The 288,358-nt window shown below is 41.0% G+C and overlaps 14 protein-coding genes across 26 annotated transcripts; 7 read left to right on the top strand and 7 right to left on the bottom strand.

The window, feature by feature from the left end:
- Positions 1-4,964: 4,964 nt before the first annotated feature.
- On the bottom strand, positions 4,965-18,428 carry LOC131140441 (long-chain fatty acid transport protein 1-like). Of its 3 annotated transcripts, none has more exons than XM_058090870.1 (14): positions 18,291-18,415; positions 18,038-18,219; positions 17,811-17,949; positions 16,632-16,887; positions 14,984-15,151; positions 11,159-11,228; positions 10,473-10,582; positions 10,242-10,351; positions 9,957-10,166; positions 9,754-9,880; positions 8,150-8,287; positions 7,398-7,562; positions 5,970-6,116; positions 4,965-5,864 (listed from the first exon to the last, which is right to left on the bottom strand). In XM_058090870.1, exons 2-14 carry the CDS (start codon positions 18,205-18,207, stop codon positions 5,707-5,709), a joined length of 1,968 nt encoding a protein of 655 aa, XP_057946853.1. In that variant the 5' UTR covers positions 18,208-18,219; positions 18,291-18,415; the 3' UTR covers positions 4,965-5,706. The 3 variants fall into 3 exon arrangements, with proteins under 3 accessions (XP_057946853.1, XP_057946861.1, XP_057946867.1); XM_058090878.1 differs by having other exon boundaries at positions 4,966-5,864; positions 18,038-18,216; positions 18,291-18,428; XM_058090884.1 differs by having other exon boundaries at positions 4,970-5,864; positions 10,473-10,564.
- Positions 18,429-20,065: 1,637 nt separating this feature from the next.
- Positions 20,066-41,911, bottom strand: LOC131142432 (adhesion G protein-coupled receptor E5). Its single transcript, XM_058091673.1, has 17 exons — positions 41,517-41,911; positions 35,761-35,835; positions 33,225-33,374; positions 33,011-33,139; positions 32,740-32,883; positions 32,605-32,645; positions 30,574-30,684; positions 30,339-30,492; positions 30,154-30,273; positions 29,863-30,062; positions 29,609-29,767; positions 27,814-28,008; positions 25,885-26,102; positions 25,642-25,800; positions 22,706-22,874; positions 22,519-22,617; positions 20,066-22,445 (listed from the first exon to the last, which is right to left on the bottom strand). The coding sequence occupies exons 1-17, from the start codon at positions 41,557-41,559 to the stop codon at positions 22,404-22,406; spliced, it is 2,208 nt and encodes a 735-aa protein (XP_057947656.1). The 5' UTR covers positions 41,560-41,911; the 3' UTR covers positions 20,066-22,403.
- A 13,463-nt stretch (positions 41,912-55,374) lies between these two features.
- LOC131130082 (basement membrane-specific heparan sulfate proteoglycan core protein-like) lies at positions 55,375-62,756 on the bottom strand. The gene is made up of 8 exons (XM_058074211.1): positions 62,588-62,756; positions 61,047-61,193; positions 60,822-60,956; positions 59,336-59,508; positions 59,088-59,274; positions 57,718-57,897; positions 57,374-57,640; positions 55,375-57,297 (listed from the first exon to the last, which is right to left on the bottom strand). The coding sequence occupies exons 1-8, from the start codon at positions 62,727-62,729 to the stop codon at positions 57,293-57,295; spliced, it is 1,236 nt and encodes a 411-aa protein (XP_057930194.1). The 5' UTR covers positions 62,730-62,756; the 3' UTR covers positions 55,375-57,292.
- Positions 62,757-64,520: 1,764 nt separating this feature from the next.
- On the top strand, positions 64,521-71,245 carry mvb12a (multivesicular body subunit 12A). Its single transcript, XM_058073214.1, has 10 exons — positions 64,521-64,652; positions 67,212-67,301; positions 67,728-67,811; positions 67,938-68,037; positions 68,952-69,081; positions 69,177-69,317; positions 70,300-70,406; positions 70,492-70,550; positions 70,652-70,717; positions 70,811-71,245. The coding sequence occupies exons 2-10, from the start codon at positions 67,212-67,214 to the stop codon at positions 70,889-70,891; spliced, it is 858 nt and encodes a 285-aa protein (XP_057929197.1). The 5' UTR covers positions 64,521-64,652; the 3' UTR covers positions 70,892-71,245.
- A 1,229-nt stretch (positions 71,246-72,474) lies between these two features.
- Positions 72,475-80,735, top strand: LOC131129531 (transcription factor AP-4-like). 2 transcript variants are annotated; one of them, XM_058073192.1, is made up of 7 exons: positions 72,475-72,855; positions 75,457-75,622; positions 75,717-75,815; positions 76,751-76,921; positions 77,179-77,325; positions 77,500-77,670; positions 78,619-80,735. In XM_058073192.1, the coding sequence occupies exons 1-7, from the start codon at positions 72,767-72,769 to the stop codon at positions 78,772-78,774; spliced, it is 999 nt and encodes a 332-aa protein (XP_057929175.1). In that variant the 5' UTR covers positions 72,475-72,766; the 3' UTR covers positions 78,775-80,735. The 2 variants fall into 2 exon arrangements, with proteins under 2 accessions (XP_057929175.1, XP_057929184.1); XM_058073201.1 differs by lacking the exon at positions 72,475-72,855 and adding an exon at positions 72,885-73,025.
- wdr19 (WD repeat domain 19) lies at positions 76,709-96,249 on the bottom strand. Of its 3 annotated transcripts, XM_058073179.1 has the most exons (37): positions 95,988-96,249; positions 95,500-95,591; positions 95,346-95,411; positions 95,129-95,254; positions 94,032-94,147; positions 93,838-93,953; positions 93,667-93,747; positions 93,348-93,460; positions 93,085-93,258; positions 92,944-93,014; positions 92,716-92,882; positions 91,236-91,356; positions 91,056-91,162; positions 90,849-90,965; positions 89,941-90,096; positions 89,692-89,839; positions 89,305-89,518; positions 88,202-88,361; positions 88,014-88,124; positions 87,833-87,942; positions 87,703-87,760; positions 86,638-86,784; positions 86,449-86,531; positions 86,287-86,370; positions 86,056-86,202; positions 85,316-85,440; positions 84,673-84,782; positions 84,296-84,442; positions 83,139-83,235; positions 82,936-83,060; positions 82,747-82,828; positions 82,513-82,663; positions 82,097-82,220; positions 81,510-81,586; positions 81,259-81,375; positions 77,163-78,722; positions 76,724-76,979 (listed from the first exon to the last, which is right to left on the bottom strand). In XM_058073179.1, exons 1-35 carry the CDS (start codon positions 95,991-95,993, stop codon positions 81,261-81,263), a joined length of 4,044 nt encoding a protein of 1,347 aa, XP_057929162.1. In that variant the 5' UTR covers positions 95,994-96,249; the 3' UTR covers positions 76,724-76,979; positions 77,163-78,722; positions 81,259-81,260. The 3 variants fall into 3 exon arrangements, with proteins under 3 accessions (XP_057929154.1, XP_057929144.1, XP_057929162.1); XM_058073171.1 differs by having other exon boundaries at positions 76,709-76,976; positions 77,163-81,375; XM_058073161.1 differs by having other exon boundaries at positions 76,709-76,979; positions 77,163-81,375.
- Positions 96,250-96,338: 89 nt separating this feature from the next.
- On the top strand, positions 96,339-108,172 carry wu:fb80c09 (sarcalumenin). Its single transcript, XM_058073239.1, has 8 exons — positions 96,339-96,387; positions 99,670-100,770; positions 103,197-103,289; positions 103,396-103,491; positions 103,972-104,088; positions 104,407-104,640; positions 105,453-105,802; positions 105,905-108,172. Exons 2-8 carry the CDS (start codon positions 99,813-99,815, stop codon positions 106,397-106,399), a joined length of 2,343 nt encoding a protein of 780 aa, XP_057929222.1. The 5' UTR covers positions 96,339-96,387; positions 99,670-99,812; the 3' UTR covers positions 106,400-108,172.
- Positions 108,173-110,611: 2,439 nt separating this feature from the next.
- Positions 110,612-149,477, top strand: adcy9 (adenylate cyclase 9). Of its 2 annotated transcripts, none has more exons than XM_058065296.1 (12): positions 110,612-111,747; positions 111,842-114,318; positions 131,680-131,870; positions 133,103-133,210; positions 133,311-133,585; positions 138,260-138,362; positions 139,697-139,914; positions 140,870-141,029; positions 141,196-141,338; positions 143,168-143,197; positions 144,893-145,166; positions 146,014-149,477. In XM_058065296.1, the coding sequence occupies exons 2-12, from the start codon at positions 112,452-112,454 to the stop codon at positions 146,893-146,895; spliced, it is 4,251 nt and encodes a 1,416-aa protein (XP_057921279.1). In that variant the 5' UTR covers positions 110,612-111,747; positions 111,842-112,451; the 3' UTR covers positions 146,896-149,477. The 2 variants fall into 2 exon arrangements, with proteins under 2 accessions (XP_057921279.1, XP_057921274.1); XM_058065291.1 differs by having other exon boundaries at positions 111,858-114,318.
- A 532-nt stretch (positions 149,478-150,009) lies between these two features.
- Positions 150,010-180,186, top strand: crebbpa (CREB binding protein a). 3 transcript variants are annotated; one of them, XM_058065266.1, is made up of 31 exons: positions 150,010-150,940; positions 158,080-158,783; positions 161,477-161,662; positions 162,482-162,740; positions 164,224-164,337; positions 164,566-164,832; positions 164,935-165,034; positions 165,185-165,322; positions 165,481-165,598; positions 165,708-165,879; positions 165,978-166,040; positions 166,614-166,735; positions 166,903-167,115; positions 167,662-167,994; positions 168,281-168,460; positions 168,906-169,071; positions 169,611-169,729; positions 169,976-170,215; positions 170,327-170,415; positions 171,435-171,515; positions 171,674-171,730; positions 172,632-172,709; positions 172,813-172,880; positions 173,107-173,257; positions 174,136-174,282; positions 174,381-174,494; positions 174,571-174,736; positions 174,845-175,012; positions 175,248-175,409; positions 175,565-175,846; positions 176,717-180,186. In XM_058065266.1, the coding sequence occupies exons 1-31, from the start codon at positions 150,853-150,855 to the stop codon at positions 179,012-179,014; spliced, it is 7,443 nt and encodes a 2,480-aa protein (XP_057921249.1). In that variant the 5' UTR covers positions 150,010-150,852; the 3' UTR covers positions 179,015-180,186. The 3 variants fall into 3 exon arrangements, with proteins under 3 accessions (XP_057921249.1, XP_057921257.1, XP_057921266.1); XM_058065274.1 differs by having other exon boundaries at positions 162,485-162,740; XM_058065283.1 differs by lacking the exon at positions 167,662-167,994.
- Positions 180,187-181,619: 1,433 nt separating this feature from the next.
- On the top strand, positions 181,620-194,592 carry slx4 (SLX4 structure-specific endonuclease subunit homolog (S. cerevisiae)). Of its 5 annotated transcripts, XR_009131958.1 has the most exons (16): positions 181,620-181,781; positions 182,013-182,453; positions 182,535-182,742; positions 182,916-183,137; positions 183,897-184,120; positions 185,058-185,350; positions 185,543-185,786; positions 187,429-187,604; positions 187,681-187,827; positions 187,906-188,075; positions 188,153-190,149; positions 190,635-190,734; positions 191,011-191,319; positions 192,475-192,853; positions 193,172-193,220; positions 194,072-194,507. XR_009131958.1 is itself a non-coding variant. In XM_058085880.1 (14 exons), the coding sequence occupies exons 2-14, from the start codon at positions 182,120-182,122 to the stop codon at positions 192,833-192,835; spliced, it is 4,716 nt and encodes a 1,571-aa protein (XP_057941863.1). In that variant the 5' UTR covers positions 181,620-181,781; positions 182,013-182,119; the 3' UTR covers positions 192,836-193,933. The 5 variants fall into 5 exon arrangements, 3 of the variants coding, with proteins under 3 accessions (XP_057941863.1, XP_057941844.1, XP_057941872.1); XR_009131957.1 differs by having other exon boundaries at positions 192,475-193,220; positions 194,072-194,592; XM_058085880.1 differs by lacking the exon at positions 194,072-194,507 and having other exon boundaries at positions 183,897-184,051; positions 192,475-193,933.
- Positions 193,869-199,843, bottom strand: mcrip2 (MAPK regulated corepressor interacting protein 2). The gene is made up of 5 exons (XM_058085915.1): positions 199,442-199,843; positions 199,236-199,305; positions 197,807-197,940; positions 195,840-195,947; positions 193,869-194,479 (listed from the first exon to the last, which is right to left on the bottom strand). Exons 1-5 carry the CDS (start codon positions 199,497-199,499, stop codon positions 194,409-194,411), a joined length of 441 nt encoding a protein of 146 aa, XP_057941898.1. The 5' UTR covers positions 199,500-199,843; the 3' UTR covers positions 193,869-194,408.
- Positions 199,844-200,322: 479 nt separating this feature from the next.
- Positions 200,323-204,904, bottom strand: gde1 (glycerophosphodiester phosphodiesterase 1). Its single transcript, XM_058085902.1, has 6 exons — positions 204,578-204,904; positions 203,255-203,430; positions 202,897-203,002; positions 202,582-202,674; positions 201,199-201,410; positions 200,323-201,130 (listed from the first exon to the last, which is right to left on the bottom strand). Exons 1-6 carry the CDS (start codon positions 204,833-204,835, stop codon positions 200,983-200,985), a joined length of 993 nt encoding a protein of 330 aa, XP_057941885.1. The 5' UTR covers positions 204,836-204,904; the 3' UTR covers positions 200,323-200,982.
- Positions 204,905-205,851: 947 nt separating this feature from the next.
- On the top strand, positions 205,852-207,215 carry tmem186 (transmembrane protein 186). Its single transcript, XM_058079264.1, has 2 exons — positions 205,852-205,982; positions 206,130-207,215. The coding sequence occupies exons 1-2, from the start codon at positions 205,980-205,982 to the stop codon at positions 206,784-206,786; spliced, it is 660 nt and encodes a 219-aa protein (XP_057935247.1). The 5' UTR covers positions 205,852-205,979; the 3' UTR covers positions 206,787-207,215.
- Positions 207,216-245,802: 38,587 nt separating this feature from the next.
- Positions 245,803-262,218, bottom strand: cxcl12b (chemokine (C-X-C motif) ligand 12b (stromal cell-derived factor 1)). Its single transcript, XM_058070773.1, has 4 exons — positions 262,073-262,218; positions 258,828-258,945; positions 251,920-252,003; positions 245,803-248,578 (listed from the first exon to the last, which is right to left on the bottom strand). Exons 1-4 carry the CDS (start codon positions 262,137-262,139, stop codon positions 248,536-248,538), a joined length of 312 nt encoding a protein of 103 aa, XP_057926756.1. The 5' UTR covers positions 262,140-262,218; the 3' UTR covers positions 245,803-248,535.
- Positions 262,219-288,358: the final 26,140 nt, after the last annotated feature.

Consider the following 288,358-nt stretch of genomic DNA (forward strand, 5'->3'; position numbering starts at 1 on the left):
GGGCAGTGCCCATCAAATCCTGGCAGACAGGCGCCCTCTACTGGCGTGATACTCGCGACCTCGAACGTCCACCACATGATGTTGATGAAACCAAGCAAGTTTTGCAAGGGGAGCAGTTGCCACTGGCCCTCAGCCTTCGGGTTCATTATAAGGAACTTACAACTGTACTTGCTCAAAAAAAAGAAAAATTAACATTATATCATATTAGGCCGCACAGCGGCCGAGTGGTTAGCGCACAGACCTCACAGCTAGGAGACCAGGGTTCAATTCCACCCTCGGCCATCTCTGTGTGGAGTTTGCATGTTCTCCCCGTGCATGCGTGGGTTTTCTCCGGGTACTCCGGTTTCCTCCCACATTCCAAAAAAAACATGCTAGGTTAATTGGTGACTCCAAATTGTCCATAGGTATGAATGTGAGTATGAATGGTTGTTTGTCTATATGTGCCCTGTGATTGGCTGGCCACCAGTAGAGGGTGTACCCCGCTGTACCCAGCTGTCTTCTCGCCCGAAGACAGCTGGGATAGGCTCCAGCACCCCCGCGACCCTCGTGAGGAAAAGCGGTTGAAAATGAATGAATGAATGAATATCATATTAATTATATTGCAGACCAACAGTACTATTTCACTTTGAAAATATGAAATAAAAAGGAGGGAGCATCACTTTACAGAGGACTAAATCATATCAAACATCACTGTCAGTGATACTGAACAACGATCTGCAGTCAAAGTTTCACACAGACCTCCACTTCCTCCACAGAATTCCACTGCAAGCACCTCCGGAATGGAAAAAGAGTCACAAATCTTTACACCAAACTGCAGAACATTACAACACACATGTAAGTCTTCTGAGACAAGAGACATACAGTATACCGTATGATGGACAGCTACAAACATTTTTCAAAACATCCAAGACTGCCCGGGGGGTGGCAAGGCGCCATGTTATGTGCGGTGTCATTTGAAAATCATGATACCCACCTTAAATTGAATTTACTGTGACCACCCAGCCTGTTTCATTAAATCCCATGTAGCAGTCATATTATTTAATCAAGCCCTTAGAGTTGTGATGAAGATGGAACAATACATCTAACGGTAATTCAATGATGAATTACTCTTTAAAATGTTGAAAGAGATCAAACACGATCTATTAAAATATGTACAGCCTTAAGGCTTTTAATACCTCACATTCCTTAACATTATTTCTGCCAGTTAAATCATGAAGTTAATGGAAAGCACTCAAATACTTCTTAACATGGCCCAGGGCACAGTGGGATCAAACCACTCTTTTTGTTAAGTTTTAATACACCTCTGTACTTTTAATACATCTTTGTTGTGCTGCCAAAAACTCAGCAAATATGCAGGGGTGTGAATATTAAAAAAAAACACAGAAATAACTTTGATTTTGCTGCTTCTTTGAGGTACCAGTAAATACATGCACTCCTATATTTGCTGAAAATGTAATATAATTGCATTTGGACACAAACACACAACACTCAAACCAACATGTGTTTTCTTTTATATTGTATATAGTATATACAGTAAACCTTGAATATATCGGATTCAATTGTTCCCACTGGTTTTGTCCGATATAAGCGAAATCCGTCATATGCGTATACCGGAAAATGTCCATTTTATGCATATATCGGATTTATATCCGGTATATGCGTAAATCGGATTTTATCCGTTATAAAAAGGCACTTCCTTGACTATGTTTCCAATGTACCTGGACGCGCAGGCAACGCTGCAAACGCTGCAAATGACGTCGTATAGCGGCCTGTCACGATTCGGCGAATCGGAGCACCACGATGCGGCCATCCGATATATGCGAGGGAAATTTAATGGAAATGCATTGGAACGGGACTGGAGATTTTGTCCGAAATAGGCGAAATCCGTTATAAAAAATCCGATATATGCAATGAATTTTTATTGGAAATGCATTACAGAAAAATTGGTTCTTTTTTATCTGTCCGTTGTGAGCGAATTTCCGATATATCCGAGTCCGATATATCCGAGGTTTACTGTATACGCAACAATGGCAATGACATGCCTCCCTCCCATTGGCTCAAGAAGCTGTACGCCAGGGGTGCCCATTACGTTGATTGGGAGCTACCTGGAAATATCACTTTGATGTTGTTTGTCATGTGACATCAGTCAGCTGACATTAACCGAAGTTACACACGGAGAGTTATGTAGAAAAAAAGTCAAATGTTTGTTGACTTTGTTGTGACATTATGAACTCCATTATAGAAACCTGTGTTTTATACGTTTCCGTTTCTTAAGCTATTATTTCACAATGAGCTGGAAAATTTGTCGATTGCTGAAACCTTTTGAATATGTTGCCTTGACTTCGGCTGAATTGTCTTTTGCATAATAATCTTAAATTCTTGTATATTGATAATATTTGATAACAAATGCTAAGTGGATGTACAACACATGAACTGTGTCCTAATGAAGGACAAGTAGTTATTTTGACTGACATTACTGGTACTCAGGTTATGTACACAACTATTGAAGAATTATGTGTAATTATTATCATTCATTCATTAATTCATTCATTCATTCATTTTCTACCGCTTTTTCCTCACGAGGGTCGCGGGGGTGCTGGAGCCTATCCCAGCTGTCTTCGGGCGAGAGGCGGGGTACAATCGCCAGCCAATCACAGGGCACATATAAACAAACAACCATTCACACTCACATTCATACCTATGGACAATTTGGAGTGGCCAATTAACCTAGCATGTTTTTGGAATGTGGGAGGAAACCGGAGTATGCACGGGGAGAACATGCAAACTCCACACAGAGATGGCCGAGGGTGAAATTGAACCCTGGTCTCCTAGCTGTGAGGTCTGCACGCTAACCACTAGACCGCTGTGCCGCCTAATTATTATCATATTGGTATTTCAATGTTTACCGATTATATTTTATATACATGTTACATGTTTTATAGACAGAGGTAGATCCTTTTAACTTGTAACTTGGTGAAAAATTGGTGAAAAAGTGCATGCACCCCTAATATGCATGTATAACACACTTAAATATATAGAAGGTAGATCTTTGGGACTTGGTCATTTTAAACGTAGATCACAGACTGAACAAGCGTGAGCACCCCTGCTGTATACCATACCTGTACATTGCATACCTGTGATGTGTCGACACATGTAAAACAAACACTGTCACTGAGATGCCCCCTCTTACCTCCTCCCCCACCGCCACCACCCACAAATTCTGTACCTGGAGCCATAATATGCAAAAACAAATAATATTCATGCAGCTTGCAGATTGCTTGCTTTTGGCATAGCTGCAATCAGCCTTGTTGACATTTAAACTAGAGACTATGTTATATGTGCTTTTTAAGCTTTGTCTCCTTCCTTTTGTAACAATGTCCAAATTGTGCTAAAATGATGTAATACTGTAAACACATGGATATTTTAACTCCATATTCCATGTTTATATAGTGCCTTGAAATATCAGTCAAAAATCAGTCCAAATAGAAGTGCATTTAGTTGATCTTCCCAGCATGATGTAATAAAGATGACACAGGAAGCAGAATCTCGTAAATCAAGGGCCGTTAAAAGCAACCCACCACAACAAGGTCAATTTAACCACATTTTGTTCGGGTCTTGAATCAGCACCACAAATTTGCCTCCCCAACCTTTCCCAAACTTTCACTTTGCCTCACATTAATCCCGATGAAAGGCAACGGCATCCCAAAATTTCCTGCTTTTATTTGATACATTCCAGCTGAGCCAAACCAAAGTGGCTCCATATGTGGCAATCCTCCCCCACCCCCCAACCCCGCCAGCAGCAGAAGCGGTCCCTGCAAAAGCTCCCTGTTTCATTTCCTGCTGTTGAATCAGAGCCTTCATGGTCACTTGTGTGCCGGAACAGAGTGAGGAGCTTTCATGTAAACAATGTGCAGGCGTGCTGCATGAGTTGACCTTGGTTACTGCGTCTGACTGCAAGAAGAAATCAGGTTTTGAGTGGTTAGGTTATGTTTGATCTGTACTAACGCATATTTTTTTGTTTAAAAAGAAAATTGGGGTAATTTGTTACACACCCCATTCACCGTTCTTCGGCTCGAGATGCATTATTTAAAAAAAAAAAAAAAAACTGTATTATGGAAAGCAGGAAGTGAACAAATGTAACAGTTACTGATTGTAAAAGTACCAGATGGAGGGGTAGGATTTAATAAGCTTTGCTTCTTCCTACTCCTTTTGGACATGTGGAACTGGGAAATTATTATGTGATGCTCTCAATTGTAATCTGATGCATGTTCAAATGAAATAAAACCATTACCATTACCATTACATTGTCAATAATAGAAGTCAAATGTACAGCATGCCTCCTATCACTATTAGAAAGACCGCAATTTGTCTATGTTTACGTGGCTCTGCTTCACTGACAATGTTTTTTCATCACGCATTGAGATTTTGCACTTTGTTCGAAGTGAACGGAGGTGCATTATTTTAAAAAAAAAACAAAAAAAATGTAAAATGGAAAGCAGGAAGTGAACAAATGTAACAGTTACTGATTGTAAAAGTACCAGATGGAGGGGTAGGATTTCATAAAATTTGCTTCTTCCTACTCCTTTTGGACATGTGGAACTGGGAACTGATTATGTGATGCATTCAATTGTAATCTGATGCATGTTCAAATGAAATAAAACCATTACCATTACCATTACATTGGCAATAATAGAAGTCAAATGTACAGCAGGACTCCTATCACCATTAGAAAGACCACAATTTGTCTATGTTTACGTGGCTCTGCTTCACTGATAATGTTTTTTCATCACGCAGTGAGATTTTGCACTTTGTTCGAAGTGAACGGAGGTGCATTATTTAAAAAAAAAAACGAAAAAAAATGTAAAATGGAAAGCAGGAAGTGAACAAATGTAACAGTTACTGATTGTAAAAGTACCAGATGGAGGGGTAGGATTTAATAAGCTTTGACCTTCAATTCTGCAGCACAAGTTAATATATGATCCTAATTCTCAAATGGAATTTCAACGGACAAGCAATATGGATCACCAGCCATCCATTAGTGGCGAGTGCTTATTCATTGTATGCTTTAAATTTATCAAATAAGTGCACGAGGCATATTTAGGGCCGAAACCTGGATTCATACATTTTTGATCAAACTTTTTTTTGTAAATGTTGATCAGAGATCAGAAGCGAAATCAACAAGATGATGTGGCGTATGGTGGTAATGCAGCAACATAACTCAGACAGGCTTTATTGGAGTGACATTTTCCATCAGTTAATTACATTAGCTTGGTATTTCTGGAAATGTACTGTACTGTATACGCAATCTGCCTGCCTATTGCTGTTAAAGCCAAACAGTTGCTCGCAGATATCAAGGTAGAGCAGACATCTCGGAGGAGATGTTGCATAACATTTCATCTGTAAGCTTTCCTCAGAGACCACAGCTCCAGTATTTTCTCATCCTCTGTAAATAGACATGGCAAACAGATGTCTTGAGTTGTTCATTCATACAGTATTTAGGAGAACCCGAGGACAAGAACACACTCAAATTGTGAGAGTGCTCTCACACATAAAGCCTGCAAAGCAAGCATCAGACACTATAAAGACATAATAATGCATATGTTGATAATCGACCTCTTGGACTGTTCATTCTTAATTCTACCAATATATTATTGTTGTTTCTACAGAATATGACTCCCATGAGGATAGAAGAAAGTGCCTTCAAACTCATAGTCGTACACGTCCCTCCATGATGGCGTCAAATAGTTCATCGGTAACCGCCTCGTAACGTCCAACGCTGCTGTTTAGAAAGTAGATCTTTTCTTCTGAGTTTTGTGGCTTGTAACCTTCCTTTTGCAGACGCGTCTTTTGAATCTTAAAGGTGCCTGAAGATGAAGCCGAAAAACAAGTTGATTTTTATTTTTCTCCCCCCCAAATACTGTATGTGAGTGTATGTGTGTGTGTGTGTGTGTCTTCCTTTGTGGTCCCACCTGTCGTGTCCACAGCTGGCGTGAGTCGCAGGAAGAAAGGACGAGCATAGGAGGCGAGGGCTTTTTGTACAGCGGTCAGGAAGGCATCAAGGTCAAAGTGGTCTCCTGTGTGAGCTATTGCTGCCATACCCGCCTTACCTTCCACACCTGTGCACACACACACACACACACACACACACATTCACAGGTTGTGAAAGGACAGTCAGCTATCCTTTGTGGTGTCCCATATGCCAGGATGGCAACCTCAAAATATGGAGGTGAGGGGTGTCATGATACACAATTTTGGGTTCACGAGAATCAGACAAGATGATATTTTAACAGTACTTTGGAGTTTGCATGTTCTCCCCGTGCATGCGTGGGTTTTCTCCGGGTACTCCGGTTTCCTCCCACATTCCAAAAACATGCTAGGTTAATTGGCGACTCCAAATTGTCCATAGGTATGAATGTGAGTGTGAATGGTTGTTTGTCTATATGTGCCCTGTGATTGGCTGGCTGGTTTGTGATCATTAGAAATGGTACACAAACATAGACCAGATGTATGTATTTAATACCAAAATCATTCATACCAGATCAGCCACGGGTGTCCAAAGTGCAGCCCAGGTGCCATTTGTGGTCCGTGACACATTTTAGAAATAAAATTGAACAAAAAAACTTGCAAATATTCTAAACGCATTGCTTTAAAAATGGATCCATCCATCTATTTTCTATACCGCTTGTTCTCATTTGGATTAAGGGTGAGCTGTCTTTGAACGAGAGGCAGGGTAAACCCTGGATTGGTCGCCAGCCAATCACAGCGCACATATAGACAAACAACCATTCACACTCACATTCATACCTATGGACAATTTGGAGTCGCTAATTAACCTAGCATGTTTTTGGAATGTGGGAGGAAACCGGAGTACCCGGAGAAAACCCACGCATGCACGGGGAGAACATGCAAACTCCACACAGAGATGGCCGAGGGTGGGATTGAACTCGGGTCTCCTAGCTGTGAGGTCTGCGCGCTAACCACTAGACCACCGTGCAGCCATGCCGCTGTTTTAATGTATGGTAAATGTGTATATTAGGGAAAGGGAGTGAATTCAACGTAAGTCAAAAGGAACATAGGACAGAATGTTAGAAGAAGGAAACAGCAACCAAACATAAAGCTGAGCTTGCAAAAGAAAAAATCACATTATGGATTGGAATGGCGCAAACATCAGTGCCAACATCTGTATAAATCACATGACCACTGCAAAATGTTACAGAAATGTACATACAGGAAGTTATTTAAACATGAGGACGACAGAAAAGAAGGACAAAGGAGGGTTGACAGGTTTGATCATGACAGAATGCATGAATATTGGAGTCTACTCTATAAGATGCACCATTGGTCGGCCATCTTTCTTTTTTTAACGTGAGCCCTGTTGAATGTTGCCCCAACTCTACCTGGCACACAAACTCCATAGACGGCGACATCGGTGTGTCCCAGCAAGCCGCTGAGGACGCCCTCCACCTCTGTGGTCGAAACATTCTCCCCTCGCCAGCGGAATGTGTCGCCACAGCGGTCCCTGAAGTACATGTAACCGTAATCGTCCATCACCAGGACATCACCTGGGAGATAATAAAAGGGCAAAAATACAAAATGACTGACACACAAGCAGCGTTTGTTAGCATATCGGCGTGACAGAACACCTTCTTTTAAAATGAAATCAAGTGATTTAATTGTTGCGATAAATATAAATTAATCAATTAGGGCTTAGATGAGATCCATATGTTATCTAATTAAGACATTTTGGACAATTTGACATGCTTGTGGGAACAGCTTCAACAAGGCTTGTTTTCTGTTCCAGCATGTTCAAGATCCATAAAAGCATGCTTGGATGAGTTTATTGTGAAGAAACTTCAAAGCCCTGACCTCAACCCCCTCTGACCTTTTATGGATGAATAAACAAAATGAATCCTATCACAGCTGACATTTTGCAAAAGGTGGGGTACACCCTGAAGCATTTGGACTATATTGTCAGAATATCAGAATATGAATATTCTGATGTCATGTTGACTATGACACATGGTAACGACATATGATATGAGTCCTTCAAGTTGAGTTCTTGTATTACATCATCACCATTATGATTAGTAAGTGTATTTCCATTCCCAAGAAGCTGAGTATCTTTAAAAAAAGACAAACCACAGCGTGCCTGTGACATAGGCAGAATCCCCCATCCTGAAGACGCTGTGGGCTATTTTCTTGTTGGTGGACTCTTCATCAGCATATCCATCAAATCTCCTGAGTGGGTCCTTGTGGTTGATTCGGCCTACTAACATTCCTGGTTCACCTGGAACCACATAGAGAAGAACAACCGATATTTTATACTAACACAGCTGTATTTGATCTTGGTGGAATGAAAATGATGGAAATGGTAATATTAATGATGATTATAATGATGGTTATAATGATAAACATTATAACAATAATGATAATAATTCATTCATTTTCTACCGCTTTTTCCTCATGAGGGGTGCTGGAGCCTATCCCAGCTGTCTTCGGACTGGTCGCCAGCCAATCACAGGGCACATATAGACAAACAACCATTCACACTCACATTCATACCTATGGACAATTTGGAGTCGCTAATTAACCTAGCATGTTTTTTTTTTTGGAATGTGAGAGGAAACTGGAATACCCGGAGAAAACCCGGGCATGCACAGGGAGAACATGCAAACTCCACACAGAGATGGCTGAGGTTGGAATCGAACTCGGGTCTCCTTGTTGTGTGGCCTGCGCGCAAACCACTCGTGTGGTGTGCAGCCCTGTCAGATATTATTCATTCATTCATTTTCTACCGCTTTTCCTCACAAGGGTCGCGGGGAGTGCTGGAGCCTATCCCAGCTGTCTTTGGGCGAGAGGCGGGGTACACCCTGGACTGGTCGCCAGCCAATCACAGGGCACATATAGACAAACAACCATTCACACTCACATTCATACCTATGGACAATTTGGAGTCGCCAATTAACCTAGCATGTTTTTGGAATGTGGGAGGAAACCGGAGTACCCGGAGAAAACCCACACATGCACGGGGAGAACATGCAAACTCCACACACAGATGGCCAAGGGTGGAATTGAACCCTGGTCTCCTAGCTGTGAGGTCTGCGTGCTAACCACTCGACCGCCGTGCCGCCAATGATAATAATGATAATGATATTTTTATATTTAAATTAATATATTTAAATTTTGGGCTTGTGATCAGAAAGCTGAATACAAATGTAAATAATGGAAAGTGTTATATTTTGCTTGATGTAAGAAATGCACTGTAATGTTTCATATATTTGCCCCCCCCCCCCCCCCAAAAAAAAAACAACAACAACTGATATATACTAACGCATGTATTTGATCTTATTGGATTAGGACTAGCGGCACAGCGGTCGAGTGGTTAGCGCACAGACCTCACAGCTAGGAGACCAGGGTTCAATTCCCACCCTCGGCCATCTCTGTGTGGAGTTTGCATGTTCTCCCCGTGCATGCGTGGGTTTTTTCCGGGTACTCCGGTTTCCTCCCACATTCCAAAAACATGCTAGGTTAATTGGCGACTCCAAATTGTCCATAGGTATGAATGTGAGTGTGAATGGTTGTTTGTCTATATGTGCCCTGTGATTGGCTGGCGACCAGTCCAGGGTGTACCCCGCCTCTCGCCCGAAGACAGCTGGGATAGGCTCCAGCACCCCCGCGACCCCCGTGAGGAAAAAGCGGCAGAAAATAAATGAATGGATTAGGACTAATGAAGGAACCAATTCTAGCTTCTACCAGGCTGACAGGGAATACAGAGTCCCCGTGCATCACGTAGCATCTCTCGACTGTCTTCCTCCACCCTCATCAGGCTGATGGGATAAAAACTGGGCAGGATACGGCTGTTGAAACCGCACGAACCCACCTGAACAGATATACAAATAAAAATCATTGTCGTGTGACGGGAAGCGCTTTTCAAATTGAAATATACAGCAACGCACCGTTCCATCGATGTTGATGAGGCTGCAGTTGCACTCTGTTGCACCGTAAAATTCTCCAACGTGTTTGATTCCAAATCTCTCAACAAACTCCTCCCACACAGATGGACGGAGGCCATTACCGATAGCGACACGGACCTGATGATGAGCCTCAGATGCGCGTACCGGCTGGGCTAAAAGGTAGCGGCAAATCTCCCCTATGTACTGGATTACCTGCAATTACAATACAATGACTGGAGCCCATCAAAAATAAAAGATATTTTGCTGTTATCAATAAATTATACTCACGGTGCAATTATGTTTGATACAGTCATCCCAGAACCTGCTGGCTGAGAACTTTCTTCTGATGACAACGGTTAAACCAAAGAGCAAACATTGACCTACACCCATGATCGTGCCTGCAAACAAATACACCGGACTATAACTTTTACTTTAGCCTTTGGTCATTTCACTTGAAAACAATTAAAATGAAAGAAATATAAATTAATTCTGACATAATTGTGCAGTATACTGACCCACCTGCAGAGTGATACAGCGGAAGGCAGTCGTAGATGATGTCATCATGTCGTAAACCGAAAGCGTGGAAACCAAAGGCGGCAATCCGGTAATACCTGATGAAACAGGTAATACTAGGGAGTGTGATTTTTTTTATCTGTCTGGTATCACAACAGATGCCTGCTTTGAAATGTGCAGTTTCTCTATCAGTGTTAATATTAATGAATGGTAATGATTACAATATGACACATTTTAGTACGTCGCAAGGAGTACTAACTAATAGCTACTACAATCCTGTTACAGAAAAATAAACTTGCTTTTCTATATGCAAGAACTAGGTCTGTTATTGGCCACCTGTGCAAATATAATATAATAATAAGTGCTCACAGACTTATTAAACGCATTTTAAATGAGAAAATGTACAGATACTCACCACTTTTGAATTGATCAACAGATGGGATTGGAGTTATATTGGAGCTATGGTGTGTTCAAGGCCACCAAACAAATTGCAAAAAAAAAAAAAATTAAGATTTTTGGTATAAATCTATCCCCAAAATCTTTGAAATTGCATGACAGTGAATGCTGAATCGCAAATGTGCAGTGATCCACTGTATTTGTTTGTGTGCCATATTTGTCCACTTTCCACAAGTTTTTTTTCCGGTTTGATTTCATTCTTATTTTAATCCTGTAAGTAAAAAAAACAAACTCACCGACTGTGCACCACCACTGCAGCCTTTGGCATTCCTGTTGTCCCTGATGTGTAAATGTAGAAAAGTCTGTCTACATACAGTAAAAGGAAAAGAGATGGGAATAAAGGTCAATAGAGCTCATCAATAATTCTATAAAGCACATAATGTATTAACATTTAGAATGCAGCATTTAAACAAAATATGGATGAAGATATATTCATTCATTCATTTCCTTATCACTTATTTGGTTCAGGGTCACAGGCGAGCTTGATCTTAATTTGAACGAATCCGGTTCCAATTCATATTTCTCATTTTGATTCTGGTTGCTAATAATTCTCGATTCCGATGCCCATCCATTCCTTTTTTTATCCTCACTAAGGTTGCGGGAATGCTGGAACCTATCCCAGTGCGAGGGAGGATTGGCAGCTCCCTCACACCCAGCTTTCTTTGGGAGAGAGGTGGGGTACACCCTGGACTGGTCGCCAGCCAATCACAGGGCACACATACACAAACAACCATTCACACTCACATTCATACCTATGGACAATTTGGAGTTGGAGCCAATTAACCTAGCATGTTTTTGGAATGTGAGAGGAAACTGGAATACCCGGAGAAAACCCACGCATGCACAGGGAGAATATGCAAACTCCACTCAGAGATGGCCGAGGGAGGAATTGAACTCGGGTCTCCTAGCTGTGGGCTACTTGATAAATTGTCGATATGCTAATTATATGGTAATTAATATTATCCATCCATCCATTGTCTATGATGCTTATCCTCACTAGGGCTGCGGGGGTATGCTGGAGCCTATCCCAGCTGTCTTTTGGCGAGAGAGGCGGGGTACACCCTGGACTGGTGGCCAGCCAATCACAGGGCACATATAGACAAACAACCATTCACACTCACATTCATACCTATGGACAATTTGGAGTCACCAATTAACCTAGCATGTTTTTGGAATGTGGGAGGAAACCGGAGTACCTGTAGAAAACCCACAAGAACCCAGGTCTTCCCAATCTCCTGACTGTGAGGCCGACATGCTAACCACTTCCACCGTACGGCCCCGCTGTAGATACCAAACAACAACTTGAATATAAATATTATGAAGTTTTCTCAGAGAATTGAATCCATCTTGTAGACATCCAATCGACTGGACAGTCCAGTTGAAGCTTCTTTCCACACGAGTACACATTCAAAAAGAATGTTTACTTTTGAAAAGCTCGTGAAAAAACATTTCCATATTGGGTGTTGTTTATGTGTTAGTGAGAGTGTGATGCAGGAGTCCCTCAAAGATGCACTAACCTGGGCTGGGTGGAGAATATCAAACAAACAACATGTGAAAGGTTTGTCTATGAAAAGTACACAGGCTAATATTGACTGGATATTTGAGGTGAGGTACTGTATTGCCACAGCTATGCTTAATGTGAGCTATTTTATATGGCATCCCTATTTTATTTGCTGAAAGAGATGATCTGTGCACAATGAATAAACTTGCCTCCTGTAGTCGAAGGCCCCATTCTTGACACTGAACTTCCAAAACATCAGCGGGCATTCTGACACCCTCAGTAGCTTTAGCATAGCACGTCAATGTAGCGCATCAAAATTTCTACACCATGAATCCAGAAGTGTTTACATCACAGGGCAAACAACCATTCACACTCACATTCATACCTATGGACAATTTGGAGTCGCCAATGAACCTAGCACGTTTTTGGAATGTGGGAGGAAACCGGAGTACCCGGAGAAAACCCACGCATGCACGGGGAGAACATGCAAACTCCACACAGAGATGGCCGAGGGTGGAATTGAACTCGGGTCTCCTAGCTGTGAGGCCTGCGCGCTAACCACTTTGTCCACTGTGCAGCCTGTGTACAAACTAATCCAATCCAATCCACTTTATTTATATAGCACATTTTATAAACAGAGTTTCCAAAGTGCTGCACAGACTAGTAAAAATAAAAAGTAATAATCCAAAACTAAAAGAGCATTTAAGAAATAAAATAATAAAATAGATATTAAAATATTAAAAACAAGAAACAAAGCAATAAAAGTATAAAAAATAAAACCAATTACAATAAAAACGAAGAACTAAAAGACACAGGACCATACGACTCACTCCGAGTTAAAAACCAGAGAATAAAAGTGGGTTTTAAGACGAGACTTAAAGCTTTCGATGTTGGGGGCCTTTTTTACTTGGGAGGGCAGAGAGTTCCATAGTTTGGGGCCAACCACAGAAAAGGCTCTCGGACCTCAGTGACCGAGCTGGAGAGTAAACTTGGATGAGGTCCGAGATGTACGTATTTGGGGGCCAGCCCATTCAACGCCATAAAAACAAACAATAAAATCTTAAAATCAATCCTAAAACGAACAGGCAACCAATGTAGGGAGGCCAGAATTGGGGTGATGTGCTCTCCCTTTTTTGGTTCCTGTTAAAAGCCGTGCCGCAGAGTTCTGGACTAACTGTAAGCGGGAGAGACTATTCATTCATTCATTACCGCTTTTCCTCACGAGGGTCGCGGGGGGTGCTGGAGCGTATCCCAGCTGTCTTCGGGCGTAAGGCGGGGTACACCCTGGACTGGTCGCCAGCCAATCACAGGGCACATATAGACAAACAACCATTCACACTCACATTCATACCTATGGACAATTTGGAGTCACCAATTAACCTAGCATGTTTTTGGAATGTGGGAGGAAACCGGAGTACCCGGAGAAAACCCACGCATGCACACAGAGGGTGGAATTGAACCCTGGTTTCCTAGCTGTGAGGTCTGCGCACTAACCACACGACCGCCGTGCAGCCCCGGAATGAACACATTCATTCATTCATTTTCTACCGCTTTTCCTCACGAGGGTCGCCCATTCATACCTATGGACAATTTGGAGTCGCCAATTAACCTAGCATGTTTTTGGAATGTGGGAGGTGCTGGAGCCTATCCCAGCTGTCTTCGGGCGAGAGGCGGGGTACACCCTGGACTGGTCGCCAGCCAGCCAATCACAGGGCACATATAGACAAACAACCATTCACACTCACATTCATACCTATGCAAACTCCACACAGAGATGGCCGAGGGTGGAATTGAACCCTGGTTTCGTAGCTGTTAGGTCTGCGCGCTAACCACACGACCACCGTGCAACCCCGGAATGAACACATATGCAAACATGCAAACTCCACACAGAGATGCCCGAGGGTGGGATTGAACCCTGGTCTCCTAGCTGTGAGGTCTGCGTGCTAACCCCTAGACCACCGTGCCGCCCGCGGGAGAGACTAATGTCTAACTAATGTCTGCAAAGATAGAGTTTAGTTTGGAAGATCTTGAAATATCTGTGTAATACTTTTTGGATGAACTACAACAAGCAACCTCAGCAACCTAAAAAATGTTCTTCTGGATTAATGGACATTAATTCCCACAGGCCCACTTTCTGAAGCTGGAAGCTGTTGGAGTAATTTAACCGTGTAGATACTTGTGTCCATATGTGTGGTGCAACCAGACCCTCCCCCATCATTCCTTTACACGTTTCTCTCACCTTCAGTACCCAAAAGTTTCTGCCTGGCTATGCAAGGCAAGACTTGACATGTGTGAAGTCTGGAACATCATGTGAAAAATGTTGAACAAAAATGTAAATGGTGAGGAAAAAAAAATGAGAAAAAAAAAGAAAAGGAAAAGTACTTTCAATGTAAGACTTCAGGCAGAAATTTCACAAATAATTTGTAAAATATTACATTATTTGTTTTGGAGTAAAATATGTGTGTGTTTACCCTGGCGTGCAAAAGCTTGCTTTAAAAAAATGGTGTTGCAATCAGATCTTGGTGATAAGTCAAATATGTAACGTCGGTTTGATACTCACCATTGAATGCCTTTTTGAGAGTGTAGGTTGGCGGGTGCTTGGGCATCGACGCCAGCAGATTGTCCACATTCTCAACGTTGAGACCGCAGAGCTTCTCTTTATCCAATTGGTCACCGCTGCAGAACAAAACCATGTTGGAGGGCAATGACCCTCTTAGGTCAAACACGGCTGGAACAGAAGCAGACGTTATTTAGACTTCAACTTCATGCCACGACATTACGAGAGCTACCGTATATGTAAAAATGAACATGAGTCAGATTATTCACTTTTGAATAATATCACACACTGCAACCTACAACTACCATAATAATAACAATATATTGTATTAAAAAAATATTTTTTTTTGGCCCGCTACAATCTGCATGCATACAGTATACTGTGCCAATCTCATTAATGTAAACACAAACACACATGCCCTTAATAACACTACTATACCGGACAATGTATCACATTCATCAAAATACTGGTAGTTGTTTTTTATGTTAAACTCGTATTGATACCTTTTTGGTGTTAAGTTATTGTGTGATGATTTTAGCTTTCTACCAAAGATGATTCTGTGAATCAGATTGTTATATGGACTGTTGGTTACTGTCAAATAAAGAGCTGCTTAGTCCTCCCTGACTTGTGTGTCTCAAAGGTATTAAGTTGCTGTGTGATGATTTTAGCTTTCTACCAAAGATGATACTGTGAATCAGATTGTTATATGGTTATATGGACTGTTTGTTGCTGTCAAATAAAGAGCTGCCTGGTCCTCCCTGACTTGTGTGTCCCAAAGGTATTAAGTTGTTGTGTGATGATTTTAGCCTTCTACCAAAGATGATACTGTGAATCAGATTGTTATATGGTTGTATGGACTATTGGTTGCTGTTAAATAAAGAGCTGTGTAGTCCTTCCTGACTTGTGTGTCCCAAAGGTATTAAATTGCTGTGTGATGATTTTAGCTTTCTACCAAAGATGATACTGTGAATCAGATTGTTATATGGTTATATGGACTGTTTGTTGCTGTCAAATAAAGAGCTGCCTGGTCCTCCCTGACTTGTGTGTCCCAAAGGTATTAAGTTGCTGTGTGATGATTTTAGCTTTCTACCAAAGATGATACTGTGAATCAGATTGCTATAGTTATATGGACTGTTGGTTTCTGTCAAATAAAGAGCTGCCTGGTCCTCCCTGACTTGTGTGTCCCAAAGGTATTAAATTGCTGTGTGATGATTTTAGCTTTCTACCAAAGATGATACTGTGAATCAGATTGTTATACTTATATGGACTGTTGGTTGCTGTCAAATAAAGAGCTGCCTGGTCCTCCCTGACTTGTGTGTCCCAAAGGTATTAAATTGCTGTGTGATGATTTTAGCTTTCTACCAAAGATGATACTGTGAATCAGATTGTTATACTTATATGGACTGTTGGTTGCTGTCAAATAAAGAGCTGCCTGGTCCTCCCTGACTTGTGAGTCCCAAAGGTATTAAGTTGCTGTGTGATGATTTTAGCTTTCTACCAAAGATGATACTGTAAATCAGATTGTTTTGGTCCTCCCTGACTTGTGCGTCACTTGTGTGGATTATATATGTACAAATCTGTTTGGACACCCCTGCATTAGACTATGCAGATATACTTAACGGAGTGGCCTTTGAGTGCTATACTTTCCTACCTTCACTTAGCTCGCTCCCAAACACCAGTGCACGAGCCCCCGATACTTTAACACAGTGCTGTAGTGAATTCAGCCGCAGGTTGTTGTTGATGAACGCAACCTCCACTCCCACCATTGCCAGACCCAACCACAGAGCCACCATTGGAAGGCGGCTTTCCATGAACAATGCCACCACATCCCCCTCTGCCCACTCTTGTGCCAGCGCCCAGTGCGCCACGGTATGGCACTGCTCCTGAAGCTCCCTAAAAGTCCAGACCTTAAAAAAAAAACAAAAAATAGGTTAACAAAAATAGCATAGTATAGTTTTTTTTGTGTCGGATTACTTGTCTCTTTTTTTAACTTCTGCCTCAGACAGGTTAGGTGGCCTATGCCTTAAGGCAGTGATGCACATGCTTTGTGCATTTGCCGAGAATGCGCCCCCTTGGATTGTGTGGCCCTACACACAGTGTGTGTTCTGCCAGTATGGACTGTATGTATTTACAGTATCTATCTATTTTATATATTTATATACAATTTGATTTGTATTCCACAGTATTGTATTCCTTGTTAAGTTACCACAATAATGGAACCAACAAGCAAGCAGCAAGACAACGTAGCTACTGTGAAGAAATTTGATGACTTCAGGGAAAACAAAAGTGACATTTTAGGGGGAACCGGACCTGAGGGATAGATAGGAGACATGCAGGATGAAGATTGAACTCTAACGTCTAAGGATGACGACGAGGTGGTCTAGCAACAATCTCTTTAATACTAAAACAAAACAAGCTACTGTTGATCGAACCACGCCAAGACAACATCAACAAAGTCAAGTGTCGTCTCTGCACACAACCACACACACACAGTCGGTTCTCATGTCACGTTCACAGACACTCAAAATCACAAAACATATTACTCATTCTACAAAGACGACCTGTATTTAAGGACGGACATCCCTTGGGTTTGGCTAACTTCTGTTTCGTTACGAGAACGTGCAGCATTTTTCTCATTCATGTGTTTTATGGTGTTGTGTGTTTTCGGTTTCGGATCATTTCTGTGTTTGAGCCTTGTTGGCCAACGCAGATTTCATAGAGCTCAACTTCCTCAATGGACAATTAAAAAAAATGGCATAGTATTTGCTATTGTCATGTATTAAAGTTAATAAAATAAATACATTACAGATTTGAAGTGGCTTTAACTCACCTCTCCTGTGGGCTCAAAGATAAGGGCGGGTTTGTCTGGGTGCTGTGCTGCCATCTTGTCAAACAAGGTAGGTATGGTTCTCCTTTTTCGGGTATTTTGGTACATGGCAAACTTCACTCGCAGTAAAATAAGCAGACATCTATAATGCAGAAATAAAGTAAAATTGTAAACACAACGGGTTAAAATAAAAAGTAGCATATAAGAGGAAAAAATAATGTCGACGTTACAGAAAGTCTCTTTTGAAGGTGTACAGAGCCACGTGGATGAACTTCCGGGAGCCTCGCCAGACCATGTAGACTCCAAGTACAGCTAATATGGTGCTGAGCCAGGATGAAGGGAGCCACAAGAGAGCCCCCAATACGGTGACACAACCAATGACGGCACTCGTAGGAGACATGGCGTTGATCTGCTGCGACGCAGCCAGGTGTCACGAAGCGATGCACTCGGCTTATTATTGTGATGCGGTGAACGGATGCTCACCTGCTGAAGAACCAGGAGGACAAACGGCGGTGGAGCTTTGTCGTCAAACACCCACAGCGGACTTGTCTGAGCAAAAATGTGTGAAGGGCATGCAAAGGGAAGAGCAGGTTGGAGCAAAGAGCTCTTACGTCATTGCAGTTCTGCCCTCGGTGTGATTCATTGCCCTTAGAACACCCGTGTCACTGAGGCCTATTTACTGTATACTTTACAAGTCAATAACTGCGTCATGTGGAAGTTCTCCGCATCCTATTTACAGTGAATACTTTTATGAAATATACAGTTGAGGTTTAGTTGAATGACCTTTTTGTGACATTGTAAAACAGCAAACAGTAGAAATATTCATGTTGCTTTACATTGTTATGCAATTTTTTTTTCCTCTCTTTTGCCCTAAATGTGGCTATTTGTGAGGTAATCATTAACTTTGCAATGCAAACACACAAAGTACTTGCTACTTTTATCATTTTCTCCATTTGGGTGTCTTCTGATTGTATTCTAATGCAGTGATTTTCAACCACTGTGCCGCAGCACACTAGTGTACCTTGAGAAACCGTCAAGTGTGCCGTGAGGAATTATCCAATATCACTTTTTATAATTAACATTTATTAATCATCATTTGCAAATATTATGTCAATAGCCATTATGTCAATAGTATACATGGACCCAAATATTCCAATTGCATTTGGTTTATTTGCTCAAACGGAAAGAATTGAACAGGGATGGAATATTCCTTTAACCAATCCGATTGAGGTATCTTGTACCCGCTGCAACGGAAAAACGTCAGGGTGCGTTCTTCTTCGTGGGGTTTTTCTTCTTCTGTACTTTATTGGCGGTTGGCAAGCAGCTTTCGTGTGCATTAGCGCCATCTGTGGAACAGAATCTAAACCCTTCTATACTTTATTCACAAGTCCACTTTTATTAAAAAAGAAAATATATATCTATATAAAACATGTCCTGAGTTTAATTATAAAATATTAGCAAGATTGAATTAGATCTTTTCCTGTTTAAATTGATCCCGGGTGCGTTCTTTCAGCGCATGCTCAGATATGACGTAACACGCAGATCCAGACGTTCTTCACTTTTAAAAATGGAGGCCAGCAATCGGCACTGGACTAAGCAAAGTTTGTTTTTGATCCAAACTAAATTTCAAGACTGGACAGACGAAAAATTGGCAATACGGAATTATTCCAACAAGTGAAAGAAAAACTTGGCGAAGTCGGTATCACGTGATGTTGATGTTTACGTTTTACTGGGCATGCCCTATTGACTATTCTGTTTGATTTTCACGGCGCATGTAGACAAGAGATTGGAATATTCCTTTCTATGGATACCATTGTTTCCCGAAAGGTCATTCGGAAAGATAAAAACTAGTCATGTAAAAACATGGCTACTGTGGAGTGTCCGTGGTGTAAAGACTGGCAGAGCAATGTAATATTGGTCCGTGTGGCAACACCTACCTTGTTCCTCCGATAGACTTATTGATACACGTGTGAGGTCGTGGTGACATTTTGTAACATTTTCGGTTAGTGGTGTGCCACAAGATTTTTCCAATGTAAAAAAACGTGCCGTGGCTCAAAAAAGGTTGAAAAACACTGTTCTAATGTATATTGTTTATATTTTGTTACATTTATATACTATTCAGATTATTCATTCATAATAATAGTCAGCTGGATAGTAGATAAGTTGTATGACACTGTCAATCAAAACCGAGCATGATTATTTTTTGTAAAGGTCAGTTCTTTACACCCAGAGTGACGAGACTCAGAGATCAGTTGCGGTGATAGAAACTTTAATAAAATATCCGGTGCATATTCTTTCAAGAAAACAGTACCAAAACAACAAAGTAGAAAAATATGTTTATATACTTTCTCTAGTCAATAGTCAAAAATAGTCAAAAATGTTCACGTTCACATTCACCAAACATACAATGAAGCACTTCGAAGAAATGCAGCAAAACTTTGAACTAAAGACAGTAAAAAGACAGCATGACGAGCTTTAAATGTAAACAAACAAACATACAGAAGAAAGATGGCCTAGTCATCTTTTAGTAGGAACACTCATTAGGATTCATTTCTATAAATTACACCAAATTCACATTAAGTCATCCGTTTACAAGAAGGCAAGGTTTTCAAGTCATAAAGAGCATTCAATGAAGCTTGTCTCTCAAAAAGGAAAAAGTGCTATGAAATGATTTAAGGTGGATTGACATGATTTAAGGTGGATTTCGCAGGCTTTTTGTGGCCCCATTTAATTTGAGTGTATGGTTTGATGGTTGGTCTGTGTTCTCCCAAGAGATCTCTTTGGACTACACAAGTCATGACTTGAATGTCCAATAAAAAACATAGTTAATGTTCACTACATGGGATCGGTATAGGATCGGTATTGGACAAATTTTCTGGATCGAACATGAGGGCGGAAAAAAAAACCTAGCAGCGTTGTCACAAGCAGCAGCAGCAGTGGTATTGCATAACTTCGGTCATGTTGTGAGAAATTTCATTTCATCCTTGCAGAGGAACAGAATGCAGTTTGAACCCCTTTAACATCTTTAATTTAAATATACATACAGTATCTATTATCTAGGGATGTTGGGCCCGATATTAGCATAAAAATGCAAACTCGGTATTGGATTTTTGTCCCGATTATGAAAACCGATATTTAAAAAAACATATGTGTTCATTCCGGGGCTGCACGGTGGTCGAGTGGTTAGCGCGCAGACCTCACAGCTAGGAAACCAGGGTTCAATTCCACCCTCGGCCATCTCTGTGTGGAGTTTGTATAGGTATGAATGTGAGTGTGAATGGTTGTTTGTCTATATGTGCCCTGTGATTGGCTGGCTGGCGACCAGTCCAGGGTGTACCCCGCCTCTCGCCCGAAGATAGCTGGGATAGGCTCCAGCACCCCCAGCGACCCTTGTGAGGAAAAGCGGTAGAAAATGAATGAATGAATGAATGAATGTGTTCATTCTGGGGCTGCACGGTGGTCGTGTGGTTAGCGCGCAGACCTCACAGCTACGAAACCAGGGTTCAAGTCCACCCTCGGCCATCTCTGTGTGGAGTTTGCATGTTCTCCCCGTGCATGCGTGGGTTTTCTCCGGGTACTCCGGTTTCCTCCCACATTCCAAAAACATGCTAGGCTAATTGGCGACTCCAAATTGTCCATAGGTATGAATGTGAGTGTGAATGGTTGTTTGTCTATATGTGCCCTGTGATTGGCTGGCAGGCAACCAGTCCAGGGTGTACCCTGCCTCTCGCCCAAAGACAGCTGGGATAGGCTCCAGCACCCCCCAGCGACCCTCGTGTATAAAATGAATGAATTAATGTTATTTTCATGGGCGGCACGGTGGATGAGTGGTTAGCGCGCAGACCCCACAGCTAGGAGACCAGGGTTCAATTCCACCCTCGGCCATCTCTGTGTGAATGAATGTGTTCCTGTGCATGCATCGGTTTTATCCGGGTACTCCGATTTTCTCCCATTCCCAAAACTCCCAAAAAAGCCAATATCGGACATCCCTACTGTTATCATAAAGTAAGCTATCAGATTGGTTTCGCTATGGATATATGTAAGGGTGTAACAGTATAGCGTCCTCACGGTTCAGTACGTACCTCGGTATTTCTTGAGTAGGGGTACAAAATACAAACCATAAACAAAAAGTTTATCGCAATGCTGCACAATCGAATATGAAAAAGTGTTTAAAAATGTGATATTTCTCAAATGCCTGTACTTGTTTTGGTGATATTAACCACTTTGACACCGGGGGCCCACCTTAGCCAGTTCATAAGTTCAATATTACAGTCAATCTTAAATCCTAAATGACCCATAAACGTAAAAGTCGACCCACATTTTAAACCTGTCTGTACATAATAAATAACTCCAAGGGAATACAGCTTATATGTTCCAGAAGAGACAGGAAGTGAACAGAAATTCTTATCTGTCTCCTTTTGGGTTGGTTCTGTACCAATTGTACTAAATGACATGACAAATACTGTCTTAATTGACATGTAACACGAGCTTTCTCATAAGCACCTGAATGCATCGTCAGGATGAGTTGGCTCATTGCTTTAACTGAAGTGGATTCATTCATTTTGAGTCTTTGGGAAGGATAACACAGAGAGACGTTCATATTTGGGATTCTCCGGTGTTCTGCCCACTCCGAGAAGCCTAAATGATAAAAAAAGAAAATTACAGATAGAAGCTAGTATTTGAAGGAGTTGTGATATGATATGAATCTTACTCGTGATTGGCTACTGGATGGATTTGTACTACTGAAGTCAGAGTATCTTTTCTTTCTATTGCATACGCAGGAGAGAAAGTTGTAGTACTCCTCTCTAACCTGCAGAGGGAAGCAGAAAACAATCATAAAGGCAGAATGGAGGTGTATGTGTTGTCTAGATATTGAACCGTGGGCACAGACAGACTACCTGTCTGGATAGAAGGCAGTGCATGATGAAGACCAGGGCTCCCTGCAGGCTGTTCAAGATTGTGAAGATGTATTCTGCCACGGTGCTGCCTTCCCGAAACAGAAACGCTCCAAACACCCACATGAGACCCAGAATGCACATCTGAGCGATGGCTGTCACTGTGAAAGTTCTGCAAAGGAAAAGTTGTTCACTAAATTAATCGGTGGACTTGTTTGGTTTGCTATACCTGTTTCTAATGAAACATGCTCGTAAATCAGGGGTGTCCAAACTTTTTCTAACTGAAAATCTGACTGCCACTTTGATACTTTGCAAAACAACACATGTAGATATGCTAAGAAGAAAAAACTGCTTATCAGCTTTGTAATACAGGTGAAAAAGTGTGTATTAGTATAACTTTTTTTTTCTTTGCTTGTGTTTCTTTGCCCATTTTTGCAACTCTTCTTCCTTCTCTTTGAGCTTTTCCCCTTCAGGGGTCGCCACAGCAAATCAATCCCCTCCATCCAACCATCTTCTACGTCTCTCTCACACTAACTACCCTCATGTCCTCCTTCACTACATCCATAAACCTCCTCTTTGCTCCTCAGCTCTAAAAGCAGCATCCTTCTACCAATATATTCACTATCTCTCCTCTGGACATCAGTCTGGCCTCTCTGACTTTATCTCTAACATGTAATGTCCCTCCGATGTACTCCTTCCTGATCCTATCCATCCTGGTCACTCCCAATATCTCTCCTCTGGACATCAGTCTGGCCTCTCTGACTTTATCTCTAACATGTAATGTCCCTCCGATGTACTCCTTCCTGATCCTATCCATCCTGGTCACTCCCAATATCTCTCCTCTGGACATCAGTCTGGCCTCTCTGACTTTATCTCTAACATGTAATGTCCCTCCGATGTACTCCTTCCTGATCCTATCCATCCTGGTCACTCCCAATATCTCTCCTCTGGACATCAGTCTGGCCTCTCTGACTTTATCTCTAACATGTAATGTCCCTCTGATGTACTCCTTCCTGATCCTATCCATCCTGGTCACTCCCAATATCTCTCCTCTGGACATCAGTCTGGCCTCTCTGACTTTATCTCTAACATGTAATGTCCCTCTGATGTACTCCTTCCTGATCCTATCCATCCTGGTCACTCCCAATATCTCTCCTCTGGACATCAGTCTGGCCTCCCTGACTTTATCTCTAACATGTAATGTCCCTCTGATGTACTCCTTCCTGATCCTATCCATCCTGGTCACTCCCAATATCTCTCCTCTGGACATCAGTCTGGCCTCTCTGACTTTATCTCTAACATGTAATGACCCTCTGATGTACTCGTTCCTGATCCTATCCATCCTGGTCACTCCCAATATCTCTCCTCTGGACATCAGTCTGGCCTCTCTGACTTTATCTCTAACATGTAATGTCCCTCCGATGTACTCCTTCCTGATCCTATCCATCCTGGTCACTCCCAATATCTCTCCTCTGGACATCAGTCTGGCCTCTCTGACTTTATCTCTAACATGTAATGTCCCTCCGATGTACTCCTTCCTGATCCTATCCATCCTGGTCACTCCCAATATCTCTCCTCTGGACATCAGTCTGGCCTCTCTGACTTTATCTCTAACATGTAATGTCCCTCTGATGTACTCCTTCCTGATCCTATCCATCCTGGTCACTCCCAATATCTCTCCTCTGGACATCAGTCTGGCCTCCCTGACTTTATCTCTAACATGTAATGTCCCTCTGATGTACTCCTTCCTGATCCTATCCATCCTGGTCACTCCCAATATCTCTCCTCTGGACATCAGTCTGGCCTCCCTGACTTTATCTCTAACATGTAATGTCCCTCTGATGTACTCCTTCCTGATCCTATCCATCCTGGTCACTCCCAATATCTCTCCTCTGGACATCAGTCTGGCCTCTCTGACTTTATCTCTAACATGTAATGTCCCTCCGATGTACTCCTTCCTGATCCTATCCATCCTGGTCACTCCCAATATCTCTCCTCTGGACATCAGTCTGGCCTCTCTGACTTTATCTCTAACATGTAATGACCCTCTGATGTACTCGTTCCTGATCCTATCCATCCTGGTCACTCCCAATATCTCTCCTCTGGACATCAGTCTGGCCTCTCTGACTTTATCTCTAACATGTAATGTCCCTCTGATGTACTCCTTCCTGATCCTATCCATCCTGGTCACTCCCAATGAGAACCTCAGCATCCTCATCTGTGCTACCTTCAGTTCTGCTTCCTGTCTCTAAACCAAACAACATAGCTGGTCTCACCACAGTTTACCTTTCCTTTCATTTTAGCTCAAATCATCACACATCACACAGGACCTGATCTCCAATCCTGTCTGCAAATCGCCACAAAAAGCTGGCGGGGCTGGACTTTGGACACCCATGTCATGAAACAGTCTGGGATCAATACTTTAATTCGTAACTTGCAGCTCTAACTTGTATAAATCTTAAATAAGAAGCTGGATTGAGAGGTAGGTCGTGTTTGAAGACCAAGTATTTACAGTATAAAATACTAGTTGCAGCGGCACGGCGGTCGAGTGGTTAATGCGCAGACCTCACAGCTAGGAGACCAGGGTTCAATTCCACCCTCGGCCATCTCTGTGTGGAGTTTGCATGTTCTCCCCGTGCATGCGTGGGTTTTCTCCGGGTACTCCGGTTTCCTCCCACATTCCAAAAACATGCTAGGTTAATTAGCGACTCCAAATTGTCCATAGGTATGAATGTGAGTGTGAATGGTTGTTAGTCTATATGTGCCCTGTGATTGGCTGGCGACCAGTCCAGGGAGTACCCTGCCCGAAGACAGCTGGGATAGGCTCCAGCACCCCCGCAACCCTCGTGAGGAAAAAGCGGTGGAAAATGAATAAATGAATGAATGAATACTAGTTGCGTGTTGCAAAAGCAAAGAGAGTACAGTACATGTTCACTGACTTTATGGTGTTGAGTTTGGAGAGGTCCGGGTTGAGGCTAGAAATCTTCTGGGCCAACTTCCAGACCGTGACGATAAAAAAGAAGACGTTGAGGAAGATGATGACGCACACGGGGCCATAGAAGCTCCAGATGAGGCCGTCTTTGAGGGATAGCCAGCAGCTGCAGCGGAAAGATGGGAAAACTGTGCACTAATGGACTCTCAGTCAAACACAAACCTTTTGATCTTTTCTTGCGCACACTTACAGCTTCTCGGTACCATATCCGTCGGGTCTGATGATAGCAGATACAATGACAATCACCAAGGGTGCCCCGTAGCCGAAGAGGAATAAGTAGAGTGGCTTAATGGTGACGTTGAAGACCAGGACCACCATACGGTACAGCTGCACGCCTTCCAGCAGCATCCATGCAAACACTCCCATGAAGAAAATATGGAGCATGGCGGCAATAAACCTGCAGCCACCCTGAAATACAACATAAACACATGACGAGAGGAAGTACCATAGTGAGGGAAGGAATGAAATGACTCTTGCTGTGTTTATACGAGCCTAACTAACATTATACACACAACACTTTGAAGTAAGACTTTGAGGCTTTTTCCATTTTGCCAACAGAATAACCACAATAACACGATGTCAGCAAAAGCTTTGACGTTTCATTTAATAATATGGAATCATCTTAGGGGATTGTTTAAGATGACAATGACCAAAAATGGGAATTGTGTTGAAGTTTTACATACACGTTGGATGTTTTTTGCAACTAGTCCCATTCACAGAGGCCAAAAGAATGCAGTTTTTTTTTTCTTGTTATTGTTTTAATTGTTAGATATTTTTCATTCATTCATTTTCTACCGCTTTTCCTCACGAGGGTCGCAGAGGGTGCTGGAGCCTATCCCAGCTGTCTTCGGGCGTGAGGGGCCAGCCAATCACAGGGCACATATAGCCAAACAACCATTCACACTCACATTCATACCTATGGACAATTTGGAGTCGCTAATTAACCTAGCATGTTTTTTTTGGAATGTGGGAGGAAACCGGAATACCCGGAGAAAACCCACGCATGCACGGAGAGAACATGCAAAATTCACACAGAGATGGCTGAGGTTGGAATCGAACTCGGGTCTCCTCGTTGTGTGGCCTGCGCGCAAACCACTCGTGTTTTGTGCAGCCCTGTCAGATATTATTCATTCATTCATTTTCTACCGCTTTTCCTCACGAGGGTCGCGTGGGTGCTGGAGCCTATCCCAGCTGTCTTCAGCTGTCTATATGTGCCGTGTGATTGGCTGGCGACCAGTCCAGGGTGTACCCCGTCTCTCGTTCAAAGACAGCTGAGATAGGCTCCAGCTCACCCTTAATCCAAATGAGAACAAGCGGTATAGAAAATAGATGGATGGATCCATTTTTAAAGCAATGCGTTTCCAATATTTGCATGGTTTTTTTGTTCAATTTTATTTCTAAAATGTGTCACGGACCACAAATGGCAACTGGGCTGCACTTTGGACACCCGTGGCTGATATGGTATGAATGATTTTGGTATTAAATACATACATCTGGTCTATGTTTGTGTACCATTTCTAATGATCACAAACCAGCCAGCTAATCACAGGGCACATATAGACAAACAACCATTCACACTCACATTCATACCTATGGACAATTTGGAGTCGCTAATTAACCTAGCATGTTTTTTTTTTGGAATGTGGGAGGAAACCGGAATACCCGGAGAAAACCCACGCATGCACGGAGAGAACATGCAAAATTCACACAGAGATGGCTGAGGTTGGAATCGAACTCGGGTCTCCTCGTTGTGTGGCCTGCGCGCAAACCACTTATGTGGTGTGCAGCCCTGTCAGATATTATTCATTCATTCTCTACCGCTTTTCCTCACAAGGGTTGCGGGGGTGCTGGAGCCTATCCCAGCTGTCTTCGGGCGAGAGGCGGGGTACACCCTGGACTGGTCGCCAGCCAATCACAGGGCACATATAGACAAACAACCATTCACACTCACATTCATACCTATGGACAATTTGGAGTCGCCAATTAACCTAGCATGTTTTTTTTGGAATGTGGGAGGAAACCGGAATACCCGGAGAAAACCCACGCATGCACGGGGGGAGAACATGCAAACTCCACACAGAGATGGCTCCCCACTCACCCCTTGCTTATACAAACATACCTCAGGTTTAGTTTGGGAGATGCCCGCCACGAAGATGAGGTCAGCGATGAAGAGGCAGATACATAGATGCAAATGGATGGTGGTCCGTGTCCCTTGTATGGAGCGGCAAAACTTGAACGTCAGGATGCAAACACTCAGACACAGCAAGGAGATGATGAGGCCGATCTTTGTTATGCACTGGAGTGCAAAGTTTGGCTAGAGGAGAAAATATATTGACTGAGTGAAAACGGTTGCATGTGTGTTGTTTTCATTGGCACTTTTGTCTTGATTTGCGGTTTGTGTTTATTTGGGTCAAGCTTCTAAATATGATTGTGTGACTTCTGAGGGAATTCTAAAAGCTCCACTATAATCCCCAGCTACTACAACCACTAACCACATCGATATAATCGAATTATTATGGGAAAGACACTTTATTACAGATCTTCCCCGAAAAAATGTATAATTGTGATTCAGTGAAAAGTAGTATTTTTATAGTTTTTATTAAATGGAATAGATTCCCACTTAGCTCATTCAATCCCAGACATTTTTCAAAAGCCGTCCATCTGGATATCGGACATTTTTCATTATATTCACTGGTTTTTCAAGTCACACAGAATATGGTGTTCTTAGGCAACATAGACATGGTATATACCAAAAGAAAGTTTATAGACTCATCTTTCAACAGAAAGAACATTTCTACCTTTTCTGTTTTTTAGTAATCAGCAGGAGAACATAGGTAAGTCGGTTCTCAACAAAAAAGGGAGGAAAAAAGGCTTTTAGTGAAAAGATACATTTCAAGCATAACTTTCTAAAATGTCTAAAAAACGATGTCAAAACCTCAAACAACACGAAAAATGGTTTTACATGAAAATAACAATTCATTCATTCATTTTCTACCGCTTTTCCCTCTTTGTCTTTGGGCGAAAGGCGGGGTACACCCTGGACTGGTGGCCAGCCAATCACAGGGCACATATAGACAAACAACCATTCACACTCACATTCATACCTATGGACAATTTGGAGTCGCCAATTAACCTAGCATGTTTTTGGAATGTGGGAGGAAACCGGAGTACCCGGAGAAAACCCACGCATGCACGGGGAGAACATGCAAACTCCACACAGAGATGGCCGAGGGTGGAATTGAACCCTGGTTCCTAACTGTGAGGTCTGCGCGCTAACTAACTCGACCGCCGTGCCACCCAAAATAACAATTAAAAAAAAATATATATATATATATATATATATATATATATATATATATATATATATATATATATATATATATATATTGTATAAATATATTGTGTAAATTTGTTAAGATAGCTAGGAGACCAGGGTTCAATTCCACCCTCCCCACACATCTCTGTGTGGAGTTTGCATGTTCTCCCCGTGCATGCGTGGGTTTTCTCCGGGTACTCCGGTTTCCTCCCACATTCCAAAAACATGCTAGGTTAATTGGCGACTCCAAATTGTCCATAGGTATGAATGTGAGTGTGAATGGTTGTTTGTCTATATGTGCCCTGTGATTGGCTAGCGACCAGTCCAGGGTGTACCCCGCCTCTCACCCAAAGACAGCTGGGATAGGCTCCAGCACCAGAAAATGAATGAATGAATGAATTTGTTAAGATAATACAGCAGTGAGGGGGGGTTTAAGCCTCACATAGAAAAAACTGAATATGATGACTCATGGTTAAGGTGAAAATGATACAAATTGAGTCAATTTGGAACTGATATTTTTTGGGGGGGTACCGTATTTTAGCTGAAAAAACACAAGTAGGTGTTTGTATCTGAATTGTGTGTTATTATTTTTTCTTACCTCCACGGGGTAGAGAGCCATCAGCACAGCAAAGCTGCTGAGATGTTCACATCGGCACACTGTGTGTGTGGCATTGGAGTGTTGCCGATGACAACCATCTGCGGACCAGGCATCTCCATCATTCCAGTATGCGCAGACGAAGCTCGCCTCAGAGTTCTCCTAAATCGCATCATCACAACAATCACAAAAGTATTACTATGGAGTTCGGGTTAAAGTTTTGTGGTTTTGTTTTAGATGTTTAGAACACCACAAACCTGGAGATGTCTTAGTGTGATTACAACCGGGTGGCTCAGGTTCTGAGTGGATGGGTTGGATACTACGACCGACACAACTCGGGAGAAGATTTGGAAAGTCGGTTCAGCGTCGTCTTTTTCGAAACCCTGGAGCTGGTCAAAGGATCGGTTCACAGAACGCTCCAGGTTCTTGTAGCTCAACAAGGCAGCCATAGCAAAGCCTAGAAGATGACACAATCAGACATGAGATGATTATTCAAAATCCTGGTATTATCCTATTCAGGGTCAAGGTTGAGCTGGTGCAAAGTTTACCAGGATAACTTCCTGTTCCTGCTGCTGTCGTCCAGTCAGTATCGAGTGTTGCGTTTTCAGTCTTCAGAAGAACCAGTCCACTGGGTGGAGATCTTCCTCTGTGGACTGTAATCTCCACATCTACTCAAACAAAGCCACATTCTGTTACACCAAGTCTTCATCCAGTTGGAGAAACTGTGTATTACCTGTCTCAGTGGAACCCATCCTGGTCAGGTTGCCTTTCAGCTGTGGGCCAATGAGTCTGATGGATTTCTCCATCGTGCTGAGCAGCCCGTACATGTCTTCACTGGTGTCCGTGTCCACTGATGATAAGACGCTCTCGGATGCTGTGAGGAGTTTCTGTCCATGTTGAAGCACACGGGATGAGATGTTTTTGCGACCACAGCGTGCCTACATGTGTTCTTTGTTTGCTTTCCTGACCTCCAGTAGCGCATCTCCATCAGCATTGCCTTCGCCGCTGGTACTCGGGTGATACAGAGCCATACAGCTGTTTCTCATTATGGACAAAAGATCTGCCAAGCCTGCGTTATACTGAGAGGAGACACAATAATAATAACAATGTTCAGGTTTCAAAATACTTAAGGCTATACATAAAAACATCAGGGGGTCCTGTGTGGAAATAAAGAAAATTGCCCCTGTTTAAATATTCCATTGAACCTAATTAACCATGCATGTTGTATGGATTTATTGTTTTCAAATATGTATTATCACGTTTCCATCCAATGGCATGGTATGGTTTAAAACAGGGGTCTCAAACTCAATTTACTTGGGGGCCACTGGAGCTAGGGTCTGGGTGAGACTGGGCCGCATCAGGTTTTCAAAAAAAAAAAAAAACGCATTTATTAAAAACAGAAAAATATACAAACTTTTTCAGTGCTTTGGTTCCGATTTTCTACAATAAAAACGCTGATAAAACATTCCACTGTTCTCAAATATCTTAATTTTTATTTTTCTGCACTAAATAAGATGAAAAATAAATAAACAAATCAAGAATAAAGAAAATCAATCAATCAGTAATAAATAAATATAATAATAATAAAACGGCAAATAATAAAAACTTAAGAAAGCACATATAGTTGGTGGGTAGACAAATTATTTTTTTCAGATTAAAATGAACAAAGCATTATTAGAGCCCTGTAGACATGACAAAACACGACTATAGTCACATTTATACTCTTTTTATTTACAACATATTGCGCAACTGCAGGGTCTTGAGACACATGCTAACTCGCAAACTAGAGAGCTAGCGACCTAAACGGTAGCCTTCAAGTTATTTCCTTTAAACTTAAATAGCCAAAAAATTACCACTTCCACACGGATAGGGAGGATAACTATTAACAGTTATTTAACTTTTAACATGAACATTAATCAAACGTAATAATTTTTTCTGGGTACATGATACCATACAGCATCCATATCAAACTTGCACGGGCCGCACTGACATTAAACTTTCATATCAAGGCGGGGGCCTCAAACTAGTGTCCTGTGGGCCACATTTGGCCCGCGGGCCGCGTGTTTGAGACCACTGGTTTAAAACATTGGCACTTTTCTAGGTCGTGATTTTGTTTTTCGATTTGTTTATTTAGTTTTAGTTAGCGTAATCGGCAATGAATTCGACAAGCAGAACATGGTAAGATACACCCGTGATTGGTACTTCTAGAAAAGACAAAAAGATAATAATAATAATAATAATAATAATAATAATAATAATAATAATAATAATAATAATAATAATAATAATAATAATAATAATAATAATAATAATAATTAATAATAATAATAATTAATAATTAATAATTAATAATTAATAATTAATAATTAATAATTAATAATTAATAATTAATAATTAATAATTAATAATTAATAATTAATAATTAATAATTAATAATTAATAATTAATAATTAATAATTAATAATTAATAATCAATAATCGATAATTAATAATTAATAATAACTATTATTGTTATTATTACTTATAGAAAAGACAAAAAGATAATAATAATAATAATAATAATAACTAATAACTATATAATAATAACTACTATAATAATAATAATAATAATAATAATAATAATAATAATAATAATAATAATAATAATGATAATTTTATTTTTGTTATTATTATCTTTGTGTCTTTTCTAGAAGTACCAAGCATTATAATAATAATAATAATTATTATTATTATTATTATATTTTATATTTTATATTTTATATTTTATATTTTATATTTTATATTTTATATTTTATATTTTATATTTTATATTTTATATTTTATATTTTATATTTTATATTTTATATTTTATATTTTATATTTTATATTGTTTTTTATAATATTATTATAAAAATAATAATTTAATTTTATTGTTTTTTGAAACTAGGACGGTCAGGGCAAGCACGGAGTGAATGGGGCAAAGAGTTCCAAAAAGATGTAAAAATGCAACCAAATTTTACCGGTGGCAAACTCCCAGCTTCAAATGTTTCACAATCCAATTCTGGAAATGAAAAAAAAGTGAAATAACAAATTATTTGTTTTACGCTCCAGCACAGATAAAAAACAAACCGAAATCAGGAAATGCAAACACTGACCAGAGCATGGAGTCCTTGCATTGCCATAATTGCTGTATCCTTTTGCACACTTGCACCAGTAACTCCCATCTGTGTTTTTGCACGCTCCTTTACTTCCACAGATGTCTTCTTTTTGCATCTCAGCTTCCTTGCATTCATCGATATCTAAAAGGATGAAAAACATATACCGTTACTGGCATGTATTAAAAGATATACAATCAATCTAATATGACAATTTTATCATTTAAAAGTCATACAATTGTCAAGCTTACATAAGTAACCTAGTAATCACCTTTGCAATGTCCATTAGTGCTGGTGTTTGTGTACCCATCCTGACAGGTGCACTTGAAGCTGCCAATCAGGTTCACACAATCGGCCATGTGACCACAGACCCCCATGTTGGTGAGACACTCGTTTTCATCTAATGAACGAATACAAGGAAACAAATTGAGAGAGATGAGATGGACGGAGAAATGCGCCACTCGTCGCCAATCGTCGCCACTCACCTATGCACTCTCCGTCGATTCCAGTGACGTTAATGTGTCCGTTAATGTCAGTGAAGCCAGGCTGGCACTGACAGTAATAACTGCCTTTGGTGTTGAAGCACCGCATGTGGTCCCCGCATGGTACCACAGGTTCACTGCACTCATCCATGTCTGGATTTGGATGAGAGTGGAGTTATTTTGTACGTTAGGGTTCTTTTGGGAGAAATTGTATATAATGTATCATAATGGTAAAATTAAATTAAATTAATTAAAATCAAATCAATTTAGGGCAAACTCACTCGATAGCAGATGAATGCTCACGAAATGAAGTGCATTCCCGCACACTTTTAGTTTCAGTTACATTTTTTTTTTCAGTTTTAAAGCTACACATTTAAGTTTAACAATGCATATTTGTTAAATAATAATAATAATAATAATAATAATAATAATAATAATAATACATTGTATTTGTATAGCGCTTTTCAAAATACTCAAAGACACTTTACAGAAAAATGTACTTGAATAAAAACAAGTAAACAGAGTAAAAGATACGTTAAAATACAACATTATACACAGTTAAAACATGAGTTAAACTGAGTATATCCACTATCCATCCATTCATTTTCTATGCCACTTATCCTCACAAGGGTCGCAGAGGTATGCTGAAGCCAATCCCAGCTGTCTTTCGGATTTAGGCGGGATACACCCCGGACTGGTCGCCAGCCAATCACAGGGCACATATAGACAAACAACCATTCACACTCACATTCATACCTATGGACAATTTGGAGTCTCCAATTAACCTAGCATGTTTTTGGAATGTGGGAGGAAACCGGAATACCCGGAGAAAACCCATGCAAACTCCATACAGAGATGCCCAGCGGAGAATCGAGCCGAGGTCTTGTATCTCAACTAAATTAAGTTAACTGAGTTAGTTACATTTTATGACATTTAATCTATTATTACATTGAAAGAGGAAGTTGAGCTTCCCTTGTATTCAATGAGCAATCGACCACTTTCATGGAAGTCTGAGTGACCACAAAGGAAAAAAAAACTGCTGTGCAACACCAGAAATGAAACTTATTACAACATATAGAAAGTGAAGCACGTCTACGTCCTGTCTGCTCAACACAATACAATCTGGACAAAATGACAATAAATTGACAATAATGATACAAGAAGTGAACATACTTCACAAAATCAGCTTGTTGTGAATAGACTCACGTCCAAAGCAGTATTTTTTTTTTAGTTTTAGTTATTTATCTACAACCCTTCTTCTTCTCACACTTGAGAAGTTATTTTATAAACCCTCCCAACAGGGTTCATAAATGGAATGCTTTTGTAGTTAGAGCATAGAAAACTGATGACATTCTAAATAGGATTTTTAAACATTATTAGAAACCTGCAGACACAAAATAACACCCCTATAGTTCCCTTTACACTACATTGCACACCTCTAATGCTGCAGGGACTCGAAACAGCTAACCATTTAGTGTGTATTGGCTACGCGTTGGGCGGCACGGCGGACAAGTGGTTAGCACGCAGACCTCACAGCTAGGAGACCAGGGTTCAATTCCACCCTCGGCCATCTCTGTGTGGAGTTTGCATGTTCTCCGCGTGCATGTGTGGGTTTTCTCCGGGTACTCCGGTTTCCTCCCACATTCCAAAAACATGCTAGGTTAATTAGCAACTCCAAATTGTCCATAGGTATGAATGTGAGTGTGAATGGTTGTTTGTCTATATGTGCCCTGTGATTGGCTGGCGACCAGTCCAGGGCGCCTCTCGCCCAAAGACAGCTGGGATAGGCTCCAGCAACCCCCGCAACCCTTATGAGGAAAAAGCGGTAGAAAATGAATGAATAAATTATGAAGTATGAAGTATTAAAAAGTAGTATTAAAAGAATGAAGTATTAATAGACAAAAGTTGTAATCTTCTGACAAAGAGTTGTAATTTTACGAGAATAACTTATATATATTATATAATATTATAAGGAAAATGAAGCCGTTTTTGGTAGCATAACATGACAGTTATATAACTATAACGTTCTGGCTTTTTGAAGTGAAACTATTATGAGAAACAAACAAAGGCATTTTGGGAAAAATGGGCTGGGGGGAAAAGTTGTAATACAATCGTAATAAAGTCAAAATATCATGGTAATAAATTAATTGAATGAATTAATAAAAATTAATTAATTAATTAATTACTTAATAAATGGAATATTTTTGTAGTTGGAGCATAGAAAACTGACGACATTCTAAGTAGGATTTTTAAACATTATTAGAGTCCTGCATACACAAAATAACACCCCTATAGTTCCCTTTACACTGCCATTATTCATTGTTTACACTACATTGCACACCTCTAATGCTGCAGGGACTCAAGACAGCCACTAGCTTGTGAGCTAACCATTTAGCAAGTATTGGCTACGCGTTGATAAGCCCAGCTGGGCCAACCATACATTTGGCCCAGTACTCCATGAAGTCTAACTCCAAGGTGTTCTACTAGAGTACAATGAAAATAGAAAACCATTAAAAAGCGACACCATCAAGATTATTACCAACACATTCGTCTCCTTCCATGCTGAAGCCTCTGTCGCACGCAGGCATGCAGCTCCCCAGCGTGCTCAGTGCAGCTGCAAGGGAAAAAATGAAAATTATCATTAAAAAAAAAAAATTACTTCCAAAGATACAACGTTATGATCATTTTGTGGTTACTTCAAGTTGGTGTCAAAAGAAGCAGAGCACACCAAGAGATCTTCCTTCCTCTTCTCAAATCATGTCGGTCAGATTAAACTGACCTGTGTTGTTTTATTATTTCCTGCATGTCATCATGCAATCGGCCCGCATTCCTGACTGCACATTTTCCAAGAACAAATACTGTATGTACAGTTGTCCCTCATCCCTTTATCCAAAATATACAGCATTAATAAATAAAACATGCTGTTTAATTATTGAATACAGCCTACTATCAGTCAAAAGAATATGCATATTTTAGCAAATGTTATGTTTTTTGCCCATATTAAGCATTCAAGCATAAGCATAAAATATCCAAAGTGCGGCTGATGTGCCGTTTATGGGCCGTGGGTGTTTTTTTATGGCCCTCTGGCACATTTAAAAAATATAATTTAACAAGACAACGAACAAAAAACAGCAAAAATCTGCAAAAAAAAAAAACAGAAAAAATCTGCAGTATTTCTTACAAGAACGAAGTATTAATAGACAGAAGTTGTAATCTTATGACAAAGAGTTGTAATTTTACGAGAATAACAATATTATTATGTAATATTATGAGGAAAATGAAGCCGTTTTTGGTAGCATAACATGACAGTTATATAACTACAAAGTTCTGGCTTTTTGAAGTGAAACTATTATGAGAAACAAACAAAGGGAATACATTTTGGGAAAAATAGACTGGGGGAAAAAGTTGTAATAAAGTCAAAATATCATGGTAATAAATTAATACCGTTCTGAAAAGAAAATTTACTGAGATTATTTCAGAAGAAAGTTAAAATATTTAGCAAATGTTTTCAAAATGAGGCAAAAAAGACTGAAGCTAAGATGTAGTATTTGAACACCCCTGGGCTAAATGAACTACAACACAAATATAAGGCATTCAAATAAATATGAAAATATTATTCATTCATTCATGTTCTACTGCTTTTTCCTCACGGGGGGGGCTGCTTTTCCTCGGGCGAGAGGCGGGGTACATACACCCTGGACTGGTCGCCAGCCAATCACAGGGCACATATAGACAAACAACCATTCACACTCACATTCATACCTATGGACAATTTGGAGTTGCCAATTAACCTAGCAGAGAAAACCCACACATGCACGGGGAGAACATGCAAACTCCACACAGAGATGGCCGAGGGTGGAATTGAACCCTGGTCTACACGCTAACCACTCCTCCACTGTGCCGCCTGAAAATATTATTATTAAAAATATTATTCTATGTCATGTAAATTCACAAAATCAAAGTGGGGACTGGAACTAATTAACAGTGATAAACGAGGGATTACCGTCCTGATAATAACGGTGTGCTTAAGGCATATAATATTCAGTTATAACCACAAAAGGTCAGATTGTCTCAAGAGACTGTCAGGCACAAATGTGGTATTTTTTTTTTTTTTTTTTGTACAACGACAGGAAGTGGAGATGGGTAATGTCTCGTTGTTCTCCACGTGACTGACTGTTGTGTAAGGACTCGCATATGTAACGTCCTGTTCCTCTTTCAGTCTCTGTCGATATTCAAGTTAGTTTCACTCCTGTTTCCACCATGATGTAAATATGATGTGAAATATACTTTTCATAAATAGAGAGAAGAGACCGAATGGCGTAATGGCTGAGTTGAAAATTAAGATTCATCGCTCATGTTGTTTTGTGTTATTTAGTACACTTGCAACCATGACAACATGTCCCACCCCCTCAAACACACAAGATTAGCCACAGCACAACAAGCATGTCAGACAGAATAATTTAGTCACACTCTCCGGAATTGTCCCACTAGCTCCACAATCGGACGCCTGTTTTGTGGCAGGAGTGCACCAGCGAACATAAAACCAGTAGTAATTTGACAGTAAGTGTGTGAAACTGCATGACCGCCTCCGAGTCTGACTAAAAACCACAAGGCCTGAAAGCAGACAAAGAGTAACTTTGTGTTGTGTGTGCAGATGACGTTCGTCGATGTATGGATGACATGAACTAGATTTCTTTTTCTGTCTGCATGCGGTCATTCAAAAAATATTAATAGTTCACGACCCGTAAACCGCTGACCTCTGTCCCACTGACCCATGACTGCGTGAATCATAGTCATGCTCCGAAAACATCATTTCACTATGATACAAAGATCACGCGGCACGTTAAATTTCTAAGACACATGCATATCACACAGCACCTGTTGCTCCTCTTTAAAAAATGCTTCTTTTCATTACATTACCTCAAATATTTAAAAAAAGATTAAAAACTATAAAAAAATATCTATATACACAAATTGCTTCTTCTATTGTTTGCTGCAATGCACAAACCGCTTCAACTGAGAACCAAAGTGAAAGAATTAATAATAACTCAATTTTACGAAAATGCAAGCTGATTTTAAATTAGAATTTAGTAGCCGTTCACACAATAAATTACTTTAAAGTAAACAAAAAAGCAATACTGTTTCTTTTATATCAGACAGTTTGTGATCATTAGAAATGGTACACATACATAAACCAGACGTATGTATTTAATAGCAAAATCATTCATACCATCAGGTGTCCAAAGTGCAGCGCAGGTGCCATTTGTGGTCCGTGACATGTTTTAGAAATAAAATTGGACAAAAAAACCTTGCAAATATTGGAAACGCATTGCTTTCCTTTTCTATACCGCTTGTTCTCATTTGGATTAAGGGTATGCTGGAGCCTATCCCAGCTGTCTTCAGGCGAGAGGCGGGGTACACCCTGGACTGGTGGCCAGCCAATCACAGGGCACATATAGACAAACAACCATTCACACTCACATTCATACCTATGGACAATTTGGAGTCGCTAATTAACCTAGCATGTTTTTGGAATGTGGGAGGAAACCGGAGTAACCGGAGAAAACCCGGGGAGAACATGCAAACTCCACACAGAGATGGCCGAGGATGGAATCGAACTCGGGTCTCCTAGCTGTGTGGGCTGCGCACTAACCACTCGACGGCCGTGCAGCCTAAATTTGATATTTTTCTGGCAAAAAAAATCCGTATGTGAAATCTCACCAGGATTTTTTCGAATGGTGACCTCAAAATTGACCTCGCCTCAAAATTTAAGCGTTAAAAATTAAACAAATATAATGTTTTTTTTATTCATGTTACAGTCTTTTGTAACTTTGTTTGTGTCATTTCCAGCTAAAAGATAACTACAGTCAATTAAAACAAACAATATAAGTCACAATGTCACCAGGGTGTGAATACCTTTGGATGTATGGATGTATGGATGTATGGATATATATCACGTAGTATATCACGCTTGCACAATTGAGGGAGAAATGTCTGAGGAGTCTTAAGCCTGTCATGGTAACCACATGGAAACTCTGCCTATAAAAGAGCTTTTTAAGGCAGAAATGTGTATATTAAGCATAGCATTTGAGTGTGTGTTGGGTGGACTGGCTCCAACTGCTTGTTGGAAAAACAAGATAATGGAATAGGAAAACATCTTCCTGTTTCTGTTATGTTTGCTATTGCTAAGCTACACCAGGAAACTATTTATTTATTTACTTTTACAAACTTTGGCTGGTTTTTTTTTTTTGTAGAAAACACACCTCATTCATTTTAAGTGTATACATGTACAAATACATGATAATATAGTAAACAGTTGTTATGTCTATGCTTCATTGATAATGTTAAATCTGAGATTTTGCACTTTGTGTGGCGGTCCTTGAAAGCACCATAGTTGCTTGGAGAGACAAAGATGAAACTGATATATAAATTCTAAACCGTGACACTGATTCCATCTGTTCTTCAATCGTCTTACATTATCATTCATTAGTGGTAGAGTACAATGTGAGTACAAACAACCATTCACACTCAAATTCATACTTATGGACAATGTGAAGTCGCCAATTAACCTAGCATGTTTTTGGAATGTGGGAGGAAACCGGAGTACCCGGAGAAAACCCACGCATGCACGGGGAGAACATGCAAACTCCACACAGAGATGGCCGAGGTTGAAATTGAACTCGGGTCTCCTAGCTGTGAGGCCTGCGTGCTAACCACTTTTCTACACTACTTGTCATAATTAGGGTTACGGGTAAGCTGGAGTCTATCCCAGCTGACATACATAGAGTCAATCAATCCAACATGCATGTGCGGAAACTAGAGTACTCATAAAAATACAGTATTTTAACGCCACACAGATATGTCTTGATTATGAATTTAAAGCCTGTAATGCTGACATGCCAATCACTATTCCATTATAAGTACCGATATTTTGTCACCATGGTAATTTGTCACACCATGATACACTCGTATGTAAAAAAAAAAAAAAACATAACACTGTTTATACATATATGATGTCATATGACACCATTAAAACTGTTAAAATGTTTGGTTTAACATAGCTAAGTGTAGCTAATGAGATCCAATAAAAATACTATAATTGTGTACTGTAGTGTAGTTTGAGTTTATTATCATAATATTGTTGGAAGTACCTCTGGGTATGATACAGTGCAGACACCTCAGCAAATCAAAATACTTGAGGTATTGTTTTCTTTGTAAATGTACAACCTCACACGTAATTTCATTATGTAATATTATGCCATATTTAACATGTATTTTATTTAAAAAATACATATTATTATATTTTTCTCCGGGTACTCCGGTTTCCTCCCACATTCCAAAAACATGCTAGGTTAATTGGCGACTCCAAATTGTCCATAGGTATGAATGTGAGTGTGAATGGTTGTTTGTCTATATGTGCCCTGTGATTGGCTGGCGACCAGTCCAGGGTGTACCCCGCCTCTCGCCCAAAGACAGCTGGGATAGGCTCCAGCATACCCCCGCGACCCTCGTGAGGAAAAAGCGGTAAAAAATGAATGAATGAATGAATATTATACCATATTTAACATGTATTTTATTAAAAAATACATGTTATTATATTTTTCTCCAGGTACTCCGGTTTCCTCCCACATTCCAAAAACATGCTAGGTTAATTGGTGACTCCAAATTGTCCATAGGTATGAATGTGAGTGTGAATGGTTGTTTGTCTATATGTGCCCTGTGATTGGCTGGCGACCAGTCCAGGGTGTACCCCGCCTCTCGCCTCGAAGACAGCTGGGATAGGCTCCAGCACCCCCCTGTGATATTATATTTTTCTCCGGGTACTCCGGTTTCCTCCCACATTCCAAAAACATGCTAGGTTAATTGGCAACTCCAAATTGTCCATAGGTATGAATGTGAGTGTGAATGGTTGTTTGTCTATATGTGCCCTGTGATTGGCTGGCCACCAGTCCAGGGTGTACCCCGCCTCTCGCCCGAAGACAGCTGGGATAGGCTCCAGCATACTCCCGCGACCCTCGTGAGGAAAAAGCAGTAGAATGAATATTATTATATATAAAAATATGACAGCATATGTCATGTGACACAGGTCGCTATGGTACAGCAGCACCGTGACGTGAACGCTCACAGTTATTAGTCTATATACAGTTGTATATGTTAGTGGTCATGTGATTCAGAATTGAGACATTTCTGCTGCTTCCTTCCTCATTATTGTAAGGTGTGAAACAGATAAGAATTGTCCCTATTGAGTTTTCTCACACAGGCACAAAACAGTATGAATTATGATGAATGACTTACCAAGAAAAAGTAGAAGATGATTTTGATTGCCCATGTCCGTCATCCAGTAAAGCTGGCAACTTTGCGGTAAGAAACAATTCAAGTCCGCTGGAATGTGAGGTCCTTAGCATCCACAAAGGCGACACGACACAAAGAGAAAGTCTAGGCTACTAGTGTGTGTATGAATGTGTGCGTCTGTATGGGTGTGTGTGTGTGAACCACCACCACCACCAGCTTTTTCCCTCTCAATCGGAACACGCCTCCCCCTACACTCCCTCTCTCACCCTTCACACGGTCTTCCCCTTTTGTCACTCTTTCTGCTTTCTCTCCACCTTTTTTCCACCAGAGTGTATTTCTCACACTGGTGTTGGTATCACATTGCCTGCCTCTGTCCGCCCCTGCACACACACACACACACACACACACACATTGGTCAGGGTGCTCTATTTCAGGATTTTCCTCTCTCTCTCATGGGACACACACACACAATCACACACACACACACAGAAGGCGGAGAGCTGAGAACGAAGAGGATGATGACTCACGCTCAGTCTAAACAGCTGCTTCTCGACTTGCCAGGAAGCAATCTGATTTTCCTTCCAAAACTCCCGTTGTCTGACTCCGCCTTAACATTCAAGCTTTTACCCAATTCCAATAAAGACACTCCGTGTTTTACCAGCCGCCCCTTCACACAAATACCTAAAAGCAGTGGTCTCAAACATGCGGCCCGCGGGCCAAATGTGGCCCGCAGGACACTAGTTTGAGGCCCCCGCCTTGATATGAAAGTTTAATGTTAGTGCGGCCCGCGCAAGTTTGATATGGATGCTGTATGGTATCATGTACACAGAAAAAATTATTACGTTTGATTCATGTTCATGTTAAAGGTTAAATAACTGTTAATAGTTATCCTCCCTATCCGTGTGGAAGTGGTAAGTTTTTGGCTTTTTTTAAGTTTAAAGGAAATAACTTGAAGGCTACCGTTTAGGTTGTTAGATCTCGAGTTTGCGAGTTAGCATGTGTCTCAAGACCCTGCAGTTGTTGTAAATAAAAAGAGTATAAATGTGACTATAGTCGTGTTTTGTCATGTGTACAGGGCTCTAATAATGCTTTGTTCATTTTAATCTGAAAAAAATAATTTGTCTACCCACCAACTATATGTGGTTTCTTAAGTTTTTATTATTTGCCGTTTTATTATTATTATATTTATTTATTACTGATTGATTTTCTTTATTCTTGATTTGTTTATTTATTTATCATCTTATGTTGTGTAGAAAAGTAAGATATTTGACAACAGTGGAATGTTTTATCAGAGCTTTTCTTGTAGAAAATCAGAACCAAAGCAAAGTTTATTCATTTTTCTGTTTTTTGTTGTTTTTTTGGAAAACCTGATGCGGCCCAGTCTCACCCAGACCCTAGCTCCAGTGGCCCCCAGGTAAATTTTGAGTTTGAGACGCCTGACCTAAAGGCTGTCATTAAAGTGAATCTCTGCAAAAGGTCCACAAGCGAACAAGAGAGAGGGGGATGGCTCTCCCGGGAGGTCCTAAACATTGCAATGAGAGGTCAACATAAACTCAGCTGCACCACTTTGGATGAGTCCAAACTTACTGCAGTGGAACCAACTCATGTCAGCCCCAATGTTGTTGCCAAACCCATCTATGTTGAACAATAAGATGTCTTGTAGTATAGCTGCAAAGCTGCATCCTACTACATAACTACTGTCACAAAGTACATAGCATTAAAACACGTGCACAGTGACTTCTTGTTCAGTGCAAAATAAGTTTCATAATACAGGGTGACCCAAAAAAAAAAAACGGGCTATAAGGAGGGCTATGGCAGTCAAGATGCTCGAGAAGATCGAGGAGACACCAAGTTTCCTTAACCTCCTTTGGACCTCAGATGAAGCCCACTTCCATCTTGATGGAAAGGCGTACTCCAAGACAAATGTCTTCTGGGGGTTCTCCAGACCCAATGAAGTAGCCACCAAGTCCCTGCACTCTCCTAAGTGCATGGTGTGGGCTGCAATCTCGGCCAGAGGCATTATTGGACCAATTTTCATCAAAGAATCTGGCGCAGCAGTGACAGTCACCAAGGAGCGGTACGTGAAGGTCCTCAAAACCTTCAAGAATGAACTCCGGACCATCTACCCATCACTCATGAGCAAGTTCTGGTTCCAGCAAGTTCTCACACCTTGAACCTGTCCCGGGATTGGCTGAAAGAGAACTTAGGAGGCCGAGTGATCAGTCTCAAGACTGATTTTGAGTGGGCACCCCATAGCCCGGACCGAAGCCCCCCCTGATTTTTTTCTTTGGGGCTATCTTAAGGACAGAGTCTACACAGGGAAACCAAGAACCATTACGGAACTAAAGAAAGCCATCAGGGAGGAGATAAGAGCCATTACCAATTCAGTCTGTAAGAACATCATGGACAACTTCGTGCTGCTCCTCAAGAAATGCATGGAGCTAAATGGAGGCCATCTAGAACATATGCTGTAGAACAGAGAAAAAAAGGCCAAAGAACCTAATGTTTTGATGTGATGTTTTGAATATAATAAACTAGTTATGACCACAGTTTCATTTCATTCAGACAAAACACTAAGAAACAGGGCCTAATTAGAGTTGGGGCCCATTTTTTTTTGGGTCACCCTGTAAAAACATGGTAGTATAAACCTGGATTTACTACCCCCTTTAGCCAAGAATAAACAAGAACAAGAATCAACAAGAATCAAACAAGAATCTAAATAAAAATGTGCACAAATACAGAATCAAAAATCCTTTACTGTCCATTTTTTTATTTTTCTGTCCATGAATAAATGTGCAAGCAATGATTAGTTCCGGTTTGGGGTTCGCCAAGTCTTCATTCAGCTTTGTAGGCTCTGCGAATGAACTTTGGACGCCCTTGCTCTCATGTCAAATGAATCTGAAGTTGCACAATTTAGAACCGAGAACAAAATATCCAGGGAAATATGTGTGCCTTTCATGCAGCACGAGTTGGACCAGTATAACACATGACATCCGTTTCTAGGGATTATCAAAGTATTCATTCTGCACATCTTGCACTTGGCTTTTGCAATGCTTCCTATACAGGCATACGGTCTCTTGAGGAAGAGAAGAAGAAAAGGAAGTATATACAGTACCGGAATACTAAAGTGTCTCCAAACTTTTGAATGGTACTGTATCTGACTAACGGGTATAGGCTCCCAAATGAGAACAAGTGATATATATGGATGTATTTTCCGAATATAAGAGCTAATATACAGTATGTTAATCAATGCATTGATCGTGATTTCTGCTGAAAGAAGCCCAACATGGAATCAATATTAGAAGAGAATCTACTAGCCACACAGACCTCAGACCTCCACCACTGCACGACCCCCCCTTTTGGCAACAGTATTCTGCTCAAAGCAATCAAACGAGAAGTTTAGAACACTCAAAGAAAATTCATTTATCATCAATGTTCTACTTTAATCCTGTTCAGGGTCGCAGGGAGCTGGAGGCTATCCCAGGTGACTTTGGGCCACTGACAGGACACATATGGACAAACAAACTAGACCAGGGGTCTCAAACACGTGGCCCGCGGGCCAAATGTGGCCCGCAGGACACTAGTTTGAGGCCCCCGCCTTGATATGAAAGTTTAATGTTTGATATGGATGCTGTATGGTATCATGTACCCAGAAAAAATTATTACGTTTGATTAATGTTCATGTTAAAGGTTAAATAACTGTTAATAGTTATCCTCCCTATCCGTGTGGAAGTGGTAAATTTTTGGCTATTTAAGTTTAAAGGAAATAACTTGAAGGCTATCGTTTAGGTCACTAGCTCTCTAGTTTGCGAGTTAGCATGTGTCTCAAGACCCTGCAGTTGCGCAATATGTTGTAAATAAAAAAAAGTATAAATGTGACTATAGTCGTGTTTTGTCATGTCTACAGGGCTAGGGCCAGACCCTAGCTCCAGTGGCCCCCAGGTAAATTGAGTTTGAGACCCCTGCACTAGACCATCCAAATTATACCAAATTATAGCAAACATTTCAGAATTTCCCTCATTTTCCAGGAAACTTTTTCATTCTATTTTCATATTCAAATGTTGACTTGTATGGTCGGTACTGTGATATAGTTTTGTTTTTATTTTGTCTGTGTTGTGACTAGGTCTTTACAAGAAATGAAACCGAAAACAAAGAAAATGAAAGAGTTAAGTGCAGCAAAAGTACCACATTTTTCAGGGGTTTTTTGGGGGGGGGATTGTTTGGTTGGACACCTAGCCAAAGCAATATAATATCATTTATATTAATTAGCTACACTATATTAAGAGTACACTTTGCATATTTTCTGAAGGATTCAAAGTGCAAACATTAATTAATCTGTATGAGTTAAGTATTATTTTACAACTTCCTGTCAAAGTCCGCCTTTTTTGTTGTTTTTTTTTGTTTTTTTCTATGTTGACATGGTGAATTTTGTTGTTTTCCAAAACAAATGTGTGCTTTTGTGTTGTTTCCTGTGTGCCGTTTCCTGTTGATATCTAGTGACGATTTTGTTTCTCAATAATGAACAAAGAAAAACTTGTTCTCAGAAATCACTCCACACTCTTTATTGCTCTCTGATTCTACCATATGTTAGTTATTGTATGGAAAAATGGGCTAGTAACTATAAAAACAATCTTCACTTGTGAAATGTACTGCAAAAAAGGTCAGTAAGGATAATTCATAATGCCGCCTACAGAGAACATACGAACTTTTTATTTCTAAAATCACAAATACTTAAACTTGCTGATATAGTTCATTTTCAAACAGCTAAAATAATGCATAAGGCTAAAAACAACCAATTACCTAGTACTTCGGTACGAGGTTATTTATTTATTTTTTTTAATTAAAAAAAAACCTTAAACTGTATTATGGAAAGCAGGAAGTGAACAAATGTAACAGTTACTGATTGTAAAAGTACCAGATGGAGGGGTAGGATTTAATAAGCTTTGCTTCTTCCTACTCCTTTTGGACATGTGGAACTGTGAACTGATTATATGATGCATTCAATTGTAATCTGATGCATGTTCAAATGAAATAAAACCATTACCATTACCATTACCATTACCAATATACATTCTAGACTGGGCTTTTTTTTTAACGGACCAAATAATGGCCTAAAAATTCAAACGAAAAATATCATGCTACACTTATTTTGTGATGCATTCGTGGACCTTTGGTTTACTAGCTTTCACAGTTATGCAAATTGGAAATGCATGTATTTCTGTCACATATATAGCTATATTCTTGAAAATTGTTCATACAAAATATCATTTTGCATTCTCCTACTTCCATAAATGCACTCTTCTTGCAAAGTTAGCAATGAAAATAATCCACCTCGTAGGTCCAACCTTATTCATTTCCCACTGGGTTGATTCCGCTGTGCTTCATGGCATCTGTGTCTGTCCATTGTTCATTTCAATGTTGTTACGTCACCACGGTGCTTTTTGTTCCTATTAAAAAGGTGTTTGCACATGTTACCATATGTGTGTACACTTGCTCAATGTCTGACGCAATACAAACAATGAAGTGTAAAAAGGCACTACTTGCGAAGGAGAGAAGTGAAAGCCAGAAGCAATATGAACACCCGTCAGATGTGAGTGTGAAGTGGTAGACAGAAACTCTGTTGTATCCTAACGGTCGTCATTTGACACCACGAAAAAGCCAGGCCATTCCTGTCTGGATCTACCTCCTCCTTTACAGAATAGATTGGATCTTGTACCAAACTCTCAGACGACAACTGAGAGTTTGGTACAACTCGTCTGGCTGGTGTGTGTCCCACCTTTCAGCATGAACTCCTATAGAGCAGCTACACACAATAACCAGCACACAAGTTCTTCCAGAATCTGCACCTATTGAGCTATATTTCTTTGGATTTTGTGGATCCGGCGAAAACTGAATTAGGTTTTCGACAGCATCGTGGCTTGCTAATGTCTTCGCTTCTATCTTTAGCTGCACTTGCAATTTGGTGCTTTGCATTCATGTGGTAAGCTAGACTTTAGCTGCTTTGGAGATAAGCAAGCTCCATCTTACAAAAAAGATGGAAAAAATATAAATGGGGCGGCACGGCGGTCTGGTGGTTAGTGCGCAGACCTCACAGCTAGGAGACCAGGGTTCAATTCCCACCCTTGGCCATCTCTGTGTGGAGTTTGCATGTTCTCCCCGTGCATGCGTGGGTTTTCTCCGGGTACTCCGGTTTCCTCCCACATTCCAAAAACATGCTAGGTTAATTGGCCACTCCAAATTGTCCATAGGTATGAATGTGAGTGTGAATGGTTGTTTGTCTATATGTGCCCTGTGATTGGCTGGCGACCAGTCCAGGGTGTACCCCGCCTCTCGCCCGAAGACAGCTGGGATAGGCTCCAGCACCCCCCGCGACCCTCGTGAGGAAAAGCGGTAGAAAATGAATGAATGAATGAATGAATGAAAATATAAATGGTGCCGTCGTAGCGTATTTGAAATGTAAATTTTACATGCATTCGACTTCAATCCTCACTTGCTCCTCCATTTTCATTTATTTTCTCTACTACTCACTGCTACTCACCTTGCCCTCCCATCATCTTATGCTAAGCAAGCCCAAACACAATGGCAGCCAATCAATGGCCACTTAACTCAATGCGTGCAACCGATTTTCCATTAAAATTTTGATAAACTCAAGCACAAAAAGCCAAATGCATATTGCGTAAACAGATTTCATAAAAAGGCAACTTGCATACAGAAACAGTGAAGTTAAAGATCAAGTATCTTGTTAAATACACTTTAGACTGATAAGACACAAGATAAATGTCATACATAAATACCGTAAAATGTCACCCCGTTTAGATTACCCAATTTCCACATCGAGCTGCTTGTGTATTTTCAGCCTCTCTTGACATCCTGTGACAGAAAAGCGAGCTGCTTTGACCTCTTTTTCCTCACGTCCGTTTCTGTGTCTGTCCTCATTTTCTTTTGCATCATCTTCATCATTTGCATCATCTGATTGAAAGCCAAACATGTGGCGACTAGTGGGTAGATGAATCAGACAAGCAACTGCTCTTATTTCTACACAAAGAGAAGAGGATGCCAGATTATGTGCGTCACTCTTTTTTTCGGCATATGATTTTGCAACAAAATGCGCTTTGGTAAAAAAAAAAAACATTATGCCATGGTCATGTTTTTGTTGCAGACTTCAGCCTTTAACACTTTTTATGTTAGTGAGAAATTTGTGAGTAGCAAGGGAGATTTGTAAGACATGTATTGAATTTCTGGAGAGACCGTCTGCAGCTGACAGCAGTTGATTAATACTTCACGATCCCTTGGGGGCGTATTTAGACTTTCCCTTGACCCTTGCAAGGCTAAGAGCCTTTTTGCTTCAGTAAAAAAAAAAAAATTTTTTAAGTTTTGATGCAAGCAAATGCTCTTTCTGATCATTTGGATGTCCTATTAGAACAGGGGTCTCAAACATGTGGCCCGCGGTCCAAATGTGGCCCGCAGGACACTAGTTTGAGGCCCCCGCCTTGATATGAAAGTTTAATGTCAGTGCGGCCCTGCGCAAGTTTGATATGGATGCTGTATGGTATCATGTACCCAGAAAAAATTATTACGTTTGATTAATGTTCATGTTAAAGGTTAAATAACTGTTCATAGTTATCCTCCCTATCCGTGTGGAAGTGGTAAGTTTTTGACTATTTAAGTTTAAAGGAAATAACTTGAAGGCTACCGTTTAGGTCGCTAGCTCTCTAGTTTGCGAGTTAGCATGTGTCTCAAGACCCTGCAGTTGCGCAATATGTTGTAAATAAAAAGAGTATAAATGTGACTATAGTCGTGTTTTGTCATGTCTACAGGGCTCTAATAATGCTTTGTTCATTTTAATCTGAAAAAAATAATTTGTCTACCCACCAACTATATGTGGTTTCTTAAGTTTTTATTATTTGCCGTTTTATTATTATTATTATATTTATTTATTACTGATTGATTGATTTTCTTTATTCTTGATTTGTTTGTTTATTTTTCATCTTATTTTGTGCAGAAAAATAAAAATTAAGATATTTGAGAACAGTGGAATGTTTTATCAGAGCTTTTATTGTAGAAAATCGGAACCAAAGCACTGAAAAAGTTTGTATATTTTTCTGTTTTTAATAAATGTGTTTTTTTTTAATATTATTATATTTATTTATTTAAATATAGGCCAATTAACCACACAGAGATGGCCAAGGGTGGAATGTAAAGTTCAATTATTTTGAATAATAATAATACATTGTATTTGTATAGCGCTTTTCAGGATGCTAAAGACGCTTTTGTGCAGCTGCAGATTTGACCCCCGGGCCATGTGGATTGACAATGACACTTCCATATTCCTGAGTGGCGATGCCACGGTTCATTGTCTGATTGGCTTCTAGCACGAAACAGCTCTTCTCCAAACAAGAAGTCTTTTTACATTTTAATCTCAGGAGTGACACCCCTAGTTATTAGCGTCAATCAGCACATACAAGAAGAGCGGGAGGCGCCCTCTGACTCTTTTCCTGCACTTTCCTGTTATAAATGACTGATGGTCACACTGGTTAGACGTGCATGTGGGACTGATTTTCACTGGCTCCCGTATGACCACAAAGTCACACACACACACATGCACAGACATGCATACACACAGGATCTTGCCCTATGGAAACACACAAAATAGCTGATAATCACACAGTTGCAGTTACTGTTTATATCCTGAGAGTCAGTTCAGCGCCGACAGAAAAACAGATCAGATATATGAGCAACGAATGGAAAAACAAACTTTACACTGTTTTTATACCAACTCTGGAATTTGTTCGTTTTCGCACAATAAATACAAACGCGGCTCCAATAGCACCCGGTAGACCACAGGCCTCCACCAAGACCTGACAATCCTAATCTGGATCAGCAACTAAATTAAACAACCAATACCGATATTGGCAGCCGATGTCATATTCATTTTTAAACATTTTGTATCAACAAATCGTCCTTAGGGGCGGCACAGCGGACGAGTGGTTAGCACGCAGAACTCACAGCTAGGAGATCAGGGTTCGATTCCACCCTCGGCCATCTCTGTGTGGAGTTTGCATGTTCTCCCCGTGCATGCGTGGGTTTTCTCCGGGTACTCCGGTTTCCTCCCACATTCCAAAAACATGCTAGGTTAATTGGCGACTCCAAATTGTCCATAGGTATGAATGTGAGTGTGAATGGTTGTTTGTCTATACGTGCCCTGTGGTTGGCTGGCGACCAGTCCAGGGTGTACCCCGCCTCTCGCTCGAAGACAGCTGGGATAGGCTCCAGCACCCCCGCGACCCTCGTGAGGGTCAACATGCAGGATAAATTCACAAATAAGAATCCACTTAAATAATGCTAGCAAGGATGCAATTTGGAAACCTTCACGTTGACATCCGCATAAGACAGAGCTAAGTGCAAATTCTGAAATTTGAGACTAATACAATCAGTTAAATTATAAAACGGAAAGATTACATTAGAAGTATTAAAAGAAGATGCTTTACTCCCCCCTCCACAAAAATATGAACTGATACTGCAACATTATCAGACATCTGTACTGTAGGTTCTAATCATGATTCATTCATTCATTCATTTTCTACCACTTTTTCCTCACGAGGGCTGCAGGGGGTGCTGGAGCCTATCCCAGCTGTCTTTGGGCGAGAGGCGGGGTACACCCTGGACTGGTCGCCAGCCAATCACGGGGCACATATAGACAAACAACCATTCACACTCACATTCATACCTATGGACAATTTGGAGTCGCCAATTAACCTAGCATGTTTTTGGAATGTGGGAGGAAACCGGAGTACCCGGAGAAAACCCACGCATGCACGAGGAGAACATGCAAACTCCACACAGAGATGGCCGAGGGCGGAATTGAACCCTGGTCTCCTAGCTGTGAGGTCTGTGCGCTAACCACTCGACCGCCATGCCGCCAGATCATAAAAATGAAATATAAAATTGTGCCTTACTAAACATGTCTAAGGGAAAATAATGGGGTGCCATGCAGTCGTAGGAATTTTTACGCAAACATTTCCACGCAAAGTGGATGTTTTTATTGTTGCAATGTTTTTATTTAGGGTGCCCAGCAACAAGTTACTGTGGGTACTCTCAGTCTGACTGTGCTTGTATGCCAGCACTGCTGGGTGAAGACGTGTTATTATGCCATGTCCACAGCTTCTGCCACACTACTACTATTACATCTGTGTAAGTAATGTAATGGTAAGAGAAAAATTGGCATCATCATTAGTTTATTCTAGGGATATTTCCAATTACATTTGGCCAAATGTCATCATCCATCAAGACTTAATTACAGGTCTTCTTTCTGTTTCGTGTCAACTTTTAAGGTGCTAATATCTAAGCAAGAATAAGAATGTCCAACCAAATTCTATTATATTAACTATTTTAACCATTGAATACATTTAAAATACAGTAATAGTGTAGTGAGACAAGCACAGTACACGGAAAAACTGGTTTTTAATGACAGGTTTAACCCTTTAGTAGCCAAAGTCACAAAATTGCAACAAGCAAAATTACTGAATTAAACATTTTATGCAAATATGGTACTTTTTGTAGTTAATACTTTACACCAGAACATTTGTAACCTTAATCTGAGCAACATTTATGGACGTGGTTTTATGCAGACTGTAGGAGTTTATAGACTTTCAACCAACGTGTGCGTGCGACAGCGGAACAGCGGCATACCCGGTAGTATCCACGGGAAAGTCCTTGGCAAAGATGCACTTCTAATAAATAGAGTATATAAGACCTGAGATACTAGCAGTATATAATAGCGGTTGAGGTAGCATTTGTGCTCAAGACCCCACAGTAAGTGATGATGATGATGGCTGGGTTTGCTTGACAAATGAGATGAATTGATGATTTGGTATTGTGGAGACAAGGATCGGATGAAGTCTGAGCCTGGTGATGTCATAATATGCAAATTAGATGAGTAAATTGCTCCCATCGCAAACTTTGGGTCATACTGATGATTTTTTATCGCGAACCATTTTCAAGCTCCAACCTTTTGAAAAACATTCTCCCACCTAAAAGGTTAATAAATTGTCTTGGTTCCGGAGAAACATGAACCACTTGGGAGTCGTGAGGACAAAGATTTAGTGGAACTATAAATAAATGTGACTTATTTATAGAAATGTCACTGTCATCTCAACACCCTCTTTTTGATGTTATATAGCAGGGGTCTCAAACTCAATTTACCTGGGGGCCACTGGAGCTAGGGTCTGGGTAAGGCTGGGCCGCATCAGGTTTTCCACAAAAAAAAAAAACGCATTTATTAAAAACAGAAAAATATACAAACTTTTTCAGTGCTTTGGTTCCGATTTTCTACAATAAAAGCTCTGATAAAACATTCCACTGTTCTCAAATATCTTAATTTTTATTTTTCTGCACAAAATAAGATGAAAAATAAATAAACAAATCAAGAATAAAGAAAATTAATAATAATAAATAAATATAATAATAATAATAATAATAATACGGCAAATAATAAAAACTTAAGAAACCACATATAGTTGGTGGGTAGACAAATTATTTTTTTCAGATTAAAATGAACAAAGCATTATTAGAGCCCTGTAGACATGACAAAACACGACTATAGTCACATTTATACTCTTTTTATTTACCACATATTGCGCAACTGCAGGGTCTTGAGACACATGCTAACTCGCAAACTAGAGAGCTAGCGACCTAAACGGTAGCCTTCAAGTTATTTCCTTTAAACTTAAATAGCCAAAAACTTACCACTTCCACACGGATGGGGAGGATAACTATTAACAGTTATTTAACCTTTAACATGAACATTAATCAAACGTAATAATTTTTTCTGGGTACATGATACCATACAGCATCCATATCAAACTTGCGCGGGCCGCACTAATATTAAACTTTCATATCAAGGCGGGGGCCTCAAACTGGTGTCCTGGGGGCCACATTTGGCCCGCGGGCCGCGTGTTTGAGACCCCTGATATATATAGTCATCTCTTGTAAAGTCAGTAAAAAGGAAATGCAGAGGGATCACATTCATACTGTGTACTCATCTTGATCAGGGAAAAGATATACATACCGGTAAGCACTTTAACTTTTGTCTATTTTTATCCACCTAATGATGCATTTAGCTCAGGAATTTCTATTTATACTCTCTGGCCAGTATATAGTAGATACGGAACAAAAACAGCCTGTTCTGTTGCCTCCGGTTGCTCCAAAGCTGACCATGTCAATGAAACAATGTAGATCTGAGGCAGAGTGCGACTGGATGTTTGGCAGACAACACAATAACCGTCAGACCCACTTCCTATATCCACAAGCCTAACCGAGTTGCCCAGGTGGAAACCATGGCAACAGACTTGACAGGCGGCCCCATTCCCCCACCTATCAGTTCCTGTTTCAGGAAGCTCTCACATCATTTGGTTCCTTCCTGAATGATGGTTTTCCCATAATATTACTGCAGGAGTCTTTCACTTTAAGCCTTTGGGATATACGTTGTTATACAGAACAAACACTGATGACCTTTTCCTCTCTGCCTCATTTTGGAGTTAAATTAATGCAGAATCAAACCCCTGCAGCAAGTGCTCTAAGGTGACATTGTGCCAGTAACATCTTGTAAGTAATGTGTTGCCCCTCCACCACCGGGAGGGGTTGTATGCCTTGAAAATCCTGTGATATAGAATAAGGAAGACATAGCTCAGACACGGATGTGGAAAGAACCCCTGGAACACGGTAATCCTAATGACCGCATTTCCACTACCGATGTTGTGCCAAGATTGTCTGCAGTCATAAGCACACCTGACAAAGTGTGTCCGACAATGAGTGCTCCTACTCGGGCAGGCGAGATTGGAGGCAGCGGCCACACATCCTGGTTCTTCTGAGTTCAATGGCACCAGCAGTGCTTCTGACAAAGTGTGTCTGACAACGACAATGACGGACGAGCTACTCTTTCAGTTCTTACATGGTAAGTGTTGTATGTAGCTGCTCTATAGGAGTCCACAAAATAAGCATAACAGGTCCCATTTAACATTACTTTTGTTCTGTATTGCTGCTGACTTTCGTGTCATAATTATGACAATTTGTTATGTTATGTTATTCGTTCATTCATTTTCTACCGCTTTTTCCTCACGAGGGTCACAGGGGTACTGGAGCCTATCCCAGCTGTCTTCGGGAGAGAGGCGGTCCAGGTACACCCTGGACTTGTCGCCAGTCAATCACAGGGCACATATAGACAAACAACCATTCACACTCACATTCATACCTATGGACAATTTGGAGTCGCCAATTAACCTAGCATGTTTTTGGAATGTGGGAGGAAACCGGAGTACCCGGAGAAAACCCACGCATGCACGGGGAGAACATGCAAACTCCACACAGAGATGGCCGAGGGTGGAATTGAACCCTGGTCTCCTAGCTGTGAGGTCTGTGTGCTAACCACTCGACCGCGCCGCCCTATGTTATGTTATATGTTGCTGAATTTATTAGTTAGTTATATTCACTCATTTTCTACTGCTTATCCTCATGAGGGTAACGGGGATGCTGGAGCCTATCCCAGCTGTCTTCGGACAAGAGGCGGGGTACACCCTGGACTGGTCGCCAGCCAATCAAAGAGCACATATAGACAAACAACCATTCACACTCACATTCATACCTATGGACAATTTGGAGTCGCTAATTAACCTAGCATTTTTTTGGAATGTGGGAGCAAACCCACGCATGCATGGGGAGAACATGCAAACTCCACACAGAGGTGGCCGAGTGTGGAATCGTCTTGTAGCTGTGTGGCCTGCGTGCTAAACACTCGGTTAAATTGCATGTCACAAAATTCCATAAAAATACAACATTTTCTTTTCTTTTTTTTTTAGATACCCAACCCTCTTTATGGAATTTATTTTAAGATTATTTGGACTGCTGGAACTTTTTCTATTACATGCCATCAGAAAGGACTTCTTTGTGTGTATTCAGAAGAGAATGAATAATTTTCCACTCTGCCTGATCTCTACTTGGATATATTTCAAATAAGACAATATTTATGTTTCCACTCTGGACTCTTTGGTGCGTGTCTGTCAAGTGAGGCGGTGGGGTGAGGTGACAAAGGGCAGATGTTCCTCCCTCAAGCTTTGACGATGCTTGTAAAGATGGAAGAGCGGAAAGGCTAAAGCCTCTTTATCCGAGGAGACGTTTGGGTTTTTTACGAGAGGGGCCAGATATAGGCAGCACTCTGGCTCAAGTACTGGAAATGTCAGCTTTCTTTCCATTTTACTGCTGCAGCCACAACCCCTAAATGGCAAGCTAACACTTCATTAAAGGCTTGATTTCAATCCAGGCCAAAGTTTTGCAATAAGTCAGCTGCAAGTGAAATTTGGATTTTATTGTTCATGTTAACACATTGAGCTAAAACGCTGTGCTCAGCAGTTCTGTTTTTCTTTCAACATTAGAATGGCTGGCAATCACTTTTGGGAATAGGTTCATTTTGTTCAATGGAGTCCTTCCACTAAGGTGTACCAGCAGTGTACTGTCGCCCCCTTGTGGTTGCACAGCTAACTGTTAGTTCAGATTTAAAAGGAAATGCGTCACAAATTAATAAAATATTTTAAGTATTGGGGTGCTTTATTGATGTAGCATTATTACTAATTACTAACTGTTTTGGTATGGTGTATGGTAGAATAGGTTCATTTTGTTCAATGGACGTCCTCCCAGTGTCAGTGTACTGTCGCCCCCTTGTGGTTGCACAGCTAACTGTTAGTTCAGATTTAAAAGGAAATGCGTCACAATTTAATAAAATATTTTAAGTATTGGGGTGCTTTATTGATGTAGCATTATTACTACTTACTAACTGTTTTGGTATGGTGTATGGTGGAATAGGTTCATTTTGTTCAATGGACGTCCTCCCACGAAGGTGTCACAGCAATGTACTGTCGCCCCCTTGTGGCTGTACAGCTAACTGTTCAGATTTAAAAGGAAATGCGTCACAATTTAATAAAATATTTTAAGTATTGGGGTGCTTTATTGATGTAGCATTATTACTAATTACTAACTGTTTTGGTATGGTGTATGGTGGAATAGGTTCATTTTGTTCAATGGACGTCCTCCCAGTGTCAGTGTACTGTCGCCCCCTTGTGGTTGCACAGCTAACTGTTAGTTCAGATTTAAAAGGAAATGCGTCACAATTTAATAAAATATTTTAAGTATTGGGGTGCTTTATTGATGTAGCATTATTACTACTTACTAACTGTTTTGGTATGGTGTATGGTGGAATAGGTTCATTTTGTTCAATGGACGTCCTCCCACGAAGGTGTCACAGCAATGTACTGTCGCCCCCTTGTGGCTGTACAGCTAACTGTTCAGATTTAAAAGGAAATGCGTCACAATTTAATAAAATATTTTAAGTATTTGGGTGCTTTATTGATGTAGCATTATTACTAATTACTAACTGTTTTGGTATGGTGTATGGTGGAATAGGTTCATTTTGTTCAATGGACGTCCTCCCAGTGTCAGTGTACTGTCGCCCCCTTGTGGTTGCACAGCTAACTGTTAGTTCAGATTTAAAAGGAAATGCGTCACAATTTAATAAAATATTTTAAGTATTGAGGTGCTTTATTGATGTAGCATTATTACTAATTACTAAGTGTTTTGGTATGGTATTAAAAATTTCATCAAGTGATTTTAGTACATCCACTATTACAAATGTATGAGTGTATCTGCTACACACTTGAATGTTGCTTCCCATGTGATGTCACAATCCAGTCTTGCAGGAACACTGAAGTGTGATATGATGTGACCACGATGGTCTAAGCTGTAAAACCCAGACAGCAAAGAAGGTGACCTTCAAATTGACGTCCAATCACCCACCGAATATATAACTCACTTACCTTTAACAATGACTTTGGCCAGCGCCTCGGTGGAGCCGATGTGGTTGGTGGCCACGCACTTGTATGACCCGCCGTCATTCAGTTTAACACGCGCTATGAAGAGCAGTCCATCCTTTGTGGTCTGACTTCCGGCAGGGAGGTTGACTCTGCCCACTCGGCTCCATTCAAACTGAATGGGGTGGGAGCCGTGAGCCAGACAACGTAGAGAAAGAGAATCTCCGGGCTGGAGCCTCACTTGGTCGGGTAGAGAGGTAGCGTAAGGAGGGCCTGGGGGGGGGGGAGAAATAGTGGCATCATGAAAATAGAATTAGAATTAAATGTTTCGACAACTTCGATTCACTCACTCTCCACCTCCATCTGTGTGTATGCCTCGCTGTAGCCGTGGATGTTTGTGGCGTTACAGATGTATTGGCCTGAGTCCTGGCGCCCCACGCTGGTCAGTGTTAGGACACCACCAGCCACTGTGTGTTTCCATGGCAACGGGGCTCTCAGCTTGGACCAGGTAATGACAGGAGCTGGAGAACCTGAAAGAAATATTAACAATATAACATATATTGTTATGTTATGGTGTATTATGTTCTACACCAGTGTTTTTCAACCTTTTTTGAGCCACGGCACGTTTTTTTTACATTGGAAAAAATCTTGTGGCACACCACTAACCGAAAATGTTACAAAATTTCACCACGACCTCACACGTGTATCAATAAGTCTATCGGAGGAACAAGGTAGGTGTTGCCACACGGACCAATATTACATTGCTCTGCCAGTCTTTACACCACAGACACTCCACAGTAGCCATGTTTTTACATGACCACTTTTTCTCTTTCCGAATGACCTTTCGGGAAACAATGGTATCCATAGAAAGGAATATTCCAATCTCTTGTCTACATGCGCCGTGAAAATCAAACAGAATAGTCAATAGGGCGTGCCCAGTAAAACGTAAACATCAACATCACGTGATACCGACTTCCCCAAGTTTTTCTTTCACTTGTTGGAATAATTCCGTATTGCCAGTTTTTCGTTTGTCCAGTCTTGAAATTTAGTTTGAATCAAAAACAAACTTTGCTTAGTCCAATGCCGATTGCTGGCCTCCATTTTTAAAAGTGAAGAACGTCTGGATCTGCGTGTTACGTCATATCTGAGCATGCGATATGATCAATTTAACCAGGAAAAGATCAAATTCAATCTTGCTAATATTTTATAATTAAACTCATGACATGTTTTATATAGATATATATTTTCTTTTTTAATAAAAGTGGACTTGTGAATGGCGTATAGAAGGGTTTAGATTCTGTTCCACAGATGGCGCTAATGCACACGAAAGCTGCTTGCCAACCGCCAATAAACAACAGAAGAAGAAAAAAATCCCACAGAAGAACGCACCCTGACAACTTTCCGTTGCGGCGGGTACAAGATACCTCAATCGGATTGGTTAAAGGAATATTCCATTTCCTGTTCAATTCTTTCCGTTTGAGCAAATAAACCAAATGCAATTGGAATATTTGGGTCCATGTATACTATTGACATAATATTTGCAAATGATGATTAATAAATGTTAATTATAAAAAGTGATATTGGATAATTCCTCACGGCACACCTGACGGTTTCTCAAGGTACACTAGTGGTTGAAAATCACTGTTCTACACCACTGTGCAAGTCTTGCATCACCGTTTTGACAGGACTGTACTGTAGAATAAATCCATTCAAATCTTACCAATGGCTTGACACTCCATAGTGACAGTGTGTCCCTCCACAACTGTCATTTCTTTATGACTCACTGAGGCTGTGGGTGCACCAGGTCCCGCTTCCACGATGACCTCCACTTTGACTTCGGTCGCACCCACATTGTTCTCAGCCTGACAAATATACACACCCGAGTCTTCTGGACGTATCACATTCCACTATGGGAGGACATGATGGTGTTAGAAGACCAAATAAAAAGATTAATGCCGTTCACTTTACCTGGATGGTGTTGACGCCATCGATGTCCTCAGTAACCAGCTGCAAAGACGAGCCTTGGCGTCTCCAGTTCGTCTTGGGGCGTGGCCTGCCTGTGGCACGACACTGCACTGACACACGGTCACCAATTTTGACCCGCAGAGTTCCGGTGGGTGACAGGCGTACTTTAGGAGGATCTGAGGGGGGGAGGGACAGAAATGAAACCTCCAAAGGCAACTGTGATGTGCTGGCAAATAAGTACAATATACAGTACAGTCAAAGTTTTCGTTTTGATTTATACTTTTTGCCAAAAATGTTTTTTTGTACAATATTGCATGCATCAAATGTGCAAACAAAGCACCCGATCTTGCCAGGATGTAATGAAAGTCCACATAAACCATAATTTTCCATTATTTCATATTGTTTTCTTCATGTAATATTATTTGTATTAGTATTATTATTATCCATCCATCACGGTGGTATGCTGGGGCCTATCCCAGCTCTCTTTAGGCTGTCTTTAGTACACCCTGGACTGGTCGCCAGCCAATCACAGGGCACATACCGACAACCATTCACACTCACATTCATACCTATGGACAATTTGGAGTCGCCAATTAACCTAACATGTTTTTGGAATGTGGGAGGAAACTGTACTCGAAAAAAACATGCAAACTCCGCACAGAGATGACAGAGTGGGGAATCGAACCCAGGTCTTCTAGCTGTGTGGCCTACACGCTAACCACTCAACCACTGCAGTAAACCAAATTACTGTGATTGGCTGGCAACAAGGTTAATTGGCGACTCCAAATTGTCCATAGGTATGAATGTGAGTGTGAATGGTTGTTTGTCTATATGTGCCCTGTGATTGGCTGGCGACCAGTCCAGGTTGTACACCGCCTCTTGCCCAAAGACAGCTGGGATAGGCTCCAGCACGCCCCCGCGACCCTCGTGAGGAAAAAGCGGTAGAAAATGAATGAATGAATGAATGAATTAATAACAAAAACCGAGGTGCCATTGTATAAAATAATAATAAAATGTATATGAACTGCATTTAATATTAAAGGCAGCTCCTGTCAACTTCGTCTCCTATGGAGATAATGAGTTAACTGGTTAATATTGAAAAGATTAAATGTCCGCACAAAGCTGCCAGTATGTTAGGTACAGTACATGATATAGGAGACTACACAAATGATGGTAGTTTGACATTCAGTCATTCATTCTCTGCCATTTGTCCTGTTCAGGGTCACGTGTGAGCTGGAACCTATCCCAGCCGACTTTGGGCAAGAGGCAGGATACACACTGGTCACCCGTCACAGGTAGCTATAGGCAAATAAGCATTAATGCTCACTAATTTGGACGGTGCCGCTGTTTGTGTTCACAGTCACAAGTAAGGTAATTAAACCCAAGACCCGTCACACCCAGGCCACAATTCTCACCACTAATCCATGGATGACACTTTTTCATTTCGGTTCTAATTTTGCTGTTTGTATAAGAAATACAAGAGGCTCACATTTGACGTTGAGCTGGGCTGAAGCATGGCTGGAACCTGCAGAGCTGGACGCCACACACTGGTACTCGCCCTGATTGGCAGGTCGAGCATTAGCCACTGTTAGCACAGCACCACTGGGGCCAATCTTAACATTGTCTAGATGAAGATAAAGCACATTTATGACCATTTAGGCACATTATGAGATAAATTGCAGAAAACATAAGCATATATGCCAACACTCCGAACCTGCTAAGGGTTGATTATTGGCTCTCCTCCACTGCAGCTGAGTATGCTGTACACCGCTCCCCACTTGGCACCTGAAGCTCACAGACTCCCCCTCGCGCACAGTAGTAGTGTGGGGCTCCACTGTGACTACAAGACCTTGACCTGTGGCTGTACAGGGAAGAGAGCACATACACACACAAACACACACACACACACACACACAACAGAACACATGCATACAACCATGCAACTCTGTGAACCTTTACATGGGCTGGAGAAAAATACTGTGCAAACCATCATCAGCTCAAAGCAAACAGGCTGTGTAAACACCAGAAGGGCCTCTGATGACTGAGCAAAAACAAGACGAAAACATTTTTAATTACAAGTAATATCCTTGCTAATGAGGCAGGGTTTTTGAAATTGTATTTTGTTACTGTTTCAATGTGTGCAAAAAATTAACTAACATTATTTCCCAATAGCTCTTAACAGATAGCTGCTATTTTGTTTTACAATCGACATGGTTGAAGCGACCAGTTTGAGTGAACTGGTATAAAAAAAAACACTCAAAAAATAAATGTTTAGCCTCAACAAAAAAAATCAACGCAACAGTTTCCATTCGTCTTTCTTAGTTATGACAACTTCATTTGAAATTGCTTTGAACCAACAAACAATATTGCATTGCACAAATTAGCTTTTCCTATTCACTCAAAGCTCATTTTAAGTAATGCTTACTGAATAATTGTTGTCATAGGGACAAGTTTTTTAAGTTTGTAACTCATAAAAATATGTTAAGTGAACTGACTTAATCATTTTATTCAAAGTAGTTGAATTTGTTATCTACTTAATTATAATAACAATGCACACAGCTTTTTAAGTAGTTTAAGTAGTTTTTAAGTAGTTTTTAAGTAGGGACACGTTTTTAAGTTTGTAACTCAAAAAAATATGTTAAGTGAACTGACTTAATCATTTTATTCAAAGTAGTTGAATTTGTTGTCTACTTAATTATAATAACAATGCACACAGCTTTTGAAGTAGTTCAAGTAGTTTAAGTAGTTTTAAGTAGTTTTTAAGTAGGGACAAGTATATACATACATATACATATACATACATATACATATACATATGCATATACATATACATATATATATATACATATACATATACATATACATATACATATACATATACATATACATATACATATACATATATATATATATATATATATATAATTATTAATATTAATTTTATTAAGTCATGGCAACTTGAATTTTGTTTTAAGTTTACCAACAATAAAATTTGAGTGTATATGACCTGCTAAATTAAGTTCATGTAATAGCCAACATTATTATTTGAACATAACTCAAAAAATAAAGTTAGCAACTTAGAAAGTTTATCTAAATCAATTAATTACATTTCTTAATTACAATGCATTTATGTATTAAATCAAGTGGTGTCAACAGATAATCTGAATTACTTTTTAGAGTGTATTAAAACAACTCAAAAACCATCTGTTTATATTTGTGTTTTGAAATGAAATGAAATGAATGAACCCCGGTTACCTGAACATAGCAGAGAGAAGAGGATCAGAACACGGGGGAGCGAGTCCATGATGAGTAGAGAAGAGAGTTCAATCACTTTGTGTGCTGCCAGACTGTCTCTTTCCGCTACAGTCATGTTCGACCTTTCACCCTCACCTGCCATTCACCTTGCTCCCCCGCTCAAAATGTGATTAAAAGACTTTCAAAGTACAGTTCTTATTGCTACTGTGTTGCTTTGACAAGAGATGAAGATTCTATGAAGACAGTATTTTTAACAGAATGCCTTTTTTTTACAATTACTTAGTTGGATTAATGATAATATTATATTAAGGAGCAAGGAACACCGCAAAAAATCATTGATTTTCTGTGCCGCTGTTCTGTTCAGAGTGAGCTGGAGCCTACCCCAGCTGACTTTGGGCAGGAGGCGGGGTACACCCTGGACCATCAATCTACATTCAAACAAAGGCATGTAAAAGGCATACCCACGTATGAAAAATATAAGAAAAACACATAATCCGAGGGTGAAAACCCCATGCATACTGTTTGAAGTAATGTTATTTGATGGTATTTTTGCACCTTTATGTTTCTATGGTCAATGGGTTTGCATTTACCATCAGGTCATGAAAAATTGTTCACATTGCTTCAGTATGACATTCAGTCATTAAGGGCCATTGTAACCATAAAGGTGGACGGACTAGCATCGTCAAGTCAGCCGCAGGTTTCCTTATTGACGTGAGCCATGCAGCCTCGGAGGACTTTGGTTGATTGGATTGTATTAAGATGTGCTGAGCAACCTATGACACAGGACAATTAAGGAATTGAACTGTAGAGATGGTTTTTTTTCCTACAGATTGTGGTTAAAGTGGCCAGTTCACTTCCTCAATGGATGTCCTTCATGATGCAACACTCCAATTTATTATACTGGATGGGATCTGATCATTTCTGTATGCACCCTCCTTCCACAGGAAACATTCTGGCGCTTTGTTGTAAAAGTCTGATCACCTCCTGGGCATATACAAACTGAAACTGTCAGGCGCCAACTCAGACGGTAGGCGGGACTTGCACACCAAGCCTGGAAGCCACGCTCACCGTGGCCTCAAACCCTGTTCCACGCTATTTTTGACTGGGAACTTTGCAAACTCTGCTATTTTAACTTAAGAACGTATAATACATATACATATAATACATTTCAATGGACAAATATTAGTATTTATGTTATTATTTGGTTGTTTTTTCACCTGCCACCACTGACTGCGTGTCAGTGATACTATAAGTCAGTAATATATAAGATACTATAAGTATCTATAAGTCACACATACTATAAGTCACACATACTCAGTGATTCAGTTAAACACAACACAACAGCCTTTCAGGACACATTTACTTTCTTGCTAATCATTAGCACAAAATATCAATATATCATATGGACTCTCCTTAACCAAGAAAACAGATGGCTAACGTATATAATCTCAATAAATTATTGTTATATTACTGTATATTTCAATGAGCCTTTTATTTCAGACACCAATATTATGATACAGTGTATATGTAACCTCACTCTAAAGTGTGTTTAGCGTGAGGCTGTGTGTTTAAAAACAAAAACAAATGCAAGTTTAGGTTAGTATAATTGCATCACATATTGATGTTGACCATTAAAATGATTATTTCACTTTGCTAAATAACCATTTGACCTTGAATTGTGATCTTGTATAATTATTTATTCTGGTGGTTTGTTCAGTGGTATCAGTCAATAGCCAATAGTTTTGTTTCATTAATTGCAAATAGAACAATAATTACCATTTGAGGCCTTATTTTAATGACTATAATTACCGGTCATGCATTCGTGAAAATTGATTCCCCAACTTCTACTAGAGCTGTTTTGCTGCCATCTAGCGGTCAAGACTTGACAGCTAATTTATGACGCCTGTGGTGAGGTTTGCTGGGAGTTGTAGTCCCAGTGGAGTAGGACTTCCTGCTTTTACCAGGAAAAGCACCTACACAGGAGGCTGTTGTGCTGACTCCACTGCTGCTCCTTCGCTAGAAAACAAACCTTCCAAACTCAGGGGAGTAACAACTTACATATAAGGTAAGTATAGTTATTTGTTTTATTTTTGTAGAGTGGCGAGTAAAGTTATTTTGTGCTAGCATCGAAGTTTTGATTTTTGAACAATCGCCGTTGTTGGGAGATGAAACCGGCAGGTCGTGTTTGCACTGTAAACTACACTGTCCCGACACTTTTTTTTTTTTTTGCATACTTATTCGTGAATAACTCTACCGTAATAACTGTAGTCAAGTTGCCCAGAAACACAAGGTAAGCTAAATATGTTAATGTTGGTATTAGTTTAAATAACTAGCAAAGCTGCAAAGTTGATATTTATACAAAAATATCTAAATGTCGAACAAAGACCATGTCTAAACAAAATTACATGTATTGTTATTCATCCTTAGTTTTTCGAAATAAATACTTTTATATCGTTTATAAAGACGGAATTCACCTTTTATTTGTAAATGCGTGTTTTAAACATTGTTGTGTTTGGATGTTAACGTGTCTAATATGGGACTTAATTATGACTCAATTCCTCCTGAAGAGACTCAGCACCTCGTCGTCTGAGTTCATAAGTGTCACAGCACAACTATTTAGAGTGAATAGGGGCTCTATGTCCTGCACAAGTTAATGTGTGGTTCTTGAATAGCATGCTTTCTTAGCTTATTTAGCTGCAGGTTTGTCTCTCTCACACACTACCACCATACAAGTACAAAAACTATGTTAACCTTAATGAAACTAAATACAATTCAAATAATCTAAAAAAAAATACTCAACTTTGGAGAGATGCATGACTTACTACTGTACTGCTATGTGTACTGTTTATGTGATTGTATGAGCAACATGGAAGCTGCTTATTAAAACTCATTTGTGTATTCCAATAATATTGAATTACTGTAATGCTAATACAGTAGAACCGGGGGTCACCAACCTAGCCCTAGTCTCGGCAATGAACCTAGGCAAGATCTAGCCCTCCCATTTGTAAAATTTTGTAAAACATTTTTATTTCCGGCGGCATGGCGGTCGAGTGGTTAGCGTGCAGACCTCACAGCTAGGAGACCAGGGTTCAATTCTACCCTCGGTCATCTCCCCGTGCATGCATGGGTTTTCTCCGGGTACTGCGGTTTCCTCCCACATTCCAAAAACAAGCTAGGTCAATTGGCGATTGTCCATAGGTATGAATGTGAGTGTGAATGGTTGTTTGTCTATATGTGCCCTGTGATTGGCTGGCGACCAGTCCAGGGTGTACCCCGCCTCTCGTCCAAAGACAGCTGGGATAGGATCCAGCACGCCCCGCGACCCTCATGAGGAAAAGTGGTAGAAAATGAATGAATGAATTTTTATTTCCACTATTAGCTTGTGCTGGCATTTCCAGACGGTCTTTTTGGATCTGAGTAACGCAGGGGTGTCAGGTTTTCTTTCTATCCGGTCACCAAAGCAGGTGATTTTAATGATCAACACCTCCTTCAGTTTGAGGGAAGGAGCTCATCAATTAAATCACCTGCTGGAGAAACCGGTTAGAAAGAAAACCTGCAGTGTCTCGGCCCTCCATCAACACATCAACATAAGGGCTTTGTCCATGCAGACATGTACAGTGGTTACAATGCATGTCTGTTGGTCACTTTCTGGGAAGGAAGGACACTAATGTGATATGTATTTAATATTATATATTAAGGTACCTGGGGTAAAAAAAAAAAAAACACACAAAAAAAACAGTCCCAATGATCGGCTGGTCCATTGTGATCGATGGGTTGGTGACCCCTGTTGTAGCCATTAAGCTTGAATAATGAACACAGCCTAAAATGCCTATTTTTGATACTCTGAACCCTCTACTATGGCTCTCATAGTTATTAAAATGCATTGTATTTTAGGTTTACACATTACCCCCTGCACCATCAAATCACTTTCTATTTAATTTAATTTACTATTAGGAGTGTTCATGAGATCATCAAACATGAAAGAATTTCTTCTCCGGAAAAAAGTCTTACAATAATAAATTAATGAAAATTAACTTGCTAATTTTGTCGATATATTGCTATATAAGCATGTCTGTTTTCCTCTTCTCTCGCCTCCAAACAGGCAGGAAGAAGGTTAACTCGGTGCTTAGTTTCAACCGCTGGATGCATTTTGCTCCATTTAAAAAAAAAAAAAAAAAAAAAAAGGCTTGAACGAAGTGAGCTCTCTTGTCAGTCATAAAGTCTCCTTGTCTCTGTGAGGGGAGGCGGGGCCACCAGCATACACACAGCAAAAGAGTGTTGTCTCGTGAGGAACAGTGCACCGTGGTCAGCAACCGTGGTCAGTATGGCAAATTTGTGAAAGTGGTGAGCAATGCAACCATTGTGCTTCTAATGACCGATACCGCGTCGGGATTGAGTCGGGATTGAGTCGGGATTGTGCAGTGTAAAAGGGGTAAAATTGTGTTCTTATCCACTGATCCACCCAAATCCACAAAATGCCAAGTGGGATACAGTATGATTGTCTATACCGTGAATTTCTTTTTTTTTTCTAGTTTTAATTTTTGTGGCTCTAGTTCTTGTACATTGGCTAGCGTATCTGTTCAAGTGACCAGTCAGTGTTTCTTACCTTTTTTTTCTTCCTCAGATGTCCGCCGTGGGTCATGCGCAAGTCCACCCAGTGACAGCAGTGGCATGGACCTCCAACTCCACCACCTGCCCCAAAGACTTCACCCTGGTACGGACAGAATTAACATATCAACTGTGGGGTCCGATATCGGTAAAAAAGCACGGTATCTATTGGTCGATACTTGCTTTATAACGCCGGAGGATGCAGACTTGGGAGCATGCAGACTCTAAAAGAGCCATGTGTGTCAATGCAACACATTCTCACATTGACACCTTGACCTTGGCATATAACATTTTGAGCAGATCTTATTCCTATTCTGGTGCCACTCTCATCAAATCAGTCACAATGTATCCTTGGCCTATTTCCTCATCAGGACCATGGTATATGAATGTGATAGTGATTCCAGCAGTTCACTCTTAACGCCACACATCAAGGTCTCGGTTTTGATCCCTTCTGGTTGTAGTTTTCTTCCCATAATCCTAAAACATGCATGTTAATATGTGCATTAAATGAACCGTCTGCTTCTCCTTGTAGATCAGCATCACTGAAGATGGAGCAAATGCAAACTTCACACGCAGCTTTGCAATGAAATCGGGATATTACCTTTGTTACAGTAAGGTAATCTGTCCTGATTTTAATAATCATCTTCCCTTCTTGACTTTGTATCACCACAGCATGTTTTTTTTTTCCTCCGTTAGCTATGCGTTCTCTGCCATGTTTCAAGTGTAACTGTGTCTCTTGTAGGCCATGTCAGGGGGTATGGTAGTGGCGGACATTCAGCTCATCACGGACAAGGACGCCATTCCTCATGGCTATTGCTTCATAGCAGAGCACCTAGAACCAAGTGAGAGCACACACACACACACACACGTTTGTGGTATTTTTGTGTGTGTTTTGGATTGCAGGGCAAATATTACTTCAGACCTCATGACTTAATTTCCATTATATTTTGACTTTATTCTTGTAATAAATTTTTCACTAACCTAATTTTCTAAAAATTACAAATTTATATTGTCTTGTTTCACATATTAAGAGTTGGTTCTCATGAAATTCAATTTTTTTTCTTGTTATGACTTTTATGACCTTGTGACTTAATTTCCATAATATTTTTACTTTATTCTTGTAATAAATAATACATTTTTCACTAACCTAATTCTCTAAAAATTACAAATTTATTTTGTCTTGTTTCACATATTAAGAGTTGGTTCTCATGAAATTCAAATTTTTTCTTGTTATTGTGACTTTTATGACCTCATGACTTAATTTCCATAATATTTTGACTTTATTCTTGTAATAAATAATACATTTTTCACTAACCTAATTTTCTAAAAATTACACATTTATTTTGTCTTGTTTCACATATTAAGAGTTGGTTCTCATAAAAATTTATTTTTTTCTTGTTATTATGACTTTTATGACGATATTTTGACTTAATTCCTGTAAGGTTATAGCTGTTTTGCTATTTCTGCTGCTGTTTTAAAATGTTCAACTTGTAATATTATGACTTTATTCCCATAGTATTTTTATTACTATGTATTATTTTCCAAAAAAGTAAACTTTATATTGCGCGTAATTCTCCTTCTTTATTATTTCAACAGCTCTTCTATTAGATCTGATGTTGTGACAACTGAGTGTATCAAACGTGTATTTACACAGAAAACTATGAAGCCTTCATACAGGGTTCTCGTTATAGTTCCATTGTCTGTCCTACAGTCCCAAGTTACTTAAGGTATGATTTTATTTTGTTCGCATGTCCAGAGGCCACAGTTTCAAAGAAGAAACGTGTCTGTGTGCGTGTTGTCCCGGTGGGTAGCGTGGACACAGCCGTGTTGGACATCAAACTGACGGCCAAAAGCAAAATGATGTTACAGCACTACACATATGTTGGGTAAGCGGTGTTCCTACACTCATTTCCCCAGCCCTTGAGCTGTACTGTGACATCAGCTCATCGCACCATTTCAATGTTACACATGCTTTTCACAGAGACGTCCATGGCTACGTGCTGTGGTGTAAGAAGGGTCATTTTGCCAGTCCTACACCTAAAGCCAAGCCCCGCAGCGTCAGTCTGGATATGCGCAGACTGTCACTAGAGCGTCCGTCTTCTCCTCAGCCACTAAGACCAAGGTACAGTTGTGGTTTAAGACCTAAAGCTTCATGTACGCAGACAGGAAATCACATTATGTTGTTACCCCTGCAGTTAGGTAGTAAGGTTACACTCAAAGACTGCATACCGTGCTTCAGCAGAGTACAGTGCAATCATACTAGTCATATAATGTTACTTTGTTGATATTCCATTGTCACACTTACGTCATCCTGGCTGAATGAAACATTATACATAAAGACTCATAGTGCACATATTTTACCTATTTTTTAAATTTGAAGCATCTTGTTGACAGGCGGATGTTTTTTTTCTTGTCTTTGATAGCACAATTACACAACCACAACGTCGAGCAAGAACCTACACAATTTCTAGTCATTCATTCATTCATTTTTCTACCGCTTATCCTCACGAGGGTCGCGGGGGCACAATTTCTAGTCATTTATTCATTCATTTTTCTACCGCTTATCCTCACGAGGGTCGCGGGGGCACAATTTCTAGTCATTCATTCATTCATTTTTCTACCGCTTATCCTCACGAGGGTCGCGGGGGCACAATTTCTAGTCATTTATTCATTCATTCATTCATTTTCTACCACTTATTCTCACGAGGGGTGCTGTCTACGGGAGAGAGGCGGGGTACACCCTGGACTGGTCGCCAGCCAATCACAGGGCACATATAGACAAACAACCATTCACACTCACATTCATACCTATGGACAATTTGGAGTCGCCAATTAACCTAGCATGTTTTTGGAATGTGGGAGGAAACCGGAGTACCCGGAGAAAACCCACGCATGCACGGGGAGAACATGCAAACTCCACACAGAGATGGCCGAGTGTGGAATTGAACCCTGGTCCTCCTAGCTGTGAGGTCTGTGCGCTAACCACTAGACCGCCTATTTCTAGTCATTTCAATGGATATTACATTCATGCCCATATTGAGTGTATCATCACTAGCTTAGTCAATGGTGATGGAAATGATCTTGTATCCATTGTGGTTCTGCAGCAATCATCTTCAAGGGCCACATGGTAAACTCAGCCATAGGCGCTACTCCCTCCATGTCAAGGACACTGTGGACAAACCAGCTGACAGCAGCATCCAGGGCATCACAGGTAAATTACGTTATAACCGAATAGGAGCTTTTTTTTTAAGCAAGATTGTGATACAATATGTTCTCTACCATTCGAATATTTGCAGCTCTAGAGGGAGTTCCCTTCAGCCTTCACCCGAAGTTTGAGATCCAGCCAAATAGTACCGTATGTCCAATATTCTACATTTGTTTCCAGACAAATATTTCTACACGACATGATCTCACGTCCAGAAGTCATTTGGTAATTTCTGGTTTTGTGTTACTCAGACCCCTCAGCTGACCACACAGCTCAACAACATTCGCATTAAGTCCCTCCAGGACATAGAAAATGAGGTAAGACCATGTGACTGCACCGCTTCCTTCATTGCGAAGTAAATTAACATTATGCGACCCCCCACCCCCCCCAAAAAAATTGATTTTCTTCAGTATAGCTACACATTTGCAGTGGAGGAGTTTGCTGCCAAGAGGACCAGACCTACAGTCTCCACACCTTCATCAGCTCAGTGATGCTTGCACAACATCCCAAATGAAGGACCATCACATCTGTGTGCAGCTTTTGGAACATGTCGTTCTTTAGTAAAATATGTTATTTAAAGCTGCTGCATTAAAGTACTATTTAAAAGGTTTGGAAACCATACCATCTTGGCACATTCTAATTCGCTCTAATTCGGAATAACAGGGTGAAGTCAAATGATCTGCAATTATCCTGTTTGCTCTTAGGTGCTTAATTTACAATGGAAGCTAACGTCATACCATACAGGTATATGGAGATGCACCATTGCTACCATTAGAATCATCAAACAATATCAACTCAAGACCACATTAAGCTGTGCATGCATCTCTGAATGTACCAGTACTTTTCACTGACTAGAGGGAGGACTTTGTGGGCCAGTGCTAAAATTATATTATGTATCATAAATAAAGATTGTTTTAATGAATACTTTCAGGTGGCGTAAGTTCTGAATATTTATGTATAAATGGTATTCTTATACCCTCAAAAACAGACATATGGCAAATATGAAAATAAAACGATAAAGACTATTTTACGTGTGTTGATTTTGAAAAGGCGGCTTGATTGGGGTAGTGGTTTGCACGTGTGTCACAGTCAGGAGATCCAGCCTTGAATTTCAAAATATATTTCCATATATATTTAGCATGTAACATCAGCATTTAATTTATTACTGTCTAAAACTGTTCAACTTACACGGTGGTCTTGTTTGAAAAATCAAATAACTTTATGGTAATGGTTTAATGTTATTTGAATTTGATCAGGTTACAATTGAATGCATCACATAATCAATTCACCCCTCCATCAATTAATTTTAAAATCTGTAACTTACATTTGTTCACTTTCTGATATTATTTATTTTGATTTTTTTCTTACACATACTAGTTACATTCACCATACTTTAGTCTTTCTAATTGGGCAAACTTAAAAAAAAATCAGCAGGGGATTAAATTACATATTTTATTAATTGATTAATTGGAAGGCCAATAAAAACGTAATTTTCCAGATGAAACACTCTTAATACACAAAGTAATCATTCCCTACTAACTTATTTGTTGATATGATGCGCACAGAGCAAGGTCTCCTGCACTGTGAGGCGTTCGAGCACACTCGTAATTTTGAGTGTTAGGTGCTAATTGTTTTATTATTCACGTACCCCACTTTGGAAACCACTGCTCAATAACGTTTATATGACATTAGACAAAAATATATGAAAATACTGAAGCTAAAGTTAGATTTCTGTATTCATTTTAGGTTCATTCTGAAATTTCACCTGAAAGCCTTATTCCCTAACTTTTAATTAGTGTATTATGAATTGTGTTCATTTTTTTCTGAAAAACGATGTATCATTGGATATTTGATCGCTCATTCATAATTGATGGCAGCGTCATTAAAAAGTGTGTAATTAAAGTGGTGATTTTGTAAACGACTGTACGTGTTTTTTTCCCGTACAACACAGTGAGTTAGCATGAAGCAGCGGCACTTACACAACGACTCCATGCTCTCCTCTCTTGTTTGTTCTCCATGCCGGAAGCAGGGCTGATTCCAACCAGCTGTTTCCCGCCTCGCACAGATCAGCTGCGCGCACGCACACACACGCACATACGCACACAAACACGTAGTAGGCGGAGGCAGCGGGTATACACACAAACACGTAGTAGGCGGAGGCGAGAAGCCACACACACACACACACACACAAGCAAAAACGCATTGGAGGGAACCCCATCAGCTGTGGACAACTTTTGTTTTTCTGTGGTTTCTTCACATCGCTGCACGCGAAGGCTTGTAAAATCTAATTCAACATTTAACGGAACATTCTGGGCGTACAAACACGGAGAGAGCGCACGTTTCTAGAAGAAGGCGGCTTTGGAAGCATGGAATATTTCATGATGCCGACGGAGAAGATACCGAACATTCAGCAATTCAAGAAGACGGAGAAAGATGTCATCGGCGGGCTGTGCAGGTACGTTAAAAAAACCCGTGTCGTTCGCGGTTAAAGGACTTTAACGTGGATGCGCTGCACTAGCGCGCTAAGTGTTAGCATGTTAGCATGCGATACTTTGGCAGCAAGCGCAAGGTTGTGCAAACTGGCGGATTATTACCTGAGTTGTTGCTCTTCCGTGCAGGCGTGTGGTAAGATTGTGTAATCAATGTCACGGCTTATGTCAACACAATGACTTAAGTTGTGTGTTATGATACACGTTTACGCTTCCCCTTACATGTCAATCAACATGGAATCGATACACTGCATCTCTCGTAGCACGTGGTAGTTAACGTGTTCACCACAGTATCGCATTTTATTTACCAACTCGCCTTTATGAATGTGTGTTATTAGCACAAATTTGATGGTTGTGAAATACTGTCGTCATAAATGGCTTTTGAGGGACATTAAAGCTTAAAATGTGGTAACGTGGTGAAGGGGCGCTCCGTGCGGTAGCCGTGGTTGTGTTGCTAACTCGTGCTGCTAACTGGTTAGCTTACAACACAACGTGCTGGTTTTATAACCGCGCTCGCTTCTCTTTCGCTCGGCATAAATGTTACCGGGGCTCGGCCCGTTTCCACGGACGCAACATTGGTTTACGTGTGCGTCCGTTTTGAGTGTGTTTTACAGCCAGCCTTGGCGGTTAGCTTCTCGCTAACGGTCGAAAGCATTGTTCTCCGCGGTGCCAGGGGGCCTGCTGCTGCTGCTGCTGCCTCGCGTGGAGTCACATTTCACTACTGCTACCAGCTGGTCGACGCGCCCTCAGGCGGCCATGTTGGAGGTCCGCAGATCCTGACAGCAACAACACCAGTCGGCGGCAACAACAACAACTTGTGTCACTACTCTGCTCAGACACGTTTATAAGATTCGAAGCAAAGGGAATAACTAATTTATACAATTTCATATAACTGCTGGCAGCTGAATTCGTCTGTATATTTATATACTACCTACTTCCTCAATGCGATCCAATACAAGAGCTGTATTAAAAGCGCTTTAAGTATTTTTAAAATAGCCATTTCCAGTTTTAATATTCTTATTGTTGTACCAGTAGTTGTTTGGTTTATGTAGAAATTCCATTCTATTTTTTGCACAATTCAACATGTTAGAAAAGGAGTAGGAAGAAGAAGAAAAAACATTGAATCTTATCCCCTTTCGGTGTCGCAGCTATTACTGATAGTTTGGTAAATTTCTCTCTTTCTTAAATAATTATCTTAAATGTACACCAGTTTAGTTTGAAAAATTGTTTGCAATATGGGAAAAAATAAAGGGGTAATGTTGACTAAAACATTGTTCAGTAACTACAGAATGTATAACAATAATACCTCTTCATTTACCTCAACATTGTATAGTTAATAGCGGTGTCACAAGACACAAGATTGGGTCTATGAGGACGAGAAAATGTGACAACATATAATTTCTACTACATTACAGTGTTCTGCGCTGTGTGTGTATGCTACCGGCCCTGCCTCCACGTACCGAGACAAAGAGACTGTATAACTGACAAACAGGCTCACTCCATTCATGCCCTTGTTCAGTGCAACAAACGCACCAAGGTGCTGGAACCAATGGCACAGGCTGTTAGAAGGCAGGAGACGAGAAAATGGACATGCATGTGCATCCCAGTGTATTGATGCTGGCAAAATTATCAAGTTAATTTTCATTTATTATTATTGATAATTAATAAAATTAATAATCAGTGTCTGAAATATAAAGCTTGTGTAATAGATAATGAAATATTGCATTATTAAATAAGATTCTGAATAATGATATGAGACTTCCCAACACCATAAACGCCATATGATTATACTGTTACTTTAACTGGCTCATAAGTACATTGTTTTGAAGTCTTTCCTCAGCCCATTCTTGTGTTTAATTCCCATAGAGGCATGCAGAAGATTGTTTGATTACATTTTCCTGTGATGCAATATTTCTACAATCATAATATGGAGTACATTATAGTTAAATGAATGTGTTTCTGCATTATGTTTATAAACTGAGTCAGTTTTACATCATAACCGGTAGTAAAATCATATGAAAGGTGATTTCGCATTCTTTTTAGACAGTTTTTTCTTCCAGACCACGTCTTGTAAACACAAAGTCACACATTCCATTTAGCAATCTATGAATGAGTGCGGTTTCTCACGCATAACGAACCTCATGTTTTTTTTTTTTTTAAAGCAGATTGCTTTCTGACCTTGTGTGTGTTATAAACATCTCAGATCAAGTTCTACTGGTTTGTTGGTGCGGTTTGTCATGCTCTTTAGCGCTACTTTCTTTACCTAATTGAATAGGACAGACTGCTTGCCTTTTGAGGTAGGATATAGTGCACAGAGTTCATTAAAACTTAGTGACCTCATGGTAGTAAAGGCTAAAGAATGTGAGGTCTACGTAGATTAAATAGTATAGTTGGCCTTAAAGGCTGCTTTCAATTTTAGTGTGTGACTCTTCCAGTATGTTTTATTGTTGTTGTGTTGTTGGCCAGGATGGATGCTATGTCAGTGTTGTTGTTTTTAATATTTCTGCTGTCCCTGCTATTTGTTTAAAAAAAAAAAATGCCCACCTGTCATGTAACTGTTCCTTCAGTCTGGCCAACATCCCATTCAGTCCAGAGACGGCACAGGACCAGGAGAGAAGAATCCGCCGAGAAATCGCCAACAGCAACGAGCGGCGACGCATGCAGAGCATCAACGCTGGCTTCCAGTCCCTCAAAACCCTCCTGCCTCACACAGATGGGGAGAAACTCAGCAAGGTGACTTATTATGCACAGTTTTATATACAAGTAATATAATGTAAATGTGGGCCTGCAATGTTTTTTTTTTTCTCAATTCTATTCTTCTTTGCAGGCGGCCATCTTGCAACAGACAGCAGACTACATTTTCACCTTGGAGCAGGAAAAGACACAGCTCCTGTCACAGAACAACCAGCTCAAACGCTTCATTCAGGTGCACCTGCATGCTTTTATACCGGCCCATCTCAAATATGCGACCTGCGTTTGCTTGAGAAATTCGGTGCCAGTCAAGCTTGTGGTGAAAGAAAATGTGTGGTGCTGGATAGATGATTGAGTAAGGACCTCAAACAATGCACAACGATGAGCCAATTCAAGAAACAATACAAGCAGTTGATGTTTGCTAAATACAAGGATGAAGAATCTTGAACCAGTCATGGTGTGCTATATATATCACTATATTGACACTTACTATGGTACCCATTATGTCATTGGATGCTCATATCACCTCATACTTTGGTACGGGACAAAAAAAAATGTCCAAAAAAATGAAAAACTAATTTTTTTAAAATAAATTTTAAATTATAAATTAATTTATAAATAAAATAAATTTGCTAAATACAAGAATGTAAATGTAAAAAAAAAAATAAAACCAAAAAAAATTAATAACAAATAAATTCATTCATTCATTCATTTTCTACCGCTTTTCCTCACGAGGGTCGCAGGAACAAATAAATTAATAAATAAAATAAATTTGCTAAATACAAGGATGAAGAGTCTTGAACCAGTCATGATGTGCTATATATATCACTATATTGACACTTACTATGGTACCCATTATGTCATTGGATGGTCATATCACCTCGTACTTTGGTACGAGGTGCATTATTTAAAAAAAACCTTAAATTGTATTATGGAAAGCAGGAAGTGAACAAATGTAACAGTTACTGATTGTAAAAATACCAGATGGAGGGGTAGGATTTAATAAGCTTTGCTTCTTCCTACTCCTTTTGGACATGTGGAACTGTGAACTGATTATAATCTGATGCATGTTCAAATGAAATAAAACCATTACCATGTTTAGTAAGTATGGTCAGTATATGATGTGACTGTTGTTAACCATGGTTCCCCGCCCCCGCCATGTCACTCCAGGAGTTCAACGGTTCCTCACCAAAGAGGAGGCGAGCAGAAGAGAAAGATGAAGGCATCGGTTCTCCTGACACCCTGGATGAAGAGAAGGTGGAGGAGCTGAGGAGAGAAATGCTCGAGTTGCGTCAGCAGCTGGATCGAGAACGTTCTGCTCGCGTGCAGCTGGAGGAGCAGGTAAACGGAGGCGACACCAAGCGGTCCGTTAAATTGGTCACGTTGTCGAAATCGCCTGCTGAGTTAAATGAGAAAAGAAAAAAGTCTGTCATTGTTAATTTGCCTGATAATGAACTGAAGATTTGGAGTGATATTAAAGGACTTTGAGTCTATTGTTTGCATTTACGGTAATAAGCAATAATCTTTCACATGTCAAACAAAATAAGTCCTGTATTATAGTGATGTTGAGCTGCCATCTTACATGGATTTGGATGCAGGTGCGCTCATTGGACACTCAGCTGCACCCGGAGCGTCTCAAGGTGATCACCCAGCAGGTGGAGGAAGAGCAGGCACACCTCCAGAGCCAGACGCTGTTAAGGCTGCAGCAGATTCAAGCTGCAGACCGACAACCTCACAGTCCAAAGGTTGGTCTCGCTTTCTCTTTACACATGCACACATACTTAGAAATTTGGGTTATAGTCCAGCAACTCAAGTGAAGCAAAATACAAATTAAATTATTGTAAATGCACTTTATTAAGTATTTTATCACAAAGTGACCTGACATGAAAAACATGTTACTTGATCTGACTTGTGTGCAGGCGTTGGTTTCTCCGACTCCCCTCGCCTCAACGCATCACCCAACAGTCATCGTCCCAGCGCCAACACTAACCCAGCCACCCCATCACCACGTCAACGTAGTAACCATGAGCTCATCTGTCCACACCAGCACCGTGTCCACGTCTAGACAAAACCTGGACACCATCGTGCAGGTAGGCGTTTTATTTATTCATCAGGTCGGCTAGAAATGCAGGTACACCTACACGTTCTAATGATATTCAATATATCAAAACTATATCGAAAATTCGAAGAAAATGCTCTGTTTTGATTGACACTGTGTGAGAAGCATTCACTAAACGTGTTTTTTTTTTTTTATTGTACAGCAATCCCCCGTTTATCATGGTTAATTAGTTCCAGATCCAACTATAAGTGAATTTTTTAGAACCCTCTTGCCAGAGAAAATAAGCTTTTTAAAATTTACTCTAAATAAAACTTATGTTGCAGCAAATCTGTTCCCTAGGGAAGCTGAGTGGCAGAGGGACAGGAAGTGACACCAGGGTTTCAGAGTTGAGTTTTAGCTCGTCATGGGTTACGGCCGCAACAGTAGCCAGTGTTATAATAATAATAATACATTTTATTTGTATAGCGCTTTTCAAAATACTCAGACACTTTACAGTTATGATTTTTGTGTTGTTATTGTGCCTGCAATAAAAGCCTGTTGTTCTGGCTATCAAGTCTGGTGCTTGTCTCACCAAACAACTACTGACACCTAGTGATCAGTGCAAAATACTACATCGACAATTTGAATGTGTTTTCCTAATTGTAGTATTTTTATTTTTGTTCATTTCATCATTTTTATGTTTGAAAGGGGAAAAAATACATAAAAGCTGCTTTAAATGTGCATATAATGGGCCACATTTAACCATGAAACAAGGGGCATTTGCGGTGCTATGCTGTTTCATGTAGCTAAATAATTAAATTATTGAAAATAGTAGTTCTGTCACTAGAAGGATCATTCGTGAACAAGAATTGTCTTAAAAGGCAAATTATATTTGGCATCTCATTAGATTGAGTAGCTGTACCTAATCTTTTGTCTTGTGAGTCTAACCTTGCTGAACAGTCACTAAGATGCGCCGTATCGTCCCGTTTGCTCCTCTCAGGCCATCCATCACATTGAGCGCACTCAGGAGAGACGAGCGAGTGCAGAGGAGGAGCAGAGACGAGCTGTCATTGTTAGCCCCGCCCATGTTGCTATGGACACCGCCTGCTCAGACACAGACACGGATACGGAGGGAGAGGACTGTTCAATGAACTGATCGTGCTGTGAACTTGGAAACACTTAAAAACACCATCTCACTGTAAGATTCCATCCAGAAGCTTGACTACTTTTTTTTTTTTTAAAGAAAAAAAAGCTCTCCAAACTCTGACTTCCAGTAGTGAAGCTCTTCTTTGTTGGTCATGTCGTGTAAATTGTCTAATTGAAACCCAGGAGTGGTCAGCGTGCAGAGAAGGCCATAGGCTGCTGTTCATCGTCCGTCCTCCATGTTGTTGTTTATATAGCGACAGTCGGATGTCGCTGGCAGGCTGACTTCATTTGTGCTGCAAATTCTTATTTTCATTTAACAGAACTGAATGTAACAACACAATAAGCAGCCGCTTATGACTTTTTTCTTTTTTTTTTCATTTGAAATGCGCGAGCTGCAAGTATTTCTTTGATTTAGATTCCATCATATTTATGATTGGTTTGTTTATATTTCAGTCGCAAATTCAAAACACAGTCGAATTGAAGGCATGTCAGGCAGACTTGATTACAGGATACGTCACATTCACTTGAATGAAAAGTCTTCATGATCTATTTAAGCCCTTTAATATAAGCTATTGAAAAATTGGAATACATACTCCGTCGGGGTTACTGAACGTTTCTTATGAGATTAACCTAAAATCGGATGTTTGTTAGGTTTAACAAGGAGCAGGACACCTTGAGATGGATTTTGAGGTCAGTCACCTAAAGTGCACAGCTGCTGACACGAGGCAAGTGTTCACCAGGATTCTGGTAATGTCTGGTGGCCTTTTTCAATATCAAAACAACTTCAATGATTTTTTTTTTCCATAAGACATGTAATCTTTAAAAAGAAATAAGGATTTAGTTTGCATGACGATTTCATGATTTCCACCAAAGACTTCCAGGTGCAACTTCTAATATTGATTTGTTGCTTGTAGTGACTATGCACTTGAGTGTTTGCTATTTATGCAATTGCATTTTCAAGTCCATTCATACGCGAGGTGGATAATTCTATGCACACCGCTAATAGGTGTGTTTGTTCCACCTACAGTATATACGTGGCGTGCTTATATCAAAGAATGTAATTGTTCTTATAAAAAAAAGGTGCTGTTTGCCAACGTGCTGCTCTGCTGACTAGCGGTGAGCTGATCACTTTTTAACACGGCAAAAGTCATTTTGTGCAGTTTAGTTGTGCTGGAATAACATATCTTGATCAGTTACTAATTAAATTGAAATACTGTATAATTGCAACAATAATCCAACGTGAGCACTGCCCATCTCTCCGAAAACAAATCAGATCATGTTTTGATGCTCATTCTTTTTCGGGATTTCTTTCTTTACTGGAAATGCTTGCTTCTATTTACAAACACAAGTAGATGCTGTAAACATTCCATATGGATGGACTTGTCTTTTCATTTATTGTTCTGTTGCAGACTGAATGCATGTTACTAATGTGTTGTCTCTTATGTAATGCAGGCATTTTTTTCTTTTTTGACAAACACATGTTGAGCGTGAAAGTGTTTTGTGTGTGTGTGTGTGTGGACACTGTGCACTACTTGGCATCAGTGTTCCATCTGGTTAGACTAGTTTATTTCCATGCAACGTTGGGTAATCGGGGTTGTTCATAGCGTCAAAAATGGGTGGAATTCTGTCAAATGTGAAGGCATAGCCTAAAGTTGAATCAGAAGTTAACTTTTAGGTGGATGGCTTTATTTTTATTTTTTTTTTTCTCCATTTCAGACAAACACTTCACCAACCAAAATGTCTGTACTTGTATCTCAGCACTGATGTCCTTCAGTGACTATTTGGTTGAAAGCACTTCCTTTCCTCTACTGCCTGAAACCGAGGAAGTTCCATTATTTTTTTTAAGTACGCTCTTCTTTGACACAATTTAACATGGTTTCTTGTTATCTGCTTTTCTGTCTTTCCAACTGTCCTTTTTTTGTACTTTCTTGGTGACAAGCATTTTTTTTATATTTTTGTGTCTTTTTCATTCGACATCAATGAGAAGCTGTTATATTTTTGTTTAAAAAAAACTTGGGTAAACAGTCCTTTGTAAAGAATAAAAAATAAAATTTGTACTTTTCTATGACAACTTGCTTGATTATTAATTGTCCTGGGTGTCTAGCCTTTTTACAATTTTTTTAAAATACGTTGAAAAATATGAACATGACCCCCAGTTTTCTTAGATTTTTCAGCATGCCACCCTCATTGGAAAAAATGTGGACATCCCTGGCCTACGGAGGAAAAACGCTGTGTATTGTTAGACCAAAGGCATGCATTGAAACATGTTTTTTTAATATACATTTCTCAAGTTAATTTACCCTATTTAAAAGAAGTTTTTTTTACTTACTTTTAAATCCATTCTCAATTTTGCACTTTCATATAAAGCTAACACAACATTTACAATTGTGTAGTTAAAGGACCAATCCAGTGGTACAAATGTTAATCAGGATTCCATGGAAAATCTGCAGGATAACAAAAACTAGTCCATTATGTTTCTACAACTTGATGTCACCTTCACTGATCCAGTTCATCAGTCTGCAGGTATTTGGAACAATCTGTAATCTTCTTCAACTGCTGGGCACTGAGAGTCTCCGAGCACATGGGACACGCCGTCTCGGTCTCCAGCAATCTAAAATTGATTGACATAAATGTCAATGTCAATACAAAATGTATTGACAATATGACAACAAAAAAACACACACACAGCATGGATTATAGAAACTGCAGATAGTTCCACAAGAACAGCATGTGCGTGCCACTTACAAGATGAACTGTGAGTAGAGTGCAGGAAATTCACAATGAGGACACACGGACCAGTCTTCTTTCAGCATGTGACGACCCTGACAATGTGATGATAAAACACACATAAGACACTGAAGGGTGATTTTTGTGGTAGACTGTTAAGTGTTTAGTTCAGGGGTCTGCAAACTTTTGCATCAGAAGAGCTATTTTACAAAAAAAAAAAAGTAGCCAGGAGCGGAAAACATGTCTGATGGACAAGAGTTGACAGTTCAGAGTTCAAAATCCTCAATACTGGAAGAGGCATTTTTTCATTTTCTGAATAATTTCCTGTTTGTTTTTTAATTCACAGAATAGTTTTTTTGCTCATGTTTTTAGTAACGATTCGTCATCTGTGAATTGCCAAATTGCCAATTTTTTTGCTAAATATAGAGTCCCATTTTCTCAAAAGCGACTAGCGACAAATGCGACTTTTGCTGACATCGTTGAGAGATTTTTCTGGTATTTGGATACGTGAAACTCAAAGCACATATTGTTATGATCGGTGAGTACAGTGGTGCGGGTTGCCCATCCCTGGTTTAGTCCGTGCAGTCAGTGGCTAGAGCACTCACTGTGGCGATGCAATAAGGCACGTTGTTCTTGCAGGAGATACACAGCAGTTCATTCTGTGGTAGCTGGAAGCCACAGTAAGGACACGGTGTAGTTTCCTCTTCCAACTCTGACGTATCGGGACGCCTGCGGAAATAACAGTCATGCATATATATGTGCTATCAATTGGTGTGATTACGCAAAACGATCACCTGCTGCACTCTATTCAATTTATGACAAGAATCGTGACCTGGATGGTTAGCAATTTGCACAGAACCAACACAATGACATCAAAGTACAACAGTTCCACTTCCTCCATTCATACTGGATGTATTGTATTGTATCAATTATGCTAATTAGAAAATAACATTATTAACATCCTCCAGAAATAGATTGCAGTCCTGTGGATTGAGGATAGCTGCTCATGCTGGTCACTCACCGAACCATCGCCTCGATTTTCTTCCTGTAATTCTGGTGGATTTCGTTTCGGTACTCGGGTCGCATCAGCATGGCAGCAAAGCCAAAAGCTGAGTTCTTCAACCCTGCTCGGTGACATTCAATGACCGCTGATGTCAGAATGGGTACAACATCTGGACACACAACACGACACACACATGTGAGACCACGACCACTTTATCATTATATATACATTATACAACCAATGTTGACTCACGTGCAGGAAATTTGCTGATATTTTTGCTGACGCGAATGAGCATGCGTGCCCCTTTAAGGTGGTCTCTTCGTTTGATGTGGATCTGTAGAGAAAACATTTGAATTATCAGGCAAAAAATTTAATTATGGGAATAAAAGATGAATACACAAATGTATGCATTCAGAAGGTATTTACTGTATTCATACTAACCTTTCCAAGCAGGTAGGAGTGCAGGATCATCAGATTAGTGGCCATTTCTGCAGGAATCTTGATGTTGTGGGCCTGCAGCTGTGTGTACATGCTGAACAGCACATTGTGGGAGCTGCGGTAGTTACCTGGATGAGATGTAGCAGCTAATCAAATACAATCATCATCATAGTACTTATGTCATATGTTTTACAGTTTTACAGTACCAGCATTCTGCTCTTCTCTGGCGATGATGATGGCAGTGCGAGCAGCCTCTCTATATTGCTGTAGTGCCATGTAGAGACGGAACAGGTACTTGGCATCCTGTAATAAGAGTCAAGAACAACGCAAAGTCAAAATATGCGTATTTTTTACTATACATTTGATTTTTATAGACATTTGAATTATACTGTACGCTCCTTATAATTCAGCAAATGACATGAAACCTGAGTATCACTGTTTGTATGGCACAATTCCTGTAATGGATTTCGTTTAATAAGATTGTTTAAATAAAAAGCATGTGCTATAATGATCACATAAAATGGCATGACATGTTTTAGGCTGCACGGTGGACGAGTGGTTAACGCACAGGCCACACAGGTAGGTGACCTGGGTTTGATTACCCGTTTGGGCATCTCTGTGTGGAGTTTGCCCGTTCATGTATATGTATACGTATGTTTAACGCTGACTATAACGATGTAAAGACCAACTATCACCTACACTAAACTCATCACACAGCAACTTGACATTCAAAAGATACCCAAGAAATAAACAATGCTAGTACTAATACATTTTTCCACAATACATTCAATCCGAGCAATGCATTCATTGGTGCCTTCTGGGGCACTGCAATGATGTCAGCCTCCTTTTGGGCTAATGTGGCTCCCTCTGCTGCACAGTGGCAGCATTTTACCACCATCCATCCATACGTTTTCTACGCTGCTTGTCCTGCAATGAATGCTTTGCTTGGATGTAATGCCTTAACTATTACTATGTTTGTATTACTATGAAGAAAATTTTGAATTGACATATTCCTTTGCCGACGACCTAGGAGATGTAAGGAGACCTGGGGTTCGATTCCCCGCTTGGGCATCTCTGTGTGGAGTTTGCATGTTCTGCCCGTGCATGCGTGGGTTTTCTTCGGGTACTCCGGTTTCCTCCCACATTCCAAAAACACGCTAGGTTAATTGGCGAGTCCAAATTGTCCATAAGTATGAATGTGAGTGTCAATGGTTGTTTGTCTATATGTGCCCTGTGATTGGATGGCGACCAGTCCAGGGTGTACCCCGCCTCTCGCCCAAAGACAGCTGGGATAGCTGGGACACTCCCGCGACTCTTGTGAGGATAAGCGGTAAAAAATGAATGAATGACATGCTTTAGTCACCTTTGGTATGCCATCACTCTCGCCCATCAGGTATTCTATCAGTAGATTGGTCAGGGCGGTGTCCTTCGCTTGGCCCACCGTCTCAATAGCCATGTCCAAAGCCGGGCTGTCCTCCGTATTGGGACACTTTAAGAAATGCTTCAGGGCCTTAAGCAGAAACTAAATGGTTAAGATTCTAAATGCACAGTGTCAATGTATCTGTTACACATTACCATGACTATTCAACCCAACTATTCCCAACAGAGTTGTTAGTAAAGCATTGTTCAAAATGTCTTAAATGAAGAATTAAGATAAGGAAAATGGCTCTAGCTCAATTTTCAGTTATATTCTTCCATTTCATGTTTAATGAGTGAAAAAAATGATAAACAAGCTCTTACTCGGCTGTATTGCGCACACTTCTGAAAGAATTTGCCAGCCTGCAGGTGGTTCTTTTCTCCCTCAAAGTACAGTGCGATGCTCTGGTAGTCCTGTAGTGTTGCATCCGAGCCTGACAAAATACACACCATATAGTCGGTGTCACAAGATCTCATAAAACATGATAAGATCGCTTATTCGAGAAAAAAAAATGTCTTATGGGCACTAGGCCTGGGATGAGTGAGCCTTTTTGTGAGTAATACAGTCCTTGCTTAGGTGGGTGGAGGCAGGGCAAGTCGCATACACACAGAGAGCAGAAGAGTATCACGTAGTAAACATGAAATGCAAAATATTGTCATATTTTTTTTCATTCTACTTTTCTTAAAAATAAGAACTAAATCTTGCTTGAATCATAGACTCAATCTCATGTATCATCCTGTCTGAACTGAGCTTCTCGTGACACCCCACTACATAGCATTGTGTCTTAATTTTGGCAAAAATATGCAAACCTGCATATTTCTTGACAAATATTCAACCACGAAACAGCATGATTCATTAATTAAAATATTTTTTTAAAAACCATGACTGAATGAAGTTCAGAAATTCAAACCACGGTGTGGCGAGGGATGACTGCATTTGTAATTTATAGTGCTGATGTTCACAAACCGATGATGTCTGCATAGACTTCCATCTGCCTGTGCTGCTGTGCCAGCTGGAAGGCTTCATCGTTGCATTGAGACAGCACCAGGAAGTGGATAGCCGAGCCATAGTCATTCAGTGACAGGAAGAACCTGCAAACGCATCAAAAAGACTAATAAGGTAAAAAAAAAAAAAAAAACTCACATAGTTGAAGCAAAAATTCAAAAGCATTATTTTGTAAGGAATATAGTATTTTTGGAAACATGAGGCTTAACACTCCACCCTCGACCATCTATGTGTGGACTGCATGTTCTCCCCGTGCATGCGTGGGTTTTCCTATCCCAGCTGTCTTCGGGCAAGAGGCAGGGTACACCCTGGACTGGTCGCCAGCCAATCACAGGGCACATATAGACAAACAACCATTCACACTCACATTCATACCTATGGACAATTTGGAGTCGCCAATTAACCTAGCATGTTTTTGGAATGTGGGAGGAAACCGGAGTACCCGGAGAAAACCCACGCATGCACGGGGAGAACTCCACAAACTCCACACAGAGCTGGCCGAGGATGGAATTGAACCCTGGTCTCCTAGCTGTGAGGTCTGCGCGCTAACCACTCGACACATTAATAACATTGTTAAATCAATGAAATGAATAGCTGTCTGATACTATTATTGTCAATTTACTCTAAGTGAGCATCATGATAACTGCTCTATTGGATCTCAGTCAATTGTGTTTGCGTACTAAACACACGTTTAGTCCTACCTGGCCACCATCTTTGCCCCTTCAACACTCTGCGTCTCTCTAACAATGCGTACAGCAGCTTCTGGGTTCTTCAGATGATCCAGTAGTACCCGGGTCACATTGTCCCAGTCCTTAGCACTCCCATAGGCTTGTGCTGCCTCCTTATACCTGGTAAAGACAGAAGCCAATAATGTGGATTTCATTGTTTCTACGTTGTAGCTTTCAGTGAAGACCCCAAAACTAGGCACCTACTTGCCATCTGCCTCCTTGGCTTTTGCGTACTGCAGGTGAATTTTAGAAGAGGTGACATATGGGAGCAACTCGCCCACTTTTGCCCTGAGAGAGAAACGGTTCAGAAAGAAAAGTACAGTAAATTCCAGCTGTCAGTGTTGGTGTTTTTGCACTTTGTCTCACCAGTTTTTGCAGCGAATATAAACCGATGCCGCCTTGTCATAACACTGCCCTTTTTCATAAAGCTGAGCAGCTTCAGAGAATTGCTGTGAAACAAAAAAAAAAACAGGCATCTCAGCACCAAATAAACAGACAGAACAAAACTGATACATAACAACACTATTACTGTGGTGGCCTATAGCCAACTACTACCTTCATGCTTTCCAGTATGGCAGCACATTCTTTCTTCAGAACTCTACTTGGGTGTTGGCTAGCCTGGGCCACTCCTCTCCTTATGTCCCCCATTCGAATAGACATCCTGGCTATGCCAGCCTGGCACACCTCATCATGCTCCTGGAACTGCAACCCCAGGAGAAGATAACGAGAACGATCACGAGAACGCAGTCAGAAAAACTTAACACTTTTCTACTAACTACGAACTCATTCAAACTCATTCATCAGCCAATATGGGATTCTGGACTCCCTTCGTACATGTGTCAGACAACCATTTACTACATGTACAAAAAGTGCTTCTCACAACAATATGCGTTTAAAAGAGTAACACCTTTCCATCAGCTGTTTCACAGTGTTTACATGCATGTGTGACGACCACTGTGATGCAAGAGAGCTCAAATGAAAGGTAGAGTCTAAAATACAGTATACTGTAAATGGCAAAAAAGAAAATAACTAAAAAGACCTGTAACTACCCGGGATGTTACAACAAAAAATATATATTAAATCACTTCCTCTGTCCCTCCCCTCTCTCTCTCTAAAGTAGGGCATCAGTGTATTCCGGTTCATAACGGTATCCCTTTGTACTAAAAGCAATGTCGTCATCACTTGCTTTGTTGTCAGACATGTTTACTTTCACTATCCCAGCAATACACACTGTAACACAGGTGATGGAAAAGGTGGAGAAAAGCTATCGGGCAGCAGAGTGTAGTGATATGAAGAGAGATAAAATAGCAGACTTTTTTAGTGGTAAAAGAACATGACACTGATGATACGGATGTCATACCACAAAAAACACAATTATCCCAAAATGTGGCACTGGTAACTCTGGGAAAAAAGTACACTGGAAACATGCTTATATTAAAAATGTGATTGCGTCCTACTAACGCCATCTGGTGGGCACTGTAAATAACGCTAGTAGCTTTCCGTCTGCTTCTCTTTTGAAGATGTTTAAGATAGATATCATAATTCACTGTCTGCCGTGTACACAATAGACACTACCTAAATGCATTTGTTGGCCAAAAAGATGAAATATAATGTACTTACTTTGTTATTATTGGTCATGCCTTTCTCGTAGTGAGATAGAGCATTCATGTAGTCTCCACTGCAGAAAGACAAAGTGCATCAGATGTTTTGCCGGATGATGTTTTCTTTATTTATGTGTGTGTGAGCTTACATAAACTCTAGATGGACAGCATATTCTTTGGATAGAAAGGGAATCTGGTCTTCTGCTAACCCCTTGGCTAACTTCAGAGCACTGTCCCAATGCAGCAGGTCTCTTCTCATCTATAAACACAAACACTGTTTACTTAGATCAAGTGGGTGGTTTACAATGCAAAGCTGTGTGTGTATGTGACCTCCAAGGCAGCTATTGGACAACTTGAGGCCAGATAGAGATCCTGAGCAAGACAGAAGTCCTCCAGAAACATGGCCAAATGACCTGCAAGTAAGTTATTATCCTCGATGCCCTAGATAAGAGGTTTTTTTTCATGAACGAATACTCCATTTGCAACATATAGCTATCATTCAAAATAAATGGCGTTACCTGGACGGCCTGCAATGACAGCACCATGCCCACATTGCCAATCATGCGGTAGAAGTGGATGGCCAGCTCAACCTCCATGTGGACCAGACAGGTTTTGCCGATCTCGTCTTTGTCGGCGTCACTGCCCTCCGTCACACACAGATCCCAGGCTTCATGGAACCTGAAGAGCGACGCGGACAAACGTTAGCATTCAACGCTCCTTTGTAAGAAAATAGGTTACGCTGATGGGAAAATACGTACTGTACTCCAATAGTAGAATAGGAATATACATGTACAGTTTATCAATCACCAAATGTAGACACTAACTGAAACAATGGAAATGCACTTGACTGTAATCTTTTGTTGTGTTGTGTGAAAATTGCAGTAAAACATTATGTATAATTATTTTTTAAAAGATATTACATTACGATAAAAAACAGCCTGCCGGAGAGCCTCAGGACTGCGGAGACTGTTGATATTTTAAAAAAAAGATTAAAGACACACCTTTTTAATCAGGCTTTTAACTAATATTATATAGAGTCCTATATATAGTCCTATTTTATGCTTTTAGTTTTTAGCATTTAACTCCAGTGTTTCCTCAGGCGGGGTCCTCCACACTGGGGGCTGTGTCGGGTCTGCTGAGGGGGTGCCATCCTTGGGTCCCTTCGACCCGGCCGGCTGGGGGTTCCTCCCTTTAATGTGAGGGTCGGGGGGAATCGGGGGGCCCGGCTGCTGGTCCCCCGATGGCACGGCCTGCGGCTCCTCCCAGTGTGGACGGCCCCAAAGGTGGCATTTCCTTGATCCTCAGTGCCATGCCATGTCTCCCTACTGTGTGTGATTGTGTGATTGTGTGTGTGTGTGTCTAGTATGGAGGGTGTGAGGGAGGGGCTTTCTTAGTAATTGTTTTTCCTTTTAATTGTGGTAATTGTTTTTAATTCTGTTAAGCACTTTGTGTTGCATGTCTTTGCAGGAAAAGTGCTATACAAATAAAGTTGATTTGATTTGATTCTGCAAGATGGATATTTCTCTGCCTCTTATATGTTTGACGATAGGTTGAAAAATACAACAAAAACATCTAAAAGACAAGTAGTCCACTCTTTTCAACCAATAGCAGCTCAACTGACCTCTTGAGCTGAAGGGCCTGCGTGAGCTGTTTGCCGAATTCCGGCGGTGACCCAGACGATGCGCTGGTTGAGAGCTCCAGGAAGGAGTGTGTGCTCAGAGCCACTTCACTAATCTTGCCGCTGGCCGTCTGGCACGTCAGCGCCCCGTTGTACAATAGCAAAGGCTTCTGGGAAGAAAGAAGTGGAGTGCTCCCCACTAACACCACTCGCTGGCCTAAGTAGCCAGGGGGGAAGGAAATGAGGAAATGCTGTTAACTTTAGTTGAAATATCAAAGAACATTGGATTGGTCGCTTGTCAAGGGGATTTGTGAATAGGACATATGAAAGTCAGCTATGTCAATGAACGTAATTCAAACTTCACAACAAAACAGATGCAGTTGCACCTACCATAGATGGTTGTTTTATGCACCGCATAAGTATAGGCCTTGTCGTCGTCATAAGCAACAAACACTCCTCTGTCAGCATGCCAGTTATCCCACAGCACTCCAGTGACGGTGGGGGAGAAATTTGGAAGCTCAAGGCAGGAATCTGCTGCCTGGATGAACAAAACAAGCAGCCAAGTGAGGTCATGTGAGGTGAAATGAATTTTGCGTCATATATAAATATATATGAAGCAAACATATCGTATGTACTCACACTTGAAAGGGTGAGCAGGAAACCGCCTTTCTTGTCGTCGATTAAGACCAATCGTGCGCCATTTACATCCGGGTAAACTTTCCTCACGGCTACTGCGTGGCTGTAAGTGCTCACAGTCTCCCAATCCTCCACCAAGACGCAGACCACGTTACCTAACTGAGACATAACAGGAGAGGCATTTTCATAAGAACTGGGACGAGGGACAAATGGTAATGGTTTAATTTCATTTGAACATGCATCAGATTGCAATTGAATGCATCACATAATCAGTTCACAGTTCCACATGTCCAAAAGGAGTAGGAAGAAGCATCCTCTTCATTCATTCATTTTTTACCGCTTTTTCCTCACGAGGGTCGCGGGGGTTGCTGGAGCCTATCCCAGCTGGCGGGGTACACCCTGGACTGGTCGCCAGCCAATCACAGGGCACATATAGACAAACAACCATTCACACTCACATTCATACCTATGGACAATTTGGAGTCGCCAATTAACCTAGCATGTTTTTGGAAGAAAACCCACGCATGCACGGGGAGAACATGCAAACTCCACACAGAGATGCCCGAGGGTGGAATTGAACCCTGGTCTCCTAGCTGTGAGGTCTGCGTGCTAACCACTAGACCGCCGTGCCACCCAGTAGGAAGAAGCAAAGCTTATTAAATCCTACCCCTCCATCTGGTACTTTTACAATCAGTAACTGTTACATTTGTTCACTTCCTGCTTTCCATAATACAGTTTAGGTTTTTTTTTTTTTTAATAATGTACCGAAGTACGAGGTGATATGACCATACAATGACATAATGGGTACCATAGTAAGTGTGAATATAGTGATATATAAAGCACATCATGACTGGTTGTATTTATACAAACAGTAATGATATCGGACTAACGCTTGCATGTGCGAGGCTTACATCAGTGCCATAGTAAAGGAAGTCGGCGGTGAGGGCGTGGCAAAGGATACGCCCTTTTCGGTCATCGTCTGGAAACAACTTCATCTGCTTCCGCTCCTCCTGCTCACTGTCATCGATCTAGAATCACACAACAAGGTAACAACATGCATGGATGTGTTGTTTGTCCAGGTGACAAAAAGCCATTTCACACGCATATAGAAAACATACCATGTGCAGCTGCACTTTGCCATCAAACAGCACTGCGGCATATTTTGCATTAAGGCACATGTTGGCAACTGTCCCGAAGTACTCAATCTCCTTTAGTTTGGTAAAAACTAAAAAAAATAACATCCTGTTAAACAAGCACATGGATCATCATGAAAAAATAATGATATTCAACATACGCACCGGATTCTTGTTCAAGAGGAGCGTAGAACCAGGCTTTGTTGTTCATTCCTACGGCCACGTGATAGGGTCCCACGGCAATAAAAGTTGGTTCTACTTCCACTTGGATGGTCACAGGAGATGTCTGAAAAACACAGTCAATTACTGAGGTGCATATTACTGAGTTGGAAGGCGGCACATCTTCAAGTCTGAGATTTTGTCTTTGGTCTGTTAGCATACTATCGTATTGTACAGTATACACATACATAACACAAATCATGTTTTATGCAGTGACATCCTGGTTTAGTTTTCACAGATCAGTCTTCACTCATGTTATTTTCAAATATGAGAAAGTCTACCCAAACAAGATAAATCTGTGTCTCTTAATTAAAAAAAGAAAAGTTACATAAATATATGCATATCTGCCAACTTAGTAGAAACAAATACAGTATTTAATGGCCATTTTAACAAATGCAGCCTTTAACAACAAACAAAATAATGCTAGAATATACACTGTTATGTACAATTGTAATTAAATCATTGTAATCGTTTATTGATACAGAATTAATTTTTTACAGTATGATTTTTAGTATGACGCAATGTACACCACAGTAATCACCACCGAGAGTAATTCATTAATTTTGTAATATAATAATTAGGGCTGTCAAATTGTTAACATTTTTATAAGAGTTTGTTAATTAATAACTCATGATTAATCACCATTTGCAACTATGCCTGAAATATTATGAACATTTTCACCATATTTTATTAACAGAAAGATTAAAGATTATATTTTAGATTAAAGATTAAGATTATATATGTATATTCAACATAATGTATCCAGAAGGAAGGGAAATTTAAATCAAGCTTAAACATACTACTCACTAGAATACAGTAAAATGCTGTCTTTTTGCAGTATCTCTTGCATGTATCCCCGCCATTCCTTTAAATTAGGCTATAGACTGCATTTACAACAATACTGTAATTTTCAAACACAGTACAGTACAGTAAGAATAGCCTTCTTAGCCATTGCCCTTTTTCTGTGTGGAAAAGGGAATATGAACGGAGGATGAACGGAGCGGTGTGTTTGCAAGTAGGAGATACATACTGTACATGATGTTGGAATTAAATACTGCTGTTGATGTGTTATGATAGGAATAAAGTTAAAAAAAAGAATGTCAGACTCTGTACATCTGTGGAGGCGCAAACTTGCCTGCGCCCACCATCATAGCGAAGACGTGTGGCCTGTCATGCGTTAATTACAATAAACATTCAATGCAGTGAATTAAGTCAATAAGTTACTGCCATTAAATTGTTATTTTTGACAGTGTCAACCAGAACTTTGCATTAATATCTACGGTGTGAGTTCACTTCAGCTGTAATAAAATACAAAGATGTGACAAAACAGAGGAACATAACCAATGTTAAAAGCATGCATAAGAGCTATTTCTGTTGTATTTGTATTTTCTTTTGCCAAAACAAATATTAAATTGAGTCACCTCACCCCATAGTTTGACACTGTGACCTCCAGCAAAGATGTAAGGTAGGCTAGTCTGGTTCCGTAGCTGTCACCCAGTATGGGAAGCTTCGTGAGGAAGACATGAAGAGTCCCTTTTTGTGTGGAAACTGCTAGCAGCTGTCCATCATCTGTCCAGCTCAGCTGGTCCAGACCTGAACGAGAGCAGTAGAAGTCAGTCAGGTTGTTGGTGGATTGTAAAATCAGAAATCTCACCTTTTGTCTCATCCTCCAACTGAATGACGTTGCTGATGTATTTGAGGTCAGAGAGGTCATGGATCTTTATGCTGCAGCAGTAAACACACGGTGATTTAGTTACTTATTTAGTCGTTACCCTCGTGAAGCAGTTGTGCACACCTGTTGTCCCCACAGGAAGCTGCCTTATTTAATGCTGATGAGATGGCTACACTGTTCAGGCTGTCTTTATGGTTGCGAGCCTGCCAGAGTTCATTTCCGATCTCTCTGGCATGAGTGGATATGACAACAAAGTACCCATCGGAGAAGCCAATGAGTATGTACCCGTCACCAAACCTAATAAACAGGAGGAAAATATCACTGCAAATATTAATTATACATGTTTTATAATAAGAGATTCTTTGCAATGAATTGTGCTGTTGTACCAACGATAGGAGACGATGTGTCCGTACTTCCCGTTAAAGCCCAGATCATACCAGTCATCTTTGTTGTAAATGTTAAAAATGACTAGAATCTTCTTGTCCACACAGACACTCACCTGGAGAACAAATAATTGCAAGTATATTAGCAATGCATAGTACTATACTATCACCGAATACTTTATTATGTGTAATCTTCTAAAAAAGACACAATGCATTAATTCTGCCTTTAATATAATAAATCTCTCTGACTCACTAACCATATAAAACATATGAACATCAACATGAAAGCAGTTTTTTATTGTGCATGTAGTATGAAACTCACAGTGTTCTCTCCTTGGGCTGTCCTTTCACTTGTCTTCCTCATTGAGATGTAAATATCGGCAGGTGCCCCACGCAGTTTTACCTAGCAGGCAAAAAGGACATGCGAGTATGGTTCATTGTGTTCATACATGGTGACAGCAGCCTCATTGGCTGTTTGTCAACTTGTGACTACCTCTCTGATAGTGTCCCCCTCTTGATTGCTGATGCTCAGATTGTTGTCATCACATCCAAGAATCAGCAGATTCTGAGTGTTCCAGCAGCCGCAGGTGATCTTCTTGGTGTGTTTACCTAAGATGCAATGGATGAATAGAGAGTCACTAAATAATGGGCAGGAACTGTACTGAATCATACATGTGTCAGTGTTACCTAATATCGGGATCTTGTGGGAGGTCTGCTGATTGTAGATTAACAAATTTCCTTTTACTGTCCCAGCTGCCAGGAGGGGACCCGTTTTTGACCATACAATTAGGGACATAGGATCTCTGTGGGGAAGAAAGGGGTATTCTCATCAGTCGGGTTGCTAAACCTGGTCTGTCTTACTGTTTGAGCATCGTGAGAAATGCTGTAGTGAGATTTTATTTGTTTATTTCCACACAGCGAAAAGTCAGCCACCATCGTAGAACTGTGAGGTCTTAATACTGTAGTATATCAGGGGTCTCAAACACGTGGCCCGCGGGCCAAATGTGGCCCGCAGGACACTAGTTTGAGGCCCCACTAGTTTGATATGGATGCTGTATGGTATCATGTACCCAGAAAAAATTATTACGTTTGATTAATGTTCATGTTAAAGGTTAAATAACTGTTAATAGTTATCCTCCCTATCCGTGTGGAAGTGGTAAGTTTTTGGCTATTTAGGTTTAAAGGAAATAACTTGAAAGCTACCGTTTAGGTCGCTAGCTCTCTAGTTTGCGAGTTAGCATGTGTCTCAAGACCCTGCAGTTGCGCAATATGTTGTAAATAAAAAGAGTATAAATGTGACTATAGTCGTGTTTTGTCATGTCTACAGGGCTCTAATAATGCTTTGTTAATTATAATCAGAAAAATAATAATTTGTCTACCCACCAACTATATGTGGTTTCTTAAGTTTTTATTATTTTTATTATTATTATTATTATTATATTTATTAATTACTGATTGATTGATTTTCTTTATTCTTGATTTGTTTATTTATTTTTCATCTTATTTTGTGTAGAAAAATAAAAATGAAGATATTTGAGAACAGTGGAATGTTTTATCAGAGCTTTTCTTGTCGAAAACCGGAACCAAAGCAAAGTTTATTCATTTTTCTGTTTTTAATAAATGCGTTTTTTTTTTTTTTTTTTGGAAAACCCAGTCTCACCCAGACCCTACCTCCAGTGGCCCCCAGGTAAATTGAGTTTGAGACCCCTGCTGTATATGGTCACTGCATCAAAATCTAATTGTGTCCTCTGACCTTTTCACAGTGTTGTATGCACACAGGATACCTCATGCCACTGTCGATCTTAGAGGTTTTATTCACGCTGGCATCCCAGAGGTGGATGGAGCTGGATTTGGCTGCTATCACCGCCAAAATGTCCCCATCCTTATCCCAGTCCATCCCCACGCAACGTCTTGGGAAGCAGCAGAACACAAAGTATAACATGACTATTACCAAAAGTATCATCTCTCATCTGAATTGCATTTTGTTTTCTTTACACATACCCGGAAAGGCTGATTTCAGTCCACTTGTGTCCATGGCGATCAAATATTTTTACTGAGCTATCATGTCTGTAGGGGTTGGAGGTAAAAAGCACATTGAATATAAGTTTAGTCAGGTCAAATATGAATACACAGGCAATTTAAAGTTTTTACTCACCCTGCAACAGCTATATAATTTCCAAGGGATTTCTGCCACTTGTAAATTAACTGAGAGCCTGTCCAGGCGTTGTCCACAAGGGTGAAGACGTTCTGTGGACACAAGGATGACATTGACTGCCATGACTCGGTCACAATTTTGACACGACTCTAAGAACAGATTTGACATATTCCAGAACTTTTTCTTTTTTACTGAATGTGCAACAAGTAGACTTTTCATTTGCCACAGCAAACATTACATTATTCTGTATACTGTGTAACTCACTCTGACAAAAGCCGTTTTAACTTTTAAACAAGAAATGACTGAGCAGCTGCAGTGAGATATAGTGATGTATCTACCTGTTGAAAAAGAGATACATTCCCAACATTATCAGGTTAGAGCTTTTCCTCTTTGTAATGTCGATACCATTAACATATGATACAAACTATTTCGAACTGATGAACATGGCAAGATAAAGATAACGTTACATTTATCAGCTTGTTACCAACCTTCATCTCGATCTCTTTCGACACCCGAATTCAGTCAGTCGATTTGTCCAAACATTTCAGTTCACGAGTCGTTAAATTTATATCAAGCCGTAATATTCCACTGTTTTAGAATTATTTGTAATACAAACGTTACAATATTATAACTACTGAATCCGCAACTACGTGATAGAGTGGAAACTAATTTTGTTTGCGGGAATAGCTTTCGAGTGGCTTGACGCTAATAGCGTCTGGGGCAGACGTCATAGCAACAGTCCGTAACCAATCACGGGCTTTCAAACGCCATTTCCGCCTTTCGCCACCGGATATCCGCGTCAATGGAGTGTTTCTGTTTTACTTTCCGACTAGAAACACTTTTCTTCTCGACTGGTCCTGTTTAACTGAAATGTCTCGTCCGATATACGTACGTACAGTAATACTACTATTTGTGTATAAAAAGCAGTAATTTGCGGTGAGGTTCGTGGCTGGTGAGGCAGTGACACCTTTGGAGGTTTTTTTGTACTGTAGAACAGTGCCATTACTACATGTTATTTCATTTGGAGAGGCCAAGAATAGGCCATAGTTTCCAAGTCGAGCATTTGAGGGCAGTCCAATATTTATGTTGAGTTTATTAGTGGTTATTTGCCAATGTGTAAATGTACTTGGACAATGTTTTTGGAGGGAGTTTAACATTTTTAACAGTTAACAGTGACATCTGTTTAGTTGCCCTTTAATATGGAAAAATCACACAATATAATAATACACTAGAATATTACTGTCCCTTTACAATAAACTAAAAGCTTATTAGTGTTGGAATCCACTGGAGGATCTCCCCAAGCAGCCTATCAGGCTATAAGAACAGTTGCTGTGCCCCACCTCCGCGGGCACATGCCCCCTGACCTTCAGCCAGAGGGGTATATATATCCTGGTAAGAGGAGGGGAAGGCCCCTGGCAGCCAAAATGAAGTCATTGGTGTGTGTGTGCGGCGTTCTGGTTCTCCTGGCTCTGTCTGCTGCAGGTATGGATGGGATGGTTTAGTGTTGGAGGTGTGAGATGTGCCGGTGCATTTTAATTCTTATTGTATAAGTGTTTCATGTCAGGTTTGTGGCAGAAATGGGGGTGCTGGTGTACTACAGGAACAAAAACACACCTTTAGGCACCATCTTGCACACTTGTGATTATGAGTGTTTTGGCTTTTAATGTATTATAGTGCACCGGTGGAGCTTCGTGTTTTTGTTTTTCTGGCCTACAGGATATGTGCAGTACTGTAGCATCAGTCTTTAAGCTGTTTCATGCTCCATTGAGTTTGATTCAGTCAATGAACAATAGGGCTGGTCTTGTGTGCTGTGGGGCAATGGGTAGCTTTAGATTGTAAATGGAAATGTCATAGTCTGAGGGCTTGACTCAGTTAGTCTCACTTAGAACAATAAGTCATTGTGAAATTGTGTTTTTTCCAGTCAATTCAATAGTGTCTGTTTTTTTTGACATATCACAAGCAATTCCCATGACATTAATTAATTAATTTAAATGAGCGCTTTTAGCAAATGCATAATTCAACAATGAAGATGTATGCATAAGTTGTTCATTTAGCAGCACTGGCAGCTTTTTGGGGAGGAGGATACCCTTGTGTGTCCTTGAACAGATTCGTTTTGGACTGCACAGGCAAGCAGCTGTAGTCACATGTCAGGCATTTGTCAGGCTGAATCGTCACCAGATACTCTTTCCCGAATGTATGCATGTCTTTATTACATGAATATGCACAATCAAACTTGAAGTTACATTCAAATACAATTTAAATCTGGCTGCAAAGCTGCTAAATCCAGCCAGCAGGGTCTTTAAAAAAAAAAGATGCATGTTGTACATATATATGTTCACTTATACTTAACGGCCACAATATTAGATCATCCTGTGTAATCTAAGGTCCACATATAGTACATAATTGTAGGCTACCACAAAGTATTCCACTGGACTTCTATTGTATTTTACTTATGAATTCAAGTACACAAATCCACCGGTAGCACAGTACAGTGGGAATGTTGGTAAATTGCAGTATTATCAACCCTTCACCAATGACAGCGGTCTCAATTTTAAAACAATATATGATATTTATATTGTTGCAAGGAATGCATGCAAGCAAGGTAAAGCAGTATTAGCATGGCAGCCTCATGACAATCCCTATGATGGAGAGCATCACATTCCTGGAAAAAAGGAGCAGAAAATACCCCTCCTTCTGTCACTGGGGGACTATTTCTGCTTCAGAAAGGTGACATCCAACAGAGGCACCTGTCTCTTTCTTTCCCCACTTTCTCCACCCCACAGCATCACAGTGAACTTGGTCCCACCGTTACGGACACTTTTCCATTCATCTGGGTTGGGATGACGGCTCCATGGAAGTTACACAGTGGAAATACACAATGAATATGTTTGGGGGTATGAACCTCATGTTCCCTTGGTTACTAATGCTGACAATCTCCTCAGTGAGTGATAAGCTACAAAGCACATCATCTGTAATAAATATCGTAATGTATGATTCACTTGCTTAAAATAGAGGAATAGAGGGCCACTGGAGCTAGGGTCTGGGCAAGGCTGGGCCGCATCAGGTTTTCCAAAAAAAAAAAAAAAAACGCATTTATTGTTCTTATTTTGGAGTCGCCAATTAACCTAGCATGTTTTTGGAATGTGGGAGGAAACCGGAGTACCCGGAGAAAACCCACGCATGCACGGGGAGAACATGCAAACTCCACACAGAGATGGCCGAGGGTGGAATTGAACCCAGGTCTCCTAGCTGTGACGTCTGTGCGCTAACCACTAGATCGCCGTGCCACTAATACACATTAATAACATTGTTAAATCTCCCCGAACATGCAAACTCCACACAAGAGATGGCCGAGGGTGGAATTGAACCCAGGTCTCCTAGTTGTGAGGTCTGCGCGCTAACCGCTCGACCGCCGTGCAGCCCGTTATAGAATTCAATATGTGTGAAAAAGAGTAGAAAGAAGCAGAGCTTATTTAATCCTACCTGTTCAATGTGTTTGCCATTTTTTAATGGTGATAGATAGGAGTGTTTCAGTTGAGTCGACTGAAGTATTTGACGATTACATTTGGGGCAATCTGATTGGACTATTAATCTCGCTGTCCAAACATTTTGATAGAAAAAGTGCCTAATTTGTGCTAATACCGAATCAAAAATGTTGTTTGTGTTTAACAGAAAACCGAGAGCCAGTTTCTTTGAGATGTTTGAGTCACCAATGAGGGATTGGGTTAACTCTGCTCTGCTCTGCTCTGCTCAAATATTACTTATAATAAATATTACTTATAATATTACAGACAAAATTCAACAAATGTATAAAAATCCTTAGTTGACATTTGAAAGCAGGGAACAGCATTTTCCCATTACGCTGTAGTAGAACTCTATTCTTAGGAATTCAAATCCCGACACACACTAAGTGTTAAAACCTGTGCCAGCTACTTACAGCCCTCATTTTTCACACTGTCCCCACCTTGTAACGTGAACTGTGGACATACTTTTAGCTGTCTCACCAGAAGGTCAGAAGCAGTTAAAGAATCTAAAACAATAATGTCTTATTATTAATCACCACTTGATATTCAATAAAATAAAGTCAATAAAAAACATAAAAAAATGACACTTCAACCTATGGAATAAGCATTACCTGCAATTATCCTAATTTCGTGGCCTTGGTTCCAGGGTCCTCCATCCATGATGAGGAGCCACTGGTGCCTCTGCGGGTTCAGGACCCCGAGAGGAAGCTCTTCACCTGTGGGTGCGGCACAACAGAAGAACAGCCGAGCCAGAGCACTTCCAATGACACCCCAGCCCCGGAGAGGCCAATGTGTCAGCCCTGCAGCTCCGCAACTGCAGCATCTGAGGAGCATGAAGTAGAAGAACAGGTAACAAGTCATGTAGAAGAACAGGAAGGAACATCTCTACAGGACATTCTAACAGAAGGGGAGAAGCAAGATGGGGAGTCATCTTATGAATCGCACAAGGAGAAGGTGGAGAATGAATCTGTTGCCTCAACTGCAGAAGAGTTTGCGGATGAGGGAGGAGAAAGCGAAGCAGAGGAAGAGTTTCCTCATGTTGGAGGACATGGTGCTGATCCCGAAGGGGAAGAACCAACAGAGGGACTGGAACCGCATATGAAGGAGGCGAAAGAAGAGGAACAAATTATGCTGAAGAATCTCATGGAGGAGGAAGTCTCACCAGAGAAGATTCCTGACATGGCTGCTGAACCTAGAGAGCCAGAAGAGACCAACTCTGAAACAGAAGTGATACCAGAACATGAAGTCGAATATGACACTGATCCAGAAGTTATGTCAGAACCTGAAGCAGAGTATGAAGCAGAACCAGAAACTGAAGATGATGATACAGAAGCAGAAGCAGATAATACTGAACCAGAACCTGAAACAGAATTTGATGTAGGACCAGACATCACAGATGAGGATGCTGAACCAGAACATAATGCAGAACCAGAAGTGACATTAGAACCTGAGGTAGACGATGGCCCAAATCCACAACCTGAAGCTGTAGATCAAGGTGAACCAGAGGTGGAAGCAAATCCTGAAGAAGAAATACAGAAAATTCCAAATGACACTGAAGTAGAGGCGATTTTACAACCTGAAGCAGAGACGCTGGTCATTCCTGAAGTGGAGATTCCTGAAGAAGTCATACCACAGTTGGTTGAGGAGGCAACAGTGGAAGATTCGGGAGAGGAAACAGTGGAGAAGGCTCCTGCGGTGGAGGACACTCCTGTAGAGGTCAAGGAACCTACAGTGTCTAAGGACGAAGGTAACAAAAGTTAATAATGGGTGCCAAAGGTTTGTTCAGCATGTACTACTGTTTATCTCAATCCAGTTCAGGCATGTCCAACAAGAACGTAAGTAACCTGTCGCAGTTTCTTCATACTTCATACTGTATTTTCCTAGGTAGAGCTTAAAAAAAACAGTTTATAACGTTTAAAGGGGACCTATTATGCTCATTTTTGGGTTCTTTGTATTGAGTTGTGGACTCAACCAGCACAGAAAACTTTCTAGTTCTTCCAGAATCTGCACCTATTCAGCTGTATTTCTTTGGATTTCGTGGTTCCTGTGAAAACAGTCTGTTTTAAGGTTGGTCACAATCGCGAGTCCTTAAAAGGACTTCCAGTTTGTACCGCCACCTGCGAACGGTATAGGAGTTGATCATAAACGCCGATGTATCTACGGCAATGCGGCTAATTTATGACCATATTCTAATCTTGTGACATCGCCTATACTTCAGAAATACTTCTAATCATTTAAATACAGTGCCACTCGCAAGACAGTGAGGAAGCAATAAGCATTACTTACTCTGACTCACGGTGCATCTTGGATAGGATGCTACAATCATCACTCAACAACTTAACACTCAAAAGTAGCTACGAAATATACAACATACATAAGCACCAATACGAGTTCAAAATTTAAAAAAAACAATGATTTTAACTTTTGATTTTAACCCCATCATGCATTCCAGTTAATTGCAGTTAATCGATCAATAGGCTCATTCATTCATTCATTCATTCATCCATTCATTCATTTTGTACCGCTTATCCTCACTGCATTATTAATAGAAATCTAGAATAAACAGACATAAAGTGACTTTAAGTCACCATTGTAGCAAGGAAGTGACAATTCAGACGCAGCCACTTTTTGAGGAAATGGGAAATGTGGTACTTCATTCATTAACGGCAGCAGCATTCCACTTATTTTACAGTATGGTTATATATTTACATTAAAACAAATACTATATAAGTAGCTATGCACAAACCACATCGCATGGTTGCGATCAACATGTAAAGTGTGTGAAGTGTCATGGCATTAAAGGTCTACTTTGTCTCTCCCGGGCATGTCGATCCCTCGGAATATGACACTGTGTGTGGCTGAAGAGGAGTTAGTGGCAAACTCTGGTACAGAAATAAACAGACCAAAATAGCAGAGGAAGTGAATTGACGGTTAGATGTGCAACAACGTGATATAACGGTCAAGCATGTCCTGAGCACAAATGGACCAATCAGTTGTGTCTCAGCAAACCTTTCACATTCGTATCACTAATTAGTTATTCCTTGACTTAATAAACTAAGAACGTGACACCATGAACAAAAACAAAAAGCATCAAAGGTAATAAAAATGACTATCAGTGTTTTCTTGGTATTGGTAATGGTAATGGTAATGGTTTTATTTCATTTGAACATGCATCAGATTACAATTGAATGCATCACATAATCAGTTCCCAGTTCCACATGTCCAAAAGGAGTAGGAAGAAGCAAAGCTTATTAAATCCAACCCCTCCATCTGGTACTTTTACAATCAGTAACTGTTACATTTGTTCACTTCCTGCTTTCCATAATACAGTTTAAGGATTTTTTTTTTCTAATAATGTTCTAATAAAGTACGAGGTGATATGACCATACAATGACATAATGGGTACCATAGTAAGTGTCAATATAGTGATATATATAGCACATCATGACTGGTTCAAGACTCTTCATCCTTGTATTTATACAAACAGTAATGATATCGGACTAACACTTGCATGTGCGAGGCTTACATCAGTGCCATAGTAGAGGAAGGAAGAAAAGGAGTAGGAAGAAGCAAAGCTTATTAAATCCTACCCCTCCATCTGGTACTTTTACAATCAGTAACTGTTACATTTGTTCACTTCCTGCTTTCCTAATATAGTTTAAGTTGTTGTTTTTTTTTAATAATGCACCTCGTACCGAAGTACGAGGTGATATGACCATCCAATGACATAATGGGTACCATAGTGCGTGTCAATATAGTGATATATATAGCACATCATGACTGGTTCAAGACTCTTCATCCTTGTATTTAGCAAACATCAACTGCTTGTATTGTTTCTTGAATTGGCTCATCGTTGTGCATTGTTTGAGGTCCTGACTCAATCCATTCCATAGTTTGATTCCACATACTGAAAAACTATGGCTTTTTAATGTAGTCCTAGCATATAAGTGTTTCAAATGTAGTCCATCCCTTAGATCACATTTCTCCTCTCTTGTAGAGAAGTATTAGATGACATTTTTAGGTAATTGGTTGTTTTTAGCCTTATGTATTATTTTAGCTGTTTGGAAATTAACTATATCAGCAAGTGTGTTTTTTGTATTTATATAATCAGTATTTGGATCAATGGTTTAGTAGCATCAATAACTTTGATTGACAATGTGCTTGTCCAATCAGGAGAAGTAAATGAGGGTCCAGTACTGAGGGACCTCTCCCACATTGAGGACACACTGCGACTGGCTGCTGCCGAACCCTCAGCACAGTTGACAGGTAAGGAATGGAATGAAAATGTGATTTCAGTTGTAAGGTAAAAACACACTACACACTGTGGCATGCGTGGTATAACATATGATCTTCCACTCGTACGTCTTTGTAGCGGCAATGAAGAAGCTGCTGAACATCTACCACACTGCCATCAAACCAGTAGAGCAAGCCTACAGGTACAATGAGCTGCGGCAGCATGAAGTCACAGGTGAGCCACACTCATTATGGCTGCAAGATGTAACAATAATAATAAAGATAATCATTGTTTTGGCGGCACAGCGGTCTAGTGGTTAGCGAGCAGACCTCACAGCTAGGAGACCAGGGTTCAATTCCACCCTCGGCCATGTTCTCACCATGCATGCGTGGGTTTTCTCTGGGTACTCCGGTTTCCTCCCACATTCCAAAAACATGCTAGGTTAATTGGCGACTCCAAATTGTCCATAGGTATGAATGTGAGTGTGAATGGTTGTTTGTCTATATGTGCCCTGTGATTGGCTGGCCACCAGTCCAGGGTGTACCCCGCCTCTCGCCCGGAGACAGCTGGGATAGGCTCCAGCATCCCCCGCAACTCTCGTGAGGAAAAGCGGTAGAAAATGAATTAATGAATGAATAATCATTGTTCTTTTAAAAAAAAATCGGTAAAATCACGAGACAAATTTCTGCTTCTGTTCTCCCTCACACTTTATAGATGGAGAAATCACCTCAAAGCCTATGGTTTTGTTCATTGGACCCTGGAGTGTGGGCAAGTCCTCTATGATCAACTACCTGCTGGGTCTTCATGGCACGTCACAAGAACTCTATACAGGTTAATAATAATAATAATAATAATACTCTTTTCAAATGCACTTTTCAAAGTACTCAAAGACTTTACAGACGAATGGAGTTGAATAAAAGCAAGTAAACAGAGTAAAAGATACATAAAAATACAACATTCATTGGTTAATACACAGTTAAAACATGAGTAAAAGCGGGGTGGGGCACGGCAGTCAGATATAAAAAGTTAGACATTAAAAACAGATTTAAAGAGGTTGGTTTTTAACAATAATTTAACAACATTAAAATGAACATACTTTACATGCAGTAAAGAATATACTTCTATGATATATTTCCACCCCTCTACCAGGTGCTGAACCGACTACGTCTGAGTATACCGTCATAATGCACGGAGAGAAGTTTCGCACCATTGAGGGCATCGTGATGGCGGCCGACACCTCACGATCCTTGTCCCCCTTGGAAAAGTTCGGTCAAGGTTTCCTGGAGCGACTGGTGGGCTTCGAGATGCCCCACAAGCTGCTTGAGAGGGTCACCATTGTCGATACACCCGGCATCATCGAGAACCGCAAACAGCAGGAGAGAGGTAATTCAACATATTTGACATATTTTTGTGGGCGGCACGGTGTACTAGTGGTTAGTGCGCAGGGTTCAATTCCACCCTCGGCCATCTTTGTTTGCATGTTCTCCCCGTGCATGCGTGGGTTTTCTCCAGGTACTCCGGTTTCCTCCCACATTCCAAAAACATGCTAGGTTAATTGGCGACTCCAAATTGTCCATATAGGTATGAATGTGAGTGTGAATGGTTGTTTGTCTATATGTGCCCTGTGATTGGCTGGCGACCAGTCCAGGGTGTACCCCGCCTCTCGCCCCAAGACAGCTGGGATAGGCTCCGGCACCCCCCGCGACCCTTGTGAGGAAAAAGCGGTAGAAAATGAATGAATGAATATTTTCAGGCGGCACGGCGGTCTAGTGGTTAGCACGCAGACCTCACAGCTAGGAGACCAGGGTTCAATTCCACCCTCGGCCATCTCTGTGTGGAGTTTGCATGTTCTCCCCGTGCATGTGTGGGTTTTCTCCGGGTACTCCGGTTTCCTCCCACATTCCAAAAACATGCAACTTAATTGGCGACTCCAAATTGTCCATAGGTATGAATGTGAGTGTGAATGGTTGTTTGTCTATATGTGCCCTGTGATTGGCTGGCCACCAGTCCAGGGTGTACCCCGCCTCTCGCCCCAAGACAGCTGGGATAGGCTCCAGCACCCCCGCGGCCCTCGTGAGGAAAAACGGTCGAAAATGAATGAATGAATGACTTTTTGTGCAGAAATGACTCTCCACAGATATTCTATGAAATTTAAGTCATATATCCCCCCCCCCCCCCCCCCCCCCCCCCATCAGGATACCCTTACAATGAAGTATGCCAGTGGTTCATTGATCGGGCTGATCTCATCTTCCTGGTGTTTGACCCCACCAAACTTGACGTTGGAGGGGAGCTTGAAATGCTCTTCAGACAGATGAAGGGGCGTGAGTCCCAAATCCGTCTCATTCTCAACAAGGCTGACAGTCTCTCCACCCAGGACCTGATGAGGGTCTACGGAGCCCTGTTCTGGAGCATGGCGCCCCTCATTAACGCCACAGAACCTCCTCGGGTGTATGTGAGCTCTTTTTGGCCTCTGGACTACGTTGTAGATACTAGCCGGGACCTCTTTATGAAGGAGGAGATCTCTCTGCTGGAAGACCTCAACCAGGTATAACTTTTCATATTTATTGTATGTGCAAGTACGTGCGTATATTTCTGTTGCCCCCAACAAAGCAGAGGAAGTCCTAATTTCTGGGTCTTGTTCCTGCAGGTGATTGAGAACCAGATAGAAAATAAAATAGCGTTCATCCGTCAGCATGGCATCCGTGTTCGCATCCACGCCCTCCTTGTGGACCGCTACCTCCACACCTACTACGACAAGCTGGGCTGGTTTAATGACCCCCACGAGGTGTTCCACGACATTGTCACTGACCCAGACAAGTACTACATCTTCAAATCCATTCTGGCCAAGACCAACGTCAGCAAGTTTGACCTGCCTAGCAAGGAGGCCTATCAGGATTTCTTCGGCGTAAATCCCATGTCCAGCTTCCAGCAGCTCTCCTACCACTGCAGCTGGACCGGAGGCTGCATGCTGGATCGTTTAGAGAAGGCCATCTCACAGGAGCTACCGAGTCTACTCATGAGTGTTAGTAAGGACGTGCCTGTTCCGACCAAACCTGCCCCCACACCTCAGACCCCGCTATCCGCCACCTGTGAGGGCCCTGAATGTGAGGAGAAACCCAAAAACCGTTGGAGGAAGCAGTGAGATGGATGGGAACAGCGCAGAATGAGAAGGCACAGAGGCAGATGGCAACAGCCTTGGGGCTTTTCTGCACGTTCTAGAAACTGAACATGGGGAGCCAAACAAAAAGTGGTACTCTGCACACCTGGGTACAAAAACACCTAAAAATACATGGTAATGATAATGGTAATGGTTTTATTTCATTTGAACATACATCAGATTACATCCCATAATCAGTTCACAGTTCCACATGTCCAAAAGGAGTAGGAAGAAGCAAAGCTTATTAAATCCTACCCCTCCATCTGGTACTTTTACAATCAGTAACTGTTACATTTGTTCACTTCCTGCTTTCCATAATACAGTTTAGGTTTTTTTTTTGTTTTTTTTTAATAATGCACCTCGTACCGAAGTACAAGGTGATATGACCATCCAATGACATAATGTGTATCATAGTAAGTGTCAATATAGTGATATATATAGCACATCATGACTGGTTCAAGACTCTTCATCCTTGTATTTACTTCTCAGAACTTATTTATGTTGGATTAAATGGATTTTTCCAATTATAACACTTCAACTAGTCTTAGAATAACATTAAATCATGTTAAATTATATTGATAGAGAGGATATCTAAAATGTTGTCAGCTTGACAAAAGAATGAACTAAATTCATGGAACAAATATTGAACCACCATGGTTAAAATAGCTCATAAGAGTTTAATTTTTTGGCAGTATAATGCCATTGCCAGTGGCGGAGCTACAGTCACTCTCCGGCCACCCTACTGGCCATCTAGACAATAGAGGTATCAACATAAGACCACCTCTGTGTGAGTAATGGTCTCACCTTGGCCACCTCAATGAAAAATGTCTGACTCCGCCTATGGCTGTATCTTTATCAAGAGAACTATGGAATTGGCCAAATACTTAAATTACAAATACTTAAACCTTATGAACTACCTGTCTTTACATCATTGTATTTATTCACACAAATGTCCCACATGGGCACCAGTGAAGTGTCCTTAAAACCTATGCAGGATTACTAGAAGGTGCACCATACACTCAGTTGTGGTTGATGAAGATGTCATCTTAGACATTTTAATGTTTCCATTTCCAACACTAGTACTAAAATCATGTGTATTGTTCTTTGAATAATACATTAAAGCCTTTATATACCATCTGCATGACATATAGTCTTCCATGAAGGCATTCTTTCTTCATTTAGATCCGTTTTATTTTGAGTAAAAAATATTTTCAAATATACTCTGCTCTGTTTCCTATTTTAGGATACTAAGTCACCACTGTGAATGAAAAGATATTTAACTGTAAGATCCTTATATACTGTATATCCTTGCTGACTGTGGATTTTTAATGTTAATTGCATCAGTTTGTCTGCTAATAAACAGTCACAGAGAAAGAAGGATAGATACTTTTGACTGGTTTGTGCCTGCAGAGCCCAAAATGTCCACTGGAAGGCGCCGCCAATGTATTTGTTCAAGATATCAGGGAAATTTACAGAATTACCAGTGAGTCAACACCATCCTCCTTGGATGGCACTACAGTAGGGGTCTCAAACTCAAATTACCTGGGGGCCACTGGAGCTAGGGTCTGGGCAAGGCTGAGCCGCATCAGGTTTTCCAAAAAAAAAAAAAAAACGCATTTATTAAAAACAGAAAAATATACAAACTTTTTCAGTGCTTTGGTTCCGATTTTCTACAATAAAAGCTCTGATAAAACATTCCACTGTTCTCAAATATCTTCATTTTTATTTTTCTGCACAAAATAAGATGAAAAATAAATAAACAAATCAAGAATAAAGAAAATCAATCAGTAATAAATAAATATAATAATAATAATAAAACGGCAAATAATAAAAACTTAAGAAACCACATATAGTTGGTGGGTAGACAAATTATTTTTTTTCAGATTAAAATGAACAAAGCATTATTAGAGCCCTGTAGACATGACAAAACACGACTATAGTCACATTTATACTCTTTTTATTTACAACATATTGCGCAACTGCAGGGTCTTGAGACACATGCTAACTCGCAAACTAGAGAGCTAGCGACCTAAACGCTAGCCTCCAAGTTATTTCCTTAAATAGCCAAAAACTTACCACTTCCACACGGATATGGAGGATAACTATTAACAGTTATTTAACCTTTAACATGAACATTAATCAAACGTAATATTTTTTTCTGGGTACATGATACCATACAGCATCCATATCAAACTTGCGCGGGCCGCACTGACATTAAACTTTCATATCAAGGCGGGGGCCTCAAACTACTGTCCTGCGGGTCACATTTGGCCCGCGGGCCGCGTGTTTGAGACCCCCATTGTGTAAGCACGCGGAATATGTGTTTACCGAGCCCCTGTCCAAAGTGCTAATACCATCTTTATCAGAGCATCTTTATGAGCACTATGAATTGGACGCTCTTGAACATAAGCACACGCATGCACACGCGTGCACACGCCGCCCACATGCCATTGGTACACACACTTGAACAATGCACACAAGGTTATGGTTTATTGGAATCATATTTGATGTGTTATTGCCAAGAAAGGACAAGCATACAAACACACCCACGGTGAATCAGCTCAGTTAGTGTGTTTATAGTCTTGCTGCCAGTTCCCAGTCATCACATTGCTGACTTCCAAATGCAAAAACTGCTCTACAGTGTATCCAGTACTGTCTCTCATAAAGTCAATACGCCGTTCACAAACACGGTTAATTGGCGACTCCAAATTGTCCATATAGGTATGAATGTGAGTGTGAATGGTTGTTTGTCTATATGTGCCCTGTGATTGGCTGGCGACCAGGCCGGGGTGTACCCCCGCCTCTCGTCCAAAGTCAGCTGGGATAGGCTCCAGCATACCCCTGCGACCCTAGATTAGCGGTATAGAAAATGGATTTTCAGTGGATAGTAAATCTATGCTGTACACAGACTACTCTAAAGTTTAATTCCTATAGATCTGTACCTTGATAATTAAAATCTTTCTTTAAATGTGAGTTATGTACTGACTTTTGTGAGATTGTGTGATTGTCTTAACTCTGTTGTGAATTTAAAAAATAGCATTACATGAATATAACATATATAAATAGACACTGTATGTTGTTTCAATCCATATTTTAATCCCAATTGCCAATTTCAAGAATATGAGTAGTTTAATATTTGTTCATAAAGACTAATTCATCTGTTTTGCTGATGTGAAAAGGCATTATATTTACATATATATATATATATATATATATATATATATATATATATATATATATATATATATATATATATATATATGTATGTATGTGCATGCAGGACACACACAATACAACTCCATGATTCCAACCCCATTAATAAAGCAATCAATTGTATTGTAATCAGTTGTATTTCTAAATATACTAAATATGTCTAAAAAAATTAACATATTTTGAGTTATTTTTGTGAAGTACATAATTGCACATGTGTTCATCAGATTCTTTTGAGAATCTACAATATAAATAGTCATGTAAAATAAAGAAAACACATTGAAAGAGTAGGTGTGGCCAAACCTTTGGCCTGTACTGTACTGTACTGTACACATATACTGTATATTACAGTCAAATATATACTCTCCTTTAAAATAGAACACTTGTGATGTCTCAAACCGGAAAGAACAAAGTACAAATGAGGCAGAAAAGTTGATTGGTGGTGGCTCCTCCTTTAAAGCCAGCTACTGACATGTGACCTGAACGGACACCCACAGTGGACACCCACCCAGCAGGCAACAGCTGTGTCAATACCACGGAGACAGACAGAAACAAAACGGAAACTAAGAAGGTAGTTTCAAAATAAAAGAACTATAACATTGGAGTTTGACGTGATTTAAATGTATTAAACGCAATTTTTTCATCATAAAGTTGTATTATTTGTATTATTTTACTGTACCAAACAAATAAATGTTCACATGTTAGTGTTTGATTCTAAGTTATCCATCGGTGAGTTGTTTATGTGTGATCTACAATTGGCTGGCGACTAGTCCACGGTGTACCCAAAGTCTTAAGCGGTATCGAACATGGATGAATAGATGTTAAAGTGTGTAGACATCCTATACCCATCCATTCATTGTCTAAAACAGGAGTTCTCACCTGAGACTCATGTTTTCATTTTTTGGGTAAAAAGAGTTGTTCTTACCGGAAATAGTATTTTGTGTTATGTTATGGCGCTTGACAAGGCTTCTCTCTCCATCCAGCACCGCCACAACAGCTGGGGGAGGATTTCCGAGTCCGTCACAGCGAAGATGGTGGCAACTCCAGGCGTGTGGATGTTCCGTTCCCCCGGATAAGACGGTACAACAGCCGTAAGAGCCTCCTGGACCGGGGTCGAGTGTACTAAACCGGAGAAGCTAGCCTTTGAGAGAGGATACAAAGGCGGGTTGGAAGACGACACAAACGAGCCTTTAACAGGCAATGTGTGTGTGTTTGTTGGACATATGCATGCCAGCAGAAACTAGAACCATCTAGAACCGGAGCAGTGATAAGAAGTCTGTTTTTTGACGCTTTTGGATTTTTTTTTTAAACCAAGGATATAAGATTTCCTCTTATTTGCTTATGGTTTTTTTTTCTTCGCCCAGGGGGAAATGCGAAGGGAGGAAACGGAGCTCCAAATAACCACAGTCCTCACTGGGTCTCCTCTCCAAATTCAGGAAATACGGCCTGGGAAAAAAAAAAAAGTTTGGGAGTTTTTTTTTTTTTTTTGCAAACAAAATGGGTGCTACGGCTTGACGTGCACGACTTGAATTGAAAGTAGTTAATTTTTCACAAGCACCGCATTTACTGGAGTGCAATGCCACATAACGGGGGTAAAGTGTTCACATGTTAAATACCCGGTTGTGTTGTTATTGCAGAGACTTTTAATCATCATTACTATTTATAGAGCAGCCTCGACCCCGGGCTGTTGCTCGTATCTTGTATGTTTTGCCAACTGTGCGCAACAAGTTGCAGACACTCCCAGCAGAGGCAAAGCGACGCTAATTTGGGCCAGTGGAGGCTATTTCCTGCGCTTGTCTTTTCGGATTACACTCTCGGAATAGCACTTACCCCTCCCCGGCCCTCTTTGGAATACAGAGAGGGGGGACAAACGCAAGAGATCCGGAGAGGGAGTTCAGGAAAGGACGGGGCTGGATCCGTGGGAATAGGCCTGCCTGTTTGCTGCTTCCCTGCCTGCCAGGCCTCATATGTACTGGCTGGATTCTGGTCTTGGACTAGGCTCCGGAATAACACTGTCAGGAAGATTTGTAAGACCAAAGGTGGAAGAAGAGAATGCAGGGAAATCTAAGAGTTCAGTACATTACATGCGAAGGAATGCACAAAGTCAAGTCAACATTTTGAAGGTTGGATTTATGGTTTTTTTTTCTGTATATTTTTATATGTAACTCATATTATTGCATAGAGCTGCACTAATGGAGTTTTTTTTTTAAAGTGAAGGTGTCATTTGTTGCAGGGACTCTTGTGCAACCGGTGATAGCCCACATCTGGATGTGCTCACACACAATGCAGCCCTGGACCTGACAAACTGCGGACAATAAGTCTGTGTGGATTTTCTCGTCTGCGTGACTTTGTGATGTCAACAACGCACTCCATCGGAGTCCATTTCCAGTTTTGACGTCAGGTGATCAGGACCCCCTTGCAAGTCACTTCCGAGAAAGATGAAAGTCAGACGGAGAAGTGACTGTTGTTTTGCTGGAAAGAACCCCGGACTCAAACCCAGATGCTCTTTGCAGAATGATGCATGTAATGTGAGCGATGACGTAAATCCAGAGTCTCATCATGAGCGGCTCGCTAAACTGGAACGGCGCGTCTGGAGCGAGTGAGTGTTCCAGCTACTGCGTGCGTAGCAAAGACAAAGTCTGCGTCTTGTGCAGTCTACTATCAGTGTGATTATTCCAGCAAAACCCCCCCTCGTCCCCCCACGTGGACATCCACCTATCACAACGGGGGCCACATGTGAACACGCGGCGCCCACGCACCCTCGTCTTAATTGCCTGAGCACTATCCATCAGAAGCTATTAATATTTAACTCCTCTCCAGCGTCAATATGGCCACGCTGCGAGATCATCAACAGCTTCACATGCACGGCACGCAAGTGAGCTGCAACTCCAGCGGGGGCCGTGATGTGACCGTGCAGATCACCGACAACATGCAGTCGACCGCCAGTGTCGGAGCGGGCGCCAGAAGCTGCGAAGATAGGAGCAAAGTGAACCTTAACCTCCACAAATACAGTATTTCCTCCAGCTGCAGCTCCGCCGACTCCAGAATTGTAATGACATCCACGACGAGGGTTCACCGGAAAGCGCCGCCACTTTTCGAACGCTCCGCTGCGCAGTGCTGGGACCCCAAGTTTGACTCCACGATCCTGGAAGAAGCGTGCCAGGAGAGGTGTTTCCCTCAAACTCAGCGGCGTTTTCGATATGTACTGTTCTACCTAGCAGTGGCAGCCGTTCTCTGGGCGGTGTACTTCAGCGTTAATAGCGACCGCTGCCCACCCATGAACTTCGTAGCCCCCACGGCCTCCTTTTTGGTCCTTTTAGCGCTCCTTTTTTTGTTCACTTTAACAAAGTACTACACACAGCTGTACAACCAAACCTCCTTGTTCTTGATTGCAGTCACCTTCGCTATAACCTTGGCACCCCAGATACAGACTGCAGGCTACACCGAGTTGGAGTGGGCTCACCGTGTTAATGCATCGTACCAATTTCCAGACGCCCCCGCATCGCCGTGCATCTCCCCGGTGGCAACATTTTCTCTGTGTATAGAAGTCCTCTTATTGCTATACAGTGTCCTCCACGTACGACTCTATGCCTCAGTCATGCTGGGCTTCTTATACTCCATTTTATTTGAGGCGTTAGGGTGGCTGCCGTTACTTCACAGAAGCGACGTTTCCACCGAATGGGGGAGGGATTTAGGGGGTTCCAACTCCAACTGGGAAACGGACACTCTGCACTGGCTCGGTCCAGCCAAAGCGCTGCTCCACTTGTGCGCCCACATTATCGGAATCCACTTGTTTATTATGTCAGAAGTGCGTTCCCGTAGCACTTTTCTCAAAGTAGGACAAGCCATAATGCACGGTAAGGACCTCGAAGTGGAGAAGGCCCTGAAAGAGCGTATGATCCACTCGGTCATGCCTAGACGTGTCGCAGATGAGTTAATGAAGCAAGGTGACGACGAGGGCGGTGGGAGCGAGAACTGCAGCAAGCGTTATTCTTCCGGTGCATGTTCCGCCTCGGCTGTTTCAGTGGGAGGAGGCGGAGGAGGCGTTTGTGGCGCTTCGCCACCCCAAAGTACCACGAGCCCCAAGAACCACCCTCATAACAACCACAAACGGAAGAAGACCTCCATACCGCGGGGCCAGATAATATTTCGACCTTTCAACATGAAACGTATGGAACCTGTTAGCATCCTCTTTGCAGATATAGTGGGCTTTACAAAAATGTCTGCCAATAAGTCCGCACCCGCTTTGGTCGGACTTTTAAATGATCTCTTCGGACGCTTTGACCGTCTTTGTGAGCTAACCTGCTGTGAGAAGATCAGCACCCTGGGTGATTGTTATTACTGCGTAGCAGGCTGCCCTGAACCCAGACCGGACCATGCCTACTGCTGTGTCGAGATGGGTCTCGGCATGATCCAGGCCATCGAACAGTTCTGCCAAGAGACATGTGAGACCGTGAGCATGCGTGTCGGCGTCCACACCGGCACCGTGCTGTGCGGTATTTTAGGAATGAAGCGCTTCAAGTTTGACGTCTGGTCGAATGATGTCAATCTGGCAAACTTGATGGAGCAGCTCGGCGTGGCAGGGAAGGTCCACCTCTCGGAAGCCACCGCTCAATTCCTGGATGACCGTTACCAGCGTGAGGACGGACGAGTGGTGCAAAGAGCCGGCGAGAGTGTCGTGGAGAAACTAAAGGGTGAGTAAATGTTTACCTCTCACTTACTTAGAAATGAGACTTTTAAAGCACCGGAGGTTTAAAGTCTGATTTAAACATGTGAACCTTAGTCCTCGACCACAGAGGCGAGCGTGGGGTCACAGTGTGCCTTCACAACTCTAAAGTATGTTATCTGACTAGCTTGTCTTGTTTTGGAGATCACGATGATGAGATTAAATGATTAGAGCACCAGAAAGAGGGAACATTTGGCTTTATAGTGATTGAATACTTTTGTATACATAGGACAATATTGTATTCGAATGGCGTGTTACTACCCCACCCTTCCATAAGTGGGTCAAAAATGACCCGGTCAGGTTGTTTTCTTGAAATATCTTCGTAATGAAAAATTTGTATCATTTCATAATCCAGGTATTCCTCAAAAAACATATTTTTGATATGATGCCATTCACATTTTTAACTTAGCTTTTATACATTTTAAGAAATGTTTGTTTTTGTGTTACTACCCCAACCTTCCAAAAGTGGGTCAAAAATGACCCGGTCAGGTTGTTTTCTTGAAATATATTCGTAATGAAAATTTTTTATCATTTCATATTCCAGGTATTCCTCAAAAAACATGTTTTTGATATGATGCCGTTCACATTTTTTACTTATCTTTTATACATTTTAAGAATTTTTTGTTTTTGTGTTACTACCCCGACCTTCCAAAAGTGGGTCAAAAATGACCCGGTCAGGTTGTTTTCTTGAAATATCTACATAATGAAAAATTGTTATTACATATTCCAGGTATTCCTAAAAAAACATGTTTTTGATATGATGCCGTTCACATTTTTAACTTATCTTTTATACATTTTAAGAAATGTTTGTTTTTGTGTTACTACCCCAACCTTCCAAAAGTGGGTCAAAAATGACCCGGTCAGGTTGTTTTCTTGAAATATCTTTGTAATTAACATTTTTTATCATTTCATATTCCAGGTATTCCTCAAAAAACATGTTTTTGATATGATGCCGTTCACATTTTTTACTTATCTTTTATACATTTTAAGAAATTTTTGTTTTTGTGTTACTACCCCAACCTTCCAAAAGTGGGTCAAAAATGACCCGGTCAGCTTGTTTTCTTGAAATAACTTCATAATGAAATTTTTTTATCCTTTCATATTCCAAGTATTCCTCAAAAAACATGTTTTTAATATGATGCCGTTCACATTTTTAACTTATCTTTTATACATTTTAAGAAATTTTTGTTTTTGTGTTACTACCCCAACCTTCCAAAAGTGGGTCAAAAATGACCCGGTCAGGTTGTTTTCTTGAAATATCTTTGTAATGAAAAGTTTTTATCATTTCATATTCCAGGTACTCCTCAAAAAACATATTTTTGATATGATGCCATTCACATTTTTAACTTATCTTTTATACATTTTAAGAAATTTCTGTTTTTGTGTTACTACCCCAACCTTCCAAAAGTGGGTCAAAAATGACCCGGTCAGGTTGTTTTCTTGAAATATCTTTGTAATTAACATTTTTTATCATTTCATATTCCAGGTATTCCTCAAAAAACATGTTTTTGATATGATGCCGTTCACATTTTTTACTTATCTTTTATACATTTTAAGAAATTTTTGTTTTTGTGTTACTACCCCGACCTTCCAAAAGTGGGTCAAAAATGACCCGGTCAGGTTGTTTTCTTGAAATAACTTCATAATGAAATTTTTTTATCCTTTCATATTCCAAGTATTCCTCAAAAAACATGTTTTTAATATGATGCCGTTCACATTTTTATCTTATCTTTTATACATTTTAAGAAATGTTTGTTTTTGTGTTACTACCCCAACCTTCCAAAAGTGGGTCAAAAATGACCCGGTCAGGTTGTTTTCTTGAAATATCTTTGTAATGAAAAGTTTTTATCATTTCATATTCCAGGTACTCCTCAAAAAACATATTTTTGATATGATGCCATTCACATTTTTAACTTATCTTTTATACATTTTAAGAAATTTCTGTTTTTGTGTTACTACCCCAACCTTCCAAAAGTGGGTCAAAAATGACCGGTCAGGTTGTTTTCTTGAAATATCTTTGTAATGAAAAATTTTTATCGTCTTTTTAGCGTCTTGTATGACTCCCAGACTTCATCGAAATACTTTGGTTTCATCTTCCGAGCCTTCACCGTCATCTGCCCGCAAACATGTTCAATAATATTCATGTTTGGTGACAGCGCTGGCCAATTATGAGGCATTTTGACCTTCTTCTCTATCAGGAACTTTGATTCGTAGGGCGAAGTATGAAAAGGAGAGCCATTCCACTGAAGAATTTGCTCCTAATTTTGAAACTAATTGGCAGCAAGAATTTAAGGCCAACTCAACAATCATGTTGCATTTGCCAAAGTCCACATCTTCCAGAAAGGGTAGACAGTGGAAAAATGGCAGGAGGTTGATTTTTCTGATGACTCATTCACTAAACTGCATCCCAATCGCCACAAATACTGCCAAAGACCTGTTAGAACCTGCAGGAACCCAAGATTCACCCAGAAAAATGTCACATTTGGTGGAGGAATATCATGGCTCGTGGTTACATCCAGTATGGGGCTGTGGAAGACATCTGCAGAGTGGATGGCAACATCAACATCAGCCTGAAGTATCAAAAAATAACTTTATTGAACACGTTTAGGTTCACATGAAGAAGGAGGCTTGGAAGACGAAACCACAGAATCTTGATGAAGTCTGAGAGTCGTGCATGATTTTGATCAATTAATTATTGGTGTCATACACAATATTAATTCTTCTTACCGAGGGACTCTCACTTTATGTTCTGATGTATTTTGGAGCACGTTTGTTTTTTCAAATGAAAACATAATTTCTACCTTACATTATTGTGGTATACTTTTGTTCAAGTACAATCTGACCTTTCGGTCTTAATCACATGCTGAAACTGAATGAATAATACAATGCTTTATTTTGCTATAATTAGCATTATCTAGAGCAGGGGTCTCAAACTCAATTTACTTGGGGGCCACTGGACCTAGGGTCTGGGCGAGACTGGGCCGCATCAGGTTTTCCAAAAAAAAAAAAAAAAAAAACGCATTTATTAAAAACATTCATTCATTCATTTTCCACCGCTTTTCCTCACGAGGGTCGCGGGGGGGGGGGGGGGGGTGCTGGAGCCTATCCCAGCTGTCTTCGGGCGTAAGGCGGGGTACACCCTAGACTGGTCGCCAGCCAATCACAGGGCACATATAGACAAACAACCATTCACACTCACATTCATACCTATGGACAATTTGGAGTCGCCAATTAACCTAGCATGTTTTTGGAATGTGGGAGGAAACCGGAGTACCCGGAGAAAACCCACACATGCACGGGGAGAACATGCAAACTCCACACAGAGATGCCCGAGGGTGGAATTGAACCCTGGTCTCCTAGCTGTGAGATCTGTGCGCTAACCCCTAGACCACCGTGCCGCTTATTAAAAACAGAAAAATTAATAAACTTTGCTTTGGTTCCGATTTTCTACAATAAAAGCTCTGATAAAACATTCCACTGTTATCAAATATCTTATTTTTTATTTTTCTACACAAAATAAGATGAAAAATAAATAAACAAATTAAGAATAAAGAATTAATCAATCAGTAATGAATAAATAAATATAATAATAACAATAAAACTGCAAATAATAAAAACTTAAGAAACCACATATAGTTGGTGGGTAGACAAATTATTTTTTTCAGATTAAAATGAACAAAGCATTATTAGAGCCCTGTAGACATGACAAAACACGACTATAGTCACATTTATACTCTTTTTATTTACAACATATTGCGCAACTGCAGGGTCTTGAGACACATGCTAACTCGCAAAACTAGAGAGCTAGCGACCTAAACGGTAGCCTTCAAGTTATTTCCTTTAAACTTAAATAGCCAAAAACTTACCACTTCCACACGGATAGGGAGGATAACTATTAACAGTTATTTAACCTTTAACATGAACATTAATCAAACGTAATAATTTTTTCTGGGTACATGATACCATACAGCATCCATATCAGTCCACAGTCAAAGAAAGCCCTAATATGTGTGTATGTATTTGCAATTTTACAAATACCACCAAAAGCTTCTAAACTATACTTTTAAAGAGCAATTTTGGGTACAGTAAATGTACTACACCCAACCAAACGACGTATCCCTCGTGATTGTTCCTTCCCGAATCATTGCTTTGACCACTTGTACGGCAATTTCGCATTTGTTTGTGCGCTTGTGTAAACAGGTGCGTACCCGCATGTCTTGTCCTTTTGTGTCTGTTTGTCTCCACAGGCCCTTTTCCACTGTTCAGTGTGTTGCAGTGGGAAGACCATGCCCTCCGGCTGGTTAGTCTGTGCTAAATCAAACGTGTCACCTAAATATGCAGTAGCAAATAGATCAACTATAACAAGGCCAGTCCCAGTGGGCTTTGCTTATTCACTTCTTTAACAGACTTCATCATTTGTTTTCTGAGGACATATGTATATATACAAAAATATGTTTTTTGAGGAATACCTGGAATAACAATTTTTCATTACAAAGATATTTCAAGAAAACAACCTGACCGGGTCATTTTTGACCCACTTTTGGAAGGTTGGGGTAGTAACACAAAAACAAAAAATTCTTAAAATGTATAAAAGATAAGTTAAAAATGTGAACAGCATGATATCAAAATATGTTTTTGAGGAAAAGCTGGAATATGAAATAACAATTTTTCATTACAAAGATATTTCAAGAAAACAACCTGACCGGGTCATTTTTGACCCACTTTTGGAAGGTTGGGGTAGTAACACAAAAACAAAAATTTCTCAAAATATATAAAAGACAAGTTAAAAATGTGAACGGCATGATATCAAAAACATGTTTTTTGAGGAATACCTAAAATATGAAACGATAAAAATTTTTCATTCCGAAGATATTTCAAGAAAATAACCTGACCGGGTCATTTTTGACCCACTTTTGGAAGCTTGGGGTAGTGGCATAAAAACAACAAATTCTTAAAATGTATACAAGGTAAGTTAATATGTGAATGGCATGATATCAAAAACATGTTTTTTGAGGAATACCTAAAATATGAAATGATAAAAAATTTTCATTACGAAGATATTTCAAGAAAACAACCTGACCGGGTCATTTTTGACCCACTTTTGGAAGGTTGGGGTAGTAACACAAAAACAAAAATTTCTTAAAATGTATAAAAGATAAGTAAAAAATGTGAACGGCATCATATCAAAAACATGTTTTTTGAGGAATACCTGGAATATGAAATGATAAAAAATTTTAATTACGAAAATATTTCAAGAAAACAACCTGACCGGGTCATTTTTGACCCACTTTTGGAAGGTTGGGGTAGTAGCATAAAAACAACAAATTCTTAAAATGTATACAAGGTAAGTTAATATGTGAATGGCATGATATCAAAAACATGTTTTTTGAGGAATACCTAAAATATGAAACGATAAAAAATTTTCATTCCGAAGATATTTCAAGAAAACAACCTGACCGGGTCATTTTTGACCCACTTTTGGAAGGTTGGGGTAGTAACACAAAAACAAAAATGTCTTAAAATGTATAAAAGATAAGTTAAAAATGTGAACGGCATCATATCAAAAACATGTTTTTTGAGGAATACCTGGAATATGAAATAAAAAATTTTAATTACGAAGATATTTCAAGAAAACAACCTGACCGGGTCATTTTTGACCCACTTTTGGAAGGGTGGGGTAGTAACACAAAAACAAAAATTTCTTAAAATGTATAAAAGATAAGTTAAAAATGTGAATGGTATGATGTCAAAAATATGTTTTTTGAGGAATACCTGGAATATGAAATTATAAAAAAATTTTAATTCCGAAGATACTTCAAGAAAACAATGTGACCGGGTCATTTTTGACCCACTTATGCATCTAAGGGTTCATGTATCCGCTTCACACATTCAACAAGAGGCTTGTCATTCCTACGGCTCAGGAATGTGTTGAGTCAAATGTGTGAGGGTACGAGTGTGTGTTCATTGCTGATAAGCGTGCCCAACCCTGTCCCGGCCTGATTACGGATGGTGTTGTGCACACAGACAGACATATACACTCAATTCTGATTAGTACATGTGTCTATATTTAGCACATCAGGAATAGTTTTTGTACATGCAATTATCAGATAGGTTAGCAATATGTTTTTTTTCTGATTGGCTTCACACTATATCTGTTTTCAAAACAATAAATCAAGCTTTTTCTTGGTTGAATATGACATATTCATAGTTAAGCAAATTTTACATACTGTATGTTTTTTTTAACCTAAATTAAGCATTTTCAAGCATAAATTTGGAATATGTTAACTAAAATACATACACAGTAGAACCTTGTTTAGCATCCACACAATTTTGTGTGTTTTTTGGTTAACATCGAAAATCTGTGCCACAATTTTGCCTCGGATTGTGTACATTCTCTGGTTAGTGTACAATGTGGTGCACGTCGACTTACATCCACGATGGCCAATTTGCGTAAATTGACTTAGCATAGCCGGGCATTTTTTTTCAAGTTTCAAAAGGCGTTCGATGTCACAGAGGAGCAGACTTCCTTATATGGTTTATAGTGAGGAAGGAACTTTGGGCATGTGACCAATCACAGCAAAGTGGGCTTAGGTGGAATAAATTAAAACAGACCAATTTGGCAGGAAGCACAAATCAAAGGAAATACTGCAGGAATAGGTGCAGATTCTGGAAAATCTAGAAAGTTTTCTGTGAGGGTTATTGTGTGTAGCTGCTCTATAGGAGACCATAACTCAATACAAAAGGTGGTTTTTCGACACTTTGGGGTTTGAACATCGCACCCTGACTCAATCCCACGTTCTAAAATTAATAATTTTAATAAATGATTGCTGTTTTGTGGTTGACTATGATCTAATATTGGGTTTTTTTAACTCGCATTTAAGCAAATTTTACGTGTCTGTTGCCTAAATTAAGCATTTTCAAGCATTAAAATAGCTAAAGGAACTAAAATACAAATACATGTGTCAAATTCAACATGCATATTTTTGTCATCTGTAGCTGCCATGAGGCCATCAATGAAAACAATTTGATATCCTTTGTATGAGAGGCACTGCAAGATAATTAAGTAAAAGAAAGATAATGTATTATTCTAAACCGATCACTAGGAAAACATGCATTTAACATTTATTATTATTTTTTTTTATTGAACTTGAAACTGTGGTGAAAATGAAATGCAAACTGCACAAAGCCACATGAACCTTTTTAGTTTCAGGAAATAAAGTTACATGGGACTAAAAGTTCCTCAATTTTTAGTGGATAGGAGCCAATACAAAGGAAGATTCACCGTATCAGAATGTAAAAAGCTGGGCTTGTAAAGTCCGCGTTCTGTAGAAAGACATGAGTCATTAGAAGGAAGAGGAGGGAAGAACAAGTCACATATTTTCTGGTCGTGACCTTTTCCCACAAAGTTCCCACAGTCTATCTTAGGGCACCGGGGGAGTTTTTTTTAATCGTTATATGTGCCTTAAGAGGATGCTTTGCAATTGCCATTATTTCAGAGATTTGTTGTGTATTTGAAGAGTATTAGACATGACCTCTTAAGTGTAGAATTACCTTAGTACAGTATATTTTATTGTGTAAAAGTACCTTCCTCAGAATATACATACTGTATGTGGCCAAACAAACATAATGGGTGTGATCAGGGTTGCTTTGCAGCAGCGCCAAGGTTGGTGATTACTCATTCAAGGACTGTCCTTTACCACAAAGCATAAGAGACTCCCGTCCTATGAAGCATGCATTGACCAGCTGTGTGTGTGTTTATGTGAGTGTGTAAACTCACTTCTCAAGTCACAGCACGATATACCCAACCATCACTATTCCTTCCTCTGGTTTTGACATTAAAATGTCTGCAGTTGTGGAAATAGAAATTGACTTGTAAGACACTTTTGGTCTGATCTGCAAAAGTATTACTCATAAGACATGGCACATAAGATAAGATAAGATATGCCTTTATTCGTCCCTCAATGGGGAAAGAGTACAGAATCAGTTAAGCAGTACAAAATACACAATATAGAAAAATAAACAATATAAACAACTCAAGTATTAACAAAAATCAACAGTTTTTCCCAGAGTTCTATACAATACAGTATGTAGATAATATGAAACGAGATGAGATATATGACCAGTCTATACACTGAGATCTTGTTAGAGAGTTAATATGAGGCATTATGGAAATACTTCACATGCGATCCGTTTTGCGTGTTTGACGTCATAAATATGCCGGTTATCAGAACGTGTGAAATACTAGGAAGTGGTGATGCAAATGTAATAATTTTGCACTTGCTTTGCGATTTTTCAAACCTAAAATAGAACATTCTGCGACGATTATTCGGATGATTCGAATACCTTTTTTGAGGAATCGGTTGCATCACCAAATGCGCGTACGTCACCCACGCAGAGGACGAAAAAGGAAGCAGGTGTTTGAAGACGTGGGAAGATTGAAGAGGTTAACCACTAGAGGTCTACACGGAGCGGCTGGTCCCACGGCTGGACGGACTCCTCGGCTAACGGGGCGGGGCGGGCTGAAGAAATCTCAAGAACATGGCCACGGCTATGGAAAACTCAAGACTTTTTGCTTTCCGCGGTAGTTCTTCACAAATGTCTTAGTGCATTGAATTCATTCATTCATTCATTTTCTACCGCTTTTTCCTCACGAGGGTCGTGGGGGATGCTGGAGCCTATCCCAGCTGTCTTCGGGCGAGAGGCGGGGTACACCCTGGACTGGCCGCCAGCCAATCACAGGGCACATATAGACAAACAACCATTCACACTCACATTCATACCTATGGACAATTTGGAGTCGCTAATTAATCTAGCATGTTTTTGGAATGTGGGAGGAAACCGGAGTACCCGGAGAAAACCCACACATGCACGGGGAGAACATGCAAACTCCACACTGGTGGAATTGAACCCTGGTGTCCTAGCTGTGAGGTCTGCGCGCTAACCACTTGCCCGCTGTGCATTGAATTATGGTTCATAAATTTGTGTAGATAATAAAAATCACTGAATGTCTTAACATTTCACCATTAAATATAACATTCAACAGTGCAACATGCATAGAACTTTTGCACAAGCCACTGCTGCAGAAGACATTTGAGGTGCACCTTCTGGAATTGTAAAAATCATCTTTAATATTGATAGCCTCATTTGTTTCTTGTCACCTATATTGTCCATAATCCTTCCTTATACAGTAAACCTCGGATATATCGGACTCGGATATATCGGAAATTCACTCACAACGGACAGATAAAAAAGAACCGATTTTTCTGTAATGCATTTCCAATAAAAATTCATTGCATATATCGGATTTTTTATAACGGATTTCGCCTATTTCGGACAAAATCTCCAGTCCCGTTCCAATGCATTTCCATTAAATTTCCCTCGCATATATCGGATGGCGCTCCGATTCATTCGCCGAATCGTGACAGGCCGCTATACGACGTCATTTGCAATGTTTGCAGCGTTGCCTGCGCGTCCAGGTACATTGGAAACATAGTCAAGGAAGTGCCTTTTTATAACAGATAAAATCCGATTTACGCATATACCGGATATAAATCCGATATATGCGTAAAACGGACATTTTCCGGTATACGCATATAACGGATTTCGTTTATATCGGACAAAACCAGTGGGAACAATTGAATCCGATATATCCGAGGTTTACTGTATCATCTTTTTCACACAATTTAAACTATCTTGAGCTGAAAAGAGGTCATTTAGTTTTTGCGCTTGTTTGGCCGGTAAATGTATGGTAAATGGTAAATATGTGCCCTGTGATTGGCTGGCGACCAGTCCAGGGTGTACTCCGCCTCTCGCTCAAAGACAGCTGGGATAGGCTCCAGCACCCCCGTGACCCTCGTGAGGAAAAAAGCGGTAGAAAATGAATGAATGAATGAATGAACCATTTAGTGGCCGTCTGGAGCCCTGTTTTTGCACTATGCTCGATCCCGCCGTGCAAGCGGGTGTGGAGATTGTAAAGTTAAAGAACAACATATCTTATAATGCAAAGATTTCAGATTTCATGGAACCGTCTTCACTAATGTGATGTCAAAAAAAAAGAGGAAAGGGAGGAAACTCGGGAGGGTATTTGAATCAGGATCATGTGAGAATCTCATCCCATGGTTCCATCAGCATTTCCAAATATGGAGACATTTGCAATTACACAAGGTCTGTTCTCAAGACCTGCTATGGACCGGGTAGAAAAATCAGACGGTAGGAAAAGGGAGGGAAGTATGAAAAAAAAAGAGACGTATGGGAGCCAAGGGTTAAGTTAAAGGAAGACATGAAAAATGAGGGATGAGGGATGTCAAGATAGGTGGTGAGAGATGTAAAGTTTGGCAAGACAACAGAAGGATTTGTGAAGTTGAAGGTTAGAGCAATAAAGTTAAGTAAAGTTAGACAGTTGCAAGGCCGAGTCTGGGAAGAAAGAAAAGAAGTTGAAGTCTATTTTTAGTTCTGGAACGGTTCGCTCTGTCCCGGGCCCATGGGCAAAATGGAACAGACATTTTCATTAAGCAAGCTGTTAAGAATACACGCAAATGTACATATACACGTATAGTTTATCTGATTTGTTGTGTTTTTTTTTGCAGTACTGTAGCAGTTATGTTCGAGGTCTAGAACTGCAGGCTCATGAGCACTAAAATATTAGGGGTCAAAGGAAGGAACTCCAGACAACCATGGGAAAGGGCTCTGCTGGACTAGACCAGTAGAATCAATAGAGGCACTTAGGAGGAAGGGCTGACAGAACAGGGATGAATGACTAAAAAAGAAAGCATAGTACCTTGAAGTACTTGGTAGTACCTGCTTTTGAAGGTACTTAAGGTGACTTTTCACTTCTAAGTAGAAAAAAGTTTGTAATTAACAAATTTGTGGTATATAAATTAATGTTTTTTCGGCACGGCGGTCGAGTGGTTAGCGTGGAGCACTCACAGCTAGGAGACCAGGGTTCAATTCCACCCTCGGCCATCTCTGTGTGGAGTTTGCATGTTCTCCCCGTGCATGTGTGGGTTTTCTCCGGGTACTCCGGTTTCCTCCCACATTCCAAAAACATGCTAGGTTAATTGGCGACTCCAAATTGTCCATAGGTATGAATGTGAGTGTGAATGGTTGTTTGTCTATATGTGCCCTGTGATTGGCTGGCGACCAGTCCAGGGTGTACCCCGCCTCTCGCCTGAAGACATTCTGGGATAGGCTCCAGCACCCCCCGCAACCCTCATTTTAGTGTTGTGTCCTTTATTCCAAAGTAAAATCTTTTGTCAGTCACTCAGTCACAAACCGAAGTTTTAAAGTCATGAATGAAGTAATGTAGTCATCCCAATGTTATACAGGTCAAAAGCGTTTTCACTTTCAGTGCAAGTGCGATATGTGAGTGTGTGGTCGTCAGAAGTTAGAGTGTGTGTGATAGAATAGTGTTTTTCTGATGTGTGTGTCCATGGTGCTTATGATCTTCTGGTGTGCATGTGGAATTTCACAGCACAGCTATGCTTCCTCTCCATTCATTCATTGCTTCATTCATTCCAATGTTCACATGTAGTGAACGTGTGTGTGTGTGTGTGTGTGTGTGCGTGCATATTTTTAATAGTATATGTCAAGCAAATGTAATGGAGCAGCATTGCGCAACTTTAGAAGAGTCATAAAAGTTAATTGTTTCTGCATGTGAATCGGCGTGTTTTGGCTCATGCTATTTGTGCAGTCATCCAGCTCAGAGATGGGAAGATACTATATACCAGGGGTCTCAAACACGCGGCCTGGACACTAGTTTGAGGCCCCCACCTTGATATGAAAGTTTAATGTTAGTGCGGCCCGCGCAAGTTTGATATGGATGCTGTATGGTATCATGTACCCAGAAAAAATTATTACGTTTGATTAATGTTCATGTTAACGGTTAAATAACTGTTAATAGTTATCCTCCCTATCCGTGTGGAAGTGGTAGGTTTTTGGCTATTTAAGTTTAAAGGAAATAACTTGAAGGCTACCGTTTAGGTCGCTAGCTCTCTCGTTTGCGAGTTAGCATGTGTCTCAAAACCCTGCAGTTGCGCAATATGTTGTAAATAAAAAGAGTATAAATGTGACTATAGTCGTGTTTTGTCATGTCTACAGGGCTCTAATAATGCTTTGTTCATTTTAATCTGAAAAAAATAATTTGTCTACCCACCAACTATATGTGGTTTCTTAAGTTTTTATTATTTGCCATATATTTATTTATTACTGATTTATTGATTTTCTTTATTCTTGATTTGTTTATTTATTTTTCATCTTATTTTGTGTAGAAAAATAAAAAGTAAGATATTTGAGAACAGTGGAATCAGAGCTTTTCTTGTAGAAAATTGGAAATGTGATTATTTAATTTGTGGTATTTTAAAGAATATTTTAGTTTTTTCTCGCACATTTATTTTTTAATTTCACTGAAACAATACCATAACATTGATGTTTTTTTATATCCATGTTAGTTTGTGATGACTGGTGTGGTGATTGTATAGTTGGAGTGGTGTCATTCTTTTTTTCTTTTGTACTGGACTACGTACGATACAATGACTAGTAATGAACTGGTTGATCTTGGCACGTAGTTGGGTGCCTCAAGCTGGGTGAGGGTGGTTGGATGTGGGGTTTTCATTCTTGTAGACAAGGAATAATATATGTTTTGTTGGGATGAGGTTGGAATCTGGGTGGTTAGGGGGGTGGGACTCTAGATAAGTCGAACATGTGTACGTTTATATATACATAGGTATTTTTATTTGTGTTGATTTATATTTGGTTTGTTGTGCTTTGGATGATGTTCGAAATAAAGAAGGGAAAAAAATAAAATAATCGCCACACCATTATGGTCAGTACTTTATTCTGTTCAAGTATTGGCTGTATGTTTGGCCGGATTGTGATAAACTATTGCGTGTGTCCTGGTCTGTACTTTCTGGAAATGAGTTATCAGCTCATTGAACAGTTCAAGTCTGTGTCACAGTTCAGGTCTGTTTGAATCAGACATGATTCGGGATAATATTTAACTCGGTTTAAAGTTTATCAGGAAAGGAACTGTGTCCAAATGAAACACCTTTTATTGTTGTCGGAACTTGTTTTTCCTCCTTTCTCTGAGTGCTTTTTCTCAGTCCCTTTTCAATGGTTCACTGATTTCCCCCAAGTATTGTCCATGTGTGTCTGTGACATGCTGTGTTGTATGTCAGTGGGAGTCGTGAGAGTGATACACTATGTCCATAGAGAGGGAAGGATTAAAGCTAAATGCTGCAGGTTGTTTACTGCCTTTGTACTTTATTTGTTGTACAAGAACATTTTAGACCAGGGGTCTCAAACTCAATTTACTTGGGGGGCCACTGGAGCTCGGGTCTGGGTGAAACTGGGCCGCATCAGGTTTTCCAAAAAAACGCATTTATTAAAAACAGAAAAATGAATAAACTTTGCTTTGGTTCCGATTTTCTACAAGAAAAGCTCTGATAAAACATTCCACTCTTCTCAAATATTTTAATTTTTTTTTCTACACAAAATAAGATGAAAAATAAATAAACAAATCAAGAATAAAGAAAATCAATCAGTAATAAATATATGTAATAATAATAATAATAATAATAAAACGGCAAATAATAAAAACTTAAGAAACCACATATAGTTGGTGGGTAGACAAATTATTTTTTTTCAGATTAAAATGAACAAAGCATTATTAGAGCCCTGTAGACATGACAAAACACGACTATAGTCACATTTATACTCTTTTTATTTACAACATATTGCGCAACTGCAGGGTCTTGAGACACATGCTAACTCGCAAACTAGAGAGCTAGCGACCTAAACGGTAGCCCTTCAAGTTATTTCCTTTAAACTTAAATTGCCAAAAACGTACCACTTCCACACGGATAGGGAGGATAACTATTAACAGTTATTTAACCTTTAACATGAACATGAATCAAACGTAATAATTTTTTCTGGGTACATGATACCATACGGCATCCATATCAAACTTGCGCGGGCCGCACTAACATTAAACTTTCATATCAAGACGGGGGCTTCAAACTAGTGTCCTGCGGGCCACATTTGGCCCACGGGCCGCGTGTTTGAGACCCCTGTTTTAGACCGATCACAGCACTTCCATGAGTTGGTATGTTTTTGTCTTATGAATGCCTCAAAGATGATGATGATGTACTTGCTGACTCACTTGATAAATTATTTTTTAGTTATGAATTCATTATTTTATTTATGAAGACAGAAGCACAAAAAGCAGGATGAAACTTGGTCAAATAATCGCTGATTGTCAACATTATTTTGAGACCAGTTTTATGTCATAAATTTAATGATACGTCATATCAAAAGCAATAAACTTAACTTTAGAGCTTTCATATAAAATTAACATGATAAAAAAAAACAATGAAAATAAAATGTGGGCGGCACGGTGTTCTAGTGGTTAGCGTGCAGACCTCACAGCTAGGAGACCAGGGTTCAATTCCACCCTCAGCCATCTCTATTTGGAGTTTGCATGTTCTCCCCGTGCATGCGTGGGTTTTCTCCGGGTACTCCGGTTTCCTCCCACATTCCAAAAACATGCTAGGTTAATTAGCCACTCCAAATTGTCCATATGTATGAATGTGAGTGTGAATGGTTGTTTGTCTATATGTGCCCTGTGATTGGCTGGCGACCAGTCCAGGGTGTACCCCGCCTCTCGCCCGAAGACATTCTGGGATAGGGTCCAACACCCCCCGCAACCTTTGTGAGGAAAAGCGGTAGAAAATGAATGAATGAAAAATAAAATGCAAAAATTCCATTTAAATCCCTAAAACCCCAAATTAACATTATTAATTCTGTTTAAAGCTGAAGTATTGCCACACTGGGATTGTGGCATTCGCCTTAGAAGCCATCGCATTCGTGCCTTCATTCATGTTTGCGTTTGCTCACTTGCAGACTGCAGGACTCTGTGCACTCGCTAGCAGCCCCCGTCTCCACCCACTGGGACAAAGAGACTTGAGTGACTGACTGGCTGATAGGAGGGTTCACTCACTCGGTTCATTCAGCTACACAACCAACATGCCCAAGTGTTGAGACAGGTGCGCAAAGTGAACCCTCTTGTCATCCAGCCTGTTTGGTAGAAAGGAGGACAACAAACACGCTTGCACATGTTAATATATGGACAGCGGCATAATGATCAAGTTTGTTTTTTATTTATCGTGCTATTAATTGATGTATTGATTATCGTGACAGGCCTAGTTGGGTGTTTTTGTGTGCGTTTTCAGAAGCGACATGCGGTGAGGTTCAATGCTGGTGTGGCGCTGACTCTTGTGGGGGTTCATTCATTCATTCATTTATTTTCTACCGCTTTTTCCTCACGAGGGTCGCAGGGGCACACCCTGGACTGGTGGCCAGCCAATCACAGGGCACATATAGACAAACAACCATTCACACTCACATTCATACCTATGGACAATTTGGAGTCGCCAATTAACCTAGCATGTTTTTGGAATGTGGGAGGAAACCGGAGTACCCGGAGAAAACCCACGCATGCACGGGGAGAACATGCAAACTCCACACAGAGATGGTCAAGGGTGGAATTGAACCCTGGTCTCCTAACTGTGAGGTCTGCGCGCTAACCACTAGACCACTGTGCCGAAAAACCTGATTAAAAACATTAATTTATATACCACAAATTTGTTAATTACAAACTTTTTGGGCACATGGCACATATAGACAAACAACCATTCACACTCACATTCATACCTATGGACAATTTGGAGTCGCTAATTAACCTAGCATGTTTTTGGAATGTGGGAGGAAACCGGAGTACCCTGAGAAAACCCACGCATGCACAGGGAGAACATGCAAACTCCACACAGAGATGGTCGAGGGTGGAATTGAACCCAGGTCTCCTAGCTGTGACGTCTGTGCGCTAACCACTAGATCGCCGTGCCACCAATACACATTAATAACATTGTTAAATCGCCCCGAACATGCAAACTCCACACAAGAGATGGCCGAGGGTGGAATTGAACCCAGGTCTCCTAGCTGTGAGGTCTGCGCGCTAACCGCTTTGACCGCCGTGCAGCCCGTTACAGAATTCAATATGTCTGAAAAAGAGTAGAAAGAAGCAGAGCTTATTTAATCCTACCTGTTCAATGTCTTTGCAATTTTTTAATAGTGATAGATAGGAGTGTTTCAGTTGAGTCGACTGAAGTATTTGACGATTACATTTGGGGCAATCTGATTGGACTATTAATCTCATTGTCCAAACATTTTGATAGAAAAAGTGCCTAATTTGTGCTAATACCGAATCAAAAATGTTGTTTGTGTTTAACAGAAAACCGAGAGCCAGTTTTTTTGAGATGTTTGAGTCACCAATGAGGGATTGGGTTAACTCTGCTCTGCTCTGCCCAAATATTACTTATAATTAATATTACTTATAATATTACAGACAATATTAAAACCTGATTAAAAACATTAATTTATATACCACAAATTTGTTAATTACAAACTTTTTGGGCACATGGCACATATAGACAAACAACCATTCACACTCACATTCATACCTATGGACAATTTGGAGTCGCCAATTAACCTAGCATGTTTTTGGAATGTGGGAGGAAACCGGAGTACCCGGAGAAAACCCACGGGGGAGAACATGCAAACTCCACACAGAGATGGTCGAGGGTGGAATTGAACCCTGGTCTCCTAGCTGTGAGGTCTGCTTGCTAACCACTAGACCGCCGTGCCGCCTGTTGTGGAGGTTGTTTTATGTTAATACAAAAAGAAGAGAATAAGTGGCTTTGTTTTTTTTTTTTCCACCCACTGAGCATCAGAAGCTTTTGATATGGTTTTTGCTCTGTTTGCTTTTATTTTAGGTATGGATACTTTAATAATTATGTAAATCTCGGGAATGGCCTGAACCTACCCGCGTGGTAAAAAATGTACAGTAAACGTACCGTACCGGTGACTTTGTTCTGCACAAACTTTGATGGCTGACATCCACATCTCTTTGTGACCAGCAAATACTCTTATTTGTTAAAATGCTAACACATTTGCTCCTTTAGCTATTTGAGCACAGAGGCCATCCAGTTGGGTTAGTGTGTGTTTGAACAGGCTGATAGCAGCTGGCAACGGACCAGCACACTAATCCACTGTGTGTATATTTCCTTGTTGGCCCTACAGTAGTGTGAACATGAGCTCTGGGATGATGTGTAAACAAGAGTTGGTGAAACAAGCAGTGTTTCATTACCACCCGATTCCAACTGTTGCTTTCATTTCTTTACAGTACCTCACATTGGACATCGATATTTTAAAATGTTTCCACATCAAGGAAGTCAAATTTGTGATGCAGTTTTTTTTTGTTTTACTGTTTTTTCCTCAGGGTTAAAAACCTACCTGATATCGGGAAGGAAATGGGGACATGATGTACTGTGTGGCTGTTCTCAGCGGGGAGGTGATTTTGTTGGACTGAGCGTGTCGTCCTGTCCTCAGAGCCATACCCCGGACGTCATCCTTGGGGGAGGCCAAGTTGCTGAACCCTTGCTGCCCAACCAACCACCAGACAGGACCGGGGTAGGTCACAAGAAAAACTAATTGTGTGGGGAAGGTATAAATAATGTGTATTAAAATAGCAAATGCATATTGAATATGATTCGGTAGATATGATGAAGTTTCACCAAACCGCTGGTGATAGGCACCGGTACCGTAGTATCGTTACATTGTTAAAAAAAAACATCTAACTCAACAATCTGTGTTTTTAAGTGTGTGGTATATCATACTGACCATGCTGAGGATGGTGGTGATACGGAAAAACTAGCAACGTTTTAAGGTCCGGTACCTTCAAACTGTATAAGGCAGGGGTCTCAAACACGATGCCCCCGCCTTGATATGAAAGTTTAATGTTAGTGCGGCCCGCGCAAGTTTGATATGGATGCTGTATGGTATCATGTACCCAGAAAAAATTATTACATTTGATTAATGTTCATGTTAAAGGTTAAATAACTGTAAATAGTTATCCTCCCTATCCGTGTGGAAGTGGTAAGTTTTTGGCTATTTAAGTTTAAAGGAAATAACTTGAAGGCTACCGTTTAGGTCGCTAGCTCTCTAGTTTGCGAGTTAGCATGTGTCTCAAGACCCTGCAGTTGCGCAATATGTTGTAAATAAAAAGAGTATAAATGTGACTATAGTCGTGTTTTGTCATGTCTACAGGGCTCTAATAATACTTCGATCTGTTTTGGCACAACTTGACAACTTGAAATGTTGACAACAGTCAACATTTTTACACTGGTGTGCATTTTTTGGTATTTGGTATTTTTGGTATTATTCCGACTCTATTCTTGTAATATTACATCTTTGCTCTGGTAAAATTAGATTTTTCCTTTTCCACTAACTTTCCATTAACTTGAAATATTGAGCATAATTAATTAGCGGTAGAAATTGAATTAATGAATGAATAATTACTTAATACATTTTATAGGAAGTAAGTCATTGTGGTTGAAAAATGTGCATTTTATATAGTCAAATTTTGACATTTTACATGTGCACTTCATCCTACGCAACTGATTTTGGGATACAAAACGGATGTTGGGATCATTCTGTTGGAATGAGTTGAACTCCAGTTTCACTTTTGTCCACTTGCAGTCGCTATGATTCAAATCTGCATATAAATTAAATACCAAAATGAACGTACCCTCGTGATATCTAGGGGGTACACGTACCCCATGTTGGGAACCTGTTGTCAGATGAATGCTTGTATTGGTCATGACCATGGTGTGACCCAAGCTGTGAATTCTTACACTTTCCAGCCTCATTTTGCATCCCGGAGTGAGGTCATGCCTTCAGTGACCGAGCAGGGCGATGAGGTGGCAGTGCTGAACGGCTGCCAGGATGAGCGCAAGACTACCAGTGCAAAGGTGCAGCATCCCTACGTATAAACACACAATATCACTAATTCTGTTCATCACTTCTATAGGAATTGTGCTTTAAAACTCCATATTCTTGTGCCTTCTCCAGTTCTTTCCCAGTAGCAGCCTTCGGACGGCCAACGGTCTCCTCTCCCCCCCACTGGATGCTGCGGCACGGGCAAGCCAGAGCTCTTTGTGCGACATGCTCCAGGACAAAGAGAAGAAGACGAGCACCAGCACAATGACGGGTACCAGCGGGGGCATGGCTGTTGGCCCTGGAAGCGGGGGTACCGGCATGGAGCACTCTGCCCTGATTCAGCTGCGTGCTAAGAACTTTCGAGAAAAGAGTGACGCCCACTTTGTGGATGTTATCAGAGAGGACAGGTGAGCGAGTGGAATTCCTCGTCTCTTCATCCCAGTTTAGGCATGACTGAATTTCCATCCATCCATCCATTTTCCTCCGCTTATCCGGGTCCGGGTCGCGGGGGCAGCAGTCTTAGAAGGGAAGCCCAGACTTCCCGGTCCCCGGCCACCTCCTCCAGCTCCACCGGGAGGACACCAAGGCGTTCCCAGGCCAGCTGTGAGACATAGTCCCTCCAGCGTGTCCTAGGTCTGCCCCGGGGCCTTTTCCCGGCTGGGCATGCCCGGAACACCTCCCCAGGGAGGCGTCCGGGAGGCATCCGGACTAGATGCCCGAGCCACCTCAACTGACTCCTCTCGATGTGAAGGAGAAGCGGCTCTACTCTGAGCCCCTCCCGGATGGCTGAGCTCCTCACCCTATCTCTTAGGGTGAGTCCAGCTACCCTACGGAGGAAACTCATTTCAGCCGCCTGTATCCGCGATCTCATTCTTTCGGTCATGACCCAAAGCTCATGACCATAGGTGAGGGTGGGAACAAAGATCGACCGGAAAATTGAGAGCTTTGCCCTCCGGCTCAGCTCTCTTTTCACCACGACGGTCCGGTACAGCGACCGCATTACTGCCGAGGCTGCACCGATCCGTCTGTCGACCTCACGCTCCCACTTTCCCTCACTCGTGAACAAGACCCCGAGATACTTAAACTCCTCCACCTGGGGAAGGACCTCATTCCCAACCCGGAGAGAGCACTCCACCCTTTCCCGACTGAGAACCATGGCCTCTGATTTGGAGGTACTGAGTCTCATCCCAGCCGCTTCACACTCAGATGCAAACCGTCCCAGTAAACGCTGAAGGTCGCAGCCCGAAGAAGCCATAAGAACCACATCATCTGCAAATAGCAGAGATGAGATTCTAAGGCCCCCGAACTGGACTCCCTCAACACCTTGGCTGCGCCTAGAAATTCTGTCCATGAAAATTGTGAACAGAATCGGTGACAAAGGGCAGCCTTGGCGGAGACCAACGTTTACCGGAAACAGGCTCGACTTACTACTGGCAATGCGAACCAGACTCCTGCCCCGTTTGTACAAGGACCGGATAGCACGTAGTAGCGCGCCACCAATCCCGTACTCCCGGAGCACCCCCCAAAGGACGCTACGAGGGACACGGTCGAATGCCTTTTCCAGGTCTACAAAGCACATGTAGACTGGTTGGGCAAACTCCCATGCACCCTCAAGCACCCTCGTGAGGGTGTAGAGCTGGTCCAGTGTTCCACGACCAGGACGAAAACCGCATTGGACCTCTTGTATCAGAGGTTCGGCCAACGGTCGTACCCTTCTCTCCAGCACCCTGGAATAGACTTTCCCAGGGAGGCTGAGGAGTGTGATCCCCCTGTAGTTGGAACACACCCTCTGGTCACCCTTCTTGAAAAGGGGGACCACCACCCCGGTCTGCCAATCCAAAGGTACTGTTCCCGACTTCCATGCAATGTTGAAGAGACGTGTCAGCCAAGACAGTCCCTCAACATCCAGAGCCTTGAGGAATTCTGGGCGGAACTCGTCCACCCCCGGAGCTTTGCCACTGAGGAGCGTCTTAACGACCCCAGATACCTCAGCCACAGTGATGGTACTGTCCACGTATGTGTCCTCAGACTCTGCTTCCTCTATGGAAGGTATGTCAGTGGGATTGAGAAGGGCCTCAAAGTATTCCTTCCACCGTCCGACTACATCCCCAGTCGAGGTCAGCAGGCCCCCGTCTCCACTGTAAACAGTGTGGACTGGGCACTGCTTCCCTTTTCTGAGGCGCCGGATGGTTTGCCAGAACCTCTTCGAGGCCGACCGAAAGTCGTGCTCCATGGCCTCACCGAATTCCTCCCACACCCGAGTTTTTGCCTCGACCACCGCCGAAGCCGCAAACCGTTTGGCCTGACGGTACCTGTCAGCTGCTTCCGGAGTCCCACAAGCCATCAAGGCTCGATAGGACTCCTTCTTCAGCTTGACGGCAGCCCTGACCTCTGGTGTCCACCATCGGGTTCGGGGCCTGCCACCGCGACTGGCACCGACCGCCTTGCGGCCGCAGCTCCGGTCAGCTGCCTCAGCAATGGAGGCACGGAATATGGCCCATTCGGACTCAATATCCCGGTCCTCCCCCGGGATGCAGGTGAAGCTCTGCCGGAGGTGAGAGTTGAAGACTCGACGAACGGGAGACTCTGCCAGACGTTCCCAGCACACCCTCACTACTCGTTTGGGTCTACCAGGTCTGTCCAGCATTCTCCCCCGCCATCTAATCCAACTCATCACCAGGTGGTGATCAGTTGACAGCTCAGCCCCTCTCTTCACCCGTGTGTCCAGAACATGCGGACGCAGGTCTGATGATACGACTACAAAGTCGATCATAGACCTGCGGCCTAGGGTGTCCTGGTGCCAAGTGCACTTATGGACATCCCTATGTTCGAACATGGTGTTAGTTATGGACAAACTGTGGTTCGCACAGAAGTCCAATAACATCACACCGCACGGGTTCAGATCAGGGAGGCCGTTCCTCCCAATCACGCCCCTCCAGGTCACACTGTCATTGCCCACATGGGCGTTGAAGTCTCCCAGTAGAACGACGGAGTCACCAGCTGGGGTGCTCTCCAGCACCCCTCTGACGGACTCCAGGAAGGCCGGGTACTCCGAACTGCCATTTGGTGCGTACGCACAAATGACAGTCAGGACCCTTTCCCCAGCCCGAAGGCGTAGGGAAATGACCCTCTCGTTCACCGGGGCTGACTCCAACACAGAGGCACCAAGCCGGGGGGCTATTAATAATCCCACACCAGCTCGCCGCCTCTCCCCTGCAGCAACTCCAGAGTAGAACAAGGTCCAGCCCCTCTCGAGGAGTTTGGTTCCGGAACCCAAACTGTGGGTCGAGGTGAGTCCGACTATGTCTAGTCGGAATGTCTCAACCTCTCGCACAAGTTCAGGTTCCTTCCCCACCAGCGAAGTGACATTCCATGTCCCAAGAACCAGATTTGGCCGCCGAAGACCAGGTCGCCTACGCACCCGCCCTTGACCGCCTCCCAACACACATTGCACCGGACCCTTATGCTTGCCCCCGTAGATGGTGGGTCTACGAGGGGGAGATCCCGTGTGGCTTCTTCGGGCTGGGCCCGGCCGGGCTCCACGGGTGAAGGCCCGACCACCAGGCGCTCGCCTGCGAGCCCCTCCCCCGGGCCTGGCTCCAGGGTGAGGCCCCGGTATCCCACATCCGGGCGAGGTACGCTTTCTCCTCTCGTTCTTGCTCATATGGGTCTTCTGAATCACTCTTGGTCTGACCCGTCACCTCGGACCTGTTTGCCTTGGGAGACCCTACCAGGGGCATATAGCCCCAGACAACATAGCTCCTCGGATCACTCGGGCACTCAAACCCCTCCACCACGATAAGGTGGTGATTCACGGAGAGGCTATGACTGGAGAGAGGAGGAGATGACTGAATTTGTATGGTATTATTATTATATTATTATAAATGTTATTATATTTCATATTTATATTATTATATTATGATATTTTATTTATTATTATATTTTGCTTTAGTTTTATTGGTGTGTTACAAACGCCCCGTGTACCGACTGACATGGGCGGATGTCGACATAGCTGAAATCGAAAACAAACTAAACTGTTCTTTGTATATTTCACTGTTGCCAACTCCTCAGTAATAAAAGTAGCTATTGGCTGTCCTAATAGTGGCTATCGTTGGCTATTTTGCATATTTTTTACATATGAACAGATGCTTGTTTAGAACTACGAATAAAAGTGATTCTTGGTTTATTTAAAATTAGGCGGATAATTGTCCGACATGGGCTGCACGGTGGACGAGGGTACGACACAAAGCTACAGCTAGGGGACCAGGGTTCAATTCCACCCTTGATAAATTAATTTTTAGCTATGAATTCATTATTTTATTTATGAAGACAGAAGCACAAAAAGCAGGATGAAACTTGGTGAAATAATCGCTGACAAAATGTATTATTGTCAACATTATTTTGAGACCAGTTTTTTGTCATTAATTTAATGATACATCATATCAAAACCAATAAACTTAACTTTAGAGCTTTCATATAAAATTAACATGATAAAAAACCCAATGAAAATAAAATGTGGGTGGCACGGTGGTCTAGTGGTTAGCGCGCAGACCTCACAGCTAGGAGACCAGGGTTCAATTCCACCTTCGGCCATCTCTGTGTGGAGTTTGCATGTTCTCCCTGTGCATGCGTGGGTTTTCTCCGGGTACTCCGGTTTCCTCCCACATTCCAAAAACATGCTAGGTTAATTGGCGACTCCAAATTGTCCATAGGTATGAATGTGAGTGTGAATGGTTGTTTGTCTATATGTGCCCTGTGATTGGCTGGCAACCAGCTCTCGCCTAAAGACAGCTGGGATAGGCTCCAGCAGCCCCCGCGACCCACGTGAGGATAAGCGGTAGAAAATGAATGAATTGTCGGACATCCCTAATTTTAATATACTATATTCTACATTCCAAACCAGTAAGAGTTAACTTAGCTTTTTTGAAAATATGCAAATACTGTCTTAGCAAACATATTACCACTAACAATAACATTATACAGTTTGCTGCATATGAAGTATAAGATGGATCATGATGATGCATTTTGATGCAGTTCTTATTTGTTCATTCCTCTCATGTACCCCTTTCTCATTTTCCCAGTCTGATGAAGGACTATTTTTTCAAACCACCCATCAACAAGATCAGCCTCACCTTCCTAGAGAGACCACTGGAGAAAGCCTATCGCAGCAGCTACAAGGATGAGGTGAAAACACCGTCATACATGTAAAACATTCAGTCATTTTCTTCAGCTTATCCTCACGAGGGTGCTGGAGCCTATCCCAGCTGTCTTCGGGCGAGAGGCGGGGTACACCCTGGACTGGTCGCCAGCCAATCACAGGGCACATATAGACAAACAACCATTCACACTCACATTCATACCTATGGACAATTTGGAGTTGGCAATTAAGTTAGCATGTTTTTGGAATGTGGGAGGAAACCGGAGTACCCACAGAAAACCCACGCGTGCACGGGGAGAACATGCAAACTCCACACAGAGATGGCCGAGGGTGGAATTGAACATGAGTTTCCTAGCTGTGTGGCCTGTGCGATAACCCCTTTGTCCACCATGCAACACAAAACATTCTTGGGCTAAATAGGTTTATACAATGTAATGTAAGCTGATGTTTATACCTGTTTTATTGTTTGTTTGTTTTTTCAAACTGCTTCACAAGTAATAAGACCAATTCATGTGGCCCACTTACAGACTCATGATGACTCCCAGGTAGCTTCACAAACACGCAGCCCCCTGCTGTTGCTTTTGTGTTACTACATAGCAGACAGTGCGGTAGTCAAGTTAAAAAAAAGTATACAAAAGTAGAGTAAAAAAGACAATTTAACAAGATATATACAAGATATCCAAAATATGCACATAGTATTGCACAGGAGCATATGTAGGAGCAGAAATATTGCAGATATATTAATTTTAGTGCAATGATAAATGGGTCATAGTGCAAATAATGACTGGTTTATACAGATGAGTAAAGTCACATATGAGTGTATTGTAATGGGTTGTTAAATAAATAAATATGATTGAGGTAGTAACGCAGGCAGTGATGGACATTTTTATCCTCAAAAGTGTCAATTAAAGATCAATATTATTTTCAGTATGATGTTCTGAGGGGCTGCATGGTGCTTGAGTGGTTAGCGCACAGTTCTCTCAGCTCGGAAACCCGGGTTCCACGCTCGGGCATGTTCTCCCTGTGCGCACGTGGGTTTTCTCCAGGTATTCCAGTTTCCTCCCACATTCCAAAAACATGCTAGGTTAATTGGCGACTCCAAATTGTCCATAGGTATGAATGTGAGTGTGAATGGTTGTTTGTCTATATGAGCCCTGTGATTGGCTGGCGACCAGTCCAGGGTGTACCCCACCTCTCGCCCGAAGACAGCTGGGATAGGCTCCAGCATACCAGCGTGAGGATAAGCGGCATAGAAAATGTTGGTATGGATGTTCTGTTCTGATGTTCTTTTCAAGTTGTTTGCAAAAACATAACCTCCTTGGTAATTATGTACAGCGTCGTGTCCATTCTTCTCCTTCAGGTGAAAAACCAGGTTCAGGAGCAGACCTTTGCAAGTTGCACGTTCAGCTCCTTCCTTGACGTTCTGCTCAGCAGTTTTGTCTTCTTGGCTCTCACCCTGGCATGTTTCCTTCCCCCGCTGGTGAGCTCAGCCACTGTGGGCCCTCCGGCGTCTGCAGCACTGGCTGTGGCTCCTCTAGCCGGCCTGTTGGAGGTAGCCTCGTTGGTGCTGTCAATACGGTGAGATCACTTAGCCAGATGTTGTGGAAAAACATACTTGACATGCATCTAGGATTCCTAATTGGGGCTTTAATGGTGTGATGTGCTTGACATGTTGCATGCTGTTTAAGCCAAGTATGACATGTGAACATTCATTCATTCATTCATTTTTTACCGCTTTTCCTCACGAGGGTCGCGGGGGTGCTGGAGCCTATCCCAGCTGTCTTCGGGCGAGAGGCGGGGTACACCCTGGACTGGTGGCCAGCCAATCACAGGGCACATATAGACAAACAACCATTCACACTCACATTCATACCTATGGACAATTTGGAGTCGCCAATTAACCTAGCATGTTTTTGGAATGTGGGAGGAAACCGGAGTACCCGGAGAAAACCCACGCATGCACGGGGAGAACATGCAAACTCCACACAGAGATGGCTGAGGGTGGAATTGAACCCTGGTCTCCTAGCTATGAGGTCTGCGCGCTAACCACTCAACCGCCGTGCCGCCTTTATTAGTTGGGATATTATATTCATTCATTCATTCATTCATTTTCTACCGCTTTTTCCTCACGAGGGTCGTGATGGGGTGCTGGAGCCTATCCCAGCTGTCTTCGGGCGAGAGGCGGGGTACACCCTGGACTCGTCGCCAGCCAATCACAGGGCACATATAGACAAACAACCATTCACACTCACATTCATACCTATGGACAATTTGGAGTCGCAAATTAACCTAGCATGTTTTTGGAACATGCAAACTCCACACAGAGATGGCTGAGGGTGGAATTGAACCCTGGTCTCCTAGCTGTGAGGTCTGCGCGCTAACCACTCGACCGTCGTGCCGCCTTTATTAGTTGTGATATTATATATTATATTATATTATTATATATCAGAGCTGCCGTATTATAGGATATACAGTAACCCGGATGATACATGTATTAATACCCATATACGTGTGTCCATTTCCTCTCTTGCAGTATGGCGTTCTGCTTGGAGGAAGTCATGAACTGTACCCGCTCCCTTCTTTTGGTGGTGTCTGGCTGGCTGGCTCGTCATGTGATCGGAGCTGTATTAGTCTCCTTACCGGCCATTTCCGTCTTGTCCCACATTACTTTTGGTGTCCAGCTGCCTCTGCAGGTAAACTTGTGTGTATAATGGCTACAAATCGTCAATCAGAAATATATTGTGCATACTTTTTTAAAACACATGAATCCCTTCATAAATGTCCTAATTGTGTTCTGTGTGTTTTACACAAAGATGTTGCAAATTGTCTAAAGCCCCTTTCCCTCACCCCTTCCTCCAGCTGACAATGTTCTTGTGCTGTGCCACCATCCTTGCCATCATTCAGTACTGTAACTTCTGTCAGCTAAGTTTTTGGATGCGGTCGGTCCTGGCTACTGCTACTGGGGTCACCCTGTTGCTGTTGCTTTACAGCACCTTGCACAGGTAGGTACAGGATTATTAGTCGGTGGGAACATGCCCGGCACTCAACAATATCGACACTCTTAACCTGAGCATGTCATTCGTGTAATATTCAACTCTGTTAATGCTCAATTTCCCTAGTTGGAATATAAAAGTCAGTCCGTGATAGAGAATGGTAGTTTACGTTTATGAGAACATCAGCATCCTCATCTCTGAACTGGAGGTAGCAGAGATGAGGATGCTGAGGTGGTCATTGAGAGTGACCAGGATGGATAGGATCAGGAACGATCGAGTACATCAGAGGGACATTACATGTTAGCGTCCTTCGAGATAAAGAGGCCAGACTGAAATGGTTGGGACATGTCCAGAGGAGAAATAGTGAATATATTGGTAGAAGGATGCTGCGTTTAGAGACATGGTTATTAATATGGTGGTATCAAACAGAACGACATACAGTACTTGCTCATAGTGCAATGAAATGAAAACACAACAAACACAGCAAGTTAAAGCAATGCATAACTCTACTAGTACTACTACTACTACTACTTGGGTGATAAACAACAACTAAGCGCTAAACATACCATGTAACTTAAAACTGTTATTTCAAAATGCCCGCAAGGCATGCTAGATAGTCCAGTATGAACTCATTCATTCATTCATTTTCTATAGCTTTTTCCTCACGAGGGTCGCGGGGGTGCTGGAGCCTATCCCAGCTGTCTTCGGGCGAGAGGCGGGGTACACCCTGGACTGGTCGCCAGCCAATCACAGGCCACATATATAGACAAACAACCATTCACACTCACATTCATACCTATGGACAATTTGGAGTCGCCAATTAACCTAGCATGTTTTTGGAATGTGGGAGGAAACCAGAGTACTAGGAGAAAACCCACGCATGCACGGGGAGAACATGCAAACTCCACACAGAGATGGCCGAGGGTGGAATTGAACTTGAGTTTCCTAGCTGTGTGGCCTATGCGATAACCCCTTGTCCACCATGCAACCCAAAACATTCTTCGGCTAAATAGGTTTATACAATATAATGTAAGCTGACGTTTATACCTGTTTTATTGTTTTGTGGAATTGAACCCTGGTCTCCTAGCTGTGAGGTCTGCGCGCTAACGCTAACTAGACCGCCGTGCCGCCCCCAGTATGAATTATGAAGAATAAAACATTTGATATGAAGAGTATGTTAACTCCTCCTTGCTTACTTCACTGACGCCCTCCTCAACGCATTTTGCAATCAAGCAAAACATGTACAACCCTGGACCGGTCGCCAGCCAATCACAGGGCACATTGCTGGTTATGTTATATTTTTTTATGTTAAAGATTCCACAAAAAAAAAAACAAAGGAATACGACGCTTGTTGGGCCTAACTAATTGGACCAGTCTAAAATCATGTGTCCTGTGATTGGCTGGCGACCAGTCCAGGGTGTACCTCACCTCTCGCTTTGAAGTCAGCTGGGATAGGCTCCATCTCACCCATGAACAAAATAACAGTTTCATTCCATTTTAATTGGATACTGTGTAAATGGCTCCTGGGGGGGCTGAAAGGCAGCATTCTGCCACCTATGGTTGCGGAGGAAGGCATGCAATCAATAAATCAATTCCCTTCCTGTCCGTGTAGTCTGCGACAAGGCAGGTAATAAAAATCTTTATTACATGTATCTAAGGCAACAGGAAATCCAAATTGTCTTGTCTTTTTTTTTTCAAAACTTGAAATGTTTTTTCCACGGTAATTCATCACTGATCCACTTTGTGTCGTACAAAATGTCAGGCAAAGACAAACCAATTTATGTGTTATGTTTGTACGTGCCTGCAGTCTTGATTGACACCGCTCTCCTCTCTTTCAGCTCCAGTAATAACAGCTTGCCAGTTCATGGGTGAGTGTCTCCGTGGGAACCGAGGTGTATGATGGATGAGTGACATTTAAAGGGTCAGCGGGAGCAGTAGCTTTATTTTTATAGTTTTTCATAGCTGCAGCCTTTTCTAGCTTTTACTCAACGTCGTCGTTCTCCCCTCAACTCCTTATCGCTGTGTCTCGCTTTGTGCACCAGCAGTAATGGCTGCTAAATGTCACTTGAGTTGATAATATATATATATATATATATATATATATATATATATATATATATATATATATATATATATATATATATATATATATATATACTGTATGTGTACTCCTGATAAACATTTTAAGACTAGTTGAAAATTAACATTTTACTGCTATTGTGTTGTTATGAGTAGTTATTATTACATTGTTACTGCATACATACATGACTGGCAGGGATAGACACTCATCTGCAGTCTGCAGCGACTCTAAGATACAGAACAAATGTGCAACGGTTTAGCTAGCCATGAAAACCCATATTAGTATTGTAAGATTTGTAGAATATATCTAACACAAAAAATACGAGAACATCAGCATCCTCATCTCTGAACTGGAGGTAACAGAGATGAGGATGCTGATCATGTGGTCATTGGGAGTGACCAGGATGGATAGGATCAGGAACGATCGAGTACATTAGAGGGACATTACATGTTAGCGTCCTTCGAGATAAATAGGGCAGACTGAGATGGTTGGGACATGTCCAGAGGAGAGATAGTGAATATATTGGTAGAAGGATGCTACCAGGTAGGAGGTGTAGCGGAAGACCAAAGAGGAGGTTTATAGATGTAGTGAAGGAGGACATGAGGGTAGTTGGTGTGACAGAGACAGATGCAGAAGACAGGGTTGGATGGAGGAGATTCATTTGCTGTGGCAACTTCTGAAGGGAAAAGCCCAAAAAGAAAGAAGAAGATGATTACATTCTCACTTCGTTCTCATTGGGAGTGACCAGGATGGATAGGATCAGGAACAAGTACATCAGAGGGACATTACATGTTAGAGGCCTTGGAGATAAAGTCAGAGAGGCCAGACTGAGATGGGTGGGACATGTCCAGAGGAGAGATAGTGAATATATTGGTAGAAGGATGCTGCGTTTAGAGCTGCCAGGAAAAAGGCGTCGAGTGAAGGAGGACATGAGGGTAGTCGGTGCGAGAGAGACAGATGCAGAAGACAGGGTTGGATGGAGGAGATTCATTTGCTGTGGCGACTTTTGAAGGGAAAAGCCCAAAAAGAAAGAAGAAGAAGAAGATTACATTCTCACTTCGTTCTCATTGGGAGTGACCAGGATGGATAGGATCAGGAACGAGTACATCAGAGGGACATTACATGTTAGAGGCCTTGGAGATAAAGTCAGAGAGGCCAGACTGAGATGGTTGGGACATGTCCAGAGGAGAGATAATGAATATATTGGTAGAAGGTGCTGCGTTTAGAGCTGATGCTAAGCTAACGTGTCATCATTGTCACATAAATGTAACTACTAGCACCTAGTGACCAGAATACTACATATGACTGTTTTTTCAATGTTATAAAAGAGTATATAAAAGAGAAAGTTGTTGACCAGCATACAAGCTACAGTGGGTCTAGCTGTGGGCCTTGGGACCTTGCCACCAAAATGTACCAGAAAGCCTCACAGTATGGAGCACTCACATGGGTACCCTTTACAACATGTGGTCATTTCCCCCCTTAGACTGAACATCTCCGCATTAAGTGACGGTGGTTCATCAGACGCTGACGTTCCTCCACGACCTCACGATCTCCTGCTGCCAGAAGCGGTTCTTGCCTTCTTTCTGCTTCTCCTCTTGGTCTGGTTTCTCAATCGCGAGTTCGAGGTCAGCTACCGGTTGCATTACCATGGCAACGTGGAGGCTGACAAGCACCGATCCAAGATCCAGATGATGCGGGACCAAGCCGAGTGGTTACTGGGCAACATCATCCCCATCCATGTTGCTGACCAACTCAAGGTTTTTGTCACCATTGAAACACAATTTGCATTTGTTTTAATTGTTGCCACTTTTGGTGGTCTGTTTAGCGGTCTACTTTTACCTGTTTTTATATCTTTAAAACACACAGAAAGGAGTTCATGTCTCACATAAGGATTGTGAAATTTTCCTTTAAAATAATTTTGATCAGCTAAGCAGATCTCAAATATGATCTTTTTTATTGCAGCAGTATTGAAGAAGTATTTTCCATAACAGGTCATATATTCATTTCAACTATATTATTGATATTTTGAGATGAAACTTGGTATAATACCTACATTGTGCATTTGTTTTAATTTTGCCACTTTTGGTGGTCTGTTTAGCGGTCTACTTTTACCTGTTTTGATATCTTTAAAACACACAAAAAGGAGTTAATGTCTCCCACATAAAGATTGTGAAATTTTCCTTTAAAATTATTATGATCATCTCTGTGTGGAGTTTGCATGTTCTCCCCGTGCATGCGTGGGTTTTCTCCGGGTACTCCGGTTTCCTCCCACATTCCAAAAACATGCTAGGTTAATTGGCGACTCCAAATTATCCATAGGTATGAATTGTTGCCACTTTTAGTGGTCTGTTTAGCGGTCTACTTTTACCTGCTTTGATATCTTTAAAACGCACAGAAAGGAGTTCATGTCTCACATAAGGATTGTGAAATTTTCCTTTCAAATAATTGTGATCAGCTAATCTTTTTTTATTGCAGCAGTATTGAAGAAGTATTTTCCATAACAGGTCATATATTCATTTCAACTATATTATTGTATATTATTGATATTTTGAGATGAAACCTGGTTTAATACCTACATCGTGCATTTGTTTTAATTGTTCCCAGGTGACGCAGAGCTACTCCAAAAACCATGACAGCGTTGGCGTGATCTTTGCCAGTATTGTCAACTTCAGTGAATTCTACGAAGAGAGCTACGAGGGAGGCAAAGAGTGCTACCGGGTCCTCAATGAGCTGATTGGAGACTTTGATGAGCTCCTACGAAAACCTGAATTCAAAAGTGTGGAAAAAATCAAGACTATCGGCGCCACCTACATGGCCGCATCCGGGCTGAATGTTCAGCAGTTGTCGGAGAACGAAGAGGACCGTCCTCACGCTCACTTGAGGGCGCTGTTCAACTTTGCGTTGGAGATGATGGGCGTTCTGGACGACTTCAATAAGAACATGCTGGGATTCGGTTTCAAGCTACGCATCGGATTCAATCACGGGCCGTTGACGGCGGGGGTGATCGGCACCACGAAGCTGCTGTATGACATTTGGGGCGACACGGTCAACATTGCCAGTCGTATGGACTCCACCGGCGTGGAGTGTCGGGTGCAGGTGAGCGAAGAAAGCCACGCTGTGCTCAGCGCCATGGGTTTAGAGTTCGATTACAGAGGTACTGTGAATGTGAAGGGCAAAGGCCAAATGAGGACCTTTCTGTATCCGAAAAACGGGGAATGTATGAGCCAAGATCAAACGGAGGTCAGCGCCAGGGTCAGACCGTCACCTGTCACACCCCGTACTTCCGTAAGACCCAAGATGGTCCCGGCTCCATCCACGGAGGCGAGGAAAGAAGCATATAGGGACGCTCCTTCTGCCAAAGACTGTCACTTCCCTTCCGCCACCTCTGAACTTGTCTTACCACGCGGAGGTCCGCAGCCCCGCGCCCCTCAGGAGGACGCTGACGAGCTAACGAGACTCAATGACGAATTCTACGCTCGTCTCTGATCCTTTGCCCTGAGCTGCTAACACTCCCTGGTTGTTTGCCGGTCCAGGCAGGAGTTGGCTTCCTCCCCGGCAAGTTATGAAGAAAAGGAACATGGTTGACGTCGAAGAGGAAAAAAATGACTACTTGTTTATTGTTGAATTTAAGTGTTGCAGCGGACCGAACCTGTGTTGAACACAGGAGAGAAGAAGGTTAAAAAGTGGCAAGGCGGGGTGTTGTTCATTTTTTTTTGTACTTTTCACTTTTGTGCCTTCAGGACTAGAACAGAACAAATATGAATACCGAACAAAGTTTTAGCAATCTTTACGTGGCTTTTTTTTTGCCCCCGTGACATTTAGACTGCTGAATTCTCTGTGGTTTCTTATGCTTTTTACTTTTCAATGCAAGGATTTCTTTTTCTTCCAAAAAAAAAAAAAAATCATTATTGTTGTATGTTGATTTTGATCTTACTTAAGGGGAAAATCATCTTAGATTAATCAAGTGCCAATGCAGCGTTTATAGGCTGAGCAGGGAATTATGGAAAGAATGAGGGAATGACATGAAGCAGTGTTAACGTTCTCTATGTATTCTGCTTTGACATGAGGACTACAGTATTCACAATATAAGAGAATTTGCTACAATTTGATTTTGTTGTAAATGCACATTTAAGCACAGGTCTTGCACAATGTTTTTTTTTTTTTCTCAACCACTTGTATTTAGAGGTGAGATATAGCATTAACATTATATTTCTGTCACAGTACATTCAAAAGCACAACATTAAATCTTATATCAATTTGGAACAAAATAAAAAAAAAAAGGGAGAGCATCACAAAACACAGGAAGGCACTTTAACTAGACTTGATACTGTGACCCAAGATCTTTGCGATCGTGTTCTTTTTAGGCATGACAAGTATAGAATTGATAAATGTGTCTTTGCACACATTGAAGTGATGCTTAGTTCAAAGGTCACACAGCAAAGTCGGCTGACTAGAGCGCCCCGTGGAGTGGAATAGTAAGTAAATCAAGTGGCACCGTGCGGGACAATCAGTGTATAGGTCTTCAAAGACAAAGTTGGTTCACATCGGAACTTCAAAGCACAGAACTTTCATTTGTTGCCTAAGCCAAAAAAAAAAAAACCCACATTGGTCAGTCTGTCAGCTATATTTATTGACGATTTCAGTATTTTTTTTTTTTTTTTTTACCTTCATCGTTGTTTGATTTGGTTGTTAAAAGTGTGGGTCGGGGGGCTCTACTGTATGGATAGACTTAGTACCGTGCCACTTTAATTGTGTGACCTTTAGGTGCAGTGCAACCGAAACCGGCTGATTGTTTTGTGTTGCCTAAAAGTGTGAGTGTATTTGTGGGTAGTTTGCTTTTCAGAATGTATGGTATCGATGCTGACAATAGGCAATTGTGCTTTTCACCCAAATGAATTACCTTTGATAAATAAATAGTTTAGCGTATTGCGTCTTTAATCAGTTCCTCTGAATGCACTTAGTTCATTTGCGTGTTCCTTAAAAGTCAAAAAATGCCGAGTTGTGTTGACAAAAAAATAATAATAATACAGTATCCATCAGTGTTTGACCCACGGTTAATTGTGACATTATTTCCTGTATGACAGTTGAGACAACTATCTCCACAGGATAAATAAAGAGCCAATGGAAGTCACACAAAGTGCTTTACGGGTTCAAAGACCATTTGTGTCAACTTTGATGTGTAACCCACTTTCTTCATTACCAAATGCTAACATCAGCGGCTGAGGTCATTCTGTATCAGCTAAGTTAGCATTGTTGCAGCATATGTCAAAACATTTATATGTTCAAACCCTTTCATATCTTGGCCAGCTTTGTTGTTTTTGGATTATATTGGTGTTATTTGTGGAAAAAAAGTACCCATTTTAAATGCAATGTATAGGGTTGATGAGGGTGGATATAGGGAAAAAGAGTTATTTCACTCTTTTTGACAAATGTGTTTAATTATAAGAATGTATTGGGTTCAACAAGCAGGATTCTTCACATGCTTTGCTCATGTAGAGGACAGTGTATTGATTGTTAATACTTGTATCACAAGACCTTTTTGAGGTTTGCAGAGAAAGTGAAGCGGCCCTCGTCAACGTTTTGTTGAGCCAGAAAAATTATTTGAAATTTTTACTAGCACTTCACAACACAATCTGTCAAATCAACATGGGCATAAACCAGACTGTAAAATCAGTGTTTGTTTTTTTTTTTTTTAAGTAGACTGGGGTAAAAAAAAAAAAAAGAAAACTGTTTGACAACAATGCTTATTCCTTTATGCGTTGGTTTAATGCTCATAAGATGTATTATGTATGTTTTGTGCACATTACCCGTTATCATATCAACACATGTTCATAATCTGTACACATTTGCACAAAACACTCAAATGTTTGTACATATGCAGTTAATGTCACGTAATTATGTTTTTTATACATGTGCATGTGTCCGATTTTGTCCAAAAACTATGAAAATGAGACACTTATTCTCAGAGCTGATTCAATGTGTGCCTATTTGAGTTTGTGTTATGATTTTTATTACTCTTTATTTTTCAGTATGATTGAAATAAACCTCCAAACAGAAAAATAGTTGAGCACCCTGTATGCAGATTTATTGTACATATATGTACATATGCATATTGTTGTTTTTTAATATTTGTATGATCCCAAAATTGAGCCGCACAGTGTACGAGTGGCTAGTGTGCAGGCCACCCGAGTTCAATTCCACCCTCGAGCATCTCTGTGTGTAGTTTGCGTGTACTCCAGTTTCCTCCCACATTCCAAAAACATGCTAGGTTATTTGATGACTCCAAATTGGCCATAGGTATGAATGTGAGTGTGAATGGTTGTTTGTCTATATGTGCCCTGTGATTGAATGTGAATTGATTGATTGATGTGAATTAATGATCCCAAAATTTGTATAAAAAAAATGACCAACAAATACAGCAATCAGCAATCTATAATTTGTATCTATATATGAATTAAGTCTACGTCGTACACTACATGTAATAACGTGTATTGCAATGCAATGTATTTTAATTAGTACTGCAGCGCCCCCAGTGGCAAACAGGAGTAGTGTTTGACGTAGGGCGTGATTGCGCGGCCCCTCCCCCTCCACAGCGGAGCTGGAAAAGAAAAAAAAAACTTTTTGTATCGAAGGAATCAACAGCCGCCATCTTGTTGTGGCTCGGAATTGGGATTTCGGTCCAACACTGGGTTTAACGTTCAAATTGAGCATCCTTGCCGCTATATGACGGCGTCCCTCCCCCGAAAACGCAATCTTAACATCGACTCGGAGGCATTTTGTGCGCAAAAACGGGAATTGGATCGGTGGTCGTCGGACAGAAACGCTCGGTATATCTGATTTCCCCTTCAAGTGCGGCGATTCAGCCCTGTCGCCGTTCGGGAGCAGTATTGTTTACCGTCCGCAGGTTGGGATCGGACCTTGACTTTTGAAGAGAATTGCAAAATCTCGTTTTTATGCAATTGCTCTTTTTTTGGTGGAGCTGCGCGCGATTTTTGCATGAAGAAATTTGACGTCACACAAAATGAGTACTTTGAACATCTAGAATTTACGACCTTTTCATCGGAATGCAGCTGTTCACCTGATTTCATTGGATTTATGTCTTGGAATTTGATCTTTTCATGGGAAAGCTTTTAATTTTTGTTATTTAATGCTAATAATGTGGGTGTTGGGTGTTGGATTATCATGGGGTGAATGGCGGTGGCGGAGCGGGGCGCTATTGCATCTCTTTTGAAGACACCGACTCGCACAGCACCGACTAGCTAAAGGCTAGCTGTTAACTTAGCTGATAGCAGGCTTTTAGCTAGCTATCAGTCAGTTAGCTAACGTTAGCAGGCTGTCAACTTGCTAATGTGCTAGCCGGGAAGCTTCGGGTTGATACGCCAACTTCCATGACAAACTATAATTACGGTTATCATCTAAACTGACCAGTTGGAGAAGATAACTATGGCTGAAAACCTCCTGGATGTCGGACCTCCGAGCTCGAAGCGGCCCAAACTGAATTCACCTGCCCTGTCAGCGTCTGATGGACCAGGTAAAGGCCTCACACACACGTTCATGTTTGTTGCCATGACCGTTAATATTTTTAAACCATCGACCAACATGAGGTTTGGGTGCATGTTGACAGGCCACCAGTGTGTACCGGAATGTTTGCTAGTAAGGCTTATGACTATGCGTTTGCAGCATAGTCGAATTACATCTGGCGACAATTTTAATTGCAGAGGTTTAGTATGGGTGTCGCCCATGCATATTCAACTGAAGTTTACACAATTAATGTAATGTATCTGCGTGGTTATTTTTTTAATGTCCGAATGTTCCCAAACAGAAATACAACCAGGAAAAAATGCTGCAATCATACAAACGCTGCAGGGTGGGAAAGAACAAATCCAAAAGAAAATGCTGTCAATGCCGAGTACCCACAAACCTCAATAAACAACTGCATTAGAGAAATGCTGAAAGTTAACGCCACAAAATGGAAGTGTACTAATATGTAATAACAATGAAAACTAGTGTAGTCACTGTATTGTGATGGACACTTTGTTTATAGGGAAGTGGAGACTTAGGATAACTGAAGGCAAGCAGACTTTATGCATCAGTTCTTGAGTTATGCATCAGTTCATATTCTTAAACGTGCTGTGAGTCTTGTCAACTTGGCTGTAATTTTAGCCAAAGACACACAGCACCTTCAACTAATATACCAAGTGTGAAAAGAAGCTAACTACTATATTAAACCCTGAGAACAATACAGTCTGGATGCCTCTCTTGACACACAGTGAATCCTTGGTTAGCGTCATTAATTCATTCCAGAAGGTCCGACTCTGAACTGAAATGGACGCCGACCGAATCGATTTTTCCCTTAAGAAATCATGTAAATCCCATTTATCCATCCCAGAAATCCAAAAATGTTAACACAGAACAGTATAGATTTACAATTGTTTTACAAATTGCATGTCAACATGTTCATAACATACATGCGCAAGTGTTTATTTTTGTCTGAAAACTATGAAATTGAGACAAATATTGTCAAAGCTGATTCAGTATGTGCCTACTTGAGTAATATTTGCTACTCTTTATTTTTCAGTATGATAGAAATAAACCTCCAAATGGAAAAATAGCTGAGTAGCCTGTATACCTAGAATAACTGAAGGCCAGCAGACTTTAGACATGGCAGTTTGTAACATTTTTGAACGTGCTGTCAGTCTTGACGACTTGGCTGCAGTTTTAGCCAAAGACATGCTAATATCAACTAATATAAACGTGTCAAACCCTGAAAACAATACAATCTGGACTCGTCAATTGAACCATACAGTGGAACCTTGGCTCGTGTCAGTAATTAATTCCCGAAGGGAATGACTCCAACTGAAACGGAAGCTGACTGAATAAATTTTATAACAAGTAATGTAAATGTAATTAATCAATTCCATCCACCCATCCTTTTTCTATACCGCTTATCCTCAAGTGGGTTGCTGGCATGCTGGAGCCTATGCCAGCTGTCTACAGGCGAGAGGCAGGGTACACCCTGGACTGGTGGCCAGCCAATCACAGGGCACATATAGACAAACAACCATTCACACTCACATTCATACCTATGGACAATTTGGAGTTGCCAATTAACCTAGCATGTTTTTGGAATGTGGGAGGAAACTGGAGTAACTGGAGAAAACCCACGGTTTGAACGCAGGTCTCCTAGCTGTGTGGCCTGTGCGCTAACCACTCGATCACTGTCCAACATTAATTATTCCGGAAAGCCAAAAATGTTAACACAGAGTGGAATAATTTTACAATTATTGTTTTACATACAGACAAGAATTAGAAATGCATGAAATGATGGCTGAAATGGGAAAAATTAACATTTAAGGTTACTTTTAGTTTCATGGAAGACGTGATTGAAAGGAAAGATCGTGGTGGTTTATCGTGTCTTTGGGAACAGTCGTGTCTTCGAAGGTAAAACTAACCTTAAATGTTCATTTAGTCCATTCATTCCTCAATTCCTCATTCGTATGCATTTTGAATTATTTTATGCATTTAAATCCATAATAACTCCTGAAAATGTTTTGAGAATCAAACGCTGATGACATCATAGACTGGTGACGTAACGTAGCTGTCTTCCGGTTCCAGCTGTCATTTTGTTAGCTATCTAATAGGATGTTAACAATAAGGGCATTTTGGGATTGATTATCAAACAATACATTTCGAACACAGTTGGACTCATGAAGTGTATTAACGACACATGACGTGTGCAGTATTATATGCTAATGGAAGAATGCACGCAAACTGAAGCAAAATTTTGGCATAAATGTTCAAAACCGAAAACACGCTAACAAGGGCCGACGCTAACTGAGGCTCAACTGTATTTCCTTGAACATTCAAAACATAGACCTGTGTTGCAGATGAGTTGCTGGCCTCATAAAAAAGCACTCGTGCAATTAATCCTTTAGATGCTCACAATACTGAAGTCTCACAAGATACACATAACCCTTGTCATGACAGTGGACTCAAAATTTTAATGTAACTGTAGGGGTGCATTTTTCCAAATTCCTAATTGTATGACTTCAAGGATCTTTCTTTTAGAGCTTCCACTGTTGTTGAGTGCTTTTCTCTGGGACTCATCAACAGCAACTTGTGAATTGTCCTCTCCAGCAATTTGCCTTTAAGCAAAGGTCTGGGTGATATGGACCAAAACTCCTAAACTATGTAGCCTCTCCACCTCCATGTCTCCGTAGGGATATCCGATTGCTCAGCGTAGCGAAGGGGTGCTCAAAGCTAACAGCTGCTCCTGAGTGTCAACAATGGCTCAAGCAGCAAGCTACTAGTGAAACAAGATGAACATCCATAGCTGAACACTTGCTTCAGGTGTCGGTATGGCACAAAAACAATAAGGAAGTAATAAACCACTATTAAACAATAAAAATGCCGCAGGAGACACAGAGCTGCTGTAACTAGCTTGCACTCGGGTGGTGCCATCTTGAAACATGAGACCTCCTCATCAAATCCAGTCAATATCGATATGAACGATATGCTTGTTTTTGATATATTGCTTAAAATTAATATCAATATATCGCCCACCCCTACTTGTGGCTCAATAAAGCTGGCCTAAGTCTAGTCCCAGTATCAGTATTTTTATGGAGTTTGTTACTCCGACCATCTGAACAGATTAGGCTTCTGCAGACATGGATGCTTTTACAGGGTGCAATTGTGACACAATTTTGTCTGGCTGGCATTTTGATTTTCATTCACTTGTTAGACAGATAATGACAAATTTAGCAGTTGGGAAATGGCTGCAGATTTAATACAGTGAGACAATTGATGCCTTGACAATTGGCCTTTATTTAATGCAGACAGGAGTTTGTCTTGAATTCATTGCCCCTTATTGGTATATATGGTTATGCTAATGGATCATTTGATTATATATACTTAAGTCTGAAGATTTGGGCGTTTCAGTATGGGCAAACACGGAACCCTTGTTGCTCTGTTGGATCCCTCCATCCTTGAGGCCCTTCAGTGGTTTTACGAAACCTTCGTTGGCCTTTTCCACAGGCTTTCCAAATGTTCCGCTATTGCATGGACATCATGTAGAAGTTAGAGCAGTCTTGTGTGTGTGTGTGTGTGTGTGTATAAATGTAGTGAATAAAGTTAAATAAATGCTTTGAGAGGAAAATACAGTTTAGATTCCCAAATTCCGTGTTTTCCATTTTAATGTTTTAAAATTTAGTTTTAAACCTTTTGCACTTACTTTACCGGTGAAGTGTGCTTTTTTGGGCTAGTGAATAAAATGTCCATTAACTAAATGGAAAAATCTTACATTTATTGATGCATTGCATCATTGGCCAGTTTTGTCTCGTAATTCAGAAATGAATGTAGCTTGGCTAACTTTTAAATAGGATGTCAGCCTCTGCACATATTGCTACAGATTCTTCAAAAGTCAGGATGTGCTTAATGCGCTTCAAGTAAGGCTGTCATATGTTTCACTTGCCGGGGATGTATGTTTGGGAATTGTACGAGGCTTGTGTGGTCCACACATGAGGCCATACTGGCTTCCTGAGGCTATCTATCGTGACCAGGAGAACCAGAGTGTACAGCGGGAAGAGCCACCCGCCATGGTTGCTTGCCACAAATGTTTTTAAGTCAATAATGGCATGATGTTTTCATGCAACGATGAATAAATCTTTATTGGCTTCCATTGGATGTACTTTATTCATCGACAAGAGAAATTCATTTCCAGCAGCTCGGCAAAAATGTCATAATGAACTTGAACACATAAAAAAAATCAATCAAACAAAGCATGGTAGGAGAGATAAGAATAAATAAATAAATACGGAACAGATAACTTCAAATTCAAGTGCAAAATAATATGTAATAAGGCCTTGTCCACACAGGAACGTTCTTGGGATTTAAAAGAAAGTATTTTTGGTCGGGTTGAAAAAAAAAAAGTCACATATGCGCTGTTCCAGATTAGTAAAGAGTTGCATCCAGATGGGAACAGATAACTGAGTGAAAACAATGTAATGAAAAAGGCACACCTACTGTATGCATGGTGTTGTTAATAGACACACGGACGGAGCCACATGACACCAAACCATAGAAGAAGAATGGACGGATGCACACAAGTCGGTGAATGTTTATTATAATAAAGCACAGTGAAACGTTTAAGATGTTTTAAATTGTTTTCAAACGAATTGTGGTCAATATGTGTGTACCTAATAACATAGCAGTATATACATTCATACAATATAATACTTAACATTGTTTTGAGTAGGGATCGACCGATATGTTTTTTTTCGGGCCGATGCTGATACCGATTTTTTTTTACCAACACCCTTAGCCGATGGCCGATTTTGCTTGGGCCGATATTTGTGGCCGATACTGCTTTTGCTCCCTCAATTTACATGAAAAAATAACAATGAAAACAAATATTACAGGTCTCAGGTAGCGTGACTGCGTGTGTTGCATGTGTTGTGCGTATCGGCCGATACCGATTCAAGTAAAGAAACGCAAATATTGGCCCGATATTGGTCGATCCTTAGTTTTGAGACAATTTTTTTTAAGGTGTGGCTGCTTTTATTTTGTAGTGGCAAGCCACCACAATCAATTACAGGTACATTTCACGCAAACCCTTGCTAGATGCAACTATTAACTAATCCGGCAGAGTGGGGACGCCAGTCTTTCAGTGAAGCAGGACAGTGACAGTCATATACCCAGTAACCTCTCAGTTGCTAACAACAATCACAATACTTTGTGGCAAAGTGTGACCTACCACCTAAGAAAATATGTGTTGTGACTTGAGTTACAGTAGACTACATTAAGAACTGACAAGTTTATTTATATGGCCCTTAATCACAAAAGAGCCTCAAAGGGCTTAACAAGCAGGCAACGGTAGACAACAATAGACGATAGATGACATCCCCTGATTTGAACCCCCATCCGGGCAAGGAAAAGCTCAAAGCCCATTTGGGAAATTAGAAACCTTGAGAAGGGACCGCAGATGGGGGTAACCCCCTTATATGACACACATATAACACACTTACATACACACAAAGAAAATTCAAATAGTTTATTAGTCAAGTTCATAGATGTAGTGCCATCAGGGGTGTTGGTCTTGGGATGATCATCAGCCAAAGCGGGGCCATCCGTTGCAGTGCCTCCAAGAGGTGGACCACCTCAGATGTTGTCCATTTCTGCCAGGGCAAGTTGGCTAGTACTGGAGAAATATGGTTGAAGTGACGCGTCCTTGTAAGGAGTCGCGCTGCAGCATTTTGTACGAACTGCAGGCTCTTCAATCTAGACATTGGAAGACCAGAAAGCAGCACATTATCGTAATCAAGGCGAGACGTGACAACTGCATGGACTAGGGTCTCTGCATCGGTAGTAGATAGAACTGGCCGTATCTTAGCGATGTTGCGAAGATGTTTTCGAATCGAATATCACACCAAGATTTTTTTACTAAGGCACTTTGGGTAATGATGCGTTTATCAAAATTCAGAGCGGTGTCCTTAAACAGGCAAGTCTACCTGCCGGTAACCAGTGGCTTGTAACTGAAATGTTATTGTCTTTAGAAATCCTTCAATTGACAAAAAAATGAGAAGCAAGCTGCAAGTGCGAACTGAAAACGCTATCACCCTCCCCCATCCTCCCTGAGCTGCGTGTGGTGCTACCCAACCAAAACATTACTTAGCTTTTTTGGTCCACAGCCAAGGAGCCTGCGGCCAAGCTTTCAGAGTGTGTGTATCTGTGTTGAGAAATGAATGCTTTGCCAGGCATCCATGTGTTCGCTGGTTCAAAAGGTGGGGCTGATACGAATGAGTGTGAAAACGATGGATGGTCCCTTAAGATTTAAACAACCATCCTCCACAATCAGGAAGATTGTTTGTTTAAGTTAGTAGGCTAAGTGTCTTCATTAAATTTTGGACTGTATCTGAATATGAATGATGGGACTGTGGTTTGAATCCTAAATGTCGATGTCGGTGGGTAAATGTCAATACATAAACAACTGTGTGGAAAAAGTGTTGCCCCCTTCCTGATTTCTTATTTTTTTTGCATTTTCAGTAGTTTTGTTATTGACTAATATTTAAATTTGTGTGTTGATCCAAAACCTGTAAGTTTGACAAACATGCAAAACAAATAAGAAATCAGGAATGTGGGCGAACACTTTTTCACACCATTGTATATGTATTGACATTTACCTACTGACATTGACATTTAGGATGCACGGTGGTGTGTGGAAAATACCTCATGTGGGATCTCCCTGTCATGCTTTGGAAGCCATCAGAGCTGTCAAGGTTACATTTTTTCTGGTTCTCGTCAGGACTCGAGCGGCAGCATTCTGGATGTACTGAAGCTGTTTTGCATCTCGTTTAGAGAGCTCGGGGAGAGGGCATGCTAATGTAACAATGCTCACAAATCTGACTGCGTTTAAAGAGAGAAAGCTTTTTTTGCCTTTGGCATAGAGATCATGACCATGTGAATACCTAACTGAACTGGCTGTGCTCTTAAACTTTTGATCAGATGATGAACAGGCTATTTAACTTTGTTTGCAATAAATTGCTTACCTAAGAATGTTTTTTGTCATTCCCATGCTCCACCTAGAACCTCCTTAAAATCAAAAAGTGCAAAATAAATATTTCATATTTGTAACAAACATACATTCAACTTGCTCTGTTTCTATTTGTATTGCAGATCTTGGGTCACTGTCTTGGGACGACTTGGAAAATGACCTTCCAGATGAGTTGATCCCCAATGGTCGAGATCTGAGCCTGATGGGTGGAATGTCCACAAATGGAGGAACAACACCTGTAGCCGGTGGGCCTGGTGGTGGCACTGTTGTACCAGATGCTGCTGCAAAGCACAAGCAGCTCTCAGAGCTCCTTCGAGCCGGTAGCACCTCTACGATCACGGGTGCGGGGCTGAGCTCCGGTAGCCCACAACCAGGAAGTATGGGCACTCAGCTTGGCACACCATTGGGAAAGAGCCCCCTTGGTCAGGGCTCCCCCAACAACCACTCATCCCCCCAAGCCCAAAAAGCAGGAACACCAACTGGAGTAGCAGGGCCGAACAACAACAATGCTGTGACAATGAGTCTGAACAACCCGGGCTTCAATCAGGCCTTGATGAGTAATAGCCAGGGTCATTCCGGGCTACTTGCTCAGAGTGGGCAATCCCAACCCGGGCAAGTCATGAACGGGGGACTTGGACCTGGAGCTGGAAGAGGACGAGGATCAGGCGTGGTGGGCCTACAGTACCAGGGACAGACGTTGCAAGGGGCTGCATCAGCAGCAGTGGGGGCTGGCAGTGCTTTGGCAGATACACTTACGCAGGGAGGACAGCAGATGAGTGGACATGCGACGCTTAGTGCAGTACAGCAACCAAGCAACATCAACAAGGTAAGTCACTTAAGTCATGCTTTTTTTTTTTTAAAGCCATTGTTAAACATAATAGATGCTGTTGATTGGTGTTTTTTGTGAGCTTTAGAAAATAGAGACTTTTCCGCACCATAAGGCGCAGTCTCAATTACTGGGTCTATTTCTGTACTTAACACATAATAAGTTGCACCGTATGAAAAGGTGCATGCTAAAACATACGCTTGAAGCGCCACAGAATGAGAGCCTGAGGCGTAGTGTTGATTGCAGGAGTAAACTTTATTTTCTTGTTCAACATGAACTAACAGTGAAAGGAGAGCTCAAAAATTGCAACAAAATGGCTCTTCCTACTGCCTGAAGCGTTTGGGTCGCAACACCCTCAACTCTAATAGTTTGGGGGTGAATAACTGTGTGTATGAACCCCCTACTGTAGACCGCCATGGTCTCCAAAAAAAGGCAACGGAAGCAAAACTGAGATTAGTATAACTTTAACAATACATTCAACCTAAGGCTGGGCAATACATTGATATTAAAAAATATCAATATTTATTTTAAGCACAATATCAAAAAAAAAAGATGGCGCTGCCTGAGTGCAAGCTACTGACAGCAGCTATGTGTTTCCTGTGGCGTTCTTAGTATTTAATTTTGCTTTATTTACTACTTCCTGATTGTTTTTGGGCCGTACCAACCCCTTAAGCAAGCGTGCAGCTATGGATGTTCATCTTATTACGTTCGTGGCTTGCTACAACCATTGTTGACACTCAAGGGCAGCCTTTAGCTTTGAGTATACATTTGCTACCCCGAACAATCGGATATCCTCACAGAGATATGGAGGTGGAGAGGCTGCATAGTGGGAGTAAACAGCGAAAAAGACGGCGTCAAAGTTACTTGTTTACGCCGATTGCGCCATGAACTCCATTGCAGAAATGTTTTTTGTCATTGACTTGTTTAATTTATTGTTGCGTGACTAAATGACGAGTGGCGTCATTGGCATTATCGGCTGTTATTTTTAAAAAATAATTGTCTCTTTTTATTGAAACTTAATTGGTTTGTTAAAGTCAATGTTAACTAGTAGAACAGGCACTGTGTATAATGGATGCTACAGTATGTAATCTGGTTGAAATGCTATTGAATCAATGAACAGAAATATGAATATGAATCGAATTATCTTTATTACCATATTGAGCTGAAGTGTGAATTATTAAAAACTTTTGTACCAGTAAATGTGTTGACAGTATTAAATATTAATGCATGTTTTGTGGCCTTTATTTTTTTGCACATCCTATTTTTGCACCCAAAGCGAGTATTATTTTGTTCTAATTGGATTTAATTTAATTTTTAACATTACATTTAACATTGTTGAATAGCTTGCAAGTCGTAGTATCAGACACACCTCTTGGGTTTTTTATCTTATCATATTTGTCAAATAAAAAGTCAAGGGTTTTGTTCTATAGCTTCCAGGTTATGTGACCAATGTACTTGAAACCACTTATTATAAATAGGATATTTTTTTCCTGAGCAAACTGAAATGTGGCAAAATTCTTCAAAAGTCATGGTGAACATGGTAACTGCGCCATTAGCAGTGTGCTAACTCATGTATTCTTAGTGTGGTCAACCATCCCACTGGACTGGAGGTCACATGCTACGAGTCCCTCACTGGCTGTTGTTGCAACCCACTTTCTCCGTGTTCGATGCACAAGTGTGGACAGCAAGGGACTTTTCAGCTCTACCTCAAATATAATGGATGAGAAGTGCAACTATTTATCTGCTGAGTTGACAGAGAAGCTTGTCTTTATCAAAAGAACTGTCACTTTATTATTTGTTGACATAACCTCCTGTACTCCTGCTACTACCTTTTTGTTTTGTGGTGAAGTTCAGCACCAGCACTCAATAGGTCCCCACACAAAATGCCTCCTCGAAAAAAAAAAAAATGACCCCATAATCGCTTGGCGTTACTTTCTCTCCCGTCGTGTCACTGCACCTCCATTGTTGTGTATGTGTTCCACAGCGGATGAAGACCGCTGCATCACAGCCGCACAATCCCATTTCTCACTATTCATTTCTTATTAGTTGAATTGGACTGAGCTAATACATTTTTTATTGATGCGTAAAAATAACACGTTTTGATGGACCATAATTGTCCCCCAGATTACAGCAGATAAACAATATTATTATATTATTACTCCATTATTTTGAGACTTTTTTACATGAATGTAATGAGTATGTGGCATAATGTGAGTACACTATCAAAAATAAATCCAAAATGTTTGTACTTAACATTGTAATTGGAATATGAATAGCCTTTAAATATCAAATAAATTAAACCGACATAATAAATTGAATAAACAAAAAGACAGAAAACCCTCAATGAAAATAAAATGGACTCCTCCTTGCACTTATAAAAATCACAATATTGAATCAGTGTCACTCAAGTTAGTGTGAATATTGACAAAAAATTGAGAAATAACTCTTGACTTTCACATTGTGAACTCATTTGCATATATTTTTTTTATTCATTTTGACTTACATTGTATTTGCAATATACTGTTTACATTGCACAAATGGGCTGAAATTAACATCAGCTTGTGTTTTATACACAACTCTCACAAAGTATTCGATCATGTCGCACACCAACGTGCCCATGTGTTGAATAGCCATATTGTGTCTGTTTGTAAAGCTGACTGCACAAAAAAACCTCATTTTTCTTCTTTCTTCAGATGGGCTTAGGTAGCAATGGGGGTCCATTTGTGACTCAATCCTACGGACAGGCAGCTGCAGGGCCTGGCCAGCAGCTAAACCCTCAGCAGCAGCAGCAGCTCCAGAACAAGGCCGCCCTTGCCAACAGTCTACCACCTTTCCCCAATGAACTCAAGGGGGCAGCTGTCACCAGTGTGCCAAACATGGTTAGTACCTGTCAAATTCAGTCTTTGCCATGCACTACAGCTGGTGGGGCGGATGTATGACATTATTTTGGAATTACAGGGGGCAGAAAAAAACGTAACACTAATTACTACACTATTATCTAGGGCTGCAGCGATTGAATATTTTAGTTATTGAGTATTCTACTGAAAATTAGGATATTTTATCCATCAACCAAGAGAGCAAGAGACACTTCTTGTTCCGTTATACAGTATTGTCCTGTAGAAATGACATGCTGCTGAGTAAGTGTATTAAATACTTTGCCACCCATACTCTATAGTGGTTCTCATAACTCAAAAACTGTAGCCAGCAACCAACCTTTTAGAAAACAATTTCACTCTAGTAGACAACAAAAAAACCTAAATGTGTGTCTTGTTTGCTCTCTCTTTTCAAAAAAATGTTTTTCAGGGATGTTTGTTTTTGGATAATCCTTGCTAGCTTACCTGCCGGCAGGCACAATCATAGAAGGGTGCAATACCAGTGTATACAGTATATGTACTTTACTTTCCCCATACAGGATTATTGTTGTACATGCACATTTGAACATATTTTCATATCCTTTTGAATGAGAACGTATATCCAAACGTTTGACTGGTCAGTCTTCATTTCGACTTGGTGGGTTAGTTTTATTTATTTATTTTTACTGCGTCATGTTGTGAACGTTTGATGCAAAAAAAAATTGCTGTTATTCATATTTTATATATTTTTACATCCATTTTTATTTTACAAGAGAATATCAATATGTCAACAATTGAATTGAATTCATCACAGCACTGATGTCTTTCTTTGTCTTTTTGCACAAGCAGCAGCCCCAGCAACAGGCAGCCATGCTGTCTGCTGCCAGCGGTGGAGGTATGGCAGTGCCTTCAGCAGGCCCGACAGCTGACCCCGAGAAGCGCAAGCTGATCCAGCAGCAGCTGGTCCTGCTGCTCCATGCACACAAGTGCCAGCGACGAGACCAGGCCAACGGAGAGGTGCGAGCCTGTGACCTACCCCACTGCCGCACCATGAAGAACGTCCTCAACCACATGACCCACTGCCAAGCCGGAAAGTCATGCCACGGTATGTTTGGAGCACAGTGGAACCTCGGATAGCGTGATTTAATGTAATGTAAAAAATTGACACCATATTTTTGCCTTGGTTATGCATGCATTCTCCAGTTAGTGTACAGCATGACGCATGTCTTTTTGCGTTATTAATAATCTTGAGTGTTCTTAATCTCTGTGTTCTTAATGTATTTTATTACAATACATCCTTCCTTGTTAGCATCCTGTTAGCTAGCTAGCTAGCTGGAACTGGAAGTGGCTGTTATGTTGCCCATTTATTATGTCATCAGCGGTTGACTCTGAAAAATGTTAACACCAAACACATTCTTATAATTCTTCAATTATACTTTTACATTCATAAAACAATTCCAAATCCATATAAATGATGGTTGAATGAGATAAGTCAATATGTAGGTTACTTTTTCCTTCAATGCTGATGTGATATAATGGTTGCTAAACTCGATGCTAACTAGTAGTAGAACATGCACTGTGTAATATGTATAATGGATGCCACGTAATCTGGTTGAAATACCATTGAATCAATTAACAGAAATATGAACGAATCCTATAACGGTGTTTATTGCCATATTGAAGTATATACGTATAGCTGAAGTGTGAATTATTCAAACTTGTTTACCGGTAAACCTGTTGACAATATTAAATATTGATGCATGTTTTCTGGCCTTTATTTTACTTTTTGCACAGCTTGGTTTTGCACCCAAATAGTATTATTTTGTTTATTTTTCCCTTACACCCAGCAACGTTAGTAAAAGCAGTAGTTTTGTGTTTATTAATTCATTGGTTTTTGACTGGCAGTGTAATTGTTATATTTTGTCCCTTTTACCCCTTTTCCAAAACATGTATAATATAATTAAGATGTTTGCCTGCTTCATTCACACCAGTTAGACTCCCTCAAGAGTCGGAGTCTAACAAGAGTCTATTTGTTCTACGTGCTGTCAAATTCTGATGCATATAGTGTATATATAGTCCTAAAAATAACCAACAGTAACACTATGCACAAGGTCCATTTAAGAAATAACGCTGGATTATCTAAAAAATTAAACCAATTGATTAATCATAGATTTGATTGACTGATTCACATCTATATACTGTGTCTGGGAAAAGTATGGAATTTTGAAATAGCAGCAGAAGGAACCCTGTGAATATTGTGTTTTCATCACTTGTAAGCCTGTTCAAATGTGTGTGACACCTCATGACTAAAATGAATGAAAAAACATTGTCTAAAAATGTTGCGATGATATCCAATATCGACAATTTGTAGCACCATTATCGACCAGCAAAATTTGTTATCGTGACATGCCTACATTCTACTTAAACAGATTATGCATAATGCGCATAACAACATGCTTTCCGGCAACATTTTCTATGGCTCTACAAGATACAGGGCTTACATATTGTCAGATTGCTGTCCCCTTTGGGGGGCATGGTAATTGAGAGCCACTGCTTTAGTTGGAACCTTGCTTTTGTTGTCTTTGCAGTGGCTCACTGTGCATCATCCAGACAGATCATCTCCCACTGGAAAAACTGCACACGGCACGACTGTCCGGTCTGCCTGCCGTTGAAGAATGCCAGTGACAAGCGCACACAGCAGCGTAAGTAACAGGTTCATTGCCCCCCCCCCCCCCCCAATTGCTTACTTGCTCACATTACTTTCAAAGTGGCGAAAATTGTAACACATAATATTGTAGCTTATGGTACAATGCAGCTATATAATGATCTGGATGCATAGTTTTGCAGTCGTCTTTCCCAGTTGTCAACAATGCAAACCGCTACCAACATGATCTATGTTGTTCATTGATTACTTTAACCCTTCTCTCTAGCCATGAGTTCCCCCAATACCGGTCTTCAGAACCCCATGTCTGCAGTCGGTGTGGGCCAGTCCAGTGCTCCTTCTATCAATACCTCAACCCCTATAGACCCTAGCTCTATGCAGAGAGCCTACGCAGCACTTGGGCTGCCTTATGGTAGCCAAGCCACCGGACATGCCCAGCCCCAACAGGCCCCAGGTTCGGGGCCGCCTACGGGCGCACAGAATGCTCAGGCCCAGCAACAGCTTCCGCAGCAAATGAGAAGCATCAATGCACTTGGTAAAGTCGCAAAACTTTTATCGCGTTGCTGTGGAAATGTCAGCGTATGCTTGAATTACAAAATCGAGGCATTGATGTTTACTCAGCGCATTGTCTTAACAGGTAATCAGAAGTCCCTTGCGGGTGCCACAATGGGTGTGACCACTTCAGAACAAACCAACCTACACACAGACTCTCTTCCCAACGCAATCAACACTAACAAGTGAGGCTTGATGGCTAACAACTATTGTACAAACACTAAATCGTAATTTTTTTAGTTGCATACACAAAGCTGAAATATTAATCATGCTTGTCAAAAATGTCAATATAAAATATGTTATTCATCCAGTCATTTTGGTTCTTTCACCTTCAGTCAGCTGTTGTCAGACGGCTCAGCTGTGGGCTCAATGGGTAATCTGCCCACTGCAGCACCCATCTCCGCCACAGGCACCAGGAAGGCCTGGCACGAGCATGTCACCCAGGACCTACGCAATCACCTTGTACACAAACTGTAAGTGCATGCATGCCCTTATTGGACAGTTGTTGCAACTGTCGTGGTATACATTATTTTAACCCACCATGATTGTATTTAAAACATGAATTATTGTCTCAAGTGTCATGAATTTATGACCTATGAAGCTTTTAACTCTATAAACTCTTCTCACATAGAGTGCAAGCCATATTTCCTACTCCTGACCCAGCAGCATTGAAGGACAGACGAATGGAGAACCTAGTTGCGTATGCCAGAAAGGTGGAGGGGGACATGTATGAGTCTGCGAATAGCCGAGTAGGTGCCTAAATTACCCACTTTTCCTTCCCAAAGACCACCTACATAAATGAACTTTGTAGCTGTCATAATGTTGTCATAATATTGATTTATTTCCTTTTATGCATAGGATGAGTACTATCACTTCCTCGCTGAAAAAATCTACAAGATTCAAAAGGAACTGGAGGAGAAGAGGCGCTCACGGCTGCAGAAGCAGATTATCAATCAGGCACCTATGGCAACCCAGGGCAGCCAGCAGCCTTGTCTCCCGCAGCCCAACACCTTAGGACCCAGGCCACAGAGTATGCACTTTTATGTTTATTTGGGAACTTTAATATTGGTGTTTGTCCTTTGGTGATTTAAAGGAAAATTCTCATTGTAAAATTGTTTTGTTGTTTAGATGGACCTCTTCCTTTGCCTAACATGCCAAATCAAATCATGAATCGCATGCAGGTTTCACAAGGTATGTCCTGCTTTGTGGATAATCACCTGTCACAGGGATCGCACACCCCGCTTCATGTGTGATTCTAATACCGATACCAACCTTCTTTTCTCCTTTCCTTTTTATTAATACAGTTAGATCAGTTATATGTGTAGGCTTCACTTAATATAGACAATAAAAACACCATGTTCAAAGGAAAAGAGAAATATGACCACAACTTGACTTGACTTATGCTTATACTGCTGCTTTTTAATTCAATTTTAAGTGTACACAGCTTTTGATAGCATTTATGATTGGTCAACTACCTACCAAATATTTAAAATATAATTGAATGAACTGAAACTGAAATCTGAGTCTTGAAATAGGATTTATACTCTTAAATCTGCTCCTCCTTTTGTCAATAACAAGGGGGGCTCTGCTGATGAAACTCACTCAACAGTATCGCTATTACATAGTTGTTTAATATTTTTGGTTTATTGCAATGCGAAATGTGAAACTATTTTTATTGCGAAAAACATGTAAACGGTGTATATTTGCTTTTGAATTGCACTGAGTGTGACAATTGCTTCATTTCCTCCATTCTGTGTCCACCAGGAATCAACCAATTTAATCACATGGCCCTTCCCAATGCCCAGATGGCTCAAGCGACAATGGGGACTCGAGCTGCTTCGCCAATGACCCACCCCCAACAAATGAACATGAGTTCTGTCCCAGCGGTAAGGTGGCCAGTGGACACAGACGAAGACAAACAGCTTGCTCATATGTTGTTAACAGAACTACTAATTACCACTCATTTCATAGTATCTTATATAATATCATCACTAGTATGTTAGTAACGCAAGCTAAGACTGTGTTAACAGTCCCGTCTTCTTTTGCCGTCCAGGTGGGCATGTCACCCTCCAGAATGCCTCAAGCCCAGGGTATCATCGGCAGTCACAACAGTGGCAACATGGTGGGGCAAACAGCCAACCAGGGACAGTTTATGGCTCAGACACAGTTCCCTCCAGGATCTACTGCTGTCTCTGCAACAGGAGCAATGAATGTCACTTTGGCACCTGGTATGGGTCAGCCACAAGCACAGGCTGCAGTGACCCAGGTGAGAGATAATGAGTGTTGTGAATATGAATGAAGTAACATCCCACCCATAACACATTGCATTGTGTGAGCTATTGTATTATATTGTTTAATGAACCTTGAAAATTGGATGAGTAATTTTGCTAATATTTTTTTGCCCACATGATAAATGTGATGCTTGCATATTCCAAAAACATTCCTTTCCCATGCAGTTCCCTAAATGTCTTCAACATGTTACTGCGGCATTCATATTAAATGTTTATGGCAACAAAACAAGTGAGGTCAGCCTGCACTTGACTGCTGATATGGACAATGTCTCTGAAACTTGTCAGCACCCAACGCAGACGTGTCTAATTGCTTTTCTTTTACAGTTGTGCTCCACGATTTTGCTCTTTGACCAATCATATGACTCAATTGATTTGATTTTTTATTCTAAGGTGCTTTCACTATTTTCCAAAATGGTGGTGTTGTGTGACTGGTGTGGCGATTGTCTGTCTGATCTGTTAACTTTGTCTGTCTGTCTATCTTGTGTGCTTGTCCGCCTTCCTTTTGTGTGTGTTTTCTCCAGCACCAACAACAGCAGCAGCAGCAGCAGAGCGCTAACCTCCCCATGAATGCACTTGGCCCCTCGCTGGGCCCGCAACTAGTCTCCTCCCAAACCCCCTTGCTCTCAACTCCTCCGCCTGCTCCCTCCTCCGCCTCCACCGCTGGGGCTGGCACTAACCCGCCCCTCCCCCAGTCGTCCAGCCGCAGTGCCACTCCCACCCAATCTGGTCTTACCCCTACCCAAGGTGCCACCCCACCCTGCCCCACTCAACCCCAAACCCAACCCCTGGAACTCCCCTCAACAGCACAGACGCAGCCCCTGCCTCAACCCTTGCCTCAGCCCCCTACCACACCGGTGAGCCTGAGCTTCTACGCATGCCCTCAACTCTGACCCCTGCAAACTCGCTGTCATGTTATCCACTCGTCCCATCAGCATCACCCCCCTTTTTGATAACTGCATTTCACCAGTCTTTGTAGCATCCATTACAACTGGATTGTTGCACCTTTTTTTCCACTTAGGGAAGCCATGAATTTTATATGGGAGTCTTCATCTACTGTATGTTGTAGTTTGAGCTCTGCATGCAACTACCCAGTTGAGCCGCCACATGTACATCACGTCTTTTTCTTTCTTTTGCGTGCAGCTGTCTCAACCAGGGCCCAATCTGGACAACCGTGTGCCTACGCCGGCCTCGGCTGCTAGCGCTGACCTGCACTCACAGCACGCCACAGCAGATCTGCCTGTCAAGGAGGTCAAAGTAGATGCGCATCACGAACAACAGGAGTTTGAGGCCGCTGGCGGCAAAACTGAACCCAAGATGGAGGTGGGTTCACACCATAACTTTAACTTCACTTTATATATGATTTATTGGTATGTTTGATTCTTGATTCTTCACGTTGGAAATATAAAAATTTAAGACCATTTGAAAAATTGCATTTGTGCAGAATCAAATTTTGCACTTTCGAGTCTTTTAAGTGCAAAAAGAAGAAATGGGAGTGGGACAAAATGGCAAAAGCAATTTATTGCAAACAACCATTGAAGTGAAATAGGCTTTTCTTGAGTTGATCACAAATGTAAGACCACAGCCTTCAAAAGCCAAAATCTGGCTTCCATGTCAGTATCTGATTGACCATCAAGACACGGAATGATTCTCAGCCCAAATGAAGGTTGTTACCGTTGCCGAGTACAGTCTAATAACCATTAGACTGCATCTGCAAGGCAAGGATTTTAAGGGCTTTTTTTATTGTGTTGTCTGCCTTTGTTTGTAGACTGATGAAGACACAAGTTCTTCCTTGGTGAAGAAGGAGGAGCCAGAGGCAAAGCAGGAGCCAATGGAGGTCGAGGAGAAAAAGCTTGAACTGAAGACGGAGTCTAAAGAAGAGGAGGTAGAGGGAACCAACAGAACAACCTCCTCATCCCCCTCTCGAAAGAAAGGTCAGTCTCCAATGCCATGCAAATTTATGTCCAGAAGAACATGGGGGTGGACTACACCGATGATAATTTAATGTTCTTCTTCTGTTGAGAGTGTTGACCGTTTTCCTGGGAAACTATTTTAACAACAAAAACACAGGTTTAGATTTATTCACAAAGCACACAGAATTAGATTAGAAGCCTCCTTTTGGTTGTCAATCAATTCATAACAGTCACACCATTATTCCACAATACAGAGGCTGACAAGACCTTTGCTATCCAATATCTGTGTCTTTGTTCTCTGCTCATTGCAGGTAAGACTGATTTATGTATATCAAAAGCAGTGGTGTATACATGACCACTGTATCATAGAAATAGTGACTTATCTAGCTAGCAATCCATCTACAAGTCTCAATACATACATGATGGTAGCAGTATGTACTACTAAGACACCTGGATATATACTAACAAACATTTCTTCTGTCCATTTCATTGTAATTTTCATCTTACTGCATGCATGTAATGCATACATTTTTGTCTTTATTTCATTTCTCTTCCTCCAGTCTTTAAGCCAGAGGAGTTGCGCCAGGCCCTGATGCCGACTTTAGAGTCGCTCTACAGACAGGATTCAGAGTCATTGCCTTTCAGACAGCCAGTAGACCCCATGCTACTGTGTATTCCGGTAGGTTGCACGCGGAAAGAAAAAAAACAACAACCATGAACCAATCATGTTAATTTGTGTTTTTAGAGATGGGCCTAATTAACACGTTTTATCCTAAACAATCACGCAGAATTTATAGTTTAACTCTATAGTTAAATCAACAAAAAGCAGCATATATAGAATGATTACTATTTTGCACTAGAAAATGGAACTTTGTGTTGCTGTCCTGCTCTGTAACACCAAACCTGTCCTTTTATCTTTTCGTAGGACTACTTTGACATTGTGAAAAACCCGATAGATCTGTCCACAATAAAACGCAAACTGGACACAGGCCAATACCAAGATCCTTGGCAATATGTTGACGATGTCTGGCTAATGTTTAACAACGCCTGGCTATACAACCGCAAGACATCCCGTGTGTACAAGTGCTGCTCCAAGCTGGCCGAGGTGTTTGAGGCAGAGATTGACCCTGTCATGCAAAGCCTGGGCTACTGCTGTGGGAGGAAGGTATGTTCAAGCTGGCAAACTAATTGGTGTAATGCTGACGTAGAAACGTGTACTGTTAATTATTATATACATTCATTTTGTAATGGTAATTTTTTTTTCATTTTTTTGTAGTATGAGTTTTCCCCTCAAACCCTCTGTTGCTATGGGAAACAGCTATGCACCATTCCAACTGGAGGCACATACTACAGTTATCAGAACAGGTATCCATCACACAAATTCTGTGCTGTGACAGGCTATTAATGCAACTGTTTGAATCACGTCTATGACCTGCTGTCTGTCATTTAGTAATCTTTCAAACCACATTATTGTGGTATTTCTTGTTATCACATTTCTATTAATGCACAAAAGGGAAAAGAACTAGTTATGCAACTACGGCCGACAAATAATGCTTCTCATAAAAAAGTTCAAGACATTCATTCATTTTCTACCGCTTATCCTCACGAGGGTCGCGGGGGTGCTGGAGCCTATCCCAGCTGTCTTCAGGCTAGAGGTGGGGTACACCCCGGACTGGTTGCCAGCCAATCACAGGGCACATATAGACAAACAACCATTCACACTCACATTCATACCTATGGACAATTTGGAGTCACCAGAGTACCCTGAGTCCTTTATAAAGGACTTCTGCCAGAGGAACGCTGTCATTCTTTTGGAACATTGTGCATCTTCCCCTAATCTAAATCCAATTGAGAACATTTGGGGATGGATGGCAAGGGAAGTTTACAAAAATAGACATGACTTCCAGACAGTGAAGCCATCTTCGTTTCTTCAAGCACATTCCTAGCAGCTTTGCTTACTCAAAAAAAATGTTGTCTCATTCACTTTTCTTCTTTTTGCATTTTGACAGTCTACTTAGAACCTCTTTAAGATCCAACAGTTCAAAATCTGGCTTTTTTTGTTATTTTTCAACTGGTCTTAAAATTTCGATCATGAATGTACAACCTAATAACATCCATCATTTGCAGATCTGATCCACTGCATTGTTTGAGCCATATTCCATTGCACCCCCTGCAGTATGAACCTTGTAATGACAGTCAATTTCTCCAACTTAGCCTGCACAATGTGCAGAGCAGCATCGCAGCAGTAGTCTTCTCCTCCCTATACACATTAGACATTAATTGTAAATTCATGCATTCCTGTATTCATTTAGGAACTGGCACAGGTACGCACAACATTTAAACTTCAAATATTGAATGTATTCACTACTTGTGTATTCTTTCAGGTACCATTTCTGTGAGAAGTGCTTCAATGAGATTCAGGGAGAGAGCGTGACGTTAGGAGATGATCCTGCACAGCCACAGACGTAAGTAATCAAACTGATCATTTTGTTTATCTACCTGTGAGAAAAAATACTACTGATAAATAGCTTTTTTTTTTGCAATGAACTTTTATACTTGTCATTACAATTATTTTGGAACCTCATTCCTTCTTACTGTTTTCTGTTTGTTCTTTTCACTTCAGGATGATATCAAAAGACCAGTTTGAAAAAAAGAAGAATGATGTACTGGAGCCCGAGCCGTAAGTGGACACACTGTGTGGTCGATTTCCAACTCCCCAATAGAGCGAAATTATATTGTCTAAAATCCATATAGCAATACATATTGCAGCCTCTTGCGATAACAATATATAAGAGGATATATTAGTTGACATATAAGTCACAATAGAACCATTTCAATACAGGTTACAGGTTACGCCTCTGACTGCGGATATATGTGGTAACTTATTGCCTCATTTCCACTTTTTGGACGTTTGCATTCACAATGTAGTTGCCGTTGTATGATTCTCTCTCTCTCTGGACTTTTATTAATTGACTTGGTAATTTCCTGTTCATAGCTGGTTACTCTGTGGTTGTAGTGTGGTTCCAGCTAGACTTCTGTTAATGTGTATAATGTATGTTTTTTTGCTACTTTTATATTCAAACTTAAGTGATTAGCATGGCTTCTTTATCTTAGCTTTGCTCTATTCCTCGTCATCCTCCTGTGATTATGGTACTTGTAAGAAATGTAGTTTTTTTTGCCGCTGTGGAGTCGAGGACTAGTAAATTCGAAGAGCTGCTCGGCACTCGGGAAGAACCTGCTGCAGGCGCTAGCTACAGCGTACACAATTTCATTGATGATGCATTGCAGCTTGTCTCTCTCAATTTTTGCTGGACACGGTTTAATTGCGTCAACATGCATTATTGCGATGGAATTAAAATCTCTGTTGTATGCCAAAAAACTAACATACTGTCCAGTGACGTTGCAAAAACAAAATTGGCTGGCTTTCAAGTATGCAGTGATTGCAGGAGCAAAACGATGAAAGGATGAATGGCTATGTTGGCTACAACAGCAGCAGTTAATATTCACACAATGGACATCACTTATTTGGTAATGATGTTGACGTGCAATTGTAACTTTGCCCCATATTTCCTTCTCCTCAGGTTTGTTGAATGTAAAGATTGTGGACGTAAAATGCACCAGATATGCGTCTTGCACTACGAGGTTATTTGGCCATCTGGGTGAGAAACAAAACATGAATGAATTATTATGACATGAATGCATGTCATACATCTCATCAGTGTAATTAAAGGATATTTATTCTCTCACCATCGCTGTCAACAGATTCATCTGTGGCAACTGTTTGACGAAAAGTGGAAAAACTCGGAAGGACAACAAATTCTCTGCAAAAAGTGTGTTCTTTTTTCTCTTTTATTGAAATCTCAGCTCTTTAATTCAGTCGTATTGCATCAACTTTTTGTTGCGGTGTGCTATCGTTATGATGTGGTTTCAGTGAATTTCTTCATTCCTCTTCATTGTTGCCTTAACTTAAGTACTACAAGCAGTCTTGCAAAAAATATCTTGGAAAAATTCTTCAAAGTTTTCAAAAATGTCTCTGTGTGTGTGTGTTCACTTCAGGGCTGCAGTCGACACGACTGGGAATGTATATAGAGGATCGCGTCAATAAATTTCTGAAGAGACAGAACCACCCAGAGGCCGGAGAGGTGTTTGTGCGGGTGGTTGCGAGCTCTGACAAAACGGTGGAGGTGAAACCAGGCATGAAAGCTAGGTGAGAGCATGACTGACCAGAAAGGGTCTGCTTAGTAGTTTTATTTTTAGTTGCCTGGTTAAAAACTAAAACAGCAATGTTGCAGGTACATTACTAGACAAGGGTTTACCTTTTTTATTTAGTTTCAAAACCTTGCAGTCATTTCATCACATACACAATGTTAGGACACTGGGCTGTTTTTTGCAGGTTGGTAGACTCAAGAGTTTTTTTCTACTTTTTGTGAAGGTTTTCCAAATTTCCCTCAGTAGTCACACAAGTCAAGTAATTCCTGTTTTTTGTCCCCTTAATTTAAGCTCATTATTTTTTATTTTGAAGCACAAAATTTTTTTTTTTTTTTTTTCGCCCTCTCTGGGGGAGGCATGACAGAAAATAATTGGCAACCATTGCTCTGCTCACAAAATCGTAAACAAATGTGGCTGTGCTAGCAAGTAAACAGAGTAGCACAGCTTGGGGTAGGGCAGAGCGCTTAGACGCCCATATAAGCACAGACACGCCCATATAAGGACATCCTTCCTTCGGTGACATCAGTTTTACCACGCCTTTTGAACCCGAGTGTTTTGAGTCATCCCAACCTTCTTTCAGGGCTCACTTCCTAATGGGCAAACCTCATTAACTGATACTTTGGCATTGTTTAACACGACAATACAACATTCTAACTACATTTATAGGCCGGAAAAGTTGAAAAAGCATAACATTAACTCCTTGCCAAAATAAATAAAATAAATTATTACTCATGGGAAACTCTGTTGTGTTTTAAACATTTTAAAGGTTTCAAATGAAGGGTGTATGTAGTCCATCTAATGCAAAATATATTTGAGATTCTAATTTTCACACTTATGATAACATTTTTCTTTTTAACTGTCTGTTGATTATTTCAGATTTGTGGACACGGGTGAAATGCCCGAGACATTTCCCTACAGAACCAAAGCACTTTTCGCCTTTGAAGAGATTGATGGCGTCGACGTGTGCTTCTTTGGCATGCATGTGCAGGAGTACGGGTCTGAATGCCCATTTCCTAACACCAGGTCTGTGCTAGTTTTGTTCAATTAATATATTCGTTATTTTTTATGATTGTGTGCAGTGCCTAATTTATTTACGCTTTTATTGCTCCTTTTTTTTGCAGACGAGTCTACATATCATACCTTGACAGTATTCACTTCTTCAAACCACGACTTTTACGAACAGCAGTGTACCATGAGATCCTCATCGGTTATCTAGAATATGCCAAGAAACTTGGGTAATTCTCAGATAATTAAACTATAAACGCATGAACAATAATTCTCAGGTGTAAAACTCTGTCTTTGCTTCTGAAGCTATGCCCAAGGTCACATCTGGGCATGTCCTCCAAGTGAGGGCGATGACTACATCTTCCACTGCCATCCACCCGAGCAGAAGATTCCCAAACCTAAGCGGCTTCAGGACTGGTATCGGAAAATGCTAGACAAGGCTTTTGGAGAAAGGATCCTGCATGACTATAAGGTAAGTCAATTTTTTCTCCGGAATATTTAAAAAGGTTTACTTCAGAGTTGTGTTTAAAATATAATTTTGATGGTCTCAAATGAATAATGCCTTTTGTCTATTGTTCAGGATATCTTCAAACAGGCAACCGAGGACCGTCTAACCAGCGCCAACGAGCTACCCTATTTTGAAGGGGATTTCTGGCCTAATGTGCTTGAAGAAAGCATCAAGGAGCTGGAGCAGGAGGAGGAGGAGAGGAAGAAGGAGGAGAACACTGCTGCCTCTGAAACTCCCGAGGTGTGTGTCCGTCAATTTTATTTGTATTTTTTTTTTTTTACAGTAGATTACATCACAGCTTTAAGTAACCAGCATCCAACACTATCCAGTTATGCATCCGCTTCCTATATGTTTTTTTGTTTTTTTTTCTGTGGAGCAATTTTATTTGACGTGTGTTTTCTTAACGTCCTTGAGACGTTAAAGCCTGAATCAAACCATCATAGTTTTCTGATAAATCACTGTGTCTTACTCTCAGGGTACTCCGGGTGACAGCAAAAATGCAAAGAAGAAAAACAACAAGAAGACAAATAAAAACAAGAGCAGTTTGAGCCGAGCCAATAAGAAGAAGCCTGGAATGCCAAATGTAGCTAATGATCTGTCCCAGAAGCTTTATGCCACCATGGAGAAGCACAAAGAGGTCAGACTTGCTTAGCTTTGTACCATTTACAGCTAACAAAGTTTTTCACCTAAACCACTAGTTTCAATTGTGCACATACATTTTGATGCATCGTTGCATGTAATTGAACATACATTTAACTGATTCAAAAGTAAGAATTTCTTTATCTGCCATAGGTCTTCTTTGTCATCCACCTCCACTCTGGTCCCATGATCAACACCTTGCCTCCAATCATCGACCCTGACCCCTTGCTTTCCTGCGACCTGATGGATGGCCGTGATGCTTTCCTGACGTTGGCCAGGGACAAACATTGGGAGTTCAGCTCTCTCCGGAGGTGCAAGTGGAGCACGATGTGCATGCTGGTCGAGCTGCACAACCAGGGACAGGACCGCTTTGTCTATACTTGCAATGAGTGCAAGCACCATGTTGAGACACGCTGGCACTGCACTGTTTGTGAGGTGGGTTACCGTTTTGACAAATACGCTATTTAATGCTGATCATTTTGTCAGTGCATGTCACTTAGACCAGGGGTTCTTAACCTTTTTGACTTTGAGGCTTGTTTTTTTTAAGTGCAGAGTAGCCCGGGGCCCATGAAATATTAACACTGTATAGATTTAATTGATATCAATTTGTTTTCAATAATATATCAAACCACTCACAGTTTAACAAGCTAAAACCTAAATGATAAAATGTGATCTTCACAAAGATTTTTATTAAACTTTTTTTATTGAACTTTTGCTAATAATTCATGGAACAAATCAAGCAAGAAAAAATGTAAAGGCTTAAGTCAAGCTTATTAATAAAAAAGACCCAATATTTTGATTTTACTTTTAACAAAAAAAAATCAGTGATTGGCTGCCAATCAGTCCAGGGTGTACCCCGCCTTTCTCCCAAAGACAGCTGGGATAGGCCCCACAGGGTCACAGGGTGTGCTGTTACCCTTGTGAGGATAAGCGGTAGAAAATGATTTAATGAATGAAAAATAAATCAATTTAAAATATACATTATATATATTTTTAATTAAACTGTAAATGCAATTTTAAGTGCAAATAACGCAATAGCCTTATAATTAGCAAATAAATTTAATTGCTTCAGGAGGCTTCATTTTTACATGGTAGAACCAGATGTTGCTATTCCTCCATTTACAAAGCCGTACTTGATGAAGTCAAGACTGCGTGAAATTGAGTCTTTTGGCACTACTTTCGTCTGTCTTTTGTTTTAAAAACTTCTCCATTGCTAGTTGTAGTTCAATGTCTTCTGATCTTGTGTAAGCTTGTTAAACAACTGACTGACACATTACGGCCACCATCTCTCTTCATTTTTTGCAGGACTTTGATCTTTGCATTAATTGTTATAACGCAAAGGGCCATGAGCACCAGATGGTGAAATGGGGTCTCGGCCTGGACGACGACAACAACAGCCAAGGTGGAGAGGCCTCGAAGAGCCCACAGGAAAGCCGGCGTTTGAGCATTCAACGTTGCATCCAGTCTCTTGTCCACGCTTGTCAGTGTCGCAATGCCAACTGTTCTCTACCGTCCTGCCAGAAGATGAAGCGAGTAGTGCAGCACACCAAGTTCTGCAAACGGAAAACAAACGGTGGCTGTCCTGTATGCAAGCAGCTTATTGCTTTATGCTGTTACCATGCAAAAAACTGTCAAGAGAACAAGTGTCCTGTCCCATTTTGCCTGAATATCAAGCACAAGCTTCGCCAGCAGCAGCTGCAACACCGGCTTCAGCAGGCTCAGTTGATGAGGAGAAGAATGGCTACCATGCAAGGCAGAACCATGCCGCTACCGTCTCCGCCTGCATCGGCTGCTCCAAGTACTCCTACGTCCCACGCCCAGCCCAGCACACCTCACACACCACAGCAGCCGCTCTCCAATCAGCCCCAGACCCCCAACTCGGCGGGTGTCATGTCCCCTTCTTTCCCGAACGCACCACGCAATGGACAGCCTCAGTCAGCTGTGTCCCAGGGTAAGCCAGGCCCCCATGCCTCACCGCTACACCAGCAGCAGTCTCCTATTCCCCAGCCGCCTCAGCCGCAACAAATCCAACAGCAGCCTCCCATGGCTGCTGTCAAGATGGCACGGCACATCGAATTGATGGCACAGGCCCAGCAGAACCAGCAAAACTATCTGGTCAACATGAACGGCTTGCCCATGAATCCCCAGCAGCCACAGCAGCGTATGGCAGGACCAATGCAACCACCCATGCAGATGGTATCGGGGCCCAGGGGACCACAGGTCATGCAACCAAACATGGCCCCAGGTCAGTGGCCTGCGGCTGCAGGGCCCATGCAGGCGACACAGACTCAACAAACAGGCCTCGTCCCAGGCCAGACCTCCCCACAGGCCATGACCATGCAGAGAGCCATGATGCCCCCAGGACAGCAAGCTCAGGGTCAGAGAATGCTCATACCACAGCAGCCTGGTGCACGGCCACAGGTACCGCAAAGACCTGGTGCTATAGCCCCCAACGCCCTCCACGATCTTCTGCGTACTCTGAAGTCTCCTAGCTCCCCTCAGCAGCAACAGCAAGTCCTCAACATCCTCAAATCAAACCCTCAGCTTATGGCTGCTTTCATCAAACAACGAACAGCCAAGTATCACGCCAACCAGCCGCAGCCACAGCAGCAGCAAGCGGGTCAACAACAGCAGCAGCAGCAGCAGCAACAGCAGCCTGGTTTGCCCCCAATGCAGGCCATGGCCATACCAGGGGGTACTGTGCAAAGGCCAGGAATGCCGTCTCAACAACCTCAGCAGCCTCCTGCTCAGGGTATGGCAGCGTTGGGTGCTCAAGGACAGCTGATGAACCCAGCACATACAGAGCTCTATCGCCGGCAAATCGTGAGACAGCAACAGCAGCAACAACAACAACAGCACCAACAACAACAGCAGCAGCAGCAGCAGCAGCAGCAGGGGGTGATGCCGCAGGGCCACCCTGGCCAGTTCCCTGCCCAGACACAGGGTACAGCAGCCACATACTCTCCGCTCCGCATACAGCAACAGCAGCAGATACAAGCCATGCAAGCAGGCGCAGGAACAGCTGGAGGGCCCATGGGCCAACTCCCGCCCATGGCGCAGATGGCCCAGCCAGGTATGGGAATGGACCCTGCTCAGAGTCTACTACATCAACGGATGCTTCAGCAGCAGCAACAGCAACAACTTCCTCAGCAGCAGGCCGTCCTCAAGCAACAGATGGGCTCTCCCGCCCAGCCCAGCCCCATGAGCCCCCAAACCCACTTGCTTTCCGGGCAGGGTGGGCCTCATCTCCCTGGTCAGCCCGCGCTAGCTAACAGTCTCAGCAACCAAGTCCGCTCCCCTGCACCAGTCCAATCCCCCTGTCCACCCTCGCAGCAACCGCCACATTCCAGTCCCTCGCCGCAGATTCAGAACCAGCCTCAGCCTTCACCGCAACACCCGCCCCCGTCTCATTCAAGCTCTCCTCATCCAGGACTTGGGGGCTCTCTATCAGGGTCCTTGGAACAGGCGCACTTGGGGACACCAGAACAAAGCGCCATGCTACCACAGCTTAATCCTCCCAACAGAGGGGTACTAAATAGTGACTTGAGCATGGTGGGAGATGCTACAGGAGACACTCTAGAGAAGTTTGTGGAGGGATTGTAGCATTTCTGCTGGGAAATGAAGAACCCTCCCCCAAATCGTCCTAATTTCCCCTCAGACTCTTTATCTAAGAGGGTTTTGTTTGTTCTTTCTACTATTGAGATTGTTTTTGTACCTGTTATAAAAGCTGTTTTCAAAACAAAAAAGAGAATTGGTAAAGGAAAATAAAAGTCCAACACCCCCTTGGGAATATAATATTCCCTAGTTAAGGATTTTTTTTTCTTCCTGAAGATATTGAGGGATTAAGTCACAAAGAATATATTTTTTGGTTGAGACCAAATGTGTTCAATATTCAATTTATTTTTGGTTGGTTCTTGGTATGATTTCATGCCTTTCTCTTATTTTTATTTTAAAGAAAATGTACAATTGCATTATATTATTCATATCTTTTCTACCATTAGCGGAAACAAATTGTGTTTAAGTTTGTCTGGGAGCTGGGCCAGGTTTATGTTCTATCGTCAAGCTGTTATTCCTGGCATTTGTAGTCATGTGTTGTATCATTACTCCAAGATGAGGTGTTGAGGGACTGAGACCTCTCTGTGTGTATGAAGGAGCACTCTGTTGTATTCAAATAGGAAATGGACTGTGGTAGGTGGTTTACACAGACATGTATACAGGTGCACATGAAGACACCGACGCAAACCTCACGCTCACTAAAAGAAATCATAGATCCTACTGGTTTCACAAACTCCCCCAAAACTACAGTCTACATCTCATGGCTTGGACATTGGAAGCTCTGTTTTGCAGGTGTAGAAAAAATCGTTGCTTTGACATTAAAAAAAATGATTTGTCATGATTTTTGTCATACAAATGTAAAGTGTAAAGAGAGTGTGAGAAAGAGACCCCCCCCCCCCCCCCCAAAAAAAAAAAAAAAGCTGAGGTGGAATGATTATCAACAGTGGTGCTGCATCTGCGTTGATGGCCCACCCTCAAAACTATACACTAAAGGTGCATTTGAAGAATGGAGGCACGTTCAAGGTTCACCTGGAGTAATCAACCTGCATTCCTCTCACAAGAAACTTGAATGGGCAGGGGGTCACTGCTTTTTCTCCTATTGTAAAGTCAGTTAAGCAAAATACTATAAATATAAGGAAGAATGAAAACACTGTACAAACTGGTAAATGGCTCATTTCTTACTCTTACCATATTGTTAAATAAACTGTGCAACAGAAGAACTACAGTACTCTGTTGAGTAAATCAGAAGGCATTGCTTACATTTCTGATTAATTTGTTTCTCTCGTTACACTTGTTGCCACTCAGCAGCTATAGGCAAATGAATAGAGGATGATAGAAATACATCCATCAGAATATATTTTGTATACAAGTATTGAATTTCTTTTCAGCCACTTGACATTAACTGGGTTGCAAATGTTGAAAGCATTTTTGATGGCAGTCGAGGGCTGATTTCAAGTAACTTATAATTTTAAGCATAAAGAAAGCAGCTGAGACTTTAAGCACTTGGCTCAATTGTTGGCTCTGGATACTAATATTTAAATTGAATATATTATGCATAATGGTTATGGTACAAACTCATAGTGTATAACACAAATGAGTACAACCCTCACTTCAGCAAACATTTTATATTTTCACAAGAAGAAATACTATAAAAATGTAACTTTATACACTTTAGAGTAGACAATATACAATGTATACTGTCAGCACCGTTGTTATGGAGCACTGCCCTAATACTTTTGGGCCTGGAATTCACCAGAGCTTCACAGGTTGGTACTGGAGTCCACTTCCATGATGACATCACAGTGCTGGTGGATGTGCGACACGGTGCTTTTGCTTGAAGATAACCCACAGGTAAGGCGGCACGGTGGATGAGTGGTTAATGCGCAGACCTCACAGCTCGGAGACCAGGGTTGAATTCCACCCTCGGCCATCTCTGTGTGGAGTTTGCATGTTCCTACGGTGCATGCGTGGGTTTTCTCCGGGTACTTCGGTTTCCTCCCACATTCCGAAAACATGCTAGGTTAATTGATGAGTCCAAATTGTCCATAGGTATGAATGTGAGTGTGAATGGTTGTTTGTCTATATGTGCCCTGTGATTGGCTGGAGGACCAGTCCACGGTGTACCCCGTCTCTCGCCCGAAGACAGCTGGGATAGGCTCCAGCACCCCCGCGACCCTCGTGAGGAAAACCGGTAGAATATGAATGAATAACCCACAGGTGCTCAATTTTGGTCAGGTGTGGAAACATACATCACGTTCATCTTCCTCAGCAAGGCACTTGGCATCTTGTGTGGGCTCATTATCATGATGGACAACTGCCAATGTGACGCAGTTTAAAGCTATACTGCTGCACAAGCTGTACATTGACTACTCAAAGGTATATCTGATATTATTTATACAGTATTATCAACTGAGAAGGTATACTGTAATAAGCATGTTTTTTTTCAGCACATACTGATGCTGGATTTGTATTTATATGTTGTGTTAGCATTGTGTCCAATGCAATAGCTCCACATTTTTACATTTACAAAACAGACGCATACTAACGACGCCAGTTCTTAATACAATCTAACCACAAACTGTAATCAATTGTACTAAACGTGCATTATTTACACTTCAGTCGCGTGACCCGGAAATGTGAGAGCGGTGTTTCCGTCACGTGACCAGAAGTTAAAAACGAGCGGTTCGGTTTGTGGAATGAAAACAATCCCATGAGGTTATATGCATTTTTAACAATACCCATATGGAAAAGAAGGTAAACAGCGTCATGTTTTCGAGTAATAACTATAAGGCGGTACGATGACGCTCCAAATCCGGTAAGAAAACAAGCGTGTACAGTACATTAGCGAGCTAGCTAAAGTGTTATGGTTGTGTTGCGGTCATATTGTGAGATGTATAGTATAGATTGAATGTCACACCATGTTATTATATTCATATTTCCTATAATTAAAACGATATGTGAGGATAAGCGGTAGAAAATGAATGAATGTGCTAAACGCATACAATCCAGAAAATAGTACAATATTACTGCTAGTTTTCTTTCACAGTACCTGCGGACCCTTGAGTCAACACGTTGGCTGCCTGTTAAGGATGCCAGCCAACAGAGTTAATGGTAGCATGAGCTATACAAGGTGACGAAAATAGGATCATAATCATGAACGACTCGGACCAGGACTTTGTTGATCTCTGCTCCAAGCTGCTGAAACGTTCCCGCAAGAAGGTTGAACCCAAACACCATGGCAGCTCAGACCAGAAGCACCCAAGCCAGTCAAGTGATGGAGGCAAGAAAAGAAACAAGGAGGTCTATGTTCGTTCTGGAGTCGTGGGAAATGGTGGGGATGATTTAGGAGATGCTGTGGCAGCTTCAGAACAAAGGATCGAGAAGCGGGTGAGGGCTAAAGAGAAAGTTCTTAAGAGGATGGAGCATTTCAAGAGAGCAAGTCCACCGAAGATGGTGCACAAGGATCACCCTGCAGGGATGGAGCAAGGTGGGCATCCTGATAATACACAGTCAGGTGAGCTGATGAAGATGCACATCATCATATATTATAAACGTATTTGCCTCCTAGATATACCACAGTCGTCCTCTTCAGACGTCCATCTGAGGCCAGTAGATAACGATGAGGTTCTGGCTATGCGACTACAGCAGGAGCTTGACCGTGAGGCAACACAGGCCCGCACACTGGACCTGGATGATGGAGGCCTCTTCTTCTGTCAGATCTGTCACCGAGATCTGTCTCATATGACACCTGATGGTCGGATGCAGCACATCAACAGGTCAGGGTTTCTTGTGTTTTTTTTTTTGTTTACTTAGCGAACAAGAAGTCAACAACCCTGAATTTGGAGCATCAAGATGATCTTCACTGAGGGATGATCTTCATGCTTCAGTGATAAAATGTGTATTTACCTTTTATCTTTGTTCTTCCTGTATGTGCAAACTCTGTTGGTAGATGTTTGGACAACACTGAACACCAAATAGCTGCTCCTCCTCCTCCTCCTCCTCCTGGTGTCCCTGACTGTCCGATATGTGGCAAGAGGTTTAAGACACAGAAAAGTCGCTCCACCCACCTGAAGCGCTGTTCCTCAGACATGGGAGTCAGCCCTGCCGACCTGTTGCAGGCACTACAGAGGCAGGCTGAGGAGACACAAAGTGCAGCCGCTACCAACGTGAAGTATGTCAGGCCGAGCGCCATCAGTTAAGCCTTTATAGTGGAATCTGTTAGGTCCGACACAATTCATACCTTTTTGGGAATCGTGATTAAATTCTTCCCATAGAAATAATGCAAAGACCCCGGGGGTCAAATTTTCGGCATCATAGAACCTTTGTTAATTTACAGGCAAGTTAAAGTATCCAAGTATAAAAACAAGTTAACCAGTGTTAATATTACACTGTAAAACAAACACTCAGTGATACACTTCATGCTTACAGAACTAACCTCATGTATGATGGTAATCCAAATATACAACTTTAGAGGCAGAAATTTCGACTTTAGAGGTTCTACAGTACTTAATTAGCATTGTATTAATTGTAACGAGTGCTTCATTTGCTTTCTGTAGTTGTCGGACACGTCATATGCTAATCAAATGCATAGAAGTGGTGTGAACATGAGTCAGAAAGTGAACAGTAAACAGTGATTGCGGACAACAGAAAAGTCAATACAACCATATACATACACTCCTGTTCAAAATTTTAAGACCAGTTGAACAATTGTATAAAAAAAGGACATTTATATTTTGCACTACTCCATCTTTAGGGAGTTCTATGTAGAGCTTCAAAATGCAAAATGAGCTGATTAAAAGTTTAGGACCAAAAAAAAGTTCAATCTTTCATCCTTGACATGAATATCAAGATGAATCCACCTCATTCATAGTTGTTTTTGTCTTTCTAGACGTATTGTGTTACAGAACATAATGTTTTGTCTTGCATTCAGCTTACAGACCGGAGCAGCAAAAAGGAAAGGCAAAACTAAATCAGGACTACCAGCAAAAAAGAAGCCCAGAAAAGGGACTGAACCCCTGGATGAGGACACCATGGTGGCCCTGGCGATGTCCTCGTCCCTGTTAGAACAACATAAAGAGCAACAGAGTACGTCCAACGCACAGACAGCTTCTCATTCGTCCATGACTCCTGTATTAAAGTGGAGGTCAGATGCAGGTAACATAAAGTCATCGTCTTTGTCTCACAAGATTAGGTTGATTTAATGATGTGGGGGGTCCATTGTTGTTCATTCATTCATTCATTTTCTACCGCTTTTCCTCACGAGAGTCGCGGGGGGTGCTGGAGCCTATCCCAAACTAATATTGTCGGTAAGAGGGCTAGATGTAATGTAACGCTTTGCAGCACATTCTAAAGCAGGGGTCTCAAACTCAATTTACTTGAGGGCCACTTGGGGGCCACACTACTTGGGTGAGACTGGGCCACATCAGGTTTTCCAACATAATACAACATATTGCGCAACTGCAGGGTCTTGAGACACATGCTAACTCGCAAACTAGAGAGCTAGCGTCCTAAACGGTAGCCTTCAAGTTATTTCCATTAAACTTAAATAGCCAAAAACTTACCACTTCCACACGGATAGGGAGGATAACTATTAACAGTTATTTAACCTTTAACATGAACATTAATCAAACGTAATATTTTTTTCTGGGTACATGATACCATACAGCATCCATATCAAACTTGCACAGGCCGAACTAACATTAAACTTTCATATCAAGGCGGAGGCCTCAAACTAGTGTCCTGCGGGCCACATTTGGCCCGCGAGCCGCATGTTTGAGACCCCTGTTCGAACGTTACCGCCCTCCCCAACCAGGGACAGTACATGGACAACCCTTGTGCTTGGGGCCCTGGTACACCTTTCCAATGTCCTTTCCATAACAATATAAGTGCCTTCTTATCTGTAGAGGAAGTTAGCCTTAAACAGACCATCCTCTTCTGTCTATTGGACACGAACCAGCACCACCACATAACAGAAAGCGTGGGAAATCATACTTTTCACAAGACACTGACGTCATCTAAAGGACAGTGCTTGGATTGGAGAAGGAGGATTGTTCTGTGCAGACTCATAGGAATTCCCTTCGTCATCTTGCAGGTAAGGGGCGTGAGAAGAGAAAAAAGGGCGCCGTCCCTCGTCCGCCTCCTATCCTCCTCATCCAGGATGCTGATGCGGCCCTGACGAGGCTGCAGGAACGTGTTTCTGCACTCCTCCTACGCAGTCGAGCTCCATCTCCACCGACTCCCACCCGCTGTCCCAGCGCATTGTCTGTCTTGAATGGTGCCGCCCCCTTATGGCAGAAAAGTGCACTACTCAAGGGAGACGCCAGTGCCTGGGACTTCTTCGTCCCGGAGCTGAAAGACTTCATCACACCTTGGGAATCAGCACAGGTGAGATGATGAATATTTAAAAAGGCCCATGTATTAGTGGACTAGGCTATGATATTACTACTGGCCTTTAAATAATATGTATACTTTTCATAAAAATTGATCATTATGATACAGTTTAGGCAACTGTAGTATTTACATGTTTATATTGAACAAGATGTGTTTTCTTAGAGAATTTATACCTCCTCTCCGTAGACCGTTTCTGCTTCCTTCCCCACCACCGACCAGCCTAGTTCTTCTATCCAACCCGTGAGTGAAGGTCCTACCGTCTCCAAAGCTTCCACCCTGTTATCCTCCCAAACGGATGCTGGCTCTTCACTTCCCTCCACTCCGGACACTGGCCATCTTCCAGCGAGCAGCCAGGCCCTGAAAGACCTGGTGGAGCTGGCTGATGATTTCTTAGCTGGAGCCCATTGCCACCATAATGCTTCTTGTCCCGGTAAGAGTAAAAACAAATACATGTTTGGGATGCTGTATTTTACAGCCTTAATTTGAACAACAAATGTAGTAGGTGTTTGATTAGTTCATCCATACATCTGTCAATTTTCGATGTCGCTTATCATTACTAGGGTCACAGGGGTATGCTGGAGCCTATCCCAGCTGGCTTTGGGTGAGAAGCGGGGTACAGCCTGGACTGGTCGTTGATTAATTAATTAAATCCATAATTACATCACATCATATGATGTATTTTTCTTTACAAGTCTAAAATTAACTGTTCCCAAAGACTCAATGTGGCAGCGATATCAACACAGACACCACCTTCCTGTTGAGTTATTGCTTGAATTCAGTAGTTTCTCATCCTTTTCATTAAATGCCGGAACTTGCACCTTTCCTTGGATCAATGTTGGGTTATCGAGGTGAGAAAAACGATTGAATTCAAGACGGAGCAGAACAGGAAGATCGTGTGTTCATGTTGCTGCCTCATTGTGTCTTTGGGAACAGTCATGTTAACCATCACATCTTCGTTGAAGGGAAAAGTAACCTTAAATTCTCTTTTATCCCTTGAGTTCATAATTTCTGTGTTTCAATATGCATTTGGAATTCATGTAAAATTGTATAACTATAAAAATGTGTTATTATATATACAGTAAACCTCGGATATATCGGATTCAATTGTTCCCACTGGTTTTGTCCGATATAAGCGAAATCCGTTATATGCGTATACCGGAAAATGTCCGTTTTACGCATATATCGGATTTATATCCGTATATGCGTAAATCGGATTTTATCCGTTATAAAAAGGCACTTCCTTGACTATGTTTCCAATGTACCTGGACGCGCAGGCAACGCTGCAAACGCTGCAAATGACGTCGTATAGCGGCCTGTCACGATTCGGCGAATCGGAGCGCCACGATGCAGCCATCCGATATATGCGAGAGAAATTTAATGGAAATGCATTGGAACGGGACTGGAGATTTTGTCCGAAATAGGCGAAATCCGTTATAAAAAATCTGATATATGCAATGAATTTTTATTGGAAATTAATTACAGAAAAATTGGTTCTTTTTTATCTGTCCGTTGTGAGCGAATTTCCGATATATCCGAGTCCGATATAGCCGAGGTTTACTGTATTAAAATGTGGCTGGAGTAGAGGAACATGCGGATTTGAGCTCACTATCATGTCATTGGACATGGAGAAACATGAGATTGGTTCTAAAATGCAAGCCGAGTGCTGACATAAATGAAGGCCGAGTCTATGAACACGGGCTGTTAAGTCACTGAAACCCTGAAATTAGTTCTTAGCAATTGAGGGACTTAGTTTGTCCGAAATAGGCGAAATCCGTTATAAAAAATCCGATATATGCAATGAATTTTTATTGGAAATGAATTACAGAAAAATCGGTTCTTTTTTTATCTGTCCGTTGTGAGCGAATTTCCGATATACTTACTGTAATTATATTATAAAAATTTCTGGCTTTCTGGAATGAATTACTTACTAGATTGACGTTATTTATTATGGAAAAAATAGATTGGGTCAGATGGAACAGATCACTAGTGCTAACCAAGGTTCCACTGTACATGCATGTACAATTTATACTCACCTTTAGCTGACATACATTGTTGCCTTCATGTTCCAACAGACAGTATGACAACAAACCTCCAAGCGAGCGGCTTCCTTCCAGACGAGAAGGCTGACATATGTGTGAGTGGCTTTTTTCCTGAAACTGCACACCCCCCTTCACATGACCTCCAGGACCAAGCAGGAAAGTCCTTATGTCAGCCTGGAGCAGATAAAGACCATAGCAGCCAGCTACCTGTGAGATACGGATATTACAAAATCGATGCATTCTTCCTATTGGAATAACTGACACACACATTTAATTTTACTTCAGGTGGCGCTATCCGCACTGGTATCAAACCTGAGCAGCATGGTTAACAACCCTCAGCTCAGTGACTTGCAACTCCAGGTGGACAGTGGGGAGGTGTTCTTTGCCCATTCCTTCATGGTGTATGCACGCTGCCCCCTCCTGGCACAAATGGTAACACTGCATACCGTATTATGATCAGCTACTGCCATGACATGGACTCATAATTTGTGATGTTGTTCTTACTTCCAGATGCACGAAAGTGGGTTTGGGGTGCAAGAGGAGGGAATGCCCGCAGCTCAGAGGGTGTTGATCAGTGATATACCCGGAGAGGCGGTGTTGGTTCTGTTGCAGTACCTGTACACGGCCCAGTTTTCCCTTCCGTCATCTTTGCAGCCTCATGTACTGGAGTTGGCATCCAGGTCAGTATGGAGGATAATAATAATAATAATAATAATCATAAATACTCCAACCAACGTCTCCCCTCCTGTTTTTTAAGGTTTGATTTACAAGAACTGCAGCAGCTATGCGAGCTTCACGTAGAAGACGCCTCGGCTAATGATGGAGACTCCAGCAACCACGTGGAGCCTCTCAGCAGCCGCACCGACAAGGACCTGGCGGCGCTCTTCAACTCCATGTGGAGTCACGAGGACGATGCGGACGACGGAGAAGGCGGTGACGGGAACGCTCTTGAAAAGGCTGCTGACGTCACATTAAGCGAACGGGAGATCCACGATGAGCAAGTGAATCAGGAAGAGCTGGATGAGATTTATGAGTTTGCTGCTACACAGAGAAATAGAAACGAGGAGAAGGAGAGCATGGAAGAGAGTGACGGAGTTGATGGAGGAGCGTTAAGCAAACAGATTCAACCAAGAAGGACTTCGGTAGAATGTAGTGAAAAAATCCCACAGCTGAAATATGACTCTGAAATGGACCGTAGCTTGGAGAGCAGCTATAATCGCCTCTTCTCAGACGCCGAAGGTGTCTACAAAGACGAGGAAGCCTCCTTCTGTCATCCTTCCTCTAGTATGCTGAAAAACGAATCGCCTCATATGTCTCCTTCATCTAAGCTATCTGCTAGAACTGTGCTTCAGTCCTCAGCGAGTGTGGGCAGTGAGCTTTCCCCCAGTACGTCCAACTTGCCCATCCCGGGTGTATCTCCAGGAAACCGGTCACCTTCAAAGCCACAAAGTCAAGTCCCATTGATTTCTAATTCACTTCTCAACAAAGAACCAGAACTGATAGTTTTGTCAGACTCAAGCGAGGAAATGGAGGTCGCAATCAAGCAGAACTACACTCACTTAAAACCCAGAGAGTCCTCAGAGGAGAAGTTCAGCCCTAAGGAACCATCTCATAACCAACCCAATCTAAGCTGTGAGCAGATGAATGTAGATTGTTCTCCAGAGGTTTCCTGGCTCATCCCTTCTACTCCGATCCGCTGCAGCCCCGCAAGCACAAGCAGGGACAGTTCTACTCAGACCAAAAGCAGCATATGTAGGACACGGTTGTTCCCTAAAGATGACACTTCAATCTCATCAACATTCAACAACAAACCTAAGGCACCCACTGGTGCCATGTTGAAACTGGACAAAGCGGAAGTGGACTCTCCAGTGTTTGTGAACCCAAAATCCTTGCACCTCTCAAACCTTTCTCATCATCACAGTTCCTCAAAGCAGGAGGCATCTCTCCTACTTCACAACAAACCTTACAGCAGCACCCCCCTGCACACAGACGTGCTCCAGCACCATGTCAGGCCTGATACGTCGCCTTTCTGCACAGCCCCTGATGTACAGAGGTCCCTCAGTCAAGAGTGTCATGGGTCACCTTATGAGAAGATGGAATTTGGGAGCTTGCATTTGTCCCCTTTTTCTGACCCTTCAGACCCACCCTCATGTGTTTCTCATACAAGTGTTCAGAAACGCAGTAAATACTCCAGTGAAAGTGCTGCTGGGTCCATGATATTGAGTAGAACAACAAGTGATGAAGAACATTTAGAGGCAGTGTCGGATAGGAGAAGCAAAGATGAAGGAGAGCAAATAGAAGCAAGAAGTGAAAGTGGACCGCAAGATGCCGAACAGTCTCGTTATGAGCAGAGCTTCATGGCTATGGACGAGCCACCGATGGCTTTCAACGACTCGTGGGGCTTCGACGCTTGCAACGACATCGCGGGGAACCCGGGCTGCTTTAGTTTGAGGTTGGATGACAGCGGAGGATCCAGTCGACAAGAGCAGAACCCCCCCGGGGAAAGATGTGTTAACGGGTCAGCCTCGTTTACGAGTAGCTACACTCCTCCCAAAATACTTAGTCCGCATCCATCTACCAGTAAAAATTCTCACACTTTCACACCATCACCACCTCGTCCCAGTGCTCGTGACCTGCCAGAGATGACTGACAGCGTCCTGGTCGCAAACGTATGGGACAGTTCAGGGGAGGAAGAAGAGGAGATTCTTCCTCTCTCTCAGAGGTTGAACCCTTCTGAGCAGCTCAAAACACCATGTAAGTGGTTTTGATTTATTATAATAAAAAAGTTAATATTTTAAATTTAAATTGTAATTTAAATTACAATTTAAATGTAATAAATTACCCTTTTTTATTATAAATTTAATTAAAATTAAATTTAATGTTAATTTTTAATTTAATTTCAAATTTAATTTTAAATTTAATTTTAAATGAGAATTTTAAATTTATTTTAAATATTTTAAATTACAATTTAAATTCTAATTTAAATTACAATTTAAATTCTAATTTAAATTACAATTTAAATTACAATTTAAATTACAATTTAAATAAAAAAAATAACCTTTTTCATTATAATATAAAATTTTATTTAATTTTTTAATTTTAAATGTAATTTTAAATTAAATTTTAAATTAAAATTTTAAATTTATAAAAAAAATATTTTAAATTAAAATTTTGCTAAAGATTCAGTTGTTCAATTGATGGAAAACCATAATTTTTTTCTTCTTTGTACCTTTTTATAGCATCTTCTCACAATAAAAGACATCACACTCTGGTGCCCATTACTCCCATGCCTCACTACTCTGATATGGATACTCCCGAGCTCAAGAACAAACTCAACAGGTTAGTCTGTTTGTCATCTTTTCACACTTCCGCCATTCATCTCGGGGCGTTCTGTGCCTTTTGCACTGACCGGCAATACAGGGAAAAAAGTACAACATTCCCGGATTTAACCAAACATTTGACATTGGTTCAACGATGGAGCCAATCCTACTCAAAGTGGCGCACTTGGCGACATTACGCCCTAGCCATTGGACAGCACAGTTTTAAAATGTATTTGTGCCGTACTACGTTTTGGCAGTAGAGGCTTTACAGATGCCACTTTCCTCATCTGTGCAGATTCGGTGTCCGAGCCTTACCGAAGCGGCAGATGATCCTCAAGCTGAAAGAGATTCACCAGTACACCCACCAGCTGCTCAGCTCTGAAGATGAACACGAAGCACAGACGAGACTCCCTGCCTCCAAGCCGTCGGCCGCTGGCAGCGGGCCCGTCTCTTCTGACCGCAGACACCAGTTTAAGGAGCCCAGAGTGCCTGCTGCCGTATCTCCTGGGAAACATGATAAAGGGCAAGAGGCGGACGCAGAGCCGCTGTCCAACTCTCAAGACTCCAACGCCTCTTCAACTACTGCAAGCGAAGAATCCGAGAGGTATGAAGTGTTGGCAACCACTCGCATCACATTTTACAGAGACCATGTTTAGTTTTGTCTGATACTTTGGGAGTCACTTCAATATGTTTAGTGTTGCCTTCATTACAACTACAATAACAAACATTGCTGACCTGCAAATATGTATGGATGTGCAAATATGTGCATACATTTTGGTACTTAATACGCTTATACACTTTGCTCCAGGTACACATTTAGTGCATTTTACTGGTAGGTATGTGAGACCTGCATAATGTTTATGTACATAAGGTGTACATAACAGAGACTCACGCTTTCCATTGCAAACCCTCTTGCATAATGTGAACTGCAGCACCAAAGAAAAACAAAAACAAAAAAAAGGCTGTGATTGGTTGGCTTGTCGAACATTATTTCCTGTGTATATACAGCCCACTTCCTTGAACGCCTTCTCGAATTGTGGCTCAACATTTAACATTCATTCATTCATTTTCTACCGCTTTTTCCTCACAAGGGTCACGGGAGTGCTGGAGCCTATCCTAGCTGTCTTCAAGCGAGGGGCGAGGTACACCCTGGACTGGTCGCCAGCCAATCACAGGGCACATATAGACAAACAACCATTCACACTCACATTTATACCTATGGACAATTTGGAGTCGCCAATTAACCTAGCATGTTTTTGGAATGTGGGAGGAAACCGGAGTACCCGGAGAAAACCCACGCATGCATGGGGAGAACATGCAAAGTCCACACAGAGATGGCCTAGGGTGGAATTGAACCCTGGTCTCCTAGCTGTGAGGTCTGCGCGCTAACCCCTAGACCACCGTGCCGCCCCAACATTTAACAATTTAACTAAAAATTACTCTTTTATGTTTAGCATTCACTCGCTCACAATGAACAAGCTAACAAGCTAACAAGCCAAATAGTGAGTGAAAGTTGTGGTTGTTCACAAAGTTGCCGCCACATGCTCTACCTTGATGAAGAGCTAGAAAAGCAGTAGTGTTCAAAGTGCGGTCCAGGGGACATTTATGGCTCAATTGTTATTGGCCCATGGTACATTGTAGAAATTAAATTAAAACAAAAAATGTTTATTAATAATGAAAAAACATTTGTCTTTGAAAATATAGAACTAGAAGACAAGCAGTAAAAAATATCTATTTTTCCCCCCTACCCCTACCCCAGGCCCAACCCAGAGCTGTGTCTTTCCTCCGGTGGCGACTCCGACAGCGACGGCGGCATCTCCGCTTCCCAGGCAGCCACACGCCTCCGAGATCGCTTGCTGGCCGTGCGCTCATTCATCCTGTCCAACCCCGACTTGTACAATCAGATCCTTCAGTACCAGCCTCTGGTCCTGTCTCAGCTCCAGGAGCGTCTCAAAGCAGCGGGGATCCGCTTGGGAGCTGCCAAGCTGGTAGACTATCTGGACTCCCAGTGCATCACCTTCACCACGGCTAAACCGGGACAGCCCGCACCCTCTCGCAGGCGAGTCAGGAAAACAGGTAAAAAGGCAAAGGCGGCAGGGAAAAGACCTCCAAAACTGTAACGTTGAGGATGAAAACAGGTAGGGATGAAGCCATTAGAAAAATGAAAATAATGTTTTTAAGGACTATGTTTTGATTTGATTTTCCTCGATGGAAACAGTTTTAACTACTTAAGCATGGTTCTTCAGGACAGCCTTTGTATTTTAAGTATCCTAATATTGGATCTTTTAAAAGTGTGCTTTCACTAAAAATAAATGTTTTGTATGAATTTGTCTAAAACAGCCTTTTGAACTTTTTGTTAGGAATATGCTTGAAGTTGAACGTCCAGATGAAATGTATTGCAAATGTATTGATACACTGTGAGGTTGCATGTTATGACATTTTCTTTAATTCCTTAGTGAAGAACGCGGGAATTCTGAAGGCAACATTCGGGCATGTATACAGGAGGTAGGTATAGTTGTGATGCTAATTCTAAGTGAGATTATTTTTATCCTGGCTGAATTATACAGACAGGCATTCTATTTGTCATCATACTTTGCCAGAATGAAGACATACATATATGTACAGTAAACCTCGGATATATCGGATTCAATTGTTCCCACTGGATTGTTCCCACGGAAAATGTCCGTTTTACGCATATACCGGATTTATATCCGGTATATGCGTAAATCGGATTTTATCCGTTATAAAAAGGCACTTCCTTGACTATGTTTCCAATGTACCTGGACGCGCAGGCAACGCTGCAAACGCTGCAAATGACGTCGTATAGCGGCCTGTCACGATTCGGCGAGTCGGAGCGCCACGATGCGGCCATCCGATATATGCGAGGGAAATTTAATGGAAATGCATTGGAACGGGACTGGAGATTTTGTCCGAAATAGGCGAAATCCGTTATAAAAAATCCGATATATGCAATGAATTTTTATTGGAAATGCATTACAGAAAAATCGGTTCTTTTTTATCTGTCCGTTGTGAGCGAATTTCCGATATATCCGAGGTTTACTGTAGAATCACATACAGTTGCACTTTTTAACTAATTAGTGAACCCACATTGTAAATGACTTAAGTCGATGGACAGTTCTTAAAGCGACTATTTGTAATATTAAAATATTCAGCAGTTTACATTGTTTTTGCTTTGTTGGTTTATGTAGTAGTGAACGTCTGTAAACAATGCAAAGAAATACTAAGTTGCAATTAGGGTTGAATAATGAGTTCCACTGTTGTTGTTGTTCATTTTGGCACTATGAACATGCCAAACGTGACAAAATTCTGAAAAACATTTTATTTTTGCTCTTCAGTAGATTCATATCCAAAGATGAGCCAGAGTACACGGTGAAGCACACTTGAGGAACGAGGGAAGCTCTTAAGGAAAAAAATAATTTCACAATTTCAATCAAATGTGTTATTCAAGTAGAGAGAGAGCAGCCTTTTGCAGCAACACATCATCAGGGCTTTTTTTTTTTTTTTTGTGCGCTCGGTATTCCCTAAAGCAGCATAAAGCTCCAGGCATCAGATCAAGTACCGAAGGGCAGATGATTCTACACACGGAGCACATCCTGGAGCCCCTTCCTGACCCCTTGTGGTTCCTACGCTGGTGGAGCATCGATATGTTTCCCCCATCTCATCTCAACGCAGTCACGACAGGCCTGCGATGTTTGCAAGGAAGCGCTGAGCCCACCATTCCTCCAAGTCGATGGGGACAAAGTCTGTGTGGAAACAAGGTAATATATCCAGTTACTATATGGATGGAACAGTCAAATTCTGTACTCAATGTAAAAGCATCATGTACTCAATGTAAAAGCATGACAGCCCGCAACCCACCTCCAAAAATCCTTATATTTTTTCAGAAAAACGGACAAAAAAAATGGCATGCATTGGGAAAACTAAGTCCCTCAATTGCTAAGAACTAATTTCAGGGTTTCAGTGACTTAACAGCCCGTGTTCATAGACTCGGCCTTCATTTATGTCAGCACTCGGCTTGCATTTTAGAACCAATCTCATGTTTCTCCATGTCCAATGACATGATAGTGAGCTCAAATCCGCATGTTCCTCTTCTCCAGCCACATTTTAATACAGTAAACCTCGGATATATCGGAAATTCGCTCACAACGGACAGATAAAAAAAGAACAGATTTTTCTGTAATGCATTTCCAATAAAAATTCATTGCATATATCGGATTTTTTATAACGGATTTCGCCTATTTCGGACAAAATCTCCAGTCCCGTTTCAATGCATTTCCATTAAATTTCCCTCGCATATATCGGATGGCCGCATCATGGCGCTCCGATTCGCCGAATCGTGACAGGCCGCTATACGACGTCATTTGCAGCGTTTGCAGCGTTGCCTGCGCGTCCAGGTACATTGGAAACATAGTCAAGGAAGTGCCTTTTTATAACGGATAAAATCCGATTTACGCATATACCGGATATAAATCCGATATATACGTAAAACGGACATCTTCCGGTACACGCATATAACAGATTTCGCTTATATCTGACAAAACCAGTGGGAACAATTGAATCCGATATATCCGAGGTTTACTGTACCTTCAAACCTACATTATCACGAGAACCGGATTTTTTTTCAATAGCTTGCAAATAATGATGGAGGTTCAAACATTCAACTCAACACATTGGTTGTCACCGTCCAATCAAAAGGTCCTTGAGATCAATGAGGTGAAAGGTCATGAATGCAGTACATGTCATCAGGTTATGCAGTTTCTCCGGGTACTCCGGTTTCCTCCCACATTCCAAAAACATGCTAGGTTAATTGGTGACTCCAAATTGTCCATAGGTATGAATGTGAGTGTGAATGGATGTCAGCTGGGATAGGCTCCAGCACCCCCGCGACCCTCGTGAGGATAAACAATAGAAAATGAATGAAACTATTTTGGTAGGTGAACATGAATGCATTTATTCCCCTATTTTATCTGTCCTTTCTGAGTGACTTAAGACTTAATTTAGTCTTAAGATCTAATACTAAAACTCTACTTACAGTAAGGTGCCCATTTAAAAATAGAAAATAAGCAAAACACATTATTGGAGTGAATCAAGGCAAGTACTTACTTTTCATGGCAGTACTGGGGGTCTTCTCGGTGTATTGGATGGGTCCTTGGCTGGCCATCGACTTCCCAACGTCTCCATCTCCCATCTTCTGCTCCACCTCCTGCCACGCTGGGGGAAAACACAGATTACTTCATTATGAAAAAAAATAACACATACTAGTTGAAGAGTTTACTTAATATAGGTCAGCTTGGACTGAGACTTTCATGCTTGGATAAGAATCAAGGTTTTGGACGTGTGGGACCTTCAGTTAAGGACTATTTTAGTTGTTAGCAGTTAGTATTAGTGCACTGGGTGATCGGTCAAATTTGGCTTTTTTTTGAGAATATATTAAAAATAAGCATCACATGACTGGACATCAGTGTACATGTATTCATCAAAGAGTATGACAATTAAAAATGCATGTCTTGCGCCAAGTGGTAAGCATGCAGGCCACAGAGCTAGGAGACCCTGGTTCGATTCCCCGCTCGGGCATCTCTGTGTGGAGCTTGCATATTCTGCCCGTGTGTGTGGTGTGTGTGTGTGGGGGGGGGCGGGGGCTTTCTCCCACATTCCAAAAACATGCTAGGTTAATTGGCTAACTCCAAATTGTCCATAGGTATGAATGTGAGTGTGAATGGTTGTTTGTCTATATGTGCCCTGTGATTGGCTGGCCACCAGTCCAGGGTGTACCCCACCTCTCGCTGGGATAGGTTCCAGCATACCCATGACCCTTGTGAGGATAAGTGGCACAGAAAATGGATGATACAAATGAATTTGACCGATTTGATACTAGGTTACTAGTATGGATACTAGGTGGTAGTACAGACTAGAGTACATAAAACAAGAAAATCTGCTAGAGTTGAGTTGATAAAACCGTCTTGATCTTCTCAGCCTTTCAAAAGATCTTGACACAGGGTGCCTTTACAAAGATAATGGTCAGTTTCGATGTGGTATTCATTCAATGATATGTTTATTTGACATTGACATGTGAATTTAAAACATTTCTCGGTGTCAGATGACAAAATTAGGTGGAAATGCCACATTAAAAATACGACGCAAAATTAGAATAGTTGTAAATAACATGATGTATTTCAACACAACATGCATCTTGAAAATGAACATATTGAATCCAAAGTCTGCGGCGGCAATCTGCTTGACGCTGGTCAGAGCAGTGTGTCTACAATTTGACACACACACAAACATCCTCAGGGTTACTCATTTCCACAAGGCTGTGAGTTGCACGGCAAATGCATAAGGACACATGGGTTAAGCTTTAATAAACACATTTAAATGTCTATGGCGTCACTATGGAGAGATGTATTCCTGCAGCATAAACAAGTGTTAATAAGTAGCTGCACGTTGATCTGTGATCAACACCGGTCTTTGTAAATCTCTAATAAGTTACCTTTTTTTTTTTGCAAACACATTGAACTCTGACCTTGCAATGTATGAGTGAACAACTTGGCTTAATGAGCAGCCTTTTTTATCAGGATTATACATGAACTGCACCTTGTTGTGTGCCAGTGCGGTAGAGTAAACATGCACTGAATCTTATCTCTTCCAAGACCTTCATATGCATTATCTTTTATTGTGGTTCTCAACATGGCTTTGATGTGCTCCCGCCTATGGCTCTACTTTGTCAACATTCATGAATGAATTACTTTCACTGCGGAAAAGGATTCAACAAGAGACAGGACAAAGACAAATGAAGTCTGGATACGAGTGGTTAAAAACTGCATGTACTGCAGTTGTATGTACTACACGATATAGTAGGTTCACGAAGCCTATTGAGTCTAAAGCCAGTCTTGCCTGTACTACGAAGATGGTTCTCTTTTTAAAGCTGTTATATCACCATGGTAACTGAGTTTAAACTCATAAATATGGCCGACTCTATTGGCAGCAACAGTGTTGTTTTTTAGCAGGGATAATCTTTTTTGAACTCTGAACTTTTTCTTGCCACTTTTGCAGTGCAGGCCTCTCGGTCTTACCTTCATAAACAAATTTCACGTTCTCCTCGTGTGCAGGTGTGAATCCCTCAGCTGGGCTGTCGGCCTTCTGCGTGGATGCACTGTGGTAACGCTTCCCATTGAGGCGGTTGAACACGATCTTCGGGGGTGGAGTACTGCGAGGTGAGACACTTGCGTCAACATCACAACAAACATATTTGGTGCTACCTGGTCATCCTCAAACACATTACTACGGGACTGACTGGGTGACTGTGTCTGTAAATATTACGCGCTAACAAAGGATCTGTGCGATCGATCGGTAGCGCTGCGCCCGAGATGGATCCATTGTTAGCGCACAAATCGATCGATTTCTGCGCTCACGATGGATATAACTGCCTTGCGCTGGAGACCGATGCTTTGACACTGCGCTGACGATATAATGACAATAGTTGATCTGCTAATTGCATACAATGACAGGGTTAGGGCGAGGGTTCACACTCCCCCCGCCGAGAACGGTAACAAAGTGAACTGCTTGACAATCATTCATTCATTCATTTTTTGGACTGGTCGCCAATCACAGGGCACATATAGACAAACAACCATTCACACTCATTCATACCTATGGACAATTTGGAGTCGCCAATTAACCTAGCATGTTTTTTTGGAATGTGGGAGGAAACCGGAGTACCCACGCATGCACGGGGAGAACATGCAAACTCCACACGGAAATGCCCGAGGGTGGAATTGAACCCTAGCTGTGAGGTGTGCACATTAACCACTCGACTGCCGTGCCGCCTGACAATTAATCAAAGATTTGAAATTTGCATGCATCGACTTGTTGTTGATTCTTGTAAGTAACAACGCTCAGCGCTGCCATCTGTTGGCATCTAAACAAACTACACACATCCAAACCCGGGCACAGTAATATACCATCGATCGTGAGCGCAGAAATCGATCGATTTGTGCGCTAATGATGGATCCATCTCGGGCGCAGCGCTATCGATCCATCGCGCAGATCCATCGTTAGCGCGTAACAAAAACACACGTCATAAGTACTCTTTCAAAAAAGCGACTTGCATCAAATCTAGTGAAGAGGCTCTTGGCATAGAGTGCCAAAGGTATAGATTTGTGAGTTTAAGTTAAAGAACACAGCAGTTTGTCCTCTATTTTGGTGGATTTATTAGGCTGTGGCAGCGCCCAAGAAAATCGTACTGTAGTAGAAAACTGTGGTGCTTTCAAGGACCACTGAAGAGTGAATGTTTGGCAAAAGAAAACATCAATGAAACTAATACATAAACATGTCAAAATAGGGAAATTGCTAGTACCGCGAGTCCCGGGTGAACGACTGCCAGGACAGACCGTGAAACCACCACACTGTTTGAGTAGTACAAATGCCACGGAAATGTGACGTAGTAGCATGGCGCACGTGCCCTGTAAATTGGAGCCCACGCGCCAAGGAAGAAATACTTACTTGGACGTGAGCCACGTTGTCGGCTTTAGCTTCAACTCGGCTAATTTGCTGTCGATTTGTTGCGTGGGACCTACAGAAAGTTAAAAGTACACGTTGTAGAACCATATGACGTCACATTGCATCATCATCATACTTTAGGTGACAACACACACACACACACACACACACACACACGCACGCACGCGCGGTCTCGAGCTGGCTCTCACCTGTCGTCCTCCGTTGTGTAACTAGTTTGCTGGGCCCTCTGGTGATTGTGTACATCATGTGCCAACACCAGGGTCAACCCGAAGTGTTATACGTGGGGGAGTGGACTTGTTGCCCAGCTGCGTGAACGCGCTCCCAGCCCCTCCAAACCGGCGGCAAGGTGTTCTCCCCGTGGCGTGTAGGTCATCCAAGGAGAAAGTGTCTTCACGTGCAGGGGATCACCCACCCACGGGGTTAAAGCGCACTTCGTGTCGTCCAAGGACAGCGACGCAACGGCGGAATACCTTGCCTCCTCTGTCCGGTTGGATCACCGGTGCTGTTTGCAGTTCCGCTGCTGTGTGACTGGGCACAAGGACACGGCTCACTTTATTTCCACCACGATCGTGTTTCCCCGACCCGGCGTCAAGTCAGTCGGTATTATTTCAATAACTTCCTGTTGGTGATTTCACAATAATGTAACAACTCATTCAAGTAGCTTTTACCAGGTTACTACTTGTATGCTATTTGTTAAGCTACAAATACGACAATAGCTCTGTAGTCCTTAAGCATATGTATACGTTTATGGGATGCGGGGGCTTCATTTACAGTCCGTCTTGTTCTTTTATCCGAGAGAAAGTGTTAAAATGATGCTCATAATTGACTTTTATTTTGGAGTGAAAAGTCAATTTCCGGTGTAGGAGTCGGCTGGGCAACCCCCCTCTGTGACATCACTTCACGCCCCTCAGACTCTTCTTTTTTTTAAGGGGGCGGGGTGGGAACTTACCTTTCACCTATTAAACTAACAGCCTTAGACTCAAGATTATTTAAATTGAATTAAAAGTGCTGTGGTTTGGAAACTAATAACCTCCAAAGTCACATCCTATATACAATTTTAATAAAAGACTGGTTATGACGGCACATACAAGTATATTATAACATTTATTTATCAACATGCAGACATTTGTTTTACACAATTTATACAGCATATACACATAATGTATAAACATACAGTAGGTTATTTCCAGATTAACCGGAGGAAACAAGGGTCATCTGTGGGTCGTCAATCTTTGCACTGACGCTAAAGTGTAGCCTGGTCAAGAAGCGGCTCAGACAGGCTTATCCAGAGTGAGATCCACCACAATGAACTCTACTATGTGGGTCACTCACCTGAGGCCACGAGCCAAGAGCAGTAGTCTGAGTGTTATGTCAGAAGGGTGTTTGGGTTGTACGTCCATTTATTTTGCAAATGCTCTCAAGAGGTCATCTTGTACAAACACACTACAAGTGGTTCGTCAATAGACCGTGAGGCTGAGGCAACATTCAGGTAGTTGAAAATACATTTCAAGTCGTCTTTAGTGAGTATACGAAGAGTTCTATTCAAATCGAAATTCTAAACATCAAAGCTAAGTATCGAATTGAGGTTTCATTGTAGATATTTGCCTTCATTTAATGCTGCTGGCCAAATGGGAGGTAGTGTATCCCCGGCTATCATCACATGTTTATAATACAAGCACAAAGCCATGTTGTGCATACTAAAAGAATGGCCCCAGTGGGTGTTGGAGTGTCAGTAGTGAGGTTCACAGTCCTCCACAAGACTGTCCGTGATGTAGCTGACTTTCAGCAACTCTTGGTAGTGTTGCTTCTCCACTCCTGTGTTTACCGTCCAGGCGACCACCTCCACACCTCTTTGGCTCCAGTATTGCACATAGTCCCTGCAGACGTGACACTCAAGATTAGGGCTAGGATGAGAGCATATATAGATTGAGCTGTACAAACTCACGGTGAGACAAAGTTCTTCTGCACCAGGAAGGCCGAAATGCCACAGAGCCTCCACAGCACGTGATGGTGCGCCCAATCCAGCACGATATCCATTAATGTCAGCCAGTGGTGTTTCCATAGTGAGGAGTAACGCGCGGAGCCATCGCCGAAGCGACTCAGGCTCCATGGCCTATGGGTCAACGCAGTGACTACTTGTGGGTCAGTCTGCCTCATCTGAAATAGACAGAAGAAGAATGGCAACATTTTAGTGAGATAAAAGGCATTGCCTGAAGTCCAAGTTGTCCAAACTGTTTAAACACACTAAAACCAATTCAATGTAGGCCAAAATATGCCAAGTCGTTTAAGCTAGGCTCTCTAGGAGGCTGAAAAAAAGGCTGATGCAGGGAGGTTATAGGACAACCTTGGAACTTTTGGTCCTTGAGGCTCTCTTGCTAGGTGCTAGCATGATAACCGTTAGCATTTTAGCAAATTTATTCATGTCTAAAAGCAAATACACACATGGCATGATGTAGGGACACTATGGGACTGCCTTAACACTTTTTAGACTTGGTGCTTTCTTGCTAGATGCTACCATGCTAACTGTTAGCATTTTTACTTTTTTATGCACATTTAAACGAAAATATACACATGGCATAATGTATGGACAATATGGAACTGCCATGGCACTTTGCCACTTAATGCTATCTTGCTAGGTGCCACCATGCTAACTGTTAGCACTTCGGAATTTTGGCTATTTTACTCCTGTTTTAAGGCCTACTTATACATGGTATGATGTAGGAGACTCTTGGTGCTAGCATGCTAACTGTTAGCAACTGTTAGTTAACATTTTAGCTGTATTCCTCACGTCGAAAAGCTAATATAGACATGTCATGATATTGTAGGATCTCCTTGACGCTTTCGCTATAGCATTAACAATACGTTAATGACCGCATATAATAGAATGTAGAGCCCAGACATCCACCAAGGCTGAATTGTTCACAAAACTGAAAACATTCCGCTCTTAATTCTGAAGAGCGGAATGCTCGTTTGATGCCACAATGACTCAAACATTCCTCTTGTGGTCCAGACATTCACCAAAATGCTATGGGTTCTTGCTTGGTCCATGTGCCACCCCTCTACGTTTAGTAAATTCTAAGTGTAACCCTGTATAAAAGTGCATTTCAACAAAGCAATAAAATTAGTGGCAGCCTAAGACAGCCCAAGTGCCAGGGTGGGAATTTGTGAACAAATGTGAACATATCAAAGGCGTAGTAGTTGACTCTGTTGTTTTTGTAAAACTGACACTACTTGTTACTTGTCCTGTAGGCTTAACGTGTGATTCTTAGTGAAGCTAAGCTCCCTTGATTCCCACACAGGTAGATTCACGCTCCCAGGCCCTCTTCACCTTGTAGATGACCTTGGGCTCGAAGGAGCAGACGATGCTGCTGTTGTACAGGGCTGGGTGCTTCTTATGCAAAGCTGACAGAGCTGCAGCTGCCTGGAAAGCAATGGGACACGCAGGCGCATGGTTATTATAGGTCAGTCCTATACAAACACTCTGGAACTCAAGAATGTTACAATCTGGAAAAAACAACCATTTGCTGCTTTGCATTCCTTACTGACAAAAATGTGCTGAGTCAAAAACAACAAGCTAAACTGCACTAAATATGTGACAAAAATCTGTGTCTATTGTAGTTAAAATCACTTTTGTTGACTGCACCTCATCTGGATGGCCTTTCACGTCAAAGTATATGGTGAGCTGTAGTTTGAGGCATTCTTCCACAGCCTGCTCCAGTGTGGGGATCTTCTCCCCAGCAAACCTGTCCCTAAAAAAAAAAAAAACAAATATATTAGTCAGGAGGCTTGGTGCTCTCACGCCATATAAATCATTTTCATAGCTTCCACTTTCAAAGCATGTTTTGCTTTTTACGTAAAAAACATGACCTGACGTCAATTTCAGCCTGTTTGTGCATCGCCATTTTGTGACATACAAAAAGAACACAGTGGTCTCTCACCGAGTTTGAAGTATAAATATATATGAAACACTAGGAAGGGATGCAAAAAAGACGTAATTCTACCTGAGTCGGTGTTTGGCAGCTGCATCCAGCTTCCCCAAGTCAGCAAATCTTATTTGGCTGAGGGGTCCTGATCCATTTGTGGTTCGATCCACACTCTCGTCATGCATCAGGATTGGAACTCCGTCTGCAGAGAACTCCAGGTCCAGTTCTACTCCCGTGGCCCCATTCTTGCTTGCCTAGTACAGGACATATACAACAGTGAACAGGACTTGAGCACAAAACGTCACTTGTGTAAGTCATACCCCTCAAAAAATATCATGACATTCAGAGATCCATCAGTACACTTCACCGTATTTGTACACTGCATTCATAGTTCTTGAGTGTGCTAATTTTGACAGTGTAGTGCTGTCCCAAATCTATTACTGTCATTGCATACAAACCGGAAACATACACACATCCATTTTCTATACCGCTTATCCTCATTAGGGTCACAGCGGCATGCTGGAGCCTATACCAGCTGACTTAATGCGAGAGCGAGCCAGCCAATCGCAGGCTACATAGAGACAAACAACTATTCACGCTCACATTCATTGTTGTGAGCCTTTTGTTGTTTTTTTTTAATTTATGTTTGACTGTATCACTTTAAGGTTGAACATTGGAAGATTTACTTTCCTATTTCCCAACATTACGACAAGCAACAATGTTCCCGTTCTATGACACCCAATACAGTGGAACCTCAGTTAGCGTAAGCCCCCGATCAGCTATAGGTTACTGTTGAAAATGTACACTAAAATGTTACCTCTGTTTGCGTACATTTCCATGTTAATATGCTGCGTGAGTGCAGCTGTTTTCTTTATGTGTTTATCACAAAAGTCCTTGTTAGCATCCTTAGCTACTTTGCTAGTCTTTGATGTCATCTGCTGTAGAGTCAAAAATGTAAACACAAAACAAAATTTTATAGTTTTACACGCATAAAATAATTCCAAATGCGTATAAATGATATGGACACATTAACATTTAAGTTCAGTTTTTAGTATTTTATGAATTTATTGTTGTCAATGAGAATGGTTGGATAGTTTCCAATTTCATATCATACGTATGTTAAAACGTGTACGTTTTTATAAAGTTTTTAACCGAATTCATGCAAAGGTTATTTTATATTAAGTTTATAAAGTTATATTATTCCCTGTTATGGTCTTGTTTTCAGAGAGGTAGTAGCTTGTTTCTCTCACAAGACCTAGCAACACTGCTATGACATGTTTATACATGTCATAGCTAATATCTGGCTTGTATTCAACCCAATCAGAGGCAATGTCAAATGTAGTGTATATTTTAAAGAGAATAAATGACTACAGTTCTGTGTTACACAACGTCCTATCTCACCTGTCGGATGGCTGCGATAGTGTTCTCCGGCGCGTCGTGTCCGCCGCCCCGGTGCGCTACCACGGACACCTTGCCAGACCCAGCCGGGTGAAGCACTTGGCGGGCTCGGCTAGCCGGAAGCTGCGGGAAGCGGAACATGGCTATGAAGAGATAGAGGAAGCCCGTCAAGACGCTGGACCACACCGGACTACGGGTGGCCAGCAGAACCACCACGAAGACGACGGTGTAGAGCGAAACTTCATCGCCAAGCTGCAGCATGTCGTTCCCCCCCGATCCAAACGGTCCGATTACGTGAGAATGGGCGAATGAGCCCTGGCTTCTTCTTGGTTTATTGGCGGACTACAACCATGTCTTAGAGGTGTATGGCGCCACCTACTGGTATTATATAATATATCTCTTACAGTGGAATCACAGTCTACAACATAAAAACACATTTGAGGAAAAAAAGAAACTCCATTCCCTATTCTTCCACAATCTTTGTCTTTAATGTCTCTAATCTTTTGTTTTTTCCAGCGCTGTGGATGAATTTTGGCTCACTCATCTTTGCAGGATTGTTGTAATTCAGCACAAGATTATGCCACATTATCTCAATAGTCTTCAGGTCATTAATTTGAGTAGGCTACTCCAAAATCTTCATTTTATTTTTCTTCTACAATTCAGAGTGGACGTACCAGTGTGTTTTGGGTCATTGTCCTGCTGCAGAACCCAAGTTTGCTTCAGTTTGAGGTCATGAACAGACAGTCAGACATGTGCAAACATACATACAAACATACCAGTGGGCGCACTGTTATGAAGACAGTGGTGGAAATTAAATAAATAGCTGTGAAATAGGCTCTTCTAACAGAGGCCTCACAGTCACATCCCAAAAATATGCATTTTAGGTTAATTGGATAAATTGTCCATAGGTATGAATGTGAGTGTGAATGGTTGTTTATGTGATTGGTGAGACCCAAAGTCAGCTTCTATAGGCTCCAGCAAGCGTTTTAGACAATGGAAGAAGGGATGGAATAAAGTGCGCAGCAGTGGAGCAGTTGTCCTATTGTTTTGTTGCATTTTTTCTCAATTACTTCGCACCAGAACGGGCCACCGATAAGACCCACTAATGTTAATAATTAATACTGTATAAACTACACAGGTGAGGACTTACGTCATGTCAGACCAGCAAATTGTGACCTCTAAAAACATTTAATGCTTCCAACCAGTAGATGGCGGTAGTAGCCTTTGCATTGGTTTCTTCAATGCAGCGGGAAGAGGATGAACACTTCCGGGTTTTCTGTGTGTGACACAAGGGAGCTCGTGGGGAGATTTCCGGCTTCGTCCTGACATCTGTGGGTTCGTTCTTAAAAGAACCAAAGAACATTACGACCTATTAATTCGACTTCAGTATATTGTGTTCCTGGGGATGGTGAGAGACTTATACATGTATATATATATTTCTGTAATGCACTTTCTTCGTAATATTCTCATATCACACTATGTGTGTTTAATATGGAAAGGTGTCACAATGAAACCCGAACGTCAGTATCACTTTGTTTTGTTTGCTTCCATTCAGATCCGTTCCGCGTTAACCGGAAGGTTAAGATCCCACATCCTGTCCCACATAAGAGGATCATGCCAGCTCACAGGTGGACAGTTGTCTTCGGGTTCATCCAGGCTCTTACCTCTCCACCATGGATGCCATGCGTTCCTTAATCCCCAAATCACAGCTCACAAGAGGTACTCGGATTTATCCACACAGAAATTTGACATCTTTTACAAATTCCCTCACATGAGGCTCCTCCGAGCTGTCTCCAGGCTAAAATTACTCCAAACCGGCATCACTGTTGTTATCCTGCCCCCGGTATACATTATGTACCTCATGGGAGAAGCCCCTATATTTCTTGTCAGTTACTCAACAGGAGTAGCTTTATTCGCCGGCGTCATGTTGTACACGGCCAGTTACTTCTTCCAAAGGGTGGTGGGCATGATGTACCTGGATTCCACAAAAAACACTCTCAAAGTGTCCCACTTGACTTTCTGGGGTGGGCGTCATGACATTTACATGCCCGTGTCAGATGTCATGACTGTCGGGGACACTGGGGACTCTTTCAATGAGCGCATACTAAAACTGAAGCGATACAGCACTCCTAAGACTTTGTATTTCTCCACGCATTTTGGACAGGTGGTGGACAAACAACAATTTGAGAAGGTATTTGGAAGTTTAAGGTGATACTGTTAGCTTATTGGTACGTTTCAACTATTGATGTATTTGGTCTTATAACCAAGTGTTTCACGTACAGTATATGATATGATTGATGAGATTTGGCGTTTTCATATAATATTGTCTAAAATTGTATTTGCACTCAACCATATTGATGAATACATGGATGAAAAACAACATTATAGATGCTGTTATTATGTTTGGAGAGCAAAATAAAGTTGTTCTTGTAAAGCCACTATTGATGATGTATTGATAAGTGATTTACACCAGGAGCGCTGTGCTCTGCAGATAGAAAGTGTTGGTAGAAATCTACAGTAATCCTTCACTTATTGCAGTTATTTTGTTCCAGAGCTGACTGTGAGATGTGTACGACCTTCTCAATATGAGTTTTAACATTATTAGAACTTTCTTGAAATGAACTTGAGTCACATTTACACTTGTATTACCCCCCAAAAGTCGACATAATCAGAGAAAATAAGGTATTTAAAGGAAAACTTTGCCTGTCATCCACGATCCCTATGAGACAAATGCAGCAGTTCAAAAAAAAGCAGCTAGCACGAGGCGGCTAACAATGCACATAATGGGAAGCACCTATTGCGCCTGTAAAGCCCTATTAAACAAACGCCAAAGAATGCTCCATTTACATAACATAACTTGCATATTAACCAAGCTACAGCAACACTGTGATCGTAGGAGCTAACACCGAAGAACTATTTTTCTGGCTTAGTGACACAGTGCGTCAGTACTAGTATTCAGTTATTCAGATTCAGTTATAGTGAAACACTAAACTTTTTTGTAGCATTGTCATGTAGCACTAGTGCGAAATGTTTCATTGACAAAATATGTATACGATAATAAAATGTCAAATTCTATACCGCTTATCTTCACTCGGGTCGCAGGTATGCTGGAGCCTATCCCAGCTGTCTTCAGGCGGGAGGCGGGGTACACCCTGGACTGGTTGCCAGCCAATTACAGGGCACATATAGACAAACAACCATTCACACTCACATTCATACCTATTTATTATACAAATTTGGAGTCGCCTATTAACCTAGCATGTTTTTGGAATGTGTGAGGAAACCGGAAAACCCATGCACCCACAGGGAAACATGCAAACTCCGCACAGATATGCCAACCAGAGAATCAAACCCATAACTTCACTTGGTCAAAAAAATCCCTTTGTGGGTAATTTCAGAAGCAGCACCACAGCAAAAGTACATGATTTTAACACATTACTATTACTTTGATTGCTTCTTATTTTCTTTGAGTAGCTGCTGATATGTACTGTATCAGTACTGTCATTATTTTATTTACCAGAGAGGTTCAAACCGGTACAGGATGAAATGGGCAAACACAACCTTGATCTAATAATTCAAGAGGTGGAACAGCACATACTGTACACTGTAACATTATTACCATTATTACAATGGTACACTATACCATTATGTTCCTCTGACCTAAAAAAAAAACCTGTTGGTTTGGCGTTGGAGTGCTTAATCACTGACATCACTTTCTTTGAACCATGCAAATGATCAAGGAATTCAGCTATGCATGGGTTCATTGGAGGCTCTGACAATGACTAACATGGGTGTCATTCAGACACCATTACAAAGCTATTCTAAATTTACTCTGCAGTTTCAGATGTCATTTATTGTTTCTGTTTTACAAAATAAGATAGGGGCGGCACGGCGGTCGAGTGGTTAGCGCGCCGACCTCACAGCTAGGGTTCAATTCCACCCTCGGCCATCGTTGTGTGGAGTTAGCATGTTCTCCCCGTGCATGCGTTCTCCTCCCACATTCCAAAACCATGCTAGACTCCAAATTGTCCATAGGCCGAGGATGGAATTGAACCCTGGTCTCCTAGCTGTGAGGGCTGCGCACTAACCACTAGACCGCCGTGCATAAGACACATATAAAGAAAAAAACAACCATTCACATTCTGCAATATGTCCCAATTTGCAACATAGTTTTGCGCATTGGTTAGCGCGCAGACCTCACAGCTAGGAGACCAGGGTTCAATTCCACGCTCGGCCATCTCTGTGTGGAGTTTGCATGTTCTCCCCGTGCATGCGTGGGTTTTCTCCGGGTACTCCGGTTTCCTCACACATTCCAAAAACATGCTAGGTTAATTGGCCACTCCAAATTATCCATAGGTATGAATGTGAGTGTGAATGGTTGTTTGTCTATATGTGCCCTGTGATTGGCTGGCCACCAGTCCAGGGTGTACCCCACCTCTCGCCCAGAGACAGCTGGAATAGGCTCCAGCACCCCTCCTCGTGAGGAAAAAACGGTAGAAAATGAATGAAAATAAGAGGATTCTAAATCAGCTGTAATACATCAATCCGGCCACTAGATGCCAGTAGAGGCCGCATAATGTATTTTCAACGCTTTAACATAGCGTTGTCTCAGTAAATCGTGTCACTGCGATATATCAGTGATGTAACTCTATCTTGATGCCACGAATGTATTCACCACTATTTCTCTACACTCCTTCCGGTTTGTTCTGTACTGTTGTGTTAATTATACATCCACTCCTGGACCGGGATTAAACAGACAGTCATTGTGTTGTTGCAGTCCCACTCCAACATGTTGCGGAGCGTCAAGTTCACCTATTGGCTCTAAGAACACTTTTAAACAAGAACAAAGAAAGATCCTGGATTCATTTTTCCCCTTGCCAAACCCTGTGTATTGAAATGGACTCTGGCAGCTCTTAGTGTATTTTTTTTTTTTTCACGTCTCTAAGGGCCCATGGAGCGCCATGTTCTAATACAGGAAAGCCCCACTGCTCCTTGTTGCTGTCTTGCTCCTAAAAGCCCCAACTACGGACCCACCTCTGTTTGTTTTTGTCATTGTTAATAACTGAGGCAAACTTCCTTTGATCAACAATATTGTATTGAACTCGACCCCCATAGCCGCACAGGTGATGTAGCGTCCCATTTCCTGTGTTTATGAACACGGGGAGCTGCTTTTCTTTCACGCTCTAGTCATCAACAATATATAGCAAGACACTGTGTGTACGCCTGGCTGTTTGTGTTTTCCCAAGAAAGGCATTGCAAGATGCCATCGTGTTTAGCTCACTGCCCATAAATGCATCAGTGAGGCTATGATGCGGCTTATGATGGAGTGTACAGTCATGGGGTCGGGTCCACATCCTAACAATTTCCACGTCTTATCAGGAGAGTTTGTGGTTCCCTTGCTTTGTTATAACTCACATTCCACATTGTTTTTGTCGTACTTTTTCATTCCTTACCTCACCGTTGAGAACCTTCCTGTCTGCGGAGCCTTTTCCTCTTATTTTCAATAGTCCGATGTGTCACCCTGTAATAATTGAAATGCATTGTTGTTCCTTTTATATGCAATAGCAGGGGGCTCATGTGGAAATTGGTTGTCATCATATCATAGACACTCAAAAAATAAATGTTTAGCCTCAACAAAAAAAAATCAACACAACAGTTTCCATTCGTCTTTCTTAGTTATGACAACTTCATTTGAAATTCTATTGCACGAATTAGCTTTTCCTATTCACTCAAAGCTCATTTTAAGTAATGCTTACTGAATAATTGTTGTCATAGGGACAAGTTTTTAAGTTTGTAACTAAAAAAAAATATGTCAAGTGAACTGACTTAATCATTTTATTCAAAGTAGTTTAATTTGTTGTCTACTTAATTATAATAACAATGCACACAACTTTTTAAGTAGCAGTAACTATATATATATATATATATGTATATATATATATATATATGTATATGTATATATATATGTATATATATATATATATATAAATTTTGAGCGTATATGACATGCTAAGTTAAGTTCATGTAATTATTATTTGAACATTATTATTTGAACATAACTCAAAAAATAAAGTTAGCAACTTAGAAAGTTTATCTAAATCAGTTAATTACATTTTTTACATTGCATTTATGTATTAAATCAAGTGGTGTCAACAGATACTCTGAATTACTTTTTTAGAGTGTATGAATCAAATTAACCTAATTACATCGTTCTATTGCTATAGGGATACATTTAAATGTGATCTTGCTGTTTTTAAAGGGGACCAATAATGCGGCATTTTTCGATCCTTTGTATTGCATTGTGGTCTCCTATAGAACTATAGAACAACTATAGAACAACCGAACCGGAAAGCATTCTAGTTCTTCCAGAATCTGCACCTATTCACCCGTATTCCCTTTGATTTGTGCTTCCTGCCAAAAAGGTCAGTTTTAATTTATTCCACCCACTCACTTCCAAATGCGCAAACCTCATTATCTGAAACTTAGGCACCGTTTATAACACGAGATTACAACATTCTAACTACATTTAAAGGTCAGAAAAGTGTAAAAACTATACTAGGTCCACTTTAATGTTACTTCATATATGGTTAGATGGCGACTAATGTATTTTCCCAAATTAGCATCAAGCTCATGCTGTATGCACCACATTTTATTCCTAGGTCTTGTGTTTTATGTGTTTTATGGTGCGTGTTACATGCTGGTAGTACAAATGGCATGACTAACGGCATAAATAAAGGATGTTGTTTTTCCATTAGACGACAGCAGCATTTTGCGTTTTGCTCGAGGTATATTTTTAAACTCCTTTTTATGTTTGATCCTTTCTGTGGACCACAGGCTTAACTTTTATTACGGAGAAGATGAATTACAGAGGATAAATAAACATTTTAGTTGAAGTCAAGTAGATTTGTTCTCTCTCAAGCTTAATACGACTCAGTTTGCACCAGACACGACGCTAACAGTCATACTTGTCTGATTTACGACCCTTAGAAAGCGAGCAGCTTTGCATGGCTGCCGGGAGTTTGGAACTTGGTGCCATAAATCCCGGTGGCTATGGTGGCCTGCAGAGAGTGTGCTTAACCTCGGGCTGGCTTTATAATTAGAAACACACTTAGGATTCCTGGCAGGAAACGGCCCAGAGCTCCGTGTGTGCGCGAGGCTGTGGGCTAACAAAGAGAGGAAAGTGGACACATGAGGCAGGCATGCGATTTGATCGCAGTTTGCTTTCTAAGTGTGTTGCAATAGCGTCGTTATGAAGTGCAGGTGGATGGGAGGCTGGGATGGAGGGCGACTAATGACAGCATGCAGTGACTCGGCGATTTTACTTGACATTTACAATACCCGAGGACATGCAATACTGCGGTGAGACCAGCCATGTTTGGTCTAGAGACAGTGCCACTGAGGAAAAGACAGGAAGCAGAACTGGAGGTAGCAGAGATGAGGATGCTGAACTTCTCATTGGGAGTGACCAGGATGGATAGGATCAGGAAGGCGTACATCAGAGTCAGAAAGGCCAGACTGAGATGGTTTGGACATGTCCAGAGGAGAGATAGTGAATATATTGGTAGGCGTCTGGGAGAAGGCTCTGGGACCAGGTTTAGAGACAGCTACTTCCTCCTGGCCATCGGATTGCTCAATGCCAAATAAGCCCCTCTACCTGCCCACACGCACATGCAAAACTTTAAATTATTATTATTTATTCTAAATTATTTCAATTATTTGTGCAATTTACTGTTTACGCTGTACATTGTTCATATTTGATGTCATCTATTTATTCTCCACATTATTATTATTATTATTTGTATAATCCATCCATCCTTCCTTCCTTCCACATTGTTGTTATTATTATTTGTATAATCCATCCATCCTTCCTTCCTTCCTTCCTTTCTTCCTTCCTTCCACATTGTTATTATTATTATTTGTATAATCCTTCCTTCCTCCCTTCCTTCCTACCACATTGTTTTTATTATTATTTGTATAATCCATCTATCCTTCCTTCCTTCCTTCCTTCCTTCCTTCCTTTCTTCCACATTGTTATTATTATTATTTATATAATCCTTCCTTCCTTCCTTCCTTCCTTCCTTCCTTCCTTCCTTCCTTCCTTCCTTCCTTCCTTCCTTCCTTCCTTCCTTCCTTCCTTCCTTCCTTCCTTCCTTCCACATTATTATTATTATTTGTATAATCCTTCCTTCCTTCCTTCATTCCTTCCTTCCACATTGTTATTATTATTATTTGTATAATCCATCCTTCCTTCCTTCCTTCCTTCCTTCCTTCCTTCCTTCCTTCCTTCCTTCCTTCCTTCCTTCCTTCCTTCCTTCCTTCCTTCCTTCCTTCCTTCCTTCCTTCCTTCCTTCCTTCCTTCCTTCCTTCCTTTCTTCCTTCCACATTGTTATTATTACTATTTGTAAAATCCATCCTTCCTTCCTTCCTTCCTTTCTTTCTTCCTTCCTTCCACATTGTTATTATTATTATTTGTAAAATCCATCCTTCCTTCCTTCCTTCCTTCCTTCCTTCCACATTATTAGTATTTGTATAATCCCTTCCTTCCTTCCTTCCTTCCTTCCTTCCTTCCTTCCTTCCTTCCTTCCTTCCTTCCTTCCTTCCTTCATTCCTTCATTCCTTCATTCCTTCATTCCTTCATTCCTTCCTTCATTCCTTCATTCCTTCATTCCTTCATTCCTTCCTTCCTTCCTTCCTTCCTTCCTCATTGAATTGATTTAATTATTGTGGTGCTGTCAGTGAAACTTTAACCTGAAACGTTTTCTACAGTGTTCTACAAGTTCTACAGTGGAGGATTTTTTTCTTCTTCACCACAAACAATCCCTGATCCCCTCCATATCTCCAGTCCACTATATGTCTCCTAGCAAATCTGAACCACATGGAGCGGAGGTAAACCTGAAGCCTGATCATTACCCTTGTTGAAGAGAAATCCTATTTTGTAAGCGATAACAGTGAGGACATTGGGACATATTGAAACGTTGCATTGGTTGCCTCAGTAAGTCCACCACCACCCACGCTGCTTACACTTGCAAGTGAAACATTCCTTTATTGAGTGAAATGAAAAAGGATTGAATATAAGGAGAAGAGGCCGTGTTGCTGGACTTGTTTCATGTTTCCTCTGTTCAGTAATTGTTTTAGGCAGTCCCACTGCTATGGAAACCTGGGCCCGCGCCAGACAAAGCACTCTCTATTGGGATGTGTTTAAAAACAAAAAAGGGTTCAGGATTCACTTGTTCAGTCGTTGTTTTTTCCACTAATAGTCGAGGGGGCATGTTGTGGGGTAACACAGGGTGAGGCTGGGAGAATCTGACAATAGACAATGGACTCTACGCATCACAACATCCATTGTGTGACCATCGGGTCAAACATCTCTTGGTTTGCTTCTCCGAGTCCAAGTATTCCCGCCTTTGAAGCGCTACCAAACCTTTTTCCTTCATTCTTTTTCCTAAAACACACAACACAAATGTCTCTTTTGGAGTCAAAAGAGAAAGCCTTTCAAATGATTTATTTTCAAGAATGATTAAATATGGACAGAGCTGAAGCCATCTCCCCATTTGGTTTTCCCAGATGACACTAATAAAATCTCAGATTCCCTTGTCCTTTTAAGGTTATTTACAGTAGAACCTTTGAGGTCAAATAGGAACTATTTGGGGATGCTGGTCCACCTCCAATGTGGTTCACTTTTACAATACATTTTTCCCATAGAAAATAGTTCATCCATTTTAGGATCAAACTGCTGACATAAAACCTTAAATATAAATAAAAATAAATAAAAATAAATAATTTAAATAATGATTTAAAAAAGTAATGAAGACTTTTGCTGGTATATGGAAGTTTTCATTGACAGCAAGAACTTTTCAGCATCTTTGATCGACACATTTTAGACTAAAAACAGGATAAAAACAAAGAATTAAGACAGGTGATTAGTTCATGTTGAAGAGTAAAATATTCTATTACATGGTATTCAGGATGGTTATAGCAGATGGAATTTTTTTTTTAATATGTGTTTTTCCGGACCCGGTCTTCCTGATCACTGAGCGGTTGTACAGTTCAGTAAGTGGTAAACCTTGTATTTTTCTGGCGGGAAATTTTTGGGAAAAAAACGTTTTCCATTTCTTAGATGCTCAACGGTTGTTTGATGACTCTGCTTCATTGATCGCCATTATTCTGACCAACATTCGATTCACTTTTGCGAGCATGTCTGTGGGTGTGATGGGATCTCATGTCACCAGATCTCATGAGATTAAAAGGTAACAAGATTCCTTGTTAAGGAAAAAATTGTGTTGTCGGCACTCAGCCCGGGAAGATAATAAAGAAATTAATTAATCAAAACAATGAATTAAAATAAACTCAATAATTTTGCCTTGTGCATGGGTGTCTGTTTCGTCTCATGTCATCTCATGAACCGAGATGAGACATGAGTGACAGAAAGAAAAGCTGGAACTCGTGACCCATGACGACCCATCTTCACACTTTTTTTTGATGACAAAAAAATTAAATATTCATTCACTCATTCTTTTTCTACCGTTTTCTCCTCACGAGGGTCGCGGAGGGTGCTGGAGCTTATCCCAGCTGTCTTCGGGCGAGAGGCGGGGTACACCCTGGACTGGTGGCCAGCCAATCACAGGGCACATATAGACAAACAACCATTCACACTCACATTCATACCTATGGACAATTTGGAGTCACCAATTAACCTAGCATGTTTTTGGAATGTGGGAGGAAACCGGAGTACCCGTAGAAAACCCACGCATGCACGGGGAGAACATGCAAACGAGGGGGGAATTGAACCCTGGTCTCCTAGCTGTGAGGTCTGCACGCTAACCACTTGAACGCCGTGCCGCCCAAAAATGAAATGTATTCGGGTCAATTCCAATTATACCTAAAAACATTCTTTATATGTGCCTTATGCACGGCGGTCTTGTGTTTAGCGCGCAGACCTCACAGCTAGGAGACCAGGGTTCAATTCCACCCTCGTCCATCTCTGTGTGGAGTTTGCATGTTCTCCCCGTGCATGCGTGGGTTTTCTCCGGGCTCCAGCAACCCCTGCGACCCTCGTGAGGAAAAAGCGGTAGAAAATGAATGAATGAATGAATGTGCCTTATGATTAACTGGCGACTAATACCCTGCTTCTGGGATAGGCTCCAGCTCACCGGTGACAGTAGAAAATGGGTGGATGGAATTTAGAGGTTCCTCCAAATGATATTGTTTGTGTCTTTGTGTTAGGTGGGCAAAGTTCATGGATTAGTTTTTAATTGTACAACACTCAAACCCCTTTGAGCTGCTCTCAGTGCACTAAATCTTTACTATACAGCATTGAAGACAAGTTCTCACCCCGGACCCGAAGAGAAAAGCCTAATGGGCCCTGCTTTGCGTTTTGGATTCTTTGAAAGCAAAGCCTCACTCAGTGGGGGGTTCCTGCAGAAAGAAAGCTGTTCCACCGCAGCCTGACGGGGCTAATACAGGATGCCGGGAGGAACATTGTGGTTCTCTACGTGTTCCCAACGCTAGTAGTTTTATAGCCCTACATGCTCCTAGGTCACAACAACCATGTTCCTCATCAGGGAGGTGTCATGTGTGTACGGGCGTGATTTATATGGCTGATAGGTCTTGTTTAGCTTGGCGGCTCTCATCAGGTCAGACTGACGGTCTCCGTTGTGGAGCTGCAGAGGATTTCCTCAAGGCCGAGCTCATCAATACTGAACAATGTTGCAACATTACTGCAACATAAGAGGCAGGCAACATGAGGGTGGTGTGGGTGGTTTGAGGTGGTGGTGGGTACTCCATGGGTGCTGAGCGATTGTAATCTGCTCACGTATTGTTGTGCTGCAGGCCTCCAGTCCTCGGCATTAAAACAACACAATGAGCAGGAGGGGAAGTCAGCGTTTTGTTGGACATCAATTTTCAGGTTTATAGCTCCATTATGCTATTATCAGCAGGCCCCATTGTGCAAAATATAGTTCATGAGCTAATACAATACATAGCATTAAAATAGAAGGAGCGCTGACTTGTGATAATGAGCATTGAACCGTGGCTGCGGACAACGTTTTGCATAACAATTAGTTATTATTTTAACAAACCGCATTTATCTTACATTTATATTAAATCATCTAACCAACACAATAATAATAATAACAATAATGTTATTTTTCATATTCATATAGTGAATGAGGCGGCACAGCGGTCTAGTGGTTAGCGCGCAGACCTCACAGCTAGGAGACTAGGGTTCAATTCCACCCTCGGCCATCTCTGTGTGGAGTTTGCATGTTCTCCCCGTGCATGTGTGGGTTTTCTCCGGGTACTCCGGTTTTTCCTCCCACATTCCAAAAACATGCTAGGTTAATTGGCGACTCCAAATTGTCCATAGGTATGAATGTGAGTGTGAATGGTTGTTTGTCTATATGTGCCCTGTGATTGGCTGGCGACCAGTCCAGGGTGTACCCCGCCTCTTGCCCGAGGACAGCTGGGATAGGCTCCAGCACCCCCGGCGACCCTCGTGAGAAAAAGCGGTAGAAAATGAATGAATGAATGAAAAACCGTATTACGTATGAAAAACTGTATTATGGAAAGCAGGAAGTGAACAAATGTAACAGTTACCGATTGTAAAAGTACCAGATCTTCCTACTCCTTTTGGACATGTGGAACTGTGAACTGATTATGTGATGCACTCAATTGGAATCTGATGCATGTTCAAATAAATAATAAAACCATATAAACCAAATAAAACCATTCCCATTCCTGAGTTCAATTCCACCCTCGGCCATCTCTGTGTGGGTTTTCTTCGGGTACTCCAGTTTCCTACCACATTCCGAAAACATGCTAGGTTAATTGGCTAACTCCAAATTGTCCATAGGTATGAATGTGAGTGTGAATGGTTGTTTGTCTATATGTGCCCTGTGATTGGCTGGCGACCAGTCCAGGGTGTACCCCGCCTCTTGCCCGAGGACAGCTGGGATAGGCTCCAGCACCCCCGCGACCCTAGTGAGGAAAAAGCGGTAGAAAATGAATGAATGTAGTGAATGACAGAGAAAGCAACAGACAAATGCTTCAATATAGAAATGATCCAAAACTAAAAACATACAAACATCATAAAACACATGCAATGGCAAAAATACTGCAATTACATAAACACTGCAGATTACATGAAAATGTAAAAGAAACACAAACCTACGACTAAAACATGTCAGAGAAATGCTGCAACTTCCCTTTTTGTTTATTAGCGATATTGTAATCGGACTCCTTTTTAAGATTTTCTTTCCAGAACCTGAACCAGGATACTTTAAAATCGATACGAGGCAAACCGTATAATGATTTCAAATGACAGTATTATTAAGAAAATGGTTCTCTGCACTGAGTCGAGGGTTCAAGAAGGTTTTTTTTTTTTTAAATTGACATGTGTGGTGTCAGTTTCGCCCCAACTGACATATTCTTGGGGGAATCAGATATGATTTTGGTAGTTCTGTCAAAATTGCGGGGAAGTAATGTTTCACTACACAGACTACACCCTAGTTTAACTACGGCCTGTCACGCTTTCATTTTCTATGGACTCATATGACATATGGACAATTATTGGTATTTGTATGTGTGCAGAGGACCGAGTTCAATTCTATGAATACAATAGAATACAATACAATATGTGAGACTACAGTAAACCTCGGATATATTGGATTCAATTGTTCCCACTGGTTTTGTCCGATATAAGCGAAATCCGTTATATGCGTATACCGGAAAATGTCCGTTTTACGCATATATCGGATTTATATCCGGTATATGCGTAAATCGGATTTTATCCGTTATAAAAAGGCACTTCCTTGACTATGTTTCCAATGTACCTGGACGCGCAGGCAACGCTGCAAACGCTGCAAATGACGTCGTATAGCGGCCTGTCACGATTCGGCGAATCGGAGCGCCACGATGCGGCCATCCGATATATGCGAGGGAAATTTAATGGAAATGCATTGGAACGGGACTGGAGATTTTGTCCGAAATAGGCGAAATCCGTTATAAAAAATCCGATATATGCAATGAATTTTTATTGGAAATGCATTACAGAAAAATCGGTTCTTTTTTATCTGTCCGTTGTGAGCGAATTTCCGATATATCCGAGTCCGATATATCCGAGGTTTACTGTATTTAGAGGTAAAAGGCCCATTCGAGGGTGGCATTCATTCTGGCTGATGATTTCTTAGCTGGAGCCCATTGCCACCATAATGCTTCTTGTCCTGGTAAGAGTAAAAACAAATACAGTTTGGGATGCTGTATTTTACACCCTTAATTTGAACAACAAATGTAGTAGGTGTTTGATTAGTTCATCCATACATCTGTCAATTTTCGATGCCGCTTATCATTACTAGGGTCACAAGGGTATGCTGGAGCCTATCCCAGCTGTCTTCGGGCGAGAGGCGGGGTACACCCTGAACTGGTCGCCAGCCAATCACAGGGCACATATAGACAAACAACCATTCACACTCACATTCATGCATGTTTTAGGAATGTGGGAGGAAACTGGCGAACCCGGAGAAAACCCACACAGGCACGGGGAGAACATGCAAACTCCACACAGAGATGGCCGAGGGTGGAATTGAACCCTGGTCTCCTAGCTGTGAGGTCTGCGCGCTAACCACTCGACCACCGTGCGGCCCAAAAATTAAATGTATTCGGGTCAATTCCAATTATACCTAAAAACATTCTTTATATGTGCCTTATGCACATAGTATAGTGGTTAGCGCGCAGACCTCACAGCTAGGAGACCAGGGTTCAATTCCACCCTCGGCCATCTCTGTGTGGAGTTTGCATGTTCTCCCCGTGCATGCGTGGGTTTTCTCCGGGTACTCTGGTTTCCTCCCACATTCCAAAAACATGCTAGGTTAATTGGCGACTCCAAATTAGCTGTGAGGTCTGCGGGCTAACCACTCGACCGCCGTGCCGCCTGACAATTGTTTGAATGTGAAACTTCCCCAGTAAAAGTTTCCCACCCCGTTGTCACCCCCCCTTATACCGATCGCAATCAAACATATTTGTCATTGTTTTGTTGTTTACAACATTCCCAATGTCCATAAAGTTCAAAGTGTCCTTGTAAGCAGACCGGGAGTCTACCTGTATACTGTTTTCCAGAAAACTTGGAATCCCCCTTCTGAACAACAAAAGGTGGACGTGCATGTGAAAGTGGACCGTGTCTATTTGTGTACACTGCAAGTGTGTCCTTTTAGATATTGCAGCCCGTCTCACTGCATCCACTTCACCCGTTTACAGTAGGTGGAACCTGTTCTGGTAGGAGCCTCGTCCCCTCATCACACCCAGCTCCGCTGTCCGTGTCGAACGAGGGAGCAGCCGTGACCTCCGGTGCTTACTATACGGAAACAATGGTGACGTGCCTCAGGGTGACAGCGGGAGACAGGAACAGGCACAAACACAGGAACCGGCCATTCTGCCACTAAAGGCAGGCCACCCTGAGAATCTGGAGGAGGAACGCTCTCTCTTTCTTCTCTCTCTTATACGTCCGAATAGGAGAAAAATGACACACTTGCTGATTGTGTGCTGTTATTAGCCAACATGTCCCTGTGGGAGCCACTCTGAGCGCCACGCAGTCTTTGGGAAGGGAGATATTTTCAGACACAATGACGATCTCTCATATGGTCAATTAGAGCCAAGACATGGAACTGTAAAAATATATCGTAGACCTCGGATATATCGGATTCAATTGTTCCCACTGGTTTTGTCCGATATAAGCGAAATCCGTTATATGCGTATACCGGAAAATGTCAGTTTGTCGGATTTTATCCGTTATAAAAAGGCACTTCCTTGACTATGTTTCCAATGTACCTGGACTGGGCAATGAAAAGAGACGTAAGGTAATGAGAATTTAACTTTATTGGACTCTGAGCATAACAAATTGTTAATTAAGCTAGGCCCTGTTACGCCCGTCAGGCCTACGTTATTTCCAATAGTGAGGTTAAGATCTCATTCACTGCTGTGCTAGTATTATTGACGTCACTCACTTTTATATTTGTCCTAAATCTGGAGCCAGGAGAAAGACAATAGCCAGTGACATCAACAAGATTAGCATAACGATGCGGCCATCCGATATATGTGAGGGAAATTTAATGGAAATGCATTGGAACGGGACTGGAGATTTTGTCCGAAATAGGCGAAATCCGTTCTAAAAAATCCGATATATGCAATTAATTTTTATTGGAAATGCATTACAGAAAAATCAGTTCTTTTTTATCTGTCCGTTGTGAGCGAATTTCCGATATATCCGAGGTTTACTGTAAATCCAAGCTCATGGCTAATATGATACTTGGGCAAAAGCCTTAGGTCAGGGGTCTCAAACACGTGGCCCGCAGGACACTAGTTTGAGGCCTCCGCCTTGATATGAAAGTTTAATGTTAGTGCGGCCCGTGCAAAAAAGCGGTAGAAAATGAATGAATGAATGCTTGTTGTGTTGAAGGCTTTTGCTGGAAGTAGGGATGCTCCAATCGATCTGAATGCCGAAATCTGCTGATTTCTGTGAAAAAGCTGAAGCTGCGAAAAGTCATGAAAGAGCTGAGCTGAAAGAGTTCTCGATTTACTGGCCGATCTGCCTTCCTACCTTCACTTATGGTCTTGAACTTTGGGTAGAGACTGAAAGGACAAGATGGCAAGATCGCTGGTACAAGTGGCCGAAAGGAGTTTCCTTTTGTAGGCTGTCCCAAATCGCCCTCAAGTGTTCTACAGTAAACCTCGGATATATCGGAAATTCGCTCACAACGGACAGATCAAAAAGAACCGATTTTTCTGTAATGCATTTCCAATAAAAATTCATTGCATATATCGGATTTTTTACAACGGATTTCGCCTATTTCGGACAAAATCTCCAGTCCCGTTCCAATGCATTTCCATTAAATTTCCCTCGCATATATCGGATGGCCGCATCGTGGCGCTCCGATTCGCCGAATCGTGACAGGCCGCTATACGACGTCATTTGCAGCGTTTGCAGCGTTGCCTGCGCGTCCAGGTACATTGGAAACATAGTCAAGGAAGTGCCTTTTTATAACGGATAAAATCCGATTTACGCATATACCGGATATAAATCCGATATATGCGTAAAACGGACATTTTCCGGTATACGCATATAACGGATTTCGCTTATATCGGACAAAACCAGTGGGAACAATTGAATCCGATATATCCGAGGTTTACTGTATATATTTCTAAATTTAGCATAACAAAATTAACACACTATGGAATACCAGTAATCCAACCCCCCCCCCCCAAAAAAAAAAAAACCGAACAAGCAGGGATCCATCAATTATAATTTAAACTTCCCTTTTATAATACCTTCTTATATTGACTGTAACTCAGCTCTATAAGATTCCACCTGGTGTACACATGGTACTGTGGTACTGTGTATTTTTACACTGTCTTTTTTTACTTCACAGGGCATAAATTGTGGTAATTTAAACATCAGAGTAATATTTATGCATACCTATACTTGCATACCAGTACGTGAACATTGAATCCGTCCTCTAAAAATAAATTCAGTGGTCTAATTAGATGGGCCGCAAGTCTTCTTTTTCCAAAGAGATCGCCATGGCAACGATGCTAAATTCAGGGTTAAGGGTTGTTTGTGATTGGAACACTCACCTCTGTTGTAGATCAACTGGACAGGAGGAAGCGTCACGACTCTGGTCCGGTTTCAGCCAGATGGTAATTAATTCTCACGTTTGTTTATTTAAGAGAGGTCTGCTGACCGTGCGCGCCAATGGCGTCATGTGATCACTCGCTTCATGGAGTGTAGCGTTGCTGCAAAGAGACGCTTTAGAAAACATTCAGCACCAGTTGCATTCAAACATTTATTAGATGAACATAACATAATAACATAACATAATAACGTAACAAAATGTAACGACCTTGGAAATGTCACTAAGTAAAAATAAGTTTGAACTTTTGTGTGACTTTTGTCTTAACCCTCTTAACCTTTATCGAGTTAATTGGTTCCAGACTGACCGTGATAAGTGAATTTCTGAGTAGGATTACTTCTTTATGAATGGAATATTTTGGTATTTTTGTACTTATTGGATAGGAAACCTGTTTACAATCTTTTAATACATTTATTGGAACCATATAGACATGAAATAACACCCATTAGGTCACCCATTAGAATAAAGAAAATCAATCAATCAGTAATAAATAAATATAATAATAATAATAAAACGGCAAATAATAAAAACTTAAGAAACCACATATAGTTGGTGGGTAGACAAATTATTTTTTTTCAGATTAAAATGAACAAAGCATTATTAGAGCCCTGTAGACATGACAAAACACGACTATAGTCACATTTATACTTTTTTTATTTACAACATATTGCGCAACTGCAGGGTCTTGAGACACATGCTAACTCGCAAACTAGAGAGCTAGCGACCTAAACGGTAGCCTTCAAGTTATTTCCTTTAAACTTAAATAGCCAAAAACTTACCACTTCCACACGGATAGGGAGGATAACTATTAACAGTTATTTAACCTTTAACATGAACATTAATCAAACGTAATAATTATTTCTGGGTACATGATACCATACAGCATCCATATCAAACTAACATTAAACTTTCATATCAAGGCGGGGGCCTCAAACTAGTGTCCTGCGGGCCACATATGGCCCGCGGGCCGCATTTTTGAGACCCCTGATGTACAGTAAAAGTTGTTTATCTGCTTTACATCTTGATGTTCTTCTCCTGGTGTTATTTGTTCAGCTGGCAAACACCGTAAAGACCCCCATCGGTCTCGTATGTTATCCTGATGGACATCTGAGAGGGTTTTCTCCTCCACCTAGACATGTTTTACTGTTTATTTAGTATTTTCAACACACATTAGGCTCATGTCATTTGGCCTGATAGTGGATTTTTTTCATGCACCTTAATTGTAAAATAAACACTTGTAATGAAAGTACTCCAAATATGATGAATGGTCCAATAATAAACACACAAAGGCATGGATATTCCTTCTGTTTACCTTCAGGTGACTACTAGGCATGGATTAAAGAGCATCTGTGCTGCGTTGACATCAGTGTCAGTAGCTCAGTCACACAACAAGGAAACTTTACTGTGAAATCCAACATTTTCCAGTGGAGATGGAGTTCTTCAATAATGGTTGATGCCATCTGGTCCTGATGAGGAAAGGAAACACTCCACAAGCCTTACGTTATTTCACTGTGCACGGGCTTTAAATTGTCCAAACAGTGCATGTTAGTGATAGATTCCAGACAGGATAAGCGAGGTTTTATATCTCCTTATTGATCCAACAGCAGCCATAAGCACCGGTATGTCATTGTTTTGAAGAAAGGCTGAGATCATCACTGGATTTGTAATCCCTCATCAATTATAAAATGTTTTGATACTCATCACCTGTGGAATCGAGTCCCTGGTAGGAAATAAAATAGCAATACTGGATGAGGTTTTCATGTCTTAAACATATTTACTGGAGCTACGGCAACCAAAAACAGCAGTCAGTGAATGCATAACAAAGTAGAACCACATTCATATTCATAGGATGTTAATGTGTGTTACGTTTGCCCCGCATGTTGTCTACCCATTGAACATTTGGGTGCACCTGCCTGCTACAGATTGGCTGTCTGGCTACTTAAAGGAAAATTGCACTTTAAAATTTTTTTTTTGCCCATCACGTTCCCTTTTCTGTGTGTTCTGTTAAGAGAAAGCCAGCTAGAATGAGCTAGCAAACAATGCACATCATTAGGACATAACTACGTATTTTCGACTCTAAAAACAACTCGTAGAAATGTTTTATTGTTTTATATTTCTGCTGTGATCATGCATTCACAAATGCTTTCATGATAATATGTCATACCTCCAGTATTTTTTTATATATTTTATATATTTTTTGTATATTGCCGTATTTTAATGATTTAAAACATTACTCAACTTCTTTCCTAGGTGCCTTGGATTTCACAGAACCCGTTGACTGAACTTACACTACCTCCGTTAACAAGGTAAGATGTCCACCCCCCCTCCCCCTCATCCCCCCCAGGCAGATAATAATGTTGCTGTGTGATAGGCGGCTCAAGCTATAGTGAATCATACAACCACACAGTTACTTATAGCAATGTCTGCTCTCATTGGGATGCCGACTTATGAAATAGCTGTATCTTCCAGCACGATAGTCCTCGGGTAAAAAAAAAAAAAATGCTCCGAACAAATGAGTATCTTGCCGAGTCTTCGTAGCGATGTCATCGGGTCTAAACCGAAAGCTGTTATCCACTGCTTTCAGTCTGTCCTGTTGTTTTCTTGGTAGTTTAATGAATCTCAAAGTTGACCAACCTTCAACAATACACATGCAAGGCATGATTTATAACCTAGCGTTAACTTTTCCAACCCAAATACACACTGCCAGCACCGGTAGGTAGCATCAATTCGGGGAGTAGCTTGAGGTGTGTGAGGCGTTGTGTCACTCCACCAGAAATATAGTACTTTGTGTTAGCTGCTACAATAACAATATATCTGTAGCTTGGTTAATATACAGGTCAGTTATAGAAATGGGGGCGGCACGGCGGTCTAGTGGTTAGCGCGCAGACCTCACAGCGAGGAGACCAGGGTTCAATTCCACCTTCGGCCATCTCTGTGTGGAAATTCGCATGTTCTTCTCCGGGTACTCCGGTTTCCTCCCACATTCCAAAAACATGCTAGGTTAATTGGTGACTCCAAATTGTCCATAGGTATGAATGTGAGTGTGAATGGTTGTTTGTCTATATGTGCCCTGTGATTGGCTGGCGACCAGTCCAGGGTGTACCCCGCCTCTCGCCCCAAGACAGCTGGGATAGGCTCCAGCACCCCCGCGAGGAAAAAGCGGTAGAAAATGAATGAATGAGTTATAGAAATGGTACACACAAGGGTTTTAGTGTCAAAGTCCCAATGACGTGCATTGTTTGCTAGCTCATTCTAACTCGTTTTCTCTCGATTGAATGCACAAAAAAGGGAAATAAATATTTTTATATGATATTCATTTATATGTGTTTACATAAGGATTGTGAAAATTCCAAAAAAAGGTGTAGTTTTCCTTTAAAACCGATTACTTGCAGCTGGTTGATGCTGGTTCTTTCATCCATGCTTTAATGATGCTCTTATGATGCCTAACCCGCATCCCCTCGCAGTCTTAATATTACGTGAAACAAACAAAACACAATAAAACACAATAAAACCTACAATATTATGTGAATCAAGTCTAAATATTATGGGAACAAAGTCATGCGGTTTGGAACCAACGTGCTCCCAATAATAATCATCATCATATAATAATCACTTGTTGCTGTCTTCACACAGACTGACATTGAACAGGACTTTCTCATGGGACCACATACCACTCAGTTTAATCAAGACAGAATACAAATACTGATGACGGGAACTTTTAAATGATGATTAATGATCTGTCAACAAAGCGATACACAAACAAGATGAAACCTCATTGTAAACATGTCCTATTTCTAAAGACTTTATCCAATGTCCAGTGTGGTTCTATGCTGCTTGTGGAAAAAAAAGTGATTTGAAACAAAACACATTGAGTTAAATTCCGGCATTGTGAAGCAGGGTGCAGCATCACTGGAGGACGGAGGAACAAAAGCTGCTTTGTGGAACCTGATTTTTATTACATATATATATGTTTATAATATATTACACAGTATATACACATTAGTTTCATTATATTCATTATATTTCTCACTGTTTTCAGTGAGAAATTTTTTTGTTTTTATTAATATAGTCTTTTTACATGATATCTTAAGGGTGAAATTGCTTCTGTTTTTGTACATTTCTGTTTTTGTCCGACTTTTTGGAACAACTTTTATTACGTTTTCACTGTAATATTTAGGTTTTAGATTGCAGTTAGTTACAGGTATCCTTTAATTATCCACCATAAGATATTGATGAAATGAAAAGTCATATTACATGTCAATAGGTTTAAATTGGCGGTCTAGTGGTTAGCGCGCAGACCTCACAGCTAGGAGACCAGGGTTCAATTCCACCCTCGGCCATCTCTGTGTGGAGTTTGCATGTTCTCCCCGTGCATGCGTGGGTTTTCTCCGGGTACTCCGGTTTCCTCCCACATTCCAAAAACATGCTAGGTTAATTGGCGACTCCAAATTGTCCATAGGTATGAATGTGAGTGTGAATGGTTGTTTGTCTATATGTGTCCTGTGATTGGCTGGTACCCTGCCTCTCGCCCAAAGACAGCTGGGATAGGCTCCAGCATCCCCCGCGACCCTCGTGAGGAAAGCGGTAGAAAATGAATGAATGAAAGGTTTAAATTGACTTTGCCCGCTAACTGCAACATAAGCTTTTTATATGTAAACCATGCCTTTATTTGCTTTTTTAATTAAATTAAATCCTATTTACTTGTTTTTTTTCCCTTAGGACTGAAACCCTAGGAGAGCCACAGCAATCATAATCTAATAGAATAACTTTGTTGCCATGTGTCTGCTTGCACTTTATATTAGTTTTTGTTAAAGTGTGTGAAATCCAATTACATGCAAGTTTACTTCTTGACTTCTTCAGTGAAAAGAAATCCTAATCAAGATGAATGTCCTTTGAACCGCACCTCCTTTTCAGCAAACACCGCTTAGACGCTCAGACTTTGTTGATAGAACTGTCAGCACTGGTAGACGCGCTAAATGCTCTCATGGATGTGACACGCTAAACACACACACACACACACACACACTCCACAACTCCATCCCTTGAATTGCCAGTGCCAAGTGGCGATGCGGAATCAAACCCAAGGAACAAAGATCTTCCTGAAATAATAACCTTATGACAGAATGTGATCTTTCAACAAACAAGAACATGACTGACAGTGTATTTTGTGTTTTGCATTGTGAGAATATACATATACTTATATATTTTTAACAAGGAATTCATGTGCTTGTTTTAAAACAATGTTTTTGGAGCAAAGATACAAGAACCTTCTAAATATTTCTCACAGAAGGGATTTATTTATACATCAGTTAATATTCACATACGTAGATGCTATAGGTGCAGTGATTACTTTGTTTATGGAATATATATACTACATACACCAGTGATTTTCAACCACTGTGAAAATAGCGGCACACTAGTGTACCTTGAGAAACCGCCAGGTGTGCCTTGAGGAATTATCAATATCACTTTTTATAATCAACATTTATTAATCATCATTTGCAAATATTATGTCAATAGCCATTATGTCAATAGTATACATGGACCCAAATATTCCAATTGCATTTGGTTTATTTGCTCAAACGGAAAGAATTGAACAGGAAATGGAATATTCCTTTAACCAATCCGATTGAGGTATCTTGTACCCGCTCAAATGGAAAGTTGTCAGACTGCGTTCTTCTTCGTGGTGTGTTTCTTCTTCTGTTGTTTATTGGCGGTTGGCAAGCAGCTTTCGTGTGCATTAGCGCCATCTGTGGAACAGAATCTAAACCCTTCTATACGCCATTCACAAGTGCAGTTTTATTGAAAAAAAGAAAATATATATCTATATAAAACATGTCCTGAGTTTAATTATAAAATATTAGCAAGATTGAATTTGATCTTTTCCTGTTTAAATTGATCCCGGGTGCGTTCTTTCAGCGCATGCTCAGATATGACGTAACACGCAGATCCAGACGTTCTTCACTTTTAAAAATGGAGGCCAGCAATCGGCATTGGACTAAGCAAAGTTTGTTTTTTATTCAAACTAAATTTCAAGACTGGACAGACCAAAAACTGGCAATACGGAATAACTTGGGGAAGTCGGTATCACGTGATGTTGATGTTTACGCTTTACTGGGCATGCCCTATTGACTATTCTGTTTGATTTTCACGCCGCATGTAGACAAGAGATTGGAATATTCCTTTCTATGGATACCATTGTTTCCCGAAAGGTCATTCGGAAAGAGAAAAAGTGGTCATGTAAAAACATGGCTACTGTGGAGTGTCTGTGGTGTAAAGACTGGCAGAGCAATGTAATATTGGTCCGTGTGGCAACACCTACCTTGTTCCTCCGATAGACTTTGTTTTTTTTTTTTGGTTAGTGGTGTGCCACAAGATTTTTCCAATGTAAAAAAAAACGTGCCGTGGCTCAAAAAGTTTTGAAAATCACTGACATACACTTCCAAAAATACAGTACTGTACAAAAGTCACACAGCAATCATTTTGATATAGTAGAACAGTAAGTCACACTTAGCAGGATTACAGTAACAATTAAAAAAACTACACTAAACTTTGAAGAGGGGTGGTGCATAAACCCAGAAAGAATTCATTACATTGTGGTGAAGATCTGGGTAAAGGTGCTAATAGTGCAATAATCCACCTGAAGTCTGACGTTTCTCATTGACTTTTTTAAATAAATCATCTGTCATTTTTGTATTTAGTTATGGAAATACTTCCGAAAGTTTTGATCGTCTCCATCTTGGCACATATTCTACCGTTTAATCCACAGCTGATGTTTCTCACATGCCGAGGCTGAAATCTCAGGCTATATGATCATTGATTGATGCTTATGATATCACAGCACAGCAGCACAACAGATGGGGGAGACTCTATTGTGCAATTTTATACCATTTGTTTTTAATATCTCCATGAGAGTCAAATATTTGGGAGTATAATCAGACACCACTTTCAGATTTATAGTTTTGTGTGGCGTGCAGTCGCTGCCAGCGAGGCCTTCTCTGCTGGCCTAAACGCTAGCAGAAGCATGTGACCTACATTTACAACTTATGAAATTGTGTTAATTTATTCTGTATCTTCATTTCATAGCATGTGACTTGACTACACTGCTTCCAATATGTGTCCAATATGCAGATTTCAGCTGCCATGATGACGGAAGTCACTTTTCTGACGATGCCAAAGTTACAGATAATGAGGTTTACGCATTTGGGAGTGAGCCCTGAAACAAGTTCTGAATGGCTCAAAACGCTCGGTTTCAGAGGGCGTTGCAAAACCGTTCCTTTGTGATGTCACAGAGGAGCTGACTTCCTTACGGGAAGGACTTCTAGCGGTCCATCCAAGCACTCGGGAGTGTGACCAACCACGGTGGTGGTCGGCCACCCTTCGCCATCTTGCGCTGCGCCCAGAAATTAGAGCCCTATATATTTAATACACACTATTTCACGTCTGTAATTCTAACAGTCCACATGGAATTATTTTATTATTTTCCCAACTGTAGTTTAAACTGGTTACTTCCTGGTTTATGGTGGACAGGCGTGATCGTAATGATAATAATGATAATAATAATAATAATAATAATAATAATAATAATAATACATTTTCCTTTTTTTTTTTTTTTTAGCTTTCTCAACCAACCCAAAGGATTTGAACCTAGTGAACATAATTATAATATCTGAATCAAAATGTATGTATAACAACGGTAAATACTGTATATTTAAAGGGGACCTATAATAATAATAATACATTTTATTTGTATAGCACTTTTCAAAATACTCAAAGACACTTTACAGAAGAATGGAGTTGAATAAAAACAAGTAAACAGAGTAAAAGATACATTAAAATACAACATTCATTGGTTAATACACAGTTAAAACATGAGTAAAAGTGGGGCGGGGCACAGCAGTCAGATATAAAAAGTTAGATATTAAAAACAGATTTAAAGAGGTGGGTTTTTAGTTGTTTTTTGAAACTGGGAAGGTCAGGGCAAGCACGGAGCGAATGGGGGCAAAGAGTTCCAGAGGGTGGGGGGGCAGCGATGGAGAAGGCTCTGTCTCCCCAGGTTCGGAGCTTGATCTTGCACGGGAGTGCCAGGAGGTTGAAGTCTGAGGAGCGAAGGGGACGCGGGGGATTGTGTGGATGGAGCAGGTCTGTGAGATATGGGGGGACGGACGGATGCATCCAATAATAATATTAATATAATATAGAGATTCAAATGGTGCTAATAAATTGTGCATCTGTATAAATTGTGTGCACCCTCCCTTCTACAAATTAACTATTTGACCCTTACAGTTACAGTTCTAGCACAGTTTTGGCCGTTATTTTATGTGCAGTAACACATATTAGCCTAGTGCTATCTCCCTTATTTCTTACAATACAAATTGTAAGATGCCCAACACAACAACAAAGGCCATTAAAACACCAAAATCAGGCATCCTAAAACATATGCACGGCACTTTATGTGTTGTGTGCAAATATGTATTTCACTTTTAACCACAGCTGTTCAGGACTGTGAAATCGATAGAGGCCCTGCTTTGACGCATAGGAAAAAAAAAAAAAGAACATATCTCAAAAAGCATGAAAAATAAATTCCAGTTACACACACACAAATGTTCCCAAAATAATGAGATGACGTGTTTTACCGTTGAGAGCATGTGTGTAATGTTGTACAGGTGCAGGCTACGCTAGTGGCATCATTACTGGTGGACTCTAACAAAAATGAAAAGGCATCAAGTGGCAGCCTGTGACATTATAATTGTACTGTATCACCCAACCGGGATAAGTGAAGTTAATATTAATAAATGGAATATTTTTGCAGTTAAAACATAGAAAACATAATTAGAGAGCTGTAGACATGAAATAACACCCCTACAGCCACCTTTATTTTCATCCTGGTAGTGAAACTGTGGACCGAATCTACACTCTCGGGAGGTACCTTAAGGGTCCACGGGAGTCCACATGTTTTTTGTGCACTTGGAGAAGGCATTCGACTGTGTTTCTTGAGGAATCCTGTGGGGAGTACTGCAAGAATATGGGGTACCGGACCACCAAATTCAGGTGGTTTGCTCCCTGTATGATCGGTGTCAGAGCTTAGTCTGCATTGCAGCAAAAAATCTGACTTGTTTCCCGTGAGGTTTGCGCTCCGCCAGTCACCGATTTTGTTGACTAATTTTATGGACAGAATTTCTTGGCACAGCCAAAGTTTTGAGTGGATCCGGTTTGGTGGCTGTAGAACTGGATTTCAATTTTTTTTGCAAATTATGTTGTCCGACATGACCTGGAATTACGGTAAAATTAATTAACTAATTCAAGTTAGTAAATAGGGGCGGCACGGCGGTCGAGTGGTTAGTGCGCAGACCTCACAGCTAGGAGACCAGGGTTCAATCCCACCCTCGGCCATCTCTGTGTGGAGTTTGCATGTTCTTCTCCGGGTACTCCGGTTTCCTCCCACATTCCAAAAACATGCTAGGTTAATTGGCGACTCCAAATTGTCCATAGGTATGAATGTGAGTGTGAATGGTTGTTTGTCTATATGTGCCCTGTGATTGGCTGGCGACCAGTCCAGGGTGTACCCCGCCTCTCGCCGAAGACAGCTGGGATAGGCTCCAGCACCCCCGCGACCCGCGTGAGGAAAAAGCGGTAGAAAATGAATGAATGAATGGTTCATTTATAGGCTGCACGGTGGTCTAGTGGCTAGCGCACAGACCTCACAGCTAGGAGACCAGTGTTCAGTTCCACCCTCAGCCATCTCTGTGTGCATGTTGCATGTTCTCCCCGTGCATGCGTGGGCTTTTCCTCCCACATTCCCACATTCCAAAAACATGCTAGGTTAATTGACGACTCCAAATTGTCCATAGGTATGAATGTGAGTGTGAATGGTTGTTTGTCTATATGTGCCCTGTGATTGGCTGGCGACCAGTCCAGGGTGTACCCCGCCTCTCGCCCAAAGACATCTGGGATAGGCTCCAGCACCCCTGTGACCCTTGTGAGGAAAAGCGGTAGAAAATGAATGAATGAATGAAGTTAGTAAATAGAGTGTAAACAATTTGGGACGCACCCTAATAGACCATAATCAACTCCAAAGCAGGGATCATTTATTGAATAATGGATTTGTGAAAAAAAAATGCTATAGAGTGATTGAAAGATGTTTCAACCGCAAAATGATAAGGGGGCGACTGTATCACTCACACACATTTAAAAAAAAAAAAAAAAAAAAAGATCTGGATGCCTCGTCCAGATGTGTCATGTCAGATTAGTTCAGATTAGACTCGTCTGGATCATGTTCAGCATCTCTCTATTGGAATCCTCCATATATTGTATATGTTTTATTATTCTGTACTGATTTGCGCATGGAAGCTATAAATCTCTGTTGTCGTAAATCTTAAAGTGTCCTTTAATTGACGCCAGACTTTGAGATGTTCATAATACTAGCACCCCTGGGTGCAAAGTGATGCATTCAATTGAGTTCAGTTTATCGGAGTGCTAAAATTGTTGGGCTCCTCCAACTGCTTTTTATTTATTTATTTTTTGTCATGAGTACATGTTCCTTTTATGAACCCTCATTTTCTATGTGGATATGGTACCATAACCGAGGTCAGCGGTTGTTGACCCCTGCTGAGCAAAATTTAAACAGATCTTAAAACTGCTAGCATGGGTCAACGGTCATATATATTTTTTTCCGAATCGGAGTTAGGAATCCTCACTGTTGCTAGCTTACAAATCTGCTACAATACGCTGAAAGGTGGAAATATTAGGACTATCTACTGTCGGCTACATAGTCAGAAGATCAGGAAGACGTGGATTTGATTCTCCGACTGGGCATCCCTGACTGGAGTTGAATATTATAGTTGAAGTTTGCAGTGATACCATAAATGTTTATTTTTGTCACGTCATTGGAGTTTTGTTACCACTGGCAAAGGATATGATATGATATGATAACATTTTCCTTTAATAACCCGCCCAGGCTTCCATGTGCTCATTACTGAATACATTTATCTTTGAAATATCTCCCCCAGCTGCTTTGCAGTGCATATGATGTGTAACATGGGAATACTGTGTAGATGTCAAGGCGCAGCGGGGGCGCCGAGAGATCAGTTTGTGTTTGTCCATGAAAAGTCCAAAGTCTCCTCGTTGCTCCCCGAGGGAGGATTTTGCAGGGGAAACCAAACTATGCCACCCAAGGTAGTTCGACAACCTTTGACCCTTTGTGACATCCCTCATGTGACCTGTCTCGCTTACTGGAGGGAGTTGCGTCTCAGTGCTTTTTCCACTGTTGCATTTTATTGTACTTTCCCACCCATGGTGAGCTTTTATTTATGGAGCAGCTTGGAGCTGATCAGGTCCTTTCCCTCGAAAATTAGACGATAGGTTGGAGCTGCGGCATATTTGTGTGTGTGTGTGTGTGTGTGTGTTTGTGCTCATTTCCATGCTGGGAATCACGGTTGGCCAAGAGAGAAGCTTGTGGATAAATGTCACCGCATGTTGGATAAATTGTTAGAATTCAGAGATGTCAAAAAGTGATGTGAAATGTTTTTTTTTTTTTTTTTTTTTTTTAGAGATAATAATGAATGAATTATGGTGTTTTATGGTTGAATACAACCTGTTATTGGTTTAAAAAAAAAAAATATATATATATATATATATATTTTAAGCAAATTGTACATCTTTTTTGGCCAAACTAAGCATTTTCAATCATAACAATGGCAATGAGCCGCACGGTGGACAAGTGGTTAGCACGTAGGCCACACAGTCATGACTGACATGACAAAACACGACTATAGTCACATTTATACTCTTTTTATTTACAACATATTGCGCAACTGCAGGGTCTTGAGACACATGCTAACTCGCAAACTAGAGAGCTAGCGACCTAAACGGTAGCCTCCAAGTTCATTCATTCATTCATTTTCTACCGCTTTTTCCTCACGAGGGTCGCGGGGGGTGCTGGAGCCTATCCCAGCTGTCTTCGGGCGAGAGGCGGGGTACACCCTGGACTGGTCGCCAGCCAATCACAGGGCACATATAGACAAACAACCATTCACACTCACATTCATACCTATGGACAATTTGGAGTCGGCAATTAACCTAGCATGTTTTTGGAATGTGGGAGGAAACCGGAGTACCCGGAAAAAAACCCACACATGCACGGGGAGAACATGCAAACTCCACACAGAGATGCCCGAGGGTGGAATTGAACCCTGGTCTCCTAGCTGTGAGGTCTGCGTGCTAACCACTAGACCACCGTGCCACCCAGTTATTTATTACATATGTTTTGTTACATAAACTTACTTAAACGGTAGCCTTCAAGTTATTTCCTTTAAACTTAAAAAAGCCAAAAACTTACCACTTCCACACGGATAGGGAGGATAACTATTAACAGTTATTTAACCTTTAACATGAACATTAATCAAACGTAATAATTTTTTCTGGGTACATGATACCATACAGCATCCTTATCAAACATTAAACTTTCATATCAAGGCGGGGGGCCTCAAACTAGTGTCTAATGTTTTGGCCAAACTAAGCATTTTCAATCATAACAATGGCAATGAGCCGCACGGTGGACGAGTGGTTAGCACGTAGGCCACACAGTCAGGAGATCAGCAAGACCTGGGTTCGATTCTCCACTTGCATGTTCTCCCCGTGCATGCGTGGGTTTTCTTATTTTTAATTACTGACACATAAGTGTTTATATGCATTTATTTATTTGATTCTGTCCCATTTGGTCCTCCACAGTTCCATGAATTATTGAACTTTTTATGAAGAGGAGTCATAAATGAGGTATCAAACAGTTTTATAAAAGTAGTGCAATTTCAGATATTTAAATATGTTAGCCAACAGGCAACAAAACAAACAAACAAAGCTGATATGAGAAGTCCAAGTGGTCCTTGCATTTTTTCTTTTTTGATTTATTATGCGGCCCTCTTGGGAAAAAGTTTGGACACCCCCGCTTTAAGAGGTTCTGTACACTGTCATAAATGTCAACAACCAGCCCCCCCCCCCCCCCCCCCCCCCCCCCCTCAAATAATGTAAATGTAATGACATGGCTTTGGCCTTTTGTGTTTAACATCACACCTACTGCATGAAACCGTAGGAGACTTTAAGACTTATGAAACACATACCAGGAGTTCACTTTAACCTTTTCCCAAGTAAAGTAAGTTCATGAACTTTAACTCATAATGCTTATGAGAACAACCTCATGGAGGAAAAGTCCAGTGTAATATAATTTGATGTCTTCGAACCACACAGAAAAAGAAAATGTTGGCAGCTTGTTTTGTTTAGCACCTCAGGCTAGAAGTTTAAAAATGTTCAGAAGTCAAATTGACTGTTTTTTATATGAAATGGTATATTATCATTTATTTATTTTGGCTTTATATTTCTATATGTAACGCCACTATAGTGTTACCTGATGATGGAAATCTTAAGTGGACATTCTGGCTTGTATTTATGGTGTCTAGTCAATCAATGTAAAGACTTCACATCTACAGTAAAAATCATTAAAGTGCAACGGAGAATCTTACGACCCTCTCAGACGGTGCCGTGTTTTCTTTGGAAGTTATCTTCTCTTCTGCGATGTTGGCAGATATGCTTGAACTCTTCTTGCTGCGGTTCGTCTCACTTGAAACAAATTTCCAGCTCTTTTATGCTCCCGTGTGACGTTCCGCTGTAAAAAGTGGCTTTTTTATCAACATCTTAAACACGTCACGTTGCCTTATAAGCAAATATGGTCACATTAGGTATTATAATAAGCAACTTGAAGACCAAGACTGTGTTGATGTGATCGCAGCACTGAGGAACAATAGAAGAGAATTGGTTAAAAAAAAAACATGTGGAGGTGAAAATTGGAAAAAGAGAGCGCTTGTAAATGTGTACCCTTGGCAGACAAATGAGTTTTCTCAGCAGGAACAAAGATGTCAGTAAAAGCAAAACATACCTTTTTTTTTTTTTAGCTTTCTCAACCAACCCAAAGGATTTTATACTAGTGAACATAATTATAATATCTGAATCAAAATGTATGTAGAACAACGGTAAATACTGTATATTTAAAGGGGACCAATAATAATAATAATAATAATAATAATAATAATAATAATAATAATAATAATAATAATAATAATAATAATAATAATAATAATAATAATAATAATAATAATAATAATAATAATAAGAATAAGAATAAGAATAAGAATAAGAATACATTTTATTTGTATAGCGCTTTTCAAAATACTTTACAGAAAATGGAGTTGAATAAAAACAAGACAAGACATGACTATAGTCACATTTATACTCTTTTTTTTTATTTACAACATATTGCGCAACTGCAGGGTCTTGAGACACATGCTAACTCGCAAACTAGAGAGCTAGCGACCTAAACGGTAGCCTTCAAGTTATTTCCTTTCAACTTAAATAGCCAAAAACTTACCACTTCCACACGGATAGGGAGGATAACTATTAACAGTTATTTAACCTTTAACATGAACATTAATCAAACGTAATCATTTTGTCTGGGTACATGATACCATACAGCATCCATATCAAACTTGCGCGGGCCGCACTAACATTAAACTTTCATATCAAGGCGGGGGCCTCAAACTAGTGTCCTGCGGGCCACATTTGGCCCGCGGGCCGCGTGTTTGAGACCCCTGGCATATAGGATAGATAGGATTCTCTGGAATGGATTAACTCAATTTTTATTACATATTGTGGGGAAAAACTGTTTTTGATTAGAGTTTGCATGTGTTTAAATGCAATATGCTGTAATATTTACTTATTAACTCCTCAAATGGTATTTTGTTGTGATAAAGCAGTAATTGAATGATTCCATATTATTATGTCAGAATGACGTTAGCATCAATTTACTATGCTGGGAATTGGACTGATTATGCATGCTCATCCCCCGACTAAGCCCTTCCACAAGACACATTTTGGAGCGGAATGGTGTACTTCAATGATAATTGCCTGCAGGCCTTTACAGAGGAAATAGCTGAGAAGTCATTTCACTGTTTGGTTAATGACGCTTGTCAGTTAAATGCCAACAGAGGACTCTGATAAGCAGGCAACAAAGATTCAGCCCATTGGGGCCGCCATCACAGTACAAGCATTCATTAATAGTGATGCTTGCGAGCTTGTTTTGCTATGTCCGAAATGAGCCGTAAATGATGATGCTTCTTTGTTCCAGGCGCATGTTTGCTCTCTTTTAATTCCAGGACATACAAATAAACAAGTATGTTTATTGTCTGTGGATGTGGATGGCTCTTATGCTCTTAGTCTTCAGCTTTTAACTCCAATGTTTTGTTTTTATCTTTTTAGTCCTATTTTTTTTTGCTCTTGGTCTTCAGCTTTTAACTCCAGTGTTTTGTTTTTATCTTTTTAGTCCTATTTTCTTTTGCTCTTGGTCTTCAGCTTTTAACTCCAGTGTTATGTTTTTATTTTTAGTCTTATTTTATGCTCTTAGTCTTCAGCTTTTAACTCCAGAGTTATGTTTTTATCTTTTTAGTCCTATTTTATGCTCTTAGTCTTCAGCTTTTAACTCCAGTGTTATGTTTTTATCTTTTTAGTCCTATTTTATGCTCTTAGTCTTCAGCTTTTAACTCCAGTGTTTTGTTTTTATCTTTTTAGTCCCATTTTTTTGCTCTTGGTCTTCAGCTTTTAACTCCAGTGTTATGTTTTTATCTTTTTAGTCCTATTTTTTTTTGCTCTTGGTCTTCAGCTTTTAACTCCAGTGTTATGTTTTTATCTTTTTAGTCCTATTTTATGCTCCTAGTCTTCGGCTTTTAACTCCAGTGTTATGTTTTTATCTTTTTAGTCCTACTTTTTTTGCTCTTGGTCTTCAGCTTTTAACTCCAATGTTTTGTTTTTATCTTTTTAGTCCTATTCTTTTGCTCTTGGTCTTCAGCTTTTAACTCCAGTGTTATGTTTTTATCTTTTTAGTCCTATTTTTTTTTGCTCTTGGTCTTCAGCTTTTAACTCCAGTGTTATGTTTTTATCTTTTTAGTCCTATTTTATGCTCCTAGTCTTCGGCTTTTAACTCCAGTGTTATGTTTTTATCTTTTTAGTCCTATTTTATGCTCTTAGTCTTCAGCTTTTAACTCCAGTGTTTCCTCAAGGGGGGTCCTCCACACTGGGGGCTGTGTCGGGTCTGCTGAGGGGGTGTCATCCTTGGGTCCCTTCGACCCGGCCGGCTGGGGGTTCCTCCCTTTAATGTGGGGGTCCGCCCGTCTGTCGGAGTCGGGGGGCCCGGGTGCTGGTCCCCCGATGGCACGGCCTGCAGCTTCTCCCAGTGTGGACGGCCCCAAAGGTGGCGTTTCCTTGTTCCTCAGTACCATGCCATGTCTCCCTACTGTGGGTGATTGTGTGATTACGTGTGTGTGTGCATGTGTGGGTCTAGTATGGAGGGTGGGAAGGAGGGGCTTTCTTTTGTTTCTTTGTTTTTTCCTTCTAATTGTGGAAATTATTTTAACTCTGTAAAGCACTTTGTGTTGCATGTCTTTGCAGGAAAAGTGCTATACAAATAAAGTTGATTTGATTTGATTTGATTTACCTCATATTTGTCCCTGTCCCTGTCGCTTGTTCAAACACAACATATTTTACATATACATAGATTAGCAGTGATGCATATGAGATTTCTTCCAGCTGGGAACCCCAAGCAGACCCCAAAACCCTCATCCTTGATGGATCAGAGGCCATTCCGAAGCCCACTGAAGCTGTTTGCCTTCATTTAGCTTTTTAGTTTAGTGGAGAAGAGATGTCTTGTGGGATACGTGCTTTCTGTGACAGCAGGGACTGTGAACTATTCCATCCTAATTTCTCTTCCTCTTACAATGCCTCCGTGTTTCTCTCACACTTTTCACAAGTCCAAGCCGCTCGTCTATCCCAGTGAGACACTGGTTGTTGACGGCCATTGTAGAAAGTTTGTATGTTTAAGCCTGGAAGCTGGCTGTCGGTGGGAGGTAACCATGGCTGGGGGGGGCGCATGTGGGGCAGGGTCATGGCAGAGTCAGGGGATGCGGGATGAAGGGATCGCTGAGTGATCAATGCCTGTGCTCTTTGTGTACCTTGGTACCGTAGTCATATTGTGTAGGAGTACTACATCACCAGAATACAGAATTAAATATCTTAGTTGTACTATTGTATAGATACACTATATGCAGATGGGTCCAGAGTTACATGGACATAAAGTGCGACCTTTATAAAGTATTACTTTATTACAGTATTACTGAATTGTAAATAAAACCATTGTTTTTATTATGTGAATGAAAGTCTGCTTGAGCCCATGGACCAAACCATCAAGTTCTGAGCGCCCGAATAATAAAAAAAATGTGTTTTTGAAACTATCCCATTCAAACATAGAGCCGTAGTAATATCTGAAGATATTAATATGATACTATAATATTATTATTATAATATTATATTATTATATAATATTATACTATAATTTTCATACAGTGCGTCATCGTGGTCTTATACAAAATTTAATCCTTGCTTTTGCTTTTTGCATGTATGGGTTGAGAATTTGAGTTATGTCTCTCCTGGTCACGTGGTTTATGATTTAATTTATTTGGAGCATGCATACAGTTGGGGCTGCACGGTGGTCTAGTGGTTAGTGCGCAGACCTCACAGCTAGGAGACCCGGGTTCAATTCATCTCTGTGTGGAGTTTGCATGTTCTCCCCGTGCATGCGTGGGTTTTCTCCGGGTACTCCGGTTTCCTCCCACATTCCAAAAAAAACATGCTAGGTTAATTGGCGACTCCAAATTGTCCATAGGTATGAATGTGAGTGTGAATGGTTGTTTGTCTATATGTGCCCTGTGATTGGCTGGCCACCAGTCCAGGTTGTACCAAAGACAAAGACAGCTGGGATAGGCTCCAGCAACCCCCGCGACCCTCGACCTCGAGAAGTTCAGTGTGGAGCTCCACTTTGTCCCAACATGCAGACAGGAGGCGCAGATGATTGAAGCGTCAACTCTGTGACTTTTTTTGCATGACATATTCCGACTCTGCAGCCAAATCCACAAACGGAATCATGTGCGTTCATGTTGACATCTTCATGTCCACGTCAGGAAACATCACGATAGCGCTGTATTCTCCTTCTCGTGCTTGTATATCACTTTCATGAAAATGAAATGAAAAGCAGATTCCGAGTAGACATGGACTATATGACTAACCCTGTCAAATCACCTCTGGACATATGCTCATATTATAACTAATATCTTTATGACCTTTGCATGGAGCCTAAGCCTTCACAATCAAATGCAATGCTTTACATACAATGGATTTACGTCAAATCCCCCGAAAAAGGTAGATGAGTAAGTCCCCACGACATGAGCAATACCAGGTAAAGACGCATGTCTACACAGCCTGGCGTGATCCTGCAGCCAAGATGTTTCCTATTAACTTGCATTCAGGCGGCTGAGTATTAAGTAGTTCAAAGATGTACAGTCAAGAGGCTGAAATCACACAGGATTACACACAACCTCCGGGAGCAAATCAGCCAGGCAATTTGCTGTCCAAAATGGTTACGTTTTCTGGTTCAGGTCATTCAACCTGAAGGCTGCTGTGTGCTCAGCGAGACTTTGTCTTTTTCATGTGAGCGTGGATTTGCAGAAAATATGATCTACTATTTCATGTTTGTAGTGGACCATCATCTTCACGGCAGGTGCAAAAGTTAAACAAGAGTTTGAAGTCGAAAGGACATTCCAGATCAATGCGGGTTGAGATGGATACTGATATTGTTTACAGAATATTTGGAGTTAATAACTAGTATATAGTTAGTATAACGTTATTGCCTGGTATACAAAAACAATATTTACATTTTGCTAGAGCTCAAGAACCTCCTTAAAATCCATCCATGCGTTTTCTATACCACTTATCCTCATGAGGTTCACAGGCAGGGGTCTCAAACATGCAGCCCGCGGGCCAAATGTAGCAGAAGGAAGAACAATTCTGTTTCAATGTGGAGAACGTACCAGGTTCTCGGAATTCTACATAATCATCTATAAAATGTTATCAATTAAGTCCCACTGCCAAAACCCCAGATAACCCAGGTGACCCCCTAGATCAGGGGTCTCAAACACACGGCCCGCGAGCCAAATGTGGCCCGCCGCACACTAGTTTGAGGCCCCCGCCTTGATATGAAAGTTTAATGTCAGTGCGGCCCGCGCAAGTTTGATATGGATGCTGTATGGTATCATGTACCCAGAAAAAATTATTACGTTTGATTAATGTTCATGTTAAAGGTTAAATAACTGTTAATAGTTATCCTCCCTATCCGTGTGGAAGTGGTAAGTTTTTGGCTATTTAAGTTTAAAGGAAAAACCTCGAAGGCTACCGTTTAGGTCGCTAGCTTTCTAGTTTGCGAGTTAGCATGTGTCTCAAGACCCTGCGGTTGCGCAATATGTTGTAAATAAAAAGAGTATAAATGTGACTATACAGTAGTCGTGTTTTGTCATGTGTACAGGGCTCTAATAATGCTTTGTTCATTTTAATCTGAAAAAAATAATTTGTCTACCCACCAACTATATGTGGTTTCTTAAGTTTTTATTATTTGCCGTTTTATTATTATTATTATATTTATTTATTACTGATTGATTAATTTTCTTTATTCTTGATTTGTTTATTTATTTTTCATCTTATTTTGTGTAGAAAAATAAAAAGTAAGATATTTGAGAACAGTGGAATGTTTTATCAGAGCTTTTCTTGTAGAAAATTGGAACCAAGGCAAAGTTTTTTAAAATTTTTTGTTTTTAATAAATGCGTTTTTTTGTTTTTTTTTTTGAAAACCTGATGCGGCCCAGTCTCACCCAGACCCTCGCGCCAGTGGCGTCCAAGTAAATTGAGTTTGAGACTCCTGATCTAGCTTTATTAAGAACATTTAAAGCTTTGTAAAACCCTTCAAATTCCTGTGTGCTAAAGGCCATATTCATAAACATCCCATACATATGTCAGCCACCTCCATCATGGCTGGGTGTCACCCGAGTAAGCACAGTATAGAAATCCAATAATCATTTCTGAGTGGACCCAAAAGGCTCAAACATGCAACCTTGACCTTGGAAACCAGCTGGACCACATCCAAAAAGTGTCTCATGTTGCTCATATGACTGGCCACAGGTCAGCGGAGAGAGCAGCACCATGAAATGAATCCGTTCAGAATGGCTCCACGTGATTAGAGCCGACACTTTGGAACGCCGTGTCGTTGCTGGAGCAATGGAGCAGTACGGATCAAGACGTTTGGAACGCTGGGTGTTAAAATATCAGACAAGCGTGTACTTTATGTAGGACTGCTGGTTGATGGTGGTGTTTGGTGACAATGCAACACAGGTTGCCTTGTGCTGTAGTCAGTGGCGGTTCTAGCTGTGGGTCATATGGGCAATTGCCCCGGATGGCATCCTCTAGGATGGACTCACTAAATCCTATTCCGTGAGTTTTTAGTTTGCTCATCAAGTCAGGATATGTAGCCTGACGGGGGATACTCACACCCCCATTCTGATCACAAATACACTGTAGCGCAGGGGTCGGGAACCTTTTTGGCTACAAGAGCCATGAAGGCCAGATATTTTAAAATGTGTATCTGTGAGAGCCATATACATTTCTTTAAACATTGAATGCAATAAAATGTGTGCATTTTTATGTAAGACCAACAGTTTTAGATATAATGGGCTCTAATTACGTAGACCAGGCACACTACCCCACGCCAAGGGGGTGTGGCCAGCACACTTTCGTGAGCAGCGCAGTGTCCAATAATAAATCAAATACTTGCTGCCATTAATGCAACTTCTGCTGCTGCATGGTTTTGCACCATAGTCAGTATATTTCATTCTTTTGGCCATCTTTGCCAGAAGGCTTGGTTCTGCAGCTTTAGCTAGGTGACTATTTGACTAAAGGAGGAAAGTTTACATTTACATCTTAATGACCGAGGTACACTACCGCATTACCCAGTAATAATCGAGTTTTGGTGTTTGACCTGGAAAATATCATCAGGAAAGATAGATATGGTTGGCCGTATTGCAGTAGAAAATAGATGGACGGATTAAAATGCATAAGAAAGTTGTTGATTTTTAATATTTTTAACAGTGATTTCTGTGATGTTTACTTTAAAATGTTAGCAAAAATACATTTTTATTGTGGTAAATGCTTGAGAGCCAGATACAGTCATCAAAAGAGCCCTACCTGGCTCCCGAGCCATAGGTTCCCTACCTCTGCTGTAGTGGGAAAAATATCCCAAGAAGTACGTTGGTGTACTCAAAGGTGCTTATTTGCCCTTTTGTATTATATTTTGTTCTGACAGATAACTTGTTGTTGTGGAGTTGAGGTTGAGGTATGGAGGGCTTAGGGGGTAGTTTTTGAAGGATTTGTTCCCGATTGTGGCGTAGCCAAGATATTGAAAATGAATGCTAAATCGCTAATGCTAGCACAACACTGGATTGCATTTACTTCATTACATTGACAGCCCGTTAATAGTAGCTGTAACTCTAAATTTAGCTGGCAGTTCAAAGCAAAAATCATCCGAGAGATGTAAAAATGTCAAAAACATAGGTTACAATAATAATAACAATACCTGCATTGCTCCAGTCTCTGTCAGGCCATGTAATCCGTGATAAGTCAAACACAACAACAATAGATAGAAATAACTTTGGTCTTGCTAGAAGAGCCATGTGCCAGGGCTTTGAAGCTAACTTTACCGATCTAAATACTCATTTTTTCCTCCATTTCCCATCAATATTTGTTCCAGTTTGTGGCTACAGAGTCTTTGAGATTAAGTACAGGGTGGACAAATCTTACGTTGGTGACAAAGAGCTGGCACGCCTTTAGCCGTTAGGGATTACACATGAACTCTTTGCTGCTGCTGCTGTGTTTGACCAAATACAGTTGACTATAAATATAACCCATGAGTTATGAAGAAATTACTTTTATTGCTTCCATTCATTATTAGTCATAATGTTTTACGATGGAACGTTCACTGCCCAGTCCTAAATTTGCCTAAGGCTGATCTAAAGCAAGCCTGATATTACCGCTGGAGATTAATTTCAGTCTACAGTCATGAATGGTACAAAAGAAGAATACAGGTATTTTTGGTGTGGTTCATGGCTGGTGAGGCACTGACTCCTTTCAGGTTGCTCATTAACAGGATACCAACAAACAGAAATAGGATAATTCACTTCTGTTAAAAACTATGCCTTCACATAGTCTACTTATAGTTGTAGTAGTCCAAGAAAATAACTTTTTTATGGTAATGGTTTTGGTTAGATTACAATTGAATGCATCCCATAATAAAATAAAACAAATAAAATGTATTATTATTATTATTATTATTATTATAATCAGTTCACAGTTCCACATGTCCAAAAGGAGTAGGAAGAAGCAAAGCTTATTAAATCCTACCCCTCCATCTGGTACTTTTACAATCAGTAACTGTTACATTTGTTCACTTCCTGCTTTCCATAATACAGTTTAAGGTTTTTTTAATTAAAAAAATTTTTTTTTTTAAATAATATACCTCGTGGGCGGCATGGTGGTCTAGGGGTTAGCGCGCAGACCTCACAGCTAGGAGACCAGGGTTCAATTCCACCCTCGGGCCATCTCTGTGTGGAGTTTGCATGTTCTCCCCGTGCATGCGTGGGTTTTCTCCGGGTACTCCGGTTTCCTCCCACATTCCAAAAACATGCTAGGTTAATTGGCGACTCCAAATTGTCCATAGGTATGAATGTGAGTGTGAATGGTTGTTTGTCTATATGTGCCCTGTGATTGGCTGGCGACCAGTCCAGGGTGTACCCTGCCTCTCGCCCGAAGACAGCTGGGATAGGCTCCAGCACCCCCCGCGACCCTCGTGAGGAAAAGCGGTAGAAAATGAATGAATGAATGAATATACCTCGTACTGATAACGTCCGCTATGTGCTGGCCTATGGGCAATAAATTGCCCCAAAATTGCGGCACCAGTATGTTTGCTAACACCTATGTCGGAATATAACTCCCACTTAACATTTTGAGTTTTGGCGAGTGTTAGCACCTTTGATCATACAATCATGAAGAGAATCTAGCTTTCTAGCCTGGTCCTTTTACCTGTTTTTTTTTTCCTGGTCCTGTACTTCAAGCTGCTTGACGAGATTTTGTTGCCCATGCAGTCATCATTGGAGTTGTTAAATGGTACTTACCAGACTGAAGGAGTCCATCAAATATTTTAAAGAGGGTATAACAGGGGTACAATCCCCTTCAGGGTGGTCTAGTTGGAATTGTTTTGTTTTTGCACTTCTTGGCCACTACTAACATTAACCGGAAAAGGAATGTACCAACTCCCCGGAGCTGATTTGTCCAAACATGATCACTTCCTATAACTCCTAGATTTGGTACATTCCTCTTCCGGGTGATGTAATTGTAATTTGTTTTACTTCTCGGCTACTGTAGCCACGGGGGAAAAAAAAAATCCTTAATAATATCTGGTGAAAATTACAATGAAATGTGTAAGCAGTGATTGATTTTTGGTTATGTCGACAACCACTTATGTTGACATCAGTCAGCCTGAAATAATGACTAAAAAAAACAATTTATCTGGTTTAATTTCATGTGACTTTATTGAAAAAGGCTTGTAGTATCATAGCTAAAATAGGTCTTGGTTTACATACAAATTCCAAAGGCTACTATATTGTATATAATGTATATTAGAATAAAATGTTTCACATTCTTGGGGTCCAAATACACCATTCACCCCCCTTCTTTGTTACATTGTTACATTCATTTGTTAAATGGCTGTGGATTAAAAATATATGCAATATAAAATACACAAGCATGCATTATAAGACCTGACACATATTGAATACAGTGTTAGTAAATATTTTAGTAGTATTAGTCATTTATAGAGTCCTGTGCTCACATTTTTTTCTACTAGTCTTAGTAGAAGATGGAATTTTTATGATTGATTTTTCTGTGTTGATTAATAATAATCACTCTGCATTTGTTTTTGTATACTCGGCACGATGTTGAAGAATATGAATATGGCTTCAAATGAAAGATTCATAACAGTATTGGCTGCGACTCAATAGGATTATCACCTGCTGGCACACAGGCTGCCAATTGTCAAACAAAACAAAGACGTTAACCAAGACCACAACCAGCACTTCCGTAACATTTCACGGAAAAAAAAGGGGACAATATGGTTTTGGAGGTGAAGCAAGTCTTGCGGGGTGTTAGGAGTGTCCTAATTGAAAGCACATGTTGTTGGCTTGGATCTAAAACCGCAGTTTTTGTTCCACTTTGGCTCAGTGGCTTTACTGACATTAAATTTAAAAAAAAGTATTAGGCAAAAGTATAAAAAAAAGCCAGTGGAGTGTTCAGTGGAGCTGGGATGAATTATGTTTCCAATTATTACACAATAATAGTCATTTTTATCCTCAAATAAGATATCATCAAATAGACACCAATGAATGAATACAGAGAACAGAAAGAATAGGAGGACAGAATTTAATCGGCTTGGCTTTTAGCAACAACATTATGAAACAAATTACTATGTTGCATATTGTTTTATATTCAATGATTGGAAATTATTAAAAAAAAATAGCAGTAGCTTAATACTGCTTCCTGGAATTTTATGATACCTTCATTTAGTCGTGACTGTAAAGTATGTTGCATTAAAAAAAAAAAAGCTATTCACAATATAAAAATAAAACAGTAACATTTACAAAACATGTTTGATAATAAAGTGGCTCAAAAATATATATTTCTATGTATAAAAACATCATCCAAACCTTCTTTTTGTCGTATGAACATTCCCTTTTTTTTTTTAACAATGCTCAAGTCCGTTTCTGCTACTGTGTAAAAACTGTAAAAACTCAAACCAGTTTTGGAATTTTAAATTGTATTACTGAGGTTTCATCTTGTTATACACACTGAAATATAAATATTTGGTCTCTATAGCGATACGTTCGATCGGTAAAAAGCTGCATGAACAAACAATACATACGCTGATACTCCACTTACAGTATGGCATTTTCTTCATCATCCATATTAGCAATGAATGAGCCTTAAATGATATGAGTTATTGAATATGAACACATTGATATTTATAGTTTGAAATGCCTGTGACTCCTTGATAGTTATTATTTAGCACCACATGATCATTGCTTGTCGCTTGTTTGCTAGATACTTGCACTTTCACATAATGTATATAAGCCAGAAATACATATACATACTATATATATGTCATATAAGTTTCATCCTGCAGCAGATATTTGCTTATTTAAGACACTGAGGGAGGTGTGTAGTTGTGACCTGCCACAAAGGGGTATCTAACGTGAGATGTTATACACACTCACACACATTACACCAGGGGTGGGCAAACTTTTTGACTCGCGGGCCGCATTGATTTAACAAAATTGACAGGGGGGAGGGGGGGGCAGACTATATAGTATTTTACATGCAACAGTCCTATTTTTACGCATATTTTACATGTAAAAGTGTCATGCAATCTGCTATATGTGCACTTTGAAATCATTTATTTGATGTAAAGTGTGTTGGAAATTAAATGTATTATTATTTTTGTTATTATTATTGTCTTTATTATTACTATTTTATATATATATATTATTATATTAGATTTGTTATTATTAGTTATAGTAATGTTATTATAATTATATTATTATTATTATTGTTAATAATAATAACAATAATAATATTATGACTATTATATTAATATTATTAACAACAATATGAATATAATAATAGTAATATTATTATTATTAACAACATTCTTCTTCTTATTATTATTGTCATTATTTTTATTTTTATTTTTGTGCTTGTGTTACTTTTTCCAGGAGCATTTTGTAAACAACAGACCACATCAAATAACGAAATTGATAAAGCAGCTACCTCAACCATCAAAAAGTTGGCCCAAGCCACGATGGCAGGTATGTTGAGTTCAAATGAAATACTTTGGAAAAAAACAGGCGGGCCATATTGAAACACTTGGCGGCCGCATGAGACCCCCGGGCCGTAGTTTGCCCACCCCTGCATTACACACTACACACACGCACAATCATCCAGCGTTCACTAAGATACAATACACATCATCACGTGTCCATTATCACAGGCTTTAATTGCACTTGGTGCTACCATGGAGGATGTGGGGCACGAGTCAGTGGGTGTCCGGAGATTGGCGGTGAAGTGCTGGTTGTGCAAGCGGTCCACAGAAGTGTACGGGGTAACATACAGCGTGTTTACATACATCCATAGCAGTGGTTGGAGGTACACGGGTTTGGACCTGAGGATGCTTGCTTGTCCTGATAAGAGAACATCCCCACAGACTTAGTTCTTCTTCTTGTTGTTACGTCTTCTGGACTTCTTCACCCTGCACACACATTTAGAAACACAATAGATGGTCATATGATGGCTTGTGGACGCCATGTTTCTTTGAAAGTGGCATTGGAATAATGAAACACCGCACAGTCATCCCTCCGACATTGCTCCCCCACTCTATTGCGTTCATTCAAAAATGTATTCATTAATAGATGATGGCTGTTTTGTGGTTTCATAAATATTGAAATACAAGTTATATGTAGTATTCTGCTCAGTCGGTGTCACTAATATTACATTATTGAGATTATAGATTAGCCTCACTCTGTAAGGAGTCAGCTGTGGCATGTCTGACATGATAGAGTGGAAAAAAAGGTCTCCTCCCATTCCTTGTGGAAGTGGTACATTTTTGGCTTCTTACTTTGTTCTTCCTCCCCACTCTGTTTGAAACCCTTTTTTAGGTTTAGAATAGATACATTATTGGAGGCTGTCTATTTATTTTATTATATTTATTTAAATAAGATACCATTCTTATTTAAATAAGAATTACTTAATTTAAAAGAAATCAAATAATTGTTAATTTAAATTATTAATTTAATTTCAATTTATAATTTAGGTAATTAAAATTATTTTATAGGTTGATATTTATATAATAACATTCATTCATTCATTCATTCATTTTCTACCGCTTTTTCCTCACATAAATACTAATATTAAAATCCATCCATTTTCTATACAGCGTGTCCTCGTTAGGGTTGTGGATATGCTGGAGCCTATCCCAGCTGAATGTGGTGAGAGACAAGGATTGCTAATATTAAAATTAATATATAAAATACATATTTCTACTAATTGTATCAGATATTAATTTTTGTCCGGACAACTTTGTATGGTAGATGTGTTTGCAGATCTTATTTTAATGTTGTTCTGCTTTAAATTAGCATTGATTGATGTTTATGATGTGTACAATGTTTTTTTTTACATGCAACATACAGTGGAGGTATTTTCCACATGTCAAAGGGTGATGGTGACAAAGAGCAGTCATGCTCACTTCCTACAAGAACAAAGGTTTCAGATTTGAATCTACATCTTTCATTCTTGTAAGAGCAACATTTCCCACATGCTCACTTTGAGTCTGTGAGGCTTCACTTCACATTTCACGTTTGAGTCCACCTTTCATAGCTGAAACAACACTGTTGTAATAGCATCCATTCACGCTACCAGGTGGAGGTAGAAATGATTCACACATGACTTGTATCACCATCACACATGAAGTACACTAATAAACTTAGGTCTGTTCCCATACTGAACCACAAAGTTCAAAGTGGAGCGGCTCCTCATCGGACACACAGTGATGTGAAATGTTATGCTTGGTAGTCAGACCCAGTGTGTGATTCAAAACATGTAGGGTCCCACGTTGAGGCATTTATAGTGGGCAGCAGCAGGAAGGAACTAGGATTTCTAATATCTTGTAAGACTTTGTGCTGTTGCCGAACCAAAACAACATATATTTCCTCAATTAATAAATTGTTCTTTGAATTTAAATCAGTAGTGTCTTGGTACTGTTCCTTGTCTTTGTCCAAGCAAGCAGGCGACAACGTATGTATTGTTAGTGTAAAAATAAACTGTCAAATAAAAATCATATATAAATATGCAAAAATGTATATACTACTACGGCAGAATAGCATTAAATAGCATTAGTCTGATTATTTTAGTGTGCGGGATAATACAGACAGGGAGCAGAACTGGAGGTAGCAGAGGTGAGGATGCGGAGGTTCTCATTGGGAGTGACCAGGATGGATAGGATCATTTTAGTGTGCGGGATAATACACTGTAGAAAAGACAGGAAGCAGAACTGGAGGTAGCAGAGGTGAGGATGCTGAGGTTCTCATTGGGAGTGACCAGGATGGATAGGATCAGGAAGGAGTACATCAGAGGGACATTACATGTTAGAGGCCTTGGAGATAAAGTCAGAGAGGCCAGACTGAGATGGTTGGGACATGTCCAGAGGAGAGATAGTGAATATATTGGTAGAAGGATGCTGCGTTTAGAGCTGCCAGGTAGGAGGCGTAGAGGAAGACCAAAGAGGAGGTTTATGGATGTAGTGAAGGAGGACATGAGGGTAGTTGGTGAGAGAGTGAGAGAGACAGATGCAGAAGACAGGGTTGGATGGAGGAGCTAACAAAACAGGAAAGGTGTCCTGGCTGGCCCGTCAACGTTATAGACCACTAAAGTAACTGATCCTTGTTGCCATGGTAACGTTCCAGGCACAATTCATCATATCACAAGCCAGTGAATCATCATGATAATAATGTGTTATTTTAAGGTACAATTAGTACCTATTAGGGCGGCACGGCGTTTGAGTGGTTAGCACGCAGACCTCACAGCTAGGAGACCAGGGTTCAATTCCACCCTCGGCCATCTCTGTGTGGAGTTTGCATGTTCTCCCCGTGCATGCGTGGGTTTTCTCCGGGTATTCCGGTTTCCTCCCACATTCCAAAAACATGCTAGGTTAATTGGCGACTCCAAATTGTCCATAGGTATGAATGTGAGTGTGAATGGTTGTTTGTCTATATGTGTCCTGTGATTGGCTGGCGACCAGTCCAGGGTGTACCCCACCTCCCGCGCAAAGACAGCTGGGATAGGCTCTAGCTCCCCCCGCGACCCTCATGAGGAAAAAGCGGTAGAAAATGAATAAATGAATGAATGAATAGTACCCATTACTGCTTTAGTTTGTTTGTGCTACATTGTTCAAAACAAACAGTGTAAACAATAACTGGAAAATCCATGTGACGGACTTTATTGTTTGTGACTTTAAGTGTTTACTATGTTAGAAGAAGCAGGCATGCAGCCTGGCAATAATCACGAGCAGACACATTTTTGTTTACGAGGAATTTGTACATTTTAACAACATCGCTTGTTAAAATCTGAATGTGCTTCTGCTGTTGTTCGACTTTTTACACTTTCCTCCCCAAGTGTTGCCCTGCGGCTGTAGCAACTCTGCTGTTAATGTGCAATTAGTGGTGATAATTATGTGGGGGAATGCCTTTAAAAAAAAAAAAAAAAAGCAGTGGACATATTTCTGTGCTTAAGTGCGGTGAGTGAACTGATGATGATAAACACCGCGATGACGCCTGTGATTCTCAGGCAGAAGGTTATGAGAAAGGAGGAAGCAGTCGCACCGCAGGCAGATTTATCACTTTCCTTAACTTCATGCAAATCATTTCACAGATGATAACTCAGCTCCTTACATCAACCAAGTCGACGCTTTTCACTGAGCAATTACACAATTACCAGCCAGACAGTGGTTTATTTGTACTCTACAGGATCTAAATTCCAATTATTCATGCCTGTATTTGTCAGGGATGCTCCAGCAGAACAAAAGAGAAGTCTTCTTACTTGTTAATGGCGTTCTTTAAGTACCCCTGTAGCCACTTGGTTTCCGGGTTGATGCACACTTCCCTGTTGCTCTTCAGCTTGGCACTGTGGGAGGAAAAAAAGGGAGAATTTAAACATTTGGGTGCACTTTTATAGAACTAAAAGCATGCTAATTTGTGATAAATAACCTCAAAACATAGGCATGTCATCTTTGTAAACAAAAATATGTTCAATTGCAAGTGCAAAATGTATTTCAGAGCATCATATTAACCCGCAAAAACATGCATGTCACTCCAAATTGTCCATAGGTATGAATGTGAATGGTTGTTTGTCTATATGTGCCCTGTGATTGGCTGGCGACCAGTCCAGGGTGTACCCCGCCTCTCGCTCAAAGACAGCTGGGATAGGCTCCAGCATACCCTTGCGAGAGTTAGGATAAATGGCATAGGAAATGGATGGATGGATGGATGGATGTGGCTGTTGTGAGATAATTCCAATTGCAATAAAAACTGTTGTTTTGGTGATTAAGTCCGGCATTTCCGTCTGTCACCGAACATCACAATAACATTACTGATACGTAGTGAATAGTGTATAATACAGCATGTCATTCAGTGTATTTGAATGCATCTTCTGAATGCTTTATATTGGTATTTTAGTTTGTTTAGCCATTTTTATACTGAAATATGTATGTAAATGTGTACTTTAATATGTATATATTTTGACTAATAATATTTTTTTGACTAATAATATATTTTTGACTTTTTCTAACCACAAAAACAGCACGATTTATTAGAGAATATATTTTTTTTACCAGCAGGAACCAAGAAGTGACCTGCAAGTGAATACTGGAATTAAGCAATTTAGGCATTTTTAAAATTTATTTATTATCTAATTTCAACATTTCAGTCACAGCATCTTTGGCAGTAGACAATAGGCAGGTACGAAGTGGGTATAACCTGCAAGCAACCAAACAGATTCCCAAACACTAATATAGTACTTTCCTTTTTATTGGAGGATGTTATCTTCTGTTTTCAGCTCTTAAAGTCAACATGGCGCGTTTGAGTCCCTCCATCATAGAATAAGAAATGGTATCCTTTTGTGTTACAACACCATTCAACATGAAACTGTGCAATAAACCGTGCAATAAACCTGTGGCTTAATCAACATATACACAGCTTTAAATAGTGTATGTAATATCTTGATTTATGTTACTTGCTTGTTACTGCTCATACTTTTACTGCAACCTGGAAGTTCCCGGGTTAATAAAGGCTTATCTAATCTTATCTTATGAACCAGGAAGTAGCATGCTAACTAACATAAAGAAACACTTGTTTGTTACTGTAGTTTCTACATAATTGCGTAATCTCATGGAACAGTGAAGCCGTTACTCTCCAGAATGTCTTTTGACCGTCGTATATAAATCTGCTTCATGCCTATAAAGATGCTTTGAAACCAACAGAGAAACATTTTAAAAGCTTCTTTGGCAAGATCAACTGCAAGAACGGGATCACTGAGATCCAGTGATGCAAAGATCAACATACATAAATGTCAAAAATGTACTATATACGTTTGTCTGTGTGGAAATTCTAAACTTTCACTTGAACGCAACACAAGCAACATTCATGATTGTCGTTAGAAGTATGATATGGGGAGGTGATAAAAGGTAAAGTTGATAACCTTCTGTTGTCAAAACACTTAAAGGATTATGTGCTGGTTCTGAGCATATTTAGCTTATCAGTAGTTAATAAATCATTTTGGTATAATGCATATGGAAGCAATATTTCATCTGAGCAGACTTCTTAAAACAAATTCAACCTTTCTGAATTCCATCAAGAGAACCAAAATAATTGTTCACCGTGCTGCAGTCCCTGAAAGCAGCGTCCAGAAGCACCTGAGCTAAGAAGTCCTAAACATCTCAGCATGTCCTCCAACACATCTGAGCTGCAGATGTGGAGGCTGACTGAGCATGACAGGCTGTCAACCTTCAGCCAGCTGAGGGAAATTAACACTCTTGTGTTTCCACTGGAGAACAGCTGTGATGTGAGAGACGCCTGTTCGCGGTCTACTGTGTGTTACACGTGGGGTTTTTTTTTTTGGGTGAGATTTTCATTAAAATTATCTATATTATGAATGGAAAACATATTTAGAGTAGCTGAGAACAACCTTTCAGATATAATAGAAGTAGATGTTTATAACACGTTATCACTAGTTGACAGCAAACATTCATTCATCCATTCATTCTCATAAAAAAGCAATCAGGACCTGGAAAAATAATGTTTACGGTTTATATTCATTTATCAATTCATTTTCTACCGCTTTTTCCTCACGAGGGTCGCGGGGGGTGCTGGAGCCTATCCCAACTGTCTTTTTGGGCGAGAGACGGGGTGTACACCCTGGACTGGTGGCCAGCCAATCACAGGGCACATATAGACAAACAACCATTCACACTCCCATTCATACCTATGGACAATTTGGAGTCGCCAATTAACCTAGCATGTTTTTGGAATGTGGGAGGAAACCGGAGTACCCGGAGAAAACCCACGCATGCACGGGGAGAACATGCAAACGCCACACAGAGATGGCCGAGGGTGGGGAAAGACAAAATAAGTAGCCAAAAAGTTACCACTTCCACACAAAATAGGAGGAGAACTCATTAATTTTCTACCGCTTTTCCTCACGAGGATCGCGGGGGTGCTGGAGCCTATCCCAGCTGTCTTCGGGCGAGAGGCGGGGTACACCCTGGACTGGTCGCCAGCCAATCACAGGGCACATATAGACAAACAACCATTCACACTCACATTCATACCTATGGACAATTTGGAGTCGCTAATTAACCTAGCATGTTTTTGGAATGTGGGAGGAAACCGGAGTACCCGGAGAAAACCCACGCATGCACGGGGAGAACATGCAAACTCCACACAGAGATGGCCGAGGGTGGAATCGAACCCTGGTCCTCCTAGCTGTGAGGTCTGCGCGCTAACCACTCGACCGCCTTGCCGCCCAACAGCAAACATAACTAAATATAAAATTTTCTCATAACTTTATTGACTGATGGGGAGGGCAATAATGTTTCTCATTTTTAACATTCACTATCACATGTAAGTGTAAAATGAAGTTAACCGCAAGTGATAACATGTATAGCAGCTAGTCTGCACAGCCTCGAGTTTGCCGTCTCTTCAGCCTCGCTACGAAAAATCCCTTCAAAAATGCCTTATAACAGTTTTTAAACATTTTTTTTTCCTGGAAATTGTCCAAATAGTACAATTTCTGGGACGGTACAAACCTATTCACGATGATCGAAATACAAAAAATGACATCTGCATGATTATCGTTTGACTACTCCGATTAGTGCAATTCAGACCAAAAACTTCCTGATATGTGTCACATTACATGTTTTTGGCGGTAATCTCCTGCATGTTTGTGTGATATTGCGCAGACTCGACAACATCTGTGTGCAAAGGTTTGATGTTAACTTTGTATTTGGTGAGTCCTTTTCATCTGACTTGTGGCCCAATTAACTGTGATTGAGCTAAATGATTACCGGATAGACAATTAGAGGCATTTTAAACAGTACGCCATTTTGTCTAAGAGACCTGTATTTGGACACATTTTTGGGGGAAAGAAAAAAAAAAAAGTTCAGAAGTAGATTTTTTTTAAAAAAAATAAATAAAAAGGTAAATTTATGGTCTGTATGATCATTAAAGCAATTTTTAAATTTATGTATTTTATTAATAGTATATTTAATTAGAATTTGTGATTTTATTTGTGTGAATTTGTGATCTGTTCATATTAGACATAGAAAATGTAATTGCATTGAGTTAGTTGATTATCTGAACTGGGGGCGGCATGGTGGACTAGTGGTTAGCGCGCAGACCTCACAGCTAGGAGACCAGGGTTCAATTCCACCCTCGGCCATCTCTGTGTGCATGTTGCATGTTCTCCCCGTGCATGCGTGGGCTTTTCCTCCCACATTCCCACATTCCAAAAACATGCTAGGCTAATTTGACTCCAAATTGTCCATAGGTATGAATGTGAGTGTGAATGGTTGTTTGTCTATATGTGCCCTGTGATTGGCTGGCGACCAGTCCAGGGTGTACCCCACCTTTCGCCCAAAGACAGCTGGGATAGGCTCCAGCACCCCCGTGACCCTTGTGAGGAAAAGTGGTAGAAAATGAATGAATGATTATCTGAACTAAAAAAAACATAAAGATTATAAAGATTTGCATGTTAATTAATCATTTCTGCAACATGGATATTAGCGTATTCTCACTATATGATTAACATTATTGTGATCAATAACGTGTGTGTGTGTTCTTGTGAGTGATGGGGAGCTGGGACAAATATTTAGGAGAGGATTTGTACCGATCCGAGTGGGGGGGTGGCTCTCAACATGTGGGTCTCACACCTCAGTGGCAAAAGGTCATGTGTGAGAGTTAACAACTTTTCCGCCTTCCATATCTCCATCACACTACTCCCCAAATGAAACACCCCCACCCCGCTAAGCCCCCCCCCCCCCCCCCTTTCACCCCACCCCATGAGCAAATGGCATCTCCAATCCCTCAAACGAAACATATCAGCACCTCCATACCTGGATGTGTTTACTTTCTCTCCCTTTTTTTTTTGGGGGGGGGGGGGGGGGGGGGGCATCTGCTGCGGAGCCCCATCCTGTTTTTTTGATGTGTCATTATGTTTGTCTGTCCAGCAACTCTGAGCTTTCACCTCAAATTCACTTGACTGGAATTTGAGGGCCGGAGTTCCACTAGCAGCAGGTAGTAATTATTTCACAGCAAGTTAATACCAACAGCATGCTGGGATGGCTTGGCAAGTGTGAGGGGGCGGGGGTCATATAGGGGTGCACGGCGGGACACTGCTGGGCTGGTGCAGGAGAAGAGTCTAGTGTTACCAGCGGGCTTTTATGTGCCTCAATAGAGATATCAGAGCAGCACGCTGTATTTCCCTCCTCCGCCTCAATGACTTCTTGACTCCTCTGGCGCTTTTTCCACGCCTGGTCCGAGCTCTCGCTGTCCTCTGTGACCTTTTTTTTTTGCTATAGTCACTCACGCTTCTAATGCTCACAAGTCACCCCCTCCTCATTTGGCAGCCTTTTTTGCCTTTTGGCTGTGAGGCTTCTGCCACCCTATTTTCCATAGCAAACAAATGAATGAGGCTTTTGAGTTAATGTGTTCCAGGCCAGTGGCGTTATGCTCAGTCTTCGTAGGAGGCGGCAAATAAAAAAAAAAAAAACAACAGTAGATAAGCGACACATGGGGTCAGCAGAAACACAAAAGTAATCACTTTGACCTTTAATCATTGCTTCCTTTGCAGAACATAAATAGCCCCCCTCAAAATAAGACCGTCACCACTTTATTTCCTCTCTTTCAGAACAACTTGGGTCTCATTTTTAGTTAACATTAACATCATGCATGTCATTTCAACGCCACGTTAATATTCCTAATCATCACCATAACTCTATGCATAGTATAACATGTATACACAGCATGGCAATAATACTACCTAGTCTGTTTTCTTTCTGTAAGAGTATATCTCTAAAACTGGAGAAGAACTATATTTACTTGAGTGAGGTGACTCCAAATTGTGAGTGTTAAATGTTTGTCTATCTGCGTGGATGAATAAGTAAATATAGCATTTGCGGACCATGGGTAGTTTTTTTTAATTGGGCTACAGCACATTGTAGAAATAAAATAAAGCAAACAAAAAAAAAAATGGGGAAAATAGACCAAAATGTAACAAATAATGTAATGTAATTTTCAAAATGTAAATGTAAAAAAAATAATAATCGGTCGAAAAAGTTTCACTGTTCTCAAATATCTATTTTTTTCAGATTAAAATGAACAAAGCATTATTAGAGCCCTGTAGACATGACAAAACACGACTATAGTCACATTTATACTCTTTTTATTTACAACATATTGCGCAACTGCAGGGTCTTGAGACACATGCTAACTCGCAAACTAGAGAGCTAGCGACCTAAACGGTAGCCTTCAAGTTATTTCCTTTAAACTTAAATAGCCAAAAGCTTACCACTTCCACACGGATAGGGAGGATAACTATTAACAGTTATTTAACCTTTAACATGAACATTAATCAAACGTAATAATTTTTTCTGGGTACATGATACCATACAGCATCCATATCAAACTTGCGCGGGCCGCACTAACATTAAACTTTCATATCAAGGCGGGGGCCTCAAACTAGTGTCCTGCGGGTCACATTTGGCCGCATGTTTGAGACCACTGATTTAATAGGTCTATAATTATAATATTGTACAGGAAAGGAAGGCAGTTGGGCGCTAGACTTATGGCAGCCACAGAAGCATGCAGGTATGAAAATATGCAGTATGAAATGTAACTGCTTATAACTGCTAGTCAATCATTCATGTGTCAATTATATGGAAACTAAAGGGTTCTCTTTGCAAAGCATTCTGCAGCAGAGACAGTAATCTGTCGATGGAAATTCTCTTACAAGTATTACTAAAAAAAAACCAAAACCATTTACATACGTGTAAAGCCTACATAAAACACAGCATGATCAAATGAGCTAAATCCACATAGTAAAAAAAATGTTGCACCAATGGCCACCCTGGGATTTATGTATTGGAATTTATATATTCCGCTTGAGTTGCTGGACACTTACTTCACGTTTTAAAAGCAAAGCCAACTATTTTATGTTCACGCATGAAAATCAAATCAAAGAAAAGAATAAAAGCTGTTTTGTTTTTGTTGTTGCCTAGCTGCTCTTAACAAGGAAATATTCCCAAACTATAGCTCACTGGAGGATCCACCTGGCAACCTTGAAATCATTTCAATATGATTAACAAAAGGGAAGTCCGTTATCTGCATGAAAGACTCACATCAGACAAAATGAGCTTTCATTTATTTAAGGACCTAATCGTCTGGTCTTGTACTCACATGACTTGGAAGGGGCAGTTGGGGGTGTGCAGGAACTTCAGCTCTTTGATGGAGCGCTGAGGAACTGTGTTGAGAGTAGAACGACACCAGCATCTCTCCACCAGACTGATGGGCTTTGCTAAAGAAAAACAAAAAGGAATATCATATTTAAGGTACTATATTATAATTACCCGTGCATGCGTGGGTTTTCCCCGGTTTTACTCCGGGTTCCTCCCACATTCCAAAAACATGCTAGGTTAATTGGCGACTCCAGATTGTCCATAGGTATGAATGTGAGTGTGAATGGTTGTTTGTCTATATGTGCCCTGTGATTGGCTGGCGACCAGTCCAGGGTGTACCCCGCCTCTCCACCGAAGACAGCTGGGATAGGCTCCAGCACCCCCTGCGACCCTCGTGAGGAAAAGCGGTAGAAAATTAATGAATGAGTTCTCCTCCTATTTTGTGTGGAAGTGGTAACTTTTTGGCTACTTATTTTGTCTTTCTCCACCCTCGGCCATCTCTGTGTGGAGTTTGCATGTTCTCCCAATGCATGCATGGGTTTTCCCCGGTTTTACTCCGGTTTCCTCCCACATTCCAAAAACATGCTAGGTTAATTGGCGACTCCAAATTGTCCATAGGTATGAATGTGAGTGTGAATGGTTGTTTGTCCATATGTGCCCTGTGATTGGCTGGCGACCAGTCCGGGGTGTACCCCGCCTCTCGCCCGAAGACAGCTGGGATAGGCTCCAGCACCCCCGCGACCCTCATGAGGAAAAGCGGTAGAAAATTAATGAATGAGTTCTCCTCCTATTTTGTGTGGAAGTGGTAACTTTTTGGCTACTTATTTTGTCTTTCCCCACCCTCGGCCATCTCTGTGTGGAGTTTGCATGTTCTCCCCGTGCATGTGTGGGTTTTCCCCGGTTTTACTCCGGTTTCCTCTCACATTCCAAAAACATGCTAGGTTAATTAGCGACTCCAAATTGTCCATAGGTATGAATGGTTGTTTGTCTATATGTGCCCTGTGATTGGCTGGCGACCAGTCCAGAGTGTACCCCGCCTCTCGCCTGAAGACAGCTGGGATAGGCTCCAGCACCCCCGCGACCCTCGTGAGGAAAAAGCGGTATAATAATGATTTATTATACTTTATTATACCATAATGATTTATGTGTCAATCAAATTCAATGCTGAAGGACAATTTGACGAGATGCTGTTGTGCTGAAGATAAAATGCAATCATGAATTTTTTGTCTCTTTTCCTCCATCTGTGAGGAATCACATCATTCCCATTACATCCTTCACTGGATTTGCTAAAAGCAGGTTTAATCTACTGTAACGTGTCTTTCCAAAGCATGGGAACATATGCGTTTACCTGCTATTGCTCACGACAACATGTTCATTAAAAAGAGATTAGTCCCCTTTTGACCACTTTTTCTCTCACACGCACACACACACACACGGACACTTGCAGAATTTTAGCTTTTCACTCCGAAATCATTCAGCCTGACCACTCTTCCACTAAAGGGTCCTCAACATTCAATTTCTAATGTTGCCCTCTTTTCATAAAAGGGCCCTCTGCAGCTCACTCAGCATCGGGGGTCTCAGTGGAAATCACCCTAAGTACATTCTTAAAATGATTACAAATGGCCCCTGTGCCACCAGCATGGAGGCCGCTGAGGCCCCCGTGCACCGCTGCAGATGCAGTCTGATACCATCAAACAAGGAAGTATAATAAGCACATTCCAAAATATAGCTGACAGATGGTCGGAAAATATGTTGATACTTATCAAATAATTAATATTTGAGCAAAATGACAATGTTATTTCCATGTAGATAAATTGACAAATAAACATATTGTACCCAATGCAGTTAACAAAGTGTTCCTTATTTACACATGTTTATAAATCAACACCAAATGTGCCACCACAAATGGCTCAAACCCAAGAAATATCAGCCTAAAAAAAACTCGCACCCTTCCAGGGCCCATTCTCATGCAAACCAGGGGATCATTATGCAGTACGCAGCGCCGGGGCCACAAGTGAGCATCCGCCGCTATCACCAGCGCATTGTTTATCCCTAATTAGAAACTAATTAAAAGAAAGCACAGAGAAGAAGCCAAATACACACATGTCTTTAATATGCGATCAAGGGGGTCCTGGCGGGGCAGAAACAACAAGCTTTGCATAACGCGGCCTGAGCTTGGCTTGTCGCCTGGTAAAGAACATACGGGGGGACAATTTGTGCCCCAGAAAAATTCTATCATGAGTGAAAAGCCTGTGACTTCAAATTTGGGTTATTCTAAATTAGGAGATAGATGCTTTTTAATTGATTTTAAATATTACACTTGTCATATTACTTCATTTAAACCTAATAATTGATTTTAAATATTACACTTGTCATATTACTTCATTTAAACCTAAGGTAATACTTCATTTTCTGCCGCTTATCTTATCTAGCTTATTTTCTGCCAGCCAATCACAGGGCACATCTAGACAAACAACCATTCACACTCACCTCTTGAAATATTGTTGTCTTATACTTCATAATGAGTAAGCGAAAGGCAAAGTACTGACTTTCTACCATATATTGCCGTGTACATTCATCGTGAACAACATTTGTGAGGTCAGTGGGTCAACTGATGTTGGTTTCTCAAAGGTCTTTGCCAACCAATACACCGATTGCTTCATGAATTAACTAATTAATTCATTGATTAAGACATCTGTGTCATTGTTTTTAATCCATATGTTTTTTTTTAACCACCCATTGAATTGCCATTCACCTATCAACATGTTGCAAGCATGTTTCAGACACAAATAACAGTTCCCCCATAAAATAGACAAACAACCATTCACACTCACATTCATACCTATGGACAATTTGGAGTAGCCAATTAACCTAGCATGTTTTTGGAATGTGGTTGGAAACCGGAGTACCCGGAGAAAACCCACACATGCACGGGGAGAACATGCAAACTCCACACAGAGATGGCCGAGGGTGGAATTGAACCCTGGTCTCCTAGCTGTGAGGTCTGTGCGCTAACCACTCGGCCTCCTGAAGTAATCATTTTGTAACAATTAATTAGATTAATTAGGGGGACCTAATCCTAACCCCCAAATTTTGTATGTTTTTTTTTAGTACAACAAAAATTAGAGTACAATAAAAAAAACCCAAACCATTCAGACAGTTAAAGCAAACTGCAGTTTGGAAAAGGTCCTGAGATGATGCTGATGATGAAAACACGACATTTATAGATAGACATTTAAGACTCACCCGTGTTTCCCGGTCCATGTGTGATCACGGCCAACAGAACCATGAGTGGCAGCACTTTGACATCCATGGTGTGGGGGCACGCTCAGGCTGCTCGCTCTGCTACAGTCCAGGACTCAACTAAGGCCGCCAGCGCTGCATTGTGTTAAATCCTCACATGAAAGAGAGAGAGAGAGAGAGAGAGAGAGGGAGGGAGAGAGAGATTGGAGGGGGGAGAAGAGGGAGTCCCACTTTCTCAGAAGGGGTAGGGTAGAGGAGGAGGGGGGTCCCAGCATGGGAGGAGATGAGGTGAGAGGAAGGCAGGGAGCGAGTCAGGAGACACTTCCTGTCTTGTAAAAGAGTTGGCGGGGAGTCAAAAAAGAGAAAGTCTGGAGGATATTTTTCCCTCTTTTGTTCCAACTTCTATGGCTCAATATGGCTGCCCTTTCTATTGTCATTTGGTTTGATATCACTCTGTCCCCCTTTTAATAATGGACAGCATCTTTCACTTCCCCGTACCATCTGTCACACACACAAGCTAGGGTGACCTCCATGTTGTTAATTAATATCATTTTATTCTACATATCAGCTGATATGTCAAATCATGTGAAATCTGCAGTTCTGGCTTTTAATAATAATAAAAAAAAAGTTACTTGGGGCGGCACGGTGGGCGAGTGGTTAGCGCAGTTAGGAGACAAGGGTTCAATTCCACCCTCGGCCATCTCTGTGTGGAGTTTGCATGTTCTCCCCGTGCATGCGTGGGTTTTCTCCGGGTACTCCGGTTTCCTCCCACATTCCAAAAACATGCTAAAAAATTGTCCATAGGTATGAATGTGAGTGTGAATGGTTGTTTGTCTATATGTGCCCTGTGATTGGCTGGCGACCAGTCCAGGGTGAAAAAGCGGTAGAAAATGAATTAATGAATGAAAGGTTACCTGGTGAATGAATAATGAATAGAAATGGTAAAGAATGTGTTTTTATGCATCCACTGAAGCCCATTCATCCTTTTTCTATACTGCTTATCCTCACGAGGGTAGGGGGTATGCTGGAGCCTATCCCAGCTGTCTTCTGGCGAGAGGCCGGGTACACCATAGGTATGAATGTGAATGTTTGTCTGTGTGTATATATACGTACATATATAAATATAGATAAATATGTCGACCAGTCCAGGGTCACCCAAAGTCACCTGGGATAGGCTCCAGCATACACCCCACTACCTTGGTGAGGATAAATGGTATAGAAAATGGATGGATTGATGTTCTGAGTTTATTTAGTTTGTTTGTTTTATAATTGGGTGGCACGGCAGTCTAGTGGTTAGCGCGCAGACCTCACAGCTAGGAGACCAGGGTTCAATTCCACCCTCGGCCATCTCTGTGTGGAGTTTGCATGTTCTCCCCGTGCATGTGTGGGTTTTCTCCGGGTACTCCGGTTTCCAACCACATTCCAAAAACATGCTAGGTTAATTGGCGACTCCAAATTGTCCATAGGTATGAATGTGAGTGTGAATGGTTGTTTGTCTATATGTGCCCTGTGATTGGCTGGCAACCAGTCCAGGGTGTACGCCAGCTCTCGCTTTAAGACAGCTGGTATAGTCAGTCTTCTTCTGTTCAAATATTTGAGGATTTTTAGCGAATTTTGTAAAACAAAGGTCCTACCCCCAATCCTATTCGTTGGGAGGGGGTCCTGTACTGGTAAATCAGACTTTCTTGCCAGGAGTGGAATGCTGTGAAGTGCGGTTTTAAGATGAATAGATACCATGTAAGAACATAGTGAGATGATACCCCCAGCAGGTGGGAAGATGAAGCTGAAATGTACCATGAAATACTTTATACTACATCTGGAAGTAAGCGACTAAAAGCACTTAGAACTATGACACAGGCTTGTGTGTGTGTACATGTCTCTACATGACTGCGGCCATTATCATCCACATTATGATGCATTTGTGTCCCCCTGCTGTTCTCTGCTGAAACTGAAACCAGTCTTCATGCCAGAACATGACGCCTCCTCTGTCAGAGCTCTCCTTGCACCCCCCCCCCCCCTCCCTCTTTCCACGGGCAATAAAACCATACAACCACATAAGAGTGGCTGTCAATACACACAGCATACCCCCCCCCCCTCCCCCCCCGCCAGCCCGTTCCAGGCGGTGAAGAAGTGATGGCAGGTCCTGCTGTAAGCCATAAACCCGAAAGGGTGTTTACAGTGAGCCGGTGAGTCGTCCTGCCACCATGAGTGGAGAGATCAAACTGAGCGGCCAGGAGGTTCACCGTAAATGAGCTGGCTGGAACCGACTTCCTCTAATGACACAAACAACATGTTTTTAGTGTTTTAGGGCCCGACTAAATACGCCTTGAAACAACACAGCATTCAGTCATTAACTCTACAGGCCTCCATTACTATGCAATAGACATTTATTACCTCCATGTCAGAGGAATTGGTCTCTATCAGCGTGGTTGAACCTCCAAGTTGAAAGATCAGTTTTAATCTGGATCTGATCCATTTGGCAGCAGTTTACAGTATGTTGAAAAGAATCCTATATCACAAGATCATCCAGCTACCTAGAGGGCGCCAACTCCCCTTTAAGAAAAGTAACTATTGGCTGTCTTAGAATGTCATTGGCTAATTTGCATATCATTTGCATATCACGTAACAGATGCTGGAAGAAAAATGACAAATATATGCAATTATTTTTTTCACGCAGCCATGTCAGTTTGGATTTTTTTTTCTCTATTTAAAAACGCACCAGTCCAGAGTGTACCCCGCCTCTCGCTCAAAGCCAGCTGGGATAGGCTCCAGCATCCCCCGCGATCCTCGTGAGGAAAAAGCGGTAGAAAATGAATGAATGAATGAATTTAAAAACGCAATAGACATTTATTACCTCCATCTCAAAGGAATTGGTTTCTATCAGCGTGGTTGAACCTCCAAGTTGAAAGATGTGTACGTGAAATCAGAAGCTGTAATGTCAAATCAATTTTAATCCGGATCTGATCCAGATTGTGCATTTGGCAGCGGTTTACAGTATGTTGAAAAGTACCCTATGTCACAAGATCCTCCAGCTAACCGAGAGGGCGCCAAGTCCTCTTTAAGAAAAGTAGCTATTGGCTGTCTTAGAATGTCATTGGCTAATTTGCATATCATTTGCATATCACATAACAGATGATGGAGGAAAAATGACAAATATATGTAATAATTTTTTTCACACAGCCATGTCAGTTTGGATTTTTTTTCTCAATTTAAAAACGTGTCGAGTGGTGGAGCTAGGAGACCAGGGTTCAATTCCACCCTCGGCCATCTCTGTGTAGAGTTTGCATGTTCTCCCCGTGCATGCGTGGGTTTTCTCCGGGTACTCCGGTTTCCTCCCACATTCCAAAAACATGCTAGGTTAATTGGCGACTCCAAATTGTCCATAGGTATGAATGTGAGTGTGAATGGTTGTTTGTCTATATGTGCCCTGTGATTGGCTGGCGACCAGTCCAGGGTGTACCCCGTCTCTCGCCCGAAGACAACTAGGATAGGCTCCAGCACCCACGCGACCCTCGTGAGGAAAAGTGGTAGAAAATGAAGGGATTTTGTGTTCAGTTGTGTTGTCATTTATTAATATTTAATCCGAAACATTTGAGTGTAATATCCATCCATCCATTTTCTATACCGCTTATCTTTACGTGGCCATGCTGGAGCCTATCCCAGCTGTCTTATAATAATACATCCGAAGGGGAATCAAAACATTTTCACATTTTTTGCTTCCTGGAGTCGTGTGCTTTCTTGGCGATGTCAGCATTTTGCAATATTACATTTTGGTCAAATTTCCTACTATGATAGCATGTTGTTGCTTTATGATGATTTCAGTTGACGTTTTTGTGAGTTTAGCCGCAAGACAAAAGTTCTTAATTCTGTATAATGTTTGGACATATATCATATTTAACAGGTAAGATCACATAAATGCCCAAATTATTAGTAATTCCATCACGGCTTAGGGACTGTTATTTACAGCATCACAATAACAAATGCAACACGTGTTTTAGTCTCTTGCTGGGAATATGTTGGCACGTTTCATGCAGACCTTTGGGACAACACCGCCACCTGTATCACACGTGGGGTCAGAGGTCACTGTTTCATGTACCTGTGTAGAGTTACAGGCCATTGGGGCTGCCTGGTCTTTGTTCTGGACTGGTCCTGATTGACAAGCTCGCACAAATGGCTGCACTGATGACAGATATGATGAAGAGCAGACGGGTGCTCTGTGTGTAACATGTCGGGACATTTACAACACCATCCTGAAACTGCATTTAGAAAATGTTAAATAAAGCTAATTTATTTATTTTTGACTAATCTTTTTGGTGTTTTTTTCTTCATTATTTTTTCTATGCTGGTTCTACTATTTGTACTACTTTGGTGTTAATGTTTATAATATGGCTTTTTAGTCCATTAAAAAGCCGCAAGTGATATGCGATCACAAAGAAACAGTTGAGTTTTTTTATATTATCACGATTATTTCTCCTTTTTGTGGTAGCATATGCGGTTTTCCTGCCATGATTGAATGATTTTTACATAGCACATTCATCATGGGAGTTTAAAACCTCTGTAGAATAAACCCAAATCCACTAACATAACATGCATTGCTTGAAAAAAAATTAAAAAAAATCTAAAGATTGTAAGATAGAAACATACTGCTGACTTCACCGACCATCTTTCATCAACGTATATGAAATGGCACTTACAGCTAACTAACACAAACACAATATTAATAGCTTTCTATGTTAAAACGAACCAAAACAAACAAAGACTAATCTTTTCCATCATCTCGCCGGCAACTGCAGCTTCCCGACTTTCCCGTTGGATGTAATGATATATGTGCTCCACAGTTTACCGTGTTTGAGCGTGGTGCTGAGTTTTATTTTATGTTGGCAGGGCACATGAAGGCTTTTTCCCTCAACTGGGGCTTAGATAAACAGTAGTTCACAATCACCGTCGGGTCTGTATAGGGTGAAGAAAATGTGCCATGTAAACACACATTCATCAACATGTGGGGAAATTCTCTTGTGGGTTCTGTGTATCAGTTTCTTGATCATAAAAAGTACTAGGTGTTGATTGGCCAATCTGTGATTGTCTGCTGGAAAGTTAGAAGACATTGACTACATAATGGGATGGGGGGGGTCATTATAGAATATAAAATGAGATGGGTTTTTGTTTGTTTCTTTTGGCTATTTCCTGATTATGGAGTCGCCACAGCAAAATATTTATATTCCACATGATGAATACCAATAATGCTTACTAATGAAGATTCAATCCTGGGGAGTTTGTTCTGAAGTCCCTAACTCTAACCACTACACCACATCTGTCAAGGGTCTAAATAGATTTAAAGGTATAGGGTTTGTGGGTCTACCAAGGGGGTTGGTTGTGTGATGTGTTTTTGGGTGGGGGTTTATGTTATCAGTTAACACTTTTTCCCCCCCAGATCCTCAGCAGCTGGCTTCTCGGGAGGAAAACACACACACACACACAAATGAGTTGTTGAGGTCTTAATGCAGTCAAGAATAAGCACTTTGATTCATTTACCATTATAATTAATATGTGGCCCACAGGACACTAGTTTGAGGCCCCCGCCTTGATATGAAAGTTTAATGTTAGTGCGGCCCACGCAAGTTTGATATGGATGCTGTATGGTATCATGTACCCAGAAAAAATTATTACGTTTGATTAATGTTCATGTTAAAGGTTAAATAACTGTTAATAGTTATCCTCCCTATCCGTGTGGAAGTGGTAAGTTTTTGGCTATTTAAGTTTAAAGGAAATAACTTGGAGGCTACCGTTTAGGTCGCTAGCTCTCTAGTTTGCGAGTTAGCATGTGTCTCAAGACCCTGCAGTCGCGCAATATGTTGTAAATAAAAAGAGTATAAATGTGACTATAGTCATGTTTTGTCATGTCTACAGGGCTCTAATAATGCTTTGTTCATTTTAATCTGGAAAAAATAATTTGTCTACCCACCAACTATATATGGTTTCTTAAGTTTTTATTATTTGCCGTTTTATTATTATTATTATTATATTTATTTATTACTGATTGATTGATTTTCTTTATTCTTGATTTGTTTATTTATTTTTCATCTTATTTTGTGCAGAAAAGTAAAAATTAAGATATTTTAGAACAGTGGAATGTTTTATCGGAGCTTTAATTGTAGAAAATCGGAACCAAAGCACTGAAAAAGTGTGTATATTTTTTTGTTTTTTATAAATGCATTTTTTTTTTTTTTTTTTTGGTGCGACCCAGCCTTGCCCAGACCCTAGCTCCAGTGGCCCCCAGGTAAATTGAGTTTGAGAGCCCTGCTATAGAAGACTTATAGTGAGGTTGTTCCTCCCCGGTTCTTAATGATAACCAACACATTCCATAATACAGCATAAAGTCCATAAAGTCCAGACCTATGGCACCCATGGAGACATGTCATTTAATTCCTGCAATTACGCTTCTCATAAGTAATTGCCATTATGCCACCTTGAAACATCTCAAAATACGTCAGAAAAAAAATCCATAAAAATCAGATAAATTGTGTTCTTGAATTGATGGGAGAAGCAAATGCATGCCGAAGCCAGCAAGAACCAGGACAATGAAGAGGTATCGTGAAGTCCACCATGACACAAATGGCCTAGTGTGACTACGCCCTTAGAATCACCATCATTTAACTTCATTTGTTGTATTCTATACAGGCACCTTGTGGGGCAGATGCTTTTGTGCATAGTGTTAAAAAGCTACGAAGGCCACCCGAGTGGATGATAAAGACGTTCCCATCAGAATAACAATGTGGTCTTAAGTGAGAAACATCCTGTATGTGTTTGAAGTTGTAGGCTTTCCTATAGCTTGTCACTTGAAGGCCTCTCAGTGGCTAATCCAGTTTCGATTGTGCCTGAATGTAGAAGTGAGAATCTGGCGTCCTACCAAATGGAACTGAATGGATGTGTTTCCTCACAAAAGAAAAAAAATGGCCGCCCCTCGTCTTCCATCCTTGTACACGACTTGACAAGCAAACTGAATCCAACTTGTTTTTTCATATATCTGTCAAGAGCACAGTTCACATTTGACCTTGTTACCATGGTTTCAGGACTTGGACCATGGGTAGAGGACATGTGTTTACTGTATACCTTTAGAAGCCGCTGAGAAAAAAAAAGGGTTGTCTGGAGCACCGGGCTTTGTTTTTAGTGGCACGTTCAAGAGTGTGAGACTCGAGCAAGGAGCTCACAGTTCTTTTCTCACAGGAGGCCATTTGAGGGGATGGTCATCAAAACGTGTTCTCTAATTGGATGAGATGCACCATGAACGCCAAGTGATGGTGTGGATTGTTAAAAGCCTACATGATGAGACACAAAGCACACATTAGGCAAACCCGTGCAACCTCAAGGTAGTAATGGACATTATATCATTTATTTCAATTAATAAAATATTTGACTGAATACTGGCTATTAGAGAGAGACACTGCTGTTAATTCATTCATTCATTCATTCATTTTCTACCACTTTTTCCTCACGAGGGTCGAGGGGGGTGCTGGAGCCTATCCCAGCTGTCTTCGGGCGAGAGGCGGGGTACACCCTGGACTGGTCGCCAGCCAATCACAGAGCACATATAGACAAACAACCATTCACACTCACATTCATACCTATGGACAATTTTTGGAGTCGCCAATTAACCTAGCATGTTTTTGGAATGTGGGAGGAAACCGGAGTACCCGGAGAAAACCCACACAGAGATGGCCGAGGGTGGAATTGAACTCAGGTCTCCTCGCTGTGAGGCCTGCGCGCTAACCACTCGGTCACCGTGCAGCCATTTCACCATTTACCGCTTATCCTCACGAGGGTCGCGGGGGGTGCTGGAGTCTATCCCAGCTGTCTTCGGGTGAGAGGCGGACTGGTGGCCAACCAATCAATCACAGGGCACATATAGACAAACAACCATTCACACTCACAATTTTTGGAGTCGCCAATTAACCTAGCATGTTTTTGGAATGTGGGAGGAAACCGGAGTACCTGGAGAAAACCCACGCATGCACGGGGAGAACATGTACAACGCCACACAGAGATGGCCGAGGGTGGAATTGAACCCTGTTTCGGTTTCCTCCCACATTCCAAAAAAACATGCTAGGTTAATTGGCGACTCCAAATCGTCCATAGGTATGAATGTGAGTGTGAATGGTTGTTTGTCTATATGTGCCCTGTGATTGGCTGGCGACCAGTCCAGGGCCTCTCGCCCGAAGACAGCTGGGATAGGCTCCAGCACCCCCCGCGACCCTCGTGAGGAAAAGCGGTAGAAAATGAATGAATGCCTCTGCAATTGTTCAATAATATAGCAAGGTTCTGTTCATATTTATATTCATATAGTGTAAATAACTGCAGCTATAACTGCAACTTGAATTCCAAATATGAAGATCTTTATTTTGCTAAGTTAATATCGAATTATGTAAAACGTTATCTTAATAGCACGATGCGAAGCACAAAGGAATTCAATAGTTTGCATGAATAGCATCGCTGCCAAGAGTAGTTTGATGTCTGGCCCAAGGGCACTTTGACAGAGCATGAAGTCCACAGTAAATCATCAGCTCTATCCGGGCCTTGAATTTGCAATCTGCGGTTCTATAGTCCAAGAGTGTGACGCCAAGTTCTTCTGGCTGACTGAACCAGTATTAGCACACTAGGCAAATTTCATAAAGCATGACTGCAATTTGTGATTGTAAGAAAACTAAAACAAAAAAAAAAAAGTACATATAACCAACTTTATAAAAAAGTTCAGCTTGGGTCCCAACCTCCATGAGAGGTCTTCATTTGAATCTGACAGTTTAATTCACCACAGAGATTCTCGGTGGAACGATACAAGAAAAAGACAGACGCGGTTTGCCCCTCCCACTCTGACAGTCCCACGGCGACGGGCGATTGAGGGGTGCTTTTAAAATTGACAGGTTTAATTTCTCTGCCAAAAGCCAAAGTGAAGCAGGCCAAGAAAGAACTATGAGGGAGAAAAAAAGAAAGGGGGGAATTGAAAACACCAGGTTACATGGCAATGTTTTAAAGAACATCTCCCTCTGCTGAGCTATTCAACTCTGGCAAATTAAAGCTGAATTGGCTGAATCTTCTACAGTTGGCTGTGCTCTGTTTGTTCGGCTCAGGATGAATTCCAGTGTATACGGGTCCTTCAGAATGGTCCTTCAGAATGGACACGACACCGTCTTTGGGATGTAAATTTCTTCTGGGCTTTGAGGCCTTAATGAGATAGACGTCTGGCTCATCAAGCAGCAAATATGGTGGCCTTGGTGCACTCACACATAACTTTTCTTTTAACGGCGAGACACAAGCACCGGTATGTCCATTGCTGGAAAGAGTTCCTTCTGGTAAGGAGCTGAGGTCATGGCCCTGGCACACAGAGGTCTTCTTCTGCCGGTCTGATCCTGTTGGTACTTCAGCTAGAACAGCAATAACTGATCAAGAAAAGTCTATTTTTAAACTCTGATATTTTTATAGTGTTGCTGTTTTTCATTGTAATTGATCCTAATACTAAGATACCAGAGCATCTGTTCACACTACATATCAACATCTGTTCTAAGTGATGGGTGCACAAGTGGACCCACCTGACATAACAATATGGCCGCACCACATGTTTCCACCTGTGTTATTTATAGACAAACATATAAAGAGACAGTAAATACGCTTTGTGTGGATGAAAAACATTCAACATGTGTGCGTTTGTATTGATTATCAATAGACCCATCATGAGAATGACACATGTTACATAGAATACAGCAGGTAGATTGGCCATCAGCGTAGTTCATTTCATTACCGGAAAAAGCAACAAAATTGTGCTGATCAGACATCAGTGCCACTAGACACTTAAATTCTAATCATTTTCATACTTTTTCATATAAAAAAACAAGGAAGGCAAGTCCTGAACAACCGTGTACATACGGTCCAATACTATGTCTAACCACTCTTGTATCAGAATCAGAACCAGAATCGCCTTTATTGTCAATGAAATTTAAGTGCAACTCCACGGTGTATTTTGTAGAAAGTAAAAATAAGAATAAGGAAAAGAATAAAAATAAAACAAGGAATAACAATATAAATATAAAAGTGGCAATAATATATATAATAATAATAATAATATAATAATATAATAATATAATAATAATATAATAATAATAATATAATAATAATATAATAATAATATAATAATAATATAATAATAATACAGTGAGGTTCGTTCATATTTATATTCAACTGTGTATATTGACAGTTACAAGGGATAAAAATAAAACAAGGAATAACAATATAAATATAAAAGTGGCAATAATATATATAATAATAATAATAATAATAATAATATAATAATAATATAATAATAATATAGTGTGGTTCTGTTCATATTTATATTCATATTGTGTATATTGACAGTTACAAAGGATAAAAATAAAACAAGGAATAACAATATAAATATAAAAGTGTCAATAATATATATAATAATATATATAATAATAATAATATAATAATAATATAGTGAGGTTCTGTTCATATTTATATTCATATTGTGCATATTGACAGTTACAAAGGATAAAAATAAAACAAGGAATAACAATATAAATATAAAAGTGGCAGGTGCTGTTCAGAATAAGTGTAAATATATGTACATCAAAATCAATAACCTATACACTAACAAAATGTAGAATTGCAGTCAAAAACAATAACATATACAGTATCAAGATGCAGAACTGCAGTAACCAAAATATGGAATTTCAGTAAACAAAATGTAGTAAATAAAATAAAAATGATGTCTGTAGACATCATTCAACTCAACTTAGGGAATTTAGAATATTGATTGCTGTGATTGGCTGACGACCAGTCCAGGGTGTACTCTGCCTTTGACCCGAATTCAGCTGGGATAGGCTCCAGCATACTCGTGGCCTTAATGAGGATAAGTGGCATAGAAAGTGGATGGATGGATGGATGGATGGAGAATAGTGATTGACAGGGAGTCCCAAGTCCCAGAGATCTAGGTCCAGGGTGTACCTGTCACCCGAAGTCAGCTGGGATAGGCTCCAGCATACCCGTGACCTTAATGAGGATAAGTGGCATAGAAAGTGGATGGATGGATGGATGGGGGAGGAACAGTGATTGACAGGGTGTCCCAAGTCCCGGAGATCTAGGTCCAGGGTGTACCTGTCACCCAAAGTGAACTGTGATAGGTTCTCTCAGAACCCTGAAACAATAGGAAATTAACAGATGAATGAATGTCAAATATGAAACGTTTTCAGGTATAAATGGCAAAGTATTTTATGGTTTCAGTTTTTCATTTAAAGAGAAATGATGTTCTGGGTGCCCTGAAGACGGCTTACAAAGTTGTCAAATCTACAACAAAACCAACATTCATTCATTCATTTTCTACCGCTTTTCCTCACGAGGGTCGCGGGGGTGCAGGGTACACCTGGACTGGTGGCCAGCCAATCACAGGGCACATATAGACAAACAACCATTCACTTTGGAGTCGCCAATTAACCTAGCATGTTTTTGGAATGTGGGAGGAAACCGGAGTACCCGGAGAAAACCCACGCATGCACGGGGAGAACATGCAAACTCCACACAGAGATGGCCGAGGGTGGAATTGAACCCTGGTCTCCTAGCTGTGAGGTCTGCGCGCTAACCACTAGACCGCCGTGCCACCAAAACCAACATAATATCTGAATATTTTGACTGGCATGACTCAACCCAGTCCACATTATCCTGATATTTTGTTGTCTTATACTCCAAAATTACTAGGAAAAGAAATTCCACTTTGTTATAAGTTTAGACAATTTTTCAACCCGGCAAAAAAAAAAACAGCAACGTTTCCGTGTTCAATTCTCGAGTTATAAATAAACGCAGACATTTATCTCTGAAGCCTGATTACACAGGCTGTTCTCTTGATGAACGTTTTATTCTTACCATGACCCCTTTTTGAATGCTACACCTGATCTCTCCATTCCAAAGATCATCTTTTTACTGCTGACCTATCAAATGATATTATAGGCCCCCTTTCTTTTCACCAGTGCCGATTTATGAGCCATCTGTGAAAACATGACAGCACTTTCTCTGGTCTCCTCCTCCATGTCTCCTCACTGAGTCAACAGGAGTCTGTGTGAGATGCTTCCCAGATGGAGGGGGCGTCCTAAATGTTCACACATCAAAAATCCTCCAAGGGGTCTCTGGAGTTGTGACATAGGTTCATCTTGTTTTTCTTTATTCTTATGATGGATGAAAAACAGTTCAGGAAGAAGATATATGATGTACAGTGGAAAATTCATTCATTCATTTTCTACCGCTTTTTCCTCACGAGGGTCGCGGGGGGTGCTGGAGTCTCTCCCAGCTGTCTTCGGGCGAGAGGCGGGGTACACCCTGGACTGGTCGCCAGCCAATCACAGGGCACATATAGACAAACAACCATTCACACTCACATTCATACCTATGGACAATTTGGAGTCGCCAATTAACCTAGCATGTTTTTGGAATGTGGGAGGAAACCGGAGTACCCGGAGAAAACCCACGCATGCACGGGGAGAACATGCAAACTCCACACAGAGATGGCAGAGGGTGGAATTGAACCATGGTCTCCTAGCTGTGAGGTCTGCGCGCTAACCACTAGTCCACCGTGCCGCCCACCCTGTATTTTTCATTCATTCATTCATTCATTCATTCATTTTCTACCGCTTTTTCCTCACAAGGGTCGTGGGGGGTGCTGGAGCCTATCCCAGCTGTCTTTGGGCGAGAGGCGGGGAACACCCTGGACTGTTCGCCAGCCAATCACAGGGCACATATAGACAAACAACCATTCACACTCACATTCATACCTATGGACAATTTGGAATCGCCAATTAACCTAGCATGTTTTTGGAATGTGGGAGGAAACCGGAGTACCCGGAGAAAACCCACGCATGCACGGGGAGAACATGCAAACTGGAATTGAACCTTGGTCTCCTAGCTGTGAGGTCTGCGCGCTAACCACTATACCACCGTGCCGCCCACCCTGTATTTTTATGATATGCAAATGAGACTAATCACAAAATAGGTGAATTTTTTTCCCCGATTCATACAAAATGTGCTGCGTTCACGAAGAGTCGCAAACCGAATCTGAAGCAGCAGATTTAAATTTACCATGGAAAATCCAATTTGGCATATCCGGGCTCCTATATATCTCTGTCAGATGTCATCAAATCAGTTTCTAATTTGCTCTGCTTGCTTTGGATCATATTACATTTTTTATTCCCTGGGATCCAGAATAAATTCTGTGAGAGGCCTGTGCTATCTGAGCGCTCTTATTATTTCAGAAATCAATCTAAGTGCGTAAAAAGCCATGACTCACACTTGGGAGCCGAGCAGTCATGACCACTTTTACTCACACTGAGTGTTTATATCGATTGATGCTGTTTTGGGTGAGAAGGGGGCGTCGATATAGTACGTTGATGTGTGCAGGCATACAGAAAAGTCATTATATCACACACACACACACACACACACACACACACACACAGATAATGTCCTTGCAACACTACGTACACCTAACACCCATCTTGAAAGATGCTGACCGCCTGGTCGCGGTGTTAGATCTCAGTGAATTGTGTTTGAAGTACACGTGTTTGTGTGGAGGCAGGGAGTTGTCCGGTTGGGACATTATCTTGTGACACACACACACACACGGACACACACATGCACACCCTCCATGACCTCCATTGCCAGGCCTTGAGGCCGAGGAACTCATTGAATAGAAGAGCAGATGGTGGAGAGGTGGCTTCAATGGAAAAGTAGACTGAAAGAAAAGTGAGTAGTGTTGAAAAGAAGAGAACCTCAGACAGGTGTGTGTGAAGATAGATGGCGAGATACTAGATAGAAAAGATAAGATAGATTAGAGTGACCATTTTTTTGTTAACCAAAAACCAGGAAACTCAAATAATAGTTGACATTTACTCAAAGATGCTGTATAATTTCAATACATTTAAAGTATGGAAAATTGTTATATAACAATCCCTTGTTTATTACAATTAATTGAATAGAATTTCCACAAAGTAGGATTACTTTTAGGATTTAAAAATGGAATATTTTTGTAGTTATGGTCATAGAAAACCTGAGTGACAAAACTTTTCTGGTATTTTGTCCAGAAAAAACTGTCATAATAATAAATAAATAAATTACTCACACTATACATGAAAATTAATTTGATAAATTTGCCTGTATCCTGTTAAAAATGTGACGATAATATAGTTTTGCGTCACTTTGTGAAAAAATTAACATTACAAAATGCATTTTTTTGTGACTTGGTTAAATAAAAAGTTGGTTTGCCCAGTCATATTTTTTCATTGTACTTCTTAAAAAAGTGAATATTAAAATCTTTAAAAGGTTGCATGGTGGTTGAGTGGTTAATGCGAAGACCACACAGCTAGGATACCTGAGTTCGATTCCAGTCTCTCTGTATTGCATTTGCATGTCCTCCCCGTGCATGCGTGGGTTTTCTAACTGAACGTTTGTAAAGCCTAAGATGGATAGATACTTGTATTATTATATATATTTTTGTAGTTATGGTCATAGAAAATCTGAGTGACAAAACTTTTCTGGTATTTTGTCCAGAAAAAACTGTCATAATAATAAATAAATTCATTAATTAATCACACTATAAATGAAAATGAATTTGATAAATTTGCCTGTATCCTGTTAAAAAATTTGGCGATAATATAGTTTTGCGTCACTTTGTGGAAAAATAAACGTTACAAAATGCATTTTTTTTGTGACTTGGTTAAATAAAAAGTTGGTTTGCCCAGTCATATTTTTTCATTGTACTTCTTAAAAAGTGAATATTAAAATCTTTAAAATCCAGTCGGTTGCATGGTGGTTGAGTGGTTAACGCGAAGACCACACAGCTAGGATACCGAGTTTGATTCCAGTCTCGTGGATGCGTGGGTTTTCTAACTGAACGTTTGTTAAGCCTAAGATGGATAGATACTTGTATTATTATATATATTTTTGTAGTTATGGTCATAGAAAACCTGAGTGACAAAACTTTTCTGGTATTTTGTCCAGAAAAAAACTGTCATAATAAGAAATAAATTAATTAATTAATGAATCACACTATAAATGAAAATGAATTTGATAAATTTGCCGTACTCCTGTTAAAAATTTGACAATAATATAGTTTTGCATCACTTTGTGGAAAAATAAACATTACAAAATGCACCTGCATTGTTTTGTGACTTGGTTAAATAAAAAGTTGGTTCATATTTTTTCTTTGCACTTCTTAAAAAGTGAATATTAAAATCTTTTAAATCGTCCTTGTGGACCCAATCTCGTGCATTGTTTTGTCTTGTGAGTGATACCCCTACTAAATATGTTTTTTATTACATTGTTAGAGCCACAAGAGCCTCCTTGAAATGAAATAACACCCCTATAGTTATCTTTATGCTTGTAATACCTAATGTATTAGACAAAACAAGAGTAAATAAGCCATGTAAGACATAAACAATACTCATGTTTGTGTGTTTTACTATAAATGTGTTCCCGAGCGGACCTGAAAGAGATGTGGACAGGAAGTGACATTGACGATTCAGAGTTGAGTTTCAGCTGCAGAAGTAGTCTGTGTTTTGAGGAATTATTGTGCCTGTTGTGATATTATTCAGAAAAGCCTGCTCCTGAACCTTTTTTGTCTCACTGAACATTGCAGTAGGCTGCACAGTGCTGGAGTGGTTAACATGCAGGCCACACTGCTAAGATACCCGTGTTCAATTCCACCCTCTCTGTGTGGAGTTTGTATGTCCTCCCCGTGCATGCGTGGGTTTTCTAACTGCACGTTTGTTCAGCCTAAGATGGATAGATACTTGTATTATTCCCCAGGAAATTCAGTAGCCAGGAGCGCTAAGGCTTTATGCAGCATGATATCAATTCCCAGACTCACACACCTCAGAGCCAGATTTTGTGTCTGTGTGCGAGTCAGCGTCCCACAAAGGGATGGTGTGAAAGTCATCTGTTTCCATTGTGAACATTACTAATCAGATTCATCACATTTCATTTCATTCAATTACTTAACACACTGACCACACGCTTGGCATGATCAGTTACAGCTGGAGCTCCGTGAAATATTTCACACCAGGTTTGTTTATTTCATATTTACATATACATCCTGGTGAATGGTTGTTTGTCTATATGTGCCCTGTGATTGGCTGGCCACCAGTCCAGGGTGTACCCCGCCTCTCGCCCAAAGACAGCTGGGATAGGCTCCAGCACCCCCGCGACCCTCGTGAGGAAAAGTGGTAGAAAATGAATGAATGAATATACATCCTGGTCGAGTGGTTAGCGCGCAGACCTCACAGCTAGGAGACCAGGGTTCAATTCCACCCTTGGCCATCTCTGTGTGGAGTTTGCATGTTCTCCCCGTGCATGCGTGGGTTTTCTCCGGGTACTCCGGTTTCCTCCCACATTCCAAAAACATGCTAGGTTAATTGGCGACTCCAAATTGTCCATAGGTATGAATGTGAGTGTGAATGGTTGTTTGTCTATATGTGCCCTGTGATTGGCTGGCTGGCGACCAGTCCAGGGTGTACCCCGCCTCTCGCCCAAAGACAGCTGGGATAGACTCCAGCACCCCTGCGACCCTCGTGAGGAAAAGCAGTAGAAAATGAATGAATGAATGAATGAATATACATCCTGACAACCATTATGATGTAAGTGCAATGTACTGCATTCTGTAGACGCTATATATCTCCCAGTAAGTTAGTACTCTTGGTATTTTCCAACCTGTCTGAATCATCTCCAATCGAGTGTTCATGTTCTTTCTTTGTTCTTGTACTGAGCTGAATCCCAAATGTAATTTAAAGTACTTGTTATCAACCCTTGGGTGCAGTGTTCTTACTATGGTGATGAAATATGCCAGAAATAGTGGTCTGTACTGACTTTGGCTATAAGTTTGAGATCGAGACAATAGAATACGGTAAAACGCTTAAAAAGTGGTGAGGTAGGGATTATGGTCTTTGGCGCTTTGGTTATTCATTAATTCATTTTCTAACGCTTTTCCTCACGGGGTGTGCTGGAGCCTATCCCAGCTGTCTTCAGGCGGGGTACACGGGGAGAACATGCAAACTCCACACAATTGTGGAGGAATTGTGGTGGAATTGAACCCTGGTCTCCTAGCTGTGAGGTATGCGCGCTAACCACTCGTCTACCGTGCTGCGCTTTTGGTTATTAAGTTTTGAAATCACCTGTTTTTATATTTTTTCCATTTTGCCAAGATGGTGTCGTCGAAGTTCAGTCTAAGTAGAATATTTGCATATTATATATATTCACACACATAAATATATACATATGTAAGAAATTTTATATGCAAGCATGCTAACGGTTCCAATACTTGGACCACCTTACACTCTCTTTGGGAATGCCTAAACTGCTTCCATGTTGGCAACAGCCTCAGACAAAAAAAAGCTCCAATGTTCTGCCCCACTGCTGAGAGCCGAAGTGGGGATTATTGACAACTTGGCCCCAAAATGTTGCCTTTTTAAAGCTTCCAGCATAAAATAAAAAGTCCCTGTACATTCCATCCTGTCATCGAGTTCCAGTGTAGTTATATATTCTACTAACGTGTTCCATCTATGATATGGATGGAACAGAAAGGAGAGGAAAAGGAGACACCGAATTTGTTTTCCCAAATCTGACTGAATCAATACTAACGGTGTGGGCTCACCCATCTGTTGACAGCTCAAGTAACCACAGTGGAGGGGGGGGGTGTTCGCGGGGGTGAGAAGAGGAAGAGGGAGGATGAATAGTCGGAGTTGGACGGTAATATATTTGTTGCAAGTGTGTGTTTTGTTTAAACACGCACTTGTCGTCAATACAAGGACTCCGCGTCCTCCTCCTGTGCCATCTGAGAAAGACTAAAATGTTTACTGTTGTGTATTTCTCTGTGTGTGCGTTGTGTTGAAAAGCGTGCTGACATGCTGCTGGTTGTGTGTGACAAGGAGAGAGAATCTGGAAGACATTATCAGCAGAGAGAGAAATGTGTCCACAATCAGGAGGCACTTAGAGGCGTGAGACAATGATCTCACAAAGGTTTGGCAAAGGTCAGTACATCAACCTTGCAGCGGCAAACAAAAGGACGCCCGAGGTGGACACGGGAGTCAGCGTCGCACCGACGACACCACTTACACACAAAAAGAAAATAGCTGACCGGATTATGTGGTCAAGCTGGAAGTGTGTTTGCATTGTGGGCATCTTCTGGTTTTAGAGCAGGGGTCTTAAACATGCGGCCCGCGGGCCAAATGTGGCCCGCAGGAGACTAGTTTGAGGCCCCCGCTTTGATATGAAAGTTTAATGTTAGTGCGGCCCGCGCAAGTTTGATATGGATGCTGTATGGTATCATGTACCCAGAAAAAATGATTACGTTTGATTAATGTTCATGTTAAAGGTTAAATAACTGTTAATAGTTATCCTCCCTATGCGTGTGGAAGTGGTAAGTTTTTGGCTATTTAAGTTTAAAGGAAATAACTTGAAGGCTACCGTTTAGGTCGCTAGCTCTCTAGTTTGCGAGTTAGCATGTGTCTCAAGACCCTGCAGTTGCGCAATATGTTGTAAATAAAAAGAGTATAAATGTGACTATAGTCGTGTTTTGTCATGTCTACAGGGCTCTAATAATGCTTTGTTCATTTTAATCTGAAAAAAATTATTTGTCTACACACCAACTATATGTGGTTTCTTAAGTTTTTATTATTTGCCGTTTTAGTATTATTATTATTATTATATTTATTTATTTATTACTGATTGATTGATTTTCTTTATTCTTGATTTGTTTATTTATTTTTCATCTTATTTTGTGCAGAAAAATAAAAATTAAGATATTTGAGAACAGTGGAATGTTTTATCAGAGCTTTTATTGTAGAAAATCAGAACCAAAGCACTGAAAAAGTTTGTATATTTTTCTGTTTTTAATAATTTTTTCTTTTTCTTTTTTTTTTTTTTTTCGGAAAACCTGATGCGGCCCAGCCTTGCCCAGACCCTAGCTCCAATGGCCCCCAGGTAAATTTAGTTTGAACCCCCTGTTTTAGAGAGTAGGTAAAAACCTGTGGGAAAAAACATAAAGCTGCACCTGACAACAGTTATACAATCAAGAAAGGAAATAAATGTGAACAAATCCAAATAAAAGCCCTCGTTCTGATTTGATTTGCACTTCTTTTCTTTGAATGTGTGTGTGTGCATGAATAATGGCCAGCATGATGCTTTTGTAGCTTTAGTGATGTGTGAGTTGTTGATGGAATCTGGGCTCCATTGTCGGTCTCAGCGGTGAGATCATGTTCCATATATGGAGCTGGACCCACACCGGTTTCTCCCTGCGTCTGTGTCTCTGCTGAGGCTGACTGTGATGAATCACATCATTTCATATTGATGAATGCTTAAACGATAATGAGTAAATCATCCTTCTCCGTGCGCTAATAAAACAGGATTATTATTGATGATTTTTGGTAATATTTATTTATTTATGCATGGTGGACGAGTGGCTCGGGCAGGCCAGACAACAGGCATCTGTGTGGATTTTGCATGTTCTCCCCGTGCATGCGTGGGTTTTCTCCGGGTACTCCGGTTTCCTCCCACATTCCAAAAACATGCTAGGTTAATTGGCGACTCCAAATTGTCCATAGGTATGAATGTGAGTGTGAATGGTTGTTTGTCTATATGTGCCCTGTGATTGGCTGGCGACCAGTCCAGGGTGTACCCCGCCTCTCGCCCAAAGACAGCTGGGATAGGCTCCAGCACCCCCTGCGACCCTTGTGAGGAAAAGCAGTAGAAAATGAATGAATGAATAATATCTGACAGGGCTGCACACCACACGAGTGGTTAGCGCGTAGGCCACACAACAAGGAGACCCAAGTTTGATTCCAACCTCAGCCATTTCTGTGTGGATTTTGCATGTTCTCCCCGTGCATGCGTGGGTTTTCTCCGGGTATTCCGGTTTCCTCCCACATTCCAAAAACATGCTAGGTTAATTGGCGACTCCAAATTGTCCATAGGTATGAATGTGATAATTAAAAGAGACACTTTTACACTGGGGGCTGTGTCGGGTCTGCTGGGGGGGTGCCATCCTTGGGTCCCTTCGACCCGGCCGGCTGGGGGTTCCTTCCTTTGATGTGGGGGTCTGTCGGAGTCGGGGGGCCCGGGTGCTGGTCCCCCGATGGCACGGCCTGCGGCCCCAAAGGTGGCGTTTCCTTGATCCTCAGTGCCATGCCATGTCTCTCTACTGTGTGTGATTGTGTGTGTGTGTGTGTGTGTGTGTCTAGTATGGCGGGTGGGAGGGAGGGGCTTTCTTAGTAATTGTTTTTCCTTTTAATTGTGGTAATTAAGCACTTTGTGTTGCATGTCTTTGCAGGAAAAGTACTCTACAAATAAAGTTCACTTGATTTTATTGCAAATGCTGATCCAAAATCAGAGAGGAACGTTAATGTCATGCTAGCAGGAGATGTTGGAAGCGCGATACAGCACAGACCTCACCAATAGCAAGCATCTACTGTAAAACCAATGTTATGCTTGTCCCCTTTTGTAATGCACTCGTTCCATCTGTTTGGTTTCCACAACGACCACATCATCTAATGCATCATAAACTCTTAACTTCCTCTGAAGACAAAACCCCGGAGAAGAAACCACCTCTGAGAGTGCAAGAAAAAAAAACCAAATCTTTCCAAAAACATTCACAGCTTTAGACTCCAATGATCTGTTGCACAAGTTTACGCCAAAGCAACAAAGCTTCCATGCGGTGCAGCCAAGCTGAACAGGTTAGCAAGTCAGGTGGAGAGGCGAGAACGTTTGTTGGCCGCCCGGTCGGAGCTCAGACTGACTTATGGCGCGAGAGCGAGCCCAGTGGGGCGCCACTACTCGCTTTACTGTTTATTTACTCTGCTGTTTAACAAGCTTTATGATTCATATGTCAGCGTTAACTGCCTGGAGGGGACCAAATATTTATATAAGTTAGACCTCTGCTTACTGGGGAGGAAACACACACACACACACACACACACACATACACACCATGATCTGTTTTTCACATTATGAACACAGTTTGACCCCAAAACACCTCAAAGCAGAAAACTAAGATTAACTTGATGATGAATGAATGACTGAAACACGAGTGGGTGCGTGTGTGTCCACTGATGATGTTTAGTCGTTGAATATGATTGGGAAAATGATGCTCTGCTTCTCATTATTGCCTCCTCTTATCCTGTCTCATGCATTTATGGATCACAAACACAGAAATTTAAATGTCGATAAATATATCTGTGACTAATATTTTGGAACAGAGTCAGGTACTCGCTTATGAAAATGTGTTGACTGAGTTTATAATGTGTTTTATATTACAGTAAACCTCGGATATATCGGATTCAATTGTTCCCACTGGTTTTGTCCGATATAAGCAAAATCCGTTATATGCGTATACCGGAAAATGTCCGTTTTACGCATATATCGGATTTATATCCGGTATATGCGTAAATCGGATTTTATCCGTTATAAAAAGGCACTTCCTTGACTATGTTTCCAATGTACCTGGACGCGCAGGCAACGCTGCAAACGCTGCAAATGACGTCGTATAGCGGCCTGTCACGATTCGGCGAATCGGAGCGCCATGATGCGGCCATCTGATATATGCGAGGGAAATTTAATGGAAATGCATTGGAACGGGACTGGAGATTTTGTCCGAAATAGGCGAAATCCGTTGTAAAAAATCCGATATATGCAATGAATTTTTATTGGAAATGCATTACAGAAAAATCGGTTCTTTTTTATCTGTCCGTTGTGAGCGAATTTCCGATATATCCGAGGTTTACTGTACTTCATATTCATAACATGGGTTTTTAAATCATTAATGAGCCGTGGTGTGGCACGGCGGGCGAGTGGTTAGTGCATAGACTAGGAGCTAGGAGACCCGAGTTCAATCCCACCCTCGGCCATCCCCCGTGCATGCGTGGGTTTTCTCCGGGTACTCATTCCAAAAACATGCTAGGTTAATTGGCGACTCCAAATTGTCCATAGGTATGAATGTGAGTGTGAATGGTTGTTTGTCTATATGTGCCCTGTGATTGGCTGGCGACCAGTCCAGGGTGTACCCCGCCTCTCGCCCAAAGACAGCTGGGATAGGCTCCAGCACCCCCGTGACGCTCATGAGGATAAGCGTTAGAAAATGAATGAATGAATGAATGAGCCGTGGGGGGCAAAAGTTACGATTTACCTTAATTAGTAATAGAATTTCTCCTTCATAAATGTTAGTATGTACAAGAGAAAGTGATTATTGTGGTAATTAAAAAAAAAATGTTTTGTTGTATTGTTTTGTTCATTTATATTTACGTATTTATGACTATTATAAATTTACTTATTCATTTTTATTTTCTGTGTATTTACAATCGTCCCTTGTAGATCGTGGTTCATTGGTTCCAGACCCAACTGAGTTAAATTAATTTATGCGATACAGAATTAAATGTTAATAAATTGAATATTTTCATTGTTAGAGCGTTAGATTTGACCTAATAATAGACCAAAGTCTACCATAAAACAACAATTATTTATTAATGATTTAATTATAAACCTTCTTCCAGGGTTCCCCTTTGAGTAAAGTAAGCATGGAAGCTGTACACACAACTTTGTCCTGGCTGGTCAGTACGATATGTTCCACCAATAAAGCACCAATAAATCTGCATTAATAATAAAAGAAAAACTGTAGACCGTAGAACAAGTGAACAGTTTTTGTGTAGTTTTTGTGTAGTCTGAAATAATGTCATGTATTTTGTTGATTATTAATTACAATTTATTATTTGTGCTTGTTTTAATGTTGTGGAAATACACAAAAGGAGTACATGGGGTTTGTCAGTTTATATTGATACATAATAATAATGTTATTGCACATGTGACGCTCCTATTCCTTTTCCTGTGTCAGCCTATAAAGATGTTTTTTTTTTACACTTTCAGCATGTCAGGACGTTATGGTAAACAGGCTCTACAACTTCCTGCTGTGTAAATTCAAGCGTGTGGAATGTGAAGCGGTGTTGACATCAGCATCTGTGTCGGCTAATCTCCAGAGCTGTTTTTTATACGCCGTTACAGCCCTTAATAATCCTCTAATATAACCTGTGGCCAGAACCCTCTTTATGGCCTTAATCATGATGGCAGAGGTCAATCCACTTAACACCAATCTCTTCTCCATCACTTCCTCTTTAACGCTCTTTCATGTGGCCGTCATGAGAGCGTAAAAGTAAAACCCCTGCACGTTTTTTCCCCCACTGACCTACCTGATCAAATTGTGAGGAGCTGTTTTTGGAAAGGCGCTTAATCCCGTATGATCACTATCGCCATCGTTTTTTTTTTACCAACGAACTGAAAAACTGAAAGTAAATTCATTCATTCATTCATTTTCTACCGCTTTTTCCTCACAAGGAAGCCTATCCCAGCTGTCTTCGGGCAAGAGGCGGGGTACACCCTGGACTGGTGGCCAGCCAATCACAGGGCACATATAGACAAACAACCATTCACACTCACATTCATACCTATGGACAATTTGGAGTCATCAATTAACCTAGCATGTTTTTGGAATGTGGGAGGAAACCGGAGTACCCGGAGAAAACCCACGCATGCACGGGGAGAACATGCAAACTCCACACAGAGATGGCTGAGGATGGAATTGAACCCTGGTCTCCTAGCTGTGAGGTCTGCGCGCTAACCACTCGCCCACCGTGCCGCCCACTGAAAGTAAATACATTTCTCAGAAATGGTTGCTGTTATTTAATTTATTTATGTACTGTATTTGTCCAAAAGATGATTAAATTATGAAAGCATCCAACTGAGAATTATAAACAACTATGATGTAAATAAAACACAGTCATTATTTGCACTATGACCCATTTATCATTGCACTAAAATTAATATATCTGCAATATGTCTGCTCCTGCATATGCTCCTGTGCAATACTATGTGTATATTTTGGATATCTTGTATATATCTTGGCAGCACGGCGGGCGAGTGGTTAGCGCGCAGACCTCACAGCTAGGAGACCAGGGTTCAATTCCACCCTCGGCCATCTCTGTGTGGAGTTTGCATGTTCTCCCCGTGCATGTGTGGGTTTTCTCCGGGTACTCCGGTTTCCTCCCACATTCCAAAAAACATGCTAGGTTAATTAGCGACTCCAAAATGTGAGTGTGAATGGTTGTTTGTCTATATGTGCCCTGTGATTGGCTGGCGACCAGTCCAGGTCGTACCCCGCCTCTCGCCCAAAGACAGCTGGGATAGGCTCCAGCATCCCCCGCGAACCATGTGAGGAAAAAGCGGCAGAAAATGAATGAATGAATGTATATATCTTGTTAAATTGTCTTTTTTACTCTACTTTTATATACTTTTTTTTAACTTGACTACTGCACTGAAAGGAGAAGCTCTCCAATCTCGTTGTACATCTTGTATAATGACAATAAAGGCCATTCCATTCCATTCCAATGGACCCCACTTGGTTGGCCCGGTTTAAAAAAAAACAAAAAACGATTTAAACCAATGACACATTGCATTGTTATAACAACATCGATATCATAATACAGAACTAAAAAATAAATGAACTCTGGGTGGCCTAATATAACTCCCACGGGTATCGGAGTGACTCTTAAACACAAAATGGACACTCCACACATCTCAAGGCAGTCAGACCTGGAGGAAAAAGGCACACCCAAACAAAAGCCTAATCTAGCGGTATATGTCTCAATCAGCATTTCGAGCTGTTTGAGTTTAGACTCAAGAGTGTTGGGAGTCTGGTCATGCCTCCATGTCTGAGGATTAAGGGGTCTGTTGGCATACGGGCTCTGTACTCCTATAGTCCTCTATAGCGGCCTATATTATTTACATCCAAGTATCCAGGAAGTGAAATTCACCCCACTGGCACCCCAAACACTCTGACGCATGGTTTGTCCTATTTTTCACAACACATGCGGTGCTTGTCTTGGTTAGGTACTGCACTACTTCGATACTTTAATACTTACAATAGTTATATAATTCATTGTTTTGAACTTTTACAATATTTGTTCATTAGTTGGGATCATGTTTTTTCATCCTGGACAAGGATGTGTTGATTGATTGTTGAAATGTCTCCACAGCAGGACAGTGTGACCCGCACCCGCACACAATCCCACGAGAAGAGTCAACAAGGACCACTTCACTACACAGAGCAACCAAGTGGAACCCAGGTTCCTTGAGGATCACATTAACCCCATGACTTCCACCCACAAAAATGTTGGAGTCCATATAAAGTACTCTATAGGATGTTAGTTTTGTGAAGTTTCCAAGCAAATCGCAAACAAGGGATCTCCTTTGCCCTCCTTTTCAGTCTGTGGCTTTTTCTTTCTTTTTTTTTTTTTTTTTTTGCACAAATGACCAGCCACCCACCTTGCCCCAGTGGACGACCCACAAAAGCTGCAAAGCCGCATTGAAAGACTAAAAAACTGCAAAGAAGGAGTGTTTTCAGCTTTGTAAGTCCACGGTCATCTTTGAGGTGTGAATGAGCTTTAGGGGGACGTTCAGGCTTTAGATGAACATCATTAAGAACATCTTGAGCTGCAGCAAAGTCCAAAGGGCAGCCAAGGACACATGCTTTTATTTGTAATGATAGAGATTCACAACCGCTTCCCCTTCTTTCGAGATCACTAACCTTTTTCTAGGTCAATACCATAAAATGGCAACTTGAATCAATGTAGCTCATCACCTCTCCTAGAAACGATGTATTAAATGCACAAATGTCACTGTGTGGCAGCCTCCTATTAAAAGTAAACAAAAATCCTTAGAGTGCAGGTAGTGAAGGAAAAAGCTGCTCAACAACAATGGCAAAAGGATCTCGGTAAAAAACTTGAATCACTGTACAAGCTACTGGGTTCAAATCGTGACAGTTACAGTATCTGTGTTCTGTTGTTTAATAAGATTTAAAAACATGAGACAATGTTACACGGTTCTTAGAACACAAACCAAAAAGCTATTGCACTTTTCAAAATCTTCATTCTGGCCCCAGTTTTCTAAAAGCTCAGTTTTTAAGTACAAAAAATTGAAAACATTCAGAAAAATTGAAAATGTTAGTAGCCTAAAAGCTACAAAACTGCATTGTTGTGTACCAGCAACTGCATTTTTTCAATGGAAAAGTTCTTAAAGGGGACCTATTATGCTTTTTCCACTTTTTTTTTTTTTACCGATAAATGTAGTTCGAATGTTGTATTCTCATGTTAAATGATCCCAACATTGCAAATAATGAGGTTTACGCATTTGGAAATGAGCCCTGAAAGA

The sequence above is a fragment of the Doryrhamphus excisus genome, chromosome 1 (assembly GCF_030265055.1).
Source record: "Doryrhamphus excisus isolate RoL2022-K1 chromosome 1, RoL_Dexc_1.0, whole genome shotgun sequence".
Taxonomy (NCBI): Eukaryota; Metazoa; Chordata; class Actinopteri; order Syngnathiformes; family Syngnathidae; genus Doryrhamphus; species Doryrhamphus excisus.

Excerpts from the sequence above, each read along its gene's own strand:
- cxcl12b (XM_058070773.1), bottom strand. The coding sequence starts at position 262,139 with ATGGATGTCAAAGTGCTGCCACTCATGGTTCTGTTGGCCGTGATCACA. Across the intron at positions 258,946-262,072 it reads ACATGGACCGGGAAACACGG|CAAAGCCCATCAGTCTGGTG; the intron begins GTGAGTCTTAAA and ends GTTTTTCTTTAG. Across the intron at positions 252,004-258,827 it reads AACTGCCCCTTCCAAGTCAT|TGCCAAGCTGAAGAGCAACA; the intron begins GTGAGTACAAGA and ends TTCCTCCCACAG.
- gde1 (XM_058085902.1), bottom strand. The coding sequence starts at position 204,835 with ATGCTGCAGCTTGGCGATGAAGTTTCGCTCTACACCGTCGTCTTCGTG. Across the intron at positions 201,411-202,581 it reads AGCCCAAGGTCATCTACAAG|ATGAGGCAGACTGACCCACA; the intron begins GTGAAGAGGGCC and ends TGTCTATTTCAG. Across the intron at positions 201,131-201,198 it reads CAGAAGAACTTTGTCTCACC|GGACTATGTGCAATACTGGA; the intron begins GTGAGTTTGTAC and ends TCACGTCTGCAG.
- LOC131130082 (XM_058074211.1), bottom strand. The coding sequence starts at position 62,729 with ATGGCAGGTGAGGGTGAAAGGTCGAACATGACTGTAGCGGAAAGAGAC. Across the intron at positions 61,194-62,587 it reads CTTCTCTCTGCTATGTTCAG|CCACAGGTCAAGGTCTTGTA; the intron begins GTAACCGGGGTT and ends TTCCCTGTACAG. Across the intron at positions 59,275-59,335 it reads ATGGCGTCAACACCATCCAG|TGGAATGTGATACGTCCAGA; the intron begins GTAAAGTGAACG and ends GTCCTCCCATAG.
- LOC131140441 (XM_058090870.1), bottom strand. The coding sequence starts at position 18,207 with ATGTCTCCTACGAGTGCCGTCATTGGTTGTGTCACCGTATTGGGGGCT. Across the intron at positions 15,152-16,631 it reads TGGGAGCGAGCTAAGTGAAG|CCGTGTTTGACCTAAGAGGG; the intron begins GTAGGAAAGTAT and ends CTTCTGTTCCAG. Across the intron at positions 10,352-10,472 it reads TCCGCTGTATCACTCTGCAG|GCACGATCATGGGTGTAGGT; the intron begins GTGGGTCAGTAT and ends ATTTGTTTGCAG.
- LOC131129531 (XM_058073192.1), top strand. The coding sequence starts at position 72,767 with ATGGAATATTTCATGATGCCGACGGAGAAGATACCGAACATTCAGCAA. Across the intron at positions 72,856-75,456 it reads GTCATCGGCGGGCTGTGCAG|TCTGGCCAACATCCCATTCA; the intron begins GTACGTTAAAAA and ends CTGTTCCTTCAG. Across the intron at positions 75,816-76,750 it reads AGCTCAAACGCTTCATTCAG|GAGTTCAACGGTTCCTCACC; the intron begins GTGCACCTGCAT and ends ATGTCACTCCAG.
- wu:fb80c09 (XM_058073239.1), top strand. The coding sequence starts at position 99,813 with ATGTGTCAGCCCTGCAGCTCCGCAACTGCAGCATCTGAGGAGCATGAA. Across the intron at positions 104,089-104,406 it reads GTCACAAGAACTCTATACAG|GTGCTGAACCGACTACGTCT; the intron begins GTTAATAATAAT and ends CCCCTCTACCAG. Across the intron at positions 104,641-105,452 it reads CCGCAAACAGCAGGAGAGAG|GATACCCTTACAATGAAGTA; the intron begins GTAATTCAACAT and ends CCCCCCCATCAG.
- slx4 (XM_058085861.1), top strand. The coding sequence starts at position 182,120 with ATGAACGACTCGGACCAGGACTTTGTTGATCTCTGCTCCAAGCTGCTG. Across the intron at positions 185,351-185,542 it reads CACCTTGGGAATCAGCACAG|ACCGTTTCTGCTTCCTTCCC; the intron begins GTGAGATGATGA and ends TCCTCTCCGTAG. Across the intron at positions 190,150-190,634 it reads TGAGCAGCTCAAAACACCAT|CATCTTCTCACAATAAAAGA; the intron begins GTAAGTGGTTTT and ends ACCTTTTTATAG.
- wdr19 (XM_058073171.1), bottom strand. Across the intron at positions 93,015-93,084 it reads GCTTCCTGTGGGGACAACAG|CATAAAGATCCATGACCTCT; the intron begins GTGTGCACAACT and ends TTACTGCTGCAG. Across the intron at positions 82,829-82,935 it reads ACTCCTACCTGCTTGGAAAG|ATCCACATCAAACGAAGAGA; the intron begins GTTAGTATGAAT and ends TTTTCTCTACAG.
- mvb12a (XM_058073214.1), top strand. The coding sequence starts at position 67,212 with ATGTCCGCCGTGGGTCATGCGCAAGTCCACCCAGTGACAGCAGTGGCA. Across the intron at positions 67,302-67,727 it reads GCCCCAAAGACTTCACCCTG|ATCAGCATCACTGAAGATGG; the intron begins GTACGGACAGAA and ends TTCTCCTTGTAG. Across the intron at positions 70,407-70,491 it reads CAGCATCCAGGGCATCACAG|CTCTAGAGGGAGTTCCCTTC; the intron begins GTAAATTACGTT and ends GAATATTTGCAG.
- adcy9 (XM_058065296.1), top strand. The coding sequence starts at position 112,452 with ATGGCCACGCTGCGAGATCATCAACAGCTTCACATGCACGGCACGCAA. Across the intron at positions 114,319-131,679 it reads TGTCGTGGAGAAACTAAAGG|GGTTAAAAACCTACCTGATA; the intron begins GTGAGTAAATGT and ends TTTTTTCCTCAG. Across the intron at positions 143,198-144,892 it reads AACAGCTTGCCAGTTCATGG|ACTGAACATCTCCGCATTAA; the intron begins GTGAGTGTCTCC and ends TTCCCCCCTTAG.
- LOC131142432 (XM_058091673.1), bottom strand. The coding sequence starts at position 41,559 with ATGACGGACATGGGCAATCAAAATCATCTTCTACTTTTTCTTG. Across the intron at positions 32,646-32,739 it reads TGCAAGGACTCCATGCTCTG|AATTGGATTGTGAAACATTT; the intron begins GTCAGTGTTTGC and ends TTTCATTTCCAG. Across the intron at positions 22,446-22,518 it reads CATCCAGTAGCCAATCACGA|GCTTCTCGGAGTGGGCAGAA; the intron begins GTAAGATTCATA and ends TTTATCATTTAG.
- crebbpa (XM_058065266.1), top strand. The coding sequence starts at position 150,853 with ATGGCTGAAAACCTCCTGGATGTCGGACCTCCGAGCTCGAAGCGGCCC. Across the intron at positions 170,416-171,434 it reads TACTACAGTTATCAGAACAG|GTACCATTTCTGTGAGAAGT; the intron begins GTATCCATCACA and ends GTATTCTTTCAG. Across the intron at positions 175,410-175,564 it reads CCATGGAGAAGCACAAAGAG|GTCTTCTTTGTCATCCACCT; the intron begins GTCAGACTTGCT and ends TATCTGCCATAG.
- mcrip2 (XM_058085915.1), bottom strand. The coding sequence starts at position 199,499 with ATGATGTACACAATCACCAGAGGGCCCAGCAAACTAGTTACACAACGG. Across the intron at positions 197,941-199,235 it reads ACAACGTGGCTCACGTCCAA|TACTCCACCCCCGAAGATCG; the intron begins GTAAGTATTTCT and ends CTCACCTCGCAG. Across the intron at positions 194,480-195,839 it reads CCCCAGTACTGCCATGAAAA|ACTTTGTCCCCATCGACTTG; the intron begins GTAAGTACTTGC and ends GTTTCCACACAG.